This window comes from Dermacentor albipictus, chromosome 1 (genome assembly GCF_038994185.2).
Source record: "Dermacentor albipictus isolate Rhodes 1998 colony chromosome 1, USDA_Dalb.pri_finalv2, whole genome shotgun sequence".
Lineage (NCBI taxonomy): Eukaryota > Metazoa > Arthropoda > Arachnida > Ixodida > Ixodidae > Dermacentor > Dermacentor albipictus.
The window spans coordinates 422,670,708-422,914,500 of record NC_091821.1 but is presented as its reverse complement, the minus strand read 5'-3'; the positions used below and the strand labels follow the sequence as shown (position 1 = coordinate 422,914,500).

At 47.0% G+C, this 243,793-nt stretch overlaps 2 protein-coding genes and 1 long non-coding RNA gene across 3 annotated transcripts; all 3 read right to left on the bottom strand.

The window, feature by feature from the left end:
- Positions 1-565: 565 nt before the first annotated feature.
- On the bottom strand, positions 566-183,920 carry LOC135896948 (uncharacterized). The gene is made up of 4 exons (XM_065425499.2): positions 183,235-183,920; positions 71,866-72,187; positions 11,350-11,939; positions 566-5,673 (listed from the first exon to the last, which is right to left on the bottom strand). The coding sequence occupies exons 1-3, from the start codon at positions 183,658-183,660 to the stop codon at positions 11,578-11,580; spliced, it is 1,110 nt and encodes a 369-aa protein (XP_065281571.2). The 5' UTR covers positions 183,661-183,920; the 3' UTR covers positions 566-5,673; positions 11,350-11,577.
- LOC139058854 (uncharacterized) lies at positions 143,753-145,463 on the bottom strand. Its single transcript, XR_011513784.1, has 2 exons — positions 145,355-145,463; positions 143,753-144,798 (listed from the first exon to the last, which is right to left on the bottom strand). It is a non-coding gene; the product is annotated as an uncharacterized lncRNA (long non-coding RNA).
- Positions 183,921-192,651: 8,731 nt separating the features above from the next.
- LOC135896936 (potassium/sodium hyperpolarization-activated cyclic nucleotide-gated channel 1-like) lies at positions 192,652-242,682 on the bottom strand. The gene is made up of 9 exons (XM_065425485.2): positions 242,247-242,682; positions 235,965-236,128; positions 232,588-232,757; positions 222,879-223,159; positions 214,273-214,422; positions 212,233-212,451; positions 202,160-202,306; positions 194,908-195,151; positions 192,652-193,837 (listed from the first exon to the last, which is right to left on the bottom strand). The coding sequence occupies exons 1-9, from the start codon at positions 242,520-242,522 to the stop codon at positions 193,638-193,640; spliced, it is 1,851 nt and encodes a 616-aa protein (XP_065281557.1). The 5' UTR covers positions 242,523-242,682; the 3' UTR covers positions 192,652-193,637.
- Positions 242,683-243,793: the final 1,111 nt, after the last annotated feature.

Genomic DNA, 243,793 nt, shown 5'->3' with positions numbered 1-243,793 from the left:
CGAGCGCGATGCGGACTGCCGCTGCTGCTGCTGCTGCTCGGCGCTGCCGGGGAGGCGCGCTCGCACAATCGTTCCCTCTGCGCTCGCTTTTGTGAAGGCGCTTCGCAGCCCAAACGTCGGGCGGCCCCGTTTATAGGAAGGGGGGGTCGCAGTCGCTTCCTGCGCGCCGAACTGGGTTTACTGTCGTGGAGCGGGATTTGCCTGATAATAGAGGCATCCACTTGCCTTCCTTTACCTCCTTCGCTCTCCCCCTTATCTCCCTACTTCTCCCCACTTCTTTTTTTTTTGCTTTACCCGCTCCACGAGTAAGCACGTGGCCGTTCGCCTACTATGCGATCGAGTCATTCCCTCTCTCGATTTTATTGTTCCTCATTTTCCCGTTCTTTTTTTTCTTTCTGCTCCAATTCGCCTGCCTCCCTTTGTGCGCGCCGTCTCGGGCCTATGCGGCGCCGCACAATCGCAACCCTCCCCCCCCCCCCCCTCCTTCCCTTGATTTCGTCTCGCTCAGCCGGCATTGCCCACCTCCCCCCCACCACCCGCTTCCTCCCCTTAGCGTCCGCCGGCTCTTCTTTTTTTTTCCAGTGGCAACGCAACGCTGAGGCCTAGCAAGCTAGTTCCCTCCGTTCTCTGTAGAGCAGACAGGCGCCTTTGCCGCCTCGGGGAAAAGAGGTTTGTGGGAGCAGGGAGGCGCTGCCTTTGGCCGGGGCCACCACGGCGAGCGCGCTGACGTTAACGCCACGGTGACCAATAGCGACGGACAGTGACAAATGGCCGGCACCCCCAGCGCTCGTGGAGCGGCCAGCAGCGCGGTCAGTCAGTCGGAGCCGACGCAGTCGCGCGGCAGAAGGGGAAGAAAAAAAAAAAAACGGGACCGGCAATGGGCGAGAAGTCCGTTCGTCGGAAGAAGCTTCGTTTTCGGCCCGCACTCGCCCACCCGTTACCGCTTCCATGCATGGTCACTTTCTTTCGTTTGCGCCGCGGTGCAGTGACAGTTATTGTGACACGTCCGAGAAAACGCTTGCCCCTCTGGCAGCCCCCGCCTGGTTGCGCGCAGTGCTCTAAATCTTGGCGGTTTATTTGTCTCCGTGTGTGTGTGTGTAGCGAGGAGGGGAGGGGTCTCCTCTCGCTCCCGTGTCTCGCACCTGCGGCTGCTAAGAGACGCGCCACTGTCTGTCTGTCTGTCTGTCTGTCTGTCGCGTTTTGGTTCCTGCAAGGGCATCACCTTGCATTCGTGTTTGAAGGATGGCGCGAAGATCTATCTGCACAGGACGAAAGAAAGACACTGAATGAACAAAGTGCTGTCCGGTCGTTCTGTTATTTTTTTTTGTCCTGTGTAAGTTCTCGCGCTACGATTAAAACATGAATCTCTAAAACCTTGTCCGGTTTATTATTCCCCCTGCTCTTCTATTCATGGCTGCGTTGCATGACGATACCACTTCATGCCTGACTCTCGTACATTGTAGGAAATATTGGTACCGAATTCGCAGACCGCGCTGGAGATGTTTAGTACGCCGTTATGTTAATTTTGCTGAAGTTGCGCGACTCTTACGCTGCTCTGCGCGGACTCGTTTTACTAACGCACCTTTCCAAGTTGTCCACCATTTCTTTATTTTTTTTGCTTACTTCATTCGAGGCTGCCGAATTCATGTGCTAGCGTGTCGTTACACCGTGCTTTCATTTATCTGCGTCATGATACGAGGCTTGAGGTAGATTTGTCGGCCGTGCGTCTTGAAGAAGCGAAACCGTCTCCTTGCCAGTCATTGCTGTACCCGCCACGGTGGCTTAGCGGCTATGGTGCTGCGCTGTTAAGCACGGTGTCGCGGGGTCAAATCTCGGCCGCATTTCGGTGGGGGCAAAGTTCAAAAACGCCCTTGTTCTGTGCATTGGGTCACGTTAAATATCCTCTGGTGGTCAAAATTAATTTTGCCTCATAATCAAATCGTGGTTTTGGCAGGATTCAGCTATTCCTGTTACGGAAGTCAGCCTTGCTTATGCATCACCCAGAAACGCATAGCGCAAGCAGACCCTTTCCAATGGTCTCTGTCAAAGCATCAAAGTGAGCGCTCCTAAAGCCTAGCATTTCGCGTAATGTAATCCTCGGGGGTTAGCGCTTCAAGCTGAGATCCAGACGCTTGAGCGCCGCAGGTTTACGTTCCAGCCCTTTCCGTCTTTGTAAAGTTTGCTTCTCCACGTTGCGTCACTGTCCAGTCCATTGCGCGTTTGGCAATAATTAACGTGATACTGAAAGCTGACCGTGGGCAGCTATCAATCTAAATCCGGACGTAGTGCCGTAGCGAGAATGGCCTGTACGTTTTCTATGTCGTAAAACAGGCGTGCCATGCACGTGTTCCTGGGGGTTGGCTGCGCCGTTCGCATGAAGGCATACGGGAAATCTTGCTCACTCGGCTCTGCGCGTACGAGCTATATTGAAATTCGAAGTGGGGCAAAACATCGACATCGTAAACCAGTAATGAATAACATAAATATGTGCCGCATTGTTTCTTAACAAGCGGAGTTAAGCCGGAGTATCTCACTCAACAGCCCCGCTTCGAAGCGTTGAAAATACGAGTAAGCGCGCAAACTATAAATGTAGACCAATATCAGACTGAAGTGTCTTTTCCGCGCACCGCACTCCTAACCAATAATGGTCTTTAGGTTCGGTTGGCTCGGATAGTAACACAATGGCCAAAAACATTGATTGCGTTTCTAACGTGTTATAACGCTGTTAAGGTCGCTAGTGTTGGTTGTTACTGGCTCGCTGGAATCGGAACCTCACTGCATCCATTTCTCTCATCATATATAGCGTAGAAACACTATGAGAACCAAGGGTTACATTTACTGCACTATAAACGGATATTCACTGTACGCAATGCTACTATGCGGAAGTTTGACTGCACCTTCTTCTGCAGCGGTTTGGTTAGGTGAGACGCCTCGGTGCCAGAGTACCCGAAGTTCAAATAGTCCTTACCAGGACACCTGTTGGGAGACGGCCAGTGTTTACAGCTTCACCGTCCTGTTCATAACTGCTTGGCAATGGCCGAGCGCGTTCGTACTTGTCTTTCCCGCTATCAAGATTGGCTTCAATCAGCTTTTACACAGCGATTTTGCACACGAACGGCCTTTTGAATTCGAATCTAGGTTACGATGGCACGGCTATATATCCTTTGACGACCTACACTCGTCGCGTACCTTACGCTGCGAATGGACATTGTGATCACTTTAGGGACAAAGAAAACGTACCTTGCGGCCATGCGTGGCCGCACAAGTACCGTTGTGTGCGTAGAGCAGAGAATCAGCTAGGAGTGAGGGAGTGTGCCACAAGGCGGCGTCGCGCTAGCAGCTGGCCGAGGCTTCGCTTTGTGTGTGCGCGCGTGCGTATGTGTGCCCAACTGCGCCGTCACGTATGTGTGTGTCGGCTGTGCAGCGCAATGCGAAAACGAAAAAAGGAAAAACGAAGCAACAATGGCAAGAGTTGACCTAGCTTTGGAATTCGTCGGTGTTTTCTGCTGCTATAGCCTGCTCCCGTCTTTGCACACACGTATGTATACATATACACCATATACATGTACATATATATATATATATCGTATAAGCTGTCTCTCTCACTCTCCCGATAACCAGGAGGTCGGTGGGGGGATGGGAAACACAAGAGTCTTGAGCCCTTAAGCGGAGGCGGCGCTGCCATCTCGCGCTCGTGCAAAGTGTTTCTTTTTTTTTTCTTCTTCCTCTTTCGGCTGTGTAGTAGTGGCGGGCTCTCTGTCTCTGTACACTACGATCAGCGTCTCCTTGCCGCACTGTGTGTCCTTTTTTTTGGCGATGTTGCTCTCTCTTTGTTGTCGTCGTACGGTGGCTGAGTGGAGGCACACGGGTTGTCTTCGTCGTCTTCTGTTTTGATGCGGCGGCAGCGTCGGCACTGCTACTTCTCCCCGCGGGTCTCCGGCACAACATTTTCTTTCTCTCCCTCTCTCTCTCTTTCTCCCATTTTCTTTTTTTTTTCACGGCGGTGTGGTTGTGCGGCGCGCTTTTATGTTGTTGGCGTCGTCGCGAAGGAAGCACTGGGATTGGCCCACCTCGATACCTAGACGACGAAGAACTAGTCGAAGAAACGAAATGTTCCACGAAGGGGGTGGTATCCTCCGTCGTTGTAGCAGAAGCCTTCTTCTTCTTCTTCTTCAACTTCTTCTTCTTCTCATTTTTGTTTTAGTAGCTTTTTTTTCTTTCTCTTCCCTGCTTGGTGTGTGCTGTTACATCGACGTGTTCTTGGTTTTGTGTGTGTGGTGTTAAATGCCTCCGTTTGTCTGTGTGTGGGAGTGTTGTGCCCTCGAAAGGCTGGATTATCCGGCCTCTTGCCGTAAATATATCCTGTTTTATTTCTATGCTGCGCCTTAGCGCCAGACGCCAGAGAACCCTGTCGAGGAGTCAACAGTATCTATAGGTGGACCCGCTTGGGTGCATTCTTTTCTTTTTCTTCATTTCTCTTATTTTCATCCGCATGATACCGCTTGAAAGCACGAAGCTCTTTTGGGCACTTGTAATACTCAGATGGGACAGCAAGCTTAACTTGAGTAACCTATCAGGCGGAAACATTTCGCTTGCCTCGCGAAATTTTGCTTAGAAATATAGGGTAGTACTTGCCAATTACTTTCAACGACTCTTCTTTCGTTGCTCACTTTGGAGTTCGCTTTGCGATACCATTGCCTGGTGCAACAACAACAGGTGAATTCTTCAGCGATAGCCGCAAGCAAGTTTTGGCACGCTTGTATACTTGTCAACTGCTTTATTTAGATGTAGAAACAAGCGATCCGAACGGATGTCATATGCGTTTCTCTAGCTTTAGGGACACGAATTGCAACAAGAACGACAGTTATCACTGAATGTCTGGTATGCCTCGGAGCAGCGAAAGTTCGTGGCAACTAATGCATAGCCACTTACGAGTAGTCTGTAGGGGTGCACTGAACATTTGACTGCGTTTGCATTTATTAGACGGCCAGGGAGATTCCGCTATCGGGCCGGATTACCCCACATTTGCCCATCTGCAGCCGAGATAGCTCCGGTTGAAGTTGGGAAAAGAAGAGAATTACAAAGTGAAGTTTCGTTATCACGCGAATACGGCTTTTTCGCCAACTCTCTGGAAGAGGCAATCAGAGCACCAAAGTATCAGGGCACACGGTCGTGAGGCAGCAGATTCGACAACCGGAGCTCGCCTTCTCGTCTCGGACGAGCGTGAGTTGCTAACACGTGTCCCCATCGCGCCAGAGGGCCGATTGTCTAACACTGTCTCGCTGTAGAACACTCAGAGAGGGAACGAGGTTCTCATTGCGTCTGGCTTCTGGAGTTCTTTTCTTTTTCTCCCTCGCATACGCGTGTCGGTGAGTGTGCGAGTGTGCGCGCGCGAGTGTGTGTGTGTGTGTGTGTTTGTGCGTGTTGCGCTTGAGATTGCGTGCCGGAAACCCGGAGAGGCTGCCGCGCACCGCTTCCGTGGTGGGGGGATGGCGGTGTGCCGTGGTGGCGGACTCGTTGTTGCTGTTGCTCGGTGAATGGGGACGTAGTCCACCGTGGGCGAGCCACCACTTTCCACCGCCGCTGCCGCGGCTGCCCTCGAGGGAATCCGGAGGCGGCGCTGGGGCTGGGCTGCGCTGCGCCGGTCTTTCTTGTGCTTTGCGCGCGAAGACCCTGCACCGAGAGACGGGGAAGAAGAAAAGCATTTGTAACAGCTTTGAAGGGAACAGTGCTAAAGACGAGGCAAGCGAGCGGCAAATACACACGCATAGAGCGCTGTGTTTGTGTGTGTATGTTTTGTTCAAAGAAAATCTTACCAACAAGCTCGTATTCAGAATTTCGTTAGCGATAGGCTAATTTCACGCCAAATAGCGCTTCAGCCCTGGCGCAAATTCTGCTAGTCGTAGTAGGCCTTACCCTGGGCTGAAGGTGTTTACCCCAAGGCAAGACGGCTTAGCCCTCGAGATCATCATCATCATCATCATCATCATCATCATCATCATCATCATGTCTACGCCCACAGCAGGGCAAAGGCCTCTCCCATCCTTCTCCAACTACCCCGGTCATGTACTACTTGTGGCCATGTTGTCCCTGCAAACTTCTTAATCTCATCCGCCCACCCTAACTTTCTGCCGCCCTCTGCTACGCTTCCTTTCCCTTGGAATCCAGTCCGTAACCCTTAATGACCATCGGTTATCTTCCTTCCTCATTACATGTGCTGCCCATGCCCATTTCTTTTTCTTGATTTCGACTAAGATGTCATTATCTCGCGTTTGTTCTCTCACCCAATCTGCTCTTTTCTTAACGTTACACCTATCATTCTTCTTTACATAGCTCGTTGCGTCGTCCTCAATTTGAGTAGAACCCTTTTCGTAAGCCTCCAAGTTTCTGCCCCGTAGGTGAGTACTGGTAAGGCACAGGTATTATACACTTTTCTCTTGAGGGATAACGGCAACCTGCTGTTCATGATCTGAGAATGCCTGCCAAACGCACCCCAGCCCATTCTTATTCTTCTGATTATTTCCGTCTCATGATCCGGATCCGCAGTCACTACCTGCCCTAAGTAGATGTATTCCCTTACGACTCCCAGTACCTCGCTACCTATCGTAAACTGCTGTTCTCTTCCGAGACTGCTAAACATTACTGTAGCTTTCTGCAGATTAATTTTTAGACCCACCCTACTGCTTTGCCTGTCCAGGTCAGTGAGCATGCATTGCAATTGGTCCCCTGAGTTACTGAGCAAGGCGATGTCATCAGCGAATCGCAAGTTATTAAGGTATTCTCTATTAACACTTATCCCCAATTCTTCCCAATCCAGGTCTCTGAATACCTCCTGCAAACATGCTGTAAATAACATTGGAGAGATCGTATCTCCCAGCCTGACGCCCTTCTTTATTGGGATTTTATTGGTTTCTTTATGGAGGACTACGGTGGCTGTGGAGCCGCTATAGATATCTTTCACTATTTTAACATATGGCTCGTCTACACCCTGATTCCGTAATGCCTGCATGACTGCTGAGGTTTCGACTGAATCAAACGCTTTCTCGTAATCAATGAAAGCTAGATATAACGGTTGGTTATATTCCGCACATTTCTCTGTCACCTGATTGACAGTGTGAATATGGTCTATTACTGAGTAGCCTTTACGAAATCTTGCCTGGTCCTTTGGTTGACAGAAGTCTAAGGTGTCCCTGATTCTATTTGTGGTTACCTTAGTAAATAGTTTGTAGGCAACGGAGAGTAAGCTGATCTGTCTATAATTTTTCAACTCTTTGGCGTCCCCTTTCTTATGGATTAAGATTATGGCAAATTCACCGTGGCATTATCCTCGGTTTTCTGCTCAATGTTGCCTCGAACCCAAGTACAACGGGGAAGCTCCGATAACTGTATGTGCTGTCATCATGGCGCCGACAATAGGCCACTGCACAAGTGCTCTGAACGTGGCGAAATCAACCCATTTGGCGGCGTTATCGCGCACGTAATTCCAGGCGTGACTTGCAGACAGAGAGGAAGTAAAGAGCAACATTGCAGCAGAGGCCAGGTTGCGCCGTTCCAGGTCAATCTTGAGCACGACTTCCCGGAGTGCGGTGATTCAGAATGACGCATACAATGTCGCCTTGTTGAATTTCGCCACGTTTTGCGTTTTGAGTGGACCAAATCTGGTGACACAGACGAAGAAATTTGACAGTATGTGCCAGACTTTGAGAGTGTATAGAATACGGCACATTCGTTTTGACTGTCAGCGCGCCACACCGTTCCAAGACGCGTGTTGTGTATCGTCTCCTTCTCTCGCAAGAAAGCGTGAAGGTTTCATGGCCGAAAACTTCGAAACAGTGAAAGTCAGCTAAACAACACAGGACGACTGCATTTTATTCAGCTTTGTGATCCTCATGTATGCTGCACAAACTCGCGCACAGGTCACATCTTTTTTTTCAAGACACGGCGTGAGCTTAAGGATACATAGCAAATCCTGGCTAGCTTGTGTAATTGCACTATGTAATTACAACTGCGCGAAGCTAGGACACGCTTGGAGAGAAGCACACGGGACTCAACGCTGAACTAACGCTGAACGTTCGTCCTGTCTCACTCTGTGCCTTTGCGTCTCGCCGATTTGCGGCCATTGCTATTCAAAATGCAATGTATGCATCTTGGTGGCGACACGTCAGGTGTCGAGATCCTTAGCTGATACTGCTCCGTACCTTACTAGACCGAACTTGTACACACATCAATGAAAACCATCTGTATACTGCAGTCTCGGGTGTATGTGGAAGTTATTCACATTGCATTCACGCGTCATCCACGCGCTGCCTCTCGCGATCTCCCGGTTATAGCGAGGTAGTCGCGCCACACTTCGCCACGCGTTTGCGATGTGCCGCAAGGAGACAGATTGTCCGCGCCAGCCAGTAGAGAATTTTAGTTTAGGAGACGCAAGCGGCTTGCGTCCCCTAAACTAAAGCTCTCTAATATATCGCGAAATGAAACACGTATAGGGCTGCGCTCAAATTTCGCGTTAGGGAGTATCGTAGTCGTCGGTGAAGTTTTTTTAGCTCTGCCATCTTTGCAGTCGAGGCGAACTTCCGATTTAATCTAGAAAGTATACACTGATTCTAGCTGGCTCACAGCGCCACCTTTTAAGACTTTATTCTGATAATGCATGACTTTGTGCTTTTGATTAAGCATGCCTGATAATGTGCGATGCAATTATGCACAAAAACTTGCTAATGTTGCCCATACTAGAATGCAAACATTGTTTTACATTATGGACGAAAAAGCCACTCACTATTCGAGAACCGATCCCCTATTCTATTCGCTTCCGGCTCTAATCGATTCGTACTCGATTCGGTCTCAAAATTTACTATTCGAACGCACCTACTTTGTATAAAGCGCCTTGCAGACACTTGTTTTGCTGAGGGCGGGGTCGTATTATGACAGTTTGTTTCGTGCGTTACAATTAAAGCGCGTCAGATGCAGGCGTCTTACGCTCACACTCGTAGGCTCGTCGACTGCGCTTCGCCAATAAGCGCGGCGTGGACTGTTGCTTGGTAAGGAGGCAGGAACCCGGCGTGTATGAATTCTATCGTTCCGCCGACGAAAATGTGCGCCTTCTGGTTTCAGCAGCCGGATTAACATATAATAAGTTTCTCTGTAGTATGATCTTCCCAGCTGCATTCGTGTAGGCGTGACACGAGCTGTCTACATAATAGTGAACCGCGTTAAAAAATGCGATACTTGAAGGAGAAAACAGGAGGAACAGCTCAAATTTGGGTGTTTTGGTGTGTAGTTCACCGTTATGAATGAGGCGCCGAGGAAAACACGGTGTGTAGAGGAATGTTAGTGCTCTATACTCGCACTCTCCACTAAGAGTCTAAGGAGGCACATTTTTGGGAAAGCACGTGAACAGCGTTTCCATACATCTCATATATACTTTGCCGAACCTCAGGCTGCACTGAGGTTCGGCAAAGTCACTTGGTAGCTGAATTTAAACGAAGAAGGTTGCGAATATTCCCCCTTGACTCTTCGCACTGGATCGCTCACTCTTGAGGCAGACAAAGCAGTAGTATTCAAGCGCTAGTAGCAGCGTAAATTTGCATTAGATGCCTCTATGCTAGCGTTTCCCCGAATAGATATCTGCGCAACGGTTCATATCTAATAGCTATTCCTTTTTGCTAGGTAATGTAGAAAAAAAAGCGTAAGTTGTACCAAATTAAACTGTAGTAAGATGCGTCCCCTAAGTGCACCCTAAGCGACTATACATATAATTGATGAGTCAGATATACTTCTCTGGAGTGATATGTTTTTCAAGAATTCTCCAGAATACCTGCCTTGCATGGTCCTGCGTAAAATCTAAAACTATAAATGGAGCTAGAAGTGACAGGCGTTAAGTTGAATATTACTCCTATAGTGCCCTCGCCAGACAAAATGCAAACTGCAGCACTAGTCTACATTCGGCAATATGCGAAGGGTACTTTCAGAAATTATTATGGTGCGCGTGATAAACTTAAGCGCCGTGAGGGTCCTGTAGTCTAGCGTATCGCATTTGTCGCATTAGAATGGAATAATTGGGCCTTCGCTCTATTCAGCTATAGGGTAGGCACGCCGTTGTAAATTGTCGGCGCGAGGTCACGCACTACCCTAATCCGTCCTTGCCGCAGAATCAATCTCCCGTGCTTCTGCTATTACATAGGCCGGTCCAGCTACATTGTGTTTACGGAGAGAGACGTTGAAACTCCTCAAGTCTTCTGTAGGGCATAGACCAAGTTAGACTCTGGTGTTGCAATAAAATTTAGCATGATACACGGTGTTGAAGGTCGGGCCATCTAGTAAAAGTGTCCCATAATGTCATCGTAAGGCATACGACGGTTCCAGAATAACTTTTTCGGCCAATGTACGTGATACATTAAAAGCTGGAAAATGTTCATTACTGACCTAATGACGACAATATTACTAGACGAAAACTGTAAAACACTACAAGGACACTTGGTGAACCTCCCGAGTTGATGCTTCCATGATGTCAGCCCTGTATGCTGTCACATACTTGCCGATACTGGCGTAATTTACGTTCACACCCTTCGCTTTCGCCAAAGCAGAGCATTGAAGGACTCTGGCCAAATCAAGATGTCGCTCCGTGCTTCTTTCTGATACGAGCAATCTTATGCTTATTCAAGGCTGTGGAAGTTCGGCTCAATCTGAAGGACGCTGACTTGACTAAACGGACGGTTCATGTCAAGCCTCTTCCTTTTCTTTTTTGATGGTTTCGGCGGGAAAACAACCAAGCACTTGCACATTGTTCGGCATATGCGAACATTCGGTTTAACCGGGTTCGTCTTAAGAGAAGCCTGCTACGAGAATTGGTTAAAAAAACTTCATTTCTCAACTCGCCCCTTTAGCTGTCCATAGATGCTAAGTGCCCATGGTGCGGAGAGAAACCAGATCTGTACCACATATCATGGGCCTATACAAATAGTGAGTCCCCAACTATCTATAAAATTAAAAACCCGAGTGCGGAACAGTGGGAGAGTATGCTTTTCAGCGTAAGCTTGGACGGCCAAAAGCGCCTAGTAGAGCGAGCTCGCGGGTTGGCCATACTCAGTGGAGCCTTGGACTAGGGCACCAACCCTGTGATTGCGGACAGAAGAATCCATCAGAAGATGAAAGAGGCCGTCTGAAGCCACGAAGATCTCTTTTCTAGAGCCCAATAAATGTTTTCCGATCCGATGCGGAACCGTGGCTATCATTTGGCTCAAGTAAGTTATCATGGCCGTATTGTCATCACACGAAGCTCAGTCGGCCAGTAGCTTGACGAAGGACAAACACCACGAGGACCATAGACACAGGCACCCGCAGACGCACCTCGTGTTCCGGAGAGGGCCCTCCCTTGTAGCAGCGGTGGCAGCCGCCGACGTCTCCGTCTGTGTTGGTGGCGGCGCGCATCTCACCGGCACGGCGGCCGGCGTCCTACGCGAGGAGGGTCGGCGGCTGCGGCGGTCGGATGGCGGCGGCGGCGGTGGCGTCGTCGCCGCTCTGGCAGTCGTCGTCTGCTGGCACGGAGGAGGAAGAGGAGGAAGGCGGCAGCCGGTGCTATGAGCAGAGTGTTCTGTGCCGGCCGCGGGTCCGGCCCGCCGCCCACCACACTGTCACCACCGTCACCACCGCGGTCACCGAGAGCGCACAGCTCGGTCGCTGCGTCCGCCCCCCACCACTGGCCCCACCAACACCACCAACACCGTCGGCGGCGGCTACCGACCCCGTGGGGCCGGCGGCCACCGTCGTGGTCGAGACCGAAGAAGAGTCCAAGGCTGTGGCGAAATGGTCGCCGTAACCGTCCGGGCTGCACGGCCGGTCGTCCATGAACGACACGTTCACGTGGCACGGCTCGTAGCAGTCCCCCGGCGGCCCGTACGACGAGTTGCTGATTGACGGTAGGTCCGGGATGTTGGGGTCTGCGCAGGGAGGAAAAAGGGGGGAGCATTTATCAAAAACGTCCCGCGCCAGACAGCGTCATTGCACTAAATGACAGGGCATGATTCGTATCATTTTAATCATCATTATCATCATGCTCATCAGCATCAAAACCAGCAGCACATAGAATAAAATCAACTGACAATATGAAAACCAGCACTTCAGATGGTCCCATTAACCGAATTTCTGCGGGTGCTAATATCTGGATCATTATAAAATTCTATAGGATGTCTACACTAGGCGTTCCTTTCCTGTAGGATATCTTCGAATAGTGCCTGTTGAAATCGAGCCCACAGAATGCATTTTTTTTATTGACCTCTGTTAGAAGCTGTTGCCTGAGATGGAAGGTTCGATGATGTCGGTATTATGGCACGGCCCTGCGGACTGCACGCGGGTGTTCGCTCCTTATTCCGCTCCTCTTCCCTTTCCAGCGGCAGTGGAACAGGCGGTCACTTAGCTATCGCTACACCGCGGAAGGGCCAGAGGTCAGTTTTTATCGAACCTCTGTTGGGGGGAATTGAGCTCTCGCTTCTCATTTCCAGCACGGTGCGGCCACGAGAGAGAGCGTACATAGAGGATACCTCTTCGGACCCACCTCTCGTCTGACGGCTCCTTTTGGTAATAGCTCGGACTCTGTCTACGGTGTTTTCCACCTACGGTGAGGGCGTGTCTCACTTCGCTCCTTCCCGATCACTAAGCTGAAAAGCGGTGCCTAGTGCTCGTAATGCGGTCATAACGCAGTGATCCTCCCACACCACTCATTGAAGCCTCACGCTAACGGATATTGCTCTATGTTCTCGCGACCCGGCCCTTCGGCCACTGCGAGTGTACGCAGCATGGCCAAGGGGAGCATTCATTTGCGATGGCTTACGCCGGAGCACCTCAGCCCTGCAGCGACGTGCTGGCGGCGGTTCCTAATTTATATGCATGCGCCTTTGGTGCGTGGATCATCACGTGCCACGCGGTAAATGCGCCTGCGCAGTGTCGTTTGTCGTGGGAAGTTTGGGTGCAATTCAGCTTCTTTTTCGTCAAATTGGACACTATACAGTGTTTCCTGCGGCGCGCCAACACTCACGCGGCGATAGCTTACGTGGCCAAACGGAAGTCCGAACTCGCAGTGGTCGGTTATCCTGCGAATGGTGTAGTGATCACAATTGCTGAAGTGTCAATAAGTTTTACTTTCGAATGATTAAATTTCAAGAGGAGACAGAGACTACAGGATGTGTGCCTGACATGAGGCCCACGATTGAAGCGGCTTTAAAAGAGCAAGCCGCTGCGGAGATAGCTGACCGTCTGCCACACTTCTGCGCTCCGATTCCGAAACTTGCGCCCAAGAGAGCGTCACACATGCCGCCTACGTGATGCTTGAAGCTGTCGTGACGCGAAGCAGCTCACTGTGATTGCCGACAGTGCCGAGAAGTCCAATCTGTAGTCGCCAACTTGTACTGAGGGGGATGGTCGGTCGTCCACAGATGCACGTTTGTGTGTGCTGCACTTATGCGTTTCTGCACACTTGTGCGTGTGATGCGCACACGATGTGTGAAGCGCGGCTCCGAAAAAACCGTCATCAAGAGAGAGTCATACGAGGGTGTCGTAAAGGCGCACGGAAGCCCGCGCAAAAGAAAACGCCAGCGTAGATTCTGCACACAGGCACACGGAGCGTGGGCGGAAAGCGTAAGGACATGTTCAGAAGTTGCAAGTGGCGACAGGACTGGCTCGTCATAAATTACAATGTGCCTATAGCACAGCTACGTAAGGGGACACAATTAGTCCATTAGAAACTGTTCCTAAAGTTCCACGGCGTGCTCGCGAAGTTATTACCGCTGTCAGTTACTTTATACGCTCCGGTTCATGTACGAGCACAGACGCGCAGTAAACTGTGGCGGTTTCCGAAAACGCGAGCCCGTTTTAGTTTATTCAAGCTAACCGCTTTAACGGGGCGAAGTCAGACGCGTTAAATATAACGAGCCAGGGGGGAAGCTCCGAGCCTGATATAACCACCGTCTTCAACGCTAGCCTCCAAAGACACTGAATAGAAGGCACATCGCGCGAGCTGAACGCGGAGGAGCCGTGCATGAAAACCCTTTTTTTCCAGTGACTCGAGACTTGATCAGGAGAGATCGAGGACCGGGGCTCGCTGTTATATAGCGTTGCAGCCGGCCGCCTCGTCCTGTGTACCCTGCAGTCTTTACCTTTGCCCGAGCTGTGATTAATGGAGAGACGGGACGCAGCAAAAGAAGATGAGGAGAAGGAGGGTCCGCGGCTCTGCGGAGGGCGAGCGGCCGGAAAGAAAAGAAGACGACGGCGAAGAGGTTGCCTCGCTCCACTAGCTCTATCGCGCGCGCACGCGCGCCAGTCGCTGCTTCCACCCCCCCCCCCCCCCTTCTATATACACGGTGTATTTATATCGCCTCTGCACCGGCAGAAGAGGAGCGATCTATATACACAGTACGCGCGCGCGCGCCCTCTCCGAGAACACACGCACGGACACACGTAGGGAAGAAAGCAAGAGCAACCGCCCACCCACACACAAACAAAAAAGTAGAAGCAGGCACGGCGGGCAGCGACGAGAAAGCTAAGAAGAAGCAAAAAATACAAAGAGAAAAGGAAGGATAAAGAGAAGATGCCAGACGAAGAAGAGATCGCTCTGCAGTGGTGGTGGTGGTATTGGTGCCGCGGACGAGCCGGGCGGCGGTCAGGGGGGAAAGAGGTATAAAGCACAGAGGTTGTCGAAACAACCTAGCGGATCAACGAGTCTCCTCCTCCTCGTCTTCCCCACCTTTACTCGTGCCTTTCTCCTTCCGTCGCTTACCGCACCAAAGGGATCGCCGCCGGCCGCGACGGCAAACCAATGCCACGTCGAGGAACAGCGCTGCACCTCCGACGAGAGCAGAGCTGAGGGGGGTATCGTGTCGTTCTTTCGCTTCGCCTTCGTCTGGCCGCGTGTGCGTCTGTGTGTGTGTGTGTGCGCGCGCGCATGCAGAGACTACGCCTGACTCTCTCCTTTATTTTCCGCGGGCTTCTGTGTGCGTTTACTGGGCTCTCTCATATGACTCTCTCCTTCGCCCGCGCTTTCGTTCTCTCCTTACTTTTTTGTGTGTGTTTGTTTCATGCATTCGTACGCGGACGTATAGTAAGAACGTGCGCGAGGAGAGTGTTGGCGGTGGCCTGATTAGATCGGTACGGTCGCCCAGCGGCTGTGTGGGGTGTTTCGATGAGGAGCACGGTTACGGGGCTTCAAGCATCGGTTCCACCACCGCGCTTTTCCGAAGGAATTCGTTTTTTTTTTTTCAGCTCTCGATTGCTTATTTTGACGCGATTCCAGTTTCTGCACCAGAAATGCTTGCACGAAAATCATTACCACTTGTAAAATGGAGAGTTTTCTAGCATGTGAATGCTTAAAGCTTAAAAGAAGAAAGAAAAAGAAATGCACCATGCACAATCGACTTTCCCTTCGGACGAAGCAATTGTGGCCTTCCTCAGAGCCATAGACTTTTCATTCCTGATGTACAGACACGATTTGAATAGGAAGAAAAAAGCTGATAAGATTGCTTGCTATGAGTACCTACATCGGACTGCGACGAGCGAACGCCCAATAGCTGGTTTCGAAGCATGGCGCATTCAGAAACGTACATTTTAGAGCCTGTATTCAGCCCCTGTCGTACATTCAGGCGAAACTGGAAACAAAAGGTTTGATTCTTTACGAAGTGGACCCTCAACTCAAATACAAACCGGATGCAGAAACGTTGAAAAGTGCCGAAACACTCATTTATCGACTGCGCCTTGGGACAGCATACACCAAACATTTTCTATATCGCATAAAACGGGCTTCTTCACCGGCTTGCGACTGTGGCAACGACGATGAGTATGTTCGCCATCTACCCCTCGAATGCACCACATGCGCGACACAGAGGCGACAGCTAGAGCAAGAGCTACACTCCATTGATCCTCGCCGACCTTTCTCACAAAATTGGTGGGCCCATGATCATCGAAAATAGCACAACGAAGAGCATTGAACTCACTCGAACATGTTTACGAAGACACGGGCACACTTGACTAGTATTAGATTCGGGCATTGTTTTCCTTTGTGGAAACACGCTGCATGTACCAATCAATCAATCAATCAATCAATCAATCAATCAATCAATCAATCAATCAATCAATCAATCAATCAATCAATCAATCAATCAATCAATCAATCAATCAATCAATCAATCAATCAATCAATAAATAAATCAATCAATCAATCAATCAATTAATCAATCAATCAATCAATCAATCAATCGGTCGATCACGAGCTGTGAAGAAAGCGCGCGAAATGTGGGAAAAAAAGGCAAAGACGTCACTACACGCCTGCGCGTATGGATAGCAGTACTCTCAATCGTGTATCAAAAGAACGAAGCCCACATACCGGTTGGAAGCCGACCAGCGTGTTTTCATCCATGTTCGGCGGTCGCCTATCACCTGTCATTCAGAACTGCAGCTGATTCTGATCTTCACGACGACATTGTGCGCGGGACGCCGTGGCTGATGGCTTTTTTTCTTTTGCAATCGGCATGCAGGCTTCGTTCTTTCTAAATACGATTGAGAGCACGGCAATCCAGACGCGCAAGCACGCAGTGACTTAATTTGTTTTTTTTTTTATTTTGCGGTCTTTTTATTCTTTAGAACAAGGAGCAAGAACCACGCAAAATTTCCCGTCGCGGAATCGACTTTATTGGTTATTTATGAGCATGCTCTGAAGCTTTTCAAATGTTACTTATGCCCTCAAACGAATATTTAAAAATTTTGCCTAATAAACCTAAGTAATTAGCTTGCTAATCACACTGCAAAAATAGTCTGAGTAACTAAAGAAGACTACGAAAATATGTCGTTGGTCCCATTCGTTTAACTGTGCATCAATTTAGTTATGAAGTTTGATACGAATTACGCGAAACGTCCATTATAAGGGGATCCGGCTATGTTGTTCGCGGCTCGAAGCAGGCAATTTTTCTTGCAATATGTTTAATTGCACAATTAGTCGAGATTATTCAATTAATTTCGCAAGTCCCGAAGCTAAGGAAATAAATCCAACCGGAAGGTTGTGAAACGCTCTGGCAAGCGTCCTGAGTCAGTAGCTAGTTACTTCCGCTCTATTGCGCAATAGCCTTTTCCCGCGTTAAAAAGAAAGACCGCAAAGAATAAAAAAGACCCGCTTGACCAGACGTTTGCGCGCTGCGATCGCAGTGTTCTAACGCTTGTCGCGCAAGAATGAACAATAATTTTAACTTATAGTGCATTGCTGCTGATCAAGTGACAGTGTTACAGTGACGTTACATATGTCAACAGTGACGTTACATATGTTACACTTGTATAGACGCATTCCTCTGCTATTTGATGCTGCCGCAGCAATGTCTGTCTGCATGCTTTGCTGTCAATGTGAAACTTACGTCACAAAGGCAAAGCCCAGCGAGAATTCATGTCTACCTTGCAAATTTTGCAATTAACGCTTCGTGTGAGTTGCTTCTGTGGATGCTATGACTTCGACTCCCATGGTCTTCGGCTTCGCGTTCGGGCCACCATGCTCACTTCAGTAGTTTTATACCTTACATTGCTTGAAGCAGCTGGCACACCAGCTACGTAATATACTTCAGCGCTGGACGCTTAGTCGTTTGCTGTTGTCAACACTGCATACAACCAAACTGAACTTTGGTTATCGGTGAGACTTTAAGTGACTCCTCTGGTAGAGTAAACATTGACAATGCTGACGCGAGCTCTCGCATTAGTAGAACGGCCTCTAGGTTAGCATCGATTGGCTTCCGCCACATCGGCGTCGTCTGTGTGCGACAGTGCCGCTTTGAAGTCGCGTTTAAAGCCTAAGAAGCAAAAAGAATGCAGGAGCGGAGCTAGTTTTATGTGATTTTGTTGTCTAATTGAATTTTAAAAAATGAGCACATGTATACTTTCAAAATGAGAAGCTTCTTCGTAGCTTTTTAACTCGATGCTGTTGCGAAAGGCAGAAGAACGATTGAAGAAAAGTTGCACAGAAACCCAGAGATACTGCGAATGTTTCGTAGGCTGGCCACTTTGATTCTTCGTAGGCTGGCAAACTAAAGAATTCGTTAACTGTGATTCAAAAATATCCTATCCAACTGATTTATCTCCTAACAGTGACGACGTATGGCGAACATGAATCAACGTAACGGGAAATGTCCGAAGTCATTCTGTCTATGTGTCACAGCGTCGCCGATTACGTTGCAGCATCGCACGAAAATAACTGCGTAGAAAACCATCGACGATGATTGTCATCGTAAACGAATAGCCGAACGCTTACAGAAAGTTTCCAGGCGTATATTTGTAGAAGACCGAACCATCAGAAAACGTGGCGTTAACCGGCGCGTCAGATGCGGAAGCAGAGGTGCCCGTACAAATAAGCCAATTTGTCTCATGAATGTTGTCTCCAGAAGCGCCAGGGCCGGCGTGGAAGGCGGCTGTCATCCTTCTCTCCCGCAGCCGCCGCAGTGGGAGAGGGCGGTGGAAGTATATAGGAGCGCTGTCTATCCCGGGCGCTCGAACTCGTCACGTAAGCGGTCAGATGCCCTCCACAGCTCTCCGAAACCGCGCGTGCGTCTTGGAGAGAAATAACAGTGAAAGCGCGCCCCAACTTGAGTGCGCGAGAACAGGCGACCCTTGCATCGATGGCGAAAGTCCGACCACCGTCAACAACCGACCATAAAAAAAAAAGCAGGCGGAGGAGCCTCCGCTTTAGAATTCTAGGTCTAAGCAAACTCTTAAGGAGAGGGCTACGCAAAGAACGCTGACAGACTGAAGAGAGCGCCCCCCCCCCCCTTTCGAATTTTACTACACAGTCTTCAACGGTTCCACTGGCAGCTACCCTGGATCTAACTCCACATATATGCATATATCCAAAAATTCGCTGCGATGTTTCTACTCCCCTGCCGGCGACAATTTCTTGAAAACAAATATACGAAAATACCTTCCGGGGTTGATCTTTATAGATGTTACCTAATTTTACGATAGTTCGCGTGCCCTAGTGCACCCTCCTCTACGCTTTAGAGGTTGCTTGTAACCTCCAGAGTTTCTTGCAACTTTATCTAATTGCAGACATATGGATCTTAACAGATACACTAAAAAAAGACTCACAAGCCTCTGCAACGATGTACTCTCAATATACAAACTTTAAACCGGCTGCCCCAATCTTACTGCCTGTGCGAAGTCCCTGAAAGCCACCCGTGAACAAACACTGAAGACCGGACAGACGGATTAACGACGCGCTCGTGACGCTGTCATATTGCGAAGTAACACGAAGAAGTGAAACGCAGCAATAGATTGAAACTGATGGTACTCCATGCTCGGGCAGTCTGCGCGTGCCGTTCATCTCATCCTCCTTGGCGTTTGTAAGGTGCTAGACAAAATACTATCTTACATACAGGATCAAACACACTACAAGAGTGACCGGTCATGCGCAAGCCACTTCGCTCAGAGTGTTAAGTGGTCTAGTTCAAGTTCGGTCAGTCGGGCGAAATTACCGGTTTTCACCGCTGAGCAAATCACCGGCCGCATCACTGCGGCACAGGACTCGAGACCTAAAAGCGTCGAGGCTTCCCGAGGTCTTCTGATTGCGACGACACTTGGACACACACGCCTGCGCGCACGCGCACATACACACAAACACACACACACACACACACACACACACACACACACACACACACACACACACACACACACACACACACACACACACACACACACACACACACACACACTTGCCAGAGAATTTGGAGGAAGGCCGGCATGGGCAATCGTCACCAGGTCGGCGGCCGCGCAGCAGCGACGAACAACGCCAAAGCAAACAAGAGAGCCTCGTCCGGCGATCCCGACAATCTTTCGCGTCGCCGCCCAGGCGACGTCGAGACCGCACCGAGCAGACAGGGCGAAAGGGAATCGTGGAAATGGGAGGGAAGCGAAAACAAGGTGGGACCCAGGGTAATAGCACAGGAAATGGAGATCGCCGGAAGGACGCTCCGAGGTGTGTGTGTTTGATCGAGGCTATCGAGAAAACAAAGGACTGATCGAGGGTGTTGGCAGTGACAGCAGGGTCGGACATGTTCGCGAAAAAAATATACACAAATGAAACAAAGTGGGAAAAAAGAGAGAGAGGGAGAACGGTGGGACACTACGCTGAAGCACTTTCTCGTGCAGAAGCAGCCGTCGCGTCGCAGGGCGTTATGGAGTTCTGTCTTCTTTTTCCTTTTTTTGTGCTGTTCATTGTGTCCTGAACTTCTGAGCCATTTTGTGTGCGCTAAGAAGAAAACTCACCTGGTGACGTTGCTTAATTGTGTGGCCTTGCTGACTTCAACACCGCTCGGGCATTTATTGGAATATTTCTTTCTTTTCATTTTTTTTTAATGACTTAGCTGGACCACAGAGCTTCGTACTAATATTTATTGAAGGCGGTCTCTTTCAGCGCAAAGTCTGCTTGGAAAAATGACTGACGTAACGAACGAAAATAGGTGGGCTGCGAAGTTATCAGGTACTTCTTTCGAAACAATGTTGGCTCGCAGTTGAGTAAAAATAACAAGGAACTGATTAGTAATCATTGCGCTAGCTTATTGGTAAGCGCCAGAGAAAAGGGAGCCCAACGTAAAGTCAAAGATGCAGAAGCGGTATTCTGAATAGACGCCATCGAAAGGAAGTATGCTATGGAACCATTTAGATCAACAGAAAGTGAAATCACAATTGAAATGTTTTACGATAATTCAGAAAAGGGCAGTGCCTTACTGTTCTGATCAATATCAGGGCGTCTGAATATGCTGAGTTACGGGAGAAAATTTTCAGACCAAGATGATTTGTGATAGCGTGTAGAAATTTCTGGAAAATCCCAGCAGTGCGCCTTTTTCAACGCTTACTCGTTGCATCGTAGCGCTTTCACGTTCTACACATGATTTCTACGGCTGTTGAATCACTGCCAGTGCTACACTTTCTATAGTAGAAATGTTAGTATCCAATACTACTATTGTGTCCGCACTGTAGTTAACCCTCTCTCCTTTCCTTTTGACCTCTCCGCTACAATGTACCTCGTATACCACGGAATGCCCTCCTTCTTATCTGATGCACATTTCTTTTTTTTTTCAAGCGTTGATAGCGAAAAGCGCACGCACGTCGCTAGAGGTCGCCGGTGAAGCACACCACCGTCAAATATTGATAATGAAGGAAAAGGTCGTACATTATATAAGTAAAATGCAGCCAACTAATTTAAGAAATAAAAAGAAGAACAACAAGGAAACCACACACGCACACACACACAAACACACACACCCACACACACACACACACACACACACACACACACACACACACACACACACACACACACACACACACACACGCACACACACACACACAACGTTTAGTGCCTCGCTAAGCAATGTAAAATTATAATTTTAAATAGAATTTTAAATAGTACGGCCAACTGTTCCAACACGTTCCATTTTCACTTTCGATAAAGAGATGAAAACAGAAAAAAGTGAGAGAGAGAGTCGAGTTTCATTTTGCAGGTGCACGTACGCTATGTGCGTTAAATGTTGCAATGAAACCCGGCCGTGGGGGCACCATAACAACTAAGCGACGCGCTAATGCAACGCATAAGCATTAGGTGCTCAGCGGCCATTAGCAAGTGAAACGTTTATTGCTCTTTTTCTTTCTTCGCCTTGAGCTGCGAAGATAACTCAAGAAATTGCATAAGGGAAGTGCGCAAAATTAGAAACGCAACGCTCTTTATATTGGTACGCATTTTGATTTCGTTCATTGAAGCAATTGAAACCACGGAAGCGTGCAGGTAAAGCTGGCGAAAACGGAAAAAAAGATGGAAACGTGAAAAGGTACCAGTACAAGAAGAGAAACGTTTGAAGAAGGGCTAAGAGTCATCACGGTAGGTAGCAGGCAGCGTTTCAAATGTTTGAAGTATATAAGAAAAAAAAAAACGTTTCAGGACAGTGGAATCTACACAATAACCACTTCTTTTTTAAAGAAGGTATTGATAGCCGTGACAGACGTCAGTAAACACGCGATAATTACTGATAAACTAATTATTTTCTAAGGATTACTATAGTTAACTTCTTGGTCATTAATTGCAATATGGCTCACGTTTAGACTGCGGAATCGCGGCCTGTAAACGCACGGGGAATGTATGTTTAGTAGGTTTCCCGAGACTAGCATCAGTTTCGAGATGAGCTTCACCAAATTCTTTTTTCTCAACGTTCTCTGGTGTTGCACTATGTTTTATCCCGCATTATGCCAAGGAGATTACCTAAGAAAGTATAAACTCAAAAGACAATGCATTTCTCCACAAGGTTGGAAGGAACCATCTTCAGTACCGCAAATGCAACATGTACAATAAGTTGCTTTACAATGCATTATTTGGTAATCAGAATATTTACCTACTCAGCGATTACTGTTTACTGAAGTCTCTGCTTTTATCATTGCAATGTTGATATGAGGCGTTATCGCCCATCGTACTGCCGTAAAAAATGTGAAATTTTCTAATTGGAATCGCATATGGTATGAACGTTAAAGAGTAATGCAAATTCCATAGTTTTAACCACTGTAAATGAGACGCAAAGTTTTGACGCCATTGCAGTGACGAACATTAGGGATGGACGTCTACAGTCACAGACTGTTCGTGCAAAAACGTGACGTTAGCATCCTGTAAATCTGCCGTGCAACGGCTCTAATTCCTTCGACAGCATCGGTTTCTCATTGCAACGCTGCCATTCTATGCCAGTTTCTCGTAGTAGCCTCCACTAATGCATACAACTATTGCAATAAAATGGGCAACACCCGCGTGGTTGCTCAGTGGCTATGGTGTTGGGCTGCTGAGCACAAGGTCACGGGATCGAATCCCGGCCACGGCGGCCGCATTTCGATGGGGGCGAAATGCGAAAACACCCCGTGCGCTTAGATTTAGGTGCACGTTAAAGGACCCCAGGTGATCGAAATTTCCAGAGTCCTCCAATACGGCGTGCCTCATGACCAAAAAGTGGTTTTGGCATGTAGAACCCCATAATTTAATTTTTAAAATGGGCAACTCTTTCATGTGCACTCAATGCAGATGTAAAGAGGCTATTGCCACTGTCCGCACTTCGACGAACAACGCCCGATTATTCAGTGTGCCATGAGAAGAGTGGACGATTGTACGTTTACCGAATCAGAGGTCCTGGGAACCTGGCCTCACAGATGATCCGCCCAGAAAGCCACACGAGCTCTTTTACACTACGTGAAGGTGACAGACTTCAGCGCCCAGCTACAGAGTCATTTTGCCTCATTTGCTGCGCGCGATTGATCAGAACTTCACTCTTCTCCCGCTCCCTCTCTCTGTTTCACTCTCCTCCCCATGTTTAGGTCAGCAAACTGAACTGTTATCTGTCTGTCTTCCTGTAAAGCGTGTTTTGTCTGTTAGACAGGATTGTACTGCAACAAAGCTAACTTCAAAATTCACGGTGAACTGTTTTTACGGGACGAAAATTTCTCATCAACAGGCGACAAGTCATAGCTGTAGCTTCAGAGGTTCATGTGATTTCATATTTCACATATTGAAGGTATAAAGTACCTTAAATAAATCCTAGTTACCTTGCGGTGAAAAACGTGGTCAGGTGACAATTTTTCTTGCATAAATGTCGCGCTTGATTGTTTCTTCTGACGAAACAACATAAGACCATAACGGTATAATTACCAGCAAACAAATACTCATAAAATATGTAGGATTTTTTTTACCCTATCTCCCCTAGATACCTGCAACAAAAAACACACACAGACTCATTGAGCTATGATAACCATAGACCATGAGGGGTCATTGGAGATCGCAGGGAGAGGCTTTCGTCCTGCAGTGGACATAATAATAATAATAATAATAATAATAATAATAATAATAATAATAATAATAATAATAATAATAATAATAATAATAATAATAATAATAATAATAATAATAATAATAATAATAATAATAATAATAATAATAATAATAATAATAATAATAATAATAATAATTAGTCCATGAGGTTCAAATAGGCGTGACTTATAGCGCACATTTTTGTTTCGAGAGCTCGTAGACCGAAAGGCTGAACTGAAAAATAAATAAAGAAAACGAGCTTCCGGTAGACTCAGTAGCAAACCACTTTCCACGGAAGCCTCACTTTGTGGTGTCATGAACATCTCATCGAGTGTATTTGCGTTATATTACTCGCGTGGCGTCACAGACTAGATCACGTATTCGCAAAAAAAGAAAGAAATGTTAGCATGAACTGCCCATAAAGAACAAACGCCAGCCGATCCTGATCCTGGTCATATTATTAATGAGAGCGGCAGGCCAACGGCGAAAATCGCGTACGAACAAGAAGCTTTGCGAATTCGACTCCTGATTTTTGAAATCCTCTAAGAACACGACTGTATCAAACTTGCGTTTGCAGGTGGAGCCGATGTGTATGCCTGTGTTTACGCTTTCACCCAGCATTGAAGTAATACTATTTTAAATGCAGTAAGCCACATACAATACACATTCTAGCTAGATAAACGTTTTTACACTTCCGTCACACGAACGATAAACTGCAAGTGTATAATAGGACATTCCCCAACATCCTATATATATATATATATATATATATATATATATATATATATATATATATATATATATATATATATATATATATATATATATATATATATATATATATATATATATATATATATATATATATATATATATATATATATATATATATATATATATCCCCTCTCTGTCAGCATAATCAAGCCGAAAGTAAAAAAGCAAAAGTATCACAAAAGACATTCAGTTCAGTTCTCTTTTGTGCAAGCAGATGATAACATTCGCATGAGAACACTTTGACATCTATACTTTTTCCAGCAATATACAAGTTATTTGTACGCTCAGGTTGAACATCCATACGTGCTGTGTTCACGTTAGTGCAAAACACAATCATTACTTACCATTTATTACCAGTTATTACCTTACCGGTGGACGAAAGGTTTAATTATATTGTAACTGATTGTGGTAGTGAAGCTACCAAGATCTGATATCAACAGCCCTCTTTATTTCTTGTCTTCAGAAGAAAGTGTTAATTGGCTTGGCTTTTGAAATTTATTGCTGTGTCCTAGCCCTACTAATACTTTGAACCTTTTACTTTACGGCGTACCTCAACATCTACAAGCGCTGCAGGTTCATCTAAAGGAGTTCGAACGGTGCAAACCATTTTCACCAGATTGCCACTTTGTTCCTCCTTAATTCCTTTTATTTAAACGTTAGTGCTTGTTCAATACAGTTAACTTAGAGTTAGTTATTGTCGTATAATACCTTGTTTTATTAGATTGTTTCACTCATTGTTTTGTCAGATTGTTTCACTTCGCTAGCTCTTTGTTCTTTTCACTTCACGTTTTCTTTTCATGTAAGCCTTTTCTGCACGCACCGAATTGCTTTTCCAAGATTGCGTTTATTTTGCTCTTGGATACTGTCACTTTCTTTTTAAACTATTCCATCAAATTTTCAAAGTGAGCATTGAAGATCCATGTTTAAAGATTGCACTTAGAAAAGCAGCAACAAAGCAAATAATTCTAATGAAACATATCAAAATCTATTCAAAATATGTTGAAGACATCTTGACAGAAGGGTCACTGATCAACTAAAGCAAACCATTGCGAAATATTGGGGAGTGTCTATCCGGCTTGATCGTACGTAATTGCAAAATATTCCTTTTGTCCGTTTGAGCTTTCAATCAGTGCCGATGATACGGGGCACATCGCAGTTTAGCTAGTGCTGTAGTTGTTGATAATCCAACTGAAAGTCAAGCGAGCACTGTTTCAGGCTCTCGCCTAGGCAGTGTCAAGCTTCATAAGTAACTTAGCATGACATACCTTGTCAAAGGCTCTGGAGTAGTCAACAAAAATGGCGTCAATCTGGCCACAATTGTTAAGTGTAGTAGCAACGTCGTGAGTGAATTCAGTTAGTTGCGTAATCGTGGAGGAACCCGATCTAAAACCATGCTGATGATGTGAAAGAATGTTGTTATCGTCCAGGTACTCTATAATATGCTTATGAATTATGTGTTCTAGTAGTTTACAACAAGTAGATATAACGAGATTGGTATACAATTGGAAATTGTTTGCCTAATGGCAGATTTGTGTATTGGTACAACTTGAGCAACCTTCCAGACACTGGGAACAGTTTGCCATTCAACATATTTTTCGAAAGATGATAGTCAGATACCGCGCACAGTATTCTGAGTATCTCTTTAAAAATGTGTTTGGAATGTTATCTGGTCCTGCACGTTTACTAGTATCAATACTTAACAAGAGGCCGTGAACTCCGCTGATCGTTATCTGAAGTTTTCGAAGACATGCTGAAGCACTACCACAGTGAAACGTAGGGGTAATGCCGTTATCTTCAACAAAAACAGATTTAAAATATGTATTGAACGCTTCAGAGATCATGACAGCATTTGAACACGACTGTTTAATGACCTTAGAAGTTGAATGGGACACAGGAGGAACAATTTTGCGCATTAAGCGTGCTCTGATGTGTTCATTCTATTACACGCCGCTTGGAAAACCGCGATGAAATAACGAAGAAGTAGAAGAAGAACAACAAAAAGATACACTAGTATCGCCAGGCGTGCAAGGAAGCTGGATTGCCATTATACTCCCGCGCTGTGTGTACTTTTTGCTCGGAATCACGACGCGCGTGGCCATTTGGGCTCGCCAGAGAAACTTCTGCGCGGCTATCTGTCGTTCCGGGAAGCCGTATCGCGTTCGCTGGGCCAGCATGGGCGCCTACGGCGAACGAGGCACGGCGTGCGCGGAACAATGGCAGGTTGCGTGCTCGAGCGGCCGGTGGTGGCGCCCGTTTCGGCGTTCGCACTCGCGGTTGGTGCAGGAGGCGAGGGCGACGACGTTGGCCTCGCGTGGCGTGATGTGTTGCTGCTGCTGCTTGGTTTGCCGCTGCGGCTGCGCGTGCAAGGGGGTACAAGGAGGGTTGGGTGGGGCGGGGGAGGGGGAACGTCAGCGACGCCATCGTATACGCCACCGTGTCTCGCCTTTTGTGCCGCGCGCCTAGCCGTTGCTTCCGGCACTTGTGAGGAAGGGAGCGCGCTCTTATATGTACTCGCGAGACGATGGGCGTGTCTCTCTGTTTTCGCGCCTGGAAGCCAGGTGGCGGTGCGTGTCGTCGTTGTCTAGGGAGCGTACATGCCAGCGCTGTAGTCTCGCATGTAGACTCCCTATCGTTCGTGCCACATCGAAAGCCTGCGCGTGTTACGTTGGAGTGAACAAAATGAAATTGAAGAAAAAAATGAAGACGCAAATAAGAGAACCGAACAATAAGAACGTGGGCTTAGTACAAGGCTATTAAATTTACAGCGGCTGCTTTCTTAGCATCTTTGACGTTTACCTGCGTTCTTTCTCATAAGTCGAATGCATGGCTACCAGCCACGGAAGTGTAACGTAGTGCGATTGCTTCGAAATATTCATAGTTTATATTCATAGAAATATTCATAGTTCGAAATATTCATAGAAATATGATGTGAATGCACATTAGAACTGGAGCCCTCGTCCCTGTGTCTATTGGGCGTATATCCACGCCAGGTCTCCCTCTTGTTATTTCTGTTTTGTTGTTCTTGATCTAAGGTTTTTTTCTTTCTTCGAGTGAACCAAGGTCTGGACCACAGCAGTAACAGAATTAACAACGATAACATCAATGTGGCCACGGAACACAGGAACAGCAATGTACCAAGATTCGGACTACAATAAGGCCCATTACATGGTCAGGGTCATAAACCGAGCGGACGGCACCGAGCCCGAAGTTTGTTCTCGACCGTTACGTAACGTGTTGCGCAGTTTACTTGATGCCTACCTTGCGTCTACTGCATCTGTAAGCAAGGCAACCCCTCTGGGAGCCGAAACGTCAATTAACCTTTCACTTTGTCAGCAACAAGAAGCCTTCGTATTTTTTCTCATGTTTATATAGGTTGTCTAAAAACTCCCCCAATCTATAGGTGACACACGCAGTCCTACATACGGCACATGCATCTGTGACAAGACACTCGTACACATTCTTTGTGTCTACCCCTCTATAGTGCCGAGAGGCAAGTGACATGGTCACTTCTTGATAAGCTGGACAATTGTGCACTATCAAAACAATAAGAGTTAGGCCAGTACTCTCAAAGGAAATCCACGCAAAAGTCTATGTCTGCGGTGCTGAAGTCCATGAGGCCCACAGGCCTACATAACTGAGAGCATTGCTTGCTACTGCTGCTAACACTTGTCGTGTATGCAATTTATACCGTTTGTGCTCCTCTCTCTTTCTCTTTTTATCTAATTGCCTTTACCCCTCGTGTAGGTTGGAAAACGAGAATTACTCCTCGTTATTTTCCCTGCCTTTATTCATAGTTTGTCTAACCTTCTCTCCCAATCTATACTTGGAAGGGTTTTAGTGTCCACGACACGTCCGTCAGCAGCTTCTCCGCACTTAAAGAAACGCTCACGGCTTCGCTTTAACCGCCACGCTGTTTCCGTATGCCGGAGGTTCTCGAGCACGAGAAATCGAAACCATCTTGTAAATTGCGTACGCTGCAGTTCCTTCTGCCTAGTTGTCACCCACCGCGGTGGATCAGTGGATATTGGCCATCTGGAGCTGAGCACGCACTCACGCATGCACACAACAGAGGAGGAAATGGGTAGACTACGTAGTTAAGGTGTCCACAGCCAACAACCATAAGTGGCCGAAGTCATTATGTACCATTTCACGCATTCCTCATTGCTAACTCTGCCGATCACGAGGCTGTAAAGCGCCATCAGTTTTTGATAGTGCTTAATTATCTGTGGCGAGTCACACACTGAGTCACGGCTCGCGGGATAACGCTGCAGAAAAAAAAAGAAAGCAAGCACTGGACATTTCACAGTCTGTGCTCATCGAATGCTACCACAACGAGCGAAAAGCCAATAATCGCATCAAGCTATTCACGAGAGAGATAGAAAAAAAAATAAGCGAAATAAAACATCACTATGGGCAGCTGCACACTCGTCTCGTTTCCTTTCGTTTTCCGAGTGCTCCGATCTCTCGGTGACACAGCGCGAAGGAAGAACTCCGTGCTGGGCACAAACGATCCCTTTTCTGCTCTCTCGCGTGTGCCAGATGAGAGACCATCTGGGTCCTTTAACAACATGTCCGAAATGTCTGCGCGGCCGTAGCAGTCGGCTAACAAAATGAGACGAGCGCGAAGAGTCGGCGACCAACGACAACAAGGATAAAGCGAACGTGTGATAGGATAAAAAAAAAGAAAGAATGGATAGAAAACGCAGAAGTCAGCGCACAAAGAAGAACGGGACCCGCTTGAAGCAGGAGATCACGACGGTCCAGACAGCACGGAAAACGATGCCGAAGGAACAAAAGGAGCAGAAACGCGGCGGTGGTGATCGAGACAACAGGAACGTGAAAGGGAGGAGAGGTGGGCTGAGGTGACACGGCGGAGCGGAGGACGTCAACGGCGGTGACGGTGGCGGCTACCGCTTCGCCGGCCCGCCCGGCATGAAAATGACTTCGGGAACCAGGAAGGCGAGAGAGAGAGAAAAAAAAAGGAAGAAAGAGGAGGACAACTAGCTTGAGGCGGGAACGCCATCTTAGAGGGGGAGAGCGAGATGGAGTTGAAACAAAGATAAAGCGAGGCAGTGGAGGAACAGGAGGAAACGTTTGTGGAACGGAGGAACGGAGGAACGGACAGACGTTAGGAGAAAGCGGGGTTGGCTCGAGAAGAAAAAAAAAACAGCAAGGAACGAGCCATCGGTCTTGCGCGAAGAAACAAATGTTTTTGCGCTTTTCAATCCTCCCACCAGGCCCTGTATTCGACGGCGGCGATGTTCCCGGCCGGTGTTTCATTTCTTCTGTTACTCCCGAGATGTTTTACCCCCCCCCCCTCCCCCAACCTTACTCCCTGCTCAGTTTTCCTTCAACTGCTCTCTTTCACTCCTTTCGTACCGCCCCTCCCCCAGCTTCCTGCGTGGACCTCGGTGCGTCGTCGTATTTTATATCAACCCCGTTCTTCATGTTCTCCCGTCGACGTCGTGCTCTCCTTTTGCGTTCTTCCGCGGAAGCGAACGGCGAGAAACGACAAGGACGTTGTCGTGTGGACGCAGGACGTTCGCATATACTTGTATCTTACAGATCTGTCCGTTTGTTTACGCGCGCCTTTGTGCATTCTTTTATCTGCTCTCCTTTTTATTTTTTTTTTTCAAGGTGATAAGGTAAGCTAGAATGCCCTCGCAGTTCGCTCTTTCATTCCGGCTCTCACAATAACACGCCGTCTCACATCTGACGCGCACTATCGAAATAGTTGCGCACAGTAAAGCCAAAGCCGGAGTGCATTGGTCCCAATCACAGGTGAAATTCGATTACATCTGAGTGAAAAATACTTGCTCATATCTGTTTGCATTGAGTTGCTTTCCATTCGAGTTTAACATCGCTGAGAGAACTTCGGATTAGCTCAATTAGACACTCTCGGTCCATTTTCTTTTTTTTTTCTTTTTTCTCGTGAACTGTTGCTATGCGCTCTAATAAGTCACGTGCCAATTGTTAAAGCAGGTTCCCCGCGTCTGTTGGGGTGAAGGACCGAGCATCCTTACTTGGCACCTGTCAGCGCTGTCACCTGTTCCCTTCTGGCTTCGCTCGAGCAACGCTGCACCGAACTACGAAGAGAATGCGGAGGGCACGCGTGCGCGGCGTTGTTTCTTATTCCTCCGTCGGGCTGCCGCTTGAGCTCGGGCCAGCGTTCTTCTTTCTCCGCAGTTTCTCCGAAAAACGCGCGCCGTCGACGTCCGGTTCGCGCGCGTGAGCGCCATTCTCGGCTGTTACTTTTCTATTTTTTTTTCTGTCCAGTCCCGTCTTTTTCTTTTCTTTGTAGTGCCTATCGCTCGCGCTGTTGCTTCGAATGGCGGCGAGGGTGCGAGCGGCTAGCGGTCGCTTTGCACTACCCCCCCCCCCATCCCCCTTTCTCATATGCCTGTACGAGCTCGCGCCGTTTTGCATTCACATAGACACCGACCGAATCCTCAATCCCTTCCGCGTTTTGACGACAACGCGCGCGCGCTTGCGGTCGTTTGTTTGTTTGTTTGTTTGTCAAACCGGACTCGGTTTTTTTGCTTTTGTCGACATCGGCGACGACGATGAGACAGAGCGCGCCGCGGTGGAGGCTTCGCGCGCGTATTGAGCGCGACTGAGCGCGCGCGAAGAGCGTGGAAACGGGGGCGGGAAAGACGACGACTACGACGAGTAAATCGTGCGCACGAGGAGGCGGCAGGAGAGATAACACAGATCAATAAGTTAACAGGAAGCAAGAAATACGTATTACGTTTCCATTGAGAACCATGGCCAACTTCCCCCCGCCCCCCAAGTCAGTACGTGCCATAATTTTGAAGGAAGGAGAAGAAGAAAAGATAATGTAGAGACACAGAAAAAAAAAGGACGCGAGGCTCTTATGCTTGCATGCTGCCGAAAACGCGATGGCGGCGAGAAACGTGAAGGAGAAGCCGCGTTTCACGCCCGGAGCGAGGGCGGCGCAGGCTCGGGAGGAAGAAAGTAGGGGGGAGGGGCGGGCGCGGAGATTGCAGCAGGCGCGGACGGCCGTCTTTCGGCGACGCGGACGCGCAGCCGAATTCGAAGCGACGGGCCAGAATTCACGAGCTCAGCTCGGCGCGGAAGACGACAGGCACTTGATGGCAGTGCGTGAAATAGACGGTCGTAGACGGTCGGTGTTTCTTCTTATTTCTTGCATTTTTCTTTTTTGCTTTCGGGCTGCTTGCTGGCATCGCAAAAGCCACTTCACGGTAAAGTCTTCGAGGCACCCTACACATCGCCCTACTTTACGCTGTTCCCTCTATTTGCTCGCCCATCTCACCTAATGATCATCTGAGACTTTCTTTTCCACAATGAGTGCATTGAAAAGTGTTCCGTTATTCATTTTCTCCACCCTGCTCCGTTTTTTCCGCTTCGTAATCCTCGAAAAATGACAGCATTTGTTTTTTCACATACAAGTTCTCGTCCGTAATGGAATCGCGTTGGCTCGCGTGTGTACTGATAAACAGACCCGGCGTTGCCGTCGATTCGCCACGTATTATATTGTCCCGTAGTAGTGACGGTGAATGATACAGCGTCACTACTAATAATACAAAACCAAGTTGCACTCAAAGCACAGCGATAGCGGCGAACGCGGTCGTCGATCGTCGAAATCTAATCTGTGGGGCAAGCGCGTCGGCTTTTATACATGAGTCATTGAAGGTTCCAGAAAAGCCGCTGGTGGCCGCGTGTCTTCCAGAAAGCTCTACACAATTCGCGTCACACATACAAGCAATCAGATTACAAAGGTTCAGTGACAACAGACAGCGGATAGAACCCTCGATAACGTTCAAGAAACTTCCAATATATGCAGGCGCGTCGTGCGCTGAGCGATAACACCCAACAAGTATAAGCAAAAAAAAATTACGTTGTTTTACGTGCCAAAACAACTTTCTGATTATGAGGCACGCCGTAGTGGAGGACTCCGGAAATTTCGACCACCTGGGGTTCTTTAACGTGCACCTAAATCTAAGTACACGGGTGTTTTCGCCCCCCTCGAAATGCGGCCGCCGTGGCCGGGATTCGATCCCGCGACCTCACGCTCAGCAGCCCAACACCATAGCTACTGAGCAACCACGGCAGGTGAAGTATAAGCAAGTACACGTGCCAATGCCTCTTTCTTAAAAAGCATCGTCCCGATGCTGCAAACAGGAGAGCGAGAAACAAAAGCACAGTACGTTATAAAAAAAGTAACAAAACAACGAAGAAACAAAGTCTCAAAGTTCATTAGCGCTGGTACAATGGCTTCAGGCGCACATGTACAATTTCAGGTCGCGAGCGCCGCTGTGATTGTGAAATACCGTCTGGCACAATCCATGGTTTAGTGCGCCAATGCGTCGAATAATTTTGTCGAGTCCGAAACAGCGTCGCAATAGTTTCTCACTGAGTCCTCGTTGGCGTATCGAGGTCCAAACCCAAACAGTCACAGGGCTGGTATCCCACGTAGCGTCATCCAAGATTGTAGTGCCGGCTGTCGTTCCCCTGCTGGTTCTTGATGGCGGGTCCACGGGAGCACGGGACAGGCAGTCGGCATCAGTGCTTTCGTCCGGACTGGTAGATTAAAAAGTCGTCATATTCTTGCAGTCTGAAGTTCCACCGCACCAAGCCTCCTGAAGGATCGTTTAAATTAGCTATCCTACAAAACGCATGATGGTCGCTGATGACATTGAACAGCCTGCCATGTAGGTAAGGGCGTAATTTTGCTGTAGCCCAAATGATGGCGAGGCATTTCTTTCCGGTCGTAGAATAGTTGCCTTATTGCCTAATAATTGCATAAATGCCTAATAATTGCCTAATAATTGACAGCAACAGGTAGCGTAAGCTATAAACCGATCGCATCTGTCTTTCCTTTGGACTAGGACGGCACCGAGGTCTAGGCTACTGGCGTCAGTGGGGACTTCTGTATCGGCGTCCTCGTCGAAGTGCGCAAGTACCGGAGTCGACTGCATGCACCGTGTGAATTCTTGAAATGCGTCGAGCTGCGGCGTTTCCCACTTGAACTCGACATCATATTTAGTTAGCTGTGTCAGCAGCTCAGTGATGCGTGAAAATTCCTTGTCAAAGCGCCTGCATGTAGTACGCACACATGCCGAGGAATATACGCATTTCCTTCTTGTCGTTGGGCTGCTGGAACTTTGCGATGGCAGCTATCTTCTGCGGGTCAGGGCGGACTCCAGATTTGCTGATGACGTGGCCCAGGGATGGAAGCTCGTCGTAAGCGAAGCGGCTACAGAGTGAGCCCTTATGACTTGATGGCCTCTATAGTACTGTTGCAATCCGCCTAAGGTGATCTTCGAAATTTCCCGCGAAGAGATAGGTCTGCCACTTCAATGCTAATATCGTGTCCATCACGCGCTAGAACGTTGCAGGCGCCGAGCACAGTCGGAATAGCATGACCTTAGAAACTCACAGAGGCCGTCTGGCGTGATGAAGACGGTCTTTTCGCGATCTATCTCGTCGACTTCTATTTCCAGTAGCCAGTCTTGAGATCCATCGGCGAGTAGTATTTAGCTTTGAAGAGCCGATCCAGTGCGTCGTCTATCCGTGAGTGGGCGTATACGACCTTCTTCATGACCTTGTTCAGTCGACGATAATCGGCGTACAAGCGTAGGGTACCGTCTTTCTTCATCACCAAGACTACAGGAGATACCCAGGGGCTTTTCGACGACTGCATGATGTCGTCGCGCAGCATCTCGTCGACTTGTCGCCTGATAGCTTCACGTTCTCACGATGAAACTCGGTAAATGCTCCGACGGAGTGGTCGAGCGCACTATTCAGTTATTATGCGATGCTTTGCAACGGGTGTGCGTCGAATCCTCGGTGACGTCGAAAAGCAGCCTTTGTATCGTCGGAGAAGACTTCTGAGCTGTTGCTAGTTACTCATGGGGACTACTGATGGCTTCCACAATTGCCTCGATGTATGCGATCGTCGTGCCCTTGTTGATTTGCTTGAACTCCTGGCTGAAGTTTGTCAGCATCACTTTCGCTTTGCCTCCATGTAGTCGAGCGATCCTGCTTGCGACGCAAATTTCACAGTCGTACAGTAGACGTTGGTCGCCTTCGATGAGACTTTCTACGTCTGCGAGTGTTTCGCTGCCGACGGAAATGAGAATGCTGGAGCGAGGCGGGATCACGGTTGCATCGTGTTGACGTGTGGCTGGTACGCCACGTCGTCACGTCTTTGGTCGATGAAGTATTCGCTTCCAGGCTTCGTCGGGATGGCGGCGTGTCGTTATGTCGCCGAGATAGCTCCTTCTGCGTCTTCGTCGGCGCCTGAGGATCTTCGTCACTTCGACGAAATGCAACCACATCTCCATGGGTTTCTGCTTTTAGTTTTCCGAATATGGGCTGACGGACAGGCCCCGGGCTGGCCCAGTGTATGGTCAGCGCTGCGGCGACAGGTAACGGCCTGGTGACGGAGAACAGGATGGACGTCATGGGCTCCACTGACTAGCAGGAAGGTAGTCGGCGATATCGCGAGTGCATTCCCCTTGCTGTGGACGCGGCGCGTTGACGGCGAACGTTCGCAGTTCCATTTCGAGGTATTGGCACCGGCGGTAGATGTGGCCCGATGCTTCGCAGTGATAGCACAGCGGACGATGGTCGAGGGCGCGCTAAACGTCGGTCTGCCTTGGAAAGCTGCGCTGTGCGACTGTCAGGCGTGCTGGCAGCGGCGGCTGGGTTAGAGCATTTCCACACCGTCAGAACGTGGCTGCCGCAGTCGAGAATCGAACTCGGTACTTCATGCTGAACAGCACAATGCCGTGGCTGTACTGAGTCAACGCGGCGTATGTCGAAAATGTCGCGTTGCCCTTTCCCTCTTTTCTCCGAAGTGTTATCTCACCCGTGCCCTGTCGCTCTGTCCGTTCACTCGGCCCAGCCTCCGTCCGTTCTGCATCTTCAAATAAAACAAGCCGCCTAAACCCCTCTCCCGAATGTGGCCGCTAGTCGCAGTAACATTCTCGAAAACTGCCGGCGGCTGCGAGTTCTTGCCAAAACTAAAGAGAAGAAGCGCTCAGGAATCAGCGCACTTTAAAACGAAGTACGCGGAAGACGCGCTTGTTGCGACCGCCTTTCTGAGACTCCCAACCTTCCTCTCACGCCCCTCTCGCTCTCAGATTCTCGCTAGCGCGCGTGCGCGCGCCAGAACCGAGAGCAAAGTTTCCCGAAACCTTCGCTTCCGCGAGCCCTTCGCGCGTCGCTCCACCGTTGTACGGGCGCACGCGGCGGGAGCAGACTCCGCCATCCGTGTCGGGACGCGTTAAAACAAAAGAAGGCCCACTGAAAGCCAAATGCAAAAAAGCAGGAGAGCAGAGCGGGAAGAAAGAGCCCCTTTCGGTCGGTGCGTGCGCAGCGACGTCCTTCCGTATTCCCACCGCCGCGCTGGTGCGTGCGCGCGCGCGTTCTTTCACTTTATTTTTTTTGTAATTTGTGCTGCACTCGCTCTTCACTTGCCTTCCGCGCGACGAGATTCATGCGAGCCATTACACGCTACAGCAGCGGAGCGTTAAGCGGCCGCACGTTTTACTCCACCCCGGTACTTACGTGCAATGCAGTGAAAGTTGATGCTGGAACATAACCAATTATGGGGAAAAGAAAAAGGGAGCGAGGGGAAGAAAGCTCGGTTACAAACGAACTGTTGTGCCCCACCCCTTTCGTCTGTGTGAGTTTTCTTTGCCCTTTGCCGCCCTTTAGCTCTCAAACGTGCTTCACTCTTTCTTGGCCATCGTTCAGCCCTCAAACGTGCTTGACGCATTATTTGCGATATATTTGAGTTCTCAAACGTACTTGACTTGTACTTTTCCATCTTTTTAGCTCTCAAAGGTGTTTCACTCGTCCTTTGCCGTATTTCAGCTTTCAAACGTTCTTGACTTCTCCTTTGCCACATGTTTTAGCTCTGAAATGAGCTTGACTCATCCTTGACTATATTTTAACTCTCAAACGTGCTTGACTCGTCCTTTGCAATATTTCAGCTATCAAACGCGTTCCACTTGACCTTTGCAATCTTTCAGTTCTCAGACATGTTTTGCTTGTCCTCTGCCAACTTGTAGTCATCAAACGTGTCTTACTCGTGCTTTGCAATCTTTGCGTCCTTAGCCATATTATAGCTCTCAGATCAGCTCAACTCGTCCTTCGCCATATCTTTGCTATGTAGCCGTATGGCTTGTCACGCATACAAGTCGTACACTACAGGCTTAAGTGGATTAGATATGAAAAAAACGTATATATGTTGTTTTCTTCTAAAAAAATCTATTCCTCTTGTTTTGGTTCCGCCTAACGTGCGAAACCCAGACATGTAATAAAAGAAAAAAAAGATGAATTTGACGGTGGATAAAAGCGCAAGTATGTACAGTAGAATCTCCATTCGGGAATGACTGGCAGCGATGCCTAATGTCTGCCATAAGCAATTTTTTTTTGTATCCGCGCTGTCTCGAGACTTTACAAACGGTCGCATCAGAAAAGAAAAAAAAAACTGATCAATAAGCCATTAATAGGTCTAATATCGTATTTACTTGAATCTAAGCTGACACTTTACTCACGAAATCGTGAACGCGAATCTCTGGATCCAGCTAAGGTATGAAATTAGCTAAAAGAAGAAATAGCTAATTGATGGCGAACGGTGCTAAATATCGAACTGAGTTACATCTACTGTTCTTGATGCCGCCATTACGGATTATGTAAAGTTAGGTCTTCGTGGACACTACACCGTCTCGCCCAGCTTCACAAGGCCACTCAGAAGCACTGCCCGCACCTTGTATTTAATGCGTATCCACAAGAGATTCGGTAAAACGTACTGCTCCCTTGATCTTACATTTTTGAAAATTCTTCCTCTTCAATCCACCGGAAAAAACTGAGCACGTGATACTGTGAAAGCAAGAAAACAAAAAAAGAAACAAACAGAGGCAGTTCCGTCCAATGGGCGAAGCATCAATGAAAACGATAGCAAAGTGTAACACGTAGCACTCAAGCTCATCGGATGGTGTGTCAACAGCACGAGGGACGTTGGGAGTGCGCTGAAGGCGAGCCACGTACACAACGCGTCTCTAGATACCTTGCCCTGCACGTTCGGGTCGCGCATGCGCCGTTGATGCCGAGACCGCACGACGGAGGCGGCGCCGACGGCGCTGCCCTAACGGCGCGAAGGAGCCTCGGGTGTGTGCATAATTGCCATCGCGGTATAATATCTCGGCTACTGGCCTCGGATATATTGCGGACAGCGTTAGCCGAAGGTCTCGTGGGCGTTGATATTGAGTTCAGTCTGGTACATGCGCAAGAGAGGGGTGCTGTGCTGAATAGAATTGTGGCCTTTCAGAGAGGCGCATAATAAACAAACGGCACGAAGTGTACTCTATTTGCGTCAATTTCACGGTGATATGTTGGTTATTAGAAGAAAACGCGAAGTTCAAAATTTCATGTTTTTGTTAAATTTCGCGCTGAAGCCTCAGTTGCAGTACGTCACTGTGACGTCATGTCTTTCAAAAGTTTTTTTTTCTTCTGTCGTGGATTCGTGCATGCTCTTGGAAATTGCTAAGTTCACACTTTGGCTGTATTCTCGTACATTCGGCTGGTACCTACTGCGCACTGACTCGGATTTCAATGATGCCGAGCCCGCTCTTGATGGGAACCAGAGAAAGCGTGACCAAGCCGAATGTGCAGTCGTTGGCTATAGATCAATCGGAGGCCGGAACAGGAAACACGTCAGCACGTCTTCTTCTACCGTAAACAATCAAGGCGCGTATACTCAGAGACACCGCCGTGGCAGACGCCACGCGAACAACGGAAGCTTTCAGGAACTCCGCCAGATCTCGGCCGCACTCTCAGGACGAAGTGGACCGAGAGCGCCTCTGAACACTCTGACCTGGAACGCGGCGCTACGAAAGAACAAGCCGAATGCGTTCCGAGCGCTCGACATCGATCATCCGAATGCGATGGGTGCCGCCAGAGCGCCCTAAAGCGACCAGCGGAACGTGTGCCACTAGAATACGATGTAGCCCACATTGGCCGATAAGCAGTTACCTAGCTTCGAGTAGACGCCGTCAAAATCCATGACGTCACAGCGATCTGCACGGAGCGCGAACTTTGAGGCGGCGTCGCCATTCATCTCTTCTTTTTCCCTCTTCTCCTCGCTTACGAAGCCTCCGAGGACAACAGATGCTTTCCTTTTTTTTAGTTATTTTAGAAGAGTAAATTACTAATATAGTGAAACGGGTTTTAACGCCACAGCGTTAAAAAGCCCGTGTCGCAGAAAATCCAACGTCCGGCGCCAGATGTCGCCTCGACAAATAGAATTGCGAACCAAATTCCGAACCACGCATACCCAACCACTTCTCTACCACCAAAGTTGCTCATACCTTGTTTTTCCCTCTTTACAAAGTTATGCCCCTGAAGTTTGAGAACGGCTGCTCACAAACGAATGTAGAGGAAACAAACACTGACAGCGCGTGTCCTTTATGTTAGCTCTTTTCAGTCTGAAATATCAAAAGTGCAAAACAGTAACAGAAGATCGACCAAGCAAGAGGCCGCGTTTCTACCAGAAAGCTCACCTTCGTGTATAGCGTTCGCAGCCAGCGTTTCCCGACAAATGTTACGGTTACATAAGCTGCAGTTGCCGGGAAGCATGAAAAGCAGTAAGGGGTCTTTGAACTCTATCGCGTTCCACTCTTAAAGGCGAAGCTTAAGTATCCTTCAAATTTTTCTCCTTAGCGTCACTTTAAAGGTCGAGGTTCTCCGGCATGCGTGCTCTACACTATACCATCCCGGACACATGCGCTTTACGTTCCGCCTAGTGAGTCCAGAGATGTCCATTACAGATACCAACTATCGCCGTTGAAAGACATGAAGAGTCACGTAATGACGACAAAATACGAAGAATGAGCGACTGATAATGAATTTGTTATTTGATGTACCATGCAACATCGCAAAGAGCTTGTGACGAGCGTTACGAGTCAAAAGAGGTACGTGTTCTTTTATGCGAAGCATACTAGCCGCACAACCACGCTCTTCCTTGCTGCGCCGCGCGCGGCCGCGTAGCTACCATATGACGTCATAACAGCTGCAAAAGCGGAGGCTCAACTCGTGCGCTCGCTTGCGGCCGCGTAGCTACATAGCCGGGTCTCAGCTCGTACGCTCGCTTGCATGAGTTGTTTCTTCGTCTAGCTGAACCAAATATAGCCAAGCAATAGGAGTTCACCAGGCTAAACAGTGGTTCAACAACTAAAATAAAGGCTAGTATGCTTCGCATCCTGGGCTTAACTTTAGCTAAGCCACAGCCATTTTTTTTGTGTGTTTGTGGAATATAAGCTTCATTGCAGCAGGATCTACAGATGAAATACGATGTACAGGAAGAGGTCCCTTAGGGCAACATTGTAGTGAGCCCGTTTGTTATAATATATGTACCAGAAAACCCTAAAACAGAATACATTAAAAAAGTACCAGTACTATTTGCGAAAAAAAAAGAAAAAGAGCAGGCCGCACTAGGGGGCACTTTTGCTAGATAACTCGTAAGTACTATTACTACAATATCTTATTTAATGCATAACCCGTGTTAGCGAAACACTTGACATTTCCATAAAAAATACGCAACTGAATGGTCATGCACAAGAGAAGGTGAGGGAGGAGGGGGTAGACGTAATATATTGAATACCTAACACAAAAAGTAATTACAGAAGACAAAAAGAAAAACGAGGTATAGCATTTTCTTACAGGAAACAAAAAATAATTTTGAATGCTGGAACAAATCCCATGGGATCAGCTCTGTCAGCTGTATAATGTAATTTCTCATACGGCTTTATACTCCAGAAAACTTTTATTGCTTATAGTTTTCGACACCCAAATTGTTGTACCTAAAGGCCGACGAGATATTTGGATAAGTGTTCTCTGCTAGCAGCGGATTTCTCGATACACAACACTCTTAGAAGAATCCTACAGGACTGGATATGGGCATTGATATCTTATAATATCCTACGCCCGAAGATAGGCCCTAAACTAAAAAAAAAAACGAATTGTTTATTAGAAGCACGTTAATTGGCCATCCGGTCTCTCAATTTGTATGGTGACGGAAAAATATTTATTACGCAATAAAGACGTCGGCTAAGAAAATACGTAACAGGTACTGACCTAAACGCACCTGTTACGTGTTTTCTCGGCCTACATCTTTTAATTGTGCACTGTTTATACATCGTGTATCCAACTTTATCAAGCCATCCAGCATGCCGCACTTGTCGCTAGACTTATTCCTTACCTCCACGGTACAATCAAGCTGGCACATCGGTATTGCACTGCCTCTTTTAGGTGACGGTCAAGAAATCCATCGTATTAAAAAAAAGGCAATAGAAAGAATAATGGAAGGAAACATTTTTGATATCATCAATGATGTGCTGTAAATCAACGCTGCTTAACTTTAAGCGGCACGCGCCCTTTAGCTCCTTGTTCTGCGCCATGCCCATGGACCTTGATTCGAACGATCCGACCGATTTAGTGATCCAAGTCTGCAGGCGAGCATAACACGGGCCAGTGCCACCGAATGACGTCGCACGCATGGACGCCACGGACAGGCAGCTAGCGACGCGATTGGTTGGACGCTCACCCACGTCACGCTCACCTACGGACTCATTTGGCGGTCCGTACCGTCGTGTGAATCCAGCTCGTAGCGCGCTCCGTTTCCTCAACACTGCGCGCAACTCGCGGGACCAGAATGCCTTTGCTCTATAACGGCAGAACCGAGCGTGTTCTTCTGGGTGGCCGCTTGGTGCTGGCGCGCGCCCGAGCTGGGGAACGAGCGGAATCGTGCGAACGGATTTCGACCGCCGACTCTAGCCTTTCGCTACCGATACAATCGACCGACGGCCCAACGTCCCTTTCTGCTCCTCCTCCGCGTACTCCTACTCCCCCCGGGCTCCCCCCCCCCCTCCCTCCTCCAAACAACTCCCGCATTTGCTTCCCCCCGCGGCCGTACGGTGGCGCGATCGACGCTCTTGTGATTGTCAGATTTTCCGCTTCTCCCATTCGGAGGCTGCAGCCCCCACTAATAACGATTGGAAAGTTACAACGAGCCTGCGCGTGACAGGAGGGAACTACGGACGACGAGCAGCTGGGTATGTCGCGCACCACTGCTCGCGCTGCCTGAAGCTGCCGATTTGCAATAGGCTCAAAAGCTGGGGATTTGTTTCTTTGGTTGTTTGGTTTTCGACGAAGAGAGAGATATACAAAGAACGGAAAGGCACGGGCTGTCTTCTGATAAGTAAGCCTAAAAGCCTGCAATAAACGCATACGTATATATATATATATATATATATATGTGTGTGTGTGTGTGTGTGTGTGTGTGTGTGTGTGTGTGTGTGTGTGTGTGTGTGTGTGTGTGTGTGTTATAACTGTCCACAAAAGACTGTGATACGCGTAAAAGGCAATAAGACCCTAGTAACTCATGGCATATCGGCCAATAGTCTAGAACCAAAGGACTGGCAGCGTGGCACTCAAACACAATTGCCTCATTTATTTCTCACTTGCATGTTCCGTGCTCTGGGCTGTGAGTATGAGCGTCTTTCTTTCTTTCTCTGCACACAGAAAACGTTTCCGGGCGGCTCCTTTAACGTACTGGGCTGCGTAAGGAAACCAGCAGGGCATGCGGCAAAATGTTGGCCTTTTGATAGAGAACGTCGTATGCCATGGGGCACTGCTATAAAACAAAGACATTTATGCAAAACGCTCGTGGCTTCTGCAACCGAAACACGTTTTCGAGGTTGGGATGGAAAACCGGGCGTGTTGGTTTAGCATATTCTGAGGTGAAGGACGCGTCGACAACGACACACATAAGAGAGTTGTTACACACACACACACGCACACAAGGCGCCTTGTGCATCTCTCTTTTGTGTGCCCGTCATCTGCGCGCCTCCCACCTCAGAAGAAAGCTTTCGAGCGCAAGTCCTAATGCGTGTGAGCCGATATAAGTAGGCGTACGCATCGCGAAGTCGGGTAAACTACGTTGCGAAAGCGTTGGTCCCTCGCTTGGAAACGCAGCGGCTGATTATGTTATGCATTTCACTGGTAAAGTTTAACGTACGCAAGGAACACGTACAGCGCCTACGATAAAATGTAGTCGGAGAGGACGGAAGATGGACGCGGGAGGGCTCCGAATGAATTTCAGCCACATTGACTTCTTAAACGCGCACCGAATGCTTACTGTACGAGGCCATTTAGAATTCCGTCTGATCGAAATGTGGCCGCCAAAGTCGGTATTCGAACTCGCTACGTAATGCTCGGCAGGAGAACGTCATTTCCTTTAGGCTACCACTACGGCTAAAGTAGTGACAACGACGCTGTTAGCCAGGCCACCGGGATTTCTCAGGTGCCTTACTTAAGCTTTGTTATTTCTTCAATTCAAAACAAAGAATAAGAAAGAAGGAATGAAAGAAAGAAATAAAGAAAATAGGAGGGCAGGTGATAGGAAAGGGAGGGCCACGATAACGAAATAATTGGGGAGCCCGCAGCACTTTATCAAGTTTATCAGCACTTTATCAAGTTTATTAGAACAAAGGAAATGGGCGACTTGCATATCTTTAAGACCTATCGTAACCGCCTGAACAAGATACTTAAGAAAGTTAGGAATGAATATTTCATAAATGATTTCGAATCAACTAGATGGCGTAGTGATCTTGTTTGGAAAAAACTAAACAACCTGATAACTAATGATACAAATCCTAGAGCAATTACATCATTGAAATTAAATGGGACACATGTGTCCGACCAAAATCTAGCGGACGAGTTTAATAAATATTTCCTTGGTCTTTCTTGTGACAGAGACGTGGATAACGACTTAAATGACATCCCACTGTTGGACAAAACGATATATCTTAAACCTGTGACTGAAGTTGAAGTAATGACAATTTTCACAGAACTCAAAAATAGTACCTCACGTGATATAGATGGACTACAAATACGGCCCATAAAATCAATTCTGGATATTATTTTGCCCTACATCACTCACATCATCAATCTCTGTATTGCAAATGCTGTATTTCCTCATGGAATGCAAGTTGCGCGCTGTTCTGTACTTTTCAAGAAGGGAGACAGGAACCAGTTAGGCAATTACCGCCCAATATCCATACTTCCAATATTCTCAAAGGTATTAGAAAAAGCTCTTCACAAACAGTTTACAGAATTTGAATCCAACCATCATATACTCACCAAATCACAATATGGGTTTAGAAAGCACCTTTCAACAGAATTCGCACTCTTAGAACAGAAGGAATATATACTAAAACAATTTGAACATAACAGTATAGTCTTGGGTATTTTCATTGATTTTACAAAAGCGTTTGACCTTATAAATCATAAATTAATTATCCGGAAGCTTGAACGATACGGTTATCGCGGGCACGCAGCATCCATAGTCAAATCGTATCTGGAATATCGCCGACAAGCTGTAAGTGTCAATGGCTTCATCTCACAAACTCTCCCTGTCCGCTGCGGTGTTCCGCAAGGAAGTATACTCGGTCCATTTCTTTTCAATCTTTATATCAATGACATCGTCAACGTATTTCCCCTCGCAAAATTTATCATATACGCAGATGATACGAGCATATTCTTATCCGGCGAAAATGCCAATAATCTAATAGATTCAGCAAACTGCATGCTCAAACACCTAGACAAATGGACACAAAATAATGCATTGCAAATTAATGTGAGCAAAACAAAAGCAGTTGTTTTTAGGGCCAAGAATAAACAAGTTACTCTGACAAAAGAAATATACTTCAGATCTTGTCCGCTAGAAATAGTACCCCAGTTTAAAACTCTGGGCGTTGTGTTTAACCAGCAGATGTCCTGGGACGATCATGTGGCCCACATTACTTCCAAATTATCACAAATAATTGGTCTGCTCTATCGCAACCGTGAAATATTACCCTCTTGTGTTATGATGTTAGTTTATTACTCTTTATTTAATTCTCGCCTTAACTATTGTAGCCTTATCTGGGCAACTACAACACAGGCAAACCTGAACAAATTACTTGTATTACAAAAAAAAGCAATGCGGATTGTTAAGAAATTACCGACGTTGCATCATACAAGAGAAATATTTTTAGAACACAAAATAGTTCCAGTAACAAAAATCTACGACTATCGCCTCAGCCGAACACTTAAACAAGAACATTTAAGCAAAACATCTTTTATTCAAGCTCTTTCAGGCCTGACAAGGCGTGAACAAAGCTACAACACAAGAAATAAGGATATATGGGAAATTAAAACATTTCGAACAACATATGGGCTGCAAACGTTAGAACACCGGCTTCCACAACTTCTTAATGACCTATTGAGACAGGATATAATACTTCAAAATGCCACATTTCGGACACTCTCGGCTTACTTTCTTTCCTAAACTTTTTCTTGTTATTTCTTTATGCAACGAAAACCGAATCGCTTTACAGAAGTATGGTGTTACTCGGTGTTATTCCTGTTTTGCCATGTCATTGCATTGTGTAAACCATTAAAAGCCTTCATTTCTTTATTTGCCATGTGAGCATGACTTAATTCTTTTTAAGTTATGTACCAGATGCAGCCTTTATGTAATATGTTTATATATTGCTATGTGGTGTAATGTGACCGCCGTGGGCAGTGTTTCTTTTTGTGTATCTTCTTTTTTATGACTTTGTATGCTACTGCCAAATAAGGGGGGCCGTTGCTCTGTCAAGCTGTTGAAAGACAGCTTTTACTTCGGTCCCCCTGCATCATCATGTATGACGTGATGGTCGAAAATAAACTTACTTACTTACTTACTTACTTACTTCCGGGGGCTACTGCGAAAGCACTAAAGAGAACACATTGCTAAAACGAGTTCTTGGGCTAGTTGGTCACACACAAAAAAAGGAAGCACACACACAGATGAAAGGAACACTGACAGACAGGGACAATCGCGATTGTCCGTGTCTGTCAGTGTTGCTTCCTTCTGTGTGTGTTTTTTATCGCTGCTGTTATGCCTGGAACACATTAGGGGACTGCATTTGGAAAGTATAATGATTAACTTTTTTCCCTAATACAGTTTTCCCTGATACAGTCCTCTATGTAGTGCCCAAATGTGTTCCTTTTAGCGTTCTCGCAGTAAACCCGGAAGTGTTGCGGGCTCTCCAATCTTTACACACAAGTGGCGAGCCCTCTCCCGTGACGTTACGAACAGCTAGGCTCGCGCCGCAAATCAGGCGCTCCTTCGTCTCGCGATAACATCGGCTGGTATGTAGTAGAGACAATCCCTCTAGCTTTCACTGCAAAGCTTCCTTGCGGTGGTTTGGGCTCGAGTCCACCTACGAGCAAACGCATTCCGAATTTTCTTTACAAATATCTTAGTTTATTGCACCTGGATATCCACCTTCCAAGCATTATGACCTTTTTTCTATACTCTACATCCATTCCATACATACTAACATTTTAGCTTTCCTACCATTAAATGTTCCACCACCGTCGGACACCAGCAAAACGCCGTGTGAGCAGAGTAGCGCTTTCGCACTAAAAAAAAAGGCGCGCTCACGTTGGAGACAGGGGAGCTTCAACCAACGCGCGCGCGCGCAAACACTAGCGAAGTTGGCGAGGAAACTAAATCAGCGGCGCCGCGGCATCCGTTTCAGCGAACGGGGAGGCACCGCAGCGCGCGAAATCGCAGCACGTTCCATCCCCTCCCTTTTTTCTTTCCTTTTCGTCCAATTAGGGAGAGGCCTCCACGGGACGAGCGGGCGCGAACGAACGCGTGCTCGGAAACCGCCGCGTCTGTGGTCTCTGCGGCGGCGGCGCCGGCGAGAACTGCGCTGTCGGGTTGAGAAGCTGCAAACGGTGCAGAAAGTTGGAAGCGCACAACTAACAGCGACTGCGCGTGGTTCACCGAGGGGAAACGCTTTCGCGACGCGTGGATGCGCGAGAGGGGATGCGGCCGCCCGGATTGTGCCTACGTCACGCCATGCACGGGATCCGCTCGCAGAAGTGGTTGCGCGAAACCCGCTGCCTGGAGGTGGCGGACGCGGGTCGACGGCCACGAAGTGAACGCAGCTGAAAGCGGGTCGTCATCGTCGGTACCGATGTCGTTCGTTGGGCACGCGAGTACAGAGCGAGATACAGACAAACGAGGTGCCAAAGACGGAGAGGTTAAGCGGAAGACTAACATCCAGTTTGCTATACCCTGCACTGGGGCGAAGGAATGGAAAGGGAAGGTTGAGAGAATGCAAAAAAAGATAAATTTTATCGGAACTCTAACGCCTTCGTCGCTCTCTGCTGTGATGAGCGTACAAACTGGCATTCCGGGACTGTCTGCTCAGAAAGAGGATTGCCATTGAGGCGTGCATGCCGGCGCTGTAAGAGCGACTGTCTTTGGCTGGTGTAGCAAAGACAATGACAGAGGACGTGTTCGATGGTTTCCTCGCTGCCGAAATCACCACAGGCGGCGCTGTCCGCCATTCCTATGCGGCAAGTAAGAGTGTTTGTAAAATATACAGAACGCCAACAATCGACCGATAATAGCTGTCTTGATTCGTGATAGTCCAGATGGGATACGGATATGCTCTTGCACCATCTGGGGTTGCATTAGAGGAGTAAGCGTAAAGCGTTGGAGACAGAGACAAACAGTGAAGGAATCGGACATGCTTGGCGCTAGCTCACAACAATTTATTTCAACAGCGGTCGAATAATGGATGTCTAAAGTCGTTGCACTGACAATTATTAGTCGTCCTGTAGAAACGTTGGCTACAGCGGTATCTGTCGTTCGAGCAACGTTGATCGTTTCGAATGTTCTTATTCCGACAAACTTGACTGCTTTGAACACTTTAATTCTGGCTCGTGAGCCTTTTTACGTCACGCAAAGGGGTTCGTTGTGCATTTCGGGAAACTAAAGCAAATTATCTCAACGAAAGATTTCAAAAAATATCTCAGTGTATTGACAGATTAATGGTAGGAGGCCCCATTTTACCCGACCTCTGTGTCTCTCCTCAGTAACGGTAATTCTTTACGAGACTGAGAGACATTGTTGCAAAGAATAAACCTTGCGGTTGTTGCTCGACATCCGCAGTGAACACCTATGTCTGCTACAGAGATGGTCAACGAAATGTCGTGAGCTAGCGCTGTGTCCAATTCGTTCTCAGCTTGTTATTGTGTGCAACAGGCTACGTTTACAACTCTCACCGGAACAAAAATAAAGAAAGTAAGAGAGAGAGAGAGAGAGAGAGAGAGAGAGAAGACTATCGAGAATTGCATGCCGCCAAAATCGTCACAGATTGTGTTTAACGTCCAAAGTCATCGCCCCCAAAAGTTGGGCTCCAGATTATTTTGACCACTTCGAGTTCCTTAAAGAGTGAATGAATCAAAGTACACAACGTATTTTTCTTTCTTTTTGGCATGCCGCCCGCATGGAACCAGAATCAATTTCAATACCGACAGAATTTCCGTCAATCAGTGACTCGCTGTTTAGAAACATTTATCTCAGCTAACGATTGAAGTATAGGCACGCACTACGCGCTGAAGCTTTCCTGCAGTTCGAAGCAGCGACAGAACACACAGCGTAGTGACCCTTGGAAGCACGAGATAAACATTCGCTGTCGCACCTGGTTCCGCCTTGGGTTCTTTACTGGGTAACTTAATCTAAATAAACAAGCCCTTTGCATTCCGCCTCCACCGGAATGCAGCTGCCATGGCAGGGTATCGAACTAACGACCTCGTGCTAACCAATAGAACGTCATAGCCAGGGGTAGAATCACAAGAGTATAAAAAATATTAAAAATTATTTCCACTTGTTTATATTTCACAGAATTTACTAAAATTCGATCGCGCAAGAAAAGTTTCCTAAAATATGCGGAAATTTGTTCCTTTCCTCGATACTTCTTAGGGTAGTAACAAGACTAGCTTGCAACGAGTACCCAGTTTAAGAGCACGCTGCCACGTGGCTAGGCTGAAGCTTTCCTTCGCATTTCAGACTAGAATGTTAGAGCATCTTCATTGTTGATTTCTTTGTTTTGGATGCGTACATGAGTATGTTCGAGGACTCAAATATAATTATTGAGACGGGTCCTTGCTTATCAGCGATGATTACTTTAATTATGGGGTTTTACGTGCCAAAACCACTTTCTGATTATGAGGCACGCCGTAGTGGAGGACTCCGGAAATTTCGTCCACCTGGGGTTCTTTAACATGCACCTAAATCTAAGTACACGAGTGTTTTCGCATTTCGCCCCCATAAAAATACGGCTGCCGTGGCCAGGATTCGATCCCGCGACCTCGTGCTCAGCAGCCTAACACCATAGCAACTGAGCAACCACGGCGGGTGCGATGAATACTTGCGATATGCCACACAGTATAAACACAACATAAACTCGGCGTAACATCATATGCACAGGTACGGCAAAATATATTTAGTGCAAATACTAACTTAAAACAGGTGTAATATGGTTGGGTAGAAGGACAGGAAAGAACAGGGCAAAAGCAAGTATTGTTAAAGCGAAGCTTTCTTTGCCTACTATCCCGTGGTTTCGCATTGGTCGGTCGGTTAAAAAGCAAGAAGCAAGAAGCAATTAAAGCAAGAAGCAAGAAGCAATTAAAGCAAGAAGCGCGACCGGCAGCGGGATTTCAAGCTCGGTCCCTTAGCACAGCAACACGATGCTCTAACCGTTAGGCGTCAATTGCACTTTCCTTTTCTTTAATACATGGAAACAAGACTTAGAATACGATACTACAGAGACGTCATCAACACACTCACTCAAAGCTCTGGTAAACAAACACATATGTCCAGGAAGTGCAGACAGTCCTGCGGAAGTTCCTGCGCAGCATATGCACTTCTTACATAAGATGCGGTTTCTCGAAAGAAGGATCTAGCAGATCGCGAGCTTTCGGCGTGTAGATCACATAGTCTACACTGTCTCCAGAGGCTCTATAAACCAAGAAGCATCAATATATCCGATGTAGGATCACCGGTATTCCTGAACGGCAGAAACCTAATTAGGTATGCCGTGATGTCTACGTTCTGTTTAACCGTTCGTTGGAGAATGTCCCTTCCAAAAAAATGCAGCAGCTCTATAGTCTACAAAACAGTGATATTAGGTTTCGGCACACGAACATTGTCGGCAGTTTCTTGATCCTGACCTAAAGCAGCTCCTAGAATTTACCCAAATTTTAGCAGAAAGTGTTCCTGAGTCCAATTTATAGAAAAAAATTTTTTTTTTGCTCCAGGAAGTGTGCCCATGCGGACCCGCATAAGTATATCCTGATATGGCCGAACTAAATGAGGAGCTCGATACATGTGATCAGGGAAAAGTGTGTTCGCTAGTACAGCAGAAATCGCTTTGCGACTCGCAGTGAGAATGTATTCCAACTGAATATGGTATTCAAGAAAAGGATTGTTTCAGCAAGCTCCTTGAGAAAGCTCTAAGGATTCCGTGGAAAATCATCGAGAGCCGATGACATGAGGAAGGTAATTAACTTATCATAGCCGCAACATTTTGCGCAAAAAAATGTTCAACGTCTCTAAAGAAAAAAAAAGAAAAACAGACGAGAAACAATTTGCCTGACAGAGTGATGGCTCAATCCTATAGGCCACCAAGTTTAGGGGGAGGAAGCGATTACCGATCGATTGACAGCGTTAGCTCTACATGAATGTTGCAAACACACGACGCAGTGCTTACAGACGAAGTCGTGAGCAAGGCAACGCTTCCGATACATACATGAGACGGGCAACTAAGAATACATTGAAAACTGAACATAGACAGATTGCGCCCCCGCCATGAATTTGCTTTGCGTTGTATTTGTTTAACTTCTATCGAGCAACGAAGATTGCTATTTCGACACTGAGATAAGTTCTCTCAAGTAGCGAAAACGTTTTTTTCCTTCCTTTGAACAGTAGCAGTGTGAATGCATGGTGGCCCATAGCCCAAACAAAAAATCTGAGCGTTTCGTGCAATTGCAAGAGTCGCCTTTACACTTTTTTTTTTCTATGCAGAAAAAGGCCACATCATCGGCGTATGCGAGAACGCGAATCTCATTTGACGGCGATGTGAAATCTAGAAAATTTTATTGTTTGAGAATGCGAATACAAAGCGGCTCCGCATACAAGTTTAAAAGCCGCGGTGACATCGGATGTCCTCATCCCACTGATGATGAAAGCTAAATACGATCGGAAGGCAAACCGTTGACCATCAGAGTCGTCGAACAATTGGCGTAATAGACTATGACATCGCGAAGAAACCGGGAGCCAATAGCTAAGTGTTTTAACATATTGCTAAGGTCGGATGACATAACTCATCAAATGGGCCTTAGCCAAATCAAGCTGCACCATTCCACAGCCCACAGCTACACACTCGAGCACAGACCTCGCAACATGAACGTTCGTCTGAACAGACCGACCTCTAACGCCACATGTTTCGTGATCACGTACCACCGCTCGTATAACGACTGGCAGACGGTTAACCAATATGCTCTTGCAAAAAATTTGTAGTCATCATTGCATAAAGTGATAGGCTGATATACATTCACTCTCTGCAGTTTAGCCTCATCATTGCTCTGGGATGTGCGGACAATGTGTCCTTGATACATCGTGGCAGGTAGGCAGCCTACCTCCATGGCCTCTGTATACACTTGAAGCAAAATGGAGGTAAGAGAGAAGGAAACGCCGGTAAAGGTCGACAGTAAGGCCATTGGGGCCAAGAGTCTCGCCTTTCGCAGACGCATCCATGCTTGCGGTCACTTCGTTATTATCAATATTTTCACTTGTAAAATCACGGTGATCCTGATATGCCTCAGGAAACAGGGACAGAAACTTCCTAGCAGGAGCATCGCTATCTAATGTATGACTCCGAAATAGATTTTGACAAGGTTCAAGGAGAAGAATGCGGTTCGAACGGCCACGTCCGCGATGAGCTCTGCTGAGTGACATGCATTTTTTTTTTTTGCTGAGTGGTAATAACTCAAAGAGGAAGTTCAAATGATAGCCATAGAGGAAAAGCGTCCGAATTGGCCTTTGAAGAGAAGAATTGTGTAAAGCTCTGGACGAATTACATGCGCTTGAATGCCTACATATGGGTCAATGTATTGGTGATGTTGGTTGCACCAAAGCGCAGTTACAGGTATAGACACAGATAAATACAGATGGACACGAGTGCAGTGCTTTCTAGAAGAACAGCCCAGCAGCAGGTCTCTTGGCGATGGGCCCGTCGACAATGCGCTGTCGGAACAAATACTCGAGATGCAATATGGTGGTAGCGTTCTGAATGAACCGACCTTAAACGCTCAAGGCCACAATCGCACGTTTATTTTTATCGCACCAAAGCCAACAATGAGCACTTTCAGATCATCGTGGCTTATTGAGTCTGATGACGGTTACCGAACGCATACCAGCAACGGACGACTGGCCAAGAAGCGGGCGGCTCATATCGTGCCAAAGCCAACGAGCTTTTTGACATGATCACCGTATGTTGATGACGATCATGTGTTCCATGCCATTGCCCAGACCCACCACGGGGGAACGGCCAAGAAACGGCCGGTATATACATTTACAATAAATGAGAAGAAATGAATACATACAAGCCAATATAAATCACGCTGCGTATGGCATGGGCGCGCGAGAGCACATAAGCGCGTCAGTTTGCTTTACGTCAAAGACGCAGAAATGAAATGGGCAAATCTACAGCCTTTCGCCGACCGCTTCACATTCCAAAATGTGCGTTGGATTTGCATAATGTGTGCTTATGCCTTCAATTTTTTTTTTCAGAACTAGAACACAGGCTTTGTGCTTAACGGATGTTAAGCGAATGTTACACGAATGTTATACGAATGTTATACAAATGTTATGCGAATGTTATACAGGGCATGTCCCTTCAATTTTGAACAAGTCATTTGATGTTTGCTATTTGATAGAAGATATTAAAACTTCGTGCTGTTGTGTTGCATGTCAATGCAAGGAAAGGCCCTCTCTTACGTAAGGCGCTGAGGATTTATTCCAACTTTCCTAATATATACGGTTCGAGCCCATTCGACAGCCGTCGTAAACTTAACGTTTCAACATTTATCTCACGCTTCGAAATTAAAACGATGTTTCTGTTTTTCTTTCTTCTTTCTTTAAGTGTGATTCGTGCCGCGTTGGTTAACCCAACGTACCTCAATTCATTTCGGGATAAAGCATCGTTATTTTTGACCAAATTTATTACGAAATGAGTCACAATTAAATAACTACATTAAAATAATAAAAATTAATTATTAATTAAATAAGCTAAATAAAAATATTAAAATAAATAAAAATCATCATAAAAGCTGTGATACTCTCTATATGATGCCGAGATTGCATGTGTCCTCGCTTTCTCATTTAATGTGTTTTGTTTATAAAACATTCTGCCCATATATATATATATATATATATATATATATATATATATATATATATATATAGTCATATCATAAGAAGCCAACAAACACTGACACCAAGGACAACATAGGTGAAATTACTTGTGCTTAATGAATGAAATAAAGAAATGATGAATTAATGGAAATTAAAGTGGATGAAAAAACAACTTGCCGCAGGTGGGAACCGAACCCACAACCTTCGCATGTTGCGAAGGTTGTGGGTTCAACATGAATCAACATGCGAGGTTGTGGGTTCGGTCCTCACCTGCGGAAAGTTGTTTTTTCATCCACTTTATTCCCATTAATTCATCATTTCTTTATTTCATTCATTAAGCACAAGTAATTTCCCCTATGTTGTCCTTGGTGTCAGTGTTTGTTGGCTTCTTGTGATATGACTAATAAAAATCGGGCCCCTCGGTTATCCCCCTTCCTTCTCGTTTACATAAATATATATATATATATATATATATATATATATATATATATATATATATATATATATATATATATATATATATATATATATATATATATATATATAGAGAGAGAGAGAGAGAGAGAGAGAGAGCGAGAGAGAGAGAGAGGGAAATGAAAGACACGGAGGTTTACCAGTAATAAAGCCCGGGCGGCTACCCTTCACTGGGAGGCGAGGAAATTGAGGAAATTGGAGGAAAGAAATTAGGAAATAAAATTAAGTCCGGTATTTAATGTGTTAAAGCACAATCTGATTGTGAGGCACGCTATAGCGGGGGCTCCGGATTGCTTCTTGACCATCTTGAGTTCTTTAACGTGCACCCAAATCTAAATACACGACTGTTTTTGCATTTCGCCCCCATGCAAATGCGACCACGGTGACCGAAACCGCGACCTCTAGCTCAGCAGCGCAATGCCATTAAGCCTCTAAGCTATCGAGGCGGTTTTTGTTTACTCCACTGGCAAATCCAGGGGGAAGGGGAGCGTGCTCGGCTTTACTTGTACGCTTAATTATCATCTCGAAATGGGGCCTTATCAAAATATTGAAGTCTCTGGCAACCCTTGTCCAGTCAGAGTTCTGGTAAAAGCATCCACTGTGGCTGTGGGAGGGAGAAGAGAGCTGCCGCCGGGTTCCTATCAATAAAACATATGTATACAAGCGCAGTGCCGACCAGGCGCTCGGTCATTGTAGGATCTCAACGCGTGGAAACGGACGTGTCTCTCTCCACCCCGGGGGAGTCCCCACCGAATAGGTCCTTTGGGATGTCACATGACAATTTGTCGTCATGGGAGCGGTCCTGAGCCACCTTTAGAAGGTTTTGTTGTGCCCGCAGGGTTTGGCGGTATTTTCACGGTGGGGGCTTCTTCCACAGGACAAACCACACTTAAAGAAATGTGACTGTATGGCCGAAGAAAGCCTGTGCCTATTTGGATAACGTGTGGGTAATCGGTGGACACGTGGCTTTCAGCACGTGTCCTCCTGAAGCCAAGGTGCGGGCACTGAGTCACGGGGCTACAACCACTGAACAGCCTCTCACTTGCCTTTCGCCCGCCCGTAAGAAGTCGCTGCATACGTCTACAACGAGGGTAACAGCTCTTCTTCCCACTACCTCACACCACGTCGCTCTCTGCTTGATGAGAGATGACCCTCGAGGCTCCTTCTAATCCACCGTCGGTTCACACGTGATGGTTACGTTGATGAAACAACCTCTGCAGAAATCATTTGTTTAGTCAACGTTCCAGCCGCCTCGATTATTGCAGATTGGTTCGACCTACGGCACTGCTAGCCTTCCGTCTAGCCCCGTCGGTGTAAAGCAGCTGGCCAGGAGCGCAGTATAATGCTGCGTTCCATTCCCGGAGCGTTACCAATGTTTCACGGATGACGATGTGTTTCTTTCGTAGCTTTGGTAGCTTCGCGGTGTACTTTCAAGCAGACGCCGACTTTTCGCTCGCGAGATTCCCGCTTCAAAACGTACACGCTCGATTATGCGGCGAGAAGGCGGCGGCAATTAATTAAAGCGACCGTGCACCCCGTTTACTCCTGCCCGCGTCACCGGGCGCTGGCACATATACACGCACGGCGCGCGTAAAGTCAGACGTGCACGGTTGCCGCAGCGCGACGGGCTTTGAGCGGCGCCGTTTCCGCCAAACCGACGCCCGCCGAGCGGGCCGCGGATGCGCTATAGTCACGCTTCATAAAGCCGCGGCGGCACCGTTCGCAGCGACGGTTCCCACTCGTGGCGCCGGCCGAGAGCGAACGAACGTTAAACGAGGCAGGGGGCGAAGCACGCTCTTCTGTCTCTTTCTTTCTTTTTCACCCTTTCGGCCCGTCCCATAATCTCAGCGTCTGGCTATACTGCGCGCGACCGCGGCCGCGCAGCAACGCCGGGCTCACTTGTGTCACATTCACTTTGCACGCGCGAGCGCGCGTCTGTGTGTGCGTGAGAGCGCACGCGCGAGCGTTCGTTTCGGCGGCGCCCATTCGCAGCTTAGATATTAACGGGTGGCCCCGAGGAAAGCGGGGTGGCCCCCCGACGACCGCAGAGGCGGCATAGAATAAAGGATTCCCCTCTCTCGGGCGACGAGCCCGGGGCCGAGTTAATTACGAACGCTTTTGTGCCAGTTTGAGAGGCCCGCGGGAAAGGCGCCGTCGTTAGGTGGGAAAAGTAGATTTTGGCACGCCCCCCCCCTTCCCTCTTTCCCCCATTCTCTCTCTCTCTCTGCCCGCAATTACAAGCCCGCGTGCGCGCCCGCGTTCTGCACGACTTCGAGTTGTTTCTATTCATTTGCTTGTTTTTTTTTTCTAGAAAGGCTCGCAGTTGCTTGGCCTTCGGAAGGCAACACATTTACGCGCGCCGAGCATTGCTGTTTCCGTAAGAAAACTGCGCGGAGTTTACCGGGCTGTTAATATTCTTTCCCTGCACGGAACAAAACAGATGCCTTATTTCCCTTGAAATGTATGCGCCGATAAAGATAGAGATGCTAATGGTATAGTAATATCGACATAGCTCCTTGCAACCTATTATGCAAATAAATAGAAATTTCAAACATACGTACAATGATATCTCTTCGTTCGCAGCATGTATTCATAAATGAAGAAGAACTTGTGTTACGCATTGGTGTGCGTTTCTGACGCTATAGCGCTGTTTTCTTGAAAGGCAATATTTCTTAAACAAAAAAAAAACCGTAGTAGTTTTATAATTTAAAAGAGCAAATAGCTGTCCCTCGTGACAGCGAATAGCCTAATACGAAGATGGAAACTCGGAAATAAAGGTGGGAGGGGGCTGAATAGTTCATGCTAGTTCCGCTGTAGACATTTAAAGTATCTACAGTCAACCACAAAGCGTTACGGAACACGAGATCTGAGAAAAAGCTGAACATTTGCTCAGCCTCACAACGCAGCCTATAGTATTCGCATTTACAGCCTCTACTAGATAGAGAGAAAGCTCTTTATTGAAAATGCAGATTATTTAGCCAGCGCATTTTCGCCTACATGCTACTCTGCAGGGAACGGAACTACTACTACTATCAGTATGTGTGAACAACATTGTGGTGCTGGGTTTTGCTGACTACTGTTACAGGCTGCTCGGAAATAGAACGTTTTCTGAGATCCCGCGCTCCGTAAACTTTTGTAGTTGACTGTACATGGGGTTGCGTGCAGTAAAACCTTTCCACGCTAAAAATATTATCGGCGAGTGTTGGGTAAAGATAACGACTTGAAGGCATCGACGCAGATAGAACTTGTTTGGCAAGAGGACTGCGATGGCAGGACATGCAATTGTCGAGCCTCTCCCATGTTAGTTTTGGTTAGACGTGTTAGAATAAGCGGAGCTACGGGCGGTAGTGAAAGCGCTCGTCTCCGCGAATCGTGACTACAGCGTCTTCGCGACATAACTTTCTTTCATTCAGGAATGATACGCAGCGTATTACTTTATCCCCCTCACTCCAATACTTCGCAAGAGCACCCACACTGAAAGTGCTAACGCATGTAACAGAGCAGCACAAAATTTCCAAGAGGGATTGTTTTGCTGCGGAAAAGAATGTGTGAGGTCGGCGTTAAAGCAGATTAAAACCTGCAGAAACTGTTTTGGTAGGATTAGTTATAAGCATAGCTAGTAATTAAGATAGCGCTAATATAGCTGCGACCGTAGACATCGGGGCTCCGCAAGAGACAGAGAGAGAGAGGAAAAATGAAAGACAGAAAAAAAGTTTCGAGAGGGCTCCGTTATTATCGTGACGCTCTGGAAAGGGTTCAAAGTCTACCGATAAGGTGTCCACAAGTCAAGCATACATCAACAGGACTTGGACAGTAACACAAAATAACACAAAATGAAGAAATCGCCGACGCGTAGGGCGGCGATTGTCGTGCATATGGTGCCATTACTCACTCGCCGACCTGCTTCACTCAGCGCTCGCGTTAAGAGCCGTTCAAAAGCGCGATACCTGCAGGAAAAGGAGGCGGGAAAGGGGGCGAGGTCGGTTTACGGCGGGGGAGGAGGGGTGAGGGGGGGGGGCGAGATGGTGGAGCCGGTAAAACCGCAACCGACGATAATGATGATATTCTGAGTGCTGCTATTACCTTCGAGCCTGTGCTACGAGCAAGTGGTACCCGCGGTGACCACTACAACCACAGCCATATATATACACCGGTGTTCAGTGCATCCGGAAGGATAAAACAGCGATTAGGGCCAAGGATACCACGAGAACCGCTTCAAAAAAATATGAATACTCATATTCAACGATCGGTGCAGTACCCGATCTCAAAAGTAGGGTTAAACGTGGACAAAAAAAAAATGAAAAATTGGAGGACGCTTAAGCTTCGCCTTCAAGAGTGGGACTCGACAGCGTTCCCGTCGACCCGCCAAGGGGTATAAGACAATGCGCTACGGCACAGCAATCACTTACGATGCGCCCCGCATCGGACTTAGCGCCCACCTATCACGCGGTGAACGTCGAGCAACGCAGCGTTCGGCGCGACAACGAAACGTGCGCCTGAGCGAACGAAACGAACCAAAGAACTCGGTGTCTCGGAGGGGAAACGATCTACGCCAGCCAAACGTCGTGATCGGCACGGGCAGAGAGATAGATAGTAATCTAAACCGGAAGCACGGCGAAGCGTCGTCAGGGGAGAGGGAGTCCCGCGACGCGCCTGGCAGCGGTCCCAATGCGCGCGCGGCGCGCCTCCTGTCGGGGCAGCGCCGTACATTGAGAGGAGGGGGTCTTCTGTGTTTGCCGCAAGATGGCTCTGCGTGTGCGGAAAGCGCAAAAGAAATGCGGCGGAAACGCACTTCGCAACTCGTGTAATTGTGACTTCTGTACGTTACATGTTCATAATTACCGATATACACCGCAGTATAACTTTCCACGGCTGGTTTCGAAGGCAACACCGCATTCACTAGAGGCGCGTTTGCACCGCTTGGAAGCATCGAACTCGTGGCTGAGTGGTAGCGTCTCTGTCTCACACTCCGGAGACCCGGGTTCGATTCCCACCGGGCCAATCTTGGAAGTTGCTTTTTATTTATGAAGCGCCTGCCGTGATTTATCGCTCACGGTCAACGCCGCCGACGCCGACACCCGACGCCGACGACACCGGCTTTTCTGCGACACGAGCTCCTTAACGCTATCGCGTTAAAAGAGGGCGGGATGAAAAAAAGAGAGAGATAGAAAGAGACAAATACTCCAGACAAGCATGGGGCATCCAAACGCGCAGTATAGAAGAGAGTGACGCGGGGTGACGAAGCAATGAACAAATTCACCGGATGAGGTGAGGGTGGGGTGTGGGGTTGCAGAGGCCAGATGCCAACGAGATGACAGAGAGAACGAGAAATAAATCCCATTAGGAAGCTGCCTTTTAACGACGAAAAGAAACAGAGGTCGTAAGACATTGGCGTATGCTGGCAGTTTAAAGACTTTGGTCTGCTCAAACATCGAAGAAAAAAAAAAAGATATAACGGTAGCAGCAGAAGAAAAGATAACGAATGAGTACAATAAAGGCACACTGTTGTGATCTGAGGGCGAGGAGCCTGCCTACATAAGAAACTCTCGAGACCACCACAAATTAGGGGTGCAAATTTAAGAGACGCAGATCCGCGGCGGATGCGCTTGTCCGCGAAACAGCAGCAAAGAATCGAGAGCCGGGACAGCAATTTACGTCCAACAAGCACTCAGGACGCGAGAGAGAAAAAAAGATATATAATATAGATGCCGGGAAACAACGAGTACGCAACGTTGCCAGAGAACAAGAACAAGAAAAAACAAGGAAAAACACCTCTTCAGGCGATATTAGAGTCTCTCATCGCTTCTCCGAATGTTCGCTCAGAGCGGAGGCGAGGGCGCGTAAAATTAATAGCCATAATAAAAGAGAAGACGGAGGAGGGCGAGGGACGACTCTAGGTGATGAAGGTAACGGCTGCAGGAGACGCGAGCCAAGGGCCGGGCCGAGCATACGGGAATGGGGATTAACGGAGGTAAGAGAAGACGAAATGAGAAAGAAAGAAGGCCCGGAAAAGCTCGGCGCTTAACTGGGCTTTTATCTTCAACGATGGCGGGGCGTCGGACTGCGAACACGGTGGTGGTATGATACGAGCGCAGCAGCGCCAGCGCTTGGGGCTGGGCGCGAACATGCGCGAGTGAGATAAACAACGAAAGGAGAACCGTTCGCAAAACGGAAAGCGAGCGATAAGTGTTCGAGCCGGCGAACGACGCTCGGCTGGGAGCAAAGAAATACGGGCTCGCCAAAAAGGTGGTTGAGATGCGGAGGGGGACGAAATAATAAGCTGCTGCTGCTGCTAAGTGTGCGCCATTGTACGGCGTTATTCCCACGTTTCAGCTTTCACGACCCTATTTTATGTGTCTTAAGTGCGCGCTGCTGCTTTGCCTTATTTTCTGATCTCCACGATTACCTGTCTAGTTATCTCTCTCTTTTTTTTTTCTTCTGTCTTTTGCTTCGGTGATTGCTTTTTTTGCATACCTGTAAACTTTTCAGGTGAAATAAAACTTCGCGTCGAGGTCCCTTTTTTTTGCGTGTGCTTTTAGATTGACGAAATGTACTTGTCGTGCTTTACTTCAGGGGCAAGGTTTGCGTGACACACGAGAAGCAGAAAAAAGGGGCAGGCAAGATAACTAATATAGCACGCGGTATGCTGTCCTGCCACCCTGAGGGAGGCTAATATGAGCTCATAAAGATTCAGAGAAGCTCGGTTAACGAGCGTTCTTGCATTTATTCTCTATGAAAACGTGGCCACCGCGGCCGGTAACCGAAAGGGCGACGTCGTGATCAGCGACAGAAAGTCGCAGACATTGAGCCAACACGGCCAGTCAGTGGTGCGCCGGGTCTGTGAAATTATTCGAAAGTGTAGCCGCGACTGTCGGTGTACAAGCGGCTGCGCCAGTAGGCTTTATATTGCAAATAAAATTAAAGGTCTAAGACTCGTCCTACATTATATTACATATTGACTTAAATTTTATTTTTATTATGATAGCAACTATATGGACACTGCATGCCCATTTCTGCCGTCGCCGTCGCCGTGAGACTCAGTATAAGTCCGAAGGGGATAAAATCGTCGCCGCGCAGCGTATGCTGTATGTGCCAGTAAAAGCGCGAGAGGGTGAGCAGGCGATGGCGTCTCAGTTTGGCGCAAGTAAGGTACTGATGCGGGGAGAAAGCGTGCCGTCTTCAGTCGCGCGCAAGGCTCCGGGGAGAGGGTTGGGAGGGGGGGGAGCGTTCTGCTCAGGGCGGCCACGCGCGCACGCCCAGGCTTGAAAGCCATCTGCAATGGGGACAGAGTCCACCGCGCGCCGTGTTTTCGCGGCTTAGTTCTCGTTCATGCGAGACGCAGCACGACGGTCCATTCGCTCGCTGCTGCTGCCTCGCTTCGTCACTACAGCGTTCAGACGGCTAGTTTACGCGGTCATCAAGCGAGAAGTATTCGTGTTTTGTTGTGCGCGCGTGACGCCATGCTTTTTAAGTTAGTTACTACTATCCTTGCTTCATATAGCAATTTCCTAACTTGCTATCGCAATCAATGCTTCGCCTATCGGGCTAAACTGCGCAATTTTTTAAGGTTAACTCGGTACGGGTTACGCAAGTGAGACATACTGGTGCATACGAAACTGTATGGAAGTGATTTAACTGTATTCTTGCTTTGAACATTCGAGAAAATTGACACTAATATATTTTATACTGTTGTGTCAACGCAGACGCCTCGAAAAGCAACCGTAAGAAGCGTCTCGAATGTCGTGAAATTACATTGAAATTCAGAACCAAGGGTCAACGCGGAAAACAAGACGATGTTACATGTTCATCTGTGTGTTTCGTCGAATATAAGTCATTTTTGCCATTAAAAAAACAAAAAAACTGGTCGAAGCATAACTGAAATTATAGTGGGCGCCGTCCAGTCATCACCATCGACAGGCGCGCACATGTGGTTTCACAGCACTGCGCGATGATGCTCTCTCTACAGTGCAATATTTTTGTTTCTATTTTGGTTCTCCTTTACTTGAAAGCGAGAAAAGAAAGAGGACGGCGCAGCAATGATAACGGTGCAAACTACAGCAGCGCACCGCTGTTGGCGTTTCATTTGGCACCGATAGCCGTTACGATTTCGCCGCACTGTGCGATAGTGCTTGTCCTATACTGCGCTATTACAACGAAAGCTCTATATCACAAACCTTCCGTAGTTTTTTCGGCATCCGGTAACAGAAAATTTTCATACGTGGGTCGATCCTGAAGCTAGTGCAATGCCGGGCCGACCCGCGGCGGAGGTGAAGCAGGCGGTAAGCATTCCCCATACGCGGGCCCATCCCGAAGATTGTGCAATACCGGCCGACCCGCGGAAGAGGTGCAGTTTGCCATTAAGGGGCCCACATACACAGCTTCGCAGGTCATCCTTTTTCACAGAGTGGAAGGTCACTGAGCTTTTTCAGCTTCTGTTTTCTTTGATTTTTCTCTCGATTTCAGATAAAGGACAACCAGGACAGAAACGAAATTGTTGCAGTATAGGGGGAGGATCATCGCGCAGTGATGTCGAACCGGATGTGCTCGTCTATCAATGGTGATAACCGGGCGGTGCGCACTATAGCTTCAGTTATGCTTCGGCCACGTGCTCCGCTGTTCGCGTTCAATTTGACACCGATAGTGCATGGACATGTATTCTGTTGGCCTCTAACCGAAGTATTTACGCAAAAATGGGGTTCTCAAGCTCGTAACATACATATCGCAGTTGGCAATAGGAAGCGACTTGAAAAGCGATTATATCCCTGAGCTGTCTTCGAGTCTCAGAAGGATATCAATGACGATCTTAATCCTGATCATCAGAAGAAAATTTACAGACGAATAAAAACGATTTGGAGTGCATACAGCAGGCATCACAAAATCCTACCAGGGAGCTTACCACTATAGTTGAATGGAAAAGTCTGCAATTATAGCACTCTACTGGTGCTAATATATGGGGCAGGAACTTGGAGGTTAACAAAGAAGCTTGAGAAGAAGTTAAGGACTGCGCAAAGATCGATGGAACGAGAAATGCTAGGCATAACGTTAAGACGCAGCAAGAGAGTGGTGTGGATCGGAGAGCGAACGGCGATAGCCGGTATACAAGTTGACATTCAGTAGTAAAAAAAAAAAAAAAAAAAAGAGCTGGGCAGGTCATGTAATGCGCACGACAGATACTCGATGTACCGTTAGAGTTACAGAATGGGGGCCAAGGGAATGGAATCGCAGTAGAGAACGGCAGAAGAATAGCTGCGGTGAGGAAATCAGAAAATTTGCAGGCGCAAGTTGGAATCAGCTTGCGCAAGATAGGGGTAATTGGCGATCGTGGGCAGTGGTGTTCGTCCTGCAGTGGACATAAAAATGGGCTGATGATGATGATGATTAAAGGCAAATGAGCGGATATTTACTTTTGAAGCGACAAAGAGCACTAGAGAAGTAAACAAAGAAAGAACTGTATCCAATTTAGGCTCGCAGTTTTCGTTGTGGAGAGAATTTACGAGACGAAACCGACTCGGAAAAGAGGAATTCGTTAACAGCAACATGACGTTACTGCTAAGGCTGAAGTATCTGAATATCAGATTTTAACCGCCGTAGGCTACATTTTATTTCGTGAGTCCATATTGTTTTCTTTCTCTGATAGCGAAGACACCTATTAGGCAGCTGTTTTAACGTGCATTGTCTGCTTCGTGGCCATCGCCGCAGTTCTTCGTTCTTTGAAGCGCAGTTCTCTTATCCCGTGTCTGTTGATCTACGCTTCAGCGCGCAACAAGCATCGGCTGTTGCAGGCCACATTAAAGTCTTGGATACGGCCGTGCTATTAACGATGTGGAACGACAGACGAAGGAGGCTTAAAGGTCCATTTTCGCGTAACTGTGGGAATGCCACGCCAGTGTTGGGTACATGCAAATGGTTTTCAGTCAGCGATCTACCTTGTCTTGCGCGGCTTGGATCGATGTTAGACCAAAACTTTCGCCACGAAAGAAAGCACACTACGCAGATAGAATGCCTAGGCTATAGAGCCATCCTGTGTAATAACAATAAAATACGGTGTCGGCCTCGGCGGCGGGGTTGTCCTCGAGATAAAAATCATCCCAAACCACGTAGCTCCTCCGCGTGGCGCATAGGCGTTACTGAACTAATTGAATTGATCAAAGTAAAATGCGTCAGAATATTCGTAACGTAGACTTACACACAACATACGGGCATGATAGCGTCGGATTGTAATTTGAATATACGAGAAAACATAATTATGTTACGCGGAAACTCAGACGCGGACCCCTTTTCCAGCTGTCGTTTTAGGTCTGGCGCGGCTGTGCACTACGTCCGGGATCGGCCCACGCAAGAGGCCGCGTTTCTACCAGAAAGCTCGCCTTCGTGCATAGCGTTCGCAACCAGCGTTTCTCTGTAAACGCTACGGTTACATGCGCTGCAAATGACGGGAAGCAGTCAGGGATCTTTGAATGTCATCGCGTTCCCCTCTTAAAGGCGAAGGTTAAGCGTCCTCCAAAGTTTCTTGTTTTATTTTATCGCTGACATGACTCGCTGGCGATCACTGAGACGGAGCAGACACGGCGTTTTCGTAACTGCAGCAGGAAAGTCCTTATAACAGCTACTGCTATTGAGGGAAACTTTGCAGGCACAACGAACGAGGAGTGACACTATACTGCTATCGACAGAGAGGTACGATAAAGTTGATGCGACGACGCGCGCGGTTGTGCGGAAGCTTTTAGCGCGGCCGGGCGGCCACGGTTGCTTGCCTGTGAGGTCACAGCGCTTTTCGTTTCACCGCCACGGAGAATGCACTCAATCGGGCGCGCCGCTCTATCAAAGGGAGCCGTCGCACCGAAGGAAGGTCACGCGCGGAGAGGACACGGGTTACCGCCGCTCCACTGTCGGTTCGAGCGCGCCGGCGGGGAATTCGGGCCTGCGCTTTCTTTTTTCCTACCGCAGTTTGCTTCGCAAATTTCGGCGGTTGCTGCCGCAAGCACTATCCTGGCTGCATACTGCCTCTCCTTCAAAAATAAACACGCACAAACACGAAAAAAGAAAGCACGGAAGGAGGAAGGGAGCACCGAGAACGAATGAGGCGCGCGCGTTTCCGTCGACGGGCGAGCGAGCGTTGAACTTGTTTGCGTGCTTGCGCTCCGTGCTTCGACCGCGTGTACAGTGCGCCGCGCGCTTTCCGATTGCCGTGCCCAACTGCTCCCCCTTTGCTTCGAATGCGAAAGTAACCACGAGCTTAGCGCACAGAAAGCGAAGCGATCTTTCCTTAGTTTCCCGCAAAGTACATTTCCCGAGGTAGCGGCGTTTCGTTAGTATCTACCCGGCCGAGCGTGCGGCGACTGACAATAATCTGTTCTCTGTTTTGTGTGTGTTTTTTTTTCTTCGCCCGCTCGGCGCTGCACTCAGCAAAATTAAAGAATAAGGGAGCCGCAGTTTATGAGGCACGGATATCGAAGAGCCTGTCGAGGAGAGGCGGAGGATCGAGGTCGAGCCGCGGCGATAGCAGAATCGAAGCAAGAAACGTCGGAGTGTAGGAAACTGCGGAAACCAAACGCGAGCGTAGCGTTCTCCCCGCTTCGTCGCTCCGGCTCGCCTCCTCCTTTCTGTTCACAAAGGGAACCGCGTGCGGCGCGGAACGGAGATGAGGAGGCGATGCCGGGACACACACGGGGAATGAGCGCGCAAACGGAGCCATCTTGATCGGCAAAGTTGATCGGCGGTGATGGTGGCGCGTCGGCGAGGGCACGGGCGGCCGGGCAGGCAAGCAGCCCTGCAGGCCAACTGCCAACCCGTGAACCGAGGCGAGAGGGCGTCGGAACAAAGCGAGACGCAAAGACGAGCTAAAGGAAAAGATAGAGAAGAAGGAAAAATAAGAACCTAACGTCTCGCTGTGCTTTGCCATACCGTTTGGCGGAGGGGAGGTTGGGGGGTCATTTGATTTTTCTCGCCTGCACGAGGTAGCGTAGAGGGTGGGGATAACGTGGTGATTGAGAAGGGAGGGAAAAAGAAAAATAAAGTACGTAAAGGAGGTCAAGCTGGCAGGCCTTGCATGTCTGTCGAAGGAGATGTGGAAAAGCGCTGGAAGGCAGACAGAAAGAGACAGAGGGAAAGACAGTGGCGAGAATGAAAGAAAGAGGAAATGGGGGAAGGGGGAGGAAGTATATATATCTACAATGCATCACGGGAGGGCCGCAAGCGGAGACTAATCAATACGTACGTTTGGAGGACAGCCGATGAGCGAGAAAGAGAAAAGAAGGTTAGACTTTCCATGTTTTTTTTCTTTTTCTTATCTATGCCGTCGCCTTTCGTGCATCCTTTTTCTCCTTTTCTCCCTCTCCGCGCATTCTCCGTTCGTCGTGCCCCCCCTCCTGCTGTTGCAGTTTTCCTTCTTCGCTTCCTATCTCGTTTCGTCGGACCCCCCTCCCCGTCCTTGCATCGTGCCATCCATGTCTGTCTCTGTCTCTCGTTCTGTATGTATCGCTCTTTTTCTTCCTTCGTTCGCTCGTTCTCGGATAAACTCTTGTGCGGCGTCCTCTTTCATGTGCAAACACAAGTGACGACCGCGGCGACACCGTTAGGACAGAAGCGAAGCGAAACTGGTAAAAATCGAGGGAAGAAAAACAAACAGCCAAGCAATTAGAACGACAAAGAAAAGGGGGCTAGCAAGCTCCTACGGCTGACGCGAGAAATAGGAGTGTCTCGATCGGCTCCTGTACAAATTTTCTTGCATAACTGTCGTTGATTGTACAGTACTTATAGCAATGCTTTTTTGTTTTGGCTTTTGCCTGGTTCCTAACTTGCGCTACGCCGCTCTTACTAACACCTTTACTTACAAATCATGCTCGCTGACACGTCGATCGTCAGGCGAACGACCGTCTAGAGAAGAGGGGTAATTATATATATATATATATATATATATATATATATATATATATATATATATATATATATAGTTTGGGTAGAAATTAGCGTTAGGTTTTTAAGGAAAAAGAAAACAAAAATAAACCCGAGAGGAAGCGCTGCAGTGCAGGAGGACGCTTCCATTCTTTTTCTTTCACCAAATGAACGAGGGCCACAGGCATACCTGCAAACCTGAACCCATGGCTGTTCCCCGTTTTCCTCATTTTTCATGATGACCTCGTTTCCCTCCCCCTCCCCATATATGTCTCTCTCTTCCTTTTCTTTTTTTCTTCGGAAGTCGCATAGTCATAATGCCAGCCAGTTCCATCCCAGTTCTCTGTTGACTCTCTTTGTGCGACTGCGGTCTTTCGCACACTGTGAAGTTCGTAATCTCCAATTAATTTACATTTGATTCTGCGACGAATTACGAGGCGCTGTGCTTCCGAAAGGCTGCACGATGAACAAAAAGTTTCCTGCTGCTTACGTGATAACTGGTTCACTGGCCAGGTAGTAACCCGCTAACTTGTCAAACGAGTAGTTGAGCGATAAAGAACAGTGCAATGCAGGGAGACACCTACGAATCAGAAAAAGCCACTTACGACGACACTAGTGCACCTAATTAAGGAAATACAAGCTAGTGACCGTGCCTTAATAAGATATCGTCGCAAGCGGTTAAAGTTACAAGCACGAGCTTCTTAGCTTGTGGGCTCGTATCAACACATGGGAACTGAGAAATCATTTTTTCCCCAGGAACCACTGTGCCAAATTTGATGGAGGTTGTTGCATTTAAAAGAAAGAGTTAGTCTAGAGACCGCTGGAAGCAGATTCTTTTTTAATCACGCTGTCAATATTTTAAATACGCACTTAAATGTGGCAAATTTTATGAAAACGATACGATCAAAGTTACAAATTTTGTAACTGATCAACGAAATATTATGTCGCAATTCTGTAAATTGCATCTAACGGTACATCTGAAGCGAACAAAACTCATGTGTTATACATTGCTTTTATCTACACTTTATATACTTATATGTGAGTATGACTTTTGTAAATCCCTTGTAAACAGTGTAACACATTCACATAATATATAGATTATTATATCAAATTTGTCCTCTTTTAATGTTCTAACAGATGTCGTTTACAGTACTGCGATATCTGCTCATGGTGCAGAGTTGCGGATTTTTAAACTTCGTGCACCCAATTAATTTTTTCAAACTTACCGAGTTTCGGCAATTTTTGGTAAAAAAATTCAAGCTTTAAATCAAGCTTCCGCTTCCAACAGTCACTAGCATTTAGCTTTCTATCTCAAATGCAACAAATTTAAATAAAGGTGGCACAGGCTGTTATCACAGGAAATAATTTCTGCGTTTTACATGTTTTAATAGGCGGCATCGGAGTATTGCTGAAGCTAATGTTTCTTCGTAAATACAACAGCTCTGGGTCAGCGAGCATATGAGAACACATTTATTTCGTCACGCGACTGTAGCGGAACAGTATGTTCGTTATCGCATGAAAAATATAGATAACAACGCTCGCCTTGCTAGATAAGTCGGTTAACGAGTGTGCATCGTGATAAACAATTAACGAAGCCGGCAAACTTTAAAATTATGCACAGTAGACTAGAGCTTATTGCACACGATCAGTTCACGAATAATGTTGCTGATGTTCCGACAAGATGTACGGCCGGCCACAAAACCTTACAGGCCCCGGAATTTGCGAAAACGCTGAATTGCCGTGAAGCCTAGTCACATAGGATCAAGTTCAGAGTGGTAGTGCTAGTAGCATTTGTGAACTACATACCTATCCATTAGATCAGGAGCGCTGTGCCTGAACAGAGAGAAAAATTCCAATTTGTCGTGGAAAACGTGTCCCGTGAACTTTTGTGACCGACTGTTATTTCCATGTTTTAAAACAGCCATCCATAATTATTAAACATAGATGACTCGAGACGTAATAATTTTTGTTTGCTGTTCAATAGTGGCAAGAAAAGGCGGACAAAAGAAAGCTCCGAGGTCGATTATTTAGTGGCGAAATTAAGCAAAATTAGCTGATCAAGTGAATTGTTTTCTATGTGAGGCTGCCATTGCCCCTTAGACGTTTGTAACAAATGACGAGATCGTCACAAATTTACATTTACAATGGATGAAAAGGTCACATTAAAAAAAAAAGAAAAGCTGTCATGAAGGTTACCACCCCATTTTTCGCGTTAAACCGAAACCAAGCGCCTAGCGCGTCAGGAGGGCGCGTAGCCATGCCTTAATATTATACAACATGGCAGAAGCAAAAAAAATATCATGCACTGGCTAAAAAACAGGCCATTGCATTCCACCACTCTGCGAATCCGCTGACAAATAGCACCAAGAACTTTCGTTTGCTTCTTTCGGGTGACAAGCATAACCCAAGCGCGGATCACCGGCCGATATTGCTTGCTCCTGATGGCGCGCAGTGCGATGTCACGTGTGCCGTAGTGTTACCACGTGACGTAACCCCAAGGCGTGATCACGCGCGCTCCTGACGCGCTCGGTTTCAATGTCAAGCGCAAAGTGAGGCGGAATTCTTTGCGACGCGTGCCGTAAACAAGGACGTTTGGTCGCTTTCAAAATCCGATATTGCTATGAGCTTACAATTAGCTGCAAACGTCTAACCGTCATTCTTTGAACAGCCTGTTATTGAGAACAGGCCATCAATCAATTACAGTTCGCTATTCAAGTCGGTACCAGATGTGCTGTGGACTCCGTAAAATGTCCGTCTGCGGTCGGAAATGGCCTATACAGACGGCTTCGCCTACCGCATACGCCCCGCAGGGTTTACCTAGTAAGTTTGGCCAAACAATACATGCACTGTCTAAATGTACTCTCATCAGCCTTACTCGGCACAAGGTTGTCAGTCAATACTTCCGAGTTGTCTCGCTTGCAGTATAGTTTCGGATTACAGAAAAAACATGGTTTAGAGAGAAACACACACACACATTATATATATATATATATATATATATATATATATATATATATATATATATATATATATATATATATATATATATATAATGCTATAAGTTTGCCCGTTTCATTCCTGGGTCTTCGATATAAATGCAACCGGCGTGCGCACGTGTGTGCTCTCGTTCATTCGTGCGTGCTATACGGCGAGACAGTGGCAGGGCGCAGCAGCCGCGTTCAGGGAAGTCCGGGAAGGGTACGCGGAGAAAGTTTCACTCTAAAATGAAACTGCATCCCGTAACGTGTGCTCGCAGTTGGCTCCCCTGTCGATGACGTAGTAGGACACTCGTCTCCCCTATTTCCCCTCGTTCGCTCACTCATAACAATAATATTTATTAATAATTATTTAGCTAGGCAGTTATTCAAGTTTTGTTCTTTCGTTCATTCGCTCGCGCCTCCATTTGCTCATCAATCAGTCAAGAGCCAGTCACGTCTTGTAAGTTGTTTCACTTACAGTATAATGTTGCGTTCCAGAAAGAGCATGCAGGAATAGAAAAAAGCAACAGGCAGGATGTGTTCGTACAGCCTAGTAGGACACTAACTGACGCTCGTTACCTCTCTTTTTCTCATTCGCTCACTCATCCTAACAATATTTATTATTAATTATTTAGCTAGGCAAATAATAAAGTTTCGTTCTTTCGTTCATTCTCCCGTCCCTTCGTTCACCAGCCAGTCCCGTCTTGCAAGGTATCTCGCTTACAGTACAACAGTGCCTTACAGAAAAGCACGCTTTACAGGAGTAGAAAAAAAAGCAACAGGCAGGATGTGTTCGTACAGCCTATTAGTACACTAAAAGACGCTCGTTCCCTCTCTTTTTCTCGTTTATTCACTGATCCGAATAATATTTATTATTATTTAGTTAGCTAGGCAAATAGTAGAGTTTTCTGCTTTCATTCATTCTTACGTGCTTTCATTCACTCCTCAGTCAGTCAGCAGCCAGTCACGGCTTGCAAGTTATCTCGCTTACAGTATAACAGTACCTTACAGAGAAAGCGTGCTTTACAGGAGCAGAAGACAGCAACAGGCAGAATGTCGTACAGCCTATAAAGGACGCTCGTTCCCTCTATTTTTTCGTTCGCTCACTCATCCGAATAATATTTTTTAATAATTAGTTACCTAGGCAAATAGTAGAGTTTTATTCTTTCGTTCATGATTACATGCTTTCATTCCCTCCTCAGTCAGTCAGCAGCCAGTCACGTCTTGCAAGTTATCTCGTTTACAATACAACAAGGCCTTACTGAAAAAAAAAACATGCTTTACAGGAGTACAAAATGCAGTAGGCAGAATGTGTTCAAAGTTGGCTATCTCAGCCAGGGACTACCCCAAAGAATGCTTGTTCCGAACCTCTATCCCGTTTCCCCCTTCTCTCAACCAACCAACCAGCCAACCACTAAATAAATAAATAATAAATAAATAAACAAACAAATTGTTCATTACTACATTCATTCATTCATTCATTCATTCATTCATTCATTCATTCATTCATTCATTCATTCATTCATTCATTCATTCATTCATTCATTCATTCAAAAGTCAGTTAGTCAGTAAGAACGCACTTTACAGGAGTAAAAAGTCAGCTAATTCGTTAACGAAACGTCGTTTTATGCAATGAAGCACACAAGTAAATGGAACGCCAATGCATTTCTCCACAAAGTTTGGGGATTAATATCTTGAAGCTGGTGTCGTCCTGAGAATTCGTTCCAAGATGATCCGCCTGGTGAACTCCCCGGCTAGAAATTGTAAATTGCCATATGGGTCATAAGAAAATTAGTTTAAAAGTTAATTAGTTAATTTTTGCTAAGTGATCCACTTTGCATTTCAACTTTTTGGCAAATAGTGTCCGCCGCTTCGAGTAGATGACCTCATGAACTAGAATTGAGCTATCTGCTACAGGCAACCTTTAAAATTTTTGACAGTGTTCTCTAAAAGACCCTGTATGTATGTGTGTGTGTGTGTGTGTGTGTGTTTGTCTGTGTGTGTGTTTTATTTTCTCAAGTAATAAGTCAAAATTCTGGTAGCTCGGTTTAGCTTCTTGAAGTATGCTTGTTAGTTTTTCTTTTCGTGGTTGTTCTAGCTTAAACACAAACGGTTGAAAGATGCTGTCTGCCAGGCACTGCCCGTCAGATCAAATACGACTTTGGAAGACCTGCATATTGTAGCATATTGCAATTACTATGCTTATAAGCTCATCGATTTAACGAAAAGGGAAGAAAACTGACCCTGTTGGCAGGCAACTACGCTGTCAAGAAGGCGACTTACGCGTGAAAAGACAGCGTGCCGAGTGGGTGCACCGTAAAATAATTTACACCCTCAAAAGTGTATAACGGTGTAAATGTGTTGGAATACCATACCCTTACACCCCCGGATAAAATGGTGTAGTAGTGTGAGATGTGCACAGTTTCACTCCCTTACTGACTCATAAGGGTGTAAATTATTTTACAGCGTGCATTTCATATCGCAGAGCGCTGCGGCGTGCTCGGGACGAAAGGAGTGAAAAGGGGCAAGACACTGACCGATGCATATGAATACGGGCTCCCCCGCGTACTGCTCCTTGGCAGCCGGGTGGAAGTAAGGGCACTGCTCCTCGACGCGGTGGCAGAACTCGCGGCACGGCTTCATCGGCGACGGTGCAGGCGGCGGCGGCGGCGGCGGGGCGAGGCTCCCTTCCGCCGCCGCCGCCGCCGCCGCTGCCGTCCCCGTCGGCGGCGGGGCCGTAGTTGCCGCTGCTGCTTGTGCTGGCGACCCGCCGGCGACGGTCTTCCGGCGACCGGCATCGGCCGCCGCGGGACCGTACACGGGCACCAGCATGGCGCAAGTCCATTCGCGGTACACCACCTGCAAAGAGGCGAAGCGAGCGACACGTGAGGACAGCGTTCGCGGCAGCTAGCTGCACTTTTCTACTCAAGACGGACAGGAAAGAAATGAGTGAAACAGGGAGGTTGATCCGAACAGAAAATACGGTTTGCCACCTTACGCTGGTGGACGGGGGGGGGGGGGGAGGGAGGGAGGTAGAAAGTTAGGAAGAAAGTAAACAGAGAAACAGAGAGCACAGACGGGCGATGATCACAGCGGGTCACAATCACCGCGCGCTATCACAGCACATGATGCTGGTGCGGCCCAGCGAAAGCAATTTAGGCTACAGCAGTTTCTGCAGGTCTGTTATCTTCAAAATCTGTAGCAGTGCCTTCGTCATCCTCTGCTGCGATGATTTATGAGGTAGATTATACCTTCAAACACTCCTGCTGAAATTGTCGGCAAACACACATTTTTTTTTTCGGGCTTCCTCCTACGCCTAATTCTTTGCCTATCCACCGCAGGAGGCCTGTTGTGCAACTTATCTTGAAACAACATCAGCTACAGCGGGAACAACAACAAAGACCGCGACGACACATTTCTGACCACATTACTGGAGACGAGGTTAATGAGGCTAAAGATTCCAAGCCATTCACGCAAAAACGTGCGGTAGTTCAAGGCGGCACTTGCTTGCGAAACGTCCAGGAAAGTATAATGAAACAAACTAAAGAAATGCTTCGTATAGCGGCTGAAAGGCCATACGATTGCAAGTTCACGTTCCTCGTGGGCGTGGTGACGCTGACGTGCTCTTGTTCGTCAATGGCCTCTTCAAGTGCACCTTGGGGACCTTGCGCTGGCAAGGCGCAGATGTTATACGCTTTCGCCAAGCATCTGCCTTTGTTACGGTGCTGTATATATTTATTTATTTTTTTATCATCGATGATGCACTCGCGAAATGACGGCTGTCGCCTCTTTGACTTCAGTGACTCATTTATGCGTCTTTTCGTGCCCATCTTTTTTTTTTAATTCACCATGTGTTTCTCCCTGCGCTGATAGACTCATGGCACTCAGGAGTCTTCACACGAGATTAAGCGAACTACCCGCCGTGGTTGCTCAGTGGCTATGGTGTTGGGCTGCTGAGCACGAGGTCGCGGGATCGAATCCCGGCCACGGCGGCCGCATTTCGATGGGGGCGAAATGCGAAAACACCCGTCTACTTAGATTTAGGTGCACGTTGAAGAACCCCAGGTGGTCAAAATTTCCGGAGTCCTCCACTACGGCGTGCCTCATAACCAGAAAGTGGTATTGGCGAGTAAAACTCCATAATTTATTTTTTTAAAGCGAACTAATCGAAACCCAAAGAATGTCTTCTTTTCGAAAGTGTTTTTTTTAGAACACAGCTTGGATCCACATAGCATACATAAGAGGCTTCGCAAATAAATCCAGACAGTAAGCGTAAGAAAAAGAATTGCCTAATCATCAGTTTATGCCGCATTTAATGCATTTTGATGGTTCTAACTAAATCTCGCTTTGACCATGGTACACCTGGATGTGGTCACGTTTGAAGTTGTCTCTGCTTTCGGTTTGTATCTTCTTAGCGACTAAAGGTGCCAGTCTGCACCTGACTAGTCCTCAATATCTCGTACACTCGAGCAAAAACGGTAAGGTACTACTATCGTGCCACGAAGCTGAAAAAAAAAAATCGACAAGGAATATATATTTTGACGCGCCCTTGAAAAGTCAACTAAAGGAATCAATGAACGAAGAAAGAGAAAGTACTTTTACCCACAGATAAAAGGAGCTCATGACATCCCATAACCAAACTCCTCGAACACTTCGGAAGTAAATACAGCAGACTTCAACGATTTCTTCGGCTCATGAACCAATTTACTGCGGCAGCAGCATTTTCCCACAGTCAAAACGACCATCCTATTTTCGCTTGCCTGCTTTTTGCTCAAGTTGTTGCGCTCACGCACAACGGGTGCGATGCAGGACAATCTAGCGGTTGTGGAGCAGTAAGTTAAGGTGGGTGCACTCCTAACATAATGTATGAAAGTAAGAATTCGACAGAAATATAACATAGTTAATTTATTATTTAAGCAATAACAATAAACTGTTTTATACTGGAGAGTGAAAAGTGTAGCTTAAATAAGTTGCGACTCTGTCTCCTTAGTTATGCATAAAAATTGCTGCTTGTATGGCATAGTATTGTTTTGTGTGGAACTCTAAACGACGTAAAATGCAGACCACTGTTAAAAGAAAACACTCTAACCTGCGGCTTTCTCTGCTGGTGCTGTAGCTGAAAGTTCCTGCTGAAGCTAGGTCAATTTGTTTAGTTCAAATGTACAGCTTTAAGGAACCTTCTGTTCGCAAATGTTTGGCCAAAGACTTATGAAAATGTGTTTTTTTTTTCTAGGTAGTCCAACATTTTTTGCTATTTGAATATATTTGATTCGGACAATTTTCTTGCAACACGTTTATCTTCGTTGCTTTCATGTGTTATAATGATGAGGTTGCCTTCTGATCAGTGTGTTAAGTTTTGTGAAGTGTAAAACTGTCCCATTGTCTGTCTCAGTCATTCAGTAGGGCAACGACCAAGCACCCACCTGCTTAACGTGTCGGAAGCACGGCGTTTCAGATTACCTTTAAGGAGAAAGTTTCCTGACATAATTATTGAATACGAGTGTTTGACTATTGATGCTGATTCCTTTTCAGCGAGGCCACAACTTCTACAATGGATGTCACGAGCAAAATGACACAGTTCCATCTGCTAGAATTGAGTGTAAGTTAAAAAAAATCGTCTTTCTCTACATCTGCTGTGAAGATATGTCGTATCACGTGGCCGCTAAACAGCCGCGCGAAATTAAATGCATATGCAAAGTACATGTTTCTTGTTGCTCGTCGGACTTAGTTGTCGCCAGTGGCGCCATGCATGATTTCGACGTTGTTTTCCGTCAACCGTGCAGTTATTGGCGCATCCTCTATAATGGGTATGTGCCAAGTTTGACGCTCATCGACATCATTTTGATCTACAGCTCTTTTGTGCGATTGACGCCGTTTTTCTTTTTGCGAATGATGGCAGATAATTGCACGTCGACACACTGCTATTTTCTCAATGTATATTATGGGGTTTTGAGTGTCAGAACCACGATCTGATTAAGAGGCACGTGGTAGGGAGGACTCCAGAATAATTTGGGCCACCTGGGTTTCTTTAACGTGCACCTAAACGAGATTACACCGGTGTTATCGCATTTCGCCCCCATCTAAATGCGCCCGTCATGGCCGGGATTTGATCCCGCGACCTCGTGCTCAGCAGCCCAACGCCATAGCGACTAAGCAACCGCAGCGGGTGTGCCATTTTGTCCAGAACAACTGTTATGCTACGAACACATCGTCGTCCTCGTCCACTACAGTATACTGCTGGTTCTGGCCTCCGAAACAGCGTGCGTGTATTTGCCATGCTTTAGGTTTATCATCATTATCGTCATGTACGCCTCCTTTGCGCCACCGACGCCGCTTTCACGAGCATGACAACGAGTGATCGCGCAAACACACCCCCGTCTTATCAAGAAGAACTTCTATGCGATGCCCGCATAATGTGATGCTAGTCCACTACAGTATTTCCATTTCTGCCCCACGAAATGGATGCACAGATCCGACTATACTCTGAGGGTCTGTGTGGAGCGGAAAGTTTTGCACTAATTGCCCAGCACTGTCGTTGCGCGACAGCTGATTGGTTAGCGCGCTCGATTCCTCAACGCAGACTGCTTCACTGACATTGTTTCAAATCACAGTAAAATTGGTCGTGAAGAAGTTTCTTTTTCTTTTTTTTTAAGATGTGTTACTGGGCGAAGCTGTGGATGATGAGGAAGCTTGACGACGACAGAAACAGTTGTTGCGCAATGTCGTCAACGACAGAGGTCGTCATTAGCGTGATGAGATGGCTAGTCGGGCGGAAGCACTGACAAGGCACGCCCAATTTCGAGTGAGGGATTAGTTGTTATCACTGGGAAAAGTAAGAAATAAAGAAGAAAAACACGGGGAAAAAAGAAAGAAGAAGAAAGAAAAACGCGACATGTCACTGAAGAGTTTTACATGATTCGTCAATGCACTGCGCAGGTGTGTGGAAAGGTGCCAGCGCCACCAGTAACAAGTCATCTGCTGCAAAGCGGGGGAACTGTACTCTTGCCAGAGGCAAAACATTCGCGCGTGCTCTGCGCTAGCTTGTATGCTGTTTCCTTTAACGGTGGGTCGCTCGGTACATCTCACTGAAGAATTTTACATGCGGCTAGGCTAATGTAACGATGCCAGATTTGCTCATGAAGAGAACAACTAATCATTCTGCGGGCCGCATGTGTCTAGTGCTCATCCAGCCTAGGTTCAACGCCGGCGCACTGGCCTCGTGTGCGGCCGACAAGAAGGCAGGAGTTCTGTTGGCCCCGAGCGTGCGCTCTCGGCATGCGTGGCGAAGGACGCTCTGCTCGGTGTCGAAAAACCGGCGCGCACGTTTCGTCGGCGCGTGTAGGAGCAGGGGGAGCGCGAGAGGGCCTTCAGGGGCGCCTCAATGGGGCACCACGTGACTAAGACGCGCCATCGATCCCGACGCCCAAGCGCGCCTCTTGCTCCCTCTTCTTCTCGCCTTCTCTCATTTCTGTATCGCTTTTCTCTCTATGCCTTGCTGCTCCCAAGTGCGGGTTCATGACGCCCGGGGCTGCCGCCTGGGGGCGCGGGCGCCCTTGTCTCGAGAGGGGCGTAGCGCCGCGACCGCGGGGTTTCCCGGCAATTCTCTTATCTGCCTCCCGGGCGCGTGCTTTCCTTATCGCCACCGGATGTGTTCGCACCTGCCTTTCAGCGCGCCGATGCTTGCTAAGTGATTCGGCGTCTGAGGTCTTCCGCTCCCGGTTTCGGAACCTGTCTCGACGCCCCGTACAAACTGACGCGATCTCGTTTTTTTTTCTTTCTAAGAATGCAGAACGCGTATGTCGGAAACGGCAATAGGCATTTACGGAAGAATGCTTGTTGCGTGATGAATGCGTGATGCATGGTCTTTGCCATGCATCACGCCTGCTACTGCGACGGGGTGACACGCACGAAACGAGGCGCCGGGCGTCTGTTGGAGTTGAACGTTAGCTCGGCACTCATCGCCTCATCTGTACCGTCGTCTCTCACGCCGAAAAGCGCGAGACAACGCGAAGGGTTGTAGCAGGTCTTGAAGCGCGTGCAACCTCAAGCGCCTTTCACGCGCCACCGCGTGTGCGAAATCGAGTTGTGTGCGTGCCTTGTACAATAATTCATACTTCCATATCGTTAGCAACGAATGGCGTGGTATGAAGGGTGTCACTCGCTTTTCAGCTCACCACTATCTGCCAGAGGAAGATATCGTTTGAGTCTCAACGCTGCGTAGCGGCGCAATTGACGCAACTAGAAACGGTTGGACAACAACAATAAACCGCAAATAAGCGGGTTCTCTTGAGAAATAGTGAATGACATCAAATCGCATCATTCTTATGACAGCAACACAAAGTCAATAGAAATACCACATAATTTCTATAGTGACCTTTTAAAATCTGATGCTCTTGCATACGCAGTGCTCCCTCATCCTCCTAAAGTCAAGGGTCCAAGGAGTAATTAAGTTAAGAAATACAACATTCGAAATCACTTTGGGTTCCACCACGTATGCCATGCGTAACCAAGAGATTTCGTCGAGAGGAAGCATCACGTCTATATCGAATAAGGACTGGATCTGCTAGTACACCAGCACGCTTAATTAAGACGGGACGCACTAAATCTCCCAACTGTATGGCATGCGACGAGACAGACGACATTAAACATTTTCTGCGGTCGTGCCCATAATTCCGAGATGAAAGGGACGCTCTCATGGAAAATCTGCAACAAAAGGACCTTCTACATACGTGCCTGCAACTCCTTGTGTTCTCCGAAGGACTAGTTATAGGCCACAAAGAAACTCACGTCTCCTTATCGCATTTTTTAGAGAGACTGGTCCATTCGACGAGTGGTGAAACACCACAGTGAGTTTATGAGAGACGCTCGGGTGGAGCAATTGCCGGCCTTGATCGCCAGGCTAACTCACCACCACCACCGCCACCACCATTGCCTTTTTAAGGGATTCGAAGTGTCAATGCAACACACGGACAGCAATAGAGGACGTTGTGGAGGTTCCGGGTTAAGTTCCAGTAATATTTAATAGAAGTTTGCGACCTGGCGTTTAACGTGCCCCCACGGCACCCTACACGAGCCTCTATTTTTCCTAATGAGTACAGTGCTGCGCTAACAGGAAAATCAATACTTAGGAGGGCAAGTAAAAAACAGTAGGTCGAGCGCTGAACTTGCAACTATTTCAAGTTCTTTAAAAGAAACTGGCTAACTAGTTGCTGCAAAGAGCATTTCTCGCTCGCAATTGCAGGAAACGGAATTCCTTCCTTATGCAATTTTGCTGTGAAAAATGCTTTTAATCAAACACCTTTACATTCACTTATTGCCTTGACTAATTTAGAAAGGTTAAGTTCTGTGCAAAGTGCCATAGCTTGTTTCTTGACTCTTGTTGCCTTTTCTTTGACTGGGACAAAGTTCTTTTTGTTGTGCCTTGTCGTTAAACACACCTCATGAGAAAACCACGAAACGTCCTTCCTTGTCAGACTGAAGAAAATGGATGTCATTTTCCTTGACAAAAAGTTACGACGGTCCTTGTAGGGTCTCTGGACTTGCCGGGCCCCGTCTTATTGGGAGCCCTATCAAGGGCATCAACACCTTCCAAGAGGCATCTATCCTGGTCTTCACTTGTGGCTTTCTTCGATGTGCGTCTATTTAAAGCCGAACGTTCATGGGCTATACGTGGTTCATGGCTATACTTCGGCTTTTTGTCCAGGACACGGCTGACGCTTTCCGAGATTGCGATCTGGTCTTCAGACACCAGCTCTTTTCGTACTGCCTTCTTGTCTTTCGGGACATGAAGCAGTCCTTTAGTGCAATCCAACCACAAGAATTCGGTAGCTTGGGACGCCTGACGCTTGAGAATCCTGAAACGCTGCTCAGCATTACAGGTAGGGAACGAAGCATAGCAAAGGACATGCAAGACGTGCCAGTTATATCTGACTTGCGCCCATAACTCCGAGCGTAGAATCTTGCAAATGCGCTTAACGTGACCTGTTGATGCCTTGAAAGGACCAAAAAGGAAACTGACCTCGATCTTTTTTCATTTCGCCCCTTTGGGCCAGGGACAAAGAGCGCCTAAGACGGGACGGCGGGAGCCCGGCAGACAAGGCACTGCGTGTAGCACCAGTGTCTCTCGTGCTCTCACCATCCCGTCTTAGGCGTTGTTTGTTCCTGTCCTAATGATGTATAAGCCAGCCCAGTTTAGCACACTTGTGAATTCCGTCTCCATCGTTCCGGCTGCCACGGCCGGAAGCCATGGCTGTGACTTAGTTGTAGGCAGCCGAACGTCAAATGTTCGTAACCATTGAGTCACCATGGCGTCTGTTCGGACAACACAGAACCACTCGTATGAGACTTGACCACTGTAACAAGCTTTCCGTAACATACTGTGATCAAACCAATCGTCACGTCTTCTAATGTACTGCACGTTACAATTACCATTCTCGGTGAAATCTTAGTCTGGCGGGTGTGGTGCGACCTCACAAAGTTTTTTTTTTTCCGCGCCTATATGTTCCTCGCAAGATGGTCATGGTCAATACGGTCCCCTTGCAAGAACTCTAACTTCCTCTCGCTCTTTCTTTTCTTTTCTTGTAGCAGCTTTCTGCTTTCTTTAAAGGCATGTTCATCCTTATCACAACATCAGAAACTCTACAGATACGCTTAGTTCAAGAAGCCGCCGGTAAGACGGGGAATATTGTGTATCAGGAAAGCAAGGTGCGTCCTCATTAAGGGGGACCTCTAAGAAGAGTACCCCCGGCACCTCTAAATCCTCCGAACCCTTATCACACCAACGAGCTTTGGGAGAGATCTTTGGCCAGCTCCGACCTCGAGGATCAGCAATGGCTGATCACGAGGACCCAAGACGCGGGCCGAGCTCAAGGCATTCTGCAATGAGGACGCCTCTCCAAAGCGACATTCACATAACAGAGAGGTTAACTCTCTCTCTCTCTCTCTCTCTCTCTCACTCTGGTTTCGCAATATTTCTTATTTTTGTCTCGCATGTGTGGCAACGATGGTCGGCGTCATATTTACGGAAGCAATTTACGCGTAGCTGCGCATCAGTCATTGTCTTCTATAACATTTGCTATAACAAATATGTCAAGCAAGTACTCGAAGTCTGCTTTGCGAATTTTATTGAGTTAAGCACTTCTTGGTGTTTTATGTTAAAGCTGTTTTTGGAAAGTCGTAAATATAGTATACGTGAAGCTGCTTGAAAAGTGCCAAGAGCGATTGAAATTAAGGGAAGCTTAGCGGTATCTATTGTAACGCTTTAACATTTTTTTCGTAAGTTATTTACATTATTTCAACCAGATTGGAAGCGAGAACTGTAGGAAAAGAGATTCTCATACCCAATTACGGTTCCCTTTCCTTCCCTTGCTGCCAGTGACTTTTCATATCTAAGCTGATGCCTGAAGTTCATTGTTATTTTCATTCAAAGTTGTTTGCACGCAAAAAGGCAGAACAGCTTATTTTCTACCTACGAAACGCGCGCGGATTCCTTTTTTTTTCCTTTGCTGACGCTGCGCCGGAAAATGGGCCGGTAGATCAATTTTCATATGCAAGCCTAATAAGCGTTAAGCCTTTGTAATTAAAGTAAAGATGTCTACTCCTACATTGTAAGTGAAATATGGTACATTTGAAACGCTTGCAGCGAGATCTGGAAAACCGTGTTCGTATGTGGCAAATCCGCAAAAGAGCCCTTGAGATACAGGTTTATGGCAAAATGTTTCACTCGCTCCTAATATAGTAATATAGTACTGCTCATCCCGCATTTTCTTTAATGCTTATCGGTACTGTGCACGGCGGCATGATCCGGCCGCAGTAGACGCAGCAACGAATGACCACGATCAGGCACTCCTCCAGCGAGTGCTTTTCTTACCTTATATAGCCGAAGAAACTCTCTAACTGGTAAAATTGTGATGTGAAGTGTGTGCGTGACCGTGTGCAAGTAGATGTAGGTATGTGTGTGTGAAGGAGAGGGGGGTAGTGCGTGCGCATACAAGGCTTACTGCCTGATGATATGTTTCACAATCTGATATGTTTCATAATCCAATCCTTTGTGTTGAGGGCAAATAATCTGTTGCTCGAGTAACATTTGTTAACAATCACCCTCCTTCTCCCGGATTGTTTACCGAAAGCGTCTGAATCCTCACGAATGTGCGTGATGTGTACAAGGAGCTTTGTCTACAAATGTTGATGGCATCTGTTATGCTGGATATCATGAGTACCGGAACACTGTTTATCAACAGCGAACAATGTTGATTTAATTAGCACATTATACAATCCCCTCAGGGGCCACCTTCGTTCCGCCCATATACAAACAGAAATGGAGTTCTGCATGCCTTGTGAATCTCTTATCGCGCACCCGTCTCACGCCAGAGAAATCCGTAATGCAGTGTCTAGCAGGACAGCATTTTAGTTCTAAACGAAAGTGCCTAAAAATAACTAGAACAATAAAGCAATAACGGAGATGAAACGTTTCGCAGAACACAAAGATACTAATTACGCTGCAACTGCTGCTTCATACAGGAATCTCTACGCAGTCAACTCGGCTGGCTTAGCGCAATTTTACAGGGCAGGATTCTCTGTTTGCTTTTGTCTTTGTTTAATGTAAACGAGAGACATTGTAAACAAATGTCGCAGTGCGGGAGAGCCCAAAGCTGGGAAAAAAATGCAGCTTCGATTTTTTTTATTGTTACATACGTACGGGAACCAAGTGCGATCGTAACGCTTCCTTGTTTGCGCACCCATGCGGTTTCGCACATGTGTTGCAAGAACCAACCCAGCCCTTCGCAGCTCCGATGCCGGGCAATAGAGGCGGAAGGTGCACGAGTGGCGGCCCTAGCTCATAAGTGGCGTTGCCCGAGAGCGCTGTAATCGCGTCTGAATTCCGCCTTCGCTCGTTGCCTCTTGACCCGAGCAGTGCGACAAAAGGCTTTCGGCGCCCTGAATCTGCACACAAGCATTGCTCAATCTAACCTCGCATCCCTACGATGGGCGTAAAGCACCTCACATTGATTCTTTCATGGCTTAGTCTATTAGAAAAAGAAAAACAAATCTTCCAATCTATAGACATTAGCACCACTTCTGCAACTGCTATATTTTTGTTGGCTGAATGGTTATTTTGTCGTTTGAGGTCAGCTTGGGTACTTTAAACCTTTTTTTGTCTTTTGAACATGCCATGGTCTTGATCAAGGCCAAGGGTTTCGCCGCAAACGGCCGCTTCGAATTTCAGAAGTTCCAGTCTGTCGTATGGAACTGTAAGAAATTCCGCTTAATTCATCTGGCACTAGCTTCAATTAAATTAGACGTACAAGGACTGCTTTATTTTACATTTCATGACACGGTGATTGTGTTTTATATGGTACTTGCTTTTGAAGTACACATCACGCAAAATGATCGGCGCCGTAAATTGTCCCGTTTTTATGTAGATCTAATTCACGTCTTCATGTATGCGAGATTTCTTGGTGCACCCACGCTTCATACTCCCTACACTCCCTCCCACCCCCACACACCCGCTTTATGATATATAATGCCAATTAGCTACATCGTACTGATAGCTAATTTTGCCCCGACCGAGGTACGGGACAGATAGGCAGATGAGTATTGCTAGGGAGAAAACGCGTGCAGATATAAAAGCTTAATAGCAGGAAATGTTTCGCACGTGGAGTGAACCAACCTGTAGACCTAAACGTCCGTAACTATTTGCTTTGCTCTATTTCCTGGTTTTGTCAGGCCAACAACGAGCCTCGACATACCTGGGGTGAGTGCTGCTTTCTATCGTATTTGGGAGCATTGCAGCGACAGACAATTGAGCGATTCGAGAAATCACTGCTCGTCTGTGTTCAGTACCTTATCTGACGGCTCTGCCTTGGCGCCACGTGAACCAATTGTAAATCAACAGAGCGTCCATTTGCATCTTTTATGTTGGCACCCTCGTCTGTGTGCTATCTCTAGCAGATTCACTGCACTTAAAGAATAAATAATAAACTGAAACTACATCCGGAAGTACTTTGCGTCTTAGGGACGGCGTTAACAGCGAAACACGTAAGGCGTGAACACACTTTCTCTCGCGTTTCTGTCACTCTGTCATCTCTGTCACTGCGCTCCTTCGGCTGTCCTCTCCACCTCGTCGGACCGGAACAAAGCACTTGAGCATGCACTGGCTTGCACAGCTACTTGTTGACGCCACCACCAACCGGCGACTTTTCGAGTGCAGCTTCCAAACTCACTATGGTTCTAATACTGTACACTGCACCGCAAGCGGGACGAAATATTATGAACCACTCAGAACAAGCGCCTATATATCCGTACCACCCACGCCGATCACAGTGTTTTCTAAGTTTTCACGATTATATGTTGGTTTACAGGCTTGCTGAAAAAAAAAAAATTCAGCTAGTCCTCGACAGCGTTATCCGATCATTATCCGCTATGTTTTCCGAGTGTGCCGAAAGAATTCCACGTCACAGCGAGTTCACATTTAAATGGGGCCCTTGGTAAATAAGACGTGTGGCGAAACTTCAACGTTTCCAGCTTAGTTATGAGCTTTGCAAATATTTCCTCAGTCCTCTTCTTCTTCCAATTTTATCGCGCAATTCGAGACACGTATTAGGTTTTACGATGTCCTAGCTGAAAGAAACGAGGAATTCGGTTTATATTTGGCGGAAACAAGGTGGATGTTGCGCGGGATGTATAGACAGTGTTCAAATCTTGAGTGTGGGTTGATTACGACATTTGCAGTAAGCTACTTATGCAAGCGCTCTAGGGATTTAAAAGTGTGCTTTAAGAAAGATGCAGAATTTAACTAGCTGTACTGTTACAACTCCGATAGACACTGATATCAAATTTGTTAATAAAGGGAGAGGGAACGTTACGGGTGATGCTCATACGAAGTTACAGTTACGAACGCAACTGCTCGAAAGAAACAACTTGTGCAAGATCGCACAGGTCTGTTTTCTTTTCGACAGATTTAGGGTTCGGATATGCCGGAAGTGGTGCTACCCTCAGAGTTTTTCTGGAGCAGATACGGTTACTTCACTGCTACTTTGCTTCCATAGTGAAATTTGAACAACTTTCTTAAAGCGAACAATTAAAAAATTTAATGGAGGATACTTCTAAATTAGCTTCATGATAGCGAATTGTCTTGCAAATATGTCCGCCTCTTTATGTTTTCCACATGTAGAGGTGGAACAGCATTATCTCCGATAAGTAATTCTTAAAGGAATGTGGTCAAATTATAGAAAGAAAGAAAGGATAGAAAAACAGGGGATATTGGATGTAATGATACACTGGGAGGCTCGTTTTCCAGTTATAGTGCTCGTTTGCCCGTATAGTGATGTCAGTTGTAACATTTTATTCTATCCTACAGAGACAACATTCAATTCCGTGCCTATAACCAGCTAACATGTAGGATTCTCTATCGAAGAAGGAGTTGAAGACGTTTTCTGCAGTTTCTCGGCTGCCAGTGAGACACTTAATGTGGTATGGGCTCGTCTACAAGTGCTTGAGGTGTCGATTAAAGCTGCATATTCTCAGGACCTGTTTTGCAGTAGTTCCGCAATGTCGTTTCTCGAATTACGATAAAGTTAGGATGCAACCACTTGGAACGCCAAATAGCTTATGCGTCGAAGGTTGTTAGGAATGGCCGTACGGGGCGGCAACGTGCCAGCTTTCAGCCCGCTGCACGTGTTCCAATCCAACCAGATGAGGCGCACTTCAGAGAACTGCAGCCACGTGGCGCGCGGTCAGCTCAGGAATGTGGTACTCGGGCGCGCCACCCGGGTCAAAGCAGAGTTCTACGAAGCCCTCTGGTGTCGGCTCCGGACCTTTGCACCTGTGTGTGTGTGCGACACGAGTATGTGAACCCGTCTCCTCCAAAAGGGCGCGTCATCTTCGGTCACGTCGAACGATGACTGGACGAACATTTCCGTTCGCTTGGAATCAAGTGCTTATAAGCAGCGATTGTCGGCTGCTAGAGTGTGCTCGTCGTCGGGAGCTGAGTGCTCGTTGTCATGCTAGAAATGTACTAGTGAGCTGTGTGCTCGTAAGCTGTTTGCTGTATGTTAGTCTTGCGGGCTCCATATGGGAGTCACGCTAGACTGCCAATGTATCTTGTTTTAAATGTAAATCCTGCAAATAAACCCTGCTCGCCTAGTCCTGTCCCCTCAAGTTCCCCCCAAGGTCCTTCCCAACGACTACGACCACTCCAATCCTAGTAAGGTGCGCGTCAAAGCTAGCGTTAACTGCTAGCACATGAGAGAAGGATGGGAGAAGCAGAGAAGAGGGAATCTGAAACGTGCTATTTGTCAGATACCTAAAAGAAAAATCAATTTCTGCAGAAGGGAGAGAGAGAAATAATAAGCCATGTTTATTTTTTTTATTCGCACAAGGAAAAGTAAAGAATTGACAGAATATAAAATGGAAAAAGAAGTGACACCTAACACGGCTAGGTTTCTTGCCTTCCTTCGTGAACAGAAAATTAAAAAAGTTAAAAAGAATTGTGCGACAGCTAAGAGAAGCTATTGTCAATATCACTTGCGACAGCCTAACAAAACGGACGAGAGAGTACTGTTCGAAACGGGCCAAGAACGCGTGTAGGAGGCGCAGAATTTTCAAGCGGATTAATGCAGCACGAGAGGCGCGGGACCAAATTCAAAGCAAGAATGGCGAAACCTGCGCGTGTTCCGAGTGGGGAAGACAGCCCAACAATGGCTGTGCCACTTGAACCAAATAAGAAAAGATGTGGGCCAGAGGCGGCTGCTGACGCATAAAGATGCGACGTCGCTCCTCGACATGCAAATGTCCCGCTGCAAACGGCGCTTTCTCTGTTCGGGCAATCGCGCCTCCACGGACTGGTTCGTGGGCTGCTGTGAATTTCAGCTCCCCGCTCTCTGTCAAGGTCGATCACATGGTGCGAACCGACAAGAATGAGGCCGTTAGTTATGCAATTCTGCCCAAAAGCTCGCAAAGTTTACAAACGGAAAGCATTTCTGTAAACTACGTTTACACGAAATAGCGCAAGTCCCGATGGAGACGGCGAACCAACCCGAAGACGCACCGGAAGGAACAAGCACAATGAATGAATGAATGAATGAATGCTTTATTTCGTTTCATGCAACCTAGTTGAGCATATCATCTGAGGTGTCAGCATTACTGGTAGTCACAAGTGTACTGATTCAGTACACACCGTGTGAATCTTTTTTAATGAAACCTGATTTTTTAAGAAAAGGAATTTAATCGATGTAATGATGCTTCCTTCGCAACTCGTTATTTCTGCATGACGGACACTATATGGTTGAGTAGCCATCGTTGTCTGTTCCTAATTAACAATGATTCGTTAGTTACGAACCGACAGCGACGGCTACTAAACCATCTAGTTACCGCCACGCTGAAATAACGAGTAGCGAAGAAAACATTACAACGCTTCAACTATAATTTTAAAAATCTGTTACCAATAAAAAAAAGCGCACACACTATATGCGGCAGCAGCCTGGTTACGAAATGCAAATAAAGGTGCTTACCAGCAAGACATGAACGAGAATACCTATTGAGGTTATAGCCGGTCACTATTTCACACTAAATTCTTGTTTGTAATGAACACACAAGTCTACTGGCGATGATTGTCACAATACATTGACATAAGTTATTCATTTCCTCGAGTCACTCGCAATTTCCCGGAAAATGATGCAAGCTATAACAAAAATCTTCCCCCAGTTTTCTTGAAGCTTGCTCTTGGAAAGCTTTATTTCGGCCGGTGGTCCCTAAATAAACGATAAGTACATTTTTATCGCAGCATCCGGAAATATTAGTGCGCATGAAAGTTCGCTATTACTCTTTGTTAATCCTTGAACTTTGTTGCTTGAGGGAAAACCCGTACCAAACGTGAAACAAATTCCCATATTAGGCCTTCAGCTGCAAAGCGACGGGGGAAGCGCGGTAGCCCTGCAACATCTGGAAAAATCCACAACACAAATCACGCACCTCATCCATCGTATCTCAAACAGACAACACGGACTGAAAGAAGCCGACGTAGTCAAGATCATATACGCGCTGAGTACCAGCAGACTGACCTTCAGCTTCCCTTACCTTACCCTTACAAGCAGTGACGCGCGAAAGTTAGACACTCCTATAAGGTGAGCCTATAAACAGGCGTTGGCACTTCCGTCAAGGACCTCGGCCAAGCGTATGGAGGAGCTCGGCATGCACAACACAGTACGCTAACTGATAGAGCCGCACCTGGTGAGATAGAGGGAACGGTTAGCGTTCACAGAGCCGCGGGTAGAGCTGTCCTACGGCACCCGGGCCACCCCGTGCCACTCAACGAGAGGGCGCAGAAAGAAGGCATACCCCCGAACATTCGTGAGCGTGTCTACGTCGCACTGGTACCCAGGGACATGCATCCCGAACGTAACAGAGGCCGCCGACGCGCTCGCGCAGAAGCATTACAAAAGAAGTGCGTCAACTGTCACGACACGCAGTACACGGACGCGGCCAGGTACAAGTAAAAAGAGGTCCACGCCGTCAGTGTCGTGGACAATGCCCTCCGTGAGATGGCCGCGGCAACGATACAGTGCATCGACACCACAGGAGCTGAAGATGTGTGTTTTTCGGACCCCCGAAAAACACACATCACGATAATCACGGGCTCACACGAAGCATATCGTAACTGCGCAACTGGTAGAATTTCCCGAGCGGCGATCTCCATCTTAAAGACATCTGCCCTACCCGAAACGGTGACAATAGTATAGACATCCGGACACGATTCTCTCGCTGGTAACTTGAGGGCCCACGCCTCGGCTCGAGCTCACACTCACCGAGCCTCACAGAGAGACAATCTCGACGATGCATGTTCAGAACCAATCCCAAAGCAATTTCACGCCATACTTCAGCACTACAGACTACAGCGCAGGAAATATCCCCCACCGGACGACTCCCTCACACGCGCCGAAGCAGTTACGTGGAGGCAGCTACAGAACTTTGTGCACCGCACGCTATATCACGCCACGTACCCCGCACAATACCTGCAACAATGCCCAGATTGCAATGCCCTGGCCACGCTCTACCACGGCACTTGGGCATGCCAGTTCGTGAGCACCAACCCTATAATCCCACACCCAACCACACAACATTGGCAAGCCTCACTGTCTAGCGTCAACTCACGGGACCAGCTCGATCTGGGGACGCATTCTGTAAGAGTCCGCCTAGTGGGAATATCCGTTTCGTCTGCTGCTGAAGTGCTGATCGGCTGTGGCGCCTGCTTGCTGCAGACGCGCAGCCCAGCCCAGCCAATCAGAACTTCAACAGCAGACAGAATGGACAAGTCCACTAGGTGCACTTTTACAGAATACCTCCCCTGGTCGTGAGAACGTGCCGGGTGGCCGCGGCTTATGGGGTCCTGGACTGAGGACTCCATCCACGCCTAGGGCTGTCGAAGGACCCTGCAGTTCCTCTTTATTTTAATAAATGTTATTTATTTATTTCCCTCTCTCTCTCTTGCTGCTGTATCAGCGCCCGACGGTTTAGCGTATTTACTTTTATTATCTCGTTTTGAGAATTTGCGCTCCCCTCCAGTGGCGTAGCCAGAAATTCTCTTCGGGGGGGGGCTACGCCACTGGCCCCATGTATATATATACGTATATATATATATATATATATATATATATATATATATATATATATATATATATATATATATATATATATATATATATATAGTCATATAATGAGAAGCCAACAAACACTGACACCAAGTACAACATAGGGGAAATTGCATGTGCTTAATAAATGAAATAAAGTAATGATAAATTAATGGAAATTAAAGTGGATGAAAAAACAACGTGCCGCAGGTGGGAACCGAACCCACAACCTTCGCATGTCGCGTGCGATGCTCTACCAATTGAGCTACCGCGGCGGCGTTTCCGCATCCACTTTCTTGGGTATTTATGTGTACTAGTAGAACCCTGGGAGTGTTAGCCAGCGCCCCCACTCACAGACCTCGGCGGCGGACGTGGAACGTCTTTTTTGCCGCAGGCGTCACGAGAACGTGATCTTTTCGGGTGAAGGCAACTGGTCAATAAACCCACATATGCTACCTGAAGGCATCAATGTTGCCGGATTCGAGACCCTCGTTATGTGATAAACGAGAAGAAAGGGGGTTAACCGAGGGACCCGATAATTATTAGTCATATAATGAGAAGCCAACAAACACTGACACCAAGTACAACATAGGGGAAATTGCATGTGCTTAATAAATGAAATAAAGTAATGATAAATTAATGGAAATTAAAGTGGATGAAAAAACAACGTGCCGCAGGTGGGAACCGAACCCACAACCTTCGCATGTCGCGTGCGATGCTCTACCAATTGAGCTACCGCGGCGGCGTTTCCCCATCCACTTTCTTGGGTATTTATGTGTACTAGTAGAACCCTGGGAGTGTTAGCCAGCGCCCCCACTCACAGACCTCGGCGGCGGACGTGGAACGTCTTTTTTGCCGCAGGCGTCACGAGAACGTGATCTTTTCGGGTGAAGGCAACTGGTCAATAAACCCACATATGCTACCTGAAGGCATCAATGTTGCCGGATTCGAGACCCTCGTTATGTGATAAACGAGAAGAAAGGGGGTTAACCGAGGGACCCGATAATTATTAGTCATATAATGAGAAGCCAACAAACACTGACACCAAGTACAACATAGGGGAAATTGCATGTGCTTAATAAATGAAATAAAGTAATGATAAATTAATGGAAATTAAAGTGGATGAAAAAACAACGTGCCGCAGGTGGGAACCGAACCCACAACCTTCGCATGTCGCGTGCGATGCTCTACCAATTGAGCTACCGCGGCGGCGTTTCCCCATCCACTTTCTTGGGTATTTATGTGTACTAGTAGAACCCTGGGAGTGTTAGCCAGCGCCCCCACTCAAAGACCTCGGCGGCGGACGTGGAACGTCTTTTTTGCCGCAGGCGTCACGAGAACGTGATCTTTTCGGGTGAAGGCAACTGGTCAATAAACCCACATATGCTACCTGAAGGCATCAATGTTGCCGGATTCGAGACCCTCGTTATGTGATAAACGAGAAGAAAGGGGGTTAACCGAGGGACCCGATAATTATTAGTCATATAATGAGAAGCCAACAAACACTGACACCAAGTACAACATAGGGGAAATTGCATGTGCTTAATAAATGAAATAAAGTAATGATAAATTAATGGAAATTAAAGTGGATGAAAAAACAACGTGCCGCAGGTGGGAACCGAACCCACAACCTTCGCATGTCGCGTGCGATGCTCTACCAATTGAGCTACCGCGGCGGCGTTTCCCCATCCACTTTCTTGGGTATTTATGTGTACTAGTAGAACCCTGGGAGTGTTAGCCAGCGCCCCCACTCACAGACCTCGGCGGCGGACGTGGAACGTCTTTTTTGCCGCAGGCGTCACGAGAACGTGATCTTTTCGGGTGAAGGCAACTGGTCAATAAACCCACATATGCTACCTGAAGGCATCAATGTTGCCGGATTCGAGACCCTCGTTATGTGATAAACGAGAAGAAAGGGGGTTAACCGAGGGACCCGATAATTATTAGTCATATAATGAGAAGCCAACAAACACTGACACCAAGTACAACATAGGGGAAATTGCATGTGCTTAATAAATGAAATAAAGTAATGATAAATTAATGGAAATTAAAGTGGATGAAAAAACAACGTGCCGCAGGTGGGAACCGAACCCACAACCTTCGCATGTCGCGTGCGATGCTCTACCAATTGAGCTACCGCGGCGTCGTTTCCCCATCCACTTTCTTGGGTATTTATGTGTACTAGTAGAACCCTGGGAGTGTTAGCCAGCGCCCCCACTCAAAGACCTCGGCGGCGGACGTGGAACGTCTTTTTTGCCGCAGGCGTCACGAGAACGTGATCTTTTCGGGTGAAGGCAACTGGTCAATAAACCCACATATGCTACCTGAAGGCATCAATGTTGCTGGATTCGAGACCCTCGTTATGTGATAAACGAGAAGAAAGGGGGTTAACCGAGGGACCCGATAATTATTAGTCATATAATGAGAAGCCAACAAACACTGACACCAAGTACAACATAGGGGAAATTGCATGTGCTTAATAAATGAAATAAAGTAATGATAAATTAATGGAAATTAAAGTGGATGAAAAAACAACGTGCCGCAGGTGGGAACCGAACCCACAACCTTCGCATGTCGCGTGCGATGCTCTACCAATTGAGCTACCGCGGCGGCGTTTCCCCATCCACTTTCTTGGGTATTTATGTGTACTAGTAGAACCCTGGGAGTGTTAGCCAGCGCCCCGCTCACAGACCTCGGCGGCGGACGTGGAACGTCTTTTTTGCCGCAGGCGTCACGAGAACGTGATCTTTTCGGGTGAAGGCAACTGGTCAATAAACCCACATATGCTACCTGAAGGCATCAATGTTGCCGGATTCGAGACCCTCGTTATGTGATAAACGAGAAGAAAGGGGGTTAACCGAGGGACCCGATAATTATTAGTCATATAATGAGAAGCCAACAAACACTGACACAGGGTTAACCCGCTTTCTTCTCGTTTATATATATATATATATATATATATATATATATATATATATATATATATATATATATATATGTGTGTATATATATATATATATATATATATATATATATATATATATATATATATATATATATATATATATATATATATATATATATATATATATATATACGGGGCCAGTGGCGTAGCCAGAAATTTTGTTCGGGGAAGCTTTAGCTCGGTTGCTCCTATTTAAATACATGTAGAAGGGGAATTCGTGTTTCTCTGCAACCACGTCACCGAATTTGAGGAGGTTTGTTGCATTTAAAAGAAAAAGTTTAATTCTAGTGACTACTGGTTTCGAATTTTTCATTTAGGTGGTCAATTATATATTAAAAATTGGCCAAATCGAAAATTTTCAGAAAACGAAACTATAAAGTTTAAAACTCCGTGACTCAACAATGAAAAATGATATCACAATTGTGTGAATTGCATCTAATAGTAAATCTACAGTGGACAAAATGGATATGTTACATATGAGTCTAAAAAAAATTTAGTATTGTGGAAATACGGCTTGTGCAGAACCCTTGTACACAACGTAACCAATTCACGTAAGCTACAAACTGACATAGCAAACTTGTCCGCTTTGACTGTTATAATAGATGCCGTTTACAGAACCACAATGTATGTTCTTCATGCATAGCTATTAGTTTGTAAACGTTGTGCTTCTATTTTTTCAAACTTCCGAATTTTTCAAAATATTTTAAACAAAATTCAGGCCCTAAATCGAAGTTGTGTTTCCAACAGAACTAGGATTTAACTTTCTCTCTCAAATACAACGAATTTCAACAAAAGCGATTAGCAGGATTATCTAAGAAAAGCGTTTCTGCATTTTACAAGTATTTGAATAGGCCGCGTCGGATTGGGCCCGAGCTAAAGCTTCCTTTTAAACAATTTGTCAAGGGATCAAATCCATGAATAATAACTGCATTGTCATTGCCAAAGATGCTGCAAACGAATTCTTGAACGCTACGCACAGTCAAAACAAGAAATTATGTATTTTTTCATAAAAGAATATACTCGTATGTGCCAAAAATTTTGCCCAAAATAACTGGTATCAATGCTTCCATATTTTTGTCTATTTAAGTAAAGAAAATATCACACGAACTTTAGAACTATATCAGTTCGAAACCAGGAAAGCAGTGCATGCCACTGATATGAAAAATTAAAAGGCAATGAACTGAACAAGTTGAGGACAAATATGTTAACGAAACTTTGTCATTCAAGAACCGTGCTTACATTCTTGTATATATGCAATGGCCAGTGAAAAATCTCAATGACGCTGTAATTTGTTTTAATGTATTACGCAGGAGCAGCTGCCACCGGTAGTGTATCGTGAGTAATTGCACCGAAATCATAGTCGCAACAGAGGGCACGTATAAAAAGCAAGAATTCTGCAACATATACGAGGGCAAGTCGAATGAATGTGAGCCAACAACGGGGTACTTTTTTTAAAGTAGTCTTCATGAGAATTTAGACATTTGTCCCATTGACTAACGAGTCGCGTGATTCCCGTCTTATAAAACTCCTTGGGTTGCGGCTTCAAAAAGTCTGTATCTGGTTCCCTTGAGCTGTTTTTTCGGTTGCCCCAAAATGTAGAAGTCGCAAGGTCACAGGTCTGACCTGTATGGCGCATGCTGCAGCGTTTCCCACTTGAATTTTGCCAGTTTTGTATTAACCACATAAGCGACGTGGGGACAGGCATTGTCGTGGAGCAAGATGACCCCATTCGTCAATTTTCCACGTTGTTCGTTCTGGATTGCGACACACTGCCGTTCTGGCGTTTCACAATGTCGGAAAAATATTGATAGCCTCTCAAGATTTAGCAAATTATATCAGTAATGGACCCTGACGACCGAAAAAAAAGTCAACAACACCTTCCCAGCGGAAATCATGGCCTTTGCGTTCTTTGGGCGTGGTAAATTCGAATGTTTCCACTGTAAGCTTTGCCGTCATGTTTCAGGCTCGTAGTAGTGGCATCAAGGTTCGTCCCCGATCACAAATGCAAACAAGAAGTCGTCATCCTCATTGTGATACCCGATCAGATGAGTCAAGGCAGCGCGAAACTTCTCCGTCTTCTCGCGATGGATCAAAATCTTGGGGATCCATTGCGCACCAAAGAGCCGATAACCGAGAAACTCATGAATTATGGCGTGAACCGAACCGTGACTGATGTTCAGACGGTCTGCCAGGACATCGATGCTTATGCTCCCTTCTTGTTTCATCAGCTCATAGAGAGAGAGAAAATGATAAAAGGAAGGTAGGGAGGTTAACCAGGACTGAGCCCGGTTGGCTACCCTACACTGGGGAAAGGGAAAGGGGGACGGAAAGATGAAAAGAAGAGAAAGTCCACTGGAGATATCAGTCGGTCACTCAGTCCGAATCACAGGCGCTCACTCAATCCGGTCGCTTTCAAATACCGCAGCAGCGCTTTTGTGGCCTTTTGTAGCTGCGATATGCGAGGCCAAGGTCCCAAGATCTTCTTCAAGGTGAACGGCTTCCCATCCAGCTGATTGAGAGCTGTGCAGAGGTCTTGCCTTTCGTTTTCATAAGATGGGCAGTAGCACAGTAGGTGTTCTATGGTTTCCTCGACACCGCAGGCATTGCACTCGGCGCTATCAGCCATTCCAATCAGAAATGCATAAGCATTTGTGAATGCGACTTCCAAACGTAAGCGGCACAGCACTGTTTCCTCATTTCGCGGGAGACCTGGTAACAGCCGCAGTTGCATAGAGGGATCGAGGGAATGCAAGCGATGGTGAGTGAATTCAGATGTGTGCCACTTCTCCAATGTCAAAGAGTGCGCTAGCTTGCCTAAGTGTTGGGCTGCGTCGGTCCGCGATAAAGGTATTGAAACAAGGGTTGCTCCTTCGTGTGCTTTTCTAGCAGCTTCGTCAGCGAGGTCGTTGCCGGAGATACCGCAATGACCAGGCAGCCACTGAAACACGACGTCGTGTCCTTTCGCGATCATGAGATGGTGCATTTCTCGTATCTCCGACACGAGTTGTTCACATGACCCGCGACGAAGAGATGCCAGAAGACATTGTAAGGCTGCCTTGGAATCAGAATATAGCCCACCGATTAGCCTTTGAAATTGTGTGGGGGGTGATTGCACGATGGTTTTGTCCCGGTCTTGGAATGTCTTTACAACGTCCTTTAAACCGTTTGCTCCAACGCTTCACAGTGGTCAATGAAATGCCGTGTTCAACGTAAACGGCAGCCATACGGCGATTAATTTCTGTTTTGGAAACACCTTTAGCTGTCAAAAACTTCGCGACACCGAGCTGTTCAACTTTTGAAGTGTCCATTATACGACGCAACCATATTCAACCCAGTGTATGAAAGCATTAAAGAACAGTTATCTTCACACCTGCGTGTCACTTTTGTAAATGAGACATGCCGTTCTCCTACGCGCATGCCTCGCAGATAATGAACCGAACTATTATTGCGCGGTTAGGGTAGGCGCACTTTCATTTGACTCGCCCTCGTACATTAAAAATGCAAAGATACAATGGGATATACAAATTTATTTTAGCAAATTCGAAAATACGGCTTGATAAAAGACAAAAAGTGTCACTGGAAACAAAGTTCACTGCATGTATACACAAAACCTCGCAACAAGATATTTAAGTATACGTATAAGTCTCCAATGAGTCTATGTATGTAAGAAAAAGCAACTGTATGTAATGCGTCAAACAAGGCAAATAAACATGTTGCACATCATAGATTCACAGAATCCTAGATTTCGCCCCCATTCCATCCACTCCCCCCGATGTATTGCGCGCGACGGAATGCGGCGCGTTTGCTCCCCGCTTTTCTCCTTTGCGCACACAAGACTGAGCCACCATCGTCGGCTCACCCATTCCACCTCCCCTCCTACGCTTTCACTCGCACATACAGCATGCAGCGCGTGGTCACGATTTTATCACCCTTGGACTTTATACGAAACATGAGGGCGACGGCAGGAATGCGCCTGGAGTGTCCATATAATTGCTTTCGCAATAATATAATAAACGTATCCGGCAACTGAAGCGTCCCGTCGCCCATTACTTTCCGCAAAAGAAGTATCAAAATCGAACTTTCACCATGCGACAATTCGCTGCGCCGCAACAATGTATTTTTTTCTGTGGGGCGGAGGCACCGAAATGAAAAAAAGAAATCATAGGAAAGTATGTTGGCCAGAATTGAATGCCTACATCGGGCACCTAATGGGGCTACGGAATTAATACCGAAGAAAACATGAGACGATTGGCCCACTGAGAACCATACGCATACTTCTCAGTATCCTACACCGGCGAAACAAGACTTTCCGGAAAGGTTCCGCTCAAGGAACGCGGTGCAATCCTTCGAGTCCCCGCAGTGATGGCGGCGAGCGACCATTGTTTTTTTTTCTCGTCTGCTAGTCAGAAATCTTCCAAAACTCTGTCAGGTGGAAATCCACTCTGCCAGAGCAAACCGAACGCCTACTGAAGTGTACCGCGCGGCAGTCGGGGCCATACGAGAAAAACATATGCGCTCTGGCTCGCTCTGGCAGCCCGCAGGTAGGGTAGCGAGAACAAAAAAAAAAATTGAAGAGGCTCAATGTGTCCTCGGCGAATAAAAGTCAAAGTAGAAAAAATAATTAAGAACGTAGATACTTTGGCTGGCTTTAGTGTCTTGACATGGATGTTCTGGCGTAGGTTAAAAAAAATGTTGAATTTTTTTATGTGACATGACGGCACAAATGAACCACCCCAACGCATCGTCTCATTGGACCTCGCTGCGTGCTTTGTCAACTGGTCTGCTAGTGTGTTGATTTGGCTTGCCTCGTTGTATGTTCCGATGTAAGACTTTAGAAAAGTCAGTGGACCTTTGGAGTCAAATATTTATAACAACATTAAACCCACAAAGTTCCGCAATTGAAAATTTAAAGCACAACTTTGGAAATGTCAATGCACGTTTCACATCAAGAGCTTATGAGATTTATACCCATAAAGTTTCGCAATTGATATCCATGCGCTCCATAGATTCCGTGGCCTCAGTGAGACGCCGCGGCGAGCCCGCTCACCATCAAGCGCCCTTGAAACTTTGTGCTCGGATGGGACTGCTTGGCGTTATATGACTGCCGGTGTATGGGCGTTGCCACGAAATCCAGCCCGAGTTCGCAATCTTCACGGTTAAATGTCTTTTCGAGAGTCAAAATGATGTTCTAGACGACATCCAGAGTGATTTCCGGCGCCGGGGGTCGCTTTGGTCGGTGGTGCATGGACAGCACGAAAAAATTTCGGGGGGGGGGGGGCTGAAGCCCCATAAGCCCCCCCCCCCCTGGCTACGCCCCTGCTCCCCTCACGAGCATACAGACTCTGCGAGAGTACCTTAAAATTTGACGCTGTTCTCTTTCTTTCTTTCTTTACATTTTTTCCTTACAGTCCAATATCACCCCTGATAGATGTGTCCTGCTCTAAAGCATATGTTCTAACTTTATTTTGTGAGTAGTCATTTGGCATTTTAACTCTACAAATACCGATCAAATTGTTTACTTAATTATATCGTTCATCTGCACCTTATCATTCAGCTGCCCTCGTAACTACATTATCACCCGAACAGACATTGGTCTTTCCCCTTTCACAGTGCTGTCTTACAGAAGTGCACGCTCTACAGGAGAGAGTAAGTATTAATGGAAGTAGGTGGAAGTAAAATCTTAACACATGCCTCAAGGAATAAATAATAAATAAGCTTAATTCACAGATATCTTCGCTGGCATGCGCACTCCAATCATATGTAGTTCGTTCCTTTCTTAGGTCATACTTATAAAGAAAAATATAAAGGCCGCAGAGGCATACAACCCCTCGGTGCCACTGTTGACTGTCGTAACGGCTCTCCGCTCGTCTTTTGCAGCAACTCGTTTTTATGAATGGCTATTAAGTCTTGTCAATCTGACTACGTTTCTTTATATTACCTTACGCGTAGCTTCAAGCTATGCTACTAAACACCACTAATTGTGTACCTAGTAATGGTGACACGGAGGTATTGCCTCGATGGCCAGGGATAATAATTTCATTTTCTCGAACTGGCTGTCGTACGTACAGTAAATCTGTGCATGTAATTTGCTGCGGTATAATTGATTCGTTTAGACGAAGGACAAGTATCTTCGCGTGCGTTAAATAGATTTTGTGTTCCATTTACTAGAGATCCACCCTTTAGGATCACTATGCCGTTCGCGATATCGAACTTTGAGCGCTGTTTCCCGGCAAAAGCGATGTTAAGTCGAAAGAAATAGGCTTGCGCTAGAATTCTCGTTGGTAACGTTATTGCTTTCAGACAATCGCAACTGTTGAAGAAGCTTTACGCAACCTCAGCACAGATTGCTGAATCCACTGCGGAAGTTGTGGAAGGTAGTCAGTGTTGCGGCGTAGGCTATGGCTCACATTTCTTTTTTTTTTCTTTTTTCCACTGCATATTTTTGTTGTTAATTTTCATAGAATATTGTTTTCAATGAATCGAATTCAAATAATAGCCGTGCGGGCACACAGAAAGCTGACAGGCTCCACAAAAGTACGTACTGCTGTCAAATAAGACTATAATTCGCATAAGCATAACAATTACATTGTAGCACTGAGTTGTACCACACAATCTCTTCTGAATCTTCTGTATACTTTTCTGCATCCACCACACGAAATTGCCTTAGACAAAAATATATTAGTAAGTACCATATGTAAATAAAAAACATACTTTCTTTTCATGTTTGAAGACTTGTACATAAACTTATCGCCCTCACGATGAAGCAGTGTTTTCATATACTATTCACTTTTCAATGCACCATTGGAGACAGAAGGTATGCGAGTTGATTAAATAAAAAAAATTGTGCGGTTTTACCTTTAAGGTGCCATAACCACAATCTAATTATGAGGAACGCCGCAGCGAGGGACTCCGGAATAATTTGGATCACCTGTAGTACTTTGACATGCACCTAAATCTAAGTACACCGTTGATTTCGCATTTCGCCCCCATCGAAATGCGGCCGCCGTGGCCGGGATTTGAACCAGCGACCTCGTTTGGCAGCCCAACACCCTATCCACTAAGCAGCTACGGCGGTCCGAGTTGATTTGCAACAGCAAGAGAGATTTGATAACCATTAGTGCAACTTTGTTAACAAAGTCCCAGTACCATGGCGCACCTGCCTCCGTTCTAGCAAAATAAATTATATCGCATTTACAAACGCTCGTACTGCCGGCACACCCGTCGGAATGCATACGTTCGCGCCGCGCGAGAGTTACAGTGGGAGAGTAGAGCGGGGACCCCATCGTAGTAATGGCACAGTGGCCAGTTCAAAGCTCTCACATTCGAGGGAGAGAGAGAGAGAGAGAACGGCACGGGAGCGACCCAACGGACAGCGGCGGGGACGCTTCATCGATGGCCCCGTTTGCCGCGGCTCGATTTGCGAGCTCCAGGCGGCTCGGTTTCTGCGCCGGCTGCAGCGGGCAGCACCAGCAGCAGCTGTGAGACAGCGGCCGGCAGGGCCGACCGTGGAGGGAGGGGCGAGGGACGATCGTCGGCGGCCCCGCGTGGCCGAGAAGAGAGTAGCGGCTCCCCATGGCCTGAATTAGATTAGTTTAAACGAACGGTTTCCGAGGAGAGCGAGGCAGAGAGCGATGGCCAGGCAGCGCGATGTCACTACTCGTCGTCCGGAGCGCGCGCGCGGCCGTGCGGAGAGGAGGCGGTGACGTGGCGTCCTCCCACCGAGGAAAGGCGGCGCCACCACCGCCGACAGCGACCTCTCCCGTGCCAACCCCCTCGTCCTCTGTTCTCCCCCTCTTCTTTGCCGAGGCCGGGCGGACCGCTCGTGTAACAATGCTGGCGACGGCGACGGGAAAAACAAACACAGAGGGAACATAAAGCACGCCAACAGGCTGGGAAGACGACGGCGGAGCGCAGCCGAGGGATCGGGCGGCGCAGGCGCAGCACTGGCTGCAGCGGCGGCGACGACGGGCCGTGGCACGGACTCTCCGGAGCCCCCGGGTCGATAGGGAAGAGAGCCCTGGATCCCGCTGGAAAGGGGGTGTGCCATAGTGAATGGCAACGGCGGCAGTGGCACCGTGGGCCCGCTCCGTCGTCGACGTTTGCTGCCGCTACTGCCTCGAAGGGACGGACGAACGGGGACCGCGCTGGGTTCCCGTTGCTCCTTCTTCCCAGTCTCGTCTCTTTCGGCTACAGTTTTCCCTTTCTACCCGCTGTTACGCCTCATGGCCAAGGTGCCTCCTCTCTCTCTCTTTCTCTTTCACTCTCCTCTTTGTTTCATGGCATCATATTTCTTGGGCTCCCATGCGTTTCTCGTCTTCCCTCTCTCTTTGCGTTGTAACTGAATCCACTGTTGCAAGCGTAACAGTGCAATAAACTCCTGTTCGACCGTAACCCTTTCCCCTCGCTCGATTATGTCTGGAACTGTTCACATGTCGGTTTCTTTCTTTTTTTTCGCTTAGCATCACGGTTTTATACTGCAGGAAGTGGTCGAGTTCCCTTTCACGTCTTTCGCATCTTTCCTTCTTTCATTCGTCAATCTGTTTTGAACAGCTCCAGCCTCGCATTTCAACTTTCTCCCAGCGGCGCACTGAAAAGGGACTGTGGAGGCAGCGTAAGGGGGAATAGAGCGAGAGAGCGATAGATGTAGAGGGAAAGGGCGCAGGAAAGACGGACGCCGCGGCCGCCGCGACGGCGCAATAGCTGCCGTCAGCGTCGCTTTGTTGTGGCTGCAGCACTGCGACTCATCGCGCCTACCGCGCCTCGGAGGGGCAGCCAGAAGCAGTGTTGCAGACCGAAGCGGGAGCACGCGGGTGCGCGACGGCCCCGTGAACTACTCGTATGTGGCAGTGAGCAGCGCACAAGCAATGTCGGGACGGAAAAGCTGATACAATCGCCTCGGTGACAACGTGGTGATAGCATTGCCAGCTCTGGCCCGGTTCCTGTTTTTGGATTGTCGTGCGTTCGTTGTGTGAGTACGTGCGACGCCTGCGGTATCGAAAGGCACGTGCAACAGGCACAAGGACGTGAATGAAACTACGGACAACAGTGGCAGCGGGACCTGCAAAGCATCTACCGAAACGCATAGCGGTTTAACGTTTCATACAGTCCGATGCTAGTTTGAGACGGTGTCGCGTTGATGTTGTGGCACTCGCGATCGTATCGAGAACCTGAAGTCACCATCAGAAGCGTGAACAGTGGGTTTGAAATGTGCTTCGTGCGTGTTATGTCCGCAGGTGAACCCCCGCTCATTCGATACAGCACTTCTCGGTCGCAACCGTCCGGCCTGTCGTGTATAGCGGCATCGGTAAACTGATGACTCCATGCGAAAGATGATGCATTTGTGTTAAGAGAAGCGCGACATTGGAGCATGTGAATCGTTACGTCAACGCGGAGTCCTGCCACATTTTTAGTTTTTGTACGAATACGCTTCTTGTCTCCGCGTGGTTTCGTGTCGCTCTGCTGAGCATAGTGAGCTACTCTACCGTATTCGTCCACAAGAGCAGCCAGATAAGCAGAAGAGATAGTTTCAGTTCGTTTTGTCCTATGGATGGACATAAGCTACCACCTATCTTATCTGGTGGTTTTCTACTTTCCTTAAATGTAGTTTACTTCTTCGAGGCGTACGTTAAGGTAACATTGTAGTTATTTTTGTTTGTATGCTACTCTACATTGTTTGTGGCAATTCTATATGTGGGGTGTCTCAGCTAACGTTAGACAAGCTGTTAAACGAAAAATAAACATTTAAAAAACACGGTGCAAGATAGAATGTCAATACTAAAATGTGTTCGATGATCGGATCTCTGACGACCGAAGACCGTAGGTGTTATAGTTGCATATTGCGCCATGTTTATTAAGTATTTGTTTTCCTTCAACAAATTGGCTAACATTGGCTGAAACACACGGTGTATTAACGGGAGATATCATGTACCATTCTTGCTATTTGGAGTTTTGGAGTTGCCTGCTAGGTGTATCGCCAGGGAAACATTTCCGGCGTCCAGTGAAGAGTGTCTTTTTCTTACACGTCATCATTTGTGGAGGCGTGCTCCAGCAGTCTCGGGCGACGTATCCACGAACCGGTCAGTCTCAGTATTAAATCGATTACTGCATTGCTCTTCTGCTATAGGATGGTAACACTGCTGCACTGGGTTTCTTTAACTTGCCCGATCGCATTATTGTCCGATTTTCAATTACGCTACCATAGGAGCGCAACCGATGGCAGTGGAATGATAACTTGACAGAGAAGCAATATCGACTTCTAGTAATGCCCCCCTACCCCCAAAAAATGAAAAAAAAAGCTTCACAGGTTGATGCTGATTCAAGCAACTCATAAATCAAAGAGGTATGTTATCATACCCTTCGGAAGTCTTGTAGGTCTGTCCACCACAGCAATAAATCTAGCCAATAATTTGCAAACGTTTCATTATATTCGGCACAATTATTTCGTCATATCCGAGCCCTTTCATATACTTCAGTACATTCTAGTTTTGCACAGAGATCTATGTTTTTTTCCCTTTAAAATCATGAATGAAGAAACGGTACGGCACTAACATACTCGTGAGAACAGGTACTAAATGAAGTGAAGCTTATTCAATCAACACGCGTAGACGGTCTGAGAACGTAAGCGCCACAGGCGGTTATATGTACTATTCTTTTCCAACTTGCATCGGTATAACTTATACAATGGCTAGATGCAACGCAAATCACCAATGCAAACGTTGATCTCAGCGCCGTTGTCAGGTGGGGAGAGGACTTGGAACCAACAGGTACCGCGTCCCAGAGCTTTCATGTACTCAACAACCAAGCACCATTCTGTACATTGACTCCAGCGCTCCTTGTCTAGCCGGATTGACTGGGTGGGAGGTTTTGATTCGGGCCAACGGTCCTTCTCGTACAAGGGGGCTGCTGTGCAGCAACGAAGACTGAGCTTGTTAATTTTTGAGGTAGTGAAATGTCAGCCAACTTTGGGGCTCCCTTCTAACAAGCTGACCTCCAACATGGAGCCTGTGAAACGCGACGTACGAGACAAAATATTACGCATAACTGCCTTAAGTATACCACGACTGCAGTACGCGCATGGTAACTTTTATTTTATAACTCTTGATACTTGCGTGCGGCTCCCATGCCGGCCACGTTGCTGGCTGTGCTTTGATGGACATCTGACAATGACCACGTCGCAGAACGCTGACTTTGACTGCCGTCAATAGACAACCGTTGCGAGACCCGCACCTCACGGCGCCGCTGTACATCAGCTGAATGGAAGAATCACCCGCATTTGGAAAATGAAAAAAGAAAAAGACTTATTGCTATCTCTACCGTGCTGCTGGGTAGACCTTCTTTTCGTAGTTCACTTACTCTACCTTTTAAGCCACGCAGACGTTACATGAGGGATGCATGCCTCAAATGTTGGTAGGACAGAAGGGAAGCAGAAGAAAGGATAGCAGATCAGCAAACACAGCAATCACATGATGGTAACGAACACTGAAGCCAACAGACAAGGCCGATTGTTTCATGTACAGTCGCTCAAAATCAAGCTCTTCGGCTCTCCTGATTGTTTTCACTAATGAAATACACGAAACAGTTACCACCACATTGCATTTACTGACTATAAGAATTGTTTGAATTAACACACAAAATGAGCAAATAAGACATCAACCCACAAGTAAAAGCAAAAAAAGAAAGAAACAAGAAGAGGCTTTTATGTTTGTGTTTTGTAATGTACAGAGTAGGCTATGAAGATATCGCGTTAATTTCTTGTTCTTCTTTCTCTTTATTGTTAGTTCTTGCCCTTGTTATGTGAAAGCCAATCCCAATATATTTCAGGAAATAAAGAACTGCTCATATTTTTCGTCTAATTTTTCAGGAGCACTGTGTGTTGACCAGAATTTCATATCTTTGTTTAAGACGAGCTCACGAGCGTGGGGAACACTGACGAGTCAAACGGCTTCCAAAATTTGGAGGACGCTTAAGCTTCACCTTTAAGAGTGGAACGTGATAGCATTCATAGATCCCTGACTACTCCTCACGCTTCCCGGCAACTGCAGCTTATGCAAACGTAGTTTACCGGGAAACGCTGGCAGCGAACGCTATGCACGAAGGCGAGCTTTCCGGTAGAAACGCGGCCTCTTGCGTGGGCCGCGATGTGGCGGAGGCGAGCGCCATCTCGAGGCGTTGCAAAGAACCGGAAGCACCGCTCCGTGGCCTCTATGATTTGCGTGCGCCGGATCTCGGGCGCCGTGGCCGGTCTATGAATGGTAGAAACGCGGGAAAAAGAGCTTGGTGTTTGTGTTTCCGCGTAACAAAATTTTGTTTTCTCGTACATTCAAATTACAGCCCGACTCTATCATGTCTGTAGGTGGTGTGTAAGTCGTACTTTACAATATTTCTGATGTATTTTACGTTGATAAATTCAATTAGTTCAGTAACTTTTTTGACCTAGACGGAGGGTCTGTGTGGTTGGGTATGCGCACTTTCTTTAGGTGTGTCGGGATTATTTTTGGGGAAACGACAGTCGACGCAGGACGCGGACGCCGGATTTTCTGCGACACTGGGCTCTTAACGCTTTCGCGTTAAAGCAGACACGCAACGAGTCGTCTTGTTCGCAGCCTGATCAAAAAATTACCTATAATTTGTACGTGTCCCCTTTACAGCGTCCCTTGTCTTTCCGTATAACAATCTTCCTTCTTCTGTTTCGGCTTTTTTGAGATTGCCAGCACTCCGACAAAATAACATTTGCAGAGCATATACTCAGCTGCCTGTCAACAGCTGCCATCTGTTTGTTTACGTCAGGCACCTTGCGCTGAAGCCCTCCATTGTAGAGAGCCTATACAAGCACACACTATTTTATGGTAATGACGACGCCAAAATTTTAACCGTTATTTACCACCAAATTTGACGAGCAGCCATTTTGGTCCGAATATGTTAAATTTAATTTTTTTTTAAATTTTGAAAGCGTAAGCTTTCCCGAGTGAGCTCCCTGCCCTGTCACACAGGGCAGGGAGCTCACTCAGCTTGTATCTGCACAAAAATGCGTAATTTACAAAGTTAAGGCATTTAATCGTTGTGATAGTGTAAATGTAGATGATGTGTAGCTTTTTTAATCGATAAGTAACAACTTAGAGCAAAAAAATTAAATAAAGAGAGAATACACGTAGAGATCCACAGGTATGCACGGAGATGCTTACATAACAGAGGCGGCTCAACTGGAATTTGGGGTCGGGACAAATTGAAATTAGGAGGTGGGCCAACTTGAAATTTGGGCATGGGCCAAATATAAATTTGGAGGTGGGCCAACTAAAATTAGGAAGTAGGCCTACTTGAAATTTGGGGGCGGGGTCAACTGAAATTTAGGGGTGGGCCAACTTGCAATTTCGGTGGGGGGAAACTTACTTTAATTTCCAAAATAGATAGCCGTCAATTGAGTAAAAGCAGAGGAAGAGGCCTGGAAAAAATTGAAATGTGCTTCAAGGCAACTAACTACAGGGCAATACTCCGTCGACAAACGGGTATGACACAGTATGTTTAGGGATAAAACTGTCACGCACCATTTGTCTCCCGTCGCGAGCCCGAAAAGTCAACTTAGCGAACACGTGCGAAGCAGCGCGAAAATTAAACACATGAGGCAATGTGACCACGCCGCACTGACCAATGCACGTAGTAATGCACAGCCACATCAGGCAGCTCCGACACAATACGGCTGAGGTGGAGCGCGGACCCGTGGTAAGGGGTGCCAACATCCAGAACGGCCAGAGCCAGCTCTGACACCGAGGCACCCTGCTCGGAGGCGCTCTCGCTTTATAGTCGGGAGCGCGACGCCCGATTATGTGGCTCCTCCGATCGTTCTGGGAGCAGCTGAACGCTCGGTTGGGGCAGGCTTTACCTGGCTCCAATGTTCAGAGGGCTCCATGTCACTGCAAACCGATTCCAAACGCGGTAGGAACCATTCGAATGTACGGTCAGACAGGCGTGTCTCTTGGTGCTTGAAACTTCGTTTCATTCTTTCTTTTTTTGCACCTCTAGCGGCCGGCGTAGACGACACTGGTAGGATAAATGAAAGCGCGCAGCGTCCTCTGGCCGATTCAGGGTGCATTATCGGTATGTCAGCAGTGTTACGACGTGGCTTTTGAAGACAAAAAAAAAATGAGAGATTGTGGAGAGGGAAAGGCGCTAATTTCTGCAACACTTCCGGGAGCACGGCTCAGAGAAGAGCGCGAAACATACAATACTCAGCTGTACCCTCTTCTCGATTTGTTCTTTTGATATCGACAGCAAATGTGTAGTAACAGTATACAGCAAGCACAGAAAACCGACGTATATATATATATATATTTCCCTCACTTTCAAACAGTTGAGCTCCCGTCTCCCGAATTCTCCCTTCTTTCTCGTCGTGTTGCCTCACCGGAAGTGGGAAATGTGAAACGCGCCGTGCCACTGTGAGAGAGATTAGGCGGAAGCAGGGCAGAAAACTAGGCCCGTTAGTACGTGTTCAAGGCAGAGCAGGCAAACCACAGAGTACACACCACAGAGCAGAACAAAAAAATAATAATAATAAAAAAAATGTCGGAGAACGCTTGCACGCTCTCCCTTTCTCGTCCGTCTGGTTTGTTTGCGCTATCCACCATGAACATTAGGCGGTATCTGAGCGAGGCCGCCGTCTGTATATAGCGAAATGACGTCAACAGACCACTAGCCGGCGTCACCTTGTGGTCGGTTTCATATGTCGGTGCCATTTCGAGCAACCGTAGACGTATATGCGGCATTGTGCGTCTATTTGTCTCCTGACTTCCCTTCGGCGTAGCGTGGGACCTCTCTACATTTTTTTGTTTTTCCACGTACTAGACTGTTGGGGCCTAGCTGTCTTGCTTTATCTTCGCCTCCGCCACAGCGGGCAATTTCATTGCCCACAGGTGGCTTGTATTTGCCACTGCTTTTTCATGCCGCATCGCGGAACTTTTTTTCGTCCTGCCGGAGGGCCTTTGCCGATCACTTGTTTGAAGGTTGCTTCAAGCACACACTGCCGTTCGTTATCTTTGTGCATAGACAATGGACAGGTAATGCCATTTTTGAAGCGGTGGTGTGTCACCTTTTCCTTGCAGTAATCTTGTATTTCTTGTGGTAGGAGGCGGAACAACGCGACTTACACGTGACGCCCGCGGCCATGTGTAGAACAGCCGCTGCCGCCCTGCCACTCTGCTCAATGCGGTTGACAAACGCCATGGCACGTGTGCGTTCTAAAATTCTTAATAACCCTACTAAAAAAACCATATGCTCCATCATCTGCATATTCCATAACATCCATATGACGTAAGGGAACCTGCAGGTTTTCAACGAACGAACGAACGAACGAACGAACGAACGAACGAACGAACGAACGAACGAACGAACGAACGAACGAACGAACGAACGAACGAACGAACGAACGAACGAACGAGCGAGCGAGCGAGCGAGCGAACGAACGAACGAACGAACGAGAAAGAAAGAAAGAAAGATAGCAAACGAGGTATTGAATAGCAGAACGCTGCAGTCTCTGGCCTTTATTTATTTTAGTCGCAACAGAATCAAACGCGGCTCTAAACGCCGCCGGTAAGGCACCAAGAGCTCATGTTCAAGTCCGTTTGATTGTCATTTAGCGGGCAATTTTTTTTAAGGTAATCGTTTATATTTATGACGAAAGAACATTAACGTTTCTTTATGAAAGAATACGAAATAAAGGAACATTCCCCAGTACGTTGTCATTGCCTTAGAATTTGTTTTGTTTTATTCGAATTTCCTTTAGTTGACCAAAAAGCAACAGGATCACTAAGAGGGAGAGAGAGCGAAAGAGATGAAAGAGAGAAGCAAAAAAAAGAACAGAACAATCTGGAAGAACCAATTTCATGATGAATGTCGACGTAATCGCGATTAGCTTTGAAGTAGTGTATGGACAATGTATCTTACTGCAAAATATTTCTCTGTAGCTCAACACTGCTCGCTCAGTGCACTCTCTAGTCACATTCTGTTCACTTCTTTTTCCACATTCAGCTGCTGCTTTCGATGCAGACTCGTTCAATTTTCTGTTGCCGCGTTCTTCACTTGTTGCCTCTTGTTCTACTCGTACATGTACATCCTGCCACCTACCCAATGGCGAATACCCATGCTGGAGGATTGGTCAAGAATGTTCACACACCTAGCGTCACATGTCCAGTGGCCCAAGTTGCCTATTCTGTCCCTTATCCAGTGGCACATGCCCAAAGTGGCCAGACGTTCCGATATAGGCGGGACACATCCCGCTGTTACCGCCGTTGTCCCGCTACTCCAAGGCTTACGTGCGGGACGGTGTTTGGCCCCGCTTCGGCCTCTCCGGACTAGGAATTGTAACGAAATGCTTGCCCTGTGATCCCGAATTGGCTGTTCACTTTGTCGGGTGTGGTGTGCCGTCACCTTCAGAAGAACTCGAGAGGCAGGCGGCAAAGCAAAACACTGCTAGAAGAGGGCCAGCGGCACCTGGCGGTGCGATCTTAGAGCGGGTCCTACAGCAATGCGTTCGCCTGCTCTTCCGTGATTGGTCAGCTTGGCGCGTTTGCTGACGAATGGAGATTTTGATCAATCAAGCGAAGGCAAAGGCGCAGTTAGCTTTCCGAAGCGCCGTAAGAGTGTGGTTGTGCGCCCCTCCTAGAGCGCACAGCCACATGCAGTTCGTACGTTTTCTCGACCCAGCTACAACTGACTTGTCAGTACGTCGAACAATGAGCCATAGCCAAACCAAAGTGCACTGACCATGCCGTCTTCATGCTGTTTACCTTGTCACGGTGTGATTGCGGAAGCACGTGGAATAACGCCGAAACGCAATTAAAGTTTAATGAGGAGCCTGGAGAAGAGCCTCTCTTCACATAAACAAAACTTGAAACAAATTTGAAGTCCCCTTCATGCTAAAATTCACTTCCGCAAACGTTACTGCACATCGGGCGTTTGTGCCTCCCGCAAGCTGGAGACTTCCCAGAATATTCATTGTTTAACATGAACTACGTAGTTACGTGTTGATTCATAAAGACAAAAGCCATTCGAAACGCAGAATTGACTCAAATTTCTGCAAAATTGATTTAGATAATTATTAAGTCATTCTGAAGTGGCACAAGCGGCGCCATAAACGTTCCCTGTGCCTGTTTTTTTTATCGACTGCCATCAGAATGCGGTCGCAGTGGCCTTAAGTCGATCTGCCGTGTCTATGAATATACCGCCAGAGCGATTGAGCAACCGCTGTGAGTGCATAGTTAGTGTTAGTTAGTTAATTAGATAGATAGATAGATAGATAGATAGATAGATAGATAGATAGATAGATAGATAGATAGATAGATAGATAGATAGATAGATAGATAGATAGATAGATAGATAGATAGATAGATAGATAGATAGATAGATAGATAGATAGATAGATAGATAGATAGATAGATAGATAGATAGATAGATAGATAGATAGATAGATAGATAGATAGATGTAGTAAGGTTAACCTAAATAGAAAAAGAGATACAGAGAAACTACGGGTGAAAGGAAGGATGGAACGAATTCAACAAAAAAAAAGGAAGAGAATAATAAACATTGTTTTGAGACGATGAATGGAGCATAGCCTGGAAAGACTATAGATGGCAATAAGCTTGGAAAAAGAGAAGCAGCAGAGAAAGACGTGAATTTGTGATTGTGAAGGCACTGTAACCTTCTCACTCAGTGAGGGCAGTATAAACCATGCTTGAGAGAAGGGTTGAGGACAGGAAAATAAAATATGGTTTACGGATGTAAAGTAGATGAAAGAATGAGTGAAAGAAATGAGAATCAGAAGGATACATAGACAAAGGATTTTTTATGCGCAATCTCGAGAAAAATTTCGTAGCACGCAGTATTTTAGTTTTGCAGTAACACTTCATGTTTCGGCGCATTTGTTGCGCATTAAATTCGATCGCGTTCTTTTTTTCTGCAACGTTTCGTGACGTTTGGTTGGGTAAGCGTTGCCCCCAAAAATCTTTCATAGTCGTTTTGTTCTTTTTTTTTTCTTTGTCCAAGTCACTCGGCACAATAGGTCGAAAATTGTCTTCGATTGGTAGACGGCGGTGAGAGAAACGGAGAGGAAACGTTGCAAATAGAGTCAAGAAAGTCTGGCGGTCGGTTCCCTCCTGGGACTCGCAGGGACGATCCTTTCATCTTTAAAGCAAACAAACAGATGTAGAGCGCAGTCGGCTCTCGTCAGCCGCGGCGTGTCTGTTCCGATCGGCGGAGCGCGGTCAGACCGGAGAACGCGGCACAGGGTCTAAAGTTGTATAGTGCCTCCTCCTACCCACCGCCACCCACTGCTTTGCCTTAGAACCGAACGCGTCGGCGTTCAGGACTACATGCATGCGCCTGGATTGTGAGCTGAGGGAGCCCGATCGAGGAGTGCTCCAAGATCTTCGAATAGGGGCCGATTCGCAGGAAAAAAAAGAGAAAGAAAGAAATTAGTCACAGGTACACAAGAAAGGGGAAGGGGGGGGGAGGGCGATACAAAGGTTGGGTGGTCGGTAGCGTAAGCTTGTGCTTTGCGGGAAGAAATTTGATTATAAGCCGTACAGACATCCGAACGGCATCTTTTCAGACACGCAGGCTGATATGGCTCAGTTGAAAAAAACAAAGAAAATCCATCTTCGGCGTAGGATCAGAAAGCACGAAATTGAGTAGGAGCAGGCGGACCTGGAGAAAAAGATGCTTTCAATGTGATTTTTTTTCTTCTCTGCTTTCTTTCGCCTATGACAGTATTTTTATGATTCGTACTCGAGAGAGCGGGCGTATTTCTTTGTACGCGTCTTTTGATGAGGAATCACGACGGAGGAGCGGATCAGGCTGCATGGTGAGAGAAAGGGACGTCCGGCATGTTTTAGAGGAGAAGAAGGCCTTCAAGATGCGTATTGTCTTGTCTCTCCGCTGTCGCCGATTGTTCAGTGCGGGAAAGGACACATCGAAGGAGTCAGAGAAGAAAGAGAAAAGAATAAAACAATCGAATCACGTTACTCTCGTTTCCAACCTTCTTGCAGCCACCATCTTTTTTTCCCGTCGCCACAACTGCGATCTCTGCTACGCTCTTCCTGCAACGGCTTTCGACACGCAGACGAAAGACCTGACAATATATTACCCGTACGGTTCTTTTATTTTCCTGCACTAAGGTTTGGCGTTTACGAAAGGCGGCCGTGGTCGGAGGGAGACGTGCTCTGAACCCTATCTTTATCGCGGCGGACTTCAATTTATCGTCGTGTGCGTGGGGAATGTTCCTTATTTCTTCCTCCTTTGTTCACTCTAGCTTTTGTTTCACACTTCTTTCCATATCGCTACTCTTTTCTGTTCTTCCCACCATCATATGCCTGCGTGCGAACAGCTCATCTTCCTTTTGATACTGCGCTCCCTTGCTGCTCACCTGGCAATCGAACAGCTCAGACTTTGTGCCTTCGCTCTCATTTCTACCCCCCCATATACGCGACCATATAGATTTTCTTTTCCTTTACTGTTTTCTTTTTCGTATTTAGTCAATCGCTCGATTGTTTCTTTTCTCTCTCTCTCTCTCTCTCTCTCTCTCTCTCTCTCTCTCTCTCTCTCTCTCTTCCGCGCGCGGTTTTCCGTTTCGACTCAAACGTTCTGTGCCGCACATACGCGGTTCATGTGACTCGCGATAACCTTGGCATGCCAGAGAGAAAAAACACGCACAAGAGAAAGAGCGAGAGAAAAAAAAAAGAAAATCATGTTCTGCAACCTCGTGGCGGAAATAGTAGTCGGTGAACGCCGTCACGTTGAAATGTAGGGAGGACAACACATCTTGCAGCTCTCAAATAGTGCCCCTCCCATCCCTTCGTTCCTCAACCGCGTTTCTCCGCCAAACATTGCGTACAGAAAAAGAACGCATCTTCGATTCAGCCTCGCGTCATTCTTGACTTTGATTGTTTAAGGTACCCGGTTTCTTTTTCAACGCACGCCTTGTAGGTGAATTCTTCTCGTCTTTTCAGTGTTATTTTATGTTCTGTTTTATTTTTTATTTAACAAAGGCTCACTGGTATCCAGTGACTGTACTTTTCATCTGCACGAGTCCAACAATATCGACGAGGAACACTGAACGTAGCCACGCGCAAGGCTTCGATGCAAGCTAGAAGGACCTGTCAATTGCCAGCGGCGAGCGCCGATAGCCTACTAAATCGCCGGCAGCCGTACGAAGGTAAACCTTAACGTGCCCACGAGAGCGGCCGCTCGCACGATAAGGACACGACGACGGCTGCGTGCGTTCATGTGCCGCGAGCCTGGGATAGAATCATGGTGGGAATAAAACTAATTTTCTTTCTCTCATTTTTTTTCTGGCAACTGCTTAGGGCCATGAACACATGGTGATGGCAATATTTTTCAGATGCCAATTATACGCGAATATTGAGAACCGAAATAACAGACACGAACTGCCACTTTAAGAAAGGGATGTGGGGGTAGCAGGGTTGCCCAAAGGTTTATTGACGCGGCATGGAAAGAGGAACTTGCTGCGCCCAGCAAGTTCCTATTTCCATGCCGCGTGATTACAAACTCACAAACTTCCGCTTCATCACAAACGAAGACAACACCATATTATACACTAAAGGGTTCCGGCGACACACAATGTCACGAAAGCAACAGTGGAAAGATTGGCGCAATGAAGAACACATAGCATATGCAGCAGGAGCCATGTGGTAGCAGGGGACGCGAAGTCTGGACGTTATGCGGCAAGTAGGTTGACGAAGGAGGCGCCGGCGAAAACAATCGCTGCAGAACTTCTGGCTTGGAAAACGAAGCGTGCAGCGAGCACAAAAGAAGGCCGTCGCGCGCGTTCGGCTGCAAGTTAGTTGCGTGCAACGTTCCTCAAAATGCCCGCACCAGCGGAATTTCTCGACTGAGACTGACGCCCATCACCAAGCGTAACTAGAGAGTAAAGTATCCTCCGGTTATAGCTAACATACAATATTGTCCCGAGTGAGTATGACGAATGTCATGCCGGACAGCAGGAATAGCAAAGTGATGGCTCAGGCGCTGCTCGGCCAACAATTTCAGCAGCCGTATCGCTGTGCGGAACTGTCGCGACAGTGTAGTATAATACTACACAGTAAGTGCCGGCGAGTGGCCGTAAGCCACCGTCCGCTTGCCGTTCCGTTTGTCCCGCGAACTCCCCTTGTCTCGGAGAGGCAGTCTCTGCCTTCCCGCGACCTTAGCGCGTTGCCCGCGCTTCCGTCGGCCGACGCATCCGCTGTAGTCAGAAGAAGTTTCCTCGGCCCGATAAAGGAAAGGAAAACAATTTGGGACTGGATCGAGATGCCCAGAGAGGAGAGAGCGCGGAGGTGAAAGGCGGGGATGGCGGCTGCATCAGCAGGAGAGTTCCACCGGGACCCCTCTCCACTCTCCCCCACTCCGAATCGATGACAGCGCCGATTGAACCGATAGATCTTCGTCCATCAAAGCCACCGCGTGGGGAGACAAGCGTTGGGGCGGCGGCGGCGGCGTTGCGTTGTTCGCAGCACGCGGCCGTGCGCCCCCACCCCCATTCTAGTTCTCTCCCTCTCTCATTCTTTCACCTCTCTCTCGCACCTCTGACATCCCCTGGAGCGGTGGCCGCCGTCACTCCGCAACCCCGTCAACTCTCGAGACATATTGGAAATTGCCTCGCGGCTGCAGCCAGCTAGGCGCAAGCGAGAGAATCGAGGCGCCTTTCGGTCATATTCGCCCGTTGGCAACGTGCTTTTCTTAGCTTCCGCGCAAAGTATCTCCCTTTTCCTCCTTCCTTAGCCTTCTTTTTGGGCTTGTTTAGTCCATGTTGTGAGTCTGTTTCCGGGGCCACCGGACAACGAAAGGGGAGTTCTGGCAACTTATCAAATGCTCTATCGCACGCCGCAACGGCATGTTGACAGCGTACAAGGCACGGTCGGCACGTTAAGCGAGAGGTGAGAAGCGGCAACTCGGGGTGGCACGGAGTGGCACATTTTTCGGGGCACACGTTGACCACGATGCTACCAGCCTCCATACTTGCGGCGTCACTACAGCGGGATATTGTGTAAGAGTGCACCTAGTGGACTGTCCATTTTGGCTGCTGCTGATTGGATGAAGCTGTACGAGCGAGCAGGAGACGAGTGGCCGCAGCCAATCAGCAGCGGCCGCTCATTTCCTCGCTCATGTCACTCATTTTCCTCGGAGGAACCAAGTCTTGCGCCAAACAGTGTTGATGCAGTCAGTTTTCATTGGCGTCTTTCGTCGTCAAGAAAGCGCTGAAGTGCCTCTAAAGCACGTACTCTGTTGACGCAGGCGTTGTCTAACGGCAATCACCGGCACGCGGTATCAACCCTTTCCAACGCCAGTTACAGCTTAAAGCTTAAAGCTTAAAGCTTAAGCTGTAAGCTTACAGCTTAAAGCTGACTGGGGTGCTTTTACCTTGCCTTCACCACATATTTTTACACTTACAGCATCACTAGAAACACGCATCCACTGAGCAGGCTACGAATAAAAAAAAATGTTGCATTCTATCCACAAATCGTGCTCCACGCCTGAACTCAGAAAACCACGTATTTAAGCGGAAGAAGTGAGATGAAGTGCTTCACGTGCAGCGTATGTTCAAAACTACGCTTACCATTTAGGAAGTGTGGCTGATATTGTCACGTTGCAATGAGGGGTAAAAAAAACACACCGTAGCAAATAACTGTGAATCGCGAAGCTAACTTTTTACTGGGCGAACCTGTGCCCACAAAAGCGAGTCACATTCAAAGCACAACGATAGGGGCGAGCATAAACGGCGAGCGTCGAAATTTGATCTGCGCACACGCGTCGGCTTCTATACATGACTCGTCGAAGTTTCCAGCGTAATCGCTGGTGCCTGCCAGAAAGTGCTGCACAAGTCGCGTCGCGCGTGCCATCGAATTACACAAGGTGCGGTGACGTCAGACGACGGATAGAACAATCGACAACATTCGAGAAACTTCCTATCAATCCAGGCACGTTCTACGCCGAGCTATAACATTTAACAATTGGTAGCAGGTGAAAAGAGCACTCACCGGAGAAAGATAAAGAAATACACGTGTCAATAAAGATAATTGCTGCCCAAGATAACGAAATAATTCAAGCCTGTACATGGCCACAGACTGGCCTTGCCAGCAAAAACCGGAGCGCCACCTCTTACAAAGCAGTTCTTCGAACACTTTTGACGCGCACAAAAATTTTTCTCAGCCCAGGTATAATTACCATTGTTCTGAAATGTAAACACCACGTTTTAAATGTGTGTCGTGGCTTCAGAGAAGAATGAGCGAGAGCGCTCGCGAAGAGAATATTGAGAAGTTGCTTTTTGTTTCATGACGTTGCTGATCTATTCGCCTAACTCTCGGCCAGTCCTTCATATTGAGAAAAAATTGCCGGGCCATTGTTAGATAACCCTTCGGACCTTCGTCGACTTCATACTAAGCTGGAGAAACACAGCCAAAATACCAGCCTACATTTCGTATATTCTTTCCCGATATCACCTACTGATGAATTCGTTTATTTCGGATTAGAAATGTTAGCAACAAGCACAGCACGTCGCCGACTTCTCCACAACTGTAAATTGTTAAGTGGATGAAGAACGATGATTGGTGAAGGGGTGATTGGTCAGCTACATGTATATACCAGTTCACAGCCAGACTCGGGGCAGTAAGTTGCAATGCAAAAAAATAGCAATAAATCGTCAATATACATATGTATCACATTCTCTACAATCTGACGTGTGGACTGTAGGAAACCGTGTTCTAGCATTTGGAGACACTTCACAGATAGTTACTTCAAGCACGACAAGAGAAATAGAGAGAAAAGAAAAGAGCTTTTGCAGAGTTCTTGCACTACGGTAATAGCTATCCAATCTCGTCTGCTTCCATATCCTAGGAACAACAGCACGGTATCCCATCACATGTCAATATATGTGTATTAAACACACGTTTTAGTAACGCGAAAGCCTTGAGTGGCTCCTTCTAATGGCTCATACATAAGAAAACGCGGCGTCTAGTCGAGTGGGGCAAAAAAATGTCATCAGCAATGGCTCATACCCCCGTAAGAAAACAAAGATGCAATGGCTCATACCCTAGTAAGCAGTGGTTCATACCCCCTTAAAGCAGCGTCTACAAGCGATCAGCAAAGTATAGCGAACAGTGCACAGATTCATTGAAACTACCCATACAACACACAGAAGAGAAGCATACGTTTCAGTAAAGAACAAGCTCAAGACAAGCATCCGAACCATCAGTAAAGCATTGCATACCCCCCTCTGAAGTGCGCTACGGCCGAGGATGCTCGACAAGCGAGAAATGAGGTGCGACGTGCGAAGCCGCGGGAGCAAGGCGTTCGACCGCGAGTGCTGCTTTCCCCTGCTGAGAGGATGCAACGTAAGGTCGAAGAGAAAGGTCGTTGGCGCGAGTCTGACCCCGCTATACGAGCGCTCGAAACTGCAGCTAAGCATCGAAAACGAGCCGAAGAAGCCGAACTGCGAAAGCGGCAACGCGACGATGCGAGACGGCAACGTAGAGTGGAGGCTGTCGAACCTGGTGTCGAACTTTCTTTCTCTCTCTCCATTGTGGGTATGGAAACAAAAAAAGGAGAAAAAAAGCCGCATGAATTCACCGATTCCTCGGGAACTGAACTTATCTACTGCAACAGCAGCGTTGCGGCAGGCTCCCGTGGCTCACACCGTCATCATCTGAACTCCTTTGCGACGCGCACAACTTCGTCCCTTATATTTTTCCGCCTTGTCGTGGCGTTTGAAATACTTGCATGGTCGCCACCGCTCTCATGGTGTGTGTGCAGCGGAAAACCTTGCACAAGTTTCCAACCATGAAACTGACCCTGGGTCGTGAATCCTATTCCCAGTGGAGGAGTTATATAGACAAAACTTTGTTGTAAACGCGCAGGTGCTTATTTGGCTATCCTCTGCTGTCTTTGCCAACGTTCGTATGTAACGCTTATTGTGCTCAAGTGATGAAACCGTTGAATGTCATGCACTCTTCTATTAGCAGATATGTGTGCTTTAGAGACACCTGTGAGTCGACAATATAATATGCGTTTATTTATTATTTCATTAAGAAAAAGAGGTACCCTCAGTGGCTCTACCTTGTGACTCAAAAGGCCGTGCTATATAAGCTGATATGGTGGACATGTGTTATCTGTAGCGCTAGCATGCAATGGCGGCTGTGGGAAAATGTGTTGTTTTTTTAGTTTTTTTTTTATTTCGCACCTATCGCAAGGGCGAAGGTGGCGTCAGGCCTGACGACTCAGCGTAACGGAAATGACAGGCGGACACGACAAAACCCAATTTAGAGCTTATTTAACATGCCAGCGCAGTAAAACACACAACATTGCCCTTTTTGCCAAACGTTAATTTCGCTATCGCGTTTGCGATTGTCAGGTGTCACGGCGCCGTGCATATTTGCAGACGCAGTGCCGCCGCAGCGTTGGTACGGCCTGTAGACGTGCAACGGTGGTCTTGTCGCGCACTCGCATTGGGCTTTTCACTATCCCCGTTATAACTTCACATCGCCGCGATAGAAAGTAGGAAGGCACGTTCCAACTTCCCACGGAGCAGCTCCAAGATGGCGACCATCCGGGGACCGAAGCTCTTCTACGACGACGCGTATACGCGTTAGCCGCCAGCGGCATGTTCCCACGCACTGTCCCGTGTGTACTGCTGGAGAAGCGGCAGAGAGACCCAAGGCGTCCCGCCACACTCGCACTCGGAGCGCGGTCAGCGTTGCGTTTCCGCCAAGCTCCCCCTCTCCCTCCCTCGCGTCAAGATGGTACAGACCCACGGGCCAGTGACGAAGCACGTGGTAAAAAAGAAAAGGAAACTTCCCTGCGCAACACGCTGCGCACGAAGTGCAAGAGATGGAGTTAGGAGTCGGCGGGTGTGGTTGATGCGAGGGAAAGAAAGGAGGGAGGAGGGGATTGTGGCATGGGGTGTGGGGTGGGGGGTTACGGGTTGGGTTCGCCAGCCGCGGAGCGTCTGCTCGTCCCCGGCGCGCGTTCTCCTCGTGCAGGAAGCTAATGGCCCATTAAGCGCCGTGTAAACAGTGCGCAAGAAAGTGTTTATTGGTCTTAGTCCTCTCTCTCCACGTTCCTCCGTTCTCCTCTCCCCCTTCTCCCGCCACTCGACAAGATGGCAGAGCTCGACGAAAGAAGAAAAAAGAAGGGGAAGGGAACAAGCGGCAATGGAAGAGAGGAGGGAGAGCGCGAAGAGATGCAGGCCGAAACGAGGGCAAGGAAGAGATAGCGAGAGAGATACACGAACACGAGGAAGGAGGAGGCAAGTTATTGGAGGAGAGAGAGAGATGATGCCAGTGCCGGTACCTTCAAGTGCTTAAAACAGCAGTCTATAGAGACAATGCAACCACAGTTCTTTTTTTCTCGTTCTTTCTTTTTCCCTTTGATGAAGAATAGGAAGACATTGGGAATGTAGGGAGTGTTGGGTATAGCAAACACGGGGAAGTTGACGGAAATGTGCGAAGTCTCCACAGCCATTTCTTTATTTTTGTTGTTGTATTGTTGTCGCTTTTTGTACATATTTCGGGCGAAGAAAAGGAAACGAGAAAAACAACTGCAAGAAAAGGATGTCCTTTGGAGAATAAACAGCGGGCGAAGTTTATAACTTAAGAAATAAAATAGAAAAGTTAGGTGGCGTCCGGCACATAGACGGTCGCACGTGGCAAATAATGCTGCCGGGCAAGGTACACAAGAAGAGAGAGAAGCAGGAGCAAGCGTACGTAGACGGCTGAAGTTATAAAGCGTTAAGTCGAAAAATGAGCACGTACAAAAAAAGGCACACGGCGAGGGAAAAAAGGAAGAAAGTATAAAGGAAAGAAAACTTGAGGAACAGAAGGTCAACAGAGAAACGGAGGACAGCAAACAAAATAACGCTGCAAACTCTTCTCCGGGCAAACGAGAACGCGCACACAATCAAGTAAACAAGCCTGAACTGTGACCCCCCAGAACGAGGGGAAGTGCGCGCATGGCAGTGGCAGAACATAACTATGGCTGTATAGGGAAAAGAACGTGAGAGAACTTCTTGATGTTAGAAAAGAAAGATAAGAGAGAGAAAAAGATAGAAGAACTATCAGTCGACAAATTAAAAACGCACAGATAGCTGTTAATAGAGAAAATATACAGCGTAGATAGATAGATAGATAGATAGATAGATAGATAGATAGATAGATAGATAGATAGATAGATAGATAGATAGATAGATAGATAGATAGATAGATAGATAGATAGATAGATAGATAGATAGATAGATAGATAGATAGATAGATAGATAGATAGATAGATAGATAGATAGATAGATAGATAGATAGATAGATAGATAGATAGATAGATAGATAGATAGATAGATAGATGAGAGCGTGGAAAGAAAGTTGCGCAAATGACAATTGTCCGGCTTACTGTCCTTATACACTCTTGAACAAATGTGCACCCTTTGGCTCGTATCGTGACGCACAACAATAGTCGTCGTTTGTCTTGCTTGCGTTTCCTTTCATGAAAATGCTGCGCTCGCTACTTTCCTGTCGAGAATGTTCTGTCATGCTGATAACGCGCATGCCGTTCGTAACTTGAAAGTACCGGGCTTGCAGCGGTAAAGAAAGGAAATGCGGGCAGGACAGATGACGATTAACATTGTGTCGCAAGATACGACTCAAAGGGCGTAATTTTATTTAAGGGTACACTCTTAGGGGGGGCAAAGTTACACCCTTTGGCATATATCTCTGCCACACAACACTAATCGTCATCTGCCTTGCGTTTCCTTTCTTGAAAACGCCGCGCCCGGTACTTTCCTGTCGAGATGTGTTCATGTTTACCTGCGCGCATTACACCGTGCTGGTTAATTTGGTTAAAACACTTTCGCGGGCTTGTTGGTTTGATTGCATGATAGAATGTGTAAGCGCGACTGCACAAGGACGTAGACAGAAGCAGACACACAAAGGCAGCGCTGTCTCTGTGTGTCTGTTTCTTTCCGCGTACCCGTTGAGTTACGCGTACGCATTCTATCGCTGTTAATTTAGTTAGTAAGCGAACGTTTACAAGCTTATACGGCCGATAAAACTACTATCCTTACTTCGTGCAGCTATCTACTAATTTGCTATCGCAATCATTGCTTCGCCTTTCGGATGGAACTGCGAATTTTTTTGGAGGACACGCACATAGGACCACAATGCCAATCCCATTGCTTGTTCTACAGTATAGAGTGTAGCCGAATGATCGTTCACCTAGGGACGTGTGTGACCAAGCTGAGTTTAAATCTCTTGATCTGTTGTCTGTCGTTGCCTCTATTTTAGGGGTGAACATACTTGTTTTCTTTATTTGTTGCTGTATCTATACACACTGTGTCTACCCCGTCCTTATAATGACATTTAAGTGTGATGAACAGACCTTTGCTTATGGAATTCTCACGTAGGATCTTACACTCGCTGCAATAGATCCCACGTTTCAATAAATGATAAGTCTGCTCCCTGATTTTTCCAGTGCATACGTTAAGAGCTATAACTATTTTGCGTTGTGTTCTTTCTTTTTAATATGCTTTACTCCTGTGTAATGAAGGGGAAGAAATGTATGTTGCCTAATTAATATAAAGCATCTGGATCGAGCTCTTGGAGAGCCGAGTTAATATCTCGCCATTTCTTTAGCTGACCGACACCTTGCATGACGCCTATATCCCAGATGCGCCGGTACGCAAATGTCACATCTCGGAGAAAAACACAGCGATCGACGTTCGCCAAGTCCCGGTGTGTCAGGCACAGATGAAAGCTTCGCAAACGAAACATAAATAAATAAGAAAGAAAGACAAGAAAGAAGGAGGAGGCACCCACGTGTCATCGTTCAGCTGTCGACTGTGACTCGAGGCACGGAGAAAATGCAGTCGTTACTAAAGAAAGCAAGATAGACTTGCCGTGGTTTACGGTAGTCGCCCGAGGGAAGCGATGGGAACAGTGTGCTCAGACGATTTGCCAAGTTTATATGACATACTGAAGGCGAACAAAGAAAGAGCGCAGCGCTTCTATTTACACCCCCACTTCGTCCACCGTCGTTGTAAGTGGGGGCGGGGCGGTGCTAGGGTTACGATATATAGCATCCGCTGCCCAGCACAGGAATGTCAAAGAAAGCGCAGCTCTTCCGTTTTATAATGAATCATTTACGGGCAGCGTCCCATCGTTCACCTGTCATCATCGTTTATTCACGGAACTAGTTAATGTTGCGGAGAAGACGATGACATAGCGTACACATTGCCAAAATGTATTTAAATAATTCATTATCTATGAAATGAACAATATTTATCCTAATTTTCGCTGCTATATTGGGCTGGGCTATAACGCGGAGTTATCAGAGGTCATTTAATTCTACGCGCGGAAGTACTAAGTCACGCTAAACAGGAAAAGCTAGTATTCTCACATTAGCATAGAAAAAAAATATAAAGAGGCTCACGCACTTGCCAGTCTCATTTTATATGAAAACGCGTGATGCGCCAGTATCATTTGTATATCAAATGAGACTGACAAGAGCGTCAGCTTTCCTTCTATTGCGTTGAAAAAGAAGGGAACTCAATTATCTTGACACGTGGCTTTGCGCTTTGCGGAATCGATAATGACATATGCCAAGTTTTGCCAATTTTTGACCCTCCTTTGTAGGCATGCGTCACGATGTGGCCTTTTCTGCAGCCATGTGACTGGCTGTAATTATTTTCAATGTTAATACGTTTGAAGACCAGTGCTCTACTTCTTCTTCCATCCATCCATCCATCCATCCATCCATCCATCCATCCATCCATCCGTCCGTCCGTCCGTCCGTCCATCCGTCCATCCGTCCATCCATCCATCCATCCATCCATCCATCCATCCATCCATCCATCCATCCATCCATACATACATACATACATACGTACATACATACATACATACATACATACATACATACATACATACATACATACATACATACATACATACATACATACATACATACATACATACATACATACATACATACATACATACATACATACATACATACATACATACATACATACATACATACATATTGTCACGAGCGATAGCCGAAGGCGCTTGGTGCGTACGTGTATCGCTCCTAGGCGCAGAGAAAACAACAAAGATCGGCACCGAGCTCGCGAGGAAGGCTCAAGGAATAAAGAAGGGCCGGGCAGTCCCTTCCTGGTCTTCACTGTGTCTGGATGCGTCTTACGCCGCCCCCGAACCCGTTGAAACCGGCGCTCATCCTGGGGCTTACGTCATACGTCAGGAAGTTTATCCCTAACTGCAGCGTTATCGCTGCACCTCTACGATCCCTCCTAAAGAAGAATTCTGCTTTTTCCTGGGAAGAGGATCAGCAAGTGGAATTTGAGACATTAAAGTGCTCTTCGTGTCAGCCGCCTGTCCTTAAGCTGTTCTCGAAGAAGCCAGAATTCGATGTGCAAGTACAGACAGGTGGATCTCGTCTTGGCTCAGGAGGTCTGCTGCTGCAGGAGGATGAAGAGTTACGATACCGCCCTATGTCATACCTGACCAGGGCACTTGAAGGTGCAGAGCTTAATTACTCTTCGACGGAACTGGAAGCTCTTGTCGTGAAACGCGCATTAGAACAGTTGCGACCATACTTTATAGGCTTCAAATTCCAAGTTGTCAGTGACCACCACGCCCTACAAGGAAGGTAACCAACATCTTCTTCATTGGTCGCTGGTTTTAAAGGAGGTCGACTTTGACGTCACCTACAAATTAGGAATACTGCGTAGCGCACTAGATTTCCTTTCAAGGATACCGCCCATTGTTCCAGAGAAAAGCCAAATCCTTACAGTGTCCCGTCCATCATTGCGATACTGTAGCAACATGGGTGAGGAACACCGTCAGGACGCATTCTGCGCTATAGTGCTGTATCTGCTGAATGGTGCGTTTGGCACAAAGGAGCAACAGAAACGGACCCGAAAGAAGTTTTGGATGCACAATGAGGTGTTGTACAGGAAAGATCAAGGTCCGGTCAGCAGTCGATTTCTCATCTGCCTTCCTTCCCAGCGACAGGCTGAGGCACTTCGTGAAATGCATGAAGGAAGGTTCGTTGGCCACATGGGCATCAGAAGAACATTCGAAGCACTGAGGTTCCAATCCTACTGGCCAAAGCTTTATACGGATGTTAAACGGTACGTGAGCCACTGTGACCATTGTCAGAGGCTGTAGATGTCGACATCGGTCCCTTATGGATTACTGCAACAAATAGAGGTGCACAGCCCTTTCTATACAGTTGTGATGGATATTGTAGTACCCTTCAAGACCTCTAGAGGATATAAATATATCGTCGTAGCCATTGACTACCTCACAAAGCTCATTGAGGCCAAACCCTTGAGGAATATAGAAGCTACGATAGTCCAAAACTTCAATGAGCGCAGAATCGTTTTTTAAAGCACGAATGCCTAGCCACGATTATTACAGCCCATGGTACTGAAATGATGGCGCGTTCTACTGCAGCTTACCTCAAGCATCGCGGCATCACACATGCGACCACTACCGCATATCATCCTGCAGCGAATGGCTTGTGCGAAAGGGCCATCAAGACAAACGAAATCTAAGGCAATGCTAAAACGGCAATCACTGCCGCACCGAAGAGCGTCGTTTTGACTGAAGCTTCTACACAGCATATATCATTCGAATGCTCGAATTCTGTGTGACGTGTACATAAACCATCCTCGCTACACATAAGCATGGAAATACCATGAACACAAGATAAGAGAATACAAATGTAATACATCGGCCTTTAGTAGCTCCTATTTTTTCCCCCAAGAGCCATTAGTTAATGGAACCGACTTCCTTCCTTAGTTGTAGGAATCCGTTGTCCTAACAAGTTCTTTCCTGCATCAAAAAAGATAGAACGTCTTGGTCACTAAGGCTTGATATATATCCCGTGTACGTCTAACAATCACCCTGACCTATAAAGAACCCCAGTTGCAAATGACATTCTTTTCTTTTAGTGCCTCTTTTTTGTCCTTGTTGCACTCTAACTTCATCACCGCGTTTCTTTTGCAATTTATTATTCGCTTTGTTCTTTGCCTTTTCATTTTAAATTTTTGTAATCATTGTGCTTTATGTACTTATTTTTTTTCACATGTGACATGCGACATCTGAAACGTGCTTGTGTCTGACGTGGCTGCGTGCAACGTGGCTGTCTGCTTTTGTGTCGGCGTATAATCTGTTTTTCACTTACACGAATTTACGCAAACCTGCAATTTTTGTGCTTGTTTTTCTTCGGTAGCCTCCCCCCCCCCCCCCTGTAATGCCTGAATGGGCGCTGTGGGTACTAAATAAATGAACTAAATAAATAAACTCACCTGCTTCATTTCTTTCTCGTTTGGCGACCTGACGTAATAATAATTAGAAGAAGAAAAGTGGCTCCTTACGTACAGACAGATTTCACTTTGACGGTGGAAGGAACGCATAAAGAATTCAAGAGCCGTACGTACTTTGTGTGAAACGTAAGTGACACATTGACACTGTGGTCTAGCGCTACAGGAGATATGCAAGGCGTCCTTTATAGAAATTTTTTTTTTTTGAAAACGGAGTTCCAATTAACGACCAGTATTACGGCAAGTCTGCTTACATGTGTCTTACAAAACGGCGTTCCCAAGGAAACGCTCCAGATGTCGTCTAGAAAGTCATTCTTTTCCGTGGAAATGTCTGGCCCCGTACGGCCAGTCTGTTGGGAGCCGCTCTGGCAGAAATGCAATGGGTTTTCGCACCATGCGCTTAACAGCACGGACATTACTCCTGGTGATTACCACATGGCTGGACCACATGGCTAGCCTGGGACGGAAGAAATTCAACACAGCCGAAGCACGGCAAATAGAAGTCCTCCAATAAATTTCAACCTCAGACAAGCTTATTCAGGAACAAATGAATCAGGGAGCTTCGAAAACGATGGCAGAGCTGCCTGGAGGAGGACGGGGAGTACTTCGCAAAACGGACGTAGTTTCATGCTTGTTGGAATTTCTGTTTACCTTATGGAAATAATAAAAAAAGTTTCAGTCAGCCTTGAAAGTCCCGTAGGGACGCCACCGCCATTAATATTTCGAAAGTGATTGCCAAGAATGGGATGGCTATCAATTGTGAAATGGCCGACGGAAGGATACATCTCAGATTCCTGAAAGAAAAGGAAAGTGATAAGCAGACGTATCTCCCGATTTCAACCATTCCGGCCCTTCTTTGCCCACAAATACATGCTGTCAAAAAAGTTGCCAGCGATCCGCCGCGTTTCATAACGTCCCGCTCGCCTGTTAGGAAAATTGAGCGGACCCGCTCACGAACACTAAAAATATCGGGCGCTCAGGAATCGGACAAAACCACTTAAACCATTGGTTCAAACGCCGTGGCAGGCGTGCCTTCATCAATGGGATAGCATCGACGTGGATGGCGGGAACAAATAACGCACCCATGGCAGCGTGCCGATACAGTTCTAGCGAAAAAAGAAAGAGTAGTGTTTAAAGCACTCGAAGGAAATATATTTGCTGCGCTCGCGCTTCCAATAAATATTTACTGATCGCTCATGGTGCCGCAATAGCTCCATGACGTCCTCCTGCCGAACGCAGGACCTTGGACTCAATGTTACGAACGTGCTTTGCCTGACGCCCAAAACCCGGGCACTGAAACTTACAGAAACGTTATAGCTCTGCAGAGACATCTTGCGTTCGTAGGCAGCCAGAGCCATTGTACCCTGAAGTAATAGTAACAGCAGCGTGACTTCGTATGTGCGCGGCAATTATCACCAGGAATAACATTAACTTCAGTCACTATGAAATTTTCACGAATGAATTACGTGAAATCGCAGCGTAAAGCCATGTTCACACTACGGTCGTAACGCGCGTAACAGCTCTTTCGGGGTATCGAACGTAACGGCTGTAAAAAAAGTTACGGCAGTTAAGCCGGCACCTTTGTTCACATTTACTGCTGCGTAAATTACTGCTTTTACAGCAGGCCAATCAAATTTGGAGCTGCAGAATCGACGTCACCAGCGGCCCAATATGGCTCCTGTCAACATGTGACCGCTGGCCGAGATCGAAGAAATTCACGTTAAAAAGAAGAAAAAAAAACTTATAGTCATGTATTCAATCGCACAAAGACGACGAAGGCGACGCAGAAGGGTTTGGGAGCGGCAAGTATTTCTCGACAGCGCCGTGGGCGGCGATTTTCACAACCTTTTCGCCAAGCTCCGAGTTGGTGACGCTGTGATGTTTCATAACTTCATGCGCATGTCGCCCTAGCAGTGCCGCTTCCTTGAAAACCTAGTGAGACCAACCATCGAAGTTCGGAGGACGCATCTGCGGCCACCGATTTCCTCGGCGGATAAACCAGATGAACTGAAAACAGTCTCGCAAGGCGCACTGCACAAATTTTCACGAACACAGCCACCCTAATCGTGCGTACGGAATGGCGGAATGGCACTTCCCGCGCCCGGAGCTGTCTGCAGACGGGAGGACGGAAGTGTCGTCACCGGTTGTTGAAAACTGAAAGCTTATCGGTCATTGGCTGCGTCGCAACGGTCGTAATATTACAGTCGTAAATGTTGCCGACCCTTTAACACTCTCAACCACGATTTTTGCGTGAATTGCACACGATGGTGCCTTTACGTTCGCAGTCTGAACTAGACGCATACGCTTGTTGCGCTTCCGCTTACGTATGTTACGAAAAATCGGCGCCTTACGAACGTAGTCTGAACATAGCATAAGGCGTCACGCTATGACATGTAAATCCCTACATGTGACGCTAAAGTTGCCTATAGATGGCTTTCGCTGACGCCATCCTAGGCGTCATGTTGGTGAACCAGCACGATGAGCAGCTGAGTCCCATGGCATCTCGCGCGGCTCCAACACAGCCCACTGGGGCCTCTCCGAGGCTCTCGTTTCTCTATCGAAGTTGAGTATATGATACACTGACGGTCATCATGGGCACTATACTGGAGAAGCATCACTGTAAGAAGCTACGTCTGTGACGTCACGTGCAAGCTATCTATCTGTATTGCCACCGGCAGTTTTACTAATGGTGATGTTACGTCCACACCTGGCGAAAAGTAAGAGACATCTACGCCTCCGCTAACTGTATCAGTACATAGGGTTGCTTACCTACGTGAATATCCGCACCTCTACAAAGTTTAGTGTCGGTAAGAATTATATCGCAATCATTGTCAACGTAGCAGGCGCTCAGAGCGTTTACTGCCGTCTTCTGTCATGGCCTCCGAAATGCGAGCACAGACCTGACGTCCTCTCAGAGTCTGTGAGGCGCGCAGAACCCCACAAAATGTGCGAAGAGCGAAGGTAGCAAGAATGATAGACAGGCATGCCGAAGCACCCAGAGCAACGGATAACATCTTCTACGATGAAATAAATCAAATACGCAGGATCTGCGAGCGTTCTAGTGAATCTCTTGACTGGTTTCACCTATTGGATCTGCGTGTAATTTTTCCGGATTATTGACTTGTGGTGTGTTTAGTGCAAGTGCTACGGTTTTGCTTCCCTGCAATAAAGAAAGAAAAGAAAGTTGTGCGGCGGCTCCACGGTTGGTGGTCGGGCTCCAACCTAAACGTTGCTGCAAGGCATGAATTCGACTGGTGATGCTAGATAAATTTTTTTATTTATTTATTTCACCAAATGGTGAGACGGTGAAGCTGGGGATGAAAATTACGAAGGCATGATAACTACGACATGACGACGGCGACACTATGTCGAGGATAACATAAGGCAAAGGACGGAGCAACAGATGGACACAGAAAACCCAGTTTTGAACTTTTAACTGCTGGCGCAGTAAAAACAAAAGGAAAGGAAAAAAAAAACTCTCAGGTCCTCACGAATATGTCACGTTAATGCGGTATCACCGTCGCCTTCTCGCAATTCGTTAGCCGGACAATCACTGAATGATCCTGAATTTCGAGTTTCCAAGATTCTCCGCCAACCTTCCATATAAATTTTCTCATTTTATTTTTAGTTCGCGGCATTGCCTCTCCTTGTTAAGATCAGCTTACATAACCCACGATTGGCCCACTTCTGAGCCCCATTGAAAACTCATTACTGCTGGCTTGGCGCTCTGCGGACACATCTGGCCGCTGCGCCGCAAAACAGAACACCAATCATTGCTCTCATCATTCTAGCCGATAACTACATTTCGCAGTAAAAGATGTGAGCAGTCTGTAAGGACGGCAACATTAGCAGCATCCGAAACGGACGCCTGTCATATATACGTAATGCATAGGTCGGCAAACTCACTCATGAGTCGACTCACTCAGACTCACTAAGACCAGTGAGTGTGAGGCTGAGCGAGTCCGGCTGTGCCTGCCTTTTGGTGAGCTTGAGTCCGAGTGCGCCATAAGGTAAATATATATGTTGTGAGTGAGCCTTGAGTGAGTAGTGTTTATAGTGCTGACTTATATGTATATCGTCACACCAAACACACATTACCGAAAGCGGCCAGCCAAATGTAAACAGTTCTTTTTTTTTACAAGCGAACCATTTCGTCCATAGTAACTTTATGAATTCACCCCTTTTGTCGATGGTCGTCTGATGTCTTTATGTGTTTGCATTGTCATCGACCACTTAATTATTTGTAAATTTCATGCACTGATGCAATGCCCCGACTAGTTCAACGGTTAAACTAGATGGCCTATTCATACCAGAACACAAGCTTCTAAAGCTAACGTTCCAGAAACCGCCGTCGCGGATTCCTAAAAATCTAAGCAAGAGACCTCAGAGGCAGAATTTACTTCGCTAGCTGCCGGAAATAGCGCTGACCGCGGTACTGCGTAGTTTGCGTCGCTGAGTGAACACGAAGCCGCGGTTTACGAAAAATGGCAACGCTCAATAAATAATAGGATACCGAGAAATCGATGAGTAATCGATCCGCGGCTAGAAACTCGCCCTGTTTTGTCGTTGCGAACCAACAAACCAGTATTTCTGCATAAGCTCCGGGTTACTAGAAACGCGCATGGCGACATACGAATCGACGTCAAGCTCCTCAATAGGTGTTCAAGCAACTTCGGAATACATTACAGGATATTCCTTTTTTTATGCGAAGCATATTACGAGAGCTCAACCCAGCTCCTCAGGCGCGGCGGTGTCGCCATGAAACCACGTGACACCATGACGTCACGACAGAGGAGAAGTGGCTTTGGCTCAACTCTTGCAAGACGGGCTGGGTGGGAATCGAACCAGGGTCTCCGGAGTGTGGGACGGAGACGCTACCACTGAGCCACGAGTACGATGCTTCAAAGCGGTACAAAAGCGCCTCTAGTGAATGCGGTGTTGCCTTAGAAACGAGCTGTTTCTAAGGCGTGCGTCTCTTGCTCAGGCGCACATTTCGTTGCCGCGCCGAACGCTGCTTTGCTCGACGCTCACCGCGTCCAATGCGGGGCGCGTAGTCGCTGCCCTGTAGCCCATTGTCTTACACCCCTTGGCGGGTCGACGGGAACGCTGTCGCGTTCCACTCTTGAAGGCGAAGCAGTAATGCATGAGTTGTTTCTTCGTCTAGCCGAACCAAATATAGCCAAGCAACAGCAGTTCATCAGGCTAAACAGTGGTTCAACAACTAAAATAAAGGCTAGTATGCTTCGCATCCTGGGCTTAACCTTACCTAAGCCACAGCCATTTTTTTCTCTTCCCACAAGCATCAGCCGTGAAAACTCAGCCCTCCCGGAGTTTCCCATAATAGCTCAACAATACCGAGCGATCCTTTTTTTTCCTGTAATCTCTTTCCCTGTGTGGTTGACTCTTGAGATATGCCCCACATGTCATTCTATTCGCGAAAGAAATCGTCATGCAACCTAGCCTTAACTTCTCTCTTTCTTTTCTTCTTTCTTTTTTTCTTTCTTTCTTTCTTTCTTTCTTTCTTTCTTTCTTTCTTTCTTTCTTTCTTTCTTTCTTTCTTTCTTTCTTCTATTCCCTCGCCAGTCTGCTCCGATCGGCTGAAACCTTTCGCTTGTTATCGGCGCATCGTTACCCGCTGCCGTTATTCCTTTCGGTCGTTTCTTTGAGCTCATACTTGGAATCCTTTTCCTGATTTCTTTTTTATTCTTCCGCTCACCAATTTTCCAGACCCGTATATAGATACTAGCTGGCTACGCAGAAGCAAGTGAACGTTGCTTGCATCATTTTGTTTTTGCCGCAGTTTTAATTCATTCTTTCGTCTGATCTCATCCTATATTTAAAGCGGCCAGGACTCCTGTTTGTAGCACGGTGCCTTTTTTTTTCTTTTCTCGCTTCATTTTTTTATCCACCTCATTGACCTGATCCTCCACCGCATCTATTTTTTTCCTTCGCCCTCTTTCCATTGCTACACTTCTCTTACGCCTCTCTAACGGCCTCCTCCTCGCATTTTCATAAGCCCCTAGGCAACTTTCCTACATACCTCGTCCTAACCCTCCCCTCAACTTTTTCCTCCGCTTCCTTTCTGCCTTTTCGCAACGATCACGAGCCCCCAATTTCTTTCCACAACATTTCTCTTCCTTCTCCCTACCATGCTTTTCGGCTTGCTCACAAACTCTTTCTTCACGTACTGTTTGTCTTCTACTGCTGTTCTTGATGTAGCCGATAGCGGTGACTTTTGTTAAAAATTATTTCACAGCTGCCAAGAAGCAAAGCCTCGACCACTGTGACTTTTTTTTTATATCTCAGTTAATCTCTTTCCTTCTGTCCTACTTTCTTCGCTGATCTGCTACCTTCGTCTCAAGTTGCTCCGTTTGCGTGTGCGCGTGCATGAGAGTGTCTGCACGTGTGTGCATTTCTCGGCCACGCTGACCGTCCTTTCTGCTGAAGCATCCACTCTTGCCCACTGGCGTAGTCTGGCATATCTTTCTCCTTTACATCTTGCTTTCTTTCTTTCTGTCTGCTGCTCCGTTCTCTCAGTTCCCTATCCCTCCGTCGCTGTCTCAGTTTCGCGCAACACTGTCACTGCGCTGCTCCTATTCATCTCGGCCGCGCCGGCGTTTGGCGCAGTGGCGCCCCAGCCGCTAAGCATGATCGATGTCTCCGTGAGCGGTGTCGGGGAAAGTCACGGGTGCGAAGAGGGGAGGTGCTCACAGGACGAGCGCAGAGAATGAGGACGCAAGAAAATTAAAGCGGGAGGAAAGCGAGGTAGACGCCAGGAAAGGGGGAGAATGGACGCACGTTGGCAGCTATTCCGAGCGCCGTCTGTCTCCTTTTAATGCGAAGCTCTCTTTGCCTCATACTTCGACTTTCCCACTGATGCTGCTGTTTGGCACACCGCGTCGGGGGGTGGTTCAGAGTGTGTGTATACACGACACGGGCGAGTCAGCAAAAAAAAAAAAAAAAAGGCGGCGCGAGAAACTCAACTCGTTCGGACCTCACCGCGTCGAATGTGCACAATGCACTCCGGAGCTCCCTGGGCGATGCCAGATAGCCTCTCGACACCTATAATTATCCGTGACGCCTTTAAAAGCAGTGCAGTGACTGCAGCGCTTCCCTTTCTACTAACGTGCGAGTCCAGATAGAACTGTAGAGAGGAGGTAGGAGAAGAGGCAGTTCCCATACAAGGTGATGTGAGAAGGCAAGGAAACCCGACTGCTATATACGAGAGCGGTTGCGGGGAAACTGTATAAGCTTTATGTTCAAGGTACGGTGCAGTGCGTTGCTGCTATTTCTGATAAATGAATGCCGTGCAAATATGTCAAGCGGGAAACTTACGCAGGGTGTGCAGAAGCAGAGGTGCATTATTTAAAGCGCACCGCAGGTCCAGAAGACACTACGGAAGCGGTCGACCGTCAAATCAACCCCTCTGTGCCCGCCTTTGCAGCTATGGGATTGCTAGAGGTCCCGGATTTGATCCCGACCGCGGCAGCCACATTTCGGCGGGGTGAAATGAAAAACGCACGCGCACTTAGACTTTGGGACACGTTAGAGAACATCACGGTGTCAAAATTAATCCGGAGTCCACCAGTGCGGCGTGCCTCATAATCCGAGTGTGGTTTTGACATGTACAGCCTTATAATCGAATTCAATTTTAATGCTTCTGCCACGATGCGATGTGCGATGTCAGGCAATGACAATGCTCAACCCTCTCAGAGGTTATGAAATATGGCGCACAACAACGCCTCAAGAAAACACCTCTGCCTGTGTGTTCTGTGTACTACGCAGACAATTAGCAGTTGTGGACGCAACGTAACGTTTAACGTCAACTCACCACTCTCGTGTTAGACTAAATGTTGAACAAGATAAGTTTTCACCATTTTCACCATTTCGCTAGAAGGAAGTAATATCGGGTTTAGTATCTCTTACAAAGAGACGGGTACAGTAGTAGAGCAGCAGCTTCCAGGTTTATTTTCTGCGGACGACATTGTGTTGCTCGCTAACAAGCAAAGTGATTTGCAACGTCTGGCTAATATCTGTGGACAGGAAGGCGAGAATTTAGGTTTTAAATTTAGTGTTAGAAAATCAGGTGTTATGGTATTCAATGAAAACAGTGGACAGTGGCAATACAGGGCCAGGAAATATACCTCGGGTAAAAGAATATAAATACCTTGGTACATAGATAAACGAAGGCAATAGATATATGGAAACGCAAGAAAAGAACTATAACAGTAAAGGGGAAGAAAAATGCAGCCAATATGAAGCACAGAGCGCTATGGGGATACAACAGGTACTAGTTGTTCCGGGGTATGGAGAGATCGTATCTCTCGCATTGGAGAGATTGTATCTCCCTGCCTGACGCCTCTCTTTATTGGGATTTTGTTGCTTTTTTTATGGTGGACTACGGTGGCTGTGGAGCCACTATGGATATCTTTCAGTATTTTTACATATGGCTCGTCTACACCCTGATTCCGTAATGCCTCCATGACTGTTGAGGTTTCGACTGAATCAAACACTTTTTCGTAATCAATGAAAGCTATATATATAAGGGTTGGTTATATTCCGCAAATTTCTCTATCACCTGATTGATAGTGTGAATATGGTCTATTATTGAGTAGCCTTTACGGAATTCTGCCTGGTCCTTTGGTTAACAGAAGTCTAAGGTGTTCCTGCTTCTATTTGCGATTACCTTAGTAAACACTTTGTAGGCAACGGACAGTAAGCTGATCGGTCTGTAATTTTTCAAGTCTTCGGCTTCCCCTTTCTTATGGATTAGGATTATGTTAGCGTTCTTCCAAGATTGTGCAAGATTTCAAGATTGAGAGTGTGCAACTTCTATTGCACACTCCTTAATGATGCCCATAAGATTGTCGTTCATTGCTTCAACACTAAGGTCCTCTTCCTAACTTAAAGCCGAATACCTGTTCTGCAGCTTGAACCGGAATTCCTCTAGTGACCCTCTTACCACTAACTCATTGATTGGCTTCTTATGTACCAGTTTCTTCTGTTCCCTCCTCAAGTCTAGGATAATTCGAGTTCTTACCATCCTATGGTCACTGCAGCGCACCTTGCCGAGCACGTGACATATTGTATGATGCCAGGGTTAGCGCAGAATATGAAGTCTATTTCATTTCTAGTCTCGCCATTCGGGCTCCTCCACGTCCACTTTCGACTATCCCGCTTGCGGAAGAAGGTATTCATTATCCGCATATTATTCCGTTCTGCAAACTCTACTAATAATTCTCCCCTGCTATTCCTAGAGCCTATGCCATATTCCCCCACTGACTTGTCTCCAGCCTGCTTCTTGCATACCCTGGCATTGAAGTCGCCCATCAGTATAGTGTATTTTGTTTTGACTTTACCCATCGCCGATTCCACGTCTTCATAGAAGCTTTCGACTTCCTGGTCATCATGACTGGATGTTGGGGTATAGACCTGTACGACCTTCAATTTGTACCTAAATTGAAAAGCGAGGTACAACGCGAATTATTATTATTATTATTATTATTATTATTATTATTATTATTATTATTATTATTATTATTGTTGTTGTTGTTGTTGTTGTTGTTGTTGTTGTTGTTGTTGTTGTTGTTGTTGTTGTTGTTGTTGTTGTTGTTGTTGTTGGTCCAGGCGGGTGACAAATATATCTAGCTTGCTAGATTTAATCAGATTTTACTACATCCATCGCCACCTAACATTTTGCCAGTGTGGTCTTGGTCTTTCGTATCTAAAACCTCTATCGCTATCAATGACTCGGTTCTTTCGATCTCTTCCCTGCTTTTTAGCAACCAATGCTATAAACGCGTCTTAGTTATTTATCTCTGCTCCTGAACATCTGCTTCCATCTTCTTGGAATCCCAACGCTTCTGGTAGGTGGATATTCCCTACGTGTCTCGACGGGTGAATATCTTGGCATTCCATTACGTTGTGACGAATATAATTCAGAGCAGTTTTTTTTTCGGCACACGCATGCCTCATCCTGTTGTGCATTCTTTGTTTTTTTTTTTTTTTTCGCGTGAGTTGCCACGCGGCTTAAGGTCATAGTTGAGCTAAATATGAGCATGCAGGCCCGTTTCATAGCTGATATTTGCTCCGGTATGTTTTTTCATTATAGGCAACCAGCTCGGGTGTGAAATAGCACGGCACTCTCTTTTGCGTTATCTTACAGCTTTTATCTCCAGACTTCTTTCATGGCGTTTTTGTAAATCTCAAGTATATATATTTTTTCATCCTTTGCACCCAATTAACCGCCTTTGCTTTTCGTACTTTCTTTTATTACTTCTGGTCTATCTACACTTTCAATTACCCTGTACTTGGTCGCCAGCTTTCTTGACCCCTTACTCCATTCCGTGTCCACAATTTTAGGCAAATATATTTGTCCACTTTAGCAGACCATTTGATTTTATCCATGTTCTTGAATCTTTCTTCAAAACTAAATTTGTTTTGTGCTTTTCTGGCTTTAAAGGAAGCCAAACCCATGCCACTTTGTACTACCTCATTGATGGTTCTACCGTGGGCCCACAAAGGCAGTCCCCCTCCGACCTCTTCTATTTAATCTCCAACCCCTACAATACTTCCGATTTGAAACACAAAATTGCATTTCCGAGCGTTAGAGCGGGTACCCTTAGACTTTTGCACATTCTTCGAACCATCTAGTATACATTCCAGCCCTAAAGAGCTCTATGTTTCATTGTTGCTGCGTTCCGCTTCCGTTTCTTTCTTAGAATATCTTGATGGACGCTTGAGCTTATGTATACACCGCGGTACTTATATTGCCTGACTATGGGCATAAACTTCCTGTTCAATTGATACCGAGTCATTACTCGCCTCTTCATTAAAGATCGCAATTCCCGGTTCCCCTGTGCTAAACTTAAGGCCCTCATTTGTCGCTGCATTGCTACGCGTATTCGCAAGTCTCCGTGTCGGGAGTGCCCCCTCTACATCCCACCTAGGCTTCGTGCCATGGCCACCATAAAGGGGGGACCCGGGCCTTCTTCTCTCCAGACTTGGGCCTGCGCGTATCCCAGCCCTGCTGCTGTTCCTCCAGGACCCGGCTGCACCACCGGTCGGCGTCCGGCTCCGCAACAGCCACAAGAGTTAGTCGTGTCCGGCCCCCACTTAGCTGCCTCCAGGGCGTTCGTTAATAAAACGGAGGCAGCCTCACCCTTCCCCTTTTGCAACAATGCCCCCTCACTTTCCACCGAAGCGCCCTCGGCGCATTCTAATGTGGAATAAACGTGGCTTCATTCATTCATTCTGTAAATACCTTGCATCGTCCTATAATAGCACTATGTCGTCCGCGTACATCAGCCCAGGGACCTTCTGCTGGTACGAACAGAGTGCTACGAACGCTTGCGCCATCTGGTTAGTAAAAAAAAGAAAAAGAAAGAAAGCAAAGTAAAAAAAAAAAAGATCTGCCGTTCACGGCCCACACTGACTGTTGCCACAGCTTGCGCGAGCGCCATCTATGAGATGTCGTCCCTTTCCGCGCGCTTTCTCGTGTCGCATGCTGTTCTTCAAATCCCCCTCCCCACCCCCTTTCTCTTTCTATTTTTCTTTTCTTCTTACTCAACACTTTTCCCGCCTCAGACGGTCTTTGATTGAATTTAAAATGCGCTTGCACTCCGCGGGGTCACTTTTCGTTCTTATGAACGGCGTTTTGCTTAAGGCAGCCAGAATGCGAGTTGAGAAAAAGAGATTTACGCGGGAAGTACCGTGCAGTCACTCTCATGCTCGCTTCTCCGATTACACTTCCGCTGCGATTTCTCTTCCAAGTGCGCCCGTGCATAGCAGCGGACCGAGGCGCCTCACCACACTCTCCGAAGCTGCATATACTTTTGTATGCGCAGTGGTCCATCACGCGAGGAGATCGGATAAGAAGAGAAAATGGTATACACTTTGAGTTGCGGACAGACCTCCGGCCCAGTGATATGCCAGCGCATTTAATATGCCGGGCACGACCACTCCGCCCGATGCCAAGTATTAAAAACGATGATGACACGGTACTCGCCAGAAGAGGCGAAAACACAGGAACAAACACACACACATACACACAAAAAAAGTGCCGTTGTTATTCCGCGGACTCCGACGCGAAGAAGGAAACAAACACGGCAAACAGCTCGGCGAAGGAGCAGCTCTGCCGAAAAACATGCGCATACATTTCCGTTCGCTGTCATAGGCTTCTCGCTTATGTTTTTTTTATTATTTCTGTTTTTGCGCGTTTATGCCTAATATACGGCAGGAGCTGAGCCGGACCGCGTAAGTCGCTCAGCTCTTGATCGTGATAACAATGATTGTAATCATTATTATCATCATCCTCAGCTTTAGTTTCCAATTCTGGGAAAGCGGTCAAGAACTGCGGAGGTTTAGATGCGTGAAGTCCAGTTGCGACAAAAGTTGCTGGCATCAACTTTTTTTGTTTTGTTTGTTGCTTTTGTTGCTTTTTTTTCCTTGCATTATGCGATCTTCGAGAGAAAAGCTTGATTTCTTGGCCTCCGGCCTCCGACGTCGTTAGCCCCACATGATCCGCACGAGTTCATGGTAATTGCATGAAGAGGGCGTTTCGGTGCTTGAGTTATTCGCGCCTGCAGCGACGTCGTTTACGGCTCATTCTATGGCACTTCCTTATTTTTTTTTTCTTTATCGCTAACCGTCGGTGTCTCGAAGGAGCGGTGTCAACGGCATATTTAAAGATGGCAAGATAAAGTTCACCGATCTCTTAGCGCTTGATTCTTAATATCGACCTCTAAAACTACATGCCACACAAACAGTTTACAATTTCGTCTCCCTTACTTTTTGTGTCTTCCCCTGTTAAATATACGTACCTCCTTCTAGTAACTGAAAACGGCGACTTTTATCCCCGTATTCAGAAATGCGCGTTAGCTTGAAGCCATGGCTTGGCTTCGTTAAGATGAATTTCAATTCAATTCAATATTATACTCAACATCAGAAGACATTGATGTTGTGGGCGGTGAACAAAAAGCCCCTAAAATAGGCTTGAAAGCCCCCACGGACCTTCACATTTGACAGACAGCGGTATAACAGTGAAGAAGATAATAAAAAATTAGCATTGCATCACCCCCCCCCCCCCCAACACACACACGAATATGTTAAACAATCTAAGTACATACTCTCAAGTTTATATGTCATATGAGCTCAGTTTAAAAAACAGAAATAAAAGAAAAAGAAACAATACGCAAAAAGGGAAATGCTACTGTGGTTTTGGACCGTGTGAACTACGTCACCAAGATAAATGGGCTGCTCCAGTGCACGCCGACCTATGGCAGACTGGCTAGGGATCCAAAGACGATGGTGGAATCGGGGCTCCAAAAGCCGCTTACTGAAATTGTTAGGTTGGACCCTCCCCCCCCTCCCCCCCTCCCCCCCCCCCCTCCCGAAAGAAAGAATCTCCACTACAGGTTGTTCTGCCACAACGGATCGGCTTCCGCTCTCTACGAACTGCCCAAAATTCACAAGCCCGACGTTCCGGCATACAATCAATTGTGGACTACACACGCTCGCCGCTGTACGAGCTGTCCGGCTACCTGCACCGTATTCTTAGGCCGCTTGCAGGACTCACGCCCGCTTGCGTCAAAGACCCCGCTCATTTCATTGAGCAAATAGAAGCGCCTGCATTGACGACGACGAAGTCATTATCTCTTTTGACGTAAGGTCAATGTTTGCATGTGTGCCTATTGACTATGCGGTCGAGCGCTGCAGGAAACTTCTCGAGGCTGACTCTTCTATGCCCGAACGCACGCCATTCGAAACCCATGACGTTTGCCTACTTCTAAAATTTTGCCTTGATGGTGTGCTCTTGGTCTCTAACAAGGAGTATTGCAAGCAGGTATTCGGCACAGCGATGAAAACTTCTGTGTCCGTCGTTTGCGCCAACATTGCTCTGGAGGATCTGGAGGGTGCCGCTTTGCCTTCATTCGGGACGCGACCAAAGCTCTAAGATACATGGACGACTGCTTTTGCATTATCCCTCGCCGGCACGCAACACATTTCCTCGAGCACCTCAATTCCTCCAAGCCGAGTATACAGTTCACAGCTGAAGGGAAAACCAACGGGCGCATTCCCTTCCTGGATGTCCTCGTAGAGAGGATCTCTAGCGGCTTTAGGACTAGTGTGTACGGGAAGCCAACGCACACGGGAGAGTACCCGAGCTTCGACTTGGCGCACCCGATTTGGCAAAAGCGATCCGTCACAGCAGCACTCTTTTCCAGGGCATTCCGCGTCTGCTCCAGCCCCACGAAATCTAGGCAAGAGCTGCAAGTTGTGAAAAGAGACCTGTTAAACAATGGTTACCCTCTACAAGTGCTCAGAACACAGAAGCGCAAATTTGCGAAGCCTCGCAATGAAACAGCGAAGGAAACGGTGAAGCGCGCGGCAGTACCTTACGCAGTGGCAACAAGCGAAACCCTTGCAAGAATTTTTAGGGGTACGGTGTGCAAATCGCCCACGTGCCTTCCCGAAAAGTTGGCCAACAGCTGGTTCGCGCAAAAGACCTTTTGAAGCACACACGGTCTACCCGGGAGTGATCTACAATATACCATGCAAGGAGTTTGACGTGTCGAACATCGGCGAGAGCGGAAATTTTAAACGGGGCTTGAAACAACAAATGAATGACGTCACCAAGTGCCACACAGCCGCGAACGCCCTGGCGGAACATCGCGAACTAAGCGGACACAGCATTTACTGGGACACGGGCAGCCATCATCGCAAAAGAGAAACACTTATCTGCCCGTTTGCTTTTAGAATCATACTACATACGCACGGTAAACAGGACGCGGGGCAATCTTCCCGAGATAAACACCAGTACGCTACATCACCTCACCCACAAATAGCTCCCGCGCCCATGCTTATATCTTCATTGTGATCAAGGGACCCGTCCAGGCCCGATACGTCATGTTCTTTTTCTTTTATTCTCGGTGAGTGCACATATTTTTGGAATTAATACGCAAAAATTCAGTCATGAAGTAATAAGTGCTCCGTAGCGCGAACAATATAAGTAACTGTTTAGCTAAGCTAAGCATGTGACAAGAGTAAAAGAAAAAAAAAAGACCAAGAGTCATACTCAGAGCACACAACACGTGAAAAACAGGATACAAGAACAATGCAGAAATGGCGCATACCCAACATAACATATTCGTTTGGTAGACATGATGGCTGCAAGCCGAATATTTGATCACTCCAGCGATCTGTAACGCGCTGCTTTGCAAATTTCGTGAAATCGACTTTAACGTGCATTTTGCTTGTGTATCCAACGTGCGCTAGCCTGCAATTAATAGATCTTTCTTTTTTTCTTTTTAAGTTCCGTTTCGTAAGCGCTAATGAGTTTACGCTCGTATATGTTGAGAAGGGAAGCTAAATGGAACTCTCTGAAGAGTAGTCCAGAATAGCTTTCCTACGAAGCATTCGCAATCGCTCCAACAGCCTTTTCTTGTATTATGTGTATTTTTTTATGTTGGACAGAATTGTATCACCTTACATGTAACTTAAAGCTGGCATGAACTGACATGTATAAATAGGAAGCTTCACACTTTCTCATACTGAATAACATAATTTAGGAAGTGTGCCAGCAACTCGAGATAATTTAATTGCTGTAGACACCCACATATGCATACACACACACGCTGTGTGTGTGTGTGTGTGTGTGTGTGTGTGTGTGTGTGTGTGTGTGTGTGTGTGTGTGTGTGTGTGCGTGTGTGTGTGTGTGTGTGTGTTTGCGTGTTTTAAAGCGTGAGTGCTACATTGCCCCTAATTACTTCAATATGATGCGTTACCAACTAGCCCAACAGCAAGTTCTACTAGTTGCTGTAGCTTCCAAGTGAGGATCTCTCCAAAGGCATTGCTCTTCAGAAGGACGCCTAAGCACTTAACTGTAGGTACTAATTCAATGTATAAATTTTCGAACTTTAATACAACTTATTTAGTAATTTTACGATATTGTGGTGTTAGGCTGCTGAGCACGAGGTCGCGGGATCGAATCCCAGCCACGGTGGCCGCATTCCGATGGGGGCGAAATGAAAAAAAAAAAACACCCGTGTACTTAGATTTAGGTGCACGTTAAAGAATCCCAGATGGTCGAAATTTAAGGAGTCCTCCACTACGGCGTGCCTCATAACCAGAAAGCGGTTTTGGCACGAGAAACCCTATAATTTAATTTTATGATTATTAGATCAAAAGAGAATAACTTCCGTATTGTAGCGTTTACTACAAGAGAATTTGCGGTAGACAAGACTAATAACTTCATTAGTACTTAGTTTGCTTCATGAAGTGCATCAGTTGGGTTTCTCGCTGTAATTAGTATAATGCTGTCATAAGCGTAGATAATAAACTTAGCCGAGTTATCAATGTTACCAATATCATTATTTTATAAATGATACAATAGAGTTACCAGAATGCTTTCTTGTGGCACTCCTGATGTTAAAGCTCCCAAATCGGACGTTACTAAATCGGAATAGCTCCCAAATCGGAATAGTTACTAACAGTCACTTTCTGCTGGCGATAATAAAGGTAAGGTTGAACTAATTCTAAAAATGCACCAGAGACGCCACAGTGGCGGAGCTTGGCGGTTAATGTGACCTGGTTAAAAAGGTCAAATGCTTTGGAGTAATCAGCGAAGATACCCAACGTATACAGCTCACGTTCAGTAGCGCCCAGTATTTTTTGGTTTGTGTACGAAGAACATGCTCTGTCGAGAGACGTTACTGAAAACCAAATTGCGAGTGCGTTAATCTGTTATGCTTATTCAGAAAATAAGTCATACGAACACGAATGAATTTTCTAGACTTTTCTAAAATACTGGCAAGATCGATGTATGTATGTAGTGAGAAAGCACGCTCTTACCTCCACCTTTATGTAGAACTACGACCTTAGGAACCTGTAACATTCTTGGGATAATTCCGTTAGCGAGGATATGACTTTGAAAACGTATTCCAGTACAGGGGCAATTATGTCAAGGACATATTTAATGGGACAGATTTCAAGTCCATCGAAGTCGCAGTTTTCCTTATGGATCTAAATAAACTAACTACTTCGTCTGGAGACGTCGGAACCAGAAAAGCAGTTTGCTGTTGCCTGCGACCCTAGAATTGCGTGCACTATGCATCGTGCCCCTGATTTGTGAGGGATGCGAAACAATTATTATAAGTATTTGCCAAGACCACCGCTGAAGCGATATTGCCGCAATATATGCAAATCTCCGGCACAGAGATTTGCAGCCTCAGATTGATTTATTATTTATTTAAAGTTATTCGGCTGGGGCAGAGGAGAGACCTTAACGGATATTATTTTTTCTTTGTCATTGAAGAGCGGCACATACCCAACGGCACTAAGCCAGTTGCCCTAGTTGGCGTCAAAGAGGCCCATTGAATTAAGAGCGTCAAATACGCAGTGGCACGTAACCAGTGATCTAAGATGCAGTGAAAGACGTCAGATACAAACGGATAAACTGGAAAGTGTATGAAGTTCACAAAAAAATGCTAATCGCATTAAAAGTTCCCTCGGGGCGCGCAATTCTACATAATCATAGAAAAGAAACGAAAAAGAAAGCATTGTGCACTTCTTAGACCTGACTTAATCACCACGTAAAGCCCGCACATGAGGAAAAAAAAAAGAAAAGGTCACAGCACCCAAAAGTACAAAAGTACGGATGCTATATACCTTAAATAATACCTTCGACGGCCAAAATATAAAACGATACAACGTTTGGGGTGTTGTGCGAAAATACATTAAGAATATCAAATAATATCTAAAACCGCACGCTTTCTTGCGCATCCTTTTCAACAAGAGCTTTCGTACTACAGAAGAACGAGGTACTCTCCTTTGACGTTGAGCAAAAGCGAACAGTTCTATTATTTTTGTTTTTGTGGCTAAAAGCAGGAGGCTCCCGCGAGCTTTCCGCGCATTCGAAATAAAAGACGATTTTATATGCTTGTTTGAAAGCTGCACAAATGCCTCTAAAGCGTTGGTTTTAGTTTTCCACGCCTGTCGTAATGTTAGTTTTTGAAAAAAGTATTTGCAAGGAACAATAATCACAGCAATATCAAATAGTTTCGAGTCCTCTTCGCACTGACATGCGACATGAAGCACGCGCGAGCTTGTGACTAAATTAGGGAAGCCCTAAAATTAACAAAGGAAGGTAGGGCCCAATAAAAGCGGCATGCAAGGGCATAAAGCTAGGTTAATGACTGTCTCTGTAAGCAAGGGAAGGTAGATTTCAAGCTATAAGTATGCCCAGGTATAACTGAATCCCTTACATTTAAATTATCTTTATTATTAAAATTATTTACGCTACGGGAGTGACCAATAGTTGGCGAACGAGGAAAGCCTAAGGCTGGAGCCCGTGTCTTGGCAAGGGGAATTCGCCTTTGGCAGGACAACACGAGAAGTACTTAATTAAGAGCATTAATCAGGGCACCCTCTGCTCACGGCTGCATCTCAACGCCCAGATGGCAATGGGCAGGGTTTACCTTAGCAGGCTCGGCAGTTAGACACCTCGGCATCATTTTCCACAGCCCGTTTCTACGCAGGCTGTAAAAAATCCATGGTGGTATTTTTTATCCTCGTGTAACATGCCAAGACTGATGCATTCACTGCAGCAGCCACGGCCCATGAATTGGCCTTTAATTTCGCCATCTTCCCCCTTCTCCACGGTGCCACCCAGATACGACAAATAGAAGTGGTTCATGCGTGTTTGTTAGAGGTCACCCAAGCCCAACACTTAAGGGGTAATTCACCGTAGGCCAACTGCATCTTACCGGTGAACGTACGGCTTCCACAAAGAACTCGACAACGTGTGCTGCAAAATGCGGATCCCTGTTCAGTTCTTGGAACTGCTAATGGCAACACTAAAGTGTGTTACTGTTAAATGTTAGGACGTTCACGAGGTGATTAACGATCTCTACTTCCTGTTGCAGTGGACAACACTTTCTCTATAATAATACTTACTCATAGGCAACGGAATGTAGCAGTGCACAGTGCTTAAAAACACCAGTGGCGATGAAGAAGCACGTTCTTAAATGTTCTGAGGTCAGTGATTCTCTTTTGAGGAAACAGCAGCATCGTGTCGGACCAAACCAACTGAAATATCATTCGGTTGGGCAAACCCAACCCCAAGCCGCTGACCATGTGTCCATGCCATGCTGACCATGCTCCAGGACCATGTCCATGTCCATGACCATGCTGACCATGCGGGGAGAGGCCGCCGGCTCTCCGCGTAACTTCTATGGACGCTAGCCGTTATAACAATTATTTCTCACCGCTTCCACGTCAACCACAAGCCCCAGAAATCTCAGTTGTATCTAGAGTGGTCAGGTATTTCGAGGATGTTCGCCAGTTGAGTGGTTTGCTGAGAATTGATGATCACACTTACGTAAAGCTGAGACACGACAGAGATAAGCGTACGCCCCGTACTGTATTGCATGGAAACGCCACGACTTCATAAGGTCTCCACTGCAGCGCTTTTGTGCCGATATATTTATTACAAAAAAATACCACACAATGTGAAACCCGGTTCCCGAAGCAGTCCTCTAGAAGCGAGCGAGCAACTACTTTATATTATCGGAAAAAAGATTACGTATATAAAATGCAAAAAGTTCCACAAGCGGCTTCCCAGTGAAAAGCAGCGGTAGCCACGTCCCAGTGACGTCACTTGCCAAGAACCATTTCGGCGATGCCGTTCTTGTGATGTGAGGTGACGGAGGCGTAGTTTCCCAGAGACCGCGCAGCATCTACCGAAGCCGATAGCACCAGTCGACGGCCACGACCCTTTGAAGCGCGCCCAGAGCTGCACCGCCGCGGCACGGTTCCCTCCGCACCGTAGGCCCACGCTCGGTGTTTGCTCGCCTGCATTGGACAGGGATGTTCCTGCACCAGGAGTATGGGCAACGCGCTCAGTTTTCCGGGTCTCGTGGCTTTGCTGATCATTCGGCTGCCGTGGGTTGCCGCGAGGGTACGGCGGTCTCCGTTCTGGGTGACGTCCTTCGGGGTCACGGTACACTTGACAACTACGGCCTGCGCCACGCAACAGTTACCATGGCGAAGCTTGCGCCCGACGCTCAAGGCGGTGACGGCATCAGCTTCGTGTTCTGCACGCGCATCCCAGACCTGGAGTTGGTCGGCAGCGGGCCCGGCACATCGCGGACCTGGCAGCATGGTGGGTTACAAGCATGGTGGTGGATGGCGAAGTCGGCCCCAGCGACAGCGATGTGACCGACGGCTCGTTCCTCCTCCACTAATTCGCTCCCGCAGAACCGCTACACAGCAGATGAGCCAAGGCCTAGGCAATCTCTTTTCAAGCGGAGCTCCACAACGAAGAGTAGAGAAAACAGAATGGTTCCGACAGTCGATGATGGTGCTGACCTGGATGAGTTTCCGACATCACGAGCTCTCGTGCTTTGTTTTCTTTCTTCTTCGTCGTTGCGTTTGGAAATTTGGTAAATGAAGGTGATGATGATACCTTCAACAATGGTACAAGATCACTGCGTCCTGTGGGAAGCAGGCCGAGAGCCAGACTGTAATATTATGTCGAATACATAAATAAAAATAAATAAATACAAAAGTAGTCAGACTTGCACAAAAAGAAAAAAAAATATACAGAATGAACGTAAGAAATATTGCTTAAGGTGAAGGAAAGGGTTGAGGTTATGGACAACTCTGGTTTTTAAACTCCGACTGCGTATCCGGCCGCGGTCGTCGTCGTCACTGTTATTGTAGTTGTATCTCCGACACAACTACACCGGTGACATTTTCTGTATCAAAGGCCAAGAATGGTATTTGCACCCTGCGGCACAAACTTTGCAAAAGACACGTGGTTCGACCAACATGCAAAGGCTTCACTCCTGTAACAAATTTCACTCCTGTCCAGTCCTGTGGTTTTCCCCGAACCAAAAGATTGACAGTACATCCAACACGCTCCTATGTCATGTAAGTTTACGCATACTACACTCTTCACCTGTTGTGTCGCACAAAAAGATGAACGCCCACACATTGTAGCTAGCGTGATAACTCCGACGCTTCAGCGGAGCATATTATCATAGCTTACCTTCATTATAATCAACAGCTGGTTCGCCTGCGTGACTGTTTGAACATTCTTGACAGACGTCATCTCACAGTGAGCAAAGTTCTGGGACCTTTGTCGTACCCTGACAAGCTGAGGCGGGCCGTCAGTGTCCATCCCAGTTTTATTGTTATTACGCAGACGAAAAGCTATATACAAGCATATTTACAAGGCAATACGCCGCACTTGGCCAAAAGGCAACAGCCCGCGCTAGCCTCCAATCGTCGTCGTCGTCTTCTCACTGCTCGCCTCTTCATCATTGAAAATACTGTTCCGTAGCACTATGGACACTCCAAGCGCATTTCTGTCGTCGGGGTCGCCATCGCCGTGAGATTCCGGGGTACGTGGAAAGGTACAATGGTTCCAGGACCTACATTTGGAATTGCGGTTGTTTGCTTGAAATCAGGAACACAATCAGGACTCCATGGCAACCAAAGGTCAGTGGGACGCCTCGCATTGGGCGCTCACGGGAAGACTACAAATGAAGATGCGCAGGGTGGTATGGGCTGGACAAGTGTTGAAGTGAGGGAAGCTTACAGTAAAATCAATTATGAAGAACGACTGAGGGATAAGGACTGAGGAAAGTCAGAGTGGCTGAGATAATCTCATGGGTGGCGGCAATGGAAAATAAACCTGCCATGCATGAGTAACTACTTAAGAGGAAAAACGAAATCAGGAAAGAAACAATTTATGATAACTCAAAGGGAAGCTAATTACTTTTCGAAGCGAGATCGGGGTGCCTTAGAACACGCACCTATAAAGCAAGATATAAGAAGGAAGAAGAAGCATGTGCTTGCTGCGGTAAAGCTAGAAAAACGATGGAGCATGTTTTATAAGAATGTGAAGATATCTGCCCAGTGGTCGATTTAGGAATCACTGGCCTCCTTGAAGCCCTTTGGTTCAGCGGGAACAGAGAGAAAGTAAACATGTCTGCGATAAAGATTAGTAACAGGCGATTGGAACATTGGTGTAAGAAAAGTAGAGAATTGACACACAACGGAGGCATATAAAAACAAAGTTCACAATAGGAGGTTCAGAAACGTTGGTTATGGGAATCCATCGTGTTTTCTTTTTTTCTTTCTTTAACATAGCTAGGGCATTAGGCAATAGCATAACAAGAGTTTGGTGGCGCAAACCACCGCCCGGTTCCAAAGGAGACGTTTATAACATCCATCCATCCATCCATCCGTCCGTATAAAACCCAAGGGCGATAAGACCGTCGCCGCGCGCCATATGCTATATGCGCGAGTGAAAGCTTGAGAAGGTGAGCTGGCGTTCGCGGCTCAATCTCGAGCACGAAATAGAGGAAGGCGGGGAGGAAGCGTGCCGCCTTCCGTCGCGCGCAAGGCTCCGGGGGCATGGTAGCAAGGGGGGCGCGTTCTACTCCCGGGCGACCACGCGCGCCCACCAGGGCCGCTGTATCTTGAAAGCAATGTATACGACGGGCACAGAGCCCACCGTGCGCTGTATTTTGACGGCTTAGTCCCCGTTGATGCGAGAGGCAGCGCGAAGGTTAATTCGATCACTGCTGCTGCCGCGCTATACCTCACTCCATCGTTTTACAGCGAGTTCCCTCGGGCATCGAGTGATATGCGTTCATGTTTGCTGGTGCGTGCGTCACACCATGATTGTTAATTAAGTTAGTATACCTATGTTTACAAGCTTATACGGCCGATAAACCTACTTATAGGGGCGCGAAATGCGTCCGCTATAGACAGACGCGCGCAGAGAGAAGAGAACAAACTTTGAGAGCGACCGGCGAGCAGCCGAGCGGCGGTGAAACTGATCCACTACAGGGCTGCTAACTTTTATAGCGTAATGGATTCCGGCCAATTTCACACAGGAAAACCGAAAATGAACTCCCCAAGAGCTTAAGTGTCACGCCCTTAGTAGACGACTGTGAGTGACGGGCCTAAATTAAGTTAATTAAATCCTGGAGTCTCACGTGGCAAAGCCACATTTGGATAATGTTGGCACGCCGTAGTGGGAGGGGGGTGGGGGGAGTGTTCTCCGGTTTAATTTTGACCACCTCAGGTTCTTTACCGTGTGTGCCCAATGCACCCGCCGTGGTTGCTCAGTGGCTATGGTGTTGGGCTGCTGAGCACGAGGTCGCGGGATCGAATCCCGGCCACGGCGGCCGCATTTAGATGGGGGCGAAATGCGAAAACACCCGTGTGCTTAGATTTAGGTGCACGTTAAAGAACCCCAGGTGGTCAAAATTTCCGGAGTCCTCCACTACGGCGTGCCTCATAATCAGAAAGTGGTTTTGGCACGTAAAACCCCAAATATTATTATTATTATTATTGTGTGCCCAATGCACAGCAGGGCACGGCACACGTACGTTATCTATCTATCTATATATATATATATATATATATATATATATATATATATATATATATATATATATATATATATATATATATATATATATATATATATATATATATATATATATATATTCGCCACCGAACGAGCATCGAGCGAACGTCCGTATCAAAGCCGCGATCTCACTCACTTTTTACTAGCCTGACGGTAAGGCTTAAGCAATCGGCGTCACTTGCGGACATCTGCTATACAGGGGGTTACAGTTTCGATTTCGAGGACTTCCGTTTCGCTTTTCTGTGAGAAACTAGCCGGGATTCGTTGCGCCGCAAAAGTGCTTAGCGTCAAGATTTTGCATTTCAGGAAACGGTTATGAGCTGATCGGCTGACGCGCGTCGATTCCTTCTATTGGAGTCAATGGCATGGCTCTTTTCGTTAAAAAGTTAATAAGTCAAATTTGAACATTTCTTTGTCTGATTGCTACCTCGAGCCATTTTGTTCAAGCGTATATGCCTCTGCGATGAAAGCAATTCAGAGGGAAAAAAAAGTATGGGGTTTTACGTGCCAAAACCACCTTCTGATTATGAGGCACGCCGTAGTGGAGGACTCCGGAAATTTCGATCACCTGGGGTTCTTTAACGTGCACCTAAATCTAAGTACACGGGGGGCCGCATTTCGCCCCCATCGAAATGTGGCCGCCGTGGCCAGGATTCGATCCCGCGACCTCGTGCTCAGCCGCCTAACACCATAGCCACTAAGCAACCACGGCGGGTTCAATTAAGAGGAAATCGCTCGAGTATTGCATCTTAGATATGTTTAAGGAATAGACCGCACTTCGTAAAACACCCTGTGCGGTGTTTTTCGTTACGCTGCATATATCATACATGGTATCGATACTTTTGTACTTTAATCAGCACGAAATTTTAATATATAACTATAATATTAGTATATTCTAAGAAAACATTTACAGCGACAAGCGTTTTTTTCTCTGAAGGCCGACTGCACAAATAAAGACCTTTTCAATCAATCTATTTTACTTTTATTGGTGGCCTTTGACTCCGAAGTAGCATCCACGCAACAGGCCCTTGCCTGCTCGGTCGCCCTTCGCCACTCCGGTTTATATCACATGTGACATGCACGCCGTCTATTGTTCGATGCAAGCAATGCTGTCGCAGCAAAGCAGTTCTAGCACCACGGCGAGGATTGCGGGATATGTACAGGTGGCGCCATCTTTCAGCGGCGGCCGAACACCCCGTCGTAACTGATAAGGAAACAGACAAAAAAAAATCTCCACTAACAGAATTTGTTATAAAAATAATTCGCGGTTGTACACGCTAGAGACCCGGGGGAACATTTTGCTGAAATTCCAGGAGCGTGTCACAAGGTATAGGTATACTACCTAAGACATTTGAATATTGTAAAACTGAGCCTGATATTTCCATTGGCTCATATTGATCAAAGCAACGATCACTTCAAAAAACATTCCATGATTTTGCTATGTCCTTCTTTAATTCATAAATATACACAATTCGGTAGCATTAGCGGGATACCTATTCACCGGGTATTCTACATCATCAGCACTTATAAATAGCGGTTGTAAAGGCTTATTGGCCCGAATTGAATAAATTGCCCTGTAACATTGCCCGGTAACGGCCAAGGGCAATGTGGGATGGGGTCATTCTTGAAAAAAAAAGAAAAGAAAAGAAAAGGAAAGGAAAGAAAAGAAAAAAGAATTTCACTTTAACAAAAGGAAATTTTACGTTACTGTGTCCGTATTTTCAAAGAAGTACTTACGCTGTTAGTGTCTGCTGCTAGCGTTAAGTTCAGTTTCAGACTTCGTCGCGATTTTAGTCCCTGGGAGTTTTCATGCGGCTCGTTAGCGGGACTGCCTTTACGGCGCACCCGGCGCGCTTGGCTTCCAAATTGTTTGGATTGAGCGTTGAAATCCGATGGTGAATATGTCGAATTAAGCGCGATTTTCAAGACCCTCTTGAAAATGGGGTTGGATTAAATGCGACTTCATCCAAATCTGCAGAAAACAATTTGCCGCCAAAGAAATTTGCATTTGGGGGAATAAGCAACTGCCCCAAGGATTTGAATAAACAGTTGAATACCGCGTTTTTCTTAAGCAGTCTTCTGAAACACGTTATTCGCGGCAAAGAATGTCCGCCTCGCCTGACAACTCCTTCGCAAATGCGAGGGAGTTACATCACACTTTCGCTACTTTGGTAGTTGTGCCATAAAAGATCTGTATAGTCTTAAAATAAAACGTCGTTTATGTATGTGAAAAAATGAGATATGGTTGGTTTCGAACCCCGTTTCTCTAGCACTGAAGCCCGATCAATAGGCAACGGACAACTAGCGCGCAAACAAACAAACAAACAAACAAACAAACAAACAAACAAACAAACAAACAAACAAACAAACAAACAAACAAACAAACAAACAAACAAACAAACAAACAAACAAGCAAACAAACAAACAAACAAACAAACAAACAAACAAACCCTTAAGCTCACTTCCATGTATTTCTGCAGCATGAGTGATCCAAGGAGTCAAAGTTACTCGATTTGGAGCAATTAACCCACGTAAATATTCGAACCTGACGTGATGGCTTGGCGGCCGTGTCGTTGCGCTACCAAGCGCAAGGTCGCGGGAGCAAATCTCGGCCGCGGCGGCCGCAAAAGAACGCCCGTGTGCCGTGAATTGGGTTGATGTTAAAGGACCCTAGGCGGCCAAAATTAATCCGCAGTCCCTACCTACTGCGTGCCTCATAATGAGATCGCCGTTCTGGCACGCAAAACCCCAGAAAATAAATCAATAATTGTAAACTTGCGCGACAACGGCGGACCAGTCGCTCAACTTCAAAGGTGAGGACTTCCAGGAAAGTTCAGCAAAATAACGGTATAGCAGCAGTAATGTACTTATGTATGCTTCAGCGGAAGTCAGGGAAAAACATTCCCTCCAATTATATAACCCGACTTCAGCCCCGCCCCATCGCTACCGTTCGCTGACAGCAGCGCGGAACACTTTCACTCTCACTACTTCTCTTTCTCTTAACTTTCTATCTCTCTCATTTATAAATCAACTTACTACGCCGCGCCGTGCGTTATGTCTCTTTTCCATTAAGTCTTACTCATTTCTCTCTCTCTCTCTCACACACACACACACACACACACACACACACACACACACACACACTTCACTAACGCCAATCACCTCTCCATACCCCCCCTCCCCTCTTTCTTTCCAGAACATCCTGCGGGAAAAAATGGCTGGTTCAGCGCTCAAAATGTGTCGCCACGTCACTAAATTGGGTGCTGCCATCGTTCGTAGCCGAAGCAACACAATGCGATGTAAACGTCGGAAGCCCGCGAAACTGCGGGAAGAGAGCGAGAAAATGGAGCAGACGGGGACGCAAACGGACCATCGGTCAAAGGCAGTCTGCGTTCGAGCTTACGTAACCTACCGCGCTGTCGCATTCATCACGACGCCCTCGCGCTGCCGGCTAAATGAAAGTCCGCGGGTCCAGCCGCCCGCATACGAAAAGTGATGCCTGGAACAATGCCGAGGGAGCAGGGCGCCCCGCCATTATAATATGGCACGGTCTCTTTTCGCTGGCGGCCTTCCAACAACTGTGTGGTCAGCTACAAGTACCTGCCGCAAGCGTACACTTGGAATATATATATATTTAAAGCGGCTACGGAAGGCTGTGTACAGCGTTGCGAGAACGAAGGGGAACAGGGTTCTTTAAGTGGCTGGTAGACATGGGGCTTTAAAGGGAAGCTGAAACACTTTTCGAAAAAAATGAGTTCTCTGCGGCATTCTACAGTTTTGAGTCCCCTGAACACGAATATCTCGTTCAAAAAGGGCGGAAACAAGCGCAAGCGGCTGTTTTTTCATGAAAACGCGCACCAGCGCCTCAGGGTATCGCGCGAACGCCGCTGTTGCCCGTGATTGGTCGGAGCCGCTGTGACGTCAGTGGCGGCAGTCTCCGGACGGCGCCGCCGTTTGAGAGCGTAGCACGCTGTTCTGTTCTGGCTGCATAGCTGAGTTGTAAGCATTATGGAATGTTTTCGCTGTCTCGGACAGCTTGTATTTTCGCCATACATGTTCGAACCGACAGCCGGTACGGAAAACGATGGCGGCAACGGCGGCAACGACGATGTTGAGTGTGCCAAAAGCGAGAGCGATGTGTACACCTTCTCGCGCGCTGGAAATCTTAGCTGTTACGTATGCTTTTTTTTTTTCATGTAGCTGCACGTTCCAATGACGGGAGAAAAAATGCGCTAAAGTGTCACTGGGAACTTGCTGCTGGAAGAATGCCGAAGCACTAACTTCTCATTAGATTGTAAACACGGATACAATTCCGCGATGTAAAGCACCTTGCCGCTGCTTGTCTGAAGTCCCGTGGTTTTCTGAGCGTTGATACACGATCGCGAACATAAGTGCCGCGTTTCAAAGCGCGCACATGCAGTGCTGCGAGGTACAGTCATGGAAGTTGCTTATCATACACATCCAGATCGAGATGGTCAGGGGGATTATATGTGCAATATTCAGAATATGGTTCGACGACTTTGCGATTGTGGCTCGATCAAGAATCGGTATGCGCGCTCCATGCTAGTGTTGACATAAAGATATTAGGCAGTTTTAGCACCGCCGTGTGGTAAACATGATAACTGCAACCGTACGTCGAATGTCACTAGGCAAGCCTATACTCCAATTTATACCTCAGGTGCAACGCTGTGGAAGCTACGCACGAAGTCCGGTTACCAAAATTTATTACTGCGCGCGTTTCTGTCTATGGTTCGCAGCGTGCCAGCGGCATTTGCTCGCGCGAGCATGCACGTGAAGCTGCCGCGACGGGCTGCAATTAAAGAATGCCGAAAAGAAAATTGATTTAAAAGAACGTGTTAGCAGCCGTATAAGTACACGGATTGTTTCTATGGGTAAATTCTTTTTTTTCATTCAGAACTGAGCTTATATATGAAACGTTTTCTCAAAAATCGGGTCAAGAAACACCGAACTTTTTCTAAGTGCGAACGCAGCCACTGCAAGAAGTATCTCAAGCCTCCACAGCGTTGCACCTGATGTATGAAACGGAGTATAGCAACGCTAGCAACAACGCGTTTCCGCATTTGTCGTAAGGCTATCCGGCTATAGCGGAAATGGTCCGAGCACAGCACAGTTGATTTCGTCGGCACGAACTTATCTCTCCTCACCGCACTGCGATGCAAGCTTCTTGTCCTTCGGGAACCTGTGAAACACCACATCGTCTCGCCCGCGTGTGTTCGCGCAGCCGATTGCTGCACAGAATGAGGGCATGTTGGGCGCCCTTGGCTGTAGGCACTCACGCAGCACAGAAGGAAAGAACAGTTTACGAAAATCGCAAAACAAACGTGAGCGGCGGCGGCGGCAAATCTCTCGTAGCGTCGTTCAGTAAAGCGCAGGACGGAAAGAGGCATGCCAGCGCATGCCAGCACGCCGGTCCGGCAGCTCGGTCCCCGCCAGTGACGTCACTCTCGCCGGTTCTCTCCTCTGGTAACCTCCTCACCCGGCGCTCCGGGAAGCGATGGGGGCGTGTCCGCGGGGGTGATTTAGAAAGCGATTTCCGCCCCTTATATTAACAAAACGAAGAAAAAAATTTCGGAACCGTAAATTATTAGGTCTGTTCTTCCCAATCCCAGCAATTCATGGAAATTGAAAACCGCTTCAGCTTCCCTTTAAAGACGAGCTTCCTTAAACCCCACCCGCGCATGCGTGCCTTACGGCAGGCTTGGCTTGTGTGCGAGTGTAGTGTATCAAATCACACGTGCAATTTTGGCATATGTGGCTTCCGCACCAGCTGTGTACGAAACTGACTTGGACGTCATTTAAGATTTAAAATAACAAAAGTAAAATGCTCAGTATACCGCAGAAGTGGCGACGCTTGTGATGAATGAAAGCATTAGATCAGCGTGTGAAATTAGCTTGGTGTATGCTCACGGGCAAAGTTTGCTCTTGCCCTTACGAAATTATAAATATAAACGCGGTAGCTTTTATGTAAAAAAATTGATTCACGTCTCTAGAGGCTCAGTATTAAAGAAATTGAATGTCAACAATAATTTTTTGTACGGGGGGAGGCACAGATGGAGTAAAGGTAGCGTGCAAAAACAAGAAAACTTTCACGTGCCCTAGGGACTCATAAACCGAGACGGCGTGAGAGACTGGAGCCGCTCAACTTCACGGGCTAGCTTGCGTAATATTGTAGGTGCATACGACGCCCATCGTAGTACGTATTAATTCGTATGGAAACGTTACTAAATTACGGTTGAATGGTTAGTTGCGAGAAGAAAACGTGTGTTACCAATGAATGCAGTCTTTATATTTTGACATTTTTCTCCGGTGCCCTGGTTTCTGACACCCTGCTGAAACTTCAACCGCGTTGGACTGTGGCAAAGACGTTACGGTTTACTTACGCGCGAACTTTTGATTATCGCTACTTTCGCAGGATTGGGCGAATCCATTGGAGTGTGACTTCCGGTCAGGCACTATCTCTGTCGGTTAAGACATTCGTTCCTCAGTTCGACCACATTGACGAGACAGACATCGCGACGTGTATAGCTTACACGGGATATGGCTCGACCAGTGCGCTAAAAAATTTCTCCGTACACAGCAAACAACGTGCGTTCCTAAATCCCGCACTGAAGGTCGTAGAGAAAGAGAACCCGACGGTATGCGCGAGCGTCGCTTCGATCCGTCGGCATCTTCTCGCAGCAACCCCGCCGTACGTACGTCCGCCCACCCGGTTCAACCGAAAAGCCGGCTCTTGCGGTCTCGAAACCCCGCTCTGTTGGCAGCATTTCCGCGAGATCGCTATAGCCGCCTCCGGTCGCTCCCGTTTGCTTTCCTTAACCTCAGCGCCGCTTCGAGATATATACTCCGAAACAAATAAAACGGCAAAAAAAGAGCCTACAAAGAACGTGTGTAAAGAGCAGAGGGGGAACAGCGGGCAAGGAAGAGGAAGGGCCAGCCACTCTACAGTACTTCGAAGCCTCCCTTTGGCATTCGCGTATATAGAGAAGCGGTTGTCGATACATGCAGTATGTATACCCCCGTCGGTAGACGGCCGCCCGCCTAAAGTACATCGCTAACGCTGGTAAAATGCTCGTTCGGTATATATACTGCACGTGGGTGCCGTGCCCTCTTACTCCATCGCCGCGCATAAGCGAAGAAAACAGTGGGGCGCTCCCCTCCCCCCCATTTCTCTCTCCATTTGCGTTCGTTCTTTCCAATGCTCTTTATATTTCGTGCCATCTTTCCTTCCTCCTTTCTTTTTTTCTTCTTTTCATCGTCTTCCTGTCTCGCTCTACTCATTCGAACGAAGCTGCAGCATGGTCCCGCGTGTGTTTATCGCACTCGGCTGCTGCTGCCACCGCAGCAGAGGAGGCGGCCCGTTCCTGAAACAGCCAGGCCGATAAAAGCTCTTCCGCTTGAGCCGAAGAGCGAGTTGAAGAGAGGAGGGGGGAGAGTACCGAGCGAGACAATAAATAAACGCCCCGCCCGTCCGCCGCCGCGGCCTGACCATGCAGCGGCCACTGCGAAGCTCCGAAGCGCCGGCGGCTGGCAGAGGACCGCCGGCATGCCGCCCGGTGGCCCCCGTGCAGGACAACGGGAACGGCGTTCTTCTGCAGTGCTAACGGGCGCGACACGATTCTTCACTCTGGTGCTCTATTAGTGCGCGCAGATTCACCTGTTCCTAACCGTCCGCCCTCAGTTGAGTTCAGCGCTGCTCCAGCTGCAGGAAAAGAGGTCCGCACTTGGAGAAGCGCGCGTGCGGACAATGGTTGTCGCGCGCCGTTCCGTGCCTTGGTAGCGCGCTGCGGGAATATGTATGTTATGCTTTGAGTGCAGTTACGGGGCCCGGCTAGTAAACTTTCCCTATGCCTTGTATCAATCATGTACGCAGAAAATACATCGCCTGAATATGGCTGCGTCTGAAAGCATACCGGATGTCGAGTGCCCGCCAGTTCGGTATCTATCTATCTATCTATCTATCTATCTATCTATCTATCTATCTATCTATCTATCTATCTATCTATCTATCTATCTATCTATCTATCTATCTATCTATCTATCTATCTATCTATCTATCTATCTATCTATCTATCTATCTATCTATCTATCTATCTATCTATCTATCTATCTATCTATCTATCTATCTATCTATCTATCTATCTATCTATCTATCTATCTATCTATCTATCTATCTATCTATCTATCTATCTATCTATCTATCTATCTATCTATCTATCTATCTATCTATCTATCTATCTATCTATCTATCTATCTATCTATTGATTTTCGCGTATCTATTATTAGCCCGTCCTACCCCAAACTAAATTTATCTTCACCTTCCAATGGTACATTCAGAATTACTCGTCGTCCACGGGCGCATTCGCCTCCTGGCACCTCCAGCGCGCACGAGAATTCTCAGTGCTTCAGCAGTCTCGCTTCAGTCGGACAGTAGCATCAGTCGCAACGGAGCAAAGCTGAAATTTCATCGTCGTCGTAGCGATCATCATTATCAATGTCATGATCGTCAATACATTATATTCACTTGCAGGACGAATGCCTCTGCTAGCGATCCCCAATTACCCCGGTGACGTGTCACATGATTCGGTCCTACGTCTTCATCTTACAGGCTATTTTCCCGCGCCATTAAGAGAGAAGACAGAAGGCAGCAGAACAGGGTGAACGTTGTACTCATTTTCTAAACACGACGTGGCGATGGAAAAAAGGCATCGCCAGTGCCCATGCCTGTTGGTGCACTCATCACGTATGTATATAGCCCGTCACCGCTCAAGGAGATGATGGAATTCCTTATCTGATCGCAGTCGCCTTTTTTATAAATGCGACAGTAGCGTATCGCGTTTCTTGGCGCATCACCGCAATACGATTCGGCAGCATGCACATGTTACACATCCCCCTTCGTCCGAAACAAGCCGGAAGCTGTTTCCAGAGAAAGCGTTTCGCCAAGTGAATGGAGGAGTGCACACACCCGACAGCCGTCTCACTTTTCCTATCTCCTTCGATAAGATACGTCAGCGTTCACTTGCACCACGTGAGACGACTTGCCCGTCTCCAACTACCCCGTCTTGGGTAGTTCCCCAGGTTCGGCTTCCTAGCGCGCCACCACCGTGCATTTTAAATATCGCCAAGTGGTCAAAATTCACCCAGAGGCTTCTCCTACTGCGCTTCTTGAAATCCTTGTCTTGTTTAAAAAAGTATGTCAAAATTAATTAATCAATCAATCAATCAATCAATCAATCGATCAATCGATCAATCAGTCAATCAGTCAATCAATCAATCCAAAGGACCACAGCAACGAAACACTGCTCCACCGCATGCTAGTTGAGCTCTTGGTTGGGGTAGTTCGAGCACTAAATTTAACCATGCCTCGCAGCCCCAGTCGATCCTGCGTGAGTGAATCACGCCACCCAGTCGCTCAGCTAAGCGAGCCACAAATAAGAGCAGATGTAACAACATCAAACTGTTCTTGCGACACAGATCCAGTGAGCGCTGGAGTTATGCTGCAGAAAAACACCATGTAATAGGGGTGTGGCGTTCATATATAGGGACAAATAGAGCTTTCATCATCATCATCATCTCGCTCGTACATCTCACAAAAAAGGAAATAAAACTTGTCTGACCGTATGGGGCACACAGGTTGGCCTGTCAGAACGAGTCACTCACATATCTTAAGTGCTGAAACCACGACATCTTTTTTACAAAAGGTGCGAGCAGTACTGTATACGCATTTTTTTTTTTGTGTGTGTGTGTGAATTACTGTCACTTTAGCGCAACTCTGAGTAAGCTAAGCGCGTACGCGCTAATTTGGTTGCCCTTTGCGAGATTGCCGAGTTCGTATTTAACACCTATGACATAGCACCAATATAGGTGTTAGACCTTTATACTGAAACCCCTAAACACTAAATGCCAAGCGGTCTTATAAGTACGTAAAATGTCCGTGTGCGTTAGAGATAATTAAAAAAATGGAGGACGCTTAAGCTTCGCCTCTAAGAATGGAACGCGATATCATTTAAAGATCCCTGACTGCTTGTAACGCTTCTCGGCAACTGCTGCTTATGTACACCGTAATGTTTACCGGGAAACGCTGGCAGGGAACGCTATGTACGAAGGGGGGGAGGGGGGGGGGCGAGCTTTCTGGTAGAAACGCGACCTCTTACGTGGGCCGATTCCAGAGGTAGTGCGCAGCAGGGGCAAAAAAAAAAAAAACTTTATCATTTTCAGGTTTCTGTTATTGCTGCGCACTTCTAATATTTAAGTCTGAGAAGATTTGAACGTAACAGGCACGCGCTGTTGGTGTGTTGTTTCATGACATTTGTTTGTGGGCTGCATTCTCAATATTCCGAGAGATAACTTTGCCAAGAATGTTATGAGCAAGTTTAGCGATAGAATGGTGTGGCAATGTAACCCGCATATACCGCATGCCACATAGCAAGGCGTGGCATGTAGCATACATATATTTAAATATATACGGGAATTCTCGCTCACGGGCAACTTCGCCGACGCCAACACCGGATTTTCTGCGACACGGGGCCCTTAAAGCTATCGCGTTAGAGGTCGGGCATACGGGGTGTACTAGCTAACTTTAGACAAGGCTTAAAAATATTCAGGTGCGCTATATAACAGGACCCGACTAAGATAATGTTGTTCACGACTCTACAAAAAGAAAGCATGCTTTCTTTTTTCTTCCCGCGCCTCCCTATTGGGGGAACGGTGTCACGTGGTGGCGTCGTTTATGCGGAAACTTGCGCGCGAGCGTCCGCGCGCTGTCGACCGCACAAACTGTTTTCTTTTATTATTATTATTATTATTATTATTATTATTATTATTATTACTACTACTACTACTACTACTACTACTACTACTACTACTACTACTACTACTACTACTACTACTACTCCCGTCGGCGACATGACACTTGCTGTTTATCTCAATGCGCAGCCCCCAAATCACGACAACAACATGTAATTGCGAATACCGATATCGCAGCGATCTCATTCAGTGCTGCGGAGCGCGGTCGCAGCAATCAAAATTTATTTATTTATTTATTTATTTATTTATTTATTTATTTATTTATTTATTTATTTACCCTCAGGGCCAACCTGAGAGGTGCGACCGGCGATGGAAGGCGAGCGCTACGAGGGGAGTCGGAAAAGGAGGGGAAGAATGCCGCCACCTTTTTTTTTTTACCTTATTCAAGGGATAAGGTAAAAAAGGCAAGGTAAAGGTAAGGTAAGATAAGGTAAACACCCGATCAGTCACGTGCAGTATCTTGGCTTGACCTAGTCGGTATACCAAGACGTTACCTAGAGATGTTCTTGAATAAATCATTATGGTGTTCATTACCCCCATTCTTCACATATGTTGGAAAACACTTGCGGTCACTTCACCAGAACTTCCTGCAAAAAAAAAAGAGAGAAAAGTAGTACGAAAAATGCCTTGAGGCTGTTTTCGACGCTTCTGTAATGCTGCAAGAATGCAAGGTTTTGTGATTGTTACCCACATTAATGCGCTAAATTAGAATTTGCATGCTACAATAATAATATACACGTGCTACATACTTCTCAAATATCAGAATTTGTCCGCTCCAATCTTTTCCGCAGTGAAGTTTCATCTGCTCGGAAAATCGGCACGAAATTACTTTGAGAATTCCTGCAGCTATATGGCCCGTTTACAGAGGAAATCTAAGATCTGTTAAGTGTCCCAGTTGCGTGACTATTTTCCGAGGAGCAGTGGACTACACTCTTAGGCAAAGTTACACCCTTTGGCTTGCCCCTTCTGCCACACAACAATAATCGTTATCTGCCTTGATGCGTTTCCTTTCTTTAACGCTGGGAGCCCGGTACTTTCCGGTAACGAACGGTACGCGCGTTATCAGAAGGGTCACTCCAAACGGTGTAAACTGTTCAATGCTGATAACGCGTGTGCCGCTCATTACCGGAAAGTTCCGGGCTCGCAGCGTTAAAGAAGGGAAACGCATCAAGGCAGATGAAGATTATCGTTGTGTGGCAGAAGGGGCAAGCCAAAGGGTGTAACTTTGCCTAAGAGTGTACACTGGGAAAAAATTCAAGGTCATGGAAATTGTCTTTTGAGTATTATAGTGAATAGTCGCAATTTCAGTGTAATCCTTTCCCGCAAGTTTTAGCGTCTGGTCCATCATGTCGGGTTGTTTTATGAAATATGAATCGAAACGCTGACTCGGAGCACACGCACAGGTTAATCAATTGGGTGCAGGCTTTGCGAGAATGGTTCCAATTATTTTGTGTGGCTATTGGCGCCAACGCGTCGCTCTGGTTACGGGGCAGGCCGTAGTGAGGGATGCCTGGATTAATTTTGACCACGTGGGGTTCTTAAGCGTACGCCTAAATTAACTACACGAGCGCTTTTGCATTTCCACACCATTTAAATGCGGCCGTGTAAACGCTCCATGTAACCTTTTTCTTCCTTGGGCCCAACCACTGGAGAAAATTGGCAAGAACAAGTCGCATCCACAAATGCGTACGCCGTAACCGAAGGAATTATTTAACGTCTTGCAATGAAGCCACGACTGTAGGTGAGTAAGCTGAGAGAGAGAGAGAGAAAAATGCTACAATGTACAAAATCAGCGGCCAGTTGTTAGGTAGCCAGTCTAGAGGAGCGACAAGGATTTATCGCTGAATCGCCTGATAGCGTCGCAAAGAAGTCTCTCTCTTTTTTCTTCTTTTCTTTACGCATGCACGTTGGGCATTCGCGGCGAGAAGTCGGGTTGTTCATAATTTTTAGAGCGAACGGCTTTCTTTGGCTCTCTCGCCCGTTTTCGTGGTCGATGATTAGTGGTCGCAAGCCGGATTTGCACCGCTGATACAAAGACACCGCGCCGTATATAACGCATGCGCACTCGCGCAGCCGAATAGTGGGGCTCGTTCGTTCCCGAACGCCGACTATTGCAGCCCTTTAATTGAGACGCGTACGGTGTCCACTTATACCACCGCTATTACTGCTACTGCTGTTACAGATACTAACGGCTTTGTTCGCTACGGAATTACGCAATGAAAGAACAAACGCTACCTAAGTATCCTCAAGTAAAACTCTTGCTTGGGCTAGTTGGTTCATGCTTGAATGTGTAAATAGCAGGGTGCAAAGATCAGGACAGAAGAAAAAAAATCCCGTCGTTTGTGCTATTCTTCTGTCCTGATCTAAGTATCCTCACCGCAACAAGTATAAGCCATAAAGAGCCGCATCCCTTTCAAGGGCAACTACGGTAATATTTCGACGTCCCCTGATCTTAGTAAAATTTTGAATGTATTTTCTCTTTTGCACTGCGATTAACTGCGCCAAACTATATGGCTGCAAGTCATTTAGTTTTCCTGAAGATGAACTTTAGATTGGTTGCGTTCCCGACTCATGACTTTCTAGTGGCCACCCTGTGTTTGTAACGTCAGAGACTACACCGCGACTGTCTCTGAAATCGTCGCTTAAATCACCGCTTAAATCGCCGCTGTGTAGTTCGGACACGCTGTAAAGGCTCCCCGTGTCGCCAGGAGACATCATCAGCTTCACGTCTTTGGCGTTAGTGCCACGTGTACTGCGTGTTTACATTACGGTAGTGTAAGATCTGACGTCATTGACTCATCGGGACTTCCCAGCAAGCAGCTACCAGTTTGGGTTTCGGTATGTCGTTTATTGGTTAGTTAAAATTATTGACGAATTTCTAAGCAAATTGAACCACACTACCGGTGACAGGACTGTAAAAGCCATTCGAAAATGACAATATCCTGATATGATAAAAAGAAACGCCGGAGTTACCCTTTCATAAAGTGAATAGATATCTTGAAGAGTTCGGCTATATTCGCCAACATTGACGATCAACGTCGGATGTTACTGCCCATTTCTTTCTTTTCTTTCTTTCTTTCTTTCTTTCTTTCTTTCTTTCTTTCTTTCTTTCTTTCTTTCTTTCTTTCTTTCTTTCTTTCTTTCTTTCTTTCTTTCTTTCACCATTATTCCCGCTCACACGAGACGGCGAAACGAATTGCAAGTACGCTTATTCGCGCGCTGACTACGCGGGCTTTACTGTGACCATAACGGTTGGCCTCGCACTGTCAGCACGCTGCTCAGGCCGAAAAGCTGGCGGCTGGAGGATATTCGCGGAAGCCTTTTTCTCGCTTATAGGCAGGTTGCGAACGTAGTTCCCGCGCCTACTAGGGCGCCCCTCGCGGCGGCGAGCGCAGAACCGGCAGGATACGACCGGCCCGCTTGCGTTCGGAAAGCCTGTATGTGCACTGTTTCGCGCGTAGCGGTTGCCTTTTCTGAGCAAAGCCGAAGTGCAACCCGAGCTGTTGAGTAGTGGGCTGCAACAGCGCGTACACCAGCTCACGAGGAACAAAGTTTTACAGGTTACCAAGCCGACCGTATGAAGCAGAACGGCGTCAACACTGGATAGCGCTCGTCCGACGGCATAAGCTGTTTTAAGTTCCGGCGTTATGCCAAGTGCGTTATAACGCTGAATTCTTTGCTTTTACAGCAATGATGGCAGCAACGGGACACCTACAGTAAGTGGCGTAGCTAGGTCGTCTGGCACCCGGGGCCCATAGGTCTTCTGTCCCCCCCCCCCTCCCCCGGGTTTATTGGAGGAAGGCGAGGATATCAACAATTTCTGTGTGTCTCCAGACGTATATGACCCCCCCCCCCCCCTACTGGCCCCTTGCACCCGGAGCCCACGCCGCCCCCCCCCCCCCCTTGCTACGCTACTGCCTGCAGTACGTACCAGGATATGCATCAAACAAAGTAGTTTGTTCCTACACTGTACCGCAGTAAAGCCGTGGAACTCTTTCCCAATCCTCTCCCATTCAAACAGCGCTAGGGCTTGCTGAGAGATTTGAGGAGGGGTTGCAGCCGGCTGAGCTGGCATACACTCTTCTGCGCCCATGGCAGCATATCAACGAAGGTGCAGATGAGATCACCAAAATTTTTGACAACTTGGTTTATTGGAACCTCCTTTGCACGCACTGAAAAATCGCAACATAAAAGTATCGCACTTCCAGTAACTTGGGCGAAAATATTTTCTCAGCGTAGTCTTACACAACTGATAAATTCATCCCCTTTTTTTGTGTTTGGGGAGAGCAACGTTAGAATACCTCTGGTAGGTCTTACGAGTCGTTCATACGCCCCACGTTCTTGGATGAGATGTTTTGGATTCGTATTTGCCGTCATGTATGTACAGGGAAACTACCGCGGCGTCCTTGCACTTCCCTGCGATGCCAGCACGGCAATCGCAGCTCCCCGCTAGGATTTGTTTGCTGTCGCCGATCTTCAAGAATCAATTTCGCCTGCAATTTTATGCGTCCACACCGTAGATAACGAAGTAAATTACGCTGAGCTTCACGCATCTCGCTGGTGAATTATTTTTTGTTTGCGGAATAAACCTAGCAGTCGCTTCCGATCAGTGCGAGTTCAACACTTCCCTCACGTCGTAGACGTGCCCCACTTCAAACAGACGGCTTCCTTTCCCTAAATTCCTTTCACGGAAAAAGCTATGAAGATCTTGTAATTCCCCGAAACCCGGCTAAAATTAATATCGGCACGCTGTTTCGCGCCATCGCTATCGTTTGACAGCACGCCAAACACGCAGTGCGGGCTGCTGACGCCGTGAGTAATCCTACCACATTCGCGCAACTATTCGTCAGATGGCGCTAGGGGTCGGAAAGACGGGGCGCCGCCTAGCACTTGCAACCTGCCCATACGACGACACGCGAGGACGCTGGTGCACAAAATTGTCTAATAACCTCACATAACGCTGCGCCTCATTATTTCTGTGCTGCGACGTGGAAGGCGAACCCACGGCTCGCGCAGTCAAGAGATATCGCTGTCGTCTTTTGTATCATCACACCGCCGTAGGTATTCTCCATCTTCTTTCATGCACGGCAACATGATTATTCTCTCAAATCTGTTTCCAAGTGCCTACGGGCCCCATTCGCCGTCAGCGGGACGTTACCATAAAGAAGGAGTTCACTCGGAGCACCTTCCCTAGTCTCCAAATAGGGAAAAACGAGCGCCAAGCACAAGCTTCTAGTTTTGCCGCACGCTGAACGCAATTAAACGGCACGCGGTGCACGAAAGAGACGATGAGGGCTCAGCAGGCGTGTCCCTGACGGCACCCGCATGTGCGACCGAAGAAAGCATTTCATCCGGGCGAGCCTCGAGTTTTTGACGCCGCCGTCGGCACCAACGCGGAGGGGTGGGTGGTGGAATGGGGTGGAGGGGGGGGGGGGTCGCATTGAGAGCGCGCAGCGTGACGACTCACGCTCTATCTGAATGCACGCGCGCGCGCTCGTTCGCGCTAACCCACTTGACCTGTGAACCGGATCGAACGGAGCAGAGCGCGTCTTCCCCCAGCGCCGCCGTGAACCGCTTCCTCACGCGAGCGCCCTCTGGCCCCTGCACCGGAAGTTCCCTTTGCCCGCGCCGTTCCCGCATCTTGAAACTCGGCAGATTTCTCCGAGCTAGGGGAATCGCTTCGCGCGTGAGAGATTCGCATGGACGTGTGTGGGGGAGCGCGCTCGATTCAAAGACATCGTTCAATTACGCGCAGGCGCGAAAATTCGGTTCGCTTTCGCTAGTTACGAGTACGACCCGCCGCGACAGCTCATTGGCTGTGACGTTGCGCTGCTGAGCTCGAAGTCGCGGGTGCGATCCCGGCCGCGGCGGCCGCATTCCGATGGGGGAGGATGGCAAAGACGCTCGTCTAACAGCGTATAGGGCGCACGTTAAAGGTCCCCACGTGGTCACAATTAATCCCGAGTCCCCAAGTACTGCATGCCGCATAGTGATATCGTGGTTCTGGCACGATTTGATTACATTCCTTAGTGAGACAGCAGTGCAGGTCAAGCTGTGCGGCGTGTGAAGTTCGCCGCGTGTGCCCGTTATTAGCCGGAGATCCGAGAGATGGCCTTAACACATTTTTCTGGCGAGAGCGTTCGGGGCGGGTGCTCAGCGTCTCACGTTATAGGCGGTGATGTAGTACAACAGAGGGAGCAATTAAAAAAAAGAAAGAAACATAGGCTGCGAGAGATGGTGCTTCTGAAAGCAAACAATATGTAACAGCGATATATCCCAGGACAAGGCCTGTTTCATCTGATAAATGTGTTTACGCAAGCAGTTGACAAAGCGTTTATGTTACTTACGATGTGCTGATACCGTATCAAATACTATGCGTGAACTGTTCGTCACATGACACTTACTTTGATGATTGCTTCAGGTTTGCTGTTAATAGCGCCAGTAATGTGGCTCCACACACACACGCGCGCGCGCGCACGCACGCACGCACGCACGCACGCACGCACACACACACACACACACACACACACACACACACACACACACACACACACACACACACAGAGAGAGAGAGAGAGAGAGAGATAGAGAGAGAGAGACCATGCGCCCAGCTGCGTGAAATGCTCTTACTACCCACCCTCTTCGATAAACTTATACCTCCTTGATGCCGGATAGCCTTGAAATTGAATCTCGCCTAGAGCTATGCATTTTCTTTTCCTTTTTTTCCCGTAACAAAGAGCTTCCCGGTGACAGATCGAAGGAATGATCAATTCGCTATCGCAATTAAAAAAAGAACATGAACCCAGTGAGGCATGGCAGAAGAAGCAGCGCTCGTCCAGAGTTCGACAGCTGCTGATTCGCCAAGCTCGCAATTGGGGAAAGTCTTCGGCAGCGGTTCCATCGCGTCACACACCGCCTACCATCGGAATCCACATCACTGCCATGGAGTCAGGCGATAGCGTGCGGCAATGCTCGAAGTTGCATATCTGATCGCTTTACGGTCAAGCAAGAATAACAACGTCCAGTTTCACAAGACGTGAGACCAAGGCCCGGAGCGCACATCGATATGAGCGTGACGGCTGCAAAGGACGCCCCCCCCGCCCCATAGAAAAGAAGAAACGGCAAAATTCAGCAGCGAGAAGGGAAGCCTAGAGGTGCCCGGTAGTAAGGACAACTGGAAAAGCCAGAACGTGGAAGTCAAACGACAGAAGCAAGCATCGATCATGCAGATGAGTGACAATGAAGTGCATCATGCAAGGGTATGCGCCCCACCAATAAGCTTAGAGAATCAATGCCACGTAGGATTGATTGATTGATTGATTGATTGATTGATTGATTGATTGATTGATTGATTGATGTTTTTGCTAACTAAGTTCAAGGAGATGATGTTGATGCCTTTTAGTTGGCGCTGCCTACGCTTAGTTTATAGACGTGCTCGAAAAAGTCAAACAAGGAGCGTAAGAAAAGGACTGCAGTGACAACTGTTCTAAAATTCAGATACGCACTTTTATTCGGCATAATAACGCATATTTTACGCGTACACGTCACTTTGACGCGGTGACTCCTCGTGGTCAGAAAAAGTGTCGAATTGGAAACAATTTTTTTTTTTTGTTGTCTGGCCTAATTATGCATAACCAATGTGTACATGTCAAAGCAGATGGGGCGCCTTCGCGGCTCTCGTGTAGTCGAGTGGCAGACAGGCGAAATGGGGATGGCCCGAACATTTTTTGACTAATCGTGAAGGGCTATTTGCAGAATTGGAATAGAAATGTGTGGAATAGCTCTACGTTATAGCACCCTTAGCGTGGGGCTAGCGGCGTTCCAAGAGCTCATCACAACAGCGGCAAAAATGAACACCCAAAGAAAGAGGAAGAAGGCATTATTTTGGCAAGTGTAAAACTCTGAAAGCCTACATAAAGCAAGAATTCACATAAAATGAAGTGTACAAGGATACAGCTTAGATACTGGAGCGATAATTAGTCAGTCAAGGATGATATTTTTTACCAGTATTTTAAAGAAAATGGTAACAAACGGGGTGGCGAGAAATACACTCTACTTATTACAGCAAAGTTTCAAATTTCTTTGAATGGTTGTAATGCCTTTTTTTTGCAGGTTTACTCCGATTTAAACATCTTTCTATATGATTGTAATGTATACCTGTAACTGCATGGCGTAGCATATATGATACGCAACAAGTGTTCATGAAATTGCAACCATGCATTTCTTAAGAAAATTGGTTCGTATAAGCGTTTCAGCCATATGCAAAGCTTTGTCAAACTTTTTCACGTGAAAAAAAAAATCATGAAGTAAGAGTTCAATGTTTTGTGGTTTTTATGCGTACGTACTGTCTAAACCAAAAGTTTCCAGGCCAGAATTTGCGCGAACATGTTGATTTCGTGCACAGTAGCGGAACTCATATACCTTTCTAAGAGCTTCAAGGTTCTAGAGAAGGAAACGGGCAGTGTTTCTCACCATCGACAGCTTCAGAGTGTCAAATTTGCTTCGGGGCAATCATGTACCAAACGAATTACACGTAATAAAATACCTGTATTCCATACATTTCGTTTGTAATTTTTGGAATTTATTGATGACTTTTTTTTTTACCTAGTAGCGCTCACCGTAATTCGGCTGCTTTCTCAAGTAACCAATTGTACGCGATTTTTTTGCATTATTCGCGGTACAAGTTCTAACGCGTGACACAATTTCGGAAACCTGAATTTGGCGTAAAAATCAGTAGAACGCCCGAGATCCTGCCACACAGCAGCTATTTGAGAAGGAATAACCCGAGAGCCCAATGTTTTTTGTTTGCTGAAGTTGGCATTCCGCGAGATGCTGGCCGTCGAATTGAACCGATGCCCGTGTGTCTCGAATAGGACGTGGCCAGTGATGACATTAATACTAGCACGTGACCTACACGGATGACTTTTTAAAGGTTTTCATTGGCCTGCAGCCGGAAGCGTCTTACAATTGAGTTGAAGGTGTCCCATATGACGACATCTACGGGAACAGAAGTTGCCGCTCTTAGTGATGCTATATATGATATCCTACCAATACAACCTCGAAAGTGAGTAGTATTGTGCGACTCTAAGGCAGCAATTCAGAATTTGCAGTCATAATTACCGCGCAGAGCTCGTGAGCAACTGGTACCTGATGTAAGAGAAGTTCTCCATCAAGTCCTCTGTATTGAACATGATATCATCGTTCGATGGCTGCTGGATATCTGCATGGCATCGTCGGTAACGACTATGCTGGCGCTGCCCGGTCAACCCACAAAATAAAGAAAAAAAAACTTAGACAGTTTCTATATCCCTACGCGCTATAACGTAAAGCTACTCCAAAATTTCCTATTCCAATTCTGCAATAATTCCTCCACGATTGGTCGAAATATTTTCGGACCACCCCCACTTCGCCTGTTTGTCACGAGACGTCACAAAAATGGCGAAAACGCGCCATTTGATATGATACGTGCACACTGATCAAGCATGATGATTACACCAAACTAAAGAAACATAATTATTTCTGATTCCACGCATTTTTCCCCATTAGCCCTCTGCTGTTGGTCAAGCGTTCTTTGGTTGCGCTCACTTCGCCCGTCTGTCACGCGACGTCATAAAACCGAGAAAACTTACCGCGCCAAAGTGATGTGTATGCATTAAATGCGCATTAATGTGTCGAACAAAACTGATTTTTTTTTCTGAAAAGTGGGGCAGTGCCCCGTTCCAAAAGGAATAGAAGATGGCTGCCCGCCGATCGCTCAGGCACTCGCTACTCGCACCTGCCGATGAACATGGTTTATTTGCGTATATTGAACATTTTTACGTGGCAGTAAAACGTTATCGAGCCATTTCGGAACGTATACGACATCACTCTGCCAACTCTTTCTTGCTGAGGATGCATTTTAGCGGCATTCTTAACCTTCCGTTGCACGCAGCCGCGATTTTCGATCAGCCACCGCAAGCTAAGTAAGGGAAAGCGGACCAATCGCAGACGCTGGCACCACCCTTCTCATCCGGTTATCTGCTTTCGCTGTGCTGACTCGGACCCATCAAAACCCTCTCCACTTGAGCGTGTTCCTCGCCTCGTGTCAGCCAATTAGATAAGAGAAACCGCTCAATGTAGATTATGGTATTCGCTCTGAAAGTAAAATAACGGCCCTGCTATAAACGAAGACGTCATTTGATTAGGCTTTTGAAACAACGCTGCGGGGAACTGCCCGATGCTTGCGTCGTTGGTTACGTAAGCTTGACGTCAGGAGATTGGGATAAAAACAGATTGGAATAGTTTTACGTTACAGTGCCCCTTGTCCCGAACAGACGCGGCGAGGGGCCTTAGCCTGCTAGCTCAAACCAAAACGTAAACTTCTTGGAAAACCCGGCGTGTCTTGAACGGTCTCCTACAAAGACTGATTGTCGATACAAAGATTTAAGCTGCAAGTACCACCGCACCTTCCCAGAATTCATGCAGATTTACTATGACACCGCTTGTTAGGGGTGGCATTTAACAAATTCTACAGATTTGTTATTGAAATGGCAGACTCTCCCATGTGCGGCTCCTGTAACTCTAGAGAGACAATCGAGCACGCACCGTGTTTTTGTCGTCGCTTTAACGTCGAACGCGACAGACTTCAGACATAGTTGAGCAGGCTTGATCGCATACCATTTTCCGAGACAGAGATTCTTGGGCCATGGCCCCGTGCTCCACAGGCTGACAAATCAATAAAAATGACAATGATGTTTATTTTCGCATCAGTACAGTGTAATGATACGAAGGGGCGCGTGACTAATGAAATCTAGCGGCTTCAGTGATCAAATGCAGACGTGATGGGCAGCCCCGTGTGTTGGCAGGGATAACTCTCTCTTCTTTTCATCCCTTAACCCCCTTCCCTCCATATAGGGTAGCATATCGGACTCACACTTGGGCACCTGGTTGACATCCCTAGCTTTCATCTCTCTCTCTCTCTGTTCTCCTCATCCTCCACGTTTATTCCACCTAAACTTAGACACTCCGCCTAAAACCGAGTAGTACAGTCAGTGCAAGCGCGTTTGGCAAATGCAGTGCATGTCCCAGACCCAGGCTACACCGCTGTTAGAAAATTCCAACTGCTTTTCTTCGTGGATGCTATTGTCTACAAAGTATTGCACGGGAGCTAGACCAGGCGTTTCTGCAACCACCTACGAACAGAAGCACGACAGTCTTGGGGTCCCTGTGCTACTCTGCCGTTTACTGTCAAATCCAGCGAGAGCATTGCTTCGCATTTCGCTAATTTTCCAAGTACCGACAAAGACCGTTGTGGAGGCACGAGAAAGAGTCAACTCCCTCTGTGAAGACTTACTTGTGTCCACAGGCAGCGTAGCGCAGTAACTAAGCAAAGCAGAAAAGGTAAATTGTACAGCGTGTGAAATTTATGTGCCGTAGTTGGCTTGTGTTGGTGAATGCAGACGCAGCGCGAAAGACATGGACAACGTAAGAAACACATCGCTGCTTGTTACGTTCTCCCTTTGTTGTTGTCTTTCGTGCTGCTTTACAATTCGTAACGTCAAGCCAACAAGCCCATGCTATCCATCCTCACGTTAGCGGTTTAGACAATGTTCCGCCGGCGCAGCGCGCGTGCTTCGAACGCTTGATCGATGTTTTCAGCTCACGTCGAAAAAGCAAACAGGATAGAAAACTTGAAGGCGTCTCTGAAATCTAACGAAATCAATAAACGCATGAGAAACGCGGCTGCTGTCGGTGTGCTGTCAACGATGGACGCGCACCGATCGGGAAGTAAGTAATGAGCGTCACACAAAGCCACAATATCCTAAAAGCCAATGGATTTTCCATGGCTGCACTGTAGTCGCGGCGCATGACGTTGCCTGGTTTGCCAAACCTCCAACACATCTCAAACGCCGTAGAGTTATGGGTTGGTCAGAACTGCGAGTAAACAATGCAGAACAGCGCTTGCAGCGAGCAGCTGTTAAAGGACATGACCGTTTTGACAAGTCATTTTTTTAATATTTCTTTTTGCCTTAAATGAATGCTCAAACGCTCTTAACACTACAAAGTATATTGAAAAGAGTCAGAACGTCATAAATAATTTACGATCCAGCTTGTTTCGACGAACTAGATTGGGTTTCGTTATTTATGCGTCGTGAGGTGAAACACTGGCTCGCTTGTTTCCTACGATAGCTGCGACTGTCGCACGCAAGTGTAACCACAGGATACGGGTGCAGCGCTATCGTTTAGTTTTTTTGTGAGTTACGTCGTAATACATAGCCTTAGTGCTACAAAACGTCAGTAATATCTGCTCGGTATCATGATGCCACAATAATCTCGATGACACCAAATCCGACATCTTAAAACCGTCTTTAATGTAAGATTAAAGGGGCACTAAGAGAAAGATTACGTGAGCTGTCTTAGTAAATTACCGTTCCGCAACAGCAAACAACCACTCCTACAGCGAGAAGGTGCTTGGTAAGCCAGAAAAGGCACATAAACAAAAGACAGGTGGCAACGCCGTTTTGAAATTCCCGCCACCTGCTCGGGCCTATACTCCATCTCGCAAGTTGGTTGTAGCACTACCGAAGTTACGAGACGTACACAGGCAATACCCTTGTGCAACGGTATATAGTTCCGGGCGTAACTGGCTGATTATTGGCTACACTAGAGAGTAATTTCGCTCGCTACATGATACGGTACAGCGATACATGACATGATAGAACCTTTGCGCATGCCCGTCGTATACCGAGAATAACTGTGGCGGTTACGGTAACCGTAACAGCCACCCTAACCGGGGCAACATGGCAGCGCCCATACAGTGCCGACCACCCGCTTCGATCCGAATTCGCGCTTAATACTGGCTCTCCGCCATGTCAGCAAGAAACAAGCGGCAAAATTCGTCATTACTAAGCCTCATCTCACGCTCCGGTCAAATGATTAGGTATGTTTTGTCTTAACTATTGAGATCGGTTTGTTTTCACGCTGCTAGGACTACAGTCACGGCACCAATCCGAGAAACAGGTTTGGTTTCCAGTTAGTAGATGGCGCCACAGCATTATGATTGGTGATGCGCTGACGATGCGGAACGCTACAGAAGCCTGAGTGTTCACTGCATTTACTACCCCGATCTATCATGGTCATAGAGTTTCTCACTACATTACCTAGAGGGAAATCTGGCGCTGCTGCGCTGTGGTATGCATGGGAATGCCGGTATATTGTGGATTCGGATTGGCATCGTTCTCGTAGAGACTGGACACCTTGAAGACGCGCTTGGCAAGTACCGTTCCGTCTGTCACAATGATTCATTTTCTAATAGAACAGAACGTGAAAAGCTGTTTTAGCTTTATTATTACGCGAAAACATGTTTTGTTTACCTATGAGAACTTGTTATTATGTGTACGACTAAATGTTACGTAAAATGTATCAGCGGGCCGCTAAAGTTGGAGGACAGACGACAAGGTTCGCGCTCGCTTTGAAACAGTTGGTCGTCTGTTCTTGCTTTTCTTCGCTCGGTCATGCATCGTGGGTGAGTAAAAATGTAATATGCGTGAATGGAAATATTTTATGAAGATTTTACTTTGAGAACGCGCTATTTGCGTAGCCATATCCACGTTTTAGACGAAGCCTTTTACAACACCAGCCAACACGAGCCTCGCAGACACATATACCGTCATTCCCATGACGGCACGGTGCCCCCTTAAGAAACTCCCATAGACGGTGGCGCCAGATTACCCTCTAGGTGTTATAGTGAGAAACTCTATGATCATGGTGATGAAGGTCGCGAGCAAACTCCAAGTAGACGCCGAACAGACGCTGTGGCGCAGGTGAACATTTGTGAGGGCATTCACCCGTACTACTTGCTAAGAAGGCTGCAAGGTAACTACAGGGAAAGCGTAAAGGTAAAGCGAAGCCATGCTGTCGCATGCATCTAAACGCAGCTTCTGGATACGCCGCCAAAACATTTTTTGCGTCAGTCCACCAATTCTGGAGCATGTAACAGGATGGCAAGCAGACGCTGAGCAGACGACGCGAAGTGGATGAGCACATCTCGAAGGGCATTCGGCCTTCCTATTAGCCAAGAATTCGTGTAGCTTCCACAGTGATGCAACCAGCTTGTGAGATGGAGTGTAGTTAAATTTCTTTCGGTAAAAATCTACTGCGCTGCATTCTAAACTAGCCAAAGACTGAAATTATTAAACTTCAATAACATTTACTTAACCACAACGGCCGAAATCCAAAAGAAAGTATTTTGCAATCCGTGACGTCACACTGACGTACGGTTCTGGGCTTTCGGCGTGAAACTCAAAAATTAAAATTTGAGAGTCATTTTCTCTTTTAATAATCAGCTTAATGCCGCGCACTTGATCTAATCTGGTCAACTGCGCCCTGCAAACAACTGTAAGTTTTCCTCGGCATATCACTGTGACGACGAATAAACGATGCACTAAAGTTCAAAGAAAGCTGGCAACTCAGTAGGAGCCAAACACAAAAATTGAATTTCTAAAACTTCACACACTATCACACGGGATAGGCTTAGCCCATCAGCTAAATGACAGAAGGTAAGCGCCAGAGAAATCCAATGTAACCCCTACTCAGGAAGACACGGTGGCTGACGAAGAACAAAATCTGACCGTTAATGAGGAGGTTACTGACGCGAACACCAGAAGCCAAGGGCAATTCCATTGCCCTGCGAAAATTCTCAGCAACTTCACTGAAGTGTCATAGAGGTCCATTCAATGGCGTCATCACTTCATATTCTAAACATAAATCACCAGGCATATACAAAGTCGAATTGCAACAGAATCGTGAATACAACCTCCGGCATAACGGTGATTCTCTGTGCTGTCACCACATTTTTTTTTAAATTTTTGCTACCATGTCTGCGCGATTAATTTCCCTTCATCACTTCTCTCATATTCCAGCTTTGAACAGGAGATCCTAGATTTTACCGTTATAACAGCACAGCTGAAACTTCACACAGTAGCGTTGCTGCACTATATTAAAATGCTAGAATTTCCGCATCGGCAATGAAAGACCAATTAGCCCAATGATTAATTATTCTCGATAGAGCTGCGCGTCACCAAATAAACGTGGACTGTTACGTGTAACACTATGCAGCACAACAAACCCTATTAAGGTGATGTAAACGTGGTCAAATAATAAATTGCTTTGCCCAAGACAACACATTCGTAAGCTATGTAAAAAAATAAGCGATGCATTTTTACGAGTGGCATGCAACTGTTGCGCGGAATATATTTAATTCACTCCTGTGCTCAGGAACTGGTGGCTCTGCCGCGACAGTCACAGTCTCCCCTGCAGAAGAATCACTCAGTATATTTACTAACTTGCGTCGCTCTTTCTCCCGGTAGTATACCCCAATAAGTGTTGTTATCCCTTATATTCGAACAGAAACTAATGTTCGACTATTCTGACCAGTGAATTTTCCAATCGGATGCAATATAGAACAATGATGACTGTTCGATTCGTATCGAACTGATCTACGTTTATCAAGCTTATTTGTTTCCCTTTTTTCTTTGTTGGTTTGAAATTTGTGCATGTATACGGCAACCACATCGCTTAGCTGATGATGCCGGGCCACGTCACACAAGTCACCATTGGCTTAGACGGGCCCGTTTTGCTGTACTGATTTTCTTGGGTGCTTAATAATAATAATAATAATAATAATAATAATAATAATAATAATAATAATAATAATAATAATAATTATTATTATTATTATTATTATTATTATTATTATTATTATTATTATTATTATTATTATTATTATTATTATTATTATTATTATTATTGCGCATGTCTTGTTTGCCGGTTCTCATCTTTCTTTTTTTTTCCTTGTTGCTCTGCGTGGTTATATGATGTACGGCCGATAGAACCAATGTAAGAAACTGTCTCGCTTCGTGAAAGCTCACCCATTCTCTTTAGAAGGCTGGGCAGGAAGTAATTATCATCGCATATATGTCACGTATCTGCTGTCTCCAGCGGCAACGTTACGGCTTAACGTTTTTGAAATACTCCTTAACGCGTCGTCACACGGCAAAATGCCAAAGCAGCTTTTGCATGCCCAATGACATCGATCTCCGTAGGGATATTAGTGAAAAACAAACGCCAAATCGAGCGGTGCAACAGTCCTCATGCAAAGCGACCACAATGAAGCATTACAAAAAAAAACATCATAAAAACAAGATCGCATTAAGCCAAGGCTGAAGGCTGTGCTCACGTTGGTCGCAACTATCTCACGTTGTCTGCTTGACAAATATATTCAATTACTCAGAGTTCAATTGACGAAAAAAATATTTTGACACCGTTATGTGGCTCCGAGCCCATTCAGAGGAGAACGCTTTTCATTTGATTTCATTTTATTACCTTAACGGCCCCAATAAATGGAGCGTTACATAAGGGGTGGCAATAATAAAAATACACAGTCTTTTTGTCTTATAAGCCCTCCATTGCCGAGAGCTCATCGTGTCACTCATCAAATTCAAAGAAAGCTACGAGGACTGGCTGTACGAAGCATTTCACAAGCACCTGCTTGTCCAAGGCGATGCGGGCAGCGCGATATCATGCACCTGGCCAGAGTCTAAGCACGAGCTGCGAGAACCCTGCCAACTAATTTCTGAAAAGAATATGACGTCAGCGTTGATGGGCCCGGAGTAATCGTACAGAGGCGAGTAATATTACTCTCGCTACTAATAGAAGGTCCATTAATTAAAGCTTTGTGCTCGGTTCTTCCGCAATGCAGGCGCGAATATTCTACAACTGGCGCGTCCAAACGAAATAGCAGCGAAGCCTTGAGAAAAGAGAAAGCAGGCGCTGTACGCAGCCTGCAAATAGCCGAGAAGCAAGATTAGGTATAATCCTCCGGGTGGAAACGCAAAAATAAAAGCTTCCATTTTTAGCACATAATTATAGATCACACTGGAAAAGGAGGTCGGGAGCAGTGTCTCGCTGCCATAGTTTCGGCAAATTAAGACGCGTACCATTAGAATATGAGTATAATCCTTCGAGTCAGCTACTTTTACGTGTCAGTTTTTTTTTCTTTCTCCAAAAGTTGTCTTAGACTACGCTTTACGAAAAATAATTAATAAATGTACCCCCCCCCCCTACTTCAAAGATCCTTAGAGCTTGCTTTATTTCAGTCGTGATTGCAGTGCTTTTGTTAATACCTCTACTCCCCGACTGACTGTTGCTAGCTACCGGCATTGTGGCGAGAAACGCCTCTCTATTTCCGGCAAATAATTAGAAAGAAAAGAATATGCTGAACTTGAGATCGTAGAAGGTGATTTTAAAGTAATAATAATAAAAAAGACACTTAATACAAGACTTCCTGAAAACAGAAACAGGGGCCGAATTCAAAAAAGCTTTTCGTTCCGAAGGGTCTTTTCCACGGGCCAGCAGCTTTTGCTAACAGTGTGCCCGTCATGACGATTGTCTGACATTTGCTCTTACGAACAGTTCCAGCATAAGAGTTTTTTTTTTCCTTTCTTGAAATAGTTTGAGGTCTTAGAGAAGAACGGAAAAGTAGCACTCGTATTGTTTTTGGAGGAAGGGTCACTTGTTTCCTTCGCAATCGAACGGTCAAGTATAAAAACAATAAAAAAATGTTACCTAACTCAGCAACCATGTTTCAGCGTGTGAGAGCACGCTGATGGCGGGTTTTTCAAGGAAGTCAATAAAAATGACCGTTCATATCCTTGATGTTGGCGAAGTTATTACCTGCATCTCATTTAAATCGACGACGTGCATCTAATCGGAAACGTATTCAGGATTCAGTAACTCTGGAGCAGCGCAAGACAAAAGGGCTCACTTGGAAATGGGAACAGAAAGGAATCAACAGTAGGTCAACGAGAAAAGCCTCATGCTGGAGCCAACACTTCCACAAGAGGACATTGAACCCGTCAAACGGCACCAGTTTCCCTAACGTTAGTAACATGCATGCCAGTTACTCGTGAATAGCTGAATAAAAAAATATTTGTGTATAATTTTGCGCAACAAGGATAGGTAGAAAAACGTGTATTAGAGCGCCATTTTATATATAACAAGGAAAAGTCCATAGTCTAAAGATTTATGAATTTCCTGTTAGAGGTGACGCCTTGCGTTATTAGTTTTTTTCCTCGGACCATAAATGACTGCAATATTCTTTCGCCTGAAAGTGTTTACGTAGAGTCCAACGATGACTTTTACCGCGTTTCTTGTACTTGATCTGGGTGTCAAATATATTACATTAGACAATATATATATCCCTCGCTGTAATGCCAGTAAAGGCGAAGCAGTTACCGAAATAAATAAATAAATAAATAAATAAATAAATAAATAAATAAATAAATAAATAAATAAATAAATATAACGACGACAATCCAACGATATGGTTGGTATTTACGGCGAAGCGTGGTGCTCAGCCCACACATCTTATTACCTCTTCAAATCCGAGCGTCCTTTACCGACTACAGGAGGAGGCTGAGGAGGAGGAGGGTAAGGATGAAACCGACGCGCTACTTTGTGATTGGTAATGGCACTTACTACTCTCGCAGCTGGCTGTAAAAGAATCAGAACTGAAATTCTTGCGCCAGTACTTTCTCGAGTGAGCGCTAAACTAGCCCATTGTCAGGACTTCAGTACCAAGGAGCGCCTTCGCGAATTCCTCCAAGTGTTACAAGAATTTTGCCGAGGCTGAACAGACTAAGGAAAAAGTTTGGAGGAGGCTTCAGCTTCGCCTTTAAGAGTGGAACGCGATAGCATTCAAATATCTCTGACTGCGTCTCACGCTTCCCGGCAACTGCGGCTTACGTAACCGTAACGTTTACCGCGAAACGCTGGCGCCTAACGCTATGCACGAAGACGAGCTTTCTGGTGGAAACGCGACCTCTTGCGTGGGCCACGATGCGGCTGAGGCGAGCGCCATTCGGAGCTGTTGCAATGGACCGGGCGCGCCGCTTTATAGCCTTTGAGATTTGCAAAAGGGGTTTGTGTTTTGAGGTTCCGCGTAGCAGAATTATGTTTTCTCGTATATTAAAATTACAATCCTACGCCATCAGGTGTGTGGGTTGTGTGTAAGTCGTACTTTACAATTTTTCTGATGTATTTTAGCTTAAGGAATTCAATTAGTTCAGTAACTTCCTTGCGCTACATGGAGGGCTTGTGTGATTGGGTATGCATGGTTCGCATTTATTTTTGCAGAAACGACTGTCGATGCTGGACGCCGACGCCGGTTTTTCTGCGACACGGAGCCCTTAACGCTGTCGTGTTAATGTGTGCTAAAGGCAATGTACCATTGTCGCTCCCCTGGGCAGCGCGCCAACAGATATCGGTTGCCTTATCGCTCGTCATTCACTCACTGCGGAGCCAGTAAGCCACACTGTGGTGCTGAACTGAACTACACGCAGATGCGAACCAAGCACCAAACTCGCGTGAGCCGCAAGCGGCGGCGAGTGGCAGAATAATGCGGGCGGACGGAAACCACAGAGAAAATGTTAGGTCGATGAACTCAAATAAAAGACGACAGACGGGACTCCTGTAACATTCTTAACAGGTGTCTAAACTTTTCTTCGTCAGGTTTACACCGGCGAAAAGGAGCCAAAGCGCGTGTGGCAGGGAGCCAAGATGAGCGCTTTTGAAAATTAGCGTCATCATCTCATTTTCTAGATGCTAATGGGGGCGTCTCTGCGCGTGCAAAAAGCAGGAATATAACATTCCTGCTGACTGAAACCTAATAAACGGTGCTGAAGGTTCCTAGTGCACAAAGCCGTAGCGCCGAGTCAAACCCCAAGAAAACAGTTGAAGATAGCCTGTTTCGTATGGTTACTAGGAGGATGTGACCCTCTCAGTCTGAACGTTCACATCGTTACTGGTTTCACGGTCTTTCGAACATGAGCACGCTATTTAAACAAATAAATGAAAGTCTATTTGCTATTTGTTTGATTCCTCCCTTAACCCTGCCTTATAGTATTTTTATGTTAAAGATGATAGTAGTTTAACATAAAACATGATAGTAGTTTAACGTCTTGCCCCTGAGTTCACATGTAGCCTGTGCTCTAAGGACCGGTTATGCACAACTGGAGCGTAGGCCGAACGAAGTCTTAGCTCCAATGCACGTGGCTTAAGTGCGTGACAGCTAGCTAGTCACATTTCGTGAATTTCGGAACGTATCGTATAAGACGACAAACGGAACAAGCGCACGCGTGTACAAACAATACGTGAAAAACAGCTTCGACGTTCGGCATCGGACAAAGCTTCCAGAAATCAAGCCGGGTGACTGTATTCTGGGACAAACAAGGCCTAGCCTTTCTGCTAGTCTTTTATAACATTACGTTAGGAAGAGTGAAACGGTATAGGCGTCTTAAATGTATTTGAAAGCGTCGGGATAAAGAGTTGACATTCGTACCGAATGAATGATGTGACGGCCTTGTGGCAGGATAATAGGTGTGGACGAAATGGACGGAGAACTGTGGTACCGACAAGCAGATATCGCATGCGAATAGAACGTATATCGGAGGGCTAAAAATTACTACAAATAATATGGTGAGCTGTTCTGATCGCTCTTCAGGCTTGACACTTCAGACACAAAATTGTCAGGACATTTTGGTTTGCGTAAAAATACAAAAAACAACGTCATTCAAATGCAAGGAGGGTTCCGATTATGAACGCACGCGGCCCTATTGCTATAATTAACACAGTCATACGCAGGAAGCTGCCCAATGACAAGCAGTTTTACGAAATCAACAACTTCGCGAAACTGGCGCTATCGAAGCCGGCAGAAGCCCCGAAAAAGTGAGATTCGTGAAAACAGGTGTTCTTCCCCCAACCAATCTGGCTCTGGTTTTGGTCGCTCAATTTGGCCGATATGCAAAACTTGTGTCGAAACAACTTTTGAATACTTGAGAGCCATTCTCAAGCAACAAATGTGCATACTTTTTTCTAGTTTTATTTATAAAATGACTTTAAACTAACACCAGAATATAGAAGACTGTCTCAACACTTGTTTATTTATTTGGCCGCTTTATTTTGCGTCGGTCACTCTTTAGAAAGACAACAGAAGTGCCCCCATTGGTGGAGGTAACGAAGAAATGCTACGGAATAATTTTGTAATTATAAACGTGACATCATCCAGCCAGTAGTGCACAACTCACGCTCGTGTTGCATCACAAGCACCGTAGCATGTTCCGGGATACAACAGAAGACAAAAGTAAAAAGATGCACGTCGTCAAGTAACACCCAAGCTCAAGACCACGAGCGCACGGTGGTCGCGCGACGAAAGAATTTCACACAATTAAAAACGCACGGCTCGGATTCGTGAAGCCTGGTTTCCGTTCTCTTCGCAACGGTTAAAAGCAGAAAGGATGCCATCCGCACAACGAGGCCGACAAGAGATCTTTCATTTTTTCCTCTTCGTTCTATATTCACAACCGCCGTCGTTTTGCGCGTTTCCCAACCCGTTCCACTAATAACAATGTCACTCGCGTTCGAGGTAAGTGGTACAACCACCCGACGATCCACCACAGCGCAAAGCGAGCGCCTCGCTTCGTAAATTCCTTCTTTCGTCATTCGGCGTCCCGCATGCTGAGCTAGCGACAGAGGCCCCAGCAGTCTGGCGAAGATATCGCTTCGCCACCCCCTTGGCGACGCGGCACAAATCAACTGGGCAAACAGAGCGACGCTGTGGTGCGGCCGCTGGAGCGCCGGCGGTGGCGGCGGCGGCGACCGATGCGGACATGGCGATGCCGGTCGCGATGGACGGGCCGGGAGACGGCGAGTTTCGGATTTCCCGAGCTTTCCCACTGCCGCCGATCCCACCTCCTCCTCCTCCTCCTCCTCCTGCTCCTTCTCCAAATCCCCTCCCTCCCCACCCATCGCCGGCCCGAACGACGACACGCTAACCCGTCGCGTGGAGAACCGAAGCTCGTTCTCATTCGCCGATTCCTCCTCTTGTCATCATTTCAGGGATGCCATGAATGGAGACAGTCTGAGTCGTGGAATGCGAAGATACCGAGCGGGATAGAATGTACCGAGTGCAGATGTCAAATGTTCGCACGCGCACGCACAGATGGACCCGCGTTCCCAACTGCGACGCGGAGGCCATGGGACCGAATTCACGAAGCTTGTTTCGAGTTTACAGGTGTTCTTTGACATTGACCGGCCGCTATCGCTAGGAATATGCGCAGCATCAACAATTGCGGACATTTCCATCTTACGGACAATCCTAAGTTCAGGAGATTTTTTTGTGAACACATGCACAGACTCGCAAATCTTGCTTGTTTGTGATAAGTGCTTGTGACGGGCCCGTGAATACGTTTTGACTCGTTCGGCATTAAAACTGGCGGATGCCAATTTTGGTTTTTCAACCTGCGCGCTGTTATCTCGGTTCGACGTCGTTTCTATCGGCACGATATACGATGGCGCAGTGTTTCGTGCAACGAGCAGGCGCCACAAGTAGAACGTGTGCAATGTTCGCACGCACTCTTTCCACGCTGGTGGCTTTAAATGCCGTAAATATCCTGAGTGGTCGCCACGAACCGGCATAAGCACTCCCGCTTGAACCACTTATCGACAACGTTCACACTCACTTCTCGCTTTGAGCATATGCCTGATTAACTGGGTCAGTCGATCATGACAGCGCAGTTTCGCGTCCCTTCAGCGCGGTTGCTCCGATCGCGTGACCGCAGAAAAAATTCGAGAAAAACAGAGGGAAAGGGCAGGAATATAGGGATGAATGGAGCGCTCGCTTCTAATAACTTTGTGAATGTATGGCCTATATTGCGCCGAACAATCAGAAGAAGCTTTTCGTTCCTTAAAGACCATTCCCATTAGCCGGAGCGATCGCGAACCCCACCTTCGCGGCCGCGATTTGTTGGCCCGAGCGACGTTTCTTACGAACAGCTCTTTGCGTACGAAACGTACATATCGACGATTCTTCTTCGGGGTCCCATTCGCTTCGCCTTCCTTCCCATTTGCGCCACTGTCAGTCGCCTGCGAGCGAGAACTCGCTGAACCGCCCCGCTCGTTAGCGACGTGTTTTGCTTTCGCCAGCACCGAAGAGAAAAAATAATCGAGACGGTAAAAAAAAAAAGCAACGTACTGCGGCACAAAAACGCGCCGTTCGGCCGTTGCACACACGTGTTTGTTGCGAGGAGCGCGCAGCGCGCCGAGATCGTAGAGCATACGCGAGTGGGATGGAGGCGGCGCGCGAAAGGGCGAACGTGGAAAGAAAAGAAAGAAGTGCCTTTAAAAAGGAAGAACGTGAAAAAAAAGAAGGCGAGACTGACTGACGTGACTAAGCGCCGCGAAAATGCGCGAGCTAGAGTTGCGAGTAGCCTTAGCTGCCGAGCCCGTCTACGTATAACCAACGAGCGGTATGCGAAGGGGGGCGGAAAGTTAAGGAGTGGGGGGAGGGGAGCCCTTAATAGGACGCTCTCGAGCTCGTTATAGACGCGGCGAAAGACCAATCTCGTTCACCAGACTCGCTCGCGAAGAAAAAAAAAAGCTTTTTGTTTTACTTTCACTGCGATGAAGGAAGTACGTGCCGAACGTCGCAAGCAAGCGGACAGGCATATCCGGTGGTTCCACAAGACAGACACGCTCTCACGCAAACGTATACGAACTGTCGTGTCTGTCGCGACTGTTTTCTCCTTCGATTGTTCTCTCTCTTTTGAAAAGCGAACCATCCCGAGCTCGTGGCTCGGGAGGTCGGTTCCGACTCACTCACGAGGCGCCACCATCGAGAAATATTTCGGTGCTAGTACTAGGCAAATGGAAACCTTGAACTCCGGCGTACCGAGGCATTTCCCAAGCCCGCTGCGATAAACTGATTTCTATCCTTTTTTTCTTCGAAGTTGTTTCACCGTGATATGGTCAGAATCCGGTAGGGCTGAGTGACGCGACCTCCAGACAACGACGACATAGAAATCATGCCACTACCAAAAGTGACGCTGCAAAGGCGAATGTCGAGCACAGTCGATTTCGACCGACCGCTCCGGGGAGGAAAAGCTAGAAAATATGCTCGGTCCCACTAATGCTAGGAGGCCATCGTTACCAGAGATTCGTTATAGTCTTTTCAGGATTACATTTTCTGTATATGTCCATTCATTCCCATCCTCTCACACCACTGGTGGAAACGTCGGCACGAATAGCAGAGCGAGAACGCGTTTTAGGGTTGGCCGGGGGGACACACAGTCAGTGCTGCCCGGCCACGCACGGGTTTGCAATCAGTGCTCCAATCGTACCCCGAAGCAATGCCGCGAACCGTCTCGTTCCCATTTCGGGATCGCGAGGAAACGTATCATCGGGAAAGAGGGAACACTCGAACACACGGGTGCCCAGTTTCGGGAACGGGCAGCGACGAGAAGGCAGTGGCGGCGCGCGCGCAGGCAGTGAGCGAGCAAGGGAAGAAGCGTGCCGAGGTCAAGCCTCGGTCGCCGCCGCCGCCGCTGCCTCGCGATTCGTGCAAACGCGCGCCCGAGCTGACGGGCGACGCTGGCAAAATGAAAAAGCACGCTGCGTAGCGTAAGCACGATACCGCGGCCGTGCCCCGAAAAGTGACCCTTGTTCACGGCCGTGCCACGCCACCTGCTCCTATAGCCACGCGGTGGGCCGTGGTGCACGGAGCGTCTCTCGCCACGACGTCGTCACACACGGCGGCGGATAGCGTAGTGAAGGCACACCATACTCACGGCACATGTGTGGCAGTTCCATTTGGCGGAGTAGCCTCCGAGGCAGTCAAAGCGGCTCAGGAGCGCGCGGAACTCGCAGGCGACCAGGCAGGCGAGCTGGTCGGCGCGCAGCGCTCGGTCGAGGCGGTCGGCGTGACACGAGCCGGCGTCCAGCAGCAGCCGCCGCATGGGCAGGTGCGTGCAGAAGGGCAGCCGAGCTGGCGGCGACGCGCACGATGCGGCCGCGGCTGCCGCTCCAGCGCTACACGAAGCGTTGCAGCGCGCCGACGACCGGAACGGGGGGAACGACACGGGTGGCTCGGCCGGAGGAGGCAGCTCGCCGCTGCCGCTGCCGCTACCGCGGCACACACACAGGGCGGCGCAGAGCACGAGCCGCCCGAGAAGCGCTTCCCAAGGTGCCGTCCCATGTCTAGGCGCCAAGGGCATAGTTCGTGGGCGCTGTGTCGCAGCACGCTCGTGGGTCAACCGAAGGGCGCCCCAGCCGCGGGACCCAGGGCTCCCGCATGACCGCGGCCTCAGCGACGACCTCGCACCGATCCGCAGGCCGCCATCTTGGCAAGCCTCCCCGCCGCCGATGCCAGCGGGCCCGAGCCTCTTCCGCGCATGCGCGCGCAGCTACCCCCCGCCGCTTCTACGCGCACACGGGAGACCGCGGACGCCGTCGTCTGCTCGACGGAGACGCGCGAGAACGCCGCTGGGGCACCTCGACGGCGCTACCGTCGGCTGCGACGCTTCCTCGCTGTGGGCCTCTTCGCAAGCAATCTCACCAAGAAATGTGTAACTGCATAAATTAGCCGAACATCGTCGCATACTCATCACGATGGGCTTCTTCGCGTGCTGCAACCTGTAAACCTGGTGGTAAATGAATTGAATTGAATGCTGGTGGTAGAAAATGTATACTGTGAAAGCAGCTTCTATTCTCTGCAAGCACCATCCAAGACCAAACGTGTTTCTGCGCAGTACAAACGTATCGTAAACAGCGAAATGAGTAAACGAAATTGCAGTCGGAGATGTGGCACGGCAGCCGACAACGCCCTTGTGGTACCAGCAAAACGAGCGACGAGAGGGTGATGTTCTCAACTAGAGGAGACGAACTATTCCGATCACTTGCGATTCTTGAGCTAGGCGTCGTGACGGGAGAGAAATTCGAAGTCAACAACGCCAGCGCCACCTCGCTCCTCTGCGCGCATGTGAAAACGGCGACATATACAAAATAGCTCCCGTTTCGGCTGCTAGCCGATTCCTCTTCCCGTCATAGTTATTGTAACATGAATACGGTAATAATGTTAATGTCGAGGAGAAAGCACTATTTCTTACGCGACGTTAAGTCGGTTATTCGCATCGGGATGAAAACTGCAGAGCGAGTTCGCCTGTAAAGCGTGCACCACTGCATGCATTTGCGGCATTGTGTGAGGACACCACTACAGGGGCGTAAAGATTCGGGGTTAAGAGCGGATGAGCGTAAAGAACATAAATCTTACGTTGTTAAAAAGATCAAGAAATAAATATTGGTGATGAAACAGATAACCGCAGTGCCTTTATACCCAGAGCAAACACTGCGTTCGTCGGGTAATCCGAATATAATTACTTCTGAACTCGGCCACACAAACACAAAGGTTCTCGCTCAATACCTTGCGGGTGCGTGCAGTGTAGGTAGAACTCCAATATTTCAGGAGTATTTGAAGACACATACTCGAGTAGCTTAATTTCACGAAGCGGGCCAGAAAATTTCGAGCTTTTGAAGGATGCTGAAAGTGTCGCATATTTTAAATCCTACATGTTGGGAAACGAGGCAGTAATTTACTTGTCGGTCATTGACGATCCCTGGCCGTTGCGCAAAAGAACACGTTATGTGACCACTTTCATTATTTTTAAATAGACAGTAATGTAATTACTATGAGGCAACTTGTTCAAACACTTTGATTAGCCGTAAGATGCCAGGAAGTAAACCATAGTTGTAAACTTCCCGCAAGTGATAAAGTAAGGAACGGTTAATTATCGATCAGACAATTAGATAAGACAGCTGAAATAAGGAAGTATAATATGGATAGAATTGAACATGCTCTCAGGAATGGAGGAAGCCTAAAAACAGTGAAGAAGAAACTAGGAATTGGCAAGAATCAGATGTATGCGTTAAGAGACAAAGCCGGCAATATCATTACTAATATGTATGAGATAGTTCAAGTGGCTGAGGAGTTCTATAGAGATTTATACAGTACCAGTGGCACCCACGACGATAATGGAACCGAAAATAGTCTAGAGGAATTCGAAATCCCACAGGTAACGCCGGAAGAAGTAAATAAAGCCTTGGGAGATATGCAAAGGGGGAAGGCAGCTGGGGAGGATCAGGTAACAGCAGATTTGTTGAAGGATGGTGGGCAGATTGTTCTAGAGAAACTGGCCACCCTGTATACGCAATGCCTCATAACGTCGAGCGTACCGGAATCTTGGAAAAACGCTAACATAATCCTAATCCATAAGAAAGGGGACGCCAAAGACTTGAAAAATTATAGACCGATCAGCTTACTGTCCGTTGCCTACAAACTATTTACTAAGGTAATCGCAAATAGAATCAGGAACACCTTAGACTTCTGTCAAGCAAAGGACCAGGCAGGATTCCGTAAAGGCTACTCAACAATAGATCATATTCACACTATCAATCAGGTGATAGAGAAATGTGCGGAATATAATCAACCCTTATATATAGCTTTCATTGATTACGAGAAAGCATTTGATTCTGTCGAAACCTCAGCAGTCATGGAGGCATTACAGAATCAGGGTGTAGATGAGCCGTATGTAAAAATAGTGAAAGATATCTGTAGCGGCTCCACAGCCACCGTAGTCCCTCATAAAGAAAGCAACAAAATCCCAATAAAGAAAGGCGTCAGGCAGGGAGATACGATCTCTCCAATGCTATTCACAGCGTGTTTACAGGTGGTATTCAGAGACCTGGATTGGGAAGAAATGGGGATAAGAGTTAATGGAGAATACCTTAGTAACTTGCGATTCGCTGATGATATTGCCTTGCTTAGTAACTCAGGGGACCAACTGCAATGCATGCTCACTGACCTGGAGAGGCAAAGCAGAAGAGTGGGTCTAAAAATTTATCTGCAGAAAACTAAAGTAATGTTTAACAGTCTCGGAAGAGAACAGCAGTTTACGATAGGTAGTGAGGCACTGGAAGTGGTAACGGAATACATCTACTTAGGGCAGGTAGTGACTGCGGATCCGGATCATGAGACTGAAATAATCAGAAGAATAAGAATGGGCTGGGGTGCGTTTGGCAGGCATTCTCAGATCATGAACAGCAGATTGCCATTATCCATCAAGAGGAAAGTTTATAACAGCTGTGTCTTACCAGTACTCACGTACGGGGCAGAAACCTGGATGCTTACGAAAAGGGTTCTACTTAAATTGAGGACGACGCAACGAGCTATGGAAAGAAGAATGATAGGTGTAACGTTAAGGGATAAGAAAAGAACAGATTGGGTGAGGGAGCAAACGCGAGTTAACGACATCTTGGTTGAAATCAAGAAAAAGAAATGGGCATGGGCAGGACATGTAATGAGGAGGGAAGATAACCGATGGTCATTAAGGGTTACGGACTGGATTCCAAGGGAAGGGAAACGTAGCAGGGGACGGCAGAAAGTTAGGTGGGCGGATGAGATTAAGAAGTTTGCAGGGACGGCATGGCCACAATTAGTACATGACCGGGGTTGTTGGAGAAATATGGGAGAGGCCTTTGCCCTGCAGTGGGCGTAACCAGGCTGATGATGATGATGATGAATTATCGATCAATGCGAGGAGCTAATTGATTCCTGGTCGTTTCTTTTAACGCCATCTATTGTGAAATCTGCGGTCGCGTACAATTATTAGTCACTAATTCTCACCCGCTCGTTCAATTGTTTACAGAAATTACAAAGAAAGATAAAAACGTTAAAAGGCGATTCAACCTCTAGTTGATATCGATTAAAGACAATGCCTTCCTGAGTGAGTTGTGGGGCGAGGATGGAATAGAATCACTGGGCACGGCACTATCGCGTCCCCCCTCGCGTCGGGGGACTGGGAGGAGCATCGGACTGCTTAAATTTTTAGACATGTCTACCTTAGGGATCGGCCGGTATATTTCGAGTGCACATACCCAAGGGAACATGTTTAGAGTGCACCACCTTCGGTATTGGCCCACATATTTAGACTGCGCAATCTCAGATTGGCCCATAAAAGAAGCTAGAAACACACGTACTCGATACCGAAAAGTGAGGATAATTAGCGAAGAGAGGCATGTCTTCAAAACGGAACGCCGACCAAAGTGGTGTTGTTAAAGTGATTGACGGTCCGGTTTGGCACACGGCAGTCTTCTTCCTTGGGTGAACAAGGATTGCGTGTGTAAGCCGAAACGTCAACTTTTGTCGACGTTTTGTTCTTTTATGTTTCCAATGTTAATTTGTTTCTCGACCTGACGAGATGTCGTCCAACTATCGATTTCATTCACCTCATTCATTCGCACCCTCACTCACTGAATCTAACCACACGCTCACTCTGGCGTTACTTTCATTCATCTCGCAATCACTCGACTCCTCCAACTTGCTTGCGAGAGCGAGCGCTTCACGTTGCGCGTTCCGTGGCTGCAGATTTCGCCCGATTCACACACATATATATATATATATATATATATATATATATATATATATATATATATATATATATATATATATATATATATATATATATATATATATATATATATATATATATATATATATATATATATATATATATATATATATATATGCGACGTTTGTTGCGCCTCCTCGCGATTCCGACTGGCCGGAGTTCGCGAGCAACAGTTCTCCTCGCGACGACAACGGCGACGACACCTCGAACGAAACGGCGTCCCCTCCCTCTCAACCGAGGCCCTCCCCGAGCGTTCTGAGTAATGACGGCCCGCCACCCGTGTCGTACAAGCGCCTTAAAGAGTGATGAAGGTTCCCTCGTTGCCAGCCAGGTAAGGCCATTACGCATGCCCGCGCGTGCTGCGACGTTGACGAATGAAGGCCGGGTGTCGGATGTCTCAGTGTGCGTGCGTGTGTCTGCGCGTGCGTGCCCAGCACGGCGCAGCGGCGGCGAAGGGCGAGAATAGGCCCGTCCCGTGTATGCCAGCTGAGAACGCCATCGGGCGTCGGACGCGAGCGCTCGCGGAAACGACGACTACGCGGCGCGAAGAAGCGCGCTTGAGAATAAAGTCATTTTTCTTGGCACCGGGCGACGTGAGGGCGAGGAGGTGCAAGAGGGGAGCGCCGGTTTACGCTGACCTCGGCCGTTTAAAGTTGTGTCTTCGCCGTGCTACAGGGTCGTTTTTTAACGATGCGCCGCGCGATCTTTCTTTTGCTCCGCGCTGTCTGCCGTCGCCCTGGGAGCTGATGAGAGTAGTTTGGTGAAAGGGAAACACTTCTAAGCGCGTTCGAATGACGCGCTTTTTTCTTTTTTGTATGCTTCTGCGCGCTGTTCCCCATTCGCGTGTTATATTCGCGAATTATGTTTGAGCGTTCGTGCTGTGCTGTCGCGGTTGACCGCTGAGTCTTTCTCAAATCAAAAACAACCTTCCACCCTTTTTTTCTACGTGTAATATTTAAAAAAGGAAACAAGAAATTTTAGGTGCTGACGCAGTGGACGCAAACAAATCAGGTGCAAGAAAAATCTCGCTGTACCAACAATATAAGTTACGTCCAACCCAAGTTAATAACTATTAGTATTAGTGAAACTTGGTTCGCAGATAAACAAAGAAACAAAGTTCTTTCTTTCAAATTTTCTTCAAATAGTACGAACAAATAAGCTTTCTTTCAAATAATAAGAACCACAAAAAACAATGCAAGTAATCAATCAGCTGATCATAGTTCCCACGAACTGCCTTGCGTTATGACGCATCCTATGAAGGTACGCATTTCTTCTCGGCACCAGAGCAAAAATATGCGTACATTTCGCAATGTTGCCTTGTTGGAAGCTATGGTTGTGTGAGAGGGAGAGGGAGAAAGACACTTGTATTTGCATTAGTTAAGTAGGGTTAGCAGTACGCGTTGGCTGGGCGTAATCATAGCCGTCACCTGACAAAAGCTTTACAAAATTGCAGCAAAATCGAGAAATTGCTATAGTGCGAAAGAGGTTTTTGAACCCTATCCGTGCTAGTCGGGAAAAAGAACAAAATAATGTAACCGACTGTGTTTCCATCGGGGCGCGGGGAGAACAAATTTTTGGACAACAAAACGGCAGAAGCGGTTTGCTCCCCTTTTATTTATTTTATATATTAAACAACCACGCGGCCCAGAAAGTTCTTCTCCACACCAGCAACTATACTTAGGTGATTCCTGGCAATTCCACTTTGGTTAGAGAGCAAAATTTTACAAGGAAGGTTCGTCGGAGAGTTGTTTAGAGAAGCGAGCTCATTTTCTGTGCCCGTTGCAGCGATGAAGCTAACTGAAATTTGTCAAAACATTTTCTCGTATTTCTTCGTTTATTGCTCTCCGTGATTGCGAAAGCTGGTATCGCGTCGAGAAAATTGAAAAAAAAAAATGAAATAGACACGCATTTATTTTATTCCGTTTATTTTATTGCCTCAAGGGCCCGTTTATTGTTCGATTCCGCTAGTGCTAAACGTTTAATCCTTTACCAAGACTCTTCAAAACAAAGGCAGCTGTCTATGGCTATGTCTACCAACAGCTAACCATCAAAACCTGCACAAAACCCGTGTCATCGCTTGTACAAACACGAACTGCCGCGTTCCATCACTTGTTCCTCCTGTTGCTTACAATGGCATTTACCGCACTATGGTTGACACAGCAGGCAGTGAGCCCTTCGTTCGTTTATGACAAATCTCTCGTAAAATTATAAAAAAAAGACAAATAAGAAAAAAAAAACGTAAAGCGCCACACAAAAGGGAGGCAATTGTACTGCTGTCTCGACGAGTACAACGCCTACAAAAGCGCGACGGCTACATAATGAAGTTAACCATAGGTCAAGGCACACAACAGATTTAAAAAAAGAAAAGAAAAATAAGGGCCATATGTCGTCTTGTTTTCCGCTATTCGTACCAACTTCATCGCAGTATCAGCTAAGTTTTACTTTATATTTCTAATTATCAATTTCCTTTCAGCTAATCTGTTCTTTTCGATTTCTTCTACCCTCGTACCGCCCGATTCCTAGCGGATCGCCCGGAGTGGGCTGTGTCGTTTCAGTAGAAGCAATGCGAGTCGAGTGAGTCCGTATGAAACGGCTACATGGCGCCAAGCATGCCTGGTCATTTCAAGGAACCGACTAACCAATTATAATTTCTTTGAGCTACATTGCACGTTACAATGGCTAAAAAACTAGTTGTGTGCAGCAATTGCTCTAGCTGACACGTACCTTGCCGATACAAGATACGTTGTCAACCACGATGAGCACAATCAATGACGACACGACTGTGCGCACGAAGCGAAACTGAGAGTGAATCCTGGGTGAGCAAAAATAAGAGTTATTGATTAAATTCAGGGGTCTTGCGAGCCAAAACCACGATACGATTACGAAGCATGGCGTGGTGGGGGTACTCGGGTTTAATTCTGACCACCTGGGATTCTTTAACGTGCACCCAATGCACGGGACATGGGCGTCTATTTTTTTTCTTGCATTTTGTCTCATCGTAATGCGGCCGCCGCGGTCGGGATTCGACCCCGCGCCCTCGCTTTTAGCAGCACAACGTCAAAGCCACTACGCCACCACGGCGGAGAAAAAAAAAAGAGATTGTTCTCTTACGTGATGAAATAATGTCGCCATGTTGGTTCAACCGTTCTCTTTTCGGATCGCATGGGCAGCAAATTTCAGGGCAATGAGAAGCCCCCCATAATATATGCCGCTTTTTATTAAGAATGCATAAATTTTGCAGCACAGTTAAATGTGATGCAGCTCTAAGTGCTAATACAAGCCAGTTCCCACTAGACATGAATTAGGCCTGCTACCTGATGGACAGATTCTGACAGCGTTATCCTGGCCTATCTCTCGGCTTTCGCCAAGACGCATAGCTTTGAAGGTGGCTTTTTGATATGCCCCAGCTTGCCCCAGCTTTCTCATTACAATTTTGCGGCGCAGCATAGATTCTGTAAAAAAACATTTACCTAAACCGCGTCGCCAACATTTTTCCTTCCCAGATTTTTGTTTTGCCCACAGAATGCGTCTTGAAATGCGACGCGAACTACATCAAGGCTTTATAAAAACGTTTTCTTTTTTATTTCAAGCTTCTTTTACATCTAACAAGTTAGAAGATGCAGGAAAAAAAAAAAACGCTGCAAGTGCAGCTTGAGAGACAGTATGGCCCCTACGATTACAGGACTTGGCAACGCGGAGCCGCTACGTGGTTTCAAAAAAAAAATATTAACACCAGATAACATCCTACAGAATACAAGATAACGCAAGATAACATACTTCACAATACAAGACTAAAGAGAGCCATAAAATTTTACAACTTCAACATTACGGAGTTGAACGCAGCAAACAGAAGAAAAAAAAAACGAAAGCAACAACGAAAGTGACGCATACAAACAACAACACTTAGTTCGAGAAACAATCAAGAAACGTACTGTTGAGTATACAAAAGCCGGAAGGTAAAGTGGCACGTATTCCTCGAATGGCAAATGCCATATCAATTAGGCGTGCAAGTCTTGCCGACGTGCTCATCTCGAGCGTAACATCTGCGCTCCCCTACTCCTTTAATATGAAATAATCGCGCAATTAGCTTCGCCAGCACGGCCACGCGGCAAGAGTCGTTCGCGCAGCTAAGTGCGTCGTCTACAAATCGACAGTCTCTTCAGCGAGCTCGCTTAGAAACAGCACCGCCTTCACAGATTTCCCCTCGGCGTTCGGCGGTATAGGTTATGGCGCGGTCTACAAGGACTCGAACTTCTGTTTGAACAGCCGTTGTCCGGCACTTACGCCCTTTGGCAGAGCTAGTGGATCCGGCAGCTTCAGGAAGTCCATTAGGCCACTTCTCTGGCCCCTCGCTAGTCGTTCACTGGAGTGGGTGGCGTCGCTGGCTACATTTGAAGTCGTGCGTGGACCATTTGGGGATGGGATACGCATCGCTCTCTCTCTCTCTCTACGCAGTTATTAACCGAGTGCTCATTGAATCGACAACGAAAAAAGTCGACGCAATACGATTCCAGAGGCACAAATTTATTGTGAAAGAGAGCGTACGTTTTATTCGAATGCAACAGGGTTCTACGAGGAGAAAACTCGCATACGAAATTCACAGGGAAATGCAGTTCGTAGCCAAGCAAAAGAAGAAAAAGAAGGAAAAAGGAAAAGAGGAAAATAAATAAATATCATCTTGCTGCTATAGGTAGACGGCATATCTTTTTTTTTTTCGAGAAAGCGCCTCTACGTGAACACAACTTCAGAAGAAATTGCTTCTTTAATTTTTTCCCTACTATTCTCGTTTGCGAATAACGGAGGTTGGTTTTGGTACCGACTCACCCTGTAAGCTGTGCTTTTTTTACCTGCTGTCATAAAAGTCGTGATTTAACGACCACGTGACAGCAAGGAGTTAGCCATCGAGTGCATTTGTTGCGGCCGATGTAGCCAGGATGCACAGGCGGGAGGGAGCATCTTGTCCTTGTTGGTACGGATATTCCAACAGCGTCGAACGGTGGGCAGAGCTGTTACGTACCTAAAGCACTAAACGAACGCGAATGTTCACGTTGTCATTATTGTTCAACAAGTCGCTGAACAATGCGGGTAACTGGCGCAACTGTACACGCATAAAATCGAAGGAAAAGAAAGAGAGGCACAAGCACACAAAGGAAAGACGAGCGTGTCTCACGTGCGCGAAATGAAAACGTCTCTTCTGAACAGAATCGCCTAACGAACGTCCTGGTTTCAAATGCTATAACACGTGATCACCGCTGTCTTCGCAAAACAAAGTAGCTTATCGATGAAAGTACACATCCAACACTGCGAAGCCTGCGCCAGGCGTATAGCTGCACGCACAGTAGTGAATAAAGGGGGGTGGGGGAGAGGGGGGGAGGTGACGCGTAAGGAGGAGAATCCGAGGGGAACGGGAAAAAAAGCAAGTGAAACACTTTCTCGTTTTTTTTTTCTTTTTCACTCGATCCAAGATTGCAACCGCGTGATATCGTCGCGGGACAGTCCCGGCGCGGCGCGGCGCTGCATGTGGAAGCGCTACACGCATAAACACATCCGGGCACAGTTATCGGTCTCAACATACACGATATACAAAACGATCACGGAAACCGTGCGGCACAAACTCCACACAGCGTACGATCCATTCGGGTGGCGCGGGGTTCCCGCATGCGAACGCCACGGCAAGCACACACGCACGCACACACAACGCCTAGCTATCGGCGGTGCGTGCGAGTGCGCTACATCGGCGAGGGCTGCGACTTCGCCGCAGGGTTCAACTGGGCGCCCTGTTCGGCGCACAGTGCCTCCAGCGCGCGGCGCATGAGCGGATGCTTGTCGAGCGCCCGCTGGAAGTCCTCGTCCGACAGCGACAGCGCGTTGCAGTACGTCTCGGCCACCACGTTCGCCTGCCGACGGGCCCGGGTCAGCAGGCACATCTCTGCGGGTCGGCGACAACGGTGAGGCGAAGCAAAAAAAAATGCAGGAAAGGAAAATGTTGTAGAGAGTGCCACGCGAAGGGTAAGACTAAGTGTCGCCGGATGGGCGGATGAGATTAAGAAGTTTGCAGGGACGACATGGCCACAATTAGCACATGACCGGGGTAGTTGGAGAAGTATGGGAGAGGCCTTTGCCCTGCAGTGGGCATAACCAGGCTGATGATGATGATGATGATGAAGTGTCGCCGGAAAGAGCGGTAGCTGATACAACGGTAACGGCGCAGGGACGATAACAACGATGAAGGTATATGACGAAGAGGAAAATCACAACGACGACACGTACAACGAAGGCGCCAGTGGCGGTTAACGACAACTACGAAGGTGCCACCACGACGACACACACGTAGCCAACTCGAGATCGAATCCTGATGGGCGGGGACACAGTATTTTGCTGACGAGTATACTACTAGGAATAAATAATTGTGACAAACATGCCGACGAAACCCCCTGGCGGATATAACAGGAACTGCCTTAAGTATACCTTGATTAAGGCTTGATTAAGATCGTACGTGCTGTCTCTATGGTTCAACTTAGCAGCGCTGCTTTTAAAACCTAATAAGTCAATTAAATTAATCTTCAACAGTAGTAAGTTGAAGATTAATTCTGACGTGAGATTCTGTTACATGCACCTTAAGTAATAAGCACACGATTGTTTGTGTACTCCGCTCCCATTTAAATGCGGCCAGCCCCACCGGAAATCGAGCCTACGACCTCGTGCTCATCGGCTGCATGCCACAGTCACCATTCCATCGCCGAAGGAACAATATGAGGGATGATGCTAATACCGGCACCACATGACTAGATCTTTGACAATATATATATATATATATATATATATATATATATATATATATATATATATATGGTTAAAGCTGTAGTCACGTGGTGCCGTTCTAAGGTTTAATAGTGATTAAATCATTAAATCATTACATTCTGAACGACCAGCTAGCTCGATCCGAGATCCCACTTTGTTCAAAAAGCGCGAGGAACGGCGGGGTGTGCGCGCGCGCACCTCCAAAGTAGGCGCCGGCGTACGCGCTCGCGACGAACTCCCCGTTGTCGTGGACGATGTTGACCTTCCCGGACTGGAGGAAGTACATCTTGTGGCCCACCGTGTCCTGCTTGACGATCAGGTCACCCGGCTGGAAGAACTCGTGCCGAAGCCGCGACACCAGCTCGGCCACGAACGTCGGCTCCGACTGGGCGAAGAAGGGCACCGTGCGAACCGTCGTGCGGATGCTGTGGTTCACAATCTCCTGCGCGGGACGCGCGAACGGCGCACATGTAGCGCCTGGCATATCGCGCTCGTGCGTAATACGGCCGCCCTCCACGGTATGTTACAGTGAGTCACGGTCGCTACGGAAGACATCAAAAGAATCGGCGTTATCAGCGTCAAAACTCTAGTAAAAAAAAAAAACGCACGCAGCCGTTTGGCAGCTACATACATTATGGGGTTTTACATGCCAAAACCACTTTTCTGATTATGAGGCACGCCTTAGTGGAGGACTCCGAAAATTTCGACCACCTGGGGTTCTTTAACGAGCACCTAAATCTAAGTACACGGGTGTTTTCGCATTTCGCCCCCATCGAAATGCGGCCGCCGTGGCTGGGATTCGATCCCGCGACCTCGTGCTCAGCAGCCTAACACTATATCCACTGAGCAACCGCGGCGGTTGTTGGGCAGCTAGGCATCACAGACAGCGAGCAGTTGCAGGGTCTGTATTACGTAACGATGATATGCATTTTTTCGATGTTGTGTTCTTTTTTTTGCCCTTTGTCGTTAGCTTTCGCGAAGCCACAGCACCCTCGGTATCGTTGAGATCTGCCACTCACCAAGACAAACTATAAGTAAATAAATAGAATTGGACGAAGAGAATCCTTACATAATATGGCCCAGCACCTGCTGTTTTTCACCTCGTTTTTCTTTTCTATTCTGTTTCTTTTTTTTTTGTACGTAAAACCGTTTCGTGCACCGGGGTGCACCGCTCGCTCCCAACTGCTATCACCTTATTTTCATCAAAGCTTCCCATTTCCAGATTAGGTGATGTTAAACAGACACTTAACTATCGAAGGTTGCGAAAGGGATAGCGCGCTCGGTGTTAAGTATCATTATAACTTTTATGCCAGGTATGTGGAACATAATTTCTATTCACGCGCGCAGTTATCCTTTTATACGCAGCTTTTATATTTGACACACGTAACGAGATTATTATATCTTGTTATCGGTGATATTTTTTGTTATTTCGAAATCATGGCAACACAAGCAGTTTATATTATTCAGAATGTCTTGCGCCGTGCGAAGCTATTGCCCAGACGACTGTCAGTGTTGCTCATCACCTGACAGTCCGCTTTGACTGGCCCAATTGTTTGCTTGCTTACTTGCTTCTTTCAGTGCATCATGCGTGGAAACGTACTCACTCTTTCTTGCGGATAGGCAGCCGGACAGAGCATTCCCCAAGCCTTTACCAAGTTATAGAGCTTACGATTTTTCTCGTTTTGAGTAATTTAGAATAACAACTGAGATGACATACCTTCACCACATTCTTCCACGTCAACTTTCAACGACCAGCATTAAGGTAAGCCTGCCATAATCTCAAAGCCCTATAACTGCTATTTTCTTTCGAATTCCAGAGTTCAGTGGAACTTCCTTTCCGCCTCTATTGTTGCTCTCTCAGGCACACACGCCCCAGACTTCAAGGCTTCTGCACCAAATTTCCGCACTTTATTTTTTGTTCACTGCCCATTTGTATAGACATTCTATCTTTGCTTAATACCATAACATTTCAGGACTGAAATAATAAGCATAACTCGAGAGATAGAACTACACATAATACGCAGTTCAATGTCTCAGTACAGGGCACAACAACGTCTAGCAGAGAAATTCTGCAGGACAACAGAAACCAAAGCAGTTCTCTATAGCTGCCCTCAATTTCGTGCGGGCGGAGTGCTTGTATGTCACTTATGAGGCAAGCTAGGCTACTAATGGAGGTAACTGCAGTCGAGACTGAGCGTATTTGAACGTGCTGTTGGCGTGGCGCCCGCCTGCGTCCATTTCGCGCTGTGTGATAACTGTGTGATAACTGTGTGATAGTAGCTCAAGATATGTTTTACGCGGTAAAAGCACACATTCAATAGTACACACCTACTGACCTCCACAATGATGACGCGGGTATCGCGTGTCCTGAAATGGACGCCTCACATGAACGCGCTGGCATCAAGCAACGACATGCCGAAAGTGCTTCGAGCGTATATGTTCGTGCCTCCTCCTCGAGCGCGAGATTAGCGCCACGCCCTTGCAGATGTCTCAGGATACAAATAATTTGGGTGAGTTGATACATTATGTTCAATGTTATCGCTTTGAGTTGCATTTAGCACTTCTTTTTCTTCAGTCTCCACTACAAACATCGAAGCAAACACCTGTGAACGTAACGGACTCAACGACGTAAGTAAAAAGCGGCACATTTTCCTACTTCATAACTGCTAGGTGCGGTTTAACTTAAAGCGCTGTCTCAGTGAATAACTTGAGGAATGCAAATGATTACAGGTACTTCAAAACCACGTGACATGCCACGTGCACACGACTGTCTCCGAGCGTGAAAAGTAACGCTTTATCTGCGTTCAAACATAGACTCTTGCAAATCTGTTAGGTCAGGATTCCTCTCACTGCAATTTGCTGTAAACCCTCACGGAACCTTTATTCATTTAAGTTCTGGAACAAAGAAACTTGCGGGGTTAACAAAAATTGGGTTACTCGTGTACGCTCGCGCAATGAATGTACTAATATTATTGAGTGACAAATCGCAAAATTTCACTCACGTGATTTGTTGTAAATATTGCCAGAGTCGCTGACAGCAGTTAAAATTTATTCTGAGGCAACGCTTTTATGCTAGCTCATTGTTCTAATAAGCAAATACGAGTACGATTTAGAAAACCGAATACCTTGCGGTACTAGTATTATAATGAATAAAACTCTACTAATTAATTCTGAAATATACTAGTTAGGTAGGATGTTCCAAGAGCAGAATGGAAGTCTAGCCGGTGTTTGCAGCATACCATTTAGCTAGAAACATTGTACTTGGAACCAGTTTCACGAAACACAGACTGAACACATGTAGCGAAATGCATTGCTGTTCTGGCTACAGTTTTCCACACACTATTTTACACAATGTAGAAACACATTATCCAGAACATCAATGCACATTGTGCAGATTTTAGGTACTTCGATCACGCTTTACGAGTGCCTGATCTATTGCTCCTGCTAAATGCCCACACAGGCGCTCCGCAATGGAATTAAAAGCGGCAAAAGAAGCCGCTAAAGAATGGTCCGTTGTACCCGAAGGCGAAGCGTCAAAAGCGATAGCAAGGTTTAGCGTTGCACTGAAGGCATCTCAGGAGGCTGGCGTGATGAGCATGTCAAGCGGCGTTGCAGGTGCCGAACCTCGATGGTGCTCGAGGTGTGATAAAATGAAAACCGTCGGCCTCGGTCAGCGTCCTAAAAAGGATTACATAAGTACAGCTTGACGTTCACCACAGCGTGGTACGCACACAGCTGCTCAGCGCAAACGCTGACGCTTGCCGTGGAAGCCAGAACGCTGCCCTGGCTCCGGTATAGAACCGACTGAGAAGGAACGTGACAGTGCGTCCGCTTCGTTCGTCGCTTCTGGAGCAAAACGCACTGCGCTTCTCTGGAGGCCTCTTAATTCTCCACGCGCAGGCCGCGCAAGCGTCTTCAATAGCACGACAGCGCGACAGCACGACAGTCACGACGCCAACGGCGATGGCGCTAATGCGCCTCGAGCGTTAGGATGATTGCTATCGCAATAACAGAGAGCCTTGTTTTACAGAACTTTCTTTTGCGATAGCAATTATATGGGCACTCCAGGTGCAGTTCTGCCGTCGTCGTCGACGTCGCCGTGGTGTTCCGTATAAAGTGCACGCGCGATAACATCTTCGCCGCCGCCATATGCCATATGTACGAGAGAAACTTGGGAGAGTCACCTGGCGGGGTGACTCTCCAATCTCGCGCGCGCCAGGGAGGAAAGCGAGGAGGAAGCGCGCCGTCTTCCGTCGTACGCGACGCAGCGTGGAGATGGGGGGGACGGGTTCTAGGTCCGGCGCCTCCTGCGCCTCCTGCGCAGCCCTGCTGCCTATCTCGAAAGCGATCTGCGATGGGGACAAAGGGCGTCGAGTGCTGGTAGCTTCTTGTGCGCTGCGCTTTCGATGGTTAGTTCGCGTTAAAGCGAGAGGAAGCACGAAGGTCAATGCGCTCTCTCCTGCTGCCACGCTTACTCACTCCAGCGTTTTGACAGCGAGCTTTCGCAGTCATCGAGTGAGATGTCTCCATGTTTCCCTGTGTCTGCGTGACACCATGCTTGTTAATGTAGTTAGCAAGGGAATGTTTACAAGTTCATACGGCCGATAAAGCTGCTATCCTTACTTCGTACAGTTTCCACTAATTTGCCATCGCGGTGGGTGCTTCGCCTTTAGGGCAAAGCTGCGACTTTTATGCTCACCGCAATCGCAAGGCGGCCGCTGTCGCTCCACTCGGTGGGCTGTTTGAAGTAACGTGGTGTAAACGAAGCTATTGGTTAGTAGACCACCATTATGAATCACCTAGATAACGTGAGTCAGAACGGCTTGGAGGCTGTCACGATTAGAGAGCAGCGTGGCAAGGTGCACAGTGGAACGCGGAGCCCTGCTGTCGCTCTACTGTCATTGCGCTAACTCTAACTCCAACCGTATTTTACTAGTTTCCACCGCAGGTTCATTACTTTCTTCCCATATTGTCTTGAAAGGGACACTATAGAGAAAAGACTGTTTGAGCTGTATTGGTAAGTTACCGCTGTATAACACCAACAACAGCACTCTTATGCTGTTAGAAGAGGCTTGGTAAACCAGAAAAGGAGCAGTACGAATAACTGTCCGCTCCAGTTCTGCGCGACGTCATATATTTTGAGAGCGTTTGATCGGGCACAGTTTATTTTTTACCAGCGAAGACGGAATACAGTGTTTTCCTACAGCATCCCAGCACTAAACTTAGCAGGTTTCAAGAATATTTACTGAGCTAACACGGCGAAAATACTAAAAGATAGATTGAAATCCGTGACAACGTCACACTGATGTGCTGGCGCTGGGGTTTCGACGTGATACTAAAAAAAAACAGAAATTTGATCTTCATGTCCTCTTCTGATAATAAACCTATTCTGCTAAATTAACGAGAATACAGCTTTGAACGAATATTCTTTATCGGTCAAACTAATTTAGTGTTCTTTATCAGTATCCTTTTAAAACTCAAGGCAGTCGACGGAGTAACTATACAATTATTAATTCACCTCTATGCGGGTACTTTGACATTTTAACAGAACATGCTCAATCTCTGCGCTATTTCCAGATGCTACAGATGAGCAGTCGTCATGGGAACTTTTATCGTAAAGCACTGCCGTTCACAGGATCACCTAACGTCATATGGCTTCGAACAGCATTGTCGCAGCGCTTTGAAGTATCATAAACCTTCTATTTTTTAATTTCATTCTCTAGTGTTCGATATAGTCACATGGCTAACTTCCTCTCCATCACCTCAATATCCACTGTGCTGTTTCCCGGTTTCATATTTTCTGCCGTTGTCAAGGCGTTTGTTTATGTAACGTTTGCTGGTTAGCTTCGTGGCACGTTTGCACATTTCCTACACAGTGAGCGAATGTTTTTCAAAAGTTGCGGAAATTTTCCTTATTTCTTTAAATGCCCCTTGATGAGAATGAGAAAGATGAGTGTTTCCAAATGCGGGCGATTGCAGAGGTCTCCCGCACCCGTTTCCAAGCGTATTTTCTGGAAGCTTCTACAGAAAAGTTGAGCACTGCTAAAGATAGTCGACATGCTATCTAATGTTGAAGATTATCTGCTGCTACATGATCAGTTTCTTCGTCTGACTGCAGCTACAAAGTCAACTTAAGATGCACATTTTGCGAGACCGTCATCATCGGCGTATAAAGCTCCAGCTTGAGCTTCAGCTTTCACTAAAAGTTACGGACACTTTGAAGGTTGCTGCAAGTCTGTTATGCAATTGTGATGATGGCAATGATGATCATGATGTGAGCAATCACTTTGAAACTGGGTGGTGACAAATCTCACCAAGCTTTTTCGTTTAACTTTCTAGTGCGTATGTTCCTAATTACCTTCATACAATGAGCTATATATTCTGCCATCTTGCTGACGCCTGGAAACAAGATCTACACAGCGCGGTGTGTTGTTTATAAAGATTGTTATCTCCATATAACATGTGCCACCTATTCATCGCGTAATACATGGATTACACAGCGAAGCTTAATGTGGCAGAATTGTAAAAATGTCCATACGAACACGCTTCAGTCTAAGACACTGACTCGCTTTCTGAATGGACCACAAAGCAGTGCATCGTACCGATGATATAGGCGGCATGAAAAATTTGCGGATTGCCCAGCGTAGTCCCACTAACTGTTGGACGTCCGATCGGCCCCGTAGACTGTTACGAAATTAGTTGCCATATATAACGTTCTTAGAACTAGGATTTTCTTTTCTTTTTTTATATAGGTGTCAGTAGAGGACATTTGAAAAGAAGGATGTCTGGCTGGCGGGAGACGAGAAATTCGCCAATAAAGACCTGACACCTTGCAGCGGCCTCTGCAGTGCAACTATAACGAGAAATTAACGTGCCGAAGTATCTCAAGATACATAAGGTAAGTATCGTACCAGATACGATTAATCCGCTTGTATCTTGTATCTGTATCACTATGCATTTGCAAAGTACCATTGCCCAGCCCTGCTGAGAACCCACTGCACCGTGAAGGAGGCTTGGTAGGACAAGAAAGACGCAAAAGGAAATACAATTGGCAACGCCGCCTTGAAGTTCTCGCACCGTCTCACCATGACGTGAAAAATTTTGACACAATCTGCTCAGTCCGAGTTGACGTTTTATCGGCAAAGATAGCATACATTGCATTTTAAAAGACCCAAGGACTGAACTTAGCAAGTTTCGACAACTTTTACAGGACCACTACGGTTTAAGTATGAAGACGTACTTTGCAATACACGACGTCACACTGATTTACCGGCGCTGGTGTTTCTGGGCTTTCTAAATAATGTAACTTTGAGTCTCTTTATTTGTTATCCTTTTTTTGTTAGTGATGAATCTCTTACAGCGGAACTAACGAAATGTAAGCTTTGAGCTAACACTTTATCAGCCCAAACCGATTTAGCTTTCGTCTATAATGTCCGTCTTCGTGTCTTACCTCTCTAAGTGGCTCTGAGAGCGATGCGAGAATCTTGGCCTCGTCGAAAACGCGCCCTTCGTATCGGTTCTCGAAGTAGTCACGCATTCGGGAGCGCAGCTTAGTCGGGAACTTCTGGCACTGCATGTAGTCTTCCACTTCTTTCAGCTGCGAACCACAATTTGCGAAGGACAACGTGAACGATTTTCGGTTAATTTGGTATCATATAAATTCCTGTTAAAGTTATCATAATAGTGAAAACACCGGCGCTGCGATTGTTGAGCTACAACTGGAATTATGAGTAGTGCGTGGGTTTTGCCTAATCTTCGTGCTTCTGGATTTGTTAACTGCGATCTGTCCTCCTTTATTGGCCTCCATTTCAACGCAATCGTGTTCCTCTAAACGCAGAATACAATGAACATCCGCACACACACGAAATCATTAGGGAAAAGGAGCAGTATAGAAATGAATGTACGACCAAAAGCCCAATATTGCCGCTTTTGTGAAGTGCATTTGGGAATTATTGCATTTATAAAGCAATATTTATGTAGGATGTGATCAATCTGCAAGGTCACAAACTCGTTTTGATGCCAGGAGGGTGAAGTTTAGGCAAATCCACATACTGTATTCTATAGTACATATCCTTCCCACGTTACCGCCCCACTTCCAGCTCCCGCAGACAATTTACAGGGTGCTTTTTTTTTTTTGAAGACAGATTTTTTATAAAAACGCTATGACCATGAGTCACCTTTAGTCTTCGCATACGAGCTTTACGGCGAGGCGGAAATACGTTGCCGCTGCTTAAGCTACTCTGAAAAAGCGAATTAACAAAAACTTATTCTATATTTTTTTTTACTAGTGCCTTAAGGGCAGTTGTTTAAACAGCGAATTTGAAGGTAGTCATGTTTTAATACACCTCCATTTTTATTGTGGTAGCAATTATATGGACACTCTAGGTGCATTACTGCTGGCGCCATCGGCGTCGGCGTCACCATGAGGTTTCATATAAAGTCCAAGGCCCCGTCGCAGATGGCGTTCAAGATACCGTGGCCCGGGCGGGTCAGCCCGGGCCACTGTATTTCGAAAGCCATCTGCGACGGGGAAGGAGTCCGGCCACGCGCTCTGCTTTCGCGGCTTAGTTCGCGTTGATGCGAGACGCAGCACGAAGGTCAATTCGCTCGCTGCTGCTGCCGCGTTTCCTCGCTCCAGTTTTCTGGCAGCGAGTTTCCGCGGTCATCGAGTGAGATGTGTTCACGTTCTCTTATGTGTGCGCATGACACCATGCTTGTTAATCGGGTTAGTATACCTATGTTTACAAGGCTGATAAATCTACTATCCTGACTTTGTATAGCAAGCTGTCCAATAATTTTCTATTGCAATCGGTGCTTCGCCTTTCGGGCGACATTCTTTAACGATCTTGGAAATCGCAGCTAATTCTGATGTTTATCATCAAATTTCAATGGTAAATCCCGGCAATATCGAAACCGAGCGCCGCGGCAGCGCAGGAAATGCGGCCTCGCAATCATATCAGGCCGAAACAACCCGTGACGACATGCACAAGGAAGTTTGAGACCGAACGTCTCGGCCAGTCGCGGCAGCTACTGATACGAAACGCCTTGCCTGCCAAGCATGTGCCGCTGTATGTCGGGTCAGGATTTTTTGCGGCATGCTATCGTTCAAACTTCGCCCCACACTTGTTTACAGGGCGTTGCCGTCTGACGCGCATGCGGGACGCGCTCAGTCTCGATATTGCCTGGTTTTGGCATTTCAATTTCGATGATGAATACCTCAGATCACGCGCGCTTTCTTTATCTCTAAAAGATGAGTATGCCATAAATTGTGACGCCCAACAAGTTTTTACGTACACCACTGCCCTCAAGAAAATAATAAAATTTTTGATGAACCAATATTTGCTAATTGGTCTTTTCAGAGTAACTTAAGCAGCGGCAAAGTATTTGCACCTCATCGTATAGAGCTCGTATGCGAAGACGACAGGTGTCTCAGGGTGATTTTTTATATCTGTATCGTCTAAAAGATCCACCCTTGAAAGAGGCAGATTCATGCATAGCATTTTAAAAGGAGGCTTTCTTTGCTTACGTTCGCTGGTTTCGCGTTGCTGCCGTGCTGCTAAGTGGTGTGTGTAGTACTGCTGGGTCGGTCGCTGTATATACCTCAGCGGATATATACATATATATGCACGAAGTGTTTTTATTGTGTGCTGACTAAGTATGCACAGGTTTGCTCTGCGTAACGAAAATATTACTTCCTACATAAAGATATAAAGTCGGCTCACAGGGCAGGTATCTCTAAAACACCTCTATCTGTAAAAGAAAGGTAAATTATATTTAACGGATTTTTTTACTTACCTGATTTTTATTGATTTAGTTACTAGTATGCGCCACTGGTTGTAATGCCAGTCACTTGGCCAATCCTGCAGAATGCGCATTTCCCACTACGATACCTACATAAAACATGGGCATATAATGTCGGCTGACAGATATCTCTAAAGCACACCTATTTGTTAATATAATGGCGAAATATATTTCACGGATCATTTGATTGACGGGGCTTTTTTTTCTTCTTTCTTTATTTAGCCATTCGGTATGTGCACTTGGGGGTGTGCCCGTTCATGGCCATTCCTCAAGAATGGGTATGTCCCACTGTGTCACAAGAGGTACAGAAACTCTAAATGTAACTTGGTATACGTGTCGTACTTTTGTAGTGAATACACCTGTCATCACCACTCTTCCCTCAACAAGCATCGCACATCGCCTTCGTCCTTGTGACGTCGCTGCGTGTGCGCCTCACACCGTGCCTGCACTGCGAATTGGAGTTTGCGGTTCGGCGTAGCTTGTAAGTTATGCAGTGCATAAACATACATATTGCACGGCAATGAGGTTGTTACTGTTTTGTGGTGGATAAAAATAAACATTTCACGAGATTACACGTTACATAGGAGGAAAGTAAACAAAACTGCATGCATCGAAGTTAGTCACAAAGCGTTTATTAATAACTTTAAGGCTAAACCCCATTAGCGCGATTTTGTGCGCGACAACGACGATCGAGCGACGGCTTCGCGCGACGGATCGGGCCGTCGCTTGAACAGATCGCTCGGTTTTGCAAATCTAGAATCCGTCGCTCGTCGCCCGGAAGTGCCATGAGCGACTAGCCAATAATAGGCAGTCGGAACAGGATGTACATTAGTGACGTACTACCGGTTTGCGCACGTGCGCGCTTCTCAGTATACAAACGGAACGAGCAAGCTACCAAATTTTGATATTTAAACAAAATAAACATATTGCAAGACCTTCAGAAGACTTTGCGTTGCTTTGTACAGCCAAACAAATTAAACAATTATGGCAAGTGCCACGCCAGGTTTGGCGCTAATCGATCCCCTAATACCGGCAACACCGGAGAGCTGTCGCACGAAGCGGTCGCTCGCTTGGAGTTTGACTTCTGGGCGACGAGCGAACGCGACAGCCATCTCTATCGCGTCGCTTGTCGCTGTCGGGCAAGAAATCGCTTGCATGGGGTTTATACTATATCAAAGCTTCCTTTGGCGTAGATTAGAACACGTGCGTTTAATCTGTGCTTTTCTTTTTTTTCTCTTTTTTTTTCTTTTTAGGAAGCTGTGGTTGGTGTCGGTATTTCAACTGCAGCTCTGCAGCTCTATGACACCTTTTTTTTTTCATATGTAGCTTTTCTGGATGCCTGCATCATGCATGGTGCGCATCGTCGAGAATTTCTGAGAAAAAAAAGACAATGAACTGAGAGAGACTAATTGGAAGCTCCCGAGTTTTACGGGTTGCTTTCCACGATCCGGCCATTATGCAGTGTACCTTTACACATCAGTGAAACGGGGTCGTAATACTGGATTGTTTGAGTATAGTCCAGGTTTATACCTCCCGGCCACACTACTGATGCTACTGCAGTGGACAGTACTGATTCTGGAGGGCCCAACTGTTCCAGCGGCTGCCACGTTGGCTAGCGCCTGCTCAACCACTCCTTGCAGGATAGAGCTGACGTCTGCGCCCTCTTACTGTTCTAGCACGTCGCCTTCCCAGTTGCCGAGGCGGTTCTAATTTAAATTTTCTTCTGTAATGTTATGATGACATGTAATGACAACGACTGAGCGTGTCTGCTTCGTCTTCATTTTTCTTTTTGTTCTAGTGCTTGGCTTCTTATCACGTTTAGCGGTTGGCACTACTAACGTCGTCCTCTTTTCTCCGCGGATACCATGATGCCTACTAATGGTGTAGCCCAAATAAATATTTGTGAAAAACCGAATGAATCCAGCCGTAATAACTAAAATGTTGTTTTATACCAGTGGCTAAGTCCGGGTAGGTGAGAAAAGGAAGAGAAGCTGAGTCTTTCCACTTCACCACCGGGTGGCAAGAATTACACAAATAGGGACGAATCACACTTTGACTTCTCGAAATAATATTGTTCGCTCTGACCCTGCAAACGTTCATTCCAACAAACACGGCATGAAACAGTCTAAGGCCTATCGCGCATTATGTTTCACCATCTATCGCGTTACGGACGAAAGTCTTTGTTGTTGTTCGCTTATGCTCGCCTCCTCACGCACTGCCACGGCTCTTTCGACAGCCATTACTCTATGCTTGCATCTTTTTTAACGCGACAGCGTTAAGGAGCTTGTGTCGCAGAAAAGCCGGTGTCGTCAGCGTCGGGGGTGTTGGCCGTGAGCAAAAATTGGCGGAAGGCAATTCATACATAAAAACAACTTGCAACATGGGCTAGGTGGGAATCGAAATAGGGTCTCCGGAGTGTGAGACGGGAGACGCTACCACTCGGCCATGAGTTCGATGGTTCAACGCAAGACAAAAGTGCCTCTAGTGAATGCGGTGTTGCCTTAGATACGTGCCGTAGAAAGTTATACTGCGGTGCATATCGGTAATTATGAGCATGTAAATTACAGAAGACGCAGTTAAACGCGTAGCGAAGTACGGTTCCACTACATTTCTTCTGCGCTTGCCGCACACGCAGAGCCATCTTGCGGCAAACACAGAAAACTCCCTCCTCGCAATGTACGGCGCTGCCCCGACAGGTGGCGCGCCACTCGCCCGCTTCTCTCCTTCGTCTCGTTTGAGTGCATTGGGGACGTGCAGGGACCGGTGCGAGGATGCCCCAATACCCTTGCGTTTAATAAGTTTTCTCGCTCTCTTCTCTTCCAACTTCCAGCGTGCGTCACTCGAACCCTCGTGTCTAGGCGACGCGGCTGCTGCTTTTTCTGGCGCTCTTTCTCTCCCCCTACTTTCATTCCCTACCCCCTGTGCTGCGCGGTTGATGTGTCCTCTGCTGAGAGACAGTTACTGCGCTGCACTTTACCCCAACCTTTCCTTCCCATCATCAAGAATCTCCTTCTCCTCTTTCCGCTCACAGCGCGATTCCTAGGTGCAGCGTCCGATGCGGGACGCCTCTGACGTTATCACTGCGCCGTAGCGCGTCTGGTGGGAACGCGTCCCCTGCGATGTGTGCCATACTGCTGGCGAGGAGTCATGCGTCTCCGTGGTGCTCCCAAGCAAGATAGAGGGCGATCCTATCGAGGCGTCAGCCTCATGATCGCGTCCGCCTTCATGGCGGGTCGCGGCCCGGCTGTCCTTGCCGATCACGACGTTTGGCTCGCGTAGATCATTTTTCCCTTCGAAACACTGAGTCCTTTGGTTCGTTCCGCTTACTCAGGCACACGTTTCGCCTTTGTGTGACTCAAGAGCATACCGAGCGAATGAGTGGGCGGTGCGAACGGGGTGCGATAACGCTATCGCGTTCCACTCTTGAAAGCGAAGCGTAAGCGTCCTCCAATTTTTTCCTGGCTTCCTGCAGTCGCATATTCTATCGGTATTTGTGGAGTATCTAAAGATAATATGCCTCACCCGGAGTCCGCGAGAACGCAAGTATCAAAAGTGTTTTCACCTACGCCAAAGGAAGAATATGCGTTGTTCGATACTGTCGTGCTCGTTCGTCTGTGCAACATCTGGCTGAAACGCCCTGCGGTTCATCATGCACAAATTGGGCGTATGCACGACATAGTATCAAAGTTGTGTTCCACACGAATAGATCAAAGGAATGTTGGAACGTGTCCATTGAAGTCTCAGCAGCTAGAGGGCTTTCAAAGATCACAGTTTCTGACGTATATAACATGATTTAACGCCTTTGTACCACACTAAGTCAGGCTGGTAGTTTTAACATGCCACTTCAATGCATTTACTTATGCAGGCAGACTCATGGCAGCTAATGCGGGCCAATAAGCCTTTTAAAAACGGGGCTATGCGAGATACAAAGCTGATACCAACGGCGTTTTGTTAGCTGTCGCCCTGCAAAGACTGTCGATTTCTTTGCCTGTCGTCGTGATTAGACAATTTATTAAAACTAATTACCTAAGCGAATAAATAAGCATTTAACTGCGTAGGCTCGAATGTCAAATGGTGCATCGCATTCGAGAGCATCTCCCATAGTTCCCAGTTCGATACGTCTTCAATGGATATTATTTTTCCGCGCTTAAAAGTTGTGCCGCCCAATGCGAACAAGGATTCCAAGTCAGCGCGCGCAAGTGCGCCTCGCGAGCGCGGTAGCAGCGCTCTCGAAATATGTCTCAAAGAACTGACGCTACTCGATGGCCGACTCGATGGCCGCGTAAAAAATGATGAAGCAGCGACGTAACAGGTTCCGTGACCGTGGGTGCTGCGGCCTGACAGCGGAGAGCGCCGCTGGGTTCCTTGCACCACCACCAGGTGGCGCTCACCTCCACGCATCCGGCTAATGCAATGGATGCGCCTCCGCACATCCATTGCATTAGCCTCTCACAAAACTCGTGTTTCGACTCTTTGTGCACTCACGCAGAGCTTCGCTCCATATAGATTCCAACTCATTGCATCTGTTGCATATCATATTTTTTTAGTTCATTTCAGTCGTACTCCTTATCACCGTTCTAAGCCGCTACACAGTGCTCTAGCATACTGCGTAACGCAGCTGATTACCTATTCGCCGCGAGTTCGAAATATAGGCGGCAGCACCGTCACCACGTTAGTGTGGATGGGCGGTAGACGGCGCGCATTGAAATATACGCGTTGGCGCTGCGCTGTCAACAATTCGGCCCGATTTCCTGGCAACGAAACCCGCTGACTGCAGTGAGATTATATTATATTGCCCTTCAATGCCACATTTTGTTGCTCAAAATGCGCACGTTTCCATTTACTTGAAAGAAGCGCAAACTGTCATTCAATGGGGGACTGGCACTCACCCACACAGTCTCTGTATCGACACTTTTTCGGAGCTATTTGTGTATGTTTCACTTGCGTTCCGCCTACTCTGCTAATATTGTTGCGCCAGTTATTAATACCGCATTCTGTGCGAATCTTGCGCTGGTTAAAAAAAGTTTGTATTCCTGTAGAACGAAGGTAAAGTAGCAAGTTAATGCGCACTCTACAGTTTTTCTTTTTATTGGCTGTGAAATGCAAACACTTAATGTGTTCAATTAGGCGGGCTAGGCCACTGTGACAGTACGTTAGTATAGGATCATCAGGTTGCTTCAGAACAGATTATTTTCATCCCCCTTGCACGGTTACGCGCACGACATTGATTTGACAGAGCTGTAATTATTTCAGGAGCTAAAATCACGAGGTAGTTCTATTTCGGCTAATAGTGGCCACTGTTTTGCATCAAGCTAACAACAACAGAATGAAGAGCGAAGAAAAATCATAATAGCCGCCTTTCAACTTAGTGCTATGACGTCCTCCGTCTAGAGATTGCTGTTTCACACATTACCTTCCTATAACGCCATATTTTAGCTTTCCTTTTGTAGCAGCTAATCAAAGTACAAAAGTGCACGACTTAATGGTGAGTCAAAATTAATTCACGCAGTGGTAACAGAATCATCACATATTGCAGGAACATCTCTGGTCGCTTAACGACTCAGCGAGAGTCATGGGATCAACAGTCATGGTATCGACAGTCAGCGACCACGGGTGCAAGCCCTACTTGGAAAGAAGCGAAGTGCTGGCTAAACATAGTTCACAGCTGACATGTGAAATCATTGAAGCAGATTTCATTAGAAAGTTTGATAGCTCGTGCGTCAGTTCTCCTTCGATTGCACTGTCATCTCGAGAAATAGCGTATCTTGACAGGGCTTGAACGGCAAGCATTCCGTGTGCTCTGTAGGTACGTGCATGGCCAGCACTATCAGCATTGCAAATGATCTTCGAGGTTTTTTAGCCGGTCCTTCACACACTGCGCATCGTAGCACCCTATATATTTATTCCTTCATGGCTTCATGAATAAACTGTTGCAAGTCAGCGCTGTGTGCGTGTCGCTCTCTCGTGTCCTTGTCTCCTTTGCGCCGTGTCCTTTTTTCCGATGAATCGCCAACAAACGGAAGTTTCCACGCTAAGCTCAATTATTCTTTCGCTGTTTTCTTCATACCAATATACTCTCCGTGGCCAGAAATACGTGTGAGCAAGTTGTCTTAATTTTCTTTGACGCACGGAATCGTGTCCAGGCTTTGTGGGGCTAAGCCCACGTTAGTCGTGTTGTCAAAAAACAAGCGCAGTATGATGAGCTGCAGCCAGATCGCAAGCGTCGTCGGCCGTCGCTGCGGCGGTCCGCGAGCTAGGCCTACCGTCTATAGTTCGGCCCCATTTCGATGGGGGGCGAAATGCAAGAACGTGCATTAGGTGAACGTTACAGAACGTCAGGTAGTATTTTCTAATTAATCCGGCGCCTCCATTACCGCGCACTTCATAATTAAATGTTGATTTCAATAGCCCACAACCCCTCACCCGATACCTTAAGAAGAAAATACAAGCACGGGCGGCGAGAGTGCACGGAGCCCACGCGACGTCGCTACAGGGCCAAAAATATATCGGCGGCGCCTACCGCTGTGTGCAAACATGGTGCACGTCTATAGCCGCAGCTTACATTGCCCCATTTTCGCGGTCGCCAGCTCAACCATTTAGTACAGTTAGATTGTCTGGAAAACATTTCGAGAGCACAGGCGCGTGGGCGCGCTCTGGGACGGTGTTATTTGTTTGTGTTTTGCGGAACCATCTGAAACACGGGAAAATTACGTAGAAAAAAAAAATGGAGTGAGCTCGGAGACTGTTAAATATGATGTCTTTGAACGCGACGTACAATTTGACATTCGTGCTTACGCAATTACACAAGTAATTGAATTGAAATACATAATTTGACTACTTTGCTAATCAATAACAGAAAACAATTTCTTCAGTTTGAAGAGCTCTCCGGATTTCGAGACGGAATTTCGTGACGGGTGGCGACGCCGCCTTAACGTTCCCGCACCCGGTCAACGTAACGTCATGGATACTGACGCCTTCTGTTCGGGCCAAGTAAATTTTCTTAATCGGTAAAGACGGACTGCATTGCATTCGTATAGAGCCAAGGACTGACATTTGCAATGTTCGAGAAAATTTACTGCAGCGCAATGACCAAAATAATTACGAAGATAAATCATTTGAAATCAGTGATGTCATAGTGACGCACCGGAGTAAGTGGGTTAAGGCACGATATTTAAAAAAAGAAGGAAAGTTTGGCCTTCGTTTTTAATTTTTAGTAATCAAACCATTACAGTGAAATCAACGAAATTTGACTACCGAGAAAACATTTCCGGTTTAAAAGGATTTGGCGCTTCTCTTTAGTGTCCCTTTAGTGTCACGGATGTTGACGATGTATTCTCGACCGAGTTAATATTTCATCGGCAATTAAGGACTTCACTGCATACTAAAGTAGCCAAAGATAGAACGTAGACTTATACTGCGCCTACAATGTTCGAAGTACGACAAAACTACGTTGAAATCCATGGCGTCACACTGACGTACCGGTGCTTCGGCTTCGGCGCGAAATTCAGTTTAAAACAAGAAAGGTTGGTCTTCTTCTTCTATTGTAATCAACCTCCTACCGTATAATTTACATAGCTGGAGCTTGAAAAAATACTTCATCTGTTAGTAAACTGATTAAGTGTCTCTTTAGCGTCTCTTTAATTCGGGGTTCATCATGGCGACCACGGAAAAGGACTCCGATGGGAGCCGCGAAGCCGTCGTAACGCACGGGCGGGCACTGACCTTCTCCCTGAGCAGTCGCCTCGAGTAGTCCATGGTCTGTATGGTGGAGGCGCACAGGCCGAGCAAGAGCGCGTACCCCACGGTGCCGGAGGCCATGCCGAGGCACATGAGCCACGCGTCGGCCACGTTGGCGGCCGGCGTGCGCCCGTAGCCACACGACACCATTTGCGAGATGGCGTTGTACACCGACCAGGAGTACTGCTCGAACCAGGGCTTGCGCTGCGGGACCCGGGGAGGCAGCGAGGTGTGTGTATACACGTGTGGCGCTCGAGAGTACGAGACGCGCGCTGAAACACTCGCAAACATTGTGGAATCTTTTTAATGAGACGTTTTGCTTTCTTACATATCTTACGTTGGCGTTGGTTTTCCTTCATCCGCAGCACCAACATCCAATTTCCAACATCCGCAATTTTGAAGACACTTATCATCTTGGCTGACTTCACGCGGGTCTGGCATATCTGGGATCTGGCTCTCTGGTAACCAGTCTCAGACAGAAAAAGAGACAGTCGGTTAGGCGAGTTGTAGGTGTCGTATGAACGTGCAGCAGAAGCTAAGGATGTTATCGAAATTGACTATAATTAATCGTAAAAGACACTGGGGCCTGAGAGAGAGTGCGCGATGTTTTACTACTAGCGCCATCTTCCGGGTAAACGCTGAGTTACACGTGCGCGTGGATATCCAGTATGTTCTCGCATGCCCCAGGCTTTCGCCGCGCGAATAGAGTTTGCGTGCTTCTGAAGACAAGGTCGTTTTTGCTGACTTCACATGAATCTTGTAACTACTTCCAGGATAAGAATGAAAGGGTCAACTAAGTGTTGATGCTAAAGAAGGCAAGGACGGAAGCCTAATGTGGCACAAATACAACACGGTAAAAAAAAAATTAAAAAAAAGTTTCAATAGAAGAAACTGTCCCGCTTCAAGAACGGACCGCGAAGCGGTGCGTCGTGCCATTCGCGTCAGACGTGCGGCACTAACTGCTGCACGTCCGAACGGCCTCGTAGACTGTTTCGGAATTAATTTCAATATAGGTCGTTGTTGTAACTTGGATATATATATATATATATATATATATATATATATATATATATATATATATATATATATATATATATATATATATATATATATATATATACACGTGTCTATAGGGTAAATTTAAAAAGAACCATATCTGGTAGGCGGGAGACAAAAATTTCGCCAGTAAACGCGTATTAACTCGCAGCGGCCTCTACAGCGCAGCGATAATGCGGAATTAACTAATGTATCGAAGTATCTTCAGTTACACATGCCAAGTATCGTATCGGATACAATTAATCCGCTTGTATCTTGTATCTGCATCTCTAATGCTTGTCGTACGAGTATCTTGTATCAGTATCATGATATTTGCACACCCCAAACACACATAGCAATTAAATAAGAGTAAGACAGCTTCTTCGCAACTCGAGCAGTGGACGAGACAAGAGAACCCATACTCGGTGGCATCACGAATTCGCCCGCAACGCACTACCTACACGGTGCTTTGAACGTTCTCCGCTTTCGACATACGCAACTTTTACTCCTTTCAGCCAATCCCATAGTGCGAGTGATTACCGTTGCAGCCACTCAGAGGAGCCAACCTGGCACGATTCGATAGCTTCTGCAGGAATCGTACGACTGGAAGCGCGTTATTCAGCGTTATGGAAGGATAAAGCAGTCCTGGGTGGCCGAAAACTTTCGCTAACGTACGAGCGAGTCGGCGGAAATCGCTGTGTCGCGGGGTCATGGCAATGTCGCCCCCGTTTCATACTCGCGTCCTTGCTAGCCCGCCAGGCTTCATCTCGTGGCGAAACTGGCTCGATTTCCGTAATGTTATCAACGATTTCGCATCAACGCTCCTCTTTAAACCTCCGTTTAACGCAACATCTGCAGTGTGGAAAGGACGTTGCGAATCATGAGCGAAGCTGGTTCGTGGCGACTCGCAGGGCTTGAGCTGCCACGCGACCCGCGTTGAAAGTAAGTTTAGGGCGTGATGTTTACTTGCCTGCTTGCCGGGCCACTTACCACAAGGTCTTGTTTGGCGACCCAGGAGTCCGGCGGGAAGCCCTGCATTCTGGGCACGAAGAACTGCAGGCACGCGTTCCAGTGACCAATGAGCAGCAGCAGCCCGATGTAGTTGGTTAGCCGCAGGTACACGCCGCTCGAGTAGAAAAACTGCGAGGTGCGACAAGCAACGCGTTCGTCACACAACGAGTAAAAGGCGTTGTGTGGACATAAACGAGTGAAATAATGGGACAGTAACATTTAATTTTTTTTATGTTTGACTCCACACTTGTCACACGAGGATGATGACACTCGAAACACTTGTCACCCGACAGTATGAGTGTTCGTTTCGAACATTGTTTAGTGCTCAAATGGAACAGTGGCTCAGCTGTAGATGCTGTAGACCAAGATGCCCTTAACAAATTCTTCAAATCTATTTTCTTTCATCTACATTCGTTTGCCGCGCCATGACATGACATGCCTTTTCTGACATTGTGAATTAACAGAATAATTTTCACTAATTGCATGAAGTTGCATGAGGGACTTGCACCGAAGGCAACTTGGAAGCACTTCACGCGCGTTGTCAAGGCAACCTAACACAACCCAAGACGCGAGTCATTCGAAATCGATTCCCTGCATTAACTTGTTAACATGTTTCCCTACCGCTCCGAAGGACTCGGGTATATTTTCTTGATGACATTTCAATAAACCATTCAACTTGAATAAGTCGTTGTATTAATAAGTTTAATGTTGAATACTTTAAAGCTAAAATTAAGGGCTTTGGACAGATAATTTGATGTGCAACGGGAGTATTTTGAAAACTCTCGGTCTGGCCTACAGGCAATGAAAAGTTACACAAATTGCACGCGGCACAAAATCTTCTCCATAAACTGGATTACTCAAGGACGCGGACATTACGTGCACAAGAACATAAAATACACAACTGACTAATGAACAAAAATTTCACCAATATGATTTTCAACTAAATAGGGCACATATTGCAATTTACTCTTGTATCCAAAGAGTTCTCAAGGCACATCCGCTGAGAATGAATTTTGAAGCTAGCACCAGCTTTAAGATAAAGATGGTTAAACTTACCATAAAAATGTAATGTTTCAGTTACTGTCCTTTTATGAAAACGCCCCTCTTACGCACTTGAACACAAAAGTATCTGGAACACCAATGCACCTTGACGCACATTTTGGGAATGCATATATGAAAACAGGTGTCATCCCTTGAATTTGGTTGAAGTGAATATGCCTTGCGAAGTCGCCGGCAACAATTCGTAAATTGCATTATGTACCACACAGTAATTAGTTTAAAAGGTAATTGGTGAAATTATAACTCGATAATAATGCAGTCCGATTTTCGTGCATATATTGTCAGATTCTCAGAGTAATCCGCATCAAATATTAAGATTGTATTAAATACTACATGCTGGTTTTAGAAATGTTGTTGCCTAAGGAAAAGAACCTTTAGTGGGTGATATATTTAATGAAAACCTATTTTAATATATACGGTGTAAATCGGCGCGATGGTGCTTTTTTTTCTCTATTCCTTCTTTAAGAACGAACGGCAGACGCTATAGACGGTTGAGTAGTCGCTGCAGTCCGTTCGCTCACTAAAAGTTAGTTATAATTTTTTTTATTGAATGGTTTCACCGTAAACGCTGTAATAACAGTATTAGAGAAGGACGCTGCAGGAGGCAAAAGAATTACGCAATTTTAGAATCGCCACCAACCGATATATGTCGACGAAAATTTTCGCTGTCGTACGCAAACAAGGCAGACGAAAAGCACCGGAAGCAACGCCAACGTGATGCTACCCGCCTCGTTTATTTTCATTAACGCCAACGGGTTTTCCCGCATGGGCACACCTCTTATCGCTATTTTCTATCATGTTCGTGTATCGGCGACCTATATACCGTAGCTTGCGGTTCAAAAGCGCGATAATGGATCGGATGTCTCAGCAATTCATTATTGCAGTGAGCTGCTCTACTTCAGTATAGCGTCGAGCATGACGTCGGAGGTGCTTATACGGCTCTGTTTAAGCGTCCGGTTTCGAAAGCAGAGGGGAAAGAACGAAATTTTCTCGACGAATATCTAAACTACGTTTGGCGTCTCTAAAATTGCGTCAATCGCTCTAGCCTCGGGCAGCGCACTGCTGCATTACTACCGTTGCAACCTGCTTCTTCAATCCAGTAACTAAACACAATTAATTAACGATTTTAGTTAATCAGCAAACAGACTGCGACGGCTTAATGTCCACCTAGCGTCCGCCGAGATGAAGGAGACCAGTGGTGGAGGAAACATCTCATTGGTTGAACCCTACTAAACATTTTTAAAAAGTGATTCCCTTGAAATATATCCCCCTGTATACGATTATGTACCCTACCACAAGAAGACAATAGCATAAGTGCTGAAAGGGCTTTGCAGAGGGCATTAGAGTCCCTTACAAGTGACATGATTTTTCGTGCTCCGAACGTACATGTTCGCTGGGAAGCCGCTATCTTCTAAGCTGAGGCGTGCGGCTCGTTGTGCTGGACGGATAATTGGTGATGGCTTGTATTTGCTTTTTTTTTGGGGGGGGGGGGGGGGGGGAGGGTCGGTCTGCATGCAGCAAATGATCTGGCGACAGAACTTGCATGGAATTCCTGTTAGCTCGTTTAATTCCGTCTGTGCGCTCCGTCGACATCTTTCCGCTCTACGTCGCCATATCGCTATTCCTTCTATTATATTGAACCACCCGTAGATATTCGCTAATGTCACGAGGAACACCAGCCAAGTCCTGTTCACACGACACGATACGCACAACACACACACACACGCGCGCACACGCGCGCACGCACACACACACGCACACGCACGCACACACACGCACGCACGCACAGATAGACAAGCACAAACACAAAAACGCAGACACACACGCAAAGACGCCGAGTCTTCAAAATATTTATTTTCGAATGCGGACCATCTCTGCGTTCTAAAGTGTAGCGGCCATCCCATAACACCCTCAGAATCATTTGAAGGCACCCCATGTGCCTTCAAATAATTGTCAAGATTGTCATGATTGTCAAAATTATCAGATAACTGCATTGAGCGCTACGATTTTGTTCTAGGGTGTATAGTGATTATAGCTATCGAACTATACGTGATATTCGATGACAAGCATGCTGGCAAGAGCCCTCGTCAAACAAAAACAGCTGTAGGTTATTAGTGGTACAGTGCGACGCAGCACTGTACCCAACCGAGAGGCATGACCGATAAAGTCCAGGGGCCGAATTATCGACGCTTTTCGTTCGTAAGTGCCTTTCGACACTGGCCACTCACCTGTGCTAACAATACGGCCAGCATAAGAACACGCTAGACTTTGCTCTTGCGAACAATTCTATGGAATTCTTCTGAATACGCGCTCTGTAGTGAACTCCACAGAAGTTGAAAACATCGTGCTAAATTCGCAATGTTTTCTTGGTTCGCAAGCAATATTTACAATTGTCAGGCCGCCTTATCTAACGATATGTCCAACGTTAGGACTGGTTGGAATTCGCACTTAAGAACAATTTTAGTATTAGAGCGTTTTGGCGTAATAGTTCTGCGGAAACCCGCAAGGTGGAGGGAAGTAAATAATACAGGAAAAATGAGACACCCAACCAAACGTTGCAATTGCTACAAATGAAACCCATACGGTATCCTTGAAAGAAAAGCCTCGCAGTTGAAGAAAAATCCGACCTTTGCTTCGAGCTGTCGAAAAATTCGACTTCGCCCTGCCCTCTGCTAAACGCCTGGTTAGCTCAGATGGTAGAGCGGCTGCCCCGGAAAGGCGGTGGTCCCAGGTTTGAGTCCCGGACCAGGACGAATTTTTCTAGCGTAGCAATTACTACGTTTGGGTGGGTGTCTCATTTTTCCTTTAAGAGCGTTTGGTCCGTAAGTGCTTTTTGTCATTTGTCGGAGCATTCCGCAAATTGATTTGTCCAACATCTGGATTGGTTGTCATTTCCCTTACGCACAAACATAGCGTAATAATGTTTTTGTCAATACGAGGATTGTGACCAATTTTACGAAGTTTGTTTCTAAATAAGTGCTGTTTACTATTAGCCGGTCTCCTCTCTAATAATATCCGGTATCACGATTGACTGACACCTGCTATAACGAACATTATTAAGGAAGAACATTTTTATAATACGGGTTCTGGGGACGACTTCATAAAATTTTACGTTCGTAAATGGTCTTTGGCCCACCTCCTCCTCTATTATAGGTGCAGCGTCGGCAATGCCGGATCAAAAAATTTTGCGGCCCAGGGCTAGATCTACCTCGGTACTCGAGTGGTGATGGTGGTGGTGGTGGTGGTGATGATGATGATGATGATGATGATGATGATGATGATGATGATGATGATGATGATGACGACGACGACGACGACGACGACGACGACAACGGCATTTCGATGATCTATAAAGTTGTTAAGTATTTGCACTGCTGTATGTACCGCTTCCTTCTTTTTCAGTTTATCCTCAGATGAAAGGTCATTTGCCTATACATATGATCGATCAAAGGCATCATGTATCTTGACGTAACGTCGGCAACATTTTTTCTGCTTTGAGATAAGGTGTTTCTTTGTTTTTGTTAGGGTTGTTATGTAACGCTTGTTGTTTAACAGGCCCGTCACTATCATTTAACCATGACATTAGTCACAAATCCACCAACTGCTCCATCGTCATCGCTGTGGAAGGAGAAAGCCACGTGCTGTGAAGCAACAAACATTTTAGTACTTATGAAAACAGCGCGAAGTAACAAAGGACAAAAGGAGGCCTAGAAGAACGGCGCTCTCTAGTCCTCTTCTTCGGCTTTTGTTATTTTGCGCTGTTTTCACAAGTGTGGTATACCAATATGTCCAAAGTATGGTTCCTTTGAAAGATTTTTGGTATGCATGGACATATTATATTGCAACTCATATATGGCATATGTGGCAAATACCAGAAAGCGCATGTACGACTCTAAACCTCAAACGGGATTACATGTTTATGGCGTGCATAATTCTGACAACCATTTTAGAACCGATGAAAGAGACAACGCAAAGGCTCAATAACTTTTTACCGCGGTCATTATTCGAATAGAATAAACCGTAGACCCGTACGTGACACTTTATATTAATCACAAACAAAGATAAAGTAATGCCACTACAGGGTAGCATAAACAAATGTCCCATCTAAAAATGCGTCATGTGGCTTTTGCTACTCGCAAACTCTGATATTTGCTCATAAAAAAAATATTTATTAATGGTTCCCGTTCGATGAACATAATGGCTAGCAAATGCATTCTTCTAATAGCGAAGGTGGACCGCAGGCAATTCCTGATCAAAGAAATATTTTGAAATGAGAGTTCTGTTTTACCAACTTGAGACTGGAATATTCCAGTAAATGCTAAAGACAATACATATATTTAAGAAGAGCCTAAAATTAGTTTGCTTTAATATTTGCAGCAGGCCACGAGCGGTAAAATCTCGCAGTGTGCAGCGTTGCATGTTCTACCTCAGCACAAAATGTCGAGTCAAGATCGGCTCTGCATATTTCGGATAATTCGTAAGCCTGCTTGATGAGCTCCGCGATGCACTCGGAGGCTTCCTTGAGAGCTGAAAACAGCTGAAATTTTTCGCGACGGTTAGTGTACGTAGCCTTTTGATCACCCAATGCTCTAGTTATTTTATCAATAGCATTTTACGTAACTATATGGAACTTTCTTGTGGCCAGATATCTCATGGCTTTCGCCGCTCCATAAACTATGTCGAGGCGCCTCACATGCGTTCAGACTTATATCGCTTACGGACACTCAGTTCATTTGTCTTTCCCTAAAAAAGTTACCTAGCGCGAACAAAGCCGACATATGCGCCTAAATAATTAGGAAGACAACAGACGTTGAAAGGCCTAAATCAGGCTTCTCAAGCGCCACACTGGTCTTGTCAAACTACTCCAAAACCTCCTTCCACAAAGTTACAATGAAAGCAGTTTCGAGCTTCGACAGCTGTTCGCGGGGAGATTGTGCGAGAGGCGAGTGTTACCAGTTTCCCTTCATCTTGACGGAGAATACTAAGACAGACGTCCATAAGTCGGAAATTAACAACAATTTGTTCGCACGAGTCAGCATACCGAGGCCATTTCGTATTCGACAAACTTTTCAAAAAAGGTTTCCCACATTGTTCAATGCTGTTCAGGAAGTAGTCCCAGCGTTGGTGAAAAAAAACACATACTTCTTGCATTCAGTAAAAAAAAAGGCTGTTTTGACACAATAACAAGAACTGCAGGCATCAACCAGGTTTAAAGGTTTAGCGCAGCATGCTACATAAATTGCCAATGACTTCTTCTTTACGTGCGCCAGCGGGCCCTTGTATTTCCCTGCCACGTTGCTGGCATTGTCGCAAGAACGGCCTCAGCAGCTTTCCATTGAAATGCTGTTCTCCTGACGAAGAAAACGCATGGTGCCAGGTATTCAACATTGTGCTATTCAAGTGGTACAAACCCAATGAACCTTTTGTGAGCATCACTGTGTAGCCTGCATCTGAGGACAACGGGAAGTTGGTCAGCGTGGGAATCGTCTGGCTTGGAATCAACAATGACAGAGTAAGCTTTGGCTCTTCTCCTCAAGAACTCGTTTCCTTAGGATATATACCATCATGTCAACAACAGCGCTGCAAGTCGACTTGGAAAGATTAGATGTACGTATTACGGAAGTACATCATTTCCTGTGAACCAATTATAAATATATTATTCTGCTGGTGTTGCTACGAAAGAAGTGGAGGTGAACCCTCGTCTCTTCTATGGGAAAATGCATGAGAGGAAAGCCCCTTGCGGGCTCTTGTCGAGCAAAGGAAGAAAGCCTCTGTGCAGGTCACCTCCCCAGACCAAATATTCTTTACTTCTATTTCGGCTACTACTAAACCTTTTTCTAAGTAATTCTTGCGGTAGATCACTCTCTGGACCACATGTTACAACTTTAAGTGTATAATCTAAATTTCCAACGGAGCCCTGGTGAGGGCCTTTTAACATTGTGGAGGGGCCCATCAAGAAAACAGTTTTCCCGGGGCCCCTTTGTAGTCGTGAGCACGGGCTACAGCCCCTTTAGCCCACAGGCCAACCCGGCGCTGAGCATAACAACTGTCTGGAATTCGGTCGTACACAACAACTCTAGCTTTTAAAAAAAATTGTCGCCAAACCTGATGCTGGACTTATCATTACCGAAAGCTGTCGGTAAATGGCAGAGCGAACTTACAAGCGTGGAGCCTTACGATGCACAGCGCAGGGAACTAATGCGACGCAATGGAAGATCACTACAAAAAAACACAGCACTGCGTTGTGGTCCCTTTTCTTCATATCGCATCAGTAACTTGCGCTCGCGGTTTAACTATGCATTACGAGCAACTAGTAGAATTGTCAAGTCTGTTACAGAGATCAGAGCCCGTACATGCCCCCAACCAAAAAAAGAACAGAGGAACAATGTTCTCCCGCTAAAACTGTTCATGACGTTAGACACGTCGTTAGCGAAATCGACGGGACAATAACAAACAGCCCTTATGAACAGAAAGCTTGGTGAGTTAAGCCCTTATAGGCCATATCATAAGAAGCCAACAAACAATCTTATAGCTAGGCCGGTAACATATAAGAACTCGCTTCGCTAGATCCATTAATTACTTGTTCGCCATTCACGGACGACCGATCCCGGTGATAACGTTGGTGGAGTACCGCTCTGACCACTGACAAAGTGTGGGACAATAACAAACAGCCCTTATGAACAGAAAGCTTGGTGAGTTAAGCCCTTATAGGTCATATCATAAGAAGCCCTGGTCCATCACCACGCGCTCGTAGTGACAATGGCTTCGTTACATTATCGCGGCTTTGGGCCCTTGACCCGTGTTCAGAAACGTCATAACGCAAGTACTGCTCGCAAAAGCGGCTCTCACCAATCGTGACGCTGAACATATTAGCGAAGGCGGCTAGCCAAAAAGGAAACACAACTTATACAAATTAAAAACTGTGAATTCGGCCCCTCACGTTTGAGAGGACACTGGACAGTGCTTTGGCGGTAGGCCAGTCATTGAACAGCGTGTCCCTTGAGGCATAACAGCTCCCTTCCCCCTCCCCCTACCCTTTGTTCCCTAGAGACATGGCGGCACTTCAGCGCAGACGGAATTGAGCAACCGGTTAGCTACAAACCCCCCCCCCCTCCCCTTTCCTGTCGTCCCACTCCATATGTATTGATGAGCTCCTACCTTTTGACGCTATTCCAGATCCACGCCTCTGAGCGCAATTATACTTGATGTTTTCTTGAAACTAGGTAATTTGTCACTGATACCGCATCAAAATGAGCAGCGCGAAACATACCGAAACGAGAGCATACACCAGAAGATGAGGAAGAACAACCATGACTGCGTGGTTGTCGGGTGCAAATAAATAAACACGAACATTTCCTTAAATAAACCATAGTTAAAAGCGCTTCTCGCTTTGCTGCCTCACTGATTGCCGCGTTGTGTTCGCGCCCTCTTCACGGTCCGTCTTTTGCGCCGCTGAAAAAATTCTGCAGGCACACGCGCGTTGCCTCATGTCCTTCCTCGCGCCAAGAGTGGGGGGGAGGACTCACATAGTTCTGCTCGACGTTGTCCAGGTACCGGACGAGCCTGGTGAGGCGGAGCAGCTTGAGCAGCTTGAGGAACTTCGTGAGGTGCAGGAGGCGCACGGTGATGGCGAACGAGGCGTCCCCTTCGTCGGCCTCGTGGCTGAACAGGGTGAGCATGAGGGCGAGCAGGTAGTCCCAGGGCAGCGTGGACACCAGGTCGATGAGGAAGAAGCCGCGCAGGTAACTGCGCGCCACGTAGCCCGGGTCCATCACCACGCGCTCGTAGTCCTGTTCCACGATCACCCCTGCACGCGCGCGCGCGCACGAGCTCAGAGACGCACTGGTATAAAGGCGTGCGTGCCTGCAATAGCGGATGGCGTGTAGGCGGCGTCTGGTGGTTGGCGTTGGCAGCGGACCACCGTGCGTGGCAGCGACCGAACGCAGTAACGGAGCCCGTATTCCCAAAACGTTCTTACGCTATGTGTCTTCGTAAGACAAGATGTCGGCCAGTGGAGACGCTGGGCGTGTCGTTAGCCGAATTTACAACGCTTTTCGTTCGTAAGTGCTCTTTGCCATTTGTCGACCGCCTTTGTTATTATGTCCAACACCGGGAGTGGCTAGAATTTGCTCTTATACGAACGCGTCTGTATAGCATAAGAACTGTTTTTGTGTGTGTGTGTGTGAATACGGGTCTTGATGTTTCGCGTTACAACCACACTAGACAGTTCTATAGGCGAGCGTCGCTTATACGGTTCAGTTTTCACGCGCTGTGGTAGCGCATAGCACAGAGCTTCCTGCATGCTAAACGTACTGGACGGAACCCTGGCGTTGCGCTCCTTATGCTGCCATGGGAATGACGGGCTTATTCCACGAACTTGTTTAATACTCGTGCTCCGTGCTTTACACTTTATTGTGACGTTATTTATAATGCTAAGATCATTATAAATTCCCAAACGCTCATACTTTTCTAAGCCCAAAAAAGATAATGCATCTCTGTGTATGTGCAACTCGTAACGCAATACCCTGTTAAAAATTATCAATGAGTAAATTAATAAACCCATTTAAAGCCAGAAAGCAAGTTGATGTACTGCCCGTAATTCCCAACATGGGTGCTATTTCTGACATGGTAAAATTACGTCATATTGTCAAATTCTGCAACGGCGACCTTTTCAACCGATCGGAGAGGCTCAGAGGGCAGCTGCGGCCTCTCTTATCGGCTGCAAATGCCGCCATCACAAAATTAGACAATGCGGCGGACATATTGCATTATACATTACGAATAAACTAATTCATGCTTCAACATGTTACGTAGAAATAAAAGGTTTTCACCATATGTTACGTATCATATGTTGAAACATTATTTTGGACAAATTGTGCCACATTGTAAAATTATGCAATGGCGGCATTCTGAGCCAATGAAAGTGGTCTTAGCTGGCCTCTGGGCCAATCAGAGGCAACAGTATGGCGAATTTGACATCGTGGCGGAATGGTTTCCAGAATATATCACTCCTGGCTTAACCGCCATGCTTGCAGCTCCCGTAAACACGAGCGCCAAAATTAATTCCCTATAGTAGTTTTTGTAGTAAACTATGCCAAAGAAGAACTTTGTCGGATTTAGCATTTTTCGGCGAGCGCGTCCCACAGAGACACATTCAACCAGTAGTCAGCTTGGCTGACATAGTAGAAAGCTTTAGCGTGTCTGGTATTTGGATGAACTCAAGCGGACTGGACGTTTTACCGGATGAGCATAGGCGCAAACGTGAACGGTCTGCACGGTGCAGCCACCTGGTGGCCCAGAGCTCCATCAGGCGAACACGGAGGTAATATTGCAGTAACGAAGTGTGTTCTACTTCGCTACTGGTGAAAATCATCGGCAGCGGCGTAATCGTGTTGCAGCCGAAAATCAACACCAGCAGTGAAGTAAAATACACTTGATTACTGCAATAGTATCTGTGTTTGTCTGGTTGAGATCTGCGCTGCCAGGTAGCTTCACCGTGCAGGCCGCCCATATTTACGCCTCCGACCGTCCGGTAAAACGCCCAGTCCGCCTACGTTTACCGAATATCGGACAAGCTAAAACTCTCTAATGAACCGGAGTGGACGCAGCATATCACTCTCCGCTCTGTCGGCTCGGAATCTGGGCGATGTCAGCGTTAAATGCCTTCCGCTGCCGTCGTGAGCGTTATGCGCACGCGCATAAGAGTTCCCACCAAACAGTTATGTGCAGCTTGCAAGGATACACTGGTCTAAGTGCACGGAACGAACTGTAAACGCTCTGCTAAAACTTCCCATTTCTATTCCTATTAGGTTCACCGCATTAGTGGAAGAGTCCGGGTTAATTTGGTCCAGCCGAAGTTTCTCAATGCACACAAAATTATTAGTGAACAGGTGGTATTGCACTGCGCGTCCAACCACTTGGTCCAACGCGACCTCCAGTGGCCGGAGGTGGCACAACGGCACAACACTACAAGTGAACCCGGTGGAAGCGTAGATTACGGACTGTGATGTATAAGCCACCCGCACTCTGTGCTAACTCAGTGGATCCACAGCGTCGACGTCTTAGACAGCGCATGCGTGCCGTATTCGGTCGCAGCGTTACGAAGACACTGAGACACATTTGCACCATGGTGAATAAAGTTAAGTAGTCATTAGGCAGCACTGTCGTGAATAATCATGAATAATTGACGACAGGCTAGGTGACCCTCTGTCACCGCCCTGTTTCGAATGAAATGGCTGGCTTATAAATCATCAACTTGGTCATAATCACCATCATCGTCATCGAGGCACGTAGACCACGTGCACAACCCTTCTGTATACCGCCATTTTTGGAAACATTCTCATGTAGTAACGTATATGTTGACATGTGATTATTAGACATGGGGGCTGTGGAGCATATGGGCGGTGTATTCGATAGGCTGCAGCCGGGATCCCACAACTTCACTCGAAAGGCAAACAAGCCTTCCCACGAGCTTCTCGTACCAAGTGCCACTAATTCTTTTTTCTTAATTAAAACAACGGTTACTTGGTGTATATGATATGACAAGAAGTGGCTCCGACAAAAGCAACAGCGGGGAAAGCTAGGCCTGAATAATGTAAGGCAATTTTATGCCAATGCTATTCCTTCTCTTTCTTCGTCATTGATCCGAGGGGCGCTCCGCCCACGTTATCAGCCGAATCGGCTCGCCGTGAACGGTAGATGATAAGAAATGAATGGAATCGAACGAATGGAATTCTCAGCATGTGCGGAGCCTGTAATCACTCGTGGGGCAAAAGCGCGATAGAGGGGCGGAGTACTGAGGGCATAGTTCCGCGCGGACGCAGCAGACATATTTGAGTAGGGCCGCGGAATAAGAGGGGGAGGCCGCGTGCGTGTGGCAAAGGCAATAAATATCGATAATATTCATTTCTCGAGAATACGAAAAATATTCCTATCATCCGAAATTTATCTGACTTGCAACAATCAAAATGACAACGTCAAAGTGAGTGTATGAATTTTCTTATTTAAATTTCTGTTGAAGACCTCTTCGATGACTTTCTAGACCTTCCGCTCAATGTCGTTGAGGTGATGTTTCCGGAATACTTAACCATTCGCGCTCGTATCTTCACCTAAACGTTGCCGCTGCTGCACGTACTCCAAACGTATCGCGCAGCTGGATGCAGCGAGCGCTTTTCAAGTGCGCCGGTCATTGCTGGCGTTATGCACGATCAAGAATTCACACGCTGACTTCGTAACTGTGCGTCGCGACTCTAAATTCGCATCAGCCATCGGCGCGCGGGATAACGCTCAAATCATCCCCAACTTAACGTATTGTACATATCCTGGGCCGGGGACCTTTTTTCTTTCTTTTCAACATTCGTATTACCCGGGAATTTGTATCAACTATGTTGCTATATATTGACACACGGTGAATTCAAAACGCTGTCATTAGGAAAACGAATACTTCGCCAACATGCTGAAAGCCGCTTCCACCGCACGTGCGCACACGTGCGCACACGTGCGGCCCCCACGTGCGCACGTGCGCACCGTGGGGGCCGTGGGCCCCGGGTGCAAGGGGCCATTTGGGGGGGGGGGGGAGGGGTGTCATATACGACTGAAGACGCCCCTCTTTCCGCCGGTTACACCGGAGGGGGGGGGTGTAGGTGTGTAGGGTGTGTAGGGGGGGTGTAGAGTGTAGGTGTGTAGGTGTATAGGTCGTCTGGCACCCGGGTGCCAGACGACCAGACGACCTATAGCTACGCCATTGGCAGCAGCCACGCGCCCGTAGCCCCCACCCCCTCATGGCCAGAGAAAGTGGTCCGTGAGTATAACAATGAATTTGGTGGAAGTGCGTTTAATATGGCTTGAAGACTCTTTCTCAAATACGAGTAAAGAAGCACTCTGATCAGCTTATTTTGGTAAATCGTAATAGAGCGTCAAGATTTTGGGGCAATGACATACCGTGGCACCGACCACCGCCAGCGCCTGAATTGCGTGTAATGCTGTATCACGTGCCGGAGCATCTCATTCAGCTCCTTTGCGTGCTTTTCTTTTTGTTATACTGCCGCGGAATTTTGGTTTATTGTAGCAGTTTTACGCAAGAATGTTTTTTTTTTCATTTAGGGCATTATATGTCGTACGAGATTACCTCGTGTTTCTCAGTTCCAATTTGGGTAAGATTTTGCTCTATGTACTATCGCATACATAGAGAGCATGGTAGCTTCTACACAAGCTCAATGGTAGTTAAATCCCAGTGGACATATTAAAGCGAACATATTCTTCAACGAATTAACAAGTTCCATTCGAAAAAGTGAAGCAGTAGAGTACGTAAAGCTAGATATACGCGACTGACGCGGCCAGTTACGCGCGTAACACGTGGCAATCTCGCTCGTAAATCTACTGTCCTTAGTTATGTTTCAGCATGTTGAATTGGGCATGGGAATTGAGCAGGGCAGGACAGGGAATTGAGTCGCGCATGGGAATTTATTGGTATGATTTATTTTTATTGCGATACCAATCATATGGACCCTCCAAGCGAATTTCTGCCGTCGACGTCGCCGTGAGGTTCCGTGTAAAGTCCAAGGGCAATAAAATCCCCACGAGCCGTATGCTCTATGTGCGAGTAAAAGTGTGCGAGGGTGATCCGGCCTTCGCGGCTCAATCTCGCGCACGAAAGGGAGGAAAGCGAGGATGAAGCGCGCCGTCTTCCGTCGTGCGCAAGGCTCAGTGGGGGGGGGGGGGGGAGGAGGGGGGGCGCGTTCTACTCCGGGCGGCCCGCCCGGAGTATAGAGAGAGAGAGAGAAACTTTTATTTATAAACGATTGACGTGCAGTGGTCGGAGACCCTTTAGTCCAAGGCCCCGCTGGCCTCGGCCGCCCGCTTGACCTGTGTTATGAAGGACTGTTGTCCCGCCAGGTCTGAGCTGGTTAGCTGTGCCTCCCATTGCTCCATTGTGTGGTGTGTTGTATCAAACGGGTGTGAATCACAATCCCAAGTAATGTGTTGTAGTGTTGGTATGCCTCCGCACCACGGGCAGTCGGGCCTGTAGCGAGTGGGGAACATGGCATTCTGTAATTTAAGGTGGGGGAATACCCCAGTCTGAATTTTGCGCCAACTGGCGGCTTCCTCTCCACTGAGTTGCGGATGAGGGGGAGGGTACTTTTTTCTGGTTGCACGCTGATGAGCGAGAATCTCCCGGGCATTCGTTGGATTGGGGTCATTACAGTGGCTACCTGGGACCGTCCCAGTCGAGTCGGCTCGGTTAATAATACCTCGGGCTAGCGAATCGGCCAGTTCGTTCCCCTCAAGGCCTGTATGACCTGGACACCATAGGATCCGGTGATGATGGGCGAATTTCGTTGGTATTATTGAGTGACATGTTTTGGTCACGTGGCCCTTGAGAAAAAGGCGACATGCTTCTTGTGAATCTGTTATTATGGTGACGCTCTTTTGCGTGCGTTCCGCGTGAGCGAGGGCCATTGCCACGGCGAAAGTTTCGGCAGCCGCGGGAGTACCTGCCCTAACGGAAGCCGTAAATTGTTGCCGTGCTTTCGTGTCGATGATTGCCACTGCGTACCTCCTGATGTTCATTTGGGCATCACTGGCGTTCGAGTGCACGTTCGAATACGCGGCTTCGTCTGTGTATATTGTGTTGTACGTGGTATTATTTTCATACATTGTTCTAATATGTTGTACACGTGCTTTTCGCCTTGCTTTATTGTATTCAGGGTGCATGTTTTTCGGTATGGGTGCCACTGTTATTCGAGCTCGTGTTGAGGGTAGTAGTGGTAATAACTGTTCGCTGATAAATTGTGGGTGTGGGGAAATACGTACCCTTGTCAGTAGGGCCCGTCCTGCGTGAGTGTAGCTCAAGCGTTCCCTCTGGGAGATTAGTGTGGCTTGTTTTAGTTCTTCGAATGTGTTGTGTACTCCTAAGGCCAGCAGGCGATCTGTGGGCGTCCCCTTGGGTAGTCCGAGGGCCGCTTTATATGCTGATCTTATTATGATGTCGACCTGCCTTTCCTCCTCGCGACTAAGGAATTGGTAGGGCAGGCCGTACGTGACTCGGCTTATTACTAGTGCTTGGACGAGCCTCAGCGTGTCGTGTTCTTGCATGCCCACTTTCCTATAAGTTACACGGCGGATCATTTGCGCAATGTTATTTGCGGTGGTTTTCAATGTTTTGATGGTGTGGGATGCGTTTCCGCTGCTTTGGAGCCAGAAACCCAAAATACGCATCGCCTTAACTTCTTGGACCGTGTGTCCTTCCACAACGATGTTGACAGGTCCGTTGGATATGTAGCCCCTCGAGTGAACCCGAATGACCTGCGATTTTTCGGGGGCACATTTGAGGCCACTACTCCTCGAGAATTTGTCTACTTCCTCGGCTGCTTGCTGTAGCACTTGTTCTTTGTGTCCCAGAGAGCCCCTTGCTGCCCATAGCGTTATGTCGTCTGCGTACAGTGTGTAACCCAAATCGGGGATTTGGTCCAGCTGTCGCGCCAGGCGACACATCGCCATATTGAACAGCAAAGGTGAGATTATTGCCCCTTGGGGTGTTCCTCTACTGGGCATATTGAACTTTTGGGAAGTGATTTGACCAATTCCTATCGTGGCGGTGCGGTTGGCGAGAAAAGCCCGCACGTAGTTGTACGTTCGTTCTCCACATCCCGTCAATTCGAGTTCCTCCAATATTGTTTTGTGTGAAACGTTATCAAATGCGCCCTTGAGGTCTAGTGCGAGCACTAGTCTTTCTTCTCCGCGGGCGATGTTAGCGATAACTTCTTCTCTGATCAGTAAGAATGCGTCTTGACAGGATAGCCCCGTACGGAACCCTATCATGGTGTTTGGAAACCATCTTATTTCTTCGAGGTACCGCTGCAGTCTTGTTTGTACTACTCGTTCGTACAGTTTACCCAGGCAGGACGTGAGAGAAATGGGTCTCAGAGCGTCTATTGAGGGGGTCTTTTTAGGTTTGGGGATCATGATAATTTTAGCGTGTTTCCATTCCGGGGGCAATAGAACGCGCCCCCTCCCCCTCCCCCCCACTGAGCCTTGAGCACGACGGAAGACGGCGCGCTTCATCCGCCCGGAGTAGAACGCGCAACGTAAAACGGGAACAAGGTCCGACGTAGGTAGGCAGGGGAAGGCGCGTTATACCCCGGTCGTCGCGGACGGCCGCGCGCACCCCCCAGGGCCACTGTGTATTGAAAGCCATGTGCGACGGGGACACAGTCCACCATGAGCTGTGTTTTCGCAGCTTAGTTCGCGATGATGCGAGAAGCAGCGCGAAGGTCAAATCACTCTCTGCTGTTGCCACGATTCCTAACTCCAGCGTTTCGACAGCGAGTTTCCGCGGTCATCGAGTGAGATGTGTTCATGTTTGCTTGTGCGCGCGTGACACCATGCTGGTAAAATTAGTTAGTATGCCTACGTTTACAAGTATATACGGCCGATAAAACTACTATCCTTACTTCGTGTTGCTATCCGTTAATTTGCTATCACAATCAATGCTTGGCCTTTCGGGCGAAACTGCAAATTTTTTTGCACTTTCTCGTTCACAACGTACTCACACACGTTCGATTCAGTCAAATCTTTAGCCTTCTGCGTACCATGAACTGCGGCTTAATTATTCGTATAACTTTATGCTAAGTATCTTCCTCACTTATCTTACCAGCAATATCTTTTGTTAATGACTTTTCGTAGTGGTTTACTAAAAATGCATCGTTCGTATATAATGCAATCTCTTCGGGATCAGCACGCGCCCTTATTAACCTGCATAAGAAGCGTATCGTACTACACATTTGTGTCTCTTGCGCATGCACCGTATACACGATGAGACGGACGATGGAACATGCTGTAATTTTCCTTACTTTAGCGTAGCAGACATGCGAAGAGAAGAACAGAAGCAAAAACGAAGCGCGAAGCTACAAAGTGAGGTGGGAGGTGGTCATATTTTTGTTTTGTACTACAGTATCTACATGAAGTGAGCTCCTGTTTGTATTATGTAGTAGTGAAAGCTGTCTTTATTCGAACCGCTCAAGAAAAAAAAAAAAACTCGTACAATTTTTGTTTGACTCCGGCGAACGTTATCACCAACTGGAACCCGATCGCGCCTTGAACGCTGACAAAAAAATCATTTACTGGTACGAATATTGCGAGAACCCATTCGGGCTGTCGAAAGAAACTATGCAGGTTTATTTTTGCGTGGGCTACGTCTTGTCGGTACAACGCGCGAGCAATCTGATCAATACAGAAACAAATCCCGGTCTCGGCTGGATACATTACGCGATCAGCGTATACTACAAAGCATCTATAATCGGATACAACTTTAGAAAAAAGAGGAGGCCCCGCCCAGATGACCGAAGCGCGACAGCCGACTGCCTCCGCGACTAAAATAGTCCCGCTCGAAAAATCGTGCTCCTGAAACGCGCAATTCTTGGTGGTATAAATAAAGACTTTTGTATTTTGATGACTGGTTTAGTAGAGCTCTCATGTGCTACAGCACATGCCGGATAGCGACAGAAAAATAACCCCGTGCCTTCTACAACGCTGCCCGTCGTCTGCTCTTTAGCTTCATTGCAAGTGACAAAAGTAGAAAGAGCAGCTCTGTATGGCTTTTGCGCTTGTTCGCATGTACATGGCGTATCTAATACTCGTTTTCCAAGCTTAAAATGGATCAGTTGCTATTGAAAAAGTAGTTATATAAAACAGTGCATTTATCGCTGAAGCACACAGCTGGCGCGACTTGGCCCAGTTCGAAGCGCGGGCGGCCATCTTCTTTCTTCGTCGGCGGGCTCACCGGCCGTCCGGCTCATGACGTCAGCCCAGAGTGCGCGCCCATTGGTGGATGTTCGTGTGCATCCGCGTCGGAGGAGTAAACGCCCCCTTTTTTTCTAAAGTTGTATCCGACTATAGAACGCCCCAAGCAACTTTTTTTTTCTGTTCTAATCAGTATACTATAGTATAATCGTATACTATTGAATAGTATAATCAGTATACTATTCAACCACAAGGGACAAAGTTTATGAAAAATGAAAATAAAATAAAGCTGCTAAATCGCGCAGGAAGAAAAACAACAATAGCCGCGCACGCTCTCGCCGCGGCGAAGCGATATGTCACGTGATCCAACTTTCTACTTAAGAACGACTGCAGCGCCGGCGCTTCCAGTGGTGGTCCTCGCGTCCATTGCAGTTAGCTCCAGGTTTAAGTGCAGCTCGACGAATACAGTGAGACGTCCGGGTAAGCGCAACGTACCAGTTCTGAAGTTGAAAGCGATGTCCGCGGCGAAGACGGCGTCTGAGACGAGGCTGAAGAACATCCACTGGAAGATCTCATCTTCGACGCTGCTGAAGTAGGTGGCCTGCACCGGAATGAGCACCACGTTGGACACCACCAGAAGCACCATCGTCATGTCCCAGCGAGCCCTGCGCAGGAAGGCGGTCAGCCATGATAAGAGCATTGATGACACCTTCCTTTATATTACTCGTTTTATTGTGTAAAACCATTAACCTCTTCTGTGACGAATTATGACTGAGTTTTCTTAAGGCCTACAAACTTACACCGGGTGTTTCGGCGAACACTTTAAAAAAAAATTCTTTTTGAACTGCCTGTTTCAGATAGCACAATTCTAGTCCATAAGATGGTCTCCTTGAAGAGGCGTACATTACTTACATAAATAATTGAAATGCATAATCGCCTAAGTAACAAAAGTTCACTAATTAAGTTTTTGGTAAATTAGCTTATGGCAAATATTGCAATATACAAATTCTAGCCCGGGAGTTCGCAAGGCGGATCTACTTCGAAAGAATTCTCAGGATGATACCTGTTTCGCGATATTAATCCCCAAACTTTGCGGAGGAATGCATTGGCGTTCCAGTTGTGTGCTTCAGTGTATGAAACGACGTTTTGTTAAGAAAGTAAGTGGAACGACTGTGCATTTTCACCACAAGTTTGACGGCGCATGTCTCGTAAATGTTGTCATCCGCACAATTCCTTTCAAGTGAATAGGCCTTGCAGACTCGCCCGCTGGAGTTTGTAGATCGCAACACGTGCCAAAAAGAACAGCGAGAAGCTTAATTAGTGAATTTTTGTTAATTAGTTGCTTATGCATTCTAATTTTATGTGCAAGTAAAGTCCGCCTCTTCGAGTAGATCGGTTAGTGAACTAGAATTGTGCTATCTGCTACAAGCAATTAAAGAATTTTGTTTCTGAAAGTATTCGCTGAAACGACCAGTATATTTCTCTAAATGTAAGACGCAAACATTACGGGGAAATAGTTTGGGCCTGTTGTATGAATATTTAAGGCAGATCAAGTCCCTCGTTGTAATTACAAATTTTCGTTATTAAGGATATTGATCTGTCATAGATAACGCATTACATTAAGAAGAGAACTGCTATACTTGTTACAAATGTGCTGGTTTTTGTAGAATTAGGTGCCTTCTGATGCAAGAAAAAAAACATGCAATTTCAATAGCGGTGCATAGCAACTTGTCGAACTCGTCAAACCTGATAGCTAGTGCACCTGTTAAAATATAATTACCTGCAATACGGTCCTTACAAAAATGACTTATGACATTGTTTTGGTTAGCATAGTGTTATGTTTACACTCAGCGCTGTGTTAAAGATTCTTATACAGTTATTGATGGGAGCATTCAAAATTAATCTGCGTCTCTGTATGGAGTCACCCTGCCTGAGAAGGTTAAGACAACTGCTACGTGTGGTCAAAGGCTTCTGGGTGGGTCACGGTCCCTTTGACGGCTATTAGTTCGAGAACCACAGGGTTATAGCAGCAAAGTTTTAGTTGCTTCGTGTCCAATAATGTGAACTAAACCATTGCACCATTTAGCGTGTGTGTGCGGTGCTGAATTCGTAGGCGCATAACGCAGACCTTAGAGTGCGCGCGGTGTTTGCGTCTTGGTTAGTGAATTGACGCTTTGTTCCATTTGTGCATTCGCCTGCTAGCCGCTCTACCGGCGATTTTGGAAAACCAGAACGAGAAACCATGGACGCGCAAAAGCATCACTTGAGCAGTGCTAACTGACAACCATGCTTTCCTCAAGAAGAGATACGCAAACCTTATATAAACAGAAAGCCGGCACATAAGAGCAATTCATTAAGTTTGTGGCGCACATGCCCAACGTAGCCTGGCGTTAACTTTAAGCCCCTGTACTCACACCATCGCAGGATGCATAGTTGGCTCTGTCCTGCGTTTTCGTACGTTTTATTCTTATTTAGAACCCCGTTAGTGCATTTTTAGGGGAACACGAAGGAAAGAAAACGTATGATACAGAAAACGTAACATCCCGTAACAGGAAGCGAACGAACTACTGAAAGTTCCCTCAGAGCTCGTTATCACGGTGCTTATCGCGCCAGCGTTCTGACAGTGAGCGCTCGGGGTCATCGTGAGAGATTTGCTCATGTTTGTCTGCGCGCGCATGTCATCATGCCTGTTCAGTTAGTGAGGTAATGTTACTGTAATTTACACGGCTTATAAACCAACGTGCCTTAATTACTTCGTGTGTTTGTCTAACAACTTGCTATCGCTATCAATGCTTCGCCTTTCGGGTCAAGCTGCTACATTGTCGAACGTAACAACCGGAAAGAAGAACGAAACAGACGAGAAGATAACGCACATGACCAACATGAAAACTAAATAGTACCGGTGCTTCAGAGCGCAAGAGATGGGTAACCAAAACAAACAGGAAAGTGTCAACGAGGTTCTACATATACATTTTTTTTTTATTCTTTTTCAGCAAGGCGTAATCGGTAGTCAGACTTGCTTATCTGCCCCCACTTATTCCGTTTTCCCTTTTATTTGTGCGTACTTCTTCATTTTTTTTCCAGTATCTAACTTTGCATTTTTCCAGAAAGATAATGCCTTGCGAGACGTCCGAATTTCTCTCTCAAGATGAACTCTTCGCATGCACAAGCTCACGCCGCATGTTAATGCAGAGTATCCGAGGTTCCTGGTCACAAGACAGTTCGCTGAAAAACGTAGCCTGCGGGTCTTAGAAGCGATGCTCTCCATTCCGTGTGTTACTTGAGCGAAGGTTCGGTCGTGTCACTCGATTCCAGACAACTTAGACAAGTTATAAGTGATGGTCGGCGCGCCTTAATACATGACGTCATTCGTGAAAGTCCATACAGTTAAATGGCTGATGAGGGCACAGCTTTCATGTTACCATTTTTTTTTTTTTACATAATGCAGTGGGATGTGGCAGGAGCGGCATTAGAAGTATAGAAAATACAAAATGCAGCGGAAACAGGCACAATAATATCATTCCATCAGACATCGTTCCTACTGATAGTTTAATTGCTCAACCGGTCTAAAAAATTATTTAGTTGCGGTCCACGGACGACAATCGGCAAACTTTTCCGTTGTTCACAGGACTTTGAAAAGAGAGAAAACTTAAGATGCTAGTAGGCACATAAGATGCTAGCTTTAGCTCCGTAACTTTTTCTTTTTTCCACTGCCCGGTTTTCGATAGTCCCTCAGCCTTTTTCGCGTGACGACACGGCTCAAAGCGTGCTGGCCCTTCCGACCTCTCGAACGAATGGTTCAACGCAGGCTGCTGTCCCGTACACTGTCCCAACCAGGGGCACCAGCCCAATCTGACGGCCACAGGGCACACCTGAATTTTCCGTAGGGGTGTATCATCCAGGGACGCTGCTCGTTCTCCTTACTGATGGCTGGCTGCCGAAGCAACGCCGAAGACAGAAGCGGATGCTCGGGAAGCAGGAACAGCTCCAGTTGCCGCTTCAGCTGCTGGCGTTTCTCGATCGCATTTTCGTCCTCCTGCGAAGTCGAAGAGCGCCGAAGCCCGATTAGCGCGTCTAAGCCTCTGATCGACGAAGAGTCTCTGCAAACAGCCTGGCGCCTACATCACGACTATAGTGTACTAGATGAGGGGCTATAATCACGACTATATATACTGTTACACACGAGGTGTTTAACGCAGAACCAGATGAATCTGGTTGATAGGCGCGGTTGTTGAAGAGCGGTCTCGCGGCAGCTTGGCTAACGTCGTTCTCTTCTTTCTTCTGGTTGTCTGCGCGGCAGGCGTGGTTCATGACAGCTTGTGATATTTCTCCGCTGGCAGACGAAGCCCGCCGGGCGAGTCAGCCATCTCGTGGGTTGTAACGCCTCAGACGCGCGACGTGCGTCACTTCAGCCTTGGCCGAGCGTCGTCCGCTGCTCGTGAGACGCGCAATGCGGTAGTTTACTTCGCCGAGGCGCTCCAGAATAACGTAAGGGCCGACGTAGTGGGCGAGAAACTTCTGGCACAAGCCACGCTTCCGCAAAGGCGTCCAGAGCCACACAAGGTCACCAGGATCGAAGTAAACGTGGCGGTGACGCCCGTAATAACGGATCTTGGACCGGTCCTGCAATGCTAGGGTGCGTAGCCTAGCGAGGCGTCGCGCTTCTTCTGCTCGACATAAGATCTCATCAATTGATTCGTTGTCATGAGCGAAGTAGGGAAATATGGTGTCGAGGGTGTAGCGCGGCGGACGAGCATACAGAAGGAAAAATGGTGAGTAACCAGTGGTCTCGTGTCTCGCGGTATTGAAGGCATAGGTAATGAAAGGCAAGATGCTGTCCCAATTCTTGTGTGCTGAATTGACGTACATGGACAGCATGTTGGCAAGCGTTGTTTGTGCGCTCGACCAGACCATTAGTTTGTGGATGGTAGGGCGTTGAATGGCGGAAGCTACATGAACACAGACGAAGGGTTTCTTCAACCACGTCCGCGGTAAATTGTCGCCCACGATGGCTGATTACTATGCGAGGAGGTCCATGTCGGAGTATAACGTTAGCCAGCAAGAAGATAGAAACTTCTGTAGCTGTGGCCGATGGCAATGCGGCGGTCTCACAATAGCGGGTAAGGCATGATCTACGCAAACGATAACCCAACGATTACCCTTGGAGGATCGCGGGAAAGGGCCCAGAAGATCTATACCAACTTGCTCAAAGGGGACGCTAGAAGGGGCAACTGGTTGAAGCAGGCCATGTGGCGCTTGTGGCGGACGCTTGTAGCGCTGGCATTGAGGGCAGCTGGCGACGTACCGTTCGATATCTTTCCGCATCTTAGGCCAGTAAAAACGTTCTTGAGCCCGGTAGAGTGTACCTGTGGAACCAAGATGACCGGAAGTTGGGTCATCGTGCATGGCGTGTAATACTTGGTGGCGAAGGTTCTTGGGGACAACTAAAAGGTAGCGTGCACCGGTGGTCGAGTAGCTCTTCTTATACAGCGCGCCACCATCACGTAGGCGAAAGCGACTGCCTGCAGGTGACTCCTGTGCTGCCGCGAAGAGCGGTTGTAAGCTCTCGTCCTTGTGCTGCTCGGATATGACGGTACCCATATCCGGATATTCCGGGGACACAAAAGCGATGTATTCATCAAAATTGTCCGCATCACATTCAGTTGTTTGAATTGGCATCCGAGAGAGACAATCAGCGTCAGCATGTCGCCGGCCACTTTTGTAGCAAATAACGAAATCGTATTCCTGTAGACGGAGGGCCGAGCGCGCTAGTCCTGAGGGATCCCGCAGATTCACAAGCCAGCATAGCGAATGATGATCTGTTATCACAGTGAAGGGGTGCCCATAGAGATACGAACGAAACCGTTGCACGGCGAAGATGAGCGCCAGACACTCTTGTTCGGTGACTGTGTAGTTGCGCTCGGAGCGGCTCAAGGACCGGCTAGCGTAAGAGATCACGTGCTCACTGTCGTCAACACGCTGAACTAGCACAGCACCGATGCCTACGCCACTGGCATCGGTGTTAATCTCAGTTGGTGATGAAGGATCAAAGTGCGGAAGAATTGGTTGGGATGTCAACAGGAACTTGAGCTGGCGAAACGATGAGTCGCAATCTGCAGTCCACTCAAAGGGAACGCCTTTTTGGAGAAGGCGTGTAAGGAGGTGAGCCATGTCAGCAAACCGGGGAATGAATCGGCGAAAATAGGAGCACAAGCCCAAGAAACTTCTTAACTGCTTGACAGAGTTGGGTTCTCTAAATGCTTCTACGGCCGCAGTCTTTTGTGGATCTGGTCGGATGCCTTCTTTAGCGACCAGATGGCCTAGCACAAGAGTTTGTCGTTCCCCAAAACGGCATTTTTTGTTTAATTGAGCGCAAGACCCGCTTTCTCCAAGCAGTTCAAGACCAAATCCAAACGTTTGTTGTGCTCACTAAACGTTCGCCGGAAGATCACAACGTCGTCTAAGTAGCACATGCAAACTTCCCATTTTAAGCTGCGTAATATCGTGTCCATGAACCTTTCGAACGTTGCGGGTGCGTTACCCAACTCGAAAGGCATCACGTTAAACTCGAATAGTCCGTCGGGTGTTACAAATGCTGTCTTTTCTCTGTCGTCCTTGTGTATAGGAATTTGCCAGTAACCTGACCGTAAACCGATTGAGGAAAAGTAAGATGCCGCAAAGAGACAGTCGATGGCGTCGTCAATTCGTGGGAGCGGATATACATCTTTCTTAGTAACGGCGTTTAGGCGACGGTAATCAACACAGAACCGCCACGTACCATCTTTCTTCTTCACTAAAATCACGCGGGCTGCCCAAGGACTAGATGATTCTCGAATGACGCCTTTGCATAGCATTTCTTGGACCTGATCGCTGATTATCTTGCGTTCTGACGGGGATACACGATAGGGTTTTTGTCGGATTGGCTGGGCGGCTCCTGTGTTGATGCGGTGACGAGTTCTGGATGCAGGAATTGATGGCGGGCCATCGTGCTGCGCAAAGTCGAATACCGAGGTATGTTTCGAAAGCAGGGCCATCAAAACTCGACGCTCGTGATCGCTGAGGGACTTGTCAATCATGGAAAGTATCTTCGAGCTCCCGGGGCTCAAGACACTGGTTGCTCCTCCATCGGGGAGTTCTGTAAGTACTGCCACCGATACGGGCGAGTCTTCCTGAAACGTGGCAATCTTTAGGCCTTGAGGTAGCACTGCCGCTTCAGTGGAACAGTTTAGCGCCCACAGCCCCGCGCATCCATTGGTCACTGAGACCACGCAGTGCGGAACTCACACGTTTTTCTTGAGGCAGTTCCGATGTACAGGTTCCACTGCAGCGTCGAACGAGATAGGAGTCGGAGATGAACAGGCGACGGCAACACGCATCGCGGATAAGGCGGGCACAACTGTATCCTCAGACACGCACAACACACTCTCCGGGCAAGCTTCACCTTCAAAGAGCACAGGTGAAACACTGGTGTCGACACTGAGTTCTCCCGTCCGGCAGTCAACATTCGCACCACACAATTGCAGAAAGTCAATCCCCAGAATCACGTCATGCGAGGAGCGAGGAAGAACAGTAAACTCTGCATTAAAAACTTTCTCACCCAATGACACATCCACGTTACACACACCAACCGGGTATAATGACTCACCACTGACTCCACGGAAACTTGTGCACTGGTCCCAACGAGACATAACCTTGCGTCCCAGAAGGCCTTTAAACCCCACACTCATGACCGAGACAGTTGCTCCCGTGTCGACTAAAGCCATTGTAGAGACCCCATCAATCAGTACATGAACCTTATTCTTTAGCATGAAAATAGTTGGAGGCAGTTGAGTCGGCAGCACACATTTTCCAGCGACCGCACCTCCATCGGCCGCGCTGGCTAGTTTCCCGGCGGGGGCGACACGAAACGGCGCCGAGGCGATGGTGACGTGAATCGCGGCCGAGGGGATGGTGATCGGGAGGCTCGGAAGGCTGGTGTTGGCGTCTGAGTACGGTCGGAGGCAGGGGAGCGGTAGCGGTTCCGGGTTCTTTCTTCTCCAAGGTAGGTCTCCTGGGCGCTGCATCGGTCCTCTCGAAAGTGGCTTCTTGAAGTGGAATCTCTTGGCCACTGAGAGCGCAGTGTATGACCGCTAGACCGCATAGTCGGCGCTGACGATCCGTAGTTCGATGCTCGGCGTCGGCTACAGTACCTAGCTATATGGCCAGGCATGCCGCAGCAGTAACACACTGTCGAAGGGCGAACTTCAGAATGCGGATTGAAGTATTCTGCCGAATACATCGGTTGAGGGTAACGAGGCTCTTCCCCTTGAAAGTCGTAGGTAGCGGCGAGTCTTCGTGGACGATAGTTGCGTGGGCGTGGATCAAAACGTTGATGGGGCGAATCATTGCGTGGTGGTTCGGTCGTAATGTAATGCGGTTTGTCTCTGGAGCCGTTAAGATCCGCGCCGTTCACCGAGTGGTTCCAAGTAGCCGAAGGGGGTTCCCAAATAGTGTCTCGGAAAACTGAGGAGCTGCAACGTGGCGCCGCATAACGTGCCTGTTCGTCATGTCGCTGTAGCTCCTCGCGGACTATCTGGCGGATGGCGGACGAAAGGTCTGGGAGCGGAGGACTCGTGTCAACACTTGCTACAGTTGTCACATTGGCCAGCCGTCCAAACTTTGGCGTGATTCGGCGAGTCTTCAGCGCCTCGAACGTACGGCAGTGCCGTATCAGTTCTGATACAGTGTGCACGTTCTCTTTACCAATAAGGAAGTTGCACACGTCTTCCGCTATTCCTTTTACCACGTGCCCCACTTTATCTTCCTCTGTCATGTGAGGGTTGACGGTTCGGCACAGCTTCAAAATTTCTTCGATATAGGTAGTGCAAGTCTCGCCGGGTAACTGAGCTCTCTGGGTTCATGACAGCTTGTGACAATATATACTATATATATAGTATATATACTATATATACGGTATAGACTCAACTTAAGCAACTAGCTACTTAGACAACTAATAAATACATTGGAGACACCAATGCACGGCTGACGAGTTCAACGGAACCAGAGCGACGACGCGTACTCCCCCCTGTCAATTATCTCGACGCGGTCTTTTCTGAGCTATTACACTAAAATGCGCCAAACTATACAGGCCCGCGCTTATTATTCCTGTTCGTGGAGTAACTGCGACCACCACTATAGTTCATCAGGATACATAGAACGAATAACCTCGCTGTCATTATGGCGATTCGCATATGGAATCACCTGAACATTTTTGTCCCTATATACGATTGACTCTGTGGATGCAAACACGCGCTGGCTTCTTCGTGCAGTCAAACATTGTTTTGCATGGCGGAATCGCATGCTTATCCTCAGACTTGAACACTGGCTAGAAGTACTGGCAGACTCGTTCATAATCCCCGTCCGCTAACCAAGTGCCTTAGAAGTACTTCAATGATCTATACGAGCAAGCCGGTAGAAACAAGCGTCTGTCAGCTTTATTCAACCGCAACGTATTGATAAGCAAGCTTATGCACTAGCACGTAGAGATGCTGAGTGAAAACACTGTATACAAAAACAGCAGTTGTCAGTTTTCGTAAGCCTTAATTATAGAGCCTCGCGCTGAAAATATTCACGTGTTTCTCACAAAACCTTCATACTTAAAGGCTTTGTGGGAAGCTATTATGAAGGTGCGCATAACCGTTTACGAGGACGTTGGTAAGTGGCGGCCAGGTTTACAACGATTTTGATTCGCAAGTCTCTTTACCATTGCCCGGCCGCTTTCACTAATCACATGTCCAGCATCAGGACTGCTACAATCTGCTCGTTAAAGGACCTGTTCTTCATCACTGGCAAGCGCTTGCCGAATGATCATGAACTTACTATTCTCTAACGAGGCCTTTGGCGCTGTAGAGGCAAGACATTTCTGCCGGCTTTTTTTCTTTTCCTTCGTTTATTTTATTTTTTATTTTTGTCGGTGATGCTGTCTTATCACCAGCAAAAAAAGGAAGACAATTGTGAAAGCGATACCCGGTATCCGAGTGGGGCGCGACCGCGCTTCGTCACGAAATCCAACAGTGAGCTTTGGCCTTTAGCGACGACTCTGGCGGCAAACCAACAGCCGCGGGATATAGTATACACACTGCAGCCGGCTACCGGTCACACATCTATAGGTATACCTCAACTCCAGTGCCTTGGGGAGAGCCGAACGTGGCGTTGGAGGTGGCCGTCGTAGTCGCCGTTCCTCCACGGGTAGCCCCTTGCTTGGCGATGGGTGCGTCGAGGCCGTGCTTGAGGAACTCCTTGACGGGCGGCCGCGCCAGCTCCACTGTCTGGCTCAGCAACGGAGCCATGTCGCACAGAGTCGGCTCGGTCACCGTCGAAAGCCGCCGCCGCTTGACCGAGGTGCGACTTATCTTGGAGGTCTTCGCGGTGGCTGGGGCCTCCTCGTCCATGACTGGGTCGTGCGGCCAGCCGAAGAAAATGACGCCGTTGCTGGCGTTGTGGTTAGCCGAGAAGCATAACGCCTGCAGAGGGACAGGTCTGCTTTCTTCTTCGTCTGCTTCTCACCTTCACGTGGTATGAGCTTCTTGCCGGCGGGCACCCCATGGGCACCCCCGGTGAGCGATGTTTGTGGCGATAGAAATTCGTAGGGGTGGTGATTATGACGGCAACGATGTCTACTGCATGATGATGGATGATTGTGTTGTTTCTGATGGCATTCCCTTTGGAACGAGGCGGCGACAAATAATCACCAAGCCGGCTTTGTCTTATCAAGTCGTACTACATTTATTGCAGTCTAGTATATTGCGGCATAAAACCTGTAGATATAATGTCGCGTCATATGGTTTTCTAAAGCACACGTGCGGTCCTGTTAATGGAATCTAGCACATTAGTCCTTGTTGTATATTATTGTTTTTAATTTGCGCTACACAAAAAATATAGCTTTTCCGGCAACGCTATTCGAAACTCTGACGGTGCAGTCTGAACTAGAGCACGTGCAGAATATACGGCGCTATTTTCTTCTGCATTGACGACTAGGTGAGCAGCTCCTCTAAATATACTACGCCGATCGCTACGTAACGTAACGGAAGGACGCGTGCGCGCGAGCGTGCGTGCGTGTGTGTACACTGCAGATAAGATTACCTGCAGATAAGATTTTCAAAGATAGACGAGTTACTCGTCGATCACAGAGAAAAGAAAACCACAGGACGAGCGCTCGGGTTCGGGTTCAAGCTATGTAATCATTCTAACAAAGCCCAACGCCATGCGGCCGCACCTGCATTCGCTGCATGGCAGAGGCTGAGAACCTCGGCACTCATCTCATATACGACACGCTATACCCGCATTTCAAAGCGTTGATTGTGTAAAATGCGGTGCCTGCGACGTTGATGCACGTACATGCATTACGCGACGCGCTCTTCTTTCGTTCCACCTTTCGTTGTATTCTGGGAGATCGGTGGGTTCGCGAAACAAATGCATAATAAAGCGAAAAAAAGGGTGAAGCACCCGGAGTTAAGGCGATGCTCATTGAATGCCACGTCGTGGAGGGCTGACTAACAAGGCGCGTCTCCTCCGCACCGTCGCGGCATTACTGTTGGTTGTCCTGCACAAGGCATACAGTATGTATGGTATGGTATGGTATATTACAAGTTTGTTCAGTTTTTTTCGGAACGCGTCAGCACGTAGCCCGATAGACAGCCCTAGCTGTGCTTCAAGATCGGGG

Bases quoted from the DNA above. Each gene is read 5' to 3' on its own strand.
- LOC135896948 (XM_065425499.2), bottom strand. From the start codon at position 183,660: ATGCCCTTGGCGCCTAGACATGGGACGGCACCTTGGGAAGCGCTTCTC. The intron at 72,188-183,234 runs GTGAGTATGGTG...GCCTCTTTGCAG, and splicing joins GGAACTGCCACACATGTGCC to GTGGTGTACCGCGAATGGAC. The intron at 11,940-71,865 runs GTCAGTGTCTTG...CTCCCTGCGCAG, and splicing joins GCCCGTATTCATATGCATCG to ACCCCAACATCCCGGACCTA.
- LOC135896936 (XM_065425485.2), bottom strand. From the start codon at position 242,522: ATGGACGAGGAGGCCCCAGCCACCGCGAAGACCTCCAAGATAAGTCGC. The intron at 223,160-232,587 runs GTACGTTGCGCT...GCGCGCGTGCAG, and splicing joins CGCTTTCAACTTCAGAACTG to GGGTGATCGTGGAACAGGAC. The intron at 193,838-194,907 runs GTGCGCGCGCGC...GCCGACCCGCAG, and splicing joins CGCCGGCGCCTACTTTGGAG to AGATGTGCCTGCTGACCCGG.